Genomic DNA, 214,440 nt, shown 5'->3' with positions numbered 1-214,440 from the left:
TTAAATCTTTTAGTAATTTTAGAGATGGGCCTATTTCCACAGTGGGCCCATCAGTGGTCCAAACCTTTTTTATGAGCATGGTCCAACCTACTGGGATCCCTTCAAAATTGTATTGCCACCAGCCTTCCAATCCAAGGCCAAATTGTAGCCAATGACCCTTTAGCCATTTTGGGTCCCATTAGGGCCCCCAACCATGTTTTCCTTCCAGTGAACTGTCAATTCTACCAGGAGTTAGTATCCTGGGAACCATATTTAGTTTTCATCCAATTTAATCTCTCTTTTAGTTGGGTCATGGATTCTCTGACTACTCCTGATAGATTTGTATAATAGCAACATTCTTCCCTAGGTAAAGACAAGTTTCCTCATACTTAGCAGTTAATAAATTGAGGGCTCTTCTGTTTTGTAGCACTACATCTGCCAGTGAATTAACCTGTCCTTTTATTTTTTTTAATTTTAATTTTAATTTTTTTTTGGTACTGGGGATCGAACTCGAGTCGTTGCACTTGTGCAGCAGGTGGCAAAAACCACTGCACTAAATCTCCAGCTCCAATATGCCCTTTTAGTTATATAGGCATAACTAGTTTAAGTGGGTTACACTCTGTTTCTTTACAAGTATGGCAATTTGGGGATTGCGTGTTTTTTCCATTTAAGCCTTTTGTTGTCTTTGGAACTTTATAGCCATTCTTGTTCGCCCTTCTCACCTCATTGTACAGTATTGCCATTCCCTATTATGTCCTCCACAATCTATCACTTCTGGCCAGCCATAGTGCTAGCATGGGAATCCATCAAGTGTAATGGGCAGGGCATGCACTTTGGGTTTCCATTTAATTGCCATAGTTTGGTTTGGGCATCAAACTTTGAATCTTTAGGCTTGTACATACTCAGTTCAAAGTTCCAATGTCCTGTATTTACCTTAAACATATAAGAACACAAAAATGTGGGATAGTACATCAATATGTGAATGCAAGTCAGCATTTTTGGCAAGTGCTCCAGTCTTTTGGGGCACTAGCACTCAGACCAATGCCAAAGAGGAACCTAATTAGAACTAAACACACAGCAATAATAAGAAAATAATAAAACTAAACAGCAACAATAGTGAGTAGGATAGTTTCAGTTAACAAAGCGGTACAAATATTTATGGGCTTTTAGCTGTACTTCAGCCTGTCAGCAGGGCTTTTGAGACCATTGTCTCCTTTAATTTCTTCTGCCATCCATTGTCCTGTCAGCTTCCTGAGTGGCAGAAGCAAGGCTTTGAGAGTGCTGTCTCAGCAGGGTCACCTTCAGCGGGTTTGCTGGATCCAGCTGCCATGTTCAGGAGTCTCCTGGATGAAATTCCTTGATTCTTGAAGGATGGATCCAAGGCTGGATTTCTGCAAATTTTACTGTTGTGAGAGTTGTCATAACAATAACATAAGGCCCTTTTTACACTGGGGTGAGGGAGTTCTTTTATCAATCTTTTATATAAATTTGGTCCCCTGGCTCAAATAAATGAGCAAGAGTGTTCATGGGAATATTATCCCTTTCCTCATAATATTTATGTAGCTGATAAAAAGCCTGTCCTAGAGCCTCAAGCTGTTGATTAAGCATTGGACTTCCTATTTTGTGTGTATTGCCCCTAAGGCTTTTAATCAAAGCTGGTAGCCTTTCAAACAGGATCTCAAATGGGTAGAACTTTCCCTTGTTAGGCACATTTCTAATTTTTATCAAGGCAAAGGGTAAGAGATCTACCCAAGAGCCTTGGGTCTCTAGGCATTACTTAGTGAGAGCTAACTTAACAGTTCTGTTCATCTTTCCTACTTTTACCGTTGTCACTGCTGATGGTCAGAGGGAGTCCATGTCTTGGAATGATTTCTTTTAGAAGGACCCTGCATACTTCTTGGGCTTTTTCTGTCTTAGTGGGGAAAGCTTCAAACCACCCTGAGTAGGTACTAATAGATATTGGTAGCCTCTGCATGACTTCACTTCTGTGAAGTCTATTCGTATATCTTCAAAAGGAGAGCTTTTGCCTTTGAGTTCCCAAGAGTAATGAAATCTTTTACTTTCTTAATAGCCTCTGTAATGCATGACAGCTACCTTTAGAGGCTCCCAAACTGCATCGAGGAGCTGCAGGATTTTTTTATTTTTAACTTGTTTTTCTTCTGTCATAAGCAGTCCTCTCTGTACAGCATACCATGGACATGTATGGCAGCAAAAGCATATCTGGAATCAGTATATATTGACTTTTTCCTTTTGACCATCTGAGTGCCTGAATCAATGCCCATAGTTCAGGCCTTTGTGGCATCCATCATGTTGGAAGAGGTCCGGCTAGGAGCACCTCTTTGGTGGTTACCATTGCATATCCGGAGAAATAGATTTTCTCCCTAACTGAGCTACTTCCATCTGTAAAAAGAGTATACTCAGCGTCAGTCAGGGGAGTCATCTGAAGGTCTGGTCAGCTAGCACAGGCTTCATTAACAGTCATTGGGCAGTCGTGGTCAAGTGGACCCATTTCAGAGGGCAGGTAAGTTGTAGGATTTAGAGCTTTTACAGCCATGATGGTCAGGGGAGGATTCTCATACATCAGTGCCTGGTATTGAGTGATGCAGCTATTGGAGAGCTAATTCTGCCCTTTACTATTTAATGACTCCATTATTGAATGAGAAGTATACACAGTTCTTGCCCTAAAGTCAGCTTGTCAGCTTCTTTTATTAATATGACTGCAGCAGCCACACTTCGTAAACAGGGAGGCCATCCTCTTGCCATGGGGTCTAAAGCTTTTGAGAGGCAAGCAACAGGTCTTTCCCAAGAGTTCATCTTCTGAGTTAAAACCCCCAAGGCAACATGATTTTTCTCATCTAATAATAAGTTGAAGGGTCTGGTGACATCTGGGATGCCGAGTGCAGGAGTTTTGCCTAAAGCCTTCTTCAGTTCTCTGAAGGATGAATCTTGTGTAGTCCTTTTCCTTGTCTTTTAGAATCTCATATAGTGGCTTTGTTTTCTCTTTGAACCCCAGGACTCAGATTCTGCAGTATCCTGCCATCCCGAGGAATTCTAGGAGCTTCTTTTGGTTGTGGGTCTTGATAGAGAAAAAATGACTTCCTTTCTCTCTGGACCTAGCCTCCTTTGTCCTTTTTCTAAGTCAAATCCCAAATACTGCACTTTGGTCTGACAAATTTGTGCTTTTTTCCATGAGACTTTATATCCTGTGTCTTGCAGGAACTCAAGGAGGGCCTTGGTCCCTTCCCAATGGCCTTTTTTTTTTTTTTTTACTCATTACAAAGGAGGAGGTCATCTTGTAACCTGTTGGCTCTTAAACCCTTTGAAGACGACCAATGCACACATATTATAGTAACATATTTAGAATTGATCCCTTTGATGACAACCAATGTAAACATATTTAAACTTTTTATAACAAACTTGAAACCAACAGACAAGCATACATATTTTTTGATAAATCAATTCCACACATCTTTTGACATAACTAGGTCTTCTGGTCTTGTATATCTCTCTGTATTTTTCTAACAAGATAAACATACAAAAAAATTTTTATATCAAAATTATGTCTCTTTTACTTATAACTGTTTAATATTTTTTATCTCACTATAGACCTTTTAGCATAAACTTGTCTTTAGGTGTTAAAATTTTAAAGTGTTCCTTTTTAGATTGTTACACTTTATATTTGTTTGGCTGTCAATAGAATGGTAGTAACCTTGGGGTTTTTTTTTTTTTATCAACAAAGTACAGGAAAGAGCATGTTAACCTTATAATTACAAGTGAAAAATTTGCAATGTACAAGAAATCTTTTAAGCACACCAATTAAACATCAACTCAAACTGAAACGAAGATATATTTATCAATTAGCTAAAATTTGTAACTGGATTTCTCTTATAAAATCTCTTTATGTCTGGTAGAGCACAGTTGTAGTTTTTCTGGCATTGTTTTGGATTCCAGACCTTCACGGCAGCATTAGGGTGATACCATAGCATTGGCCTTGGCTTGTAAAGCCAAGAGTGTTTTTTTCTTTTTATACTCTTCAGAGCTTTCTTAGGTGTTTTTAATCTATTTTTTTCTCTTTTTAGTTTTTTCCAATTTGAGTGTAAGCCCTATTTGATCCTCTCTGAGTCTGACCACAGCATGCACCCTCTGGTGCTCTAAAGCCAAGCAGTTCTCAGTTCCTCTCCACCTGTGAATTTTGCAACTCAGAAGGATGGGGAGGCAGCTTGACCTCCTCCAGACGGGAGCCCTAGGATTTGCCTGTAATGATATATTTTTGAGAGACGCGAGTCTGTGGTGTGAAAGACAGCAGATTTGGCAAGCAGTTGTTTTAAGATGGAAACTACAGTTCTCATCAGCCACTGATTGCCATGGAGCAGAAGCTTGAGAGGCTCCCAGGCTCAGTGCACAAGGCTCCAAGCCATCAAGGTCTCAGTTAAAGTCTCAAAGGAGATAACTTTTTTCGTTGAGCTGTCTGGATGTTATTTTTGACATGCTCCCTAAGTTACATTGTTTTTATTTGCCTCATCTTGGGGTACTTGGGTCTTGGAATGGCTGGGTTGAATCAGGTGAGGCCGAGGCCAGGGCCACAGGAGCTGGTGCTGATGTCATAGGAGCCCAGGGAAGGGCCGGGGCAGTTGGGCAAGGAGGGGGAAAGTCTAAATTCTCTTGGTCCAGGTCTGAAAGGACCGGTTTCTTTCCAGTATTGTCCCCTTTCTGACAGAGGACCAGGATATTGCTTTTTGCTTCCAGGGAGCACATATGAAGCCAAGGAGGCATTCTGTGGCACAATTTGAGCCATAAATCAATATAGGGAAATTGATCTGAATGTTCCCATCCAGGGGCAGTGACTATTATCCAGATGGACCAGACAGGACCCTCATCTAGGGATGTCTCAGTTGGCCAATCTGGGCCATTCTAACTCACAAAAGTTTCCAAGTTTTTGGGGTTTCATCTTAATACCATAATTTCCAGTAAAACCTTTCTTAAAATTCTCAATCATGCATTCCAAAACAGTAGGATGAGGTGTTTCTGTCCCCATGATTGGCAGATCAGAGTGCTGGTGTGTGTATGGGTACCCTTGTATGGAGCCGCAAGACAAATGGGGAGTGGCCGCTCGAAAGTGACCCACTCAGGTGCCTGCCTAACTGCGTGACTTGAACTTTAAGGACTGTCCAGGCATTCAGGAATTTTACTCCTCGCAAGAGTTTCCCTTCTGGCCTTTTTAGATGCATCCACAGTTCACAGATCAGGCCCAATCAAGCCCATGACCTTGGGGGATCTTTAAGCACTGAGGTGCCCCACCCTAGGTCTTGTGGCACAGGTGAGACAGTCCATTGCTTCCACTGTCTGCTCACAATCATTCAAACATTCACACATAATCACTCAGAGGTTAAACATTCCCACTCCAGTACCTCCTAAGATACAGAATATCAGAACAAAGTCAAATTGTGGACAATATCCACCAAATGGGATACACTACCTGACAGGGTCCATCAGGCCCCTTTAACAAATGAATGAAGTCAGCACAACAATTACAAAGTAGAGAATCTAGGGTCTGGTCCTGGGGGCCTACCGTGTCCATCACCAACACCCATGTCTCTCAGTCTCCTTAGATGGGTTTGTCCTTACTGCTGGTGGTAAGGCGGTGTCCCGGGCCTCCAGAGGCTCAAGGACTAATCACGTCCGAGGGGTGGTACCCCGTCTGGAGGGTTGGGAGGCTGTATCTTGCTCTGTCAGTGTCCAAAGTGACTGACCAAACGAGGATTGTGAGCAGTTTCGGTTTCCAGGCAAACGAACCAAATGTTGTGGATTTGGCTGGGAGTAACCGAAAAACTCACAGGAGATGTTGGAGCAGAGGTAAAACAGCAAAATTTATTTGCTAGCAGGACAGGCCCATAGGAACATGCCTTCAAGGGCTCACCCAGAGTTACATTGGTGGCTTACATTTATACAATTCTGGTCATGTGGTTTACAGAAAGCTTAGGGTCTATGTGTAGTTTTTCTTGTGAGGCATGGTGAATGTTATCTTGGTGCAGACATCTGGCCTCATTTGGGTGGGGGTTGCAGCTAAGCAATGTTGCAGGCATTTGCTTATCTCATGCCTACAAACTTGTGGTTAATGGTGAAGCGTCTGCTATTACTATTCTGAAAAGTGAAACAAGCAAGTGAAGCAAGTTACAGAAACAGAATGAGGCAGGCAGTTATTCTACATTATTTTATATTTTCCTTAACACCATGACATTTTTATCACTTGTACTATAACTTGAAGTCTGGTATTATGATGCCTCCATCTTTGAGCTTGTTTCCCAAGATTGGCTTCACTATTCTGGGTCTTCTGGTTCCATACAAATTTTAGAATTGCTTTATCTAGAGCTGTGAATTATGTTGTTGGTATTTTGGTTGGGATTGCATTGAATCTGTATAACAGTTGTGGGAGTATGGGCATTTTGACAATATAGATTCTGCCTACACAGGAGCACATCTTTCTATTTTCTAATGTCTTCTCCAATCTCCTTTTTTCAGAGTATAGTGGTTATTTTTATGGGGATCTTTCACTTCCTTGGTTAGGTTAATTACTAGATATTTAGTTTTTCATGATGCTACCATGAATAGTATTATTTTCATAAATTCCATCTCATTTAGTTCACTATTGGTTTATACAAATGTTATTGATCTTTGTGTGTTGATTTTGTGTTCTGCTACATTGCTGGAATTGGTTATTTAATTCTAAGAGGTTTTTTTGTGAATTCTTTTGTTCTATGTAGAGTATGTTGTCATCTGTAAATAATTATAACTTGAGTTATTCCTTTTCTTTTTTTTAAAGCAAAACATTTATTGGTACATTTTAGGCATACATAATGATAACACTCACCATAGGGAATTGCCCCCGTACATGATACATCCCACCTCTTTTTTCCCATCTCCCCTTCCCCTTCCTATGTATAAAAACTGTGTTTCCATTTTTTCCTTCTATATTTTTCTTGTCCCTTCCTTCCTTTCTCCCTCCCCTTCCCATTTGAACACTTTCTTCCCATTTCCCAATACCTATTATACATTTTAGTTCCTTTTTCCGCTTTTGGTTTCTCACACCAGAGAAACAATGCAGTATTTAAACATGTGTGTCTGATTTATTTCACTTAAGTGTATGGTGTGATAGGCTGGGGATTTAGCCCAGTGGTTCTGCCACCTGCCTTGCAAGCATAAGGACCCAAGTTCGATCCCTGGTACCAAAAAAAAAAAAAAAGTATGGTCTGAAGGTGCATCCATTTAGCTATAAATATCTGAAGCTCATCCTTTATGACACATTACTCTATTGTCTAAAAATATCCTATCTTATCCATTTGTTGGTTGATGGGCATTTTCTCTGTTCCCAAGATTTAGCTATCACAAACTGTGCTGCTATAAACATGGATGTGCATATATCACTGTGGTATAATGCTTTTAATTCTTTTGGGAAGATACCAAGAGGGGGAATAGCTGGGTCAAGTGGAACCTCTAGTTTTAGGTTTTTGAGGAATCTCCACATTGATTTCCACAAGGGTTGCACTAGTCCCCATTGCCACCAACAGTGCAAAAGGGTTCCTTTTTCCACACAGCCACTCCAGAATTTGTTATTGGTTGATTTCTGGATAGCAGCCCTTCTTTCTGGGAGTTACTCTTTTTCTATATGTATCTCTTTTTTTCTCTTACTTGTCTGATGGGCTGGCTAATATTTTGAGTACTGTGTTGAATAGAAGTGATGGATAGTAGCAATTTTTGTCTTGTTTCTGATTTTAGAGGGAATGCTTTTGGTTTTTCCTCATTTAATGATTCATAAGTGGCTTTTATCCAATTCAAATATGGCATTTCAAGATCTATTTTCTTCAGAGTTCTTATCGTGAAGGGGTGTTGGATTTTGACAAAGATTTTTTTGCATCTACTGATATGATCATATGGTTTTCGACCTTGCTTCTCTTTGTGTAAAATATTACATTTATTGATTTGCATATGTTGAACCATCCTGCATCTCGAGAATGAAACATATTCATTCACAATATGTGCTGTTACTCATAATGTGCTGCATACTATTTGCTAATATCTTTTTTGTGGATTTTTGTAGCTCTGTTCATTGCAGTTGTCCTGTAGTTTTCATTTTTAATTGGGTCTTTATCTAGTTTTAGAATTAGGGTGATGCTGGCTTCTATAAATGAATTTGGAAGTACTACATCCCTTTTAATTTCTTTGAGGAGAGCTTGAGGAATATAGGTGATATGACTTCTCAAATATTTTGTTGAATTCAGTAGTGGTAAGGATTGTTATAGCAGAACAAGTTATAATAGGAAAATTCTGGAAGTGGCATATATGCTTGTCAATAGTTAAATGAATAAAGAAAATGTATAGTATTTTCTCAATGGATTATTACTCAGCCAAAAAGAATAGTAAATTTGAGTCATTTGTAGATCCTGAGATGATAATGCTAATTGACATAAATCAAATACAGAAGGTTAAATACCAATCACATTGTCTCATGTAAGAAGCCTAAGTATTAATAATATAAAGAGCAATGCAAAAGAGATAATAGGAAGAAGGGAGCAGACTGTGGAGATGGCAGAGAAGCTGTAAAAGAGGGGAAAGTGGAGGAAGTGGAGGCACATAGTAGTAAATACTGTCAAGATGCCATATATTTCCCCAATGTAAATGTAATTATTGTATATTGAAAAGAATTACATAATTCTAAATATAATTATAAAAACATTTAAAAAATATATGATGACAGGCCCAGGGATTTAGCTCAGTGGTGCTGCCACCTGCCTCGCAAACACAAAGTCATGAGTTTGATCCCAGGTACAAAAGAAAAAAAAAATGATGACATTGGCCACAGAATATATGTGCAAAATATATCAAAGAATGAATAAAGGTTATTAAGTATATATCCCCATACATTTATTAAATAAATAACACTTAGAAAAAAATAGTAAAATATAATATGATAAAAAATGTTTTATCAGAATAAAATGCTAAATATTGCAGACACTGTCAATATATTCCAAGTTGATTTACAATGATCAAAATTCTAACATATGCTGGGTGTGGTGGCACTGCCCTGTAATCTTAGCATTTGGGAGGCTGAGGCAGGAGGATTGCCACATGTTCGAGGTCAGCATGGACTACCCAGTGAGTTCGAGGCCAGCCTAAACTATACAGCCAGACACTGTCTCAAAAAACAAACAAAAAATCCTAACATGCTATGTTGTGGAAATTATAAATTATTAGAGGGCAATTGTGCTTAACACTACCCAATATTCGGGATTATTTGTCATCTCTGCTTCCTGAAGTTTTTAAATTGTCTTGGCCATTGCAATATTCAACATGTATTTGCCCTCAAATTAATTTACTCATGCATAATTTACAAAGGTAAAATTTAATGAGAAAAGTAGCTGCTTTTTTTCCTCCCAAATTCACATATGAAAACTCAATTTGTAAAAGGAGTGGCAATAAAAGATGGCACCTATGAAAGTTCTTTTATTAGTAAAATCTCCAGCCTCATGAGTGAGATCAGTGCTCTTATCAAATAGGCTGGAGAGTGAGGTAGTTTATCTCTCCTGCCATATGAGTACATAGCAAGAGGACACCATCCAGGCAGTCATTCCCACTAGACAGAAAGTTACTTTGACCTTAGTCATGTAAATGTCTAGAACTACAGGCAATGAAGTATGCAATCAAAATACCCAATAAAATATCCCTTACTGCAACCACAAAAAATTAAGATTACAAGGCTTTGGATTACTTGTGGGATAAAATGTTTTCAAGAATATCTTTGTTAAAAGTGAAAGAATAGCTCTCGGCAGTGTGCACTCTCTCAAGATGGCCACCGCTGCTGGTGCCGTGGGGTCAGTTGAAGGCAAGAAGATCGCCGACCTGCAGGTCATCGACCTCAGGTCCGAGCTGAAGCAGTGGGACTTGGACATCAACGGAGTCAAGATGGTGCTGGTCTCTTGACTGAAGCAGGCTATTGAAGAGGAAGGAGGCAATCCAGATAATATTGAATTAACTGATACTCCAAACAAGAAACCAATGAAAGGCAGAGGTAAAAACAAGAAGCAGATGAGTTGAGTGGAGATGCTTCCATGGAAGATGGTGCTTTTGTCAAGGACTGTGAATTGGAGAATCAGGAGGCACATGAACAAGATGAAAGTGACGAAATAAAGGATTCTGAAAAATTTGGTGAAAATGAAGAAGAAAATGCGCATTCCAAGGAGTTACTTTCTGCTGAAGAGAACAAGAGAGCTCAGGAATTAATAGAGGCAGAAGCAATAGAAGATGTAGAAAAAGAGGACATCGAAAATCAGGACATTGAAGCTCAAGAAGGTGAAGATGATACCTTTCTAACAGCCCAAGATGGTGAGGAAGAGGAAAATGAGAAAGATACAGCAGGTTCTGGTGATGGTACACAAAACGTATCTAAACCTCTTCCTTCAGAAGGGAACCTAGCTGAAGCTGATCACACAGCTCGTGAAGAAATGGAAACTAATGCAACTGTGAAAGAAGCTGAGGGTGACAACATCTCGGTCACCATCCAGGCTGAAGATGCCATCACTCTGGATTTTGATGGTGATGACCTCCTAGAAACAGGTAAAAATGTGAAAATTACAGATTCTGAAGCAAGTAAGCCAAAAGACAGGCAGGACGTCATTCCACAGAGCCTGGAGAAGGAAACCAAGGATTATGAGATGAATATGAACCATAAAGATGGTAAGAAGGAAGACTTCGTGAAGGGTGATCCTGTTCAGAAGGAAGCCAAAGAAAGTTCTAATAAAGCAGAATCTGGAGACAAAGAAAAGGATTCTTTGAAGAAAGGGCCCTCATCCACTGGGGCCTCTGGTCAAGCAAAGAGCTCTTCAAAGGAATCTAAAGACAGCAAGACATCATCTAAAGATGACAAAGGAAGTACAAGTAGTACTAGTGGTAGCACTGGAAGCTCAACTAAAAATATCTGGGCTAGTGGACTTTCTTCTAATACCAAAGCTGCTGATTTGAAGAACCTCTTTGGCAAATATGGAAAGATGCTAAATCCAAAAGTGGTTACAAATGCTCAAAGTCCTAGGGCAAAATACTATGGTATTGTCATTATGTCTTCAAGCACAGAGGTGTCCAGATGTATTGTACATCTTCATCAAACTGAACTGCATGGCTAGCTGATTTCCATGGAGAAGATAAAAGGTGATCCTTCTAAGAAAGAAATGAAGAAAAAAAATGATGAAAAGAATAGTTCAGGAAGTTCTGGAGATAAAAAGAATATGAGTGATAGAAATAGCAAGACACAAACCTCTGTCAAGAAAGAAGAGAAGAGATCATCAGAAAAATCTGAGGGAAAAAAGGAAGCAAGGATAATAAGAAAATGGAAAGTAAAGAAGAGAAGAATGATAATGGAACCAGTGGCCAGACTTCAGAATCAAGTAAAAAAAAATGAAGAAAAGAAATGAATAAGTTCAAAGACTCCAGGACATATGGCAATATTAGACCAAACTAAGGGAGATCATTGCAGGCCATCAAGAAGAGGAAGATATGAGAAAAGTCATGCAAGAAGCAAGGAAAAGGAGAGAGCAAGCCTAGATAAAAAGAGGGACAAATACTACAGAAGGAAAGAGATCTTGCCTTTTGAAAAGATGAAGGAACAGAGACGGAGAGAACATTTAGTTCGTTTTGAAAGGCTGCGACCAGCAATGGAATTTGGAAGACGAAGAGAGACTGCAGGGAAGAGAGATTGCAGAATGAGAGCATCGAGAGCAAAAACGAATTAGAACAATTTGTGAACGGGGAGAACGGGAACACTTACAGAGAGAAGGCGCCTAGAAATTGAAAGGCAAAAACTAGAGAGAGAGGGAAAGAATGGAACACACACTTGGAAGGGGAAAGCATTCCTACTGAACAGGAACTACGTAAGGAAGCTGAAAGGATTGCTTGAGAACGAGAGGAACTCAGAAGGGAGCAGCAGCAGCAGCTGCATTATGAACAAGAAAAAAGGAATTCTCTGACACGCCCACGTGATGTAGATCAGAGGCGAGATGACCCCTACTGGAGCGAGAATAAAAAGTTGTCTCTAGACACAGGTGCCCGATTCAGCCACGGATCCGACTACTCTCGCCAACAGAACAGATTCAATGACTTTGATCACCGGGAGAGGGGCAGGTTTCCTGACAGCTCAGCGCTATAGTCTTCCTCTTTTGTTAGGCAGGAACGCTTTGCTGGTCAGAGTGAAAGGAAAAAAGCAAGGCCAACTGCACGAAGAGAAGATTCCAGCTTTGAGAGATACCCCCCAAATTTCAGTGATTCAAGAAGAAATGAGCCGCCTCCTCCACGAAACGAACTTAGAACAGACAGAAGAGATGTGCGAGGGGAGCGAGACAAGAGGAGAACAGTGATCACGCACAACAGGCCCGACATGGCGCACCCGAGACACCCCCGGGACCCGGGCACAGCCCTTCCAGACCCGCCTCCCGGAAGGGCGAAGGGAGCATGTCTGCGGACAAGCGGAACGCAAGAGTTGAAAGGTCAGAGCGCTCCGGCAGGGACGTGTCAGGACACGGTGTGAGAGACGCTCCGCCTGGGAGTCTCAGTAATGCTTCGGGTATGGTGGCCGAGAGGGCGACGGAGGAGTCATCTCAGACCGGGGCAGTGGAGCCCAGCACTACCCTGAAGAACCACACGTGGTTGATTGCCATGGACGCGACACAAGTGGACCAAGGAAAGAGTGGCACGCTCCACCTTACCTTCTCAAGGGCCTGGCTACCATAACACGAGGCGAATGGACGACCGCTGGGCAGGCTCAGGCATGATGAGCCAGCACTTGAGTAATGAATCTCTAATTAATAGAATAGTGCAGATTGGAGGCAGTTCCATGCCAAGAGGAAGTGGCTCTGGATTTAAGCCATTTAAGGGTGGACCTCCACGGCGATTTTGAAAATGAGCTCTCTGCCATGGTTTCAAGATAATTTATTGAAATCTCCTGTAAACTTTAACTACTTAAGAAGAGGACCCTCTGACCTGCTTGAGAGTTCCATCAGACTTTTCATTTTCTTTTTTAAAAAAATTAACATGATTCTTTTCTCAATTTTAGAGAAGATGTTTAAATAGTTCTGTTGTAATTTTTAATAGTTTTGTGTATCATTCAACTTTCCTTTCTTACAGCACCAATACACATTTGAAAAGATGGGTATGAAAGCTGTTTTGTTGAAGGCTGTGTGAATACGAGGCGTAGTTTGCAGCTCTGTGGTAGTGGATAATTTGCTGCATTGGCGCTGTGGTGCCAGGCTCTGGATGTTCTTCGTGTCACCAAGCATTGTCTGCCTCCATTTTGAAGGCTGTCTAAACTTAAAAAGTCTGCTGTCTAATTTTTAGAGAGTAAGATTGTTCTTTGAATTTCTGAGTATTATGTAACCTATTTTTGAAGAAGGTACTGTTACATTAAGTGCATCTGTGTAACCTGGTTAAAAAAATGCAATCTTTTTTGAAATAAACCTTCATATTCTGCATAGTTTTAAAAAGTGAAAGAATAATAGTTCTCTTACTTTTACTGAAGATGGGCAGGATCATGTGGAAAACATGCCCTAAAAAGTGTTTTTTGTTATCTTTTACCTTAGAAGGGTTATCCCCACATACCCCATACCAGAAGACTCCTAGAAATTTCACTGAAGTAGAGGAATGTTAAATTTTAGTTGGATTTATTTCCCATATTCTGGCTCTCAAATGCTTTACTAACAAATCCGGAGTGGTTGCTAACTCCTGCTCACTTGGTCCCATCATCGTAATATCATTAACGTAATGGACCGATGTGATTCCTTGTGGGAGACAAAGGCGATCAGGTGCCTGTGAACTAAGTTGTGACACAGGGCTGGAGAGATAATATAACCCCAAGGTATTAGAGTGAAGGTAAATTGCTGCCCTTGCCAGCTGAAAATAAATTGTTTCTCATGGGCCTTATGGATAGGTGTGAAGAAGGCATTTACCAAATCAATAGCGGCACATCAAGTACCAAGAGATGTGTTAATCTGCTCAAGCAAGGAAACCACATTTGGTACAGCAGCTGCAATTAGCATTACCACTCGATTCACTTTATGATAATTTACCATCATTCTCCAAGGCCAGTCCCTCTTCTGCACAGGGCAAATAGGAGAATTAAATGGATACATAGTGGGGACTACCACCCCTGCATTGTTCAAGTCCTTGCTAGTGTCTCTACTCCCTGTAGTCCCTCTAGAGATGTGACATTGTTTTGGGTTTACTATTTTACCAGACAAAGGCAACTCTAATGGCTTTGCTTGGTCTTTCTAACCATCATGGCTCTCACACAACAGGTTAAGGAACCAATGTGAGGGTTCTGCCAAGTACTAAGTGTATCTATCCCAATTATGCATTCTGGAACAGGGGAATGACTACAGGATGGATTCAAGAACCTACTAGCCCCACTGTAAGTCAGACCTTTGCTAAAACTCCATTGATCACCAGACCTCCAACAGACCATACTCTTACTGGAGGGCCACAATAACATTCTGAATCCCCTGGAATCAGCATTAGTGCAGAACCAGTGTGGGGTAGTCCCCCAAATATCTGATCATTTCCCTTCCCAAAATGTACAGTTACTTTGGTAAAATGCCTCAGGTCCTTGTGGGGAAGGATACAAGAAAGATTGACCATATACATTTTTGGTGGTGTATCAGGATCCTTCCCCAGGGTACTGGGGGTCCCTTTCATTCAAGGTGTTCTGGATCTGTGTACTGGCTCAAATCTGGGAACTGGCTGAGGGACCATGACTCTGATGGAAAAAAGAATTTTTGTCTAAGCCGAGAGAGATGGTGAAAATGAAGGGAATCTAAGGATTGGTTATTCAAGTTGAAACCCTTTAATTTCTTGGCACAAGGGCTCTGAGGTGGTCACTGGGAGTGTCTCTACTTTGGGTAAAATACATGGTAGTGTTTCACATAGACTTGCAAATCTGGAAAAGCAATAATCACTGGAGAAGGTGAATGAATAAATGAAGGGTACTTCCTAACTTGATTCTGGATGTCCTTTAAGTTTGAAATTATTGAAAAGCAAAGTACTTTTTACAATACTATGCCAGAAAAAGAAACATCAAACTTCACTCTACTGGCTAAGTGATTAGTGAGCTTTCTCATCACAGAAACACCCCATACTAAAGAGGGGGAAGCTTTGGCTCATGTCAGTGAGGGATTCAGTCAATGGTTGGCTGGCCCCAAGACAGCAACATCATGGAGGAACTATGTGGCAGAGCAAAACTTCTTAGTTCATGGTGGCATAGAAGCAGAGCAGGGGAACAGAAAGGAAGGGGTGAGTGATCAGATAGAAACACCAAGGTCACCTCCATGTCCCATGCAGACACACCCACAAGTGTACCCCACCAATCCCCTGGGTATATCTCAAAACAATCAATGTGACACTCCACATTAACTATCATTTACATGACACTGATTATACCATGTTGTTTGTTATTATATATGTAGTTCAGCATTGAGTAGTGTTTTTAATCTTTACCTGTGCAAACTTTATCAATTAAATTTTATCATACTTTTTTATGTCTAAGAAAAAGCAATATACATGTGGTCTATATGGTTTTTAATATCCAGTGTTGGGTTTGAGGCATACATTGGAGTCATTGAATGATAGCTTCTTCAAATAAGGATATATGACTCCATATATTTTTCATGGAAACACAAAAGGGGCAGAACTGATGTTGTTTGAGTAGACTCATGGATGAAGAACTTGCCTTCAGACAAGCAGCATAATGTATCCACATTACAGTATGCAGACCATGTGGAATGGGACACAAAGAGTTGAGCTGCAATGGCAGAGTTCAAAATATTCAGGAAGAATTATCCACCCTGGTTTGGGTTGTAGAAGTGGAGAAATGAAAAACATCCTCCAGGTTTTGTAGGAGCCTGGACTTTTTTCCCATTCTGTATCTTGTTATCCAGCTAGCTCAGCTGCCTGACGTAGCTGTTAGGCCAAGGGCTTCCAATATGTGGATATGTCTAGAGATTATTTTCTCAAGACAGAGGGGGAGTGGATTGTATGAACATCTGGGTCACAGATGATGCTAAACATCAACACTGAACCAGAGAGCTTTCATTACAAGTAAATTTTATGGTATATTGACATGACTGATTAGGTTTTTTGGTTTTGATTTTGAACTCAATCTCAAGCCCTTTTCTCCTCTGCACAGGTCCAGTGGACGGGTCTTATCCTTTTATCCCACTTGTTAGTTACAAATAAAAATTATTTTTACAAGCTCCATCTTTTAAGAATTATTTGGTCTTTCTGGATTTCAGACTACTCTCCATCAAGAAACTAATAACAGTCCCACAGCCACTAATAATCTTACTATGATACAAAGCACAGATGTTTCATGTTAGTTTTTTCAAGAGGCATTGAATTTCCTATATCCGAATTCCTAAACTATGATCCACTGATATTACATTCTGTGAGCGTGTTCATAGTTTTTGTGGTGTGAGAGGCTGTGCAGAATAGCTACAATATATTTGTCCCTAGAGTTCACCCAAAATATCACCATATATGACATAACACAATTTCAAATGAACAATTGAAATAGAGGAATGTCATTGAGTGTCCAGAAGATTAAACCCTAAGGTAGCTACACTATTTGAAAGGAAGAGGTACTTATAAATGATTAGGATCTGACTAGAAAAATAGTTAGACGGGTATATAGTACTGTGAGAAGAGCAAGAGTTTGTTCTAAAAAGGTAAACAGAATGTGCAAATCCCTAGGCTCAGAGTATCTTGTGACAATATCCAACTGGAATGATGAGGGAGCCAACAATACACAGGAAAAAGTGGACAGTTCACATTCAATTCAATTCACATTCAATTTTTCATATGGATATAAGATCATGGCATCTATGCTTTTCAATAATAATTCATTGGTTTTTTTTAGCTGTAGCACAATTCAAGTTTATTCCATTTGTTCTTGCAACACAAAACTTAAACATAGTATTATTTAGCATTTGGATGTACATGAACTAGGATACTTATGAGAAACCCAATTGTGTCAAAAGGATGATGCTGTGGAAAAATGAACTCAAATATATCAAAAATGCACAAAGAACTAGTCTTCCTCCATTACTGCTCAGAAAGGTATGATTTTTTTCTCCATTTATGAAATAGAATCGGGATGATTTAATTTTTTAAAATTTTGTGTGCAAAACACTGCAATTGCTTATTTATAGGAGGGCACTCTTACAAGCTCCTTCTATACACAATTGAGTATAAGATATTACATGGAAGAAAACGGCAGCTTGGTTGAAGTTTTAGGAAAAAATTCATTAGGTACATATAGATTAAAAACCCAGTACCTGGGGAAAAATGAAAAAAAGACCTACTTGTTTGCAGCTTCCATACAATGCACTTACCAACTACATACTTCTATGCCGAGATGGGTTTAGAGGGGTGAGCTGTGCACAGAACTACTTGGGACACTCAGGTACTGTCTTTGACTCTATGTCTACAGAAACTAGCCTGAAGCCACGGGGGAATTTGTTAGCAACTATTGTAACAGGCAATCCACCTGTTTTTACTTGATATACTACATAAGAAATGACTCAATGATTTAATACAAAAGTACAGAACATGCAAGATTTTGTCTAAGATGTTAAATATTGCTTCAGTGGAGAACAAAACTAACCTTTTGCTAATGGATGTAGTACCAAAAAGCAGACATGTTTTTAGCTTCCTTTACTCAAAATATAAACATTAAGTGTTGTGAATTTCTTTGCCAAGTGGTTCACAAATACATTATAAATAACCTAGTTAAAAAAAAAGAAATTGCAAACCATCTTGGCCAGTCTATTCTACTCTATGTACGTATGTAATTTATTCAAGCAATTGCTTCATAGTTATGGGGTTTACAAAGTGACTGAAAAAGAAGAGGGAAGGCCAAATAGCCTCTACTGCATTACAAGGAACATTAGGATAAACTGTACAAAGAATCACATGGTTTCGGTACCATAATGACTTTGAAAGCAGACAGGCAGCAGTATGAGGCCACAGGGAGTCGTTCTTTCCTAGTTATCAGTCCATCACTGCAGGAGCGCTTTGATTGCCTGGTTATTGGTGGCTTTAAGGGCAGTCAACCCATGTGGAACTTTCACAGTCTTACCAGCACCCTTTGACAGAAGCAACTTCACACAGGAAACATGGCCCTCATACACAGCAGACAGAAGTAGGGTAATGTGGTGTTTATCTGGAGCATTTATATCTGCTCCTTTCAGCAGCAGGAATTCCAGGATTTCGAGCTGTCCACAATCTGCTGCATAGTGAAGAGGCTTCCTTCCCGCTTCCAGTGTCCGGTTGACATCTCCCTTGGCCACGTAGTCCTTTACCTCGTCCAGGTCTCCCTTCTTCAGGGCCCACACGAACTCCACGTTGCACAGCACTGCGGCGGGCAGGCTGGCTGGGAAGGGACGGCGGCGGAGGCGGCAGCACGAGCGGAGCCCGCAAAAGGGCTAGGAGGAGGGGAGGCGCGTGGGCCGCTGGGCAGGCAAGGCCGTTGGCCGCAGTAAAGATTGAACTTGGGACTCTTTCTTTGAACCGCACTCTCCACCTTTTAATATTTTCAAAATTTTGAGAGCAGGTGTCACTACGTTGCCCAGGCTGCAGTAAACTTTTGATCTTGTTTCAGCCTCCTGGAGTGGTCAGATGACAGGTGCCACCATGTCTGGATAAGATGTGGGGTTCCTTGGTCACCACTATTGTCCAGGATCACTGTGCTTAGTTAAATGAAACTTCAGTGGGGCATGGTGCTGCCCACCTCTCATCTCACCCACTTGGGGCCTTGAGGCAGGATTATTGCAGTAGCAAGCCCAGGCCAGACAATGGAGCAAGAGCCAGATCAACATAAAGTAAAATCACTGGGGCTGTGTCTCCAATCTAAAGTAACTTCTGTAACATGTGTAAGGCCCTGATTTCAGTCCAGTACTAAAGCATAAAGGAAAAAGTGATAAGTACTCGGTGGAAAATTTCCTTTGATTTAGAATTTTATGCTATTTGGACACTAGTGGTCTGTGCTACAATACTTGCTGAAGATGCTGGGCAGCAGCAGTGAGTCCCTGCTCTGTCAACTACAAGACACCAAGTGAAGACATCCAGTGATTTACAGTGCAGCACGTTTAATAGGTTACATGAGATATTTAGTATTTTATTATGAAATAAGCTATGTGTTACATTTTCTCAAATACAGGTAAATATAAGTGTATTGATCAGTTTTAAAGGAGTCAAAGCCTAGCAATATTTACTAGATTATATCCATAATCAGTGCATTTTCAATATATTATATTTTGAACTGCCTGTGGGTTGATCAAGATATTTTCCCTTGTTAACTCAAGCAGAATGTGTAGGCTCATTCCTTCAACTCTTTGTAAAGTGCTTCTCTGTAGAATAGGAAACTTATCACATAGCACCCTGTGTGGAGTGCTGTACAAATCAGGTTCTCACAAAAAACTTTAGTGTGATACATTACAAATAGTGTTTTGATTTTTTTTAAAAGCAGTGCTGTGGCTATTGTTTTCTGGTTTTGGTTTGGTTTGGTTGTTTACTTGTTTTAGTACTACAGAGAGGTGCACCACACTGGTCACACTGTCTGGCTTGTTCCGTGAGTACAAGAGGATAGGATAGCAATTGTCAGTGATCAAACACAGGACTCAGCAGTGTGAGCAGAAGACACCAAACATGTACAATGTGGAAGTGAAAACGTTTCCATTCCTAGTTGTATTTTATGCTGATTATGGGAATCATTCTTATGCCTCAGTCCTGGAGAAAGTATCTGGCTTTCTACTCTACCCATTTCTGATTTTCCCACTGCCTCTTCCTTGCCTTAATGGCCTTAACTCATGTCTGCCTAGAACTGTCACCTCCCAGACTTGGTGCTCTTCTTCCATTGCAGTGACTTACATCTTTCTAGGGGAAGAGCTGACCATGAGCATTTGTTCTGTTCCATATGTGGCTGGAGCCTGCAGTCCCTGAAAACTCCTCAGTTCTCCTGAATTCCCCACACTCTGTAGACAACTCCCAAGTTGGCATCCTGGAGAAGCCAGTGGGAGTGGCCTCTGCAGAAGGGCACAGCTGAGATAAAGCATAGAACTTCAGTTCACTCACCCCTTAAGTCTGGCCTCCACACCCCCGGTGTGTGTCATCATAGCACAGCAAGCTGTGGAGCCCTTTGTGGGTTTTTGTTCTAGTAGAATCCGAAAGGCAATAGGAGAGGGAGGAAGTCCCCAGCATGGTGGTGCATGCCTGTAATCCTAGCACTCAGGAGACTGAACTAAAAGCATTGCCAGGAGTTTTAGGCCAGCCTGGGGTACATAGGGAGACCTTGTCTGAAAAAAAAGAAGAGAAAAAGTGTTCAAGTACAGACTGTGAGATTTTTTGTGTCAATCAGCATGGGTTTGTAATGCAGTTAGAAAAATGTCACCACGTGGGGTCTTCTGCCCTTTCGGTGCACCATGTCATCCAGGAGTTTATGTGTCCATGACCCTGCTAAAGCAGAGGTTTTCAGCCACTGATGATTCATTCCATACTGGAGAAAATATGTGGATGTAACATTGCACTTCATTTGCCTTTTCCACAGTCGTGGGAAAGCAGGCTTCTCAAGTCGTCAATGATATAAATGCACTGGGAGCATTCTTTTTTGTGCTACCCTAGAAACAGATCAGAGGAAATGTCGCTGATGCTCAGGAGCGTGCTTGCTGGTACACAGTGTGTCAGTTTAAAATCTAATACTATGTGCACTACCACCACCAGGGGGCAGTAACTCCTATTTCTCTTCCTGACAAATGCCAGAATTTTTCAAAATTGATGAGTTTTACTGATTTGAATAGATAATCATTTCCATTTCCCCCATCTTTTATGCCTTTTCCCCCCCTTCCTGTGTAAGTCTGTGTGTAATTTATTTGACTATATATTATGTTTTCATATTTGTGCTGGGGATAGTTTTTAAATAAGGTTTTGTCTCTTCTAGTTATTTATCACTTGTAGAGAATGAAAATACCTTCTATAATTTTTAATCTTCACATTAATTTCATCAGTGATACTCTTTGCTGAACAGAAACCCTGTTACTGTTTTTGTATCTTTTTATAGTCATCTTAACTTTTATGCCTTTACGAATTTATATCTGCGGATTTTTCCACTCTTCCCAGATGAGAAAGTTATTTTCTTATACCTTCTTGCATGTGTTAGTTTCTTATTTTGCCTTATATCTGCCTGGAATGCACCTTTGAGTGTTTGTGAAAAATCAGGTTTACTTGTGCCACAAACTGCATAACTTATAGCCATAAATGTGTGATCAATTATCTGTTCCTCTTGATTTGTGCTGCCAACCATATCAAATCTCACTTTAGAATGAACCACAAGCATTTCTTGATATTTCTTATATATTTAGTGTGTCTATTGTCCTGTGTTCTGTGTTCAAACTTAAATGGCTGTAACTCTACCACATGTCCCAGAAAATGGAAAGGAAAACTTCTCTTTACTTATTGGAGATTTGAAAAATATAGAGCTGTCCTTTGTGTTTCAGAAGAGATTGTAAAAGATGTTTGTCACATCCATAGTTGCTTCAGTGGTATTATAAATATAATAGTATTAAGAATATAATTTGAAGAATTCATAGCATATCACATCATCAAATCTAAATCTGTACATTATTTTCTACATATTCAGATGATCTAAAATTTATTTTTCTTTGGGTTTTTTTCTTTTTTTTTTGGTACTGGGGATCGAACTCGGGTTCTTGCGCTTGTGCAGCAGGCAGCAAAACCACTGAGCTAAATCCCCGGCCCTTCTTTGGGTTTTTTGAGACAGGGATTCCCTGTGTAGTTCAGGTGGCCTTGAATTTATTATGTAACCCATGCTGGGCAAGGACTTGTGGGGTTTTTTTTTCTTTTTGGTACCAGGGATCAAAATTGGGTCCTTGCACTTAGGAGGCAAGTGGCGGAACCACTGAGTTAAATCCCTGGCAAGAACTTGTGGTTTTCTTCTGCCTCAACCCACCCATCTTCCGAGATTACAGGTATGTGCACCATGCCTGGCTGTCCAGCTTTATCTGCGCATAGTATTTTTCTCTGTGATTATGTTGCTGATCTTTTTTGTTTTTGTACTGGGGATCGAACTCAGGTCCTTGTGTTTGCGCAGCAGGCAGCAAAACCACTGAGCTAAATCCCCAGCCCTATGTTGCAGATCTTTAAAGAATTTGTTGATGAGGTTTTATAAAAGTAGATATATAAATACTTGGAGGTGTATGACTTTCTCATTGTTGAGAACGTCTTTCCTTTACAGTGATGTATGAAAAAGATTTTCTTGTATAAAACAAAATATTGCCACAGACGGAGACAAGTCACAGAATGGTCCACTTGTTAACTGCTTTTAAGATTGACATTAGAAATTATGCAGAGCACCTGGAAGGAAGCTCCCCGCCTCCATCCCAGGCTCCTAGGGCAGAGAAGCTCAGCCAGTTCCAGCACCTGGAAGGAAGCTTCCCCTGCCACCATCCCAGGCTCCTAGGGCAGAGAAGCTCAGCCAGTCCTAGCACCCAGAAGGAAGCTCCCCCACTGCCATCCTGAGCTCCTAGGGCAGAGAAGCTGAGCTGGTCCCAGAACCTGGAAGGAATCTCCCCTGCTGCCATCCCAAGCTCCTAGGGCAGAGAAGGTGAGCCGCGTGGGCACCAAAAGCACCCCCCCCACGTGGAAATGAGAAGACACATAAACAAGCCTCAAAAACAGACTTTCAGATCACCTACAGCAACCCCAAAGGGAAACGAGATGGAACAATCTGATACTCAACCACCTGGACTCTCTGAACTGGCAACAAAAGAGGATCTGGGAAAAATGAAATCAGAAATAATTACTCAGATAACAGCAAAGATTTTGCTCATGGTGCAAGACATGATTAATAAATCTAGAGAGGACACAGATAAAAAATAGAGGATCTGAGGAACATGATGGAATACCAACATAGGAAACAAATGGAATCCATAAAACAGATAAAAACAGATTTCCAAGAGATTAAAAGCTCCATTGACAGTCTGCGCAGCAGAATGAACCAGTGTGAGGATAGAATTTCACATATAGAAGATAAGATTGCAATTAGTGAGGAGGAAATGAAAATTGCTTTAAAATTGTAAGGCAACATGAGAAATCAGTCCAGCAGCTGCTAGATGATGCAAAGAAGAATAACATAAGAATGATTGGAGTCAATGAAGAAAGAGGAGAGAGTGGAGAAGACATAAAAAAACTGTTCACAGAAGTGATGACAGAAAATTTCTCAAGGAAGGGAAAAAAACTTGACATACAGATAAGTGAGGCATAAAGGACTCCAACTAGCCTTGATCAAAAATCTCTACACATATAATACTTAGGATTCCAGAAACCCAATAGAAGAACAAAGTTCTACAAGCAGTGAGAGAAAAGAAACAAATCACATACAAAGGAAAGCCCATCAGAATCACAGCAGACCTCTCAATGCAAACCCTCAAGGCAAGAAGAGCTTGGAGTGATGTATTTCAAGCCCTAAAGGAAAACAGCCTCCAACCCAGATTGATGTACCCTGCAAAACTTTCTTTCAAAATTGATGGAGAAATAAGATACTTTCATGATAAAGAGCACCTCAGGAACTTCATGAATACCAAACTGGCACTCTGAAAAATTTTAGACAATACCCTAGGAAAAGACAATGAGGATCACAACCCCAGGAAACCCAGCAGAATGAATCCATTGGACGTGACAAATTAAACACAAAGGGAGAGAATCCAACAAAAAGAAAAAGTCATGACAAGGCTTTTTAAACTTTTGACTTCATCTCCCTAATGAGTGTATAATTCAATCTTATTATTGTACTGATTAGTATCTTTCTGATTCTAGAGTTGCACACCATTCCTTGTGCTATACTGGCTATTTATCATCTTCTTATGTCTACATTTTAATTGGGTTGTCTATTAATGAGCTCTAAGAATTCTTTATATATTCTGGTCATAGGTTATATGCATTGTAAATATGGTCTGTTTAAGGACTACTTTTCATTTTAATGATGTCATTTAACGTTCTAAATTTTGATGGAATCTCATTTATCAATTTTTTTCTTTTATACATCATGTTTTTTGTATCCTAGGTAGTTCTTGCCTACCCTGAATTCATAAATACTTTCCCTTATAATTTTTTCTTAAAGTTTTATACTTTTAGGCTTTCTTGTTTAGGTTCATAGATCCCTTCAAGTTATTTTCATGTATGGAAAAAAAGGGTTGAGGTTAATTTTTTATATATGGATACCAGGTGTTCTACTGCCATTTGCTGAAAACACTATCTCTTCCTTGGCTCTTGAATTGAGTTTATATTCTATAAAATGCTAATGTTAAGTAATCTTTCAAAACTCAGTAGACCATATATGTGTGGTTCTATTTCTAGATTCTCTGTTTTATTCCAATGATCTATATGTCTTTCCTTACACCAACACTGCCTTGATTACTGTAGCTTTAGAAGAAGTTTTAAAATTAGGTACTAAATGTCTTCCAACACTGTTTTTGTTTTTAACTTTTCTAGGTCCTTTGTACTCCTACATAACTTTTAAATTTCAATATCCAATTCTTCATCTACAGCAAGTATACACAGACCTGAATTTTTATATATACTTTGCGTTTTCTAATCCTGCTAAATTCAAGTACAAGTTCTAGGGGCTCCTAGAGATTTCTTAGTATTTTCTCTGTAGATGATCATTTCATCTCCATATAAAGATTTTGCTTCTGCCATGCCAATCCTATCCTAGTTGTGTCATTTTATTGCCAGACTATTTTGGTGGGGCCTAGGTTTCAAAGTTTAATGGACAGATAAAAAGTAAGCATATCTGCCCTTGTTCCCCACCTTAAGGAGAAAGCATTGTATCTTCTCCATTCATATAAGTCCTTCTCACTGGAAGTATGGAGTACATGTCTTTAATCTGTTGAGAAGTTTCTGTTCTACTTCTAGGCTCCTGATAGCTTTTACCATGAACAGCTGTAGAATTTAGTCCAATACTTTTTCTCTAACTAGTGACAGGATCATATGGCTTTTTCCTTTCCTCTGTTAAAATGATGACTTTTGGGGGTGGATCTTCCAATGCTGAACCAACGCTGCCAGCCCTATAACAAAACCACTTTCTACATACTGCCAAAAAATAAAAAAATAAAAATAAAATAAAATTTTAACAGCCAAAGACAAGTGTATGATAAAAAGTTTATAGTAACTGAGATTAAAAAATATTAAAAAGCTATAAGTAAAACAGATACAATTGATATAAAAAATTTTGTATGTTTGTCTTGTTAGAAAAATAAAAAGAGATATACAAGACCAGAAGGCCTAAGTATGTCAAAAAGATGTGCAGAAATGATTTATCAAAAAAAGTATGTTTGTTTGCTGGTTTCAAGTTTGTTTAAAAAAAGTTTAAATATGTTTACATTGGTTGTCATCAAAGGGATCAATTCTAAATATGTTACTATGTGTACACTGGTCGTCTTCAAAGGTTTTAACCAACAGGTTACAAGATGACTTCTCCTTTGTAATGAGTAAAAAAAAAGACTGTTGGGAAGGGACCAAGGCCCTCCTTGAGTTCCTGCAAGACACAGGATATAAAGTCTCATGGAAAAAAGCACAAATTTGTCAGACCAAAGTGCAGTATTTGGGATTTGACTTAGAAAAAGGACAAAGGAGGCTAGGTCCAGAGAGAAAGGAAGTCATTTTTTTCTCTACCGAGACCCACAACCAAAAAGAAGCTTCCAGAATTCCTCGGGATGGCAGGATTCTGCAGCATCTGAGTCCTGGGGTCCACAGAGAAAATAAAGCCACTACATGAGGTATTAAAGGTAAGTAAAAGGACTAAACAACATTCTTCTTTCAGAGAAATGAAAAAGGCTTTAGGCAAAACTCCTTCACTCAGTATCCCAGATGTCACCAGACTCTTCATCTTGTTTTTAGATGAGAAAAATCATGTTGCCTTGGGGGTTTTAACTCAGAAGATGAACTCTTGGGAAAGACCTGTTGCTTGCCTCTCAAAAGCGTTAGACCCCATGGCAAGAGGATGGCCTCCCTGTTTACAAGCTGTGGCTGCTGCAGTCATGTTAATAAAAGAAGCTGACAAGCTGACTTTAGGGCAAGAACTGGGTATACTTCTCATTCAATAATGGAGTCATTAAATAGTAAAGGGCAGAATTAGCTCTCCAATAGCTGCATCACTCAATACCAGGCACTGATGTATGAGAATCCTCCCTGACCATCATGGCTGTAAAAGCTCTAAATCCTACAACTTACCTGCCCTCTGAAATGGATCCACCTGACCACAACTGCCTTGTGACTGTTAATGAAGCCTGTGCTAGCTGACCAGACCTTCAGATGACTCCCCTGACTGATGCTGAGTACAACCTTTTTATGGATAGAAGTACCTCAGTTAGGGAGAAAATCCATCTCTCCAGATATGCATGGGTAACTGCCAAAGAGGTGCTCCTAGCCGAACCTCTTCCAACAGGATGGTTGGCACAAAAGGCCAAACTATGGGCATTGATTCAGGCACTCAGATGGTCAAAAGGAAAAAGTCAATATATATTGATGCCAGATCTGCTTTTGCTGCTATGCATGTCCATGGTATGCTGTACCAAGAGAGAGGATTGCTTATGACAGAAGAAAAACAAGTTAAAAATAAAAAAAAATCCTGCAGCTCCTCGATGCAGTTTGGGAGCCTCTAAACATAGCTGTCATGCATTACAGAGGCCATCAAAAAGTAAAAGATTTCATTACTCTTGGGAACTCAAAGCCGAAAGCTCTCCTTTTGAAGATATACAAATAGACTTCACAGAAGTGAAGCCATGCAGAGGCTACCAATATCTATTAGTACCTACTCAGGGTGGTTTGAAGCTTTCCCCACTAAGACAGAAAAAGCCCAAGAAGTATGCAGGGTCCTTCTAAAAGAAATCATTCCAAGACATGGACTCCCTCTGACCATCAGCAGTGACAACGGTAAAAGTAGGAAAGATGAACAGAACTGTTAAGTTAGCTCTCACTAAGTAATGCCTAGAGACCCAAGGCTCTTGGGTAGATCTCTTACCCTTTGCCTTGATAAAAATTAGAAATGTGCCTAACAAGGGAAAGTTCTACCCATTTGAGATCCTGTTTGAAAGGCTACCAGCTTTGATTAAAAGCCTTAGGGGCAATACACACAAAATAGGAAGTCCAATGCTTAATCAACAGCTTGAGGCTCTAGGACAGGCTTTTTATCAGCTACATAAATATTATGAGGAAAGGGATAATATTCCCATGAACACTCTTGCTCATTTATTTGAGCCAGGGGACCAAATTTATATAAAAGATTGATAAAAGAGCTCCCTCACCCCAGTGTAAAAAGGGCCTTATGTTATTGTTATGACAACTCTCACAACAGTAAAATTTGCAGAAATCCAGCCTTGGATCCATCCTTCAAGAATCAAGGAATTTCATCCAGGAGACTCCTGAACATGGCAGCTGGATCCAGCAAACCCGCTGAAGGTGACCCTGCTGAGACAGCACTCTCAAAGCCTTGCTTCTGCCACTCAGGAAGCTGACAGGACAATGGATGGCAGAAGAAATTAAAGGAGACAATGGTCTCAAAAGCCCTGCTGACAGGCTGAAGTACAGCTAAAAGCCCATAAATATTTGTACCGCTTTGTTAACTGAAACTATCCTACTCACTATTGTTGCTGTTTAGTTTTATTATTTTCTTATTATTGCTGTGTGTTTAGTTCTAATTAGGTTCCTCTTTGGCATTGGTCTGAGTGCTAGTGCCCCAAAAGACTGGAGCACTTGCCAAAAATGCTGGCTTGCTATCACATATTGATGTACCATTCCACTTTTCTGTGTTCTTATATGTTTAAGGTAAATACAGGACATTGGAACTTTGAACTGAGTATGTACAAGCCTAAAGATTCAAAGTTTGATGCCCAAACCAAACTAAGGTAATTAAATGGAAACCCAAAGTGCATGCCCTGCCCATTACATTTGATGGATTCCCATGCCAGCACTATGGCTGGCCAGAAGTGACAGATTGTGGAGGACATAATAGGGAATGGCAATACTGTACAATGAGGTGAGAAGGGTGAACAAGAATGGCTATAAAGTTCCAAAGACAACAAAAGGCTTAAATGGAAAAAACACGCAATCCCCAAATTGCCATACTTGTAAAGAAACAGTGTAATCCACTTAAAATAGTTATACCTGAATAACTAAAAGGACAGGTTAATTCACTGGCAGATGTAGTGCTACAAAATAGAAGAGCCCTCAATTTATTAACTGCTAAGTATGGGGAAACTTGTCTTTACCTAGGGAAGAATGTTGTTATTATGCAAATCAATCAGGAGTAGTCAGAGAATCCATGACCCGACTAAAAGAGAGATTAAATTGGATGAAAACTAAATATGGTTCCCAGGATACTAACTCCTGGTAGAATTGACAGTTCACTGGATGGAAAATATGGTTGGGAGCCCTAATGGGACCCCAAATGGCTAAAGGGTCATTGGCAACAAATTGGCATTGGATTGGTAGGCTGGTGACAATCAGTAGCACCCACTGGCTCCTATTAACAGCAGACCTGGGACTAGCCTCTGATTGCTGGATCTGTGCCCCCTTAAGCCAAATGTCATTCCAGGCTCTTGGTATTACAGTGAGTAACACTATTGTGGTGGACTCAACCTTAGGGGCCTCAGCCCTGCTAATTGAAGAACCTACCGAGGCCATAGGTAACAGTACCTGCCTTCTTGGAAACAAACTACACCTGAATTCGACCTGTGAGTGTACAAATATCATTGTTTACAGAGATAATAATGTTTCTGCTCCTAAAGGGACCTTCTTTGTTTGTGGAGATGGAATTTATAGAGTGTTCTCCCCCCAAATCCATGGACTCTGTGCCTTAGAAATTTTAATTCTCAGGTTCTCAGTCTATGCCCTGACTGACATGGCAAAATTGCCTCTAAAAATTGGCACAATCAGAGGTCTCAACAAGATGAAAAGGGACCCTATTATTGTGCCCATAATGGCAGGACTAGCCATTGCTGGAAGCCTTGCCCTAGGGGGAACAGCTCTTGGTCTAGGACAACAACAGTACCTATCTTTAGGAAAGGAAGTAAAAGAAAGTCTAGAGGAGGTAAGAGCCTCTAACCTCACACTCCAAGGGCAAATTAACACCTTGGAAGATGTGGTGTTAACAAAATAGAAGGGCACTGGATTTATTAACTGCAAAACGTAGGGGAACTTTATTATATCTAGGAGAGAAATCCTGTTACTATACTAATAAGTCTGGAATAGTAATAGAATCTATGGATAAACTTAAAAGGAGGTTAGACAAAATGGGAGAACAATTTGACACTAAAAATTCAGATTCATGGGGTGACTGGGCCCTATCTAAATGGAAACCATGGTTATGGGTCCCTGCTGGACCACTACTCACTTTGTTAGCCTTAGCTACAACAGGCCCCTGCATTATTAATTGGATAACCAAGTTCATCACACAAAGAATAAACTCTATTCAGAACTACCAGATGTTAATCTCTACAAGATATGTAGAGTGCAGGGACATTAGTAATGTCAGTGATGAAGAATCATCATGAAGCAAAACAAATGGGGAAATGTTAAGGAAAATATAAAATAATATAGAATAACTGCCTGCCTTTTTCTGCTTTTGTAATTTGCTTCACCTGCTTGTTTTGCTTCTCAAAATAACAATACCAGATGCTTCGACATTAACCACAAGTTTGTGGGCATGAGATAAGCAAATGCCTACAACATTGCCTAACCACAACCCCCACCCAAGTGAGGCCAGATGTCCGCACCATGCCTCAGAAGCAAAAGTACACCTAGACACTAACCTTTCTGTAAACCACGTGACCAAACTTGTATAAATGTAAGCCACCAGTGTAACTCCGGGTCAGTCCTTGAAGGCATGTTCCTGTGGGGCTGGCCTGCTAGCAAATAAATTTTGTTGTTTTACCCCTGCTCCCCTGTCTCCTGTGAGTCTTTTGGTTATGCCAGCAAAATCCACAATATTCCCACTGCACTGTCCTATATAAACCTTATCCCGGTTAATCTTGCTTTCTCTCGCCATTGTTCAAGGCAGCCCAGCAGGTCTTTCCCCCCAGTAAAGCCTTGCTTCAGGTGCTCCTGTTTTGGCTTACTTTCTTTCAGTTTGGCTTCAGAGATGTACAGGATATTAGGAAAGCACAATTCTGAGTGTGTCTGGTTGAGTCATGATAGCATGACCTGAGAGGTTAGATCTGGCCCCTGGCCCCTTCCTCTCAGGCTCTTTCCCTTCTCTCTAGTTCCTGGCTCTCATAAAGTAGTTTTCCTTTTTCTTCATTTCTATGTACCATAATGCTTCTGCATTAGAAGCAATCAAAACGAGACTGCAATCATTGAAATAATGAGATGAAATAAACCTTTTCTTCCTAAGTTCCACATGTCAGATACTTTTCCCTGTAACAATAACAACAACAACAACAAAAACCTAATACAATTCATGCTAGGTATCTGTTCTAAACAAACTTCCAAATCCCTTAAGTTTTTCTTCAGAAAACTATATAAATGGGTTTTTCTCTATGAATACTCTAAAGAGATTTCCTTCAATGTGTACATATTTCAGTCTGACCCTAGCAACTCTGCATATCAAAATGACCTTTTCTTTCTATAATCCACGTAACCCAAGACATACAGACATCTAGCCCTGAACTCATGCTTAAAACAAACCTGTTTGTCTATAGACACTTGGAATCTTGCTGCATACTATTTTGCAAGCTGATTAAGGCCTCCTTTTAACTACCAGTTACACTTGTAAGTGGTAACTCATAAGAACCCCATGAAGAATATCCACAATGATGTTAAAATGTATATGACAGTGTTTTCTGGGAAAACACTTCAATAACCCTGAATAGGTTGACATAATATAACATCATGACACTTCCATCTGCATGTACCCCAAAATGCAAATGCTGTCTCTTCTATCTGCAAATTAATTCTCTGTGGCACCATTTTACCTAAATCATTAATACACATGCTTTGAGTCTCATTTAAATGTTACTACTTCCAGATGCCGTCTCTTACTCCCCACCATGCTACTTCAACGCTACTGAACTCCTATGTGTCAGGAGCAATTCTACATGATTTGGGGGAAAATAATTTCATAATTAAGTCATGATTAGGGCCTAGTTTTCCTGCCTACAGGCCAGCTATGGCATGTTGAGACATAACTCCATTTTCACCTCACATCACAGCTAGACCTCAAAGATGCTGTGATGCTCCAGGGCAGGACTACACCAGCTGGCGACATCCTGGGAGGAACCACATCTTCATCTTCATAGTTCCTCATTGTTCTAGGATTATTGCCACCACCCTCTGAGTCATTTGCTACTTTTATTTCTGCTGATGTTCTGAATAAAGGTGTGGCAAGCTTGGGGTCTTTGTCTTTGCTGCCCAGAACAGCATGGATGAGGCCAAAGCTCAGCTTCTTCTCTAAGTCTCATTTCTGTCTATATACTAATTAATTCCCCTTGTGCTGTCATGGCTCACAGGAAACTAGGACCTGATGCAGAGGTTCTAGAAATGTCCCCTCTCCCTGTTCCCTACACCAATGGACACCTGGCTTGCCTTATTGCCCTTTATTCCAAGCTGTCATGCCCAATGTAAGAGAATTTCTCAATTTGAATCATGAGAAGCTGGAGGCACAGAAGAGGTTTGTCCATAGTCATTCTGTCTCTCAGCATGTATAATTTTTCCAATCAAATGAGCATGTGTGATAGCCAACCTGACTCCATTTGTGAACCTGGCTCCATTTGTTGTAGTCGAGTGGTTCTGGGTGGTGGCCTTCCCCTTCCCCCTCAGGAGACCTCTCAGTTAATGCATAACAGACTGCTGCATCCTGTGTGAGTCTGAAGCTATGTTATCTTTACTGCCTTATAAACAGAAGACCCTGCACCTATGTAATACTTTGTTTTAATTAACCTGTGTAAAACTGCCCCGACCCTCTCTGATTTAGCAAAGTTCTGCTCCTGCGAAGTTCTGCTTGTGAGCCTTCCCCAAATAGGCCCTTTAAAGGGCCCTACAAACTGCCTTTCTTTTATCCAGAGCTTTTGGAGGCCTGAGCCCACTCTGCAATGCTGGCTATGATTATAAAGGATTCCATTTAATTCAGAGTGTGGCGCATCTCTATAGTTCCAATTTACCTGGCTCCATAACACATGAAACTCACAGTGGTGACAATATGAGAAAATTAAAAAGAATAAGATGCTATGAGAACATGGAAGAAAGGAGTGTGAATCTCACTAGTTTAGTGAATGTGGTGGCATTTCACTTGGAGTAGTTTTAAAGATACAAAGGAGTTTTCCAGGCAATGTCAAAACAACACTGATGGCAGAGAAAGTAGTTTGATGCTAAGGCATGTGAGTATGCTCAGCATGGAGAGAGGACATCATTAAACATTCTCTGACCATGAAGACCATGTAGACCATGAAGGAGCATGAAGACCATGAAAATAATTCCTCTTGTGCCTTTGGAAGCCAGTAAAATGTTTCAACATTGTTCAGGTTGAAGGTAGATTCTACATGGAATAAGGGGGCCTTTTACTTACTGCCTGGGTGCTCCTTAGCCAATTAAAAAGGAAATAAGACCCATCCCTAGAGAAAACTCAACTCACTAGATCAAGCCACAAAGCATACATGTCTGGTGACAAAAGCTCAAAATAAAAGACTGGCACTAGGTAAATATAGTCAGCAAATACAGGTTGCACATCCTTTCAGACAGCAGCGTAAATTTAAGACCATAATTATCACTATGAAAGCAAAACTGAGTAAAAAGGAGAGCAAACCAGTATCAGAAAACTACTCCAGGAAGCAACAGTTTCAGGCAGGTGGGCTTTGGGACCCAGAGGAAAAGAGTGAGCTGGAGCTGGCTCCACTGCTCACTGCTGTCCTGGCATGTACAGAAGTGGGGGCAGAAGGTTTAAAATGGACAAATTCCTCTCTTTCCATGTGGGAAGACACTGTTCCTGTTAATTGTGTTTTCCTGAGTTATCCAGAACTAACAACAAACTGAACACTCTGATAGCCAAAAGCCTGAGGGGAAAAGAGGATCAGAAAAGTGTAAAACTACAACCTACAGAAAGGAGGCACTCATCATGAGTGTGTGACCCACAGGGACACACAACCACCCTCTGTGCTGAACAAAGGACTGCCCATGTCCAGGACAAGTTACCAAGTACTCCATAGAGAAAAGCAACAACTTAGGTGGGCCAGGTCCTTGTCTCCTGGTCCCCTGCTGTTGGTGGCTACACCAAAGCACCAGTCTATCAGCAGCAGCTTCTCCCCTGCTCTGCTTGGCTTATGCCCATCCTCACTGAGGCCTGCATCATAGTCTCTAAAATAGACTTTCTACATTGTGTGGGTCAACAACAGGCTAACAGCCCAATTGATGGGCAGAGGTCCTCTTGTTTCCCAGTCTAGTCTTTTCCATGTGGAGATAAGTCCACCTTTCCTCCTAGGAATGCATTTTTTGCCCAGAAAGGGGAAGAGAGAGGGTCTCCTGAGGAAGTGGGGAGTCATCTTCCTTATTAGCTGGGTTGTTGGTTCCTCACTTCTGCGGAAGCCTCTGATGTCTAGTAGGATCTCTGGGTTGCTGTGCAATAAAGTCCCTTGGTTTGTTGTCCAGTGAAGTCTCCTAAATTTGGCAGTGTTCTCCTGGCTGGCTCGCCAGATGTCACAGTTGAATGGTCCAATAATAGTCCAGTTTTTGTGTATGGTGAGGGAAGAAATGCCAAGCTTACATCCAGTAGTAAGTAGTAAGTCACTATGTTTATTGAGGATCATGAGAAAGGTAGCAGCAGCAACAGGAAAAGGGAAAGGGGCTGATTACTCAGGCTTTCAGAATTTTAAGGCCAGACCCCTCTGGCTTTAGGTGCCTCCCACTGACTCTCCTTTGGTATTAGTGCTGTGCCACCTAGGGCATGGAAATCCCCTAGGCTCTTGTTATTTCACTTTGTACCTCTCTTAGGATAACGGAAGAAGGAATAACCATTGGGTGCTGTTTAGAGTTAGATGGAGAGAGGAAGTGACTCCCTCAGCTCCTCTGTTTCTAACTATACTAATAGTATTTCAGGTGGAAGCAGCCTTAAATACAAAAACAATCTGGCTTCTCTGCTGTTAAGTATATAATTTAAAGAAATTTCAATGATTACTGAGAAAATCTTAGTCTATTCATGGTTGATAGAAAATGATGATTTGCGGGATTTAAAATATTTCCTTTAAAAAAACATGCAGTTTGAGTGTGGTGGCTCACACCTGTAATTCTAGCACTTGGGAGGCTGAGGCAGGATGATCTCCGTGAGGTTAGGCCAGCCTGGGCTATATAGTGAGTTCAAGACCAGACTGAACTACATAGAGTGGCTCTGTCTCAAAAAACCAAAATAAAATAAATACAATAAAAAATTTTAAAACACCCAGAATACTTAATCTCCGTACAGAGAAAAATATAAAAAATTTGTATGATCATGTTTGATTACACTACATAATGTAGAACAGAAAGTCACTGGTTGAAAGTTTTCCTACTTTACTCATTCCTCTGATACCAGTGAACTAATATTTATATTTAGTTTGGCTGCATTTATGGAACAAGATTTCATTTTTAAAATGGCATAAATTTTCCTTTAATGCAAGGACTCTATTTTTAGCAGCCATTGTATCTCTAAAGGGTAACAACTGATAGAGCAAAATTTTTAACTATACTTTTTCTGCTTTGCATTCCCCAGTTGTAATATTTGCAAAAGGCTAATGTCTAGAAAAATAATTCTTTGACTATCATAATCCCACATCCTCGTGTAAGGTTTTGCCTCCTCCCTCATCTCTGACTTCACTGGAGAAGTGTGGGAGTTCCAGACAGGATATGTACACACTTTAGATGGGATGCCTCCTTTTTAAGTGATTACAAAGACAAGTACAAAATGAAATAATTCTTAATTCAGATATGTTCCAGTGCCCCAAAAGTTACATAACAAACAATACTTACTAACAACTTAGGAAAGATGAGACATTCAAATTGAAAGGTGCCCTAAGGATCTTAAGCTTGTAACAGCTGAATGGCAAAAAGGCCATTTTATTCCACTGTGACACAGCCATCATTGACTGGTACTGAAGGTTAGATGCCGACCCTGTCGTTACTGGCAAACAAGAAGTTTAACTGAAGAGGCATCATTAAATTAAGAAACTGAAAATACATTTTAAAGGCAATTTACACGGGGGAATATGGTTCTAAGGTATTCTATGTAAAGAGAAATTATAGATAAAAGAATTTGCAAATGAGTATGCTAAATAAATTCTATGAAATACAGTTTTCCTAACAGTATTCCCCTAAAAAATTAGCAACTCTATAGACTTACATTTCATTTACTACTATTGACTTTTAGGGGAAATAATCATATTTGGCTGATAATGACATAATACTAGTTGTAACAATTCAGACAAATGAGTTGACAAATTCCCAAAATAGCTAATCGAAATTCTTTGTCAAAACATAGGCCCACACAGAAATAGCCTGAATCTGCAATTTATGAATTAAAAGTTTTGTCTTGGGCAGGATAGGTAGTGGAAGTGAAGTGGGCCTAAGAACTGCATTATCCTCTAAAACCTCCATTGATTTCCTGACATATCTAACCTGATTGTAAGTGATAACTCTAACATTATGCCAAGCAATAACACAAACTCCGACATAAACATTTATTTACAACCCTGAGGTTGATAGGAAACTATCCTGAACCCAACCAACACCCAACACCAACGCTAACCCTGACATTCACCCTAACCCAATCCTAGTTCTAATGAGGGGTGCCCTCTCCCCATCAGCCTCTCTGTCTGTCCTGGCCCCTCTCCATGTGTCTGGATGGCTCCTTGCCTGCTGCACCTGACAGGCCAGCTGCTCAAGTCGAGGGATGCCTAGGACGGGCTTAAGCAGGAGGGTGAAGCCTGAGGTTGGCGAGCTTGGCAGTTGCTCGCACCCCAACCTGCCCAGAGCCCAAGTCCTGAATGAGGGCTGAGGCCGTGGAAGGAGGCTCCTCACCTGCTGAGAGGAGCTGTCTGCAGGACTTAAAACACTGTGGACCTCAGCTGCCCGGGCCAGAGGACAGAAAGGTCAGGAGGCACAGCCTTAAGGTCCCCAGAGGGGCAGAGCCTGGTTGTGGAAGGAGGAAGAGCCTGCCTCAGGTGTGGACACCATGGGGCCCGCTCATAGGAGAGCACCTCCCTCCACATCACACTCAAAGACTAAGGGGCCCCAGGGCATGCTGGGCAAGGCTGGAAAGGCCTCTCTCGCCAGGCAGCGCCAGGTCCTGACTGGCTGGGCCTGCACTCCAGCTCACCGTGGAGAAGGGGATGTCAACAACTTCAGAGAGAAACAGCCGCTGATCTGGGTCTGAATGCAGGAGACAAGGGTCCTGTCCCACTTTTGGCAACCTAGGGGGTCAGAGACCCTTCCAGCTCTAGAACACTCCACTCAGTGCCGTGGTCCAGGGCTCCCAGGCAGACTGTCTCGTCCACTGCCATTGCTGCTTCATGCATCTGCCCTGCGCCAGCCACATAGCAGCTGTGTGCCTTCATCTGAATAACAGGGGTTGTAGGGGCGCCCGCTTGGGTTATGGTAGGAGTTGGCCTGCTGAGGAGAGGCTGTGCCACAGCTTGCAAAAGAGGGGAGCAGTGGCTGGGTACCCCCATCTTCCCCCTGGAGAACAAGGCCCAAAGAGGCCCTGCACCAAGACATTGAGCGCAGGCCCCATTTGCACCGTGCTAGACCTACCTGGCTAGCTGCATTCAGGGGTTCGGGGGTGCTTCATGGGGAATGGGATGTCAGGGTGACTTCCAAGAGAAGTGGTTACTGAGCCATACCTGTGGTATGCACAGGAATTAGCCAAATGGAGCACAGCAGGGTGGCACTTCAGGGATGGAGACAGATATGTCTACAAAGGCTTGGAGGTGAAGGACAGTAGGCTCTTCTGACCTCAGGCATGAAATGCAGTGACAACATGCACAACGCCGGGGGCACACGCTGCTGTCTCTCAGCCTGGCCTCAGCTTTGCTATGCTCCTGCATCAACCTCCTGAGTAGCTGGGATTACAGATGTGCGCCACTGGCACCCAGAATTAGTCACTTTTTAATCTTTGCTTTGTTTTTTTTTTTTTTTTGGCACCAGGGATCGAACTCAGGACCTTACGCTTGCAAGGCAGGTGCCGGAACCACTGAGCTAAATCCCCAGTCCCCATTTGCTTTGGTTGTTGAGGCAGTGTATACATTTCCGACTTGTCTTGAACTTACTTGCTATTCAGTTCAAGCTGACCTTGAACTCACTAGCCCAGGCTGGCTTCAAACTCACAGCAATCGATTGTCCTGCCTCGGCCTCCCAAGTGCTCAGAATATAGTCATATGCCATCATGTCTCGTACTGATTTTTTACAGACATAAACAGATTATAACATTAAAGAAATAGCACTAATACTAAAATTAATAAACATTTATTTTCTATCTCAAAGTTAAAAGGAAAAACCAAGTTTTTTAAAAAGCTAAATTTAGCAGTTTATTTGAGCAAGGACAAAAAGGATTACGCTACCTGGCAGTCCTCAGTCAGAGCAGGTTCAAAGAGCCAGGGTGTGCAACGGGAATGGCAGCACTTGTGAGGTGAACTGAGGCACAAACAAAGCTTCTGTTACATGCTGCACCTGACCAGCACAGCTGCTGTAATAGCTGAGACTCAGCTACTTGTCACAGAATTTAGACCTAAACCAGGTTTTCCTCTAAGTACAAAATTAGATTGCAGTTTGTTTCCCAAGGAATCCAGCGTAGAGCTGTCCTTACCCCAGCTGTAATTCGATTTAACCTTACCAATAGAATTTTGAAGTGAGTAGTAGCACATTTAATTTACACAATTTTAGAAATAATACAGATTCAGACAGTTTAATACTGTACGATTTTGTCTTTTTTTTTTTTTTTTTTTGTACTGGGAATCGAACTTAGGACCTTTTGCTTGCCAGGCAGGTGCCACTGAGCTACATTTCTGGCCCCTACTTTATGATTTTGAATCAAAGCAAAATGAAATTGTAGGAATGCTGGCTCCTCCACCTAGCCAATCTGGTCAGAGCACTACAGGTACAGGGGATCTGGATTCTGTCCAGGGCCAGACCCTTAGGACAGTCACCTTCCACTCACCACCTACGGATTTGCTGCAGGCCCAGGGCACTTGACAGCCTGCCCACCACCCCAACAGTCACTGCTAGCCTGACCTGACCCCAGGGGCAGTGACACCAGCCTGAGGACAGAGAGTGCACTGGGACCATGTAGGGTGTTGAGCATGAGCTGCCCCAGCCTTTCCCATCCCACCCCAGACACAGAGACCAAGCAGCACCATGGCCTTAGCACCCACTGAGCCATCTAGGGCAATGTGGTCCTTCCCCTCAGCTCAGAGCAGGATGCCAGGGAGCCAGAGGCCAGCAGCCCATCTGCCGACACCCCCGCCCCTTCAGCCCGGTCTTCTCAGCCCTCTTTCTCACTGGACAGAGGGGCCACAGGAGTCCAGCTCACCAGGGCAACTGACATTAGGAGGCTGGTGACAGAAGCTGCTGACTCCACAGCATTGCCGCCAGAGGTCGCAGAATCTTCCACCTGCCCACCAAACCCAGAAGCGTTGGTGTGCACCTCCAACTACAGTACCCAGAATTCTTGGCCCTGATAGCCCACACCCAGGACTACAGTACCCAAGAGATTCTGTGTGCCCCAACCACAGAACTACACTACCCAGAATCCTTGCCGTAACCCCCGCAGACTGCATTACCCAGATTATGCATGCCCCAACCACAGAACTACGATACTCAGAAGCCTTAGCCCACCCCCATTGCGATACCCAGAAACCTTCATGGTATGCTCCCTCCCAGGTCTACAGTACCCAGAAGACTCTGTGGGCCTCAACCACAGAACTACAGGACCCAGAAACTTCAGCATGTCTCCCATTATAACTCATAGCATCCTCCGTGGGACAACTTTTCCCCCAGGACTACGGTACCAGAAAGCCTCCCTGTGCCCCCGATCACTAGGACCAAGGTACCCAAAAGCCTCTGCATGTACACCTGTCTTACAGTAGCCCTCAGTTTCCATGTGCCACTCCCCCTTCCCGGATAACCAGAAGCGCCTACGTGGCCAAAGGACTGCAGTACCCAGAAGCGTCTGGGTCCCCCCTCAACTACAGGACCCAGAATCCTCTGGGTCCTCTGCAAAGACTGATCCCCAGGGACTCTGCTACCCAGAAACCTCAGTGTAATCCTTACAAGCACTGCAATACTCAAGCCTCAGCCTGACCGTGCTGAGAAATATGATACCCAGAACCTTCTGCAGGCCCCCTCAAGGAGAAAGGTACCCTGAATCCTCGACCGGCTTCCTCATGAACTAGTGTACCCAGATTCCTAAATGAGACACTCCCCAGAATATGGTACGCAAAATCCTTGGCCTGCTTTCAGTCCCCCCAAATGGAATACAATATCCTGAATCCTCGACGTGACCGCAGGAGATTACAGTGCCCGGAATCTTTGGCATGTCGTTCCCTCCAACCACCATCAGGACTACAATACCCAGAATCCTTGATGCAGCCCAGGACTACAGTAAACAGGGTCATCAGTCAGTGCCCGCGGATTCATTGCCCAGGACCTAGAGGTCATTCATTCCTGTTTATAACACACCTGTGAGATATGATAGGGAGTCTAAGGTCCCTTGATCCAGTGGGGTGATCGTTTTGTAGGCTCTGATTTCTATTTTTAGGAGCGTTATGGATACATTGAGAACATTTGCCATTTCTGTGCTACAGGTAAATAATTTTCTAGTGTGTCTTTGGACTTCAGCCTTAACTATGTTTTTCTATGCAGAACTTTTCAGCCTAGTGCGGTCTCGCATGCCTGCAGTCCCAAACTTGGGAACCTGAGACAGGAGGATTGCTTTCAGTTTGAGGCCAGCATGGGCTACATTCGTGAGTTTGAGGCCAGCCTGAACTACAAAGGGAGACCCTGTCTCAAAAAGAGAAAAAAACAAAAATATTTTCAGTTTCTAAAAAAAAAAAATTAATATTCTATTGTCTAAAGGTGAATAATTATAGTGCTTTAATACATTGTTCCTTTTAGAAATCATTCCAGTTTTAGTGGCTTGTTCAAGGACCTAACCCAAAGGGGACAGTATTTGCAGACCCTGAGGCATGCAGCAGAGATCCCAAGGAAGACTGGGCTAGGCGGGAGCACTCTTCCAGGCACTTGGGTTTTTCTCCAGCCACTCCCAAGACCAGGGCTATGAGCTCCTGGAGAGACACTCAGTTTCCTTCTTGTTCCATATTTCCAACCTGGGACATTTAAATATTATGTAAATATATTTAATGAACATGCACATTTAAACATCTAACCATTATATTTAATTTCATTACTTCCTGTGATGTTGAATTAAAACACACACACACACACACACACACACACACACACTCACTGAAAGGTAAGGCCTCAGCACCTGAAGGAAAAAAAGCAGCTGCTTTTAAACCGAAGCAGGAGCTGCACGCAGTGATATGTGGGCTGTCTCCAAGTAGTTCCAATGAGAGTTTTATAGCACCTGGGATTTGTCCACCTTCTTCATGGATGCACAGAGGTGATGCATTTACTCTCACGAATGCCTGTCTGTGCTTTTGTTGTTCAGGCATACACCACTTGCCTCAAGACTGAAAATGAAACCATCCTGGCTCATCTGGTGCAGTGAGGCAGAAAACCAGGCTTCGTTGTTGCCTCCTCACCAGCCCACACACACCCAGTGGGTTGGCAGACTCCCCGGTGAAAGTGAGAGCAGCAGATTAGCCGTCCCTGTATGAACTGTTTCGTTTTTGTCCCTGTGTCCACTGTCCAATGATATGAGCAAAACGTGAAAACTCGTTTTTAAGCCAAAGACTGATCGAACAATTTAAGAAAAACAAAGTGCTAAGTATTTAGAACTGTTTTTACTGCAGCCTGTCTCCAGGGGAGCTGGAGACTTAGGCACTATGCAGCTGGCCTCACCAAATCTTGGAATGCTTTCCTCATTTCCACAGATATCTGTGAGGTGACCTTTGAAAAGAAAGGGAGAAAATACTAGACCGGAGGAATTAGTGTGACCACATGCTCACTTAAGATTGTTTCACCTTGTTCAACACACAAATCAAATGACATAAGTACTTTATTTCTTTAATACAGTGTATAAAAATATTGCACACCAGTTGCAAGTAGCATGCAGAAAAATCCTTACTTAGAAACCGCCCTAATGACTGTCTGTTCTGGTGCTTTATGGCACCACCAGCCATAACAGCAATGGACTCTGGACCACTGCAAAGGGCAGAGTCCATGGAAGCCTCCCCCTTACTCCAGCTCCAAGAGCCCGACGGCTCAGTACCATGTGTGCCAATTCTCATTCACAGCCTCAAGTCTTCAGGCATGCATTCCTTTCAGTCTGGGGCACTGCTGATTGAAGCCGCAAACAAGCAAGAAGGACCACTGTCTAGCTACTTTTCTTGCTTTACAATCATTTGTTTTCTTTCCATTGTATTTAATCATATTTTTATACGCTACTCTTCCAAGAACAAATGGAAGCATTTTGCAGCAGTTAATGATTACTCATTCTTGAGGAAAGTAAGCTTTTCATAGAGATGAAGTCACATTTGGTTTTTTCTTTAAGTCACTCAGAAAACTGAGATAATTCGGGGTTGGGAAGACATCTCACTCCTAACCGCATACTGGAGTCACAGGGTTGAGGCAGGAATCTGAAGGGAAGGAGGTTACTTGCTGCCTCTGCTCAGACACCACCCCAGTAGCTTGTCCCCATGTCCCATCTCTGACATCTACTTCCAGAATTCATTCCAAATAAACATGACTCCTTCCCCAGGCCACCATTGAGGGCAAATGATTCTGAAAGATCTGGTGATGCCAACTGAAACCAGTTTGCTAATTATATTTTCTATCTATTACATGAGTAATGAATCTGACCCAGGCTGCAGTCCACCCTGTCCTAAGGATGGAAAGGAAGGAAGGATTTTGCTTACACATTCACATGTAAGATTAGTGGAAAATCTGAAAAGAAGGAATTGGGTGTATGAGCCTTTGGAAACTATGCTCATTGTTGATATCTTTTTAAACTAAGTGTGATACAGTGAACAGCAAAATAGCAACACTTGCAGAGCAACTGTAGGGGGAACTTCCTCAGTCAGGTCACCTGTTGTTCAAACATTTGACAGCCACACAGCCCTGGACCCTCTTCTGGATTTAGTGGAAAACAAATCACCGCCATACAAAGCACTTGGGAGGGAGCCAGGCACTCCACTTTCAGCCAAAGGATGAAAGTTCAAGTAAACAATGTACACAAAAGGAAGACAAAGGAGAAAAAGATTGAAAACTGAACTGATAAGCCAAAGTCATGTGACGCAAAGGAAAACTCTCTGAGGACTAGTAACTGTGAAGATAAATATTTACATATCTCAAAGACCTATTCTCACTACAAAAGTTACACAGGGCATACTTTTAAACAAACACATGAATATATTAAATGGAGTAGTTTATAAAATATGCTACCACTGAGAAACTCACTTCTCATATTCTTCTCTCAAATAATTGTGTGCTAGAAAAGATTATCTTGATTAAACAGAGTAAGCTTTGAAAGAGTTGGTACAATGACAAATTTTTCATGTTATCTTGGGTGCATATTCTCTCCTAAGGTTCTGAATCTGAAATCCGTTCATCCCAGGAGGCATGAACAAGTTCAGAGTTGGGGTCCCAGCAGTTGCTACCACACTAGTATTCCAGTCTTCCAGCACTGGGCACTGCCCCTGGCTGCAAAACACACCCTTGGCAGGGAAGAGGGAATGGGTGCAAATCTGTGTGAATTTCTGGGGTGTGGGTGGGACTGGACTCCAGGGCAGGGAAGTGCTTCCGCCTCAGGCACTGCCCGGTGTGAACCAGGTCTCTGTCCTCTTTGGAAGCTGTGAAAATGCACTGTGGAGGCCACTTGCCTGGGAAGTCTGCAAAGGACCTGACCAAAGAACCTCAAGGTTCTTCACTTCTCAAGAAACTGCCCCAGTCCAATGAAGGGCTGCGCTTGGCAGATCAGCTCTCACTCATGTTTTCCTGGATGGCATTCATAGAACAACCTCGCAGCCCTCACTTGATTTTAAATGTGCTTCCTGACTCATTAAATAAGATAATGGGTTGCACTGTTTGGGAAAAAACTGTGGTTTGCAAAGATGCCCTGGAAATTGTTTTCTGTGTATGTGGGATGTGTGTGTGTGTGTGTGTGTGTGTGTGTGTGTGTGTGTGTGTGTGTGTGTACACTCTTCATTAGCTGCAGTTTGCAAGTAGAATGGCTTGTGATTACAGAACCTTGAGCTATATGGTGCAGATTACCTGGAAGGACCAAATACCACGGCACTCAGGCTTGATTTTCATGCTTTTCTCCTCTTTAAAAATCAATTCAGGGATTGTCAAAATGCATCACAGAATCTTTCAGTCAGCAAATCAATCAAAAAGATGACCCAGAAAATATTTCTCAGCAACACTCCCTTCTCCAGCTGCCCTGTGTGAGCAGGACATTGGCACTGAGAACGTCTCAGCATTTGTGCAGTTACCAGTTCTAACTCAGCCAGCGTGCAAGGTCTGCCTTCCCCCCTTGTCCACAGCACTTCAGACCTTCTCGGGTCACGAAAGCATTGGCAGTAGGGTACTTCATTACTGGAAAAGCAGCAGTCCTGTGTCGCTGGGGTTCACTGCACAAACAGCCCTGGGGTCCCCTGTCTCCCGTGGCATCAGGGTCCCCTGGTTGTTGGGGCGTTTGCTTTCTGAGGAGCAAAGAGAAAATGTGATTGAGAGCCTGTCTGCTGCAAAACATTACCCTGCAAACTCTCCCCTTGTAGTCTGTTTTGTGACATCTCTGCATTTTGAAACACATCCCTTTGTTTTTCAAACGATGAGAAGAACTTTATCAAAGGGAGCTGTCCTCTGGCTTCTCTGATACAGCAAGTCTCCCTTCAGGCATTCCTCTGATTCCGAAATTTCTCTTAGCCTTTTCCTACTTCTTTGAATGTTGACAAGGTCAGCACTAACCACCAAGGGCTCAGACAGCAAAACAGAAAACAAGGAAGGAAGTCCAATTAAATATTTGTAAGCAAACAGATTCCATGCTTTTCTTTCTTTCTTTCTTTCTTTCTTTTTTTTTTTTTTTTTTGGTACCGGGGATTGAACTCAGGACTTTGTGCTTTTGAGGCAGGCAGCAGCACCACTGAGCTAAATCCCTGGCCCCATCCATGCTTGTCAAACACCAATGTCTCTAACAGGCCCACGTGCTGGCCAGAAGACGGAAGGTACCTGCCCTCAGCCATGAAGGTGTCCACCCAGACTGTGTTCCCAGTGGTCACAGCAGAGCTTCCCAGAGAGGTAGAAGAAAGGAGCATCAAGGCAGGATGTCCCCAGCCTAAGAGGTGGGGTACCCCATGCATGTGTCCTACATTGCATCCATGTGTCCACATGTCCTGTGTCCTGTGCAGCTTTTAAGTGTAAGGTGCAGTCTCACATGCTGTCTGGGGCTTCTAAGTGAACCCCCATCTTGACCACAGAGAAATGTGGAGGTGGCTGTAAAGATCTGAAAGTTTTGCTCTGAAATTAATGTTTACTCCTATCTCAAAGGACAAATCACTTGTCTTTTATACCAGTATTAAAGCCAGCAATTTATATATTTTATTCAAAAGCCAGAAAGATCTATCTTTTGGCAAGTATTCAGTTTGATGAATTAAAGAACAAGATGACTAAGAACTAGCAAATGGAAGAGCTATTTTTCTGAATTAAATGACGAGAAAGAGAATACACAAAAGCCCTATATAACCATACCCTACACATGGTCCCAGGAGAGGCATGGAGATGCTATGAATCATCCTTTGGTTCTGGTATTTCCACTTGTGACAAACATTTTTACCTTATAGGGTAATCAACTGAGAAAGTTATAATTTAGTTCTAGATGGAGTAATTTATAAATCTCTGTCTAGTAGATAAAACCTCCATGTAAAATATATCTGTTTTTTGTTTTTTGGTACCAGGGATCGAACTTAGGACCTTGCGCTTGTGAGTCAGGCACAGTGGCACTGAGCTAAATCCATGGCCCTAAAATATAGCTGTATTCTTTTACTTATAAAGCTTACCTTTATTCATCTCAAATTTTCTGAATTTTTCATAAAATCCCAAAAAGAATCTTTAAGCATTGCAACACAAATGTCATGGTAAACTACAGAAAGAGCAGAGCATGAGTTCTTGTTTCACGTGCTGTGAAGGCTCAGATCTGGTCTCAGGAAGGCAGGACTGGCATACAGCACATGTCACACTCTGGCTGTGGCCTGGGCTCCAGCCCCCACCGGATCTTCTTAGAGGAAAGAAGCATTTGAAAGCCATGAGTGCTGGGGTGACACCGAGCCCTTGAGTTCTACAACACCAGGACAACCAGTCCTTCCCTGTAGTCCTCTAGGGATCCCGTGCTTTCGGAGAGTGCACCCTGCCTTGTGGGCCTCAGGGAGTATGTCTGTGAAGGACATGCCATAATGGTGACAGTCAGCACCATACAGGAGCCAGGGCAAGCCCTGCAGGACTGCCCCCTGATCTGAGCAACAATGCCAGCCAGGTTAGAAGGCAAGTGACATGTGCCCTGGGTGGATCAGAAAGGACAAGGTGGGGAGAAGGTGAGGGACAATGGGAGCTGGTGCCCTTGGACCTGTGTTGTTTCACCCTTGGGACTTTCCAACCCTCACCCTCACTTTCCCTCTTGCTTCCACACTGGTCTTTTTGTTCAAGGTGGAAGTTCTCAGCCTAACCAGAGTTCTCATGTATTTCATATGTTCAAACTGAGAAGGACACTGCCAAGACCACTCTGCAACTAAATCCCAAATCCCCTTCCAGTTTAGGATTTGATGCTGGAGCACTGGAGATGGGGTCTGGAGGGATGAGAGGCAGCCGGGCTTTATTTTAACCTGTCATTCTTACTTGAGTGTGTGTGTATGCTCTCTTGTTACTTCACCACTATTTACACCCCGAGTCCACCTATCGCCTACTTGGACAGAGCTCATTCGCTTTTCAACAGCCTGATAAGCGACGGTTTTTTGTTTTCTTTTCCTAGTTTCCAAACTCCAAAGATAGATTTACAGATTGTTGATTGCACACAAAGTAAATGAAATGAAGAGGCTGGACGACCTCTGGCAACCTCTCTGCACTGTGTGGACAGGCAGGCCTGGCATCAGGCCCAGGCACCAGTGGGCACAGGAGAGGCCCCAGGACAGCAGTGCTCTCCAAGCCAGACTTGTTCCCTGGGACCTCGGGGCGCAGGGCACCCTCATCGGCATCCACTCGTCTCAGGCCCAGAAGACAAAAAAACATGCAAACTAATCTTTCTGTGTTTTTAAAAATTTGATGCTTATCTACATTGTTTGGGGACTTAAGCTAGTGTAAGACGGAAACATTTTCATAAATTATAAGGAAGAACTTCAAGCATGAGCCTTCTGTTTCCAGGCAAACAAGAAGTCCTCCTCCTGCTGTTTCACATCTTTACTGAGGCCACTCAGAGAAGTTCTTGGGGCTTCTTTCTGTCCATGAACACAGATGGGCTGAGCACAGGCATATCTGGCCCCCCCCCCCCGCTCTAACCCTGATGATGCTGAACTTTCAATTAGTACCTCAATGGCAGGCAAAATTATGATTTTTTAAAAAATTTACAGATAGTGCAATGTTTAAATCCTTGGTTCTCAAAGACAGCCTTTAGGTGCTGCCTTCTCCCCTGTACTCCCCCTGAAAGCCTCACCCCAGGGAGCAGGGAATGAACATGCCTCAGCTTCCCACAGAAAGCCTCAGGTCACCTGGCAGAAGAGCTGGAGCTCAGTCCCGTGCCTCTGCATGTCCTATATTATCACCCAACCATAGAACCAGGGCAGCTCGGAATGAGTCGGGTCCAATTCACCCAGTTCAAAAACTCAAAGCCCTCAAATCCATTTAAATAAAATGTACCCAACTAAAGATCTTTTCTTGCTAAATGAATGTCACACTTCGGGCAAGGTCCCATGGAGAGATTTCACATTTTAAGGCCTCAGGGAAAGTGCGCATAGCCTGTCTTTGGGCCTCAGGTGAGACAGCAGTGCTTACCTGGGACTGCTTGGACCTCAGGTGGGGCCACAGGGTGCTTGGCCCGTTGCACATAGGCCCTGGGCTCTGGGACCACTTTCACTGCAGGAAATGGTAATAGCAGGGGAGTGAAACTGCTGGCTGACAGCAATCTATAATTCTGATTTCTCCTTTTTTCACAATAGTAAGCTGAGTGGGACGATATTAACTTACAGTGACAGCAGATGCAGCCCACTGAAAAGAACCCTAACCCTAACTCTTTCTGCTCTGGCTTCAGTGACTATCCAGAAGCTACTGCATCTCCATCTCTGGGGTCCCTTCTAGCTGCAGGGGGTGAACCCCAAGCACGGCTGGAATCCGCACCCAGCTGGGTCGCCAATCTCTGGCCTACATGCACGCGCAGCCCGCTCCCCCAGCATTTCCAGGCGCCTACCTTGATCCTGGTCCCCAGCGAGGGCGGTCACGCGGGTCCCTGCAGCCCCTGGCCGGGGGTCTCCTTGGCCTTCCTGCAGGTGTACAGCCATTTGATGATGCGCGCGTTCCTCTCCACGATCGAGGTGGTGCTGGGAACCTGCTCCGTGAGCGCCTCCTCCTGCAGCCCGTCGTCGTCTTCCCCGCCGTTGTGCCGCGAGAAGCCGCCGTCCGAGGTGGCCACGCTCGCGCTGCGCACCTTGAGGGCCGCGCGGTCGGAGCCCGCGGAGAAGTTGTCCCTGCCCAGTGCCTCCACCACCTCCGGGTCCAGGCCGCAGAACTGGAAGAAGGCGTCGCGCTCGGCCCCGGGGTCGCAGCTGCGCCGGCTGAGGTCCGAGTGTGAGCGCCGCAGCTCCGCGCGCGGCGCCGCCTGCGGGGGTGAGGTCCCAGCTCGGTTCCCCGGGGCCGCGAAGCTTCCGAGGGTCCCGGGGACCGCGGGGCGTCCGGGGGGCGCAGGCTGGGCCCCCGGGGTCCTGGGGTTCCCTGGGTTCTCAGAAGTCGCGGAGCTGGGCTTGGTCCGCGCGGGGACCCCCAGCTGCGGCGTCGCGGGGGGGTCGGGCGTCCTGTCCTTGCCGGGGCCCGGGAAGAGCTTCTTCACCAGGCTGGCCCGGGGGCCCTCGGAGCCCGGGCAGCGGACAAAGTCGCACTTCTGCCTGTAGATGACCAGCGAGTCGGGCCTCAGCGGCCGGCGCGGGGCCGCCCGGCGGGACACTGGGGCGGGGACGCGCAGCGCGGGGCCAGGAGCGATGGGCTGCTGCCCGCCGCCGGGTGCGCCCGGGCCGCGGGGCTTCGAAGCGAGGTCCTTGCTGTCCGCCGAGCCGCAGTCCTCGGAGGTGGGGCCCCTGCCGCCCCCGGGGCCGCGAGAGAAGCGAGCGCGGTCGGCCGCCAGCCGCTCCACGGCGCTCTGGCGCGCGGGGTCCCGGGGCGCGTTCGGAGCTGGAAGGGAGCGCATTCGGCCGCTCGGTGTCTCGGTGTCGAGTCTCCGGAGCCGAAGTCCACGCAGGGGCCGAACAGCGCCCCAGGGCCGGATCCGAAGTTGGGGCGAGCCTGATCCGCGCGAGCGTTGACTCACCCCTGTGTCCCCGCCCCTTTCCCAGCCCTCCCCCCTCCCCCCTCCCGGTATCCCCACCTCCGCCCAGCCCCCACCCCACCCCACCCCCGCCCGGTGTCCCTGCTTCCCCTGCCCCGCTGCTCACCTGACTCCCGCCGCGCACCTGCTTGGTGTCCCCTCCCCCGTCCCTGCCCCACCTCCCGCTGCCGGCAGGGGTGGGAGCGCCTTCCCTGCCCAGGCCAGGTGTCTGGCGCTACTTCCTGTCCCGAGTCCCTGCAGTCACTTCTGGACGCCGGCGCTTCCAAGAGAACAGAGGGAAGAGCTCCTCCTCCTCCAGCAGGTGTCTCCTATTCATTGAATTCTCCTCCTCCTCCTCCTCCTCCTCCTCCTCCTCCTCCTCCTCCTCCTCCTCCTCCTCCTCCTCCTCCTCCTCCTCCTCCTCCTCCTCCTCCTCCTCCTCCTCCTCCTCCTCCTCCTCCTCCTCCTCCTCCTCCTCCTCCTCCTCCTCCTCCTCCTCCTCCTCCTCCTCCTCCTCCTCCTCCTCCTCCTCCTCCTCCTCCTCCTCCTCCTCCTCCTCCTCCTCCTCCTCCTCCTTCTCCCCCTTCTCCCCCTTCTCCCCCTTCTCCCCCTTCCCCTTCCCCTTCTCCTCCTCCTTCTCCTCCTTCTCCTCCTCCTTCTCCTCTTCTTTTTTTCTTTGGTACCAAGGATCAAACTCGGGACCTTGTGCTTGCGAGGCAGCAGCGGTGCCACTGAGCTACATCCCCGGGCCTGTTCTTTGAATTCTTAACGTGATCTCAGGGCATTTGGAAATATTTTTCTTAAATTGCCTCAGTCCGTACCTGAGCTCGTATTACCAGGAAGGATATGAAAGGAAAACGCATCTCAGGGCAGTTTCCTGGAAGCGGGGCGGTGGGGAAACCGCGATTGCCAGGGTAGATCAGCCTAGGAACGCTGAAAGTGCAAGAAGGTATTTCCAAAATTCCATTCTTTCCAAAAGTTGGACAGAAGACTAAGAGACGAAACACATCTGCCAGACTAGTGAAATAGGCATGTTACCGCCTGGAGGAGGCAGCCCCAGGCGCGATGACCTCTGGATGCCTGGTGCCTGGCCAAGGTGAGAGAACACAGCTATGTGTCAGTGGGCCCGGCGAGGGAGAGGCACCCGGGAAGCCTTCATGAAAGACCCAGGCTCCCAGTTCCCGGGGTGGAAAATATGTGAGAGACTAGAGAAAATGAGATAGAGGCCTCTGGGCTGGGGCCTGTTTTCCACACAGGAAGTGGTGGATGAGCCAGGGTGCCCCCGCATGTGGGCGGCTCTGGCCACCAGGCCAAGCGTGGGGTCAGCTTTTTTCTTTTCTTTTCTTTTTTTGGTACCCGGGATGGAACTTGGGTCCTTGCAGCCTTTTTCTTTTCTGGCCTTGTGAAGCTCCTTGGGCAGCAGCAGCAGGTAGGAGAGACTCTCCTAGGGGCTCTGGAACTTGTCCATCCTGAACACCTAGCCAGGTTCCTTGGGCAGGTGTCTCAGTTCTCAGTGTCTTGGTTTTGTCATTTACGAAAACCATGTGTTTATGGCTAAGGACCCTCACTGTATCAGAGTGCATGCTAAGTGTGGCCTGAAAGACCCCCATATGCAAGACTCGCATGTAGAATACCATAAAATATTTTGATGCATAGGAGTGAGGACCTAAATAGAGACATGCTGATATTGTAAAGCTGTGAATTGTCCAGGAAATTAAAAAGAAAACAGAGATTCAGAAATGCAATCCTCATGGAGACAAGAGTCCAGTTTTTTCTGCCCAAAAGCTTAACAAGAAATTCAAAAAATCATTTGCAAAGGAAAAGAAACATAGTCATATGCGCAGTGCCATCGGCTTCAAGGGGCCACTGAGCGCCTATCGTGTCAGGTCTAAATTAAGATGCAGTGTGTCACATTTTATGTTGAAGGAATTTTGTATACATTGGATTAAATAAAATGCATCATTAAATTTTTAAAACTACTAAATATCCAAAAATAACTAAGAAAAATTTGAAAAAAAATTAAACCAGGAGGAAGGGATTTTTTTCACTAACAGATATCCAAGACTTATTATAGAGTTATAGTAATAAATGCAGTATGATAGCAACTTAGGCCAGTCTTTTACAGTTAAAATTTACCAATTTTCCAGGAGATCTTTTTGGGGTTTTTCGTTTGTTCTTTCTCCACCATTTAAGCCCATGCATCTACATGTAAATTTTTTCCCCTTGCTGTTGGAGTTGACCTGGGCAGGTGAAGGTCAGAAGACCCACACTGCAGGGTAGCTGTTTGGGTGAAGCAGAGAAAGGCCCACACCTTCTGCTTGGGGATGCAGAACTCCCTGTGGCTGCTCTTCAGGAGCAAAGGTGAGTATAGATTAGAGACGGAGTCATGAATAACACCTTACAGCTGAGCTCTTTTTGCTGCTGACCCAAGATCAGAGCAAGACCTTCAAACTGAGTGCCCTTGGCCTGGGATATAAACTACCAGCTTCCATTCTAATAGACAGAAATATGTGCCTTCCCACAGTTAGAAGTGCCTTGTTTAGCCTAAGTCCTTCCAAGATGAAGCTAACGTTGTGCAGGTGCAGATACAATTACTCTGTCAACTGCTCCCTTCCTATCTCTCCTTCTCCTCTTCTTTCTCTCCATCTGAAGCCTGTCCAGATCCTACTTGGAAAAACGGATAGTTTGCCTGGTTCTGTCAGGTACGTTGTATTTAGTTTTCAGCAATGTTTTTTCAAACCACATTATTTAATTTCCTGAAGAAGCTCTACTTCTCCACACTTGAATCTCTAATGCTTAGCAGTGTCTGGCACACAGGAGGTCACAGAGGTTTGTCACTTGGTTTGCATTCCTATTTTCTTGGTCAATTACAGTTTTGGCATCTCAGCTTTTCAACTAATTCTTTTTTTATCAATGTTCTTTAATTTCATAGACAATATGAAACTTATTATATAAGAAGCACACACTAGTTCTGCAGTACAGTTTCAAAGTGTATACAAATTAGAGTACAGAGGTTAAACACTGGTATACTGACAGCATTTCAAACTTTAGGTAAACTGCATATAAAACATACAATTCAAATATTAGCTAATTTGAAAGCTTTACTTCCCATATATAAAAGTGATACTTTGAGATGCAAAATCTTTTTTACTAAACTATATGAACATTTAAAAAATCATTAAAAACTCAACATTAAAATTTATAGATTAGCTATAAAAATATATTGGCAGTCACTTTGCTTATGAAGGTACCATTCACTACATTACAAAATAGTCTCTAACATAAAGTTGCCTTAATAACTGTACTATTTCAGAACCTGATAAACTTTACATTAAATTGATTATAAAGTCCTCTTGGAATCTTGAGAAGGTTTTTAAAATATATTTTAAGGGCCTGTAAACATTTTATCCTATTAAAGCACAACAGAATAAGTAATAGATATTTAACCGCATATAGGGTATAGAATCAAAAAACCAATTTATTGTTTTTGTAAAAAAAAGAAAATCACCCTTACTGGAGTAAGCTAAAACCAAACTATTTAAAAGCATCAAACTTTTAAACAGTTCTCTTTTCATTCTGATAAAAAGTGTTACAAAATCACCACACTCCATTTGTGTACCTTAGATTCCTTTTAGGACAAGACCTCAAAAATAGTTAATCCAGTCTCAAAAAATCATCTCAAGTCCAACAGACTTTAAAAAACCCATTTAGAAGATCTGACATTAAAATAAGTATACATAATCAGAACACGTAATTTATATATTTCATAATGTATCATTTTAATTTTTTAATTTAGAATTTATTGGTAGAAATAACACACACACACACACCCCTGAAAAAGGTAAATTTCAGGAAACAGAAATGCAAACCTATAAGGGAAACTGATTTATTTTTTAAAGTTCTATTTACAAAATTTGGATTGATGACTTCTCTGCCATTTTTGGACTGATGACTAGTTAAAATGTTCGCACTGCTGAAAGTTTATTTCTTGCTTCTTATGTTTAATTTTTACAAAGCTTCCAGTTGTGCCAGTAGCTTCCTTGATGTCACTTTCCATTGTATCCTCTGTCACCAAGTCTCTTGGATAAGGCATTCATCTTTGATTTGCAAAAGCCTATATAAAAATTAGCTTCATTTTTGACCTTTTAATTTATAAAGCTCCACTACAAAGAAATCCATCTAACTTTTTGGAGAAGTCCGCAAAAATATTCTTTTTAAAGAATCAAACACTTTTATGAGAATAAAGATCCTTCAAAGTTTTTAACTCTTCTATTAGAGTTTTATTTTGATTTTTCAGGACTGCAACTCGATTTTCTAGGCATTTCACATATTCTTTCTTTCTATGACATTCTCGAGCTGCTTCTCTATTTTTCATCAGCCTTATTTCTCTCTTCAGTTGGGGGGTCATTTGTCTTAGTTGTCTGAGATGTAAGAGTCACCGGAGATGTCATCACCACAGTTTGTGGCAGTGAAGTAGCTGAAGGTGTGGTACAGATCTGATGTGTTTGCATATCTCCTGATGCAGCTTGTACAACCACCTGGTTGCCTGACACAAGTATTTGCTGTCCATCAGAGGTCCGTGCATCCTGGAGAATTGTACCTTGCTGAGTACTGCCTGAATTGGTCCTGGTTAATGTCTGAAGTCCCTGTACACCATTTGTTCCCAGGCTGGCCAACTGTAAGGTTCCAATTTGGGGCAATGGCAGTGTACTGTCCACTGCTAGTCTGATAGATGGGAGTCGGAACAGACATAGAAGTGACAGTGGGAACTCCAGGGTTTTCTCCATGTCCTTTTCTGCTCCATGTATCTTCAGAAGACAGGTCTTTCAAAATTTTTCTGAAGGATGGGCACCATGCTAGGATCCCGTGAGCTTTCTGTGAGGAGCCTATGCTGTCAGATGAGTCCTGAGGCTCTTCACTTTCTGATAAAGCCTACCATTTGCACATGAGGTGGGTGAATTACAGAAGACTGAGCTGCCTGGATGACCCCCTGAACCTGTATTTGCTCTCCAGGAAGAGGTACAACTGTCATTGGCACAGATCCTCTTAATGATATCTGCTGAGCAATATGAGAAATATGAGCTCCCTGAACTGTTGAAGCAGGTTGAGTTGAAGTCTCTGAAGTGTTATTCTTGTGTGATTCTTCCACAATCAACTGTGGCTGCTGCCTCTCCGCTCTCCTGGGCGGGAACTTCCACTCCCCCCTCCCAGGTGGATCCGAATTCACTACCCACTTCCCCACCTCCTCTCGGGTGGGGGACGTGCCTGTTTCTGGGGAGGTGGGGGGCTGGCAGGGCTGCTGGATGCTCTGTAGAGGCAGTTGTATTGCAGGTTTCTTCATGTACCAGCATCCTCTCTACACAGCTCCTTGCTCTGTTGTGGGGAGACAGACCTAGAGCTGTCTCCTTTGGCCTAGACCGGCCTTTTCAACTAATTCTTCAGCACTAATGTATTAAAATGTCTCACTCAGACTCTTATTTTAGCAACTTGTTTTCTTGTTTTAGTTTCACCTCATAATCAGAATTTGTATTTTTTATAAATATGCCATGTGTCTCCATGTGCAGATAATGAAACATCACTGAATGTGGTGTAAAAGCTAAATTAAAACTCTTAACCTTCAAGATTACTAAATTCCAATCCTTGATGGACAAGTTCTCTATTTTCCTTTATGAAGCAGAGATAGGTTAGGATAATAAAAAAAATAAGCTGGTTAGGATAATACAAAGCTGTGATGTTAGTTTGCTAATGAATAAATTCAGGATGTGTTATAGTAAATTACATAAACATTATACAGTCTTCTGCAGGAAACCAGCTTGCTAGGAATGCCTAACCAGAGGGGATGAATGGATATTAAAGACATGACACAGAGATAATTTTGAAAGGGGGACAGAAGACTCTTGCCTCTAGAGGACAAAGCCCTGGGCGTCTGGGTCACCTTACTTTTATTCAATTTAGGCAAGGGAGCAAGCAGTTAAGTTAATGGACAACTCATCTGTTTCTCATTATTTGCAAAGTGTACCCAGGTAAGTATTTCCCTAAAGTAGATCTCAGCTTGTTGACTTCACCTGTGGAACTTGCAGTGTGCCAGCAGGCCGGTTCATTGCCTAAGGAGGATCAGTCCACTGCTCCCTCCTCCGTGTACACAGGGAAAGTCAGTGGGGCCTTAAGCCTTCTGTCTAGTTTCCCACGGTCTTCTCAAAGTTTGTAAATGGAAACAAATTATTTTCTCCATCAAATGTCACTTTCATTTTCAATAAAATCATTGGACAAAAGTACTTAACTAGGGCAGGCTGAGCATAAGATGGAGAAGTCTGATTATAGTCGGGGGTCATGTATTCATATTTTCCCACGAGAGTGCTACTTTATGTCTGTTGCCCAATGTAATTGTTCACTCTGTCCTTTTGCTCTCATAAGTATCTTGGTTGGAATGGTGACCTGCGTGTTCTCAGGAGAGCAAATGTCTTTGTTGAAGAATTCATAGAAAGACTTCCTCTGGACAAAACAGAAATCCAAATGCTGCTCTCTGTCAGATGCTGGCATGCTGGTGTCTGTAGGAACATGTGCCCCTCCTCCCCCCGTCAAGCTGTAGACATGCCAAGGCTCTGTCCACAGTCCACTCTGCCCTGGGCAGACTTAACCTCGTCTGTGGACAGAGCTGGAGAAAGGGCTGGACAGCGGGTGGGCAGTGGGGGAGGAACATGAAGGAACAAGACCATCAGCAACAGGAGTAGGTGCAGATCCATGTACAGCCCAAGGAGCCATGTTCCCCTCAGGTCAGTCTGTGAAGAGCAGGGACTTCCAACAACTTCAGCATGTTGAACATCCTCAAAAGGAATAGAGGAGTTTATTACCTTGTTTCAGTATTTTGAAATTCCAGTTGGAAATTGTTCACCCACATTACTTTGTAACTTTCTTAGTTTTCCCAGAGCATCAAATCCCTGTGCCTTTAGTCAGAATCAAGGTCTCCACACTGGTGATAACAGAAGGTGAAACAGAGCCCATGGAGACAATGCTGTAATAGAAAATCCACTGGCTTCCTTCTACTCACTTCTGGCCAGACATTTTTAACCATAGAGACAGAGTATGCTGGGGTCCAGCTGACAATGAATAGTGTCCCTCCCTCTGTGGGCCTTCAGCTCAGCGCAGGACTTTATGAGGGGGGTAAAAGCCCTCATTGAGATCCACTGAGCAACCAGCATTGAGAGTGCTGTGGAGCTTGGTGTATCACATGAGGCACATGCACAGGTATCAGTCACTCCCTCTTCACGCTGTTTCATAACTGCCTCTTCCAGGACTGGGGGCTCTTCCTCCAGAGACAGGAAGTTCTCCAATGTGTGCCATAGGCCTTGCCTTACCCAGTTGATGCTGCAAAGCCCACTCCTTGTCTCATGTTTTTACTGCTAAACATTAAGGCATTTTCTCATGATGCAATCACTATATACAAAATCTTTTTATTAACTAATTCATCCATTTGTGTGGTACTGGGGGTGGAGCCCAGGGCCTCATGCATACTAAGCAAGTGCTGCACCAGTGAGCTGCACCCTAGCCCCACCAGACCTTTCTCTGCTGGTCTCAGCACTCTGTGAGGAAAGAGGGCACTGGAGTGGCAGAGGAAGTGTCTTAGTTACTTTCCTCATTGCTCAGACAAAATACCCGATATCCAGAGTTAAAGGAAAAAAGGTTTATTTAGCTCACAGTTTGTAGAGGTTTCAGTTCATAGCTGGCTGGCTCCAAGGCAGTGTAGCATAGCAGAGGAGAAACAGCTCAGGGTGGGCAGAAGGCAGCAAAGTAGCAAAGCAGAAGCAGCATCCTGCCCCTCCCTTTTATCCCACCCTTTGGGAGGTGCCACCCATACCCAGGGTAGGCTTTCCCATTAGCCACACCCAGAACTATGCCAAAGCAATCAGTAGACTAAGTTAGTACCACAGACCCTTAATCCCAGCATCACACACCCTAGATCCAGCCACCTCTGAAAAGCTCATCTATGACCACACGAGGCTTTAGGGGGACATCTAGACACAAGCCATGGCAGGAAGTAAGAACAGTGCCTTCTGCGGAGCAGATCTATAGGAGGTCTTGGTAGAGGCTGGAGCTGAGAGAAAATCACGGGATTCTCAGAGATGTTTGACTAGCAACGTGACAGTGATTGGAACCTACTGTGTCCTACCTAAGTAGGAGTAGGAATTACCTTTGCCCTAAGTTGAGCTCAGAGCTACAACTCTTAGAGGGACTTTCAATGTCTCTGTTGTAGGAGACACTTGTAGGGAAATGGAAAACAGGGCCTGCCAGGAGATGAGTTTGTCAAAATTCCTATTGAACTGGCATCTTTTTTATTGAAATTGCATGTTAGAATTTTGAAGAACCAAGAACTTTTACACTAAGACAATCCATTTACTATTGTTTGTTGCATGCTTTATCAAACTTTTCGTAGAGCAGTGTGCTTCCCAAGTGTGCACTGTGGTCTGATGTCTACCGCAGACCTGGCCAAGTGCATGCACGGGGTCAGAAGTAACATTCAGCACACACTTCTGATTCGGAAAAGTTGCACAGGCAAAAATACTTACCAAATTCTCAGCATGTGTCAGGAGCTATTTTCCCATATGTTATCTACAACTCCTTACAACAGAGACATCACTGTAGTGTATTAGTTACTGAAAGACCCACCTTCTTTTCCCTGTCGGCTGTAGTATTTCTTAATTCAAGCCTACTTCCTCTGACTGATTTTCACAAGCTTATGGAAAAATTGGACAATATCTCCTGAAAAATCCATGACTGTGATGAGAAAACTTCCCCTTCCTTTTACATTTTCTCTTGGTATTTACTCATCGCTTTGAATCACTTGAGTCACCTTTCTTTGAACTCGACAGCTTCATTCTCTTACACTGACTCTAGGGTGACCCTAAAGCTCATCAGAAAGGAGGGACTGGAGGGGAAAGAGATTTTAGGGCACAGAGAGGCTGCTGAGTCACCGCCTCGTGGGAGGAGCAGTCCCTGCCTGGCACACTTTCTGCCAGCCCCTCAGGGTATGCCAAGGAGCTCCACAGGTTAAAACTTATCTCGAAGCAGCCCGATGGGTGCGGAAGCCAAACTCTTGGTCCTCACAGACTCTTCAGGGTGTCACCGGAAGCTGGTCAGAATGACGAGGCTGCAAGAGCACCTCTTAACATGGACTTGGTGTGGTGGTCCTAAGTTCAGTGCTCTGAATGGTGACATTTTAACCTGAGTACAGAAAACGGTGTCAGTCTGCAGTCAAGTGTGTATAATTGTCCCTACAAAATTTAAAAGCACTGTTTCATGTTAATCTTCGGTAAACATGGTTTCACATCAGCAGCTGGCAGTTTGCACTGCCCAGACTTGTCACCACAAGATAGGCCAGGATCCAGGAGCCTATAGGCCCACCTCCAGAAACTAATCGTTTTGTGCCCGGCTGCGTCATCAGTGAAGGGACAGTGGGGACAGTGGTTGGCACATATTCCCTGGTGGGCCAGTGCGAGTGCTCTGTGTTTGCAGAGGTTTGGCTGTGCCAACCTTGAGTGGCCTGCATCCCTCTCTGCATCAGACCAGGAAGTTTATGCAGATGATTACTAAGAACTGGCTATTGATTAAACAGGAAGCTAATTAATAAAGCACGATGCAAAGGCATGTTTTCAGAAAGAATTGCAAAGTTTAATCATTTATTTTACAAGAGAAGAAGTTTATTGATTTTGAGACTCATTTTTCTTAAAGGCTTATGTATAGGTAGCCCAGAAGAAATCCTTCCACATAGAGCAGGTTCTGATTAGGATTAAATACAAGGCTGAGGAAGGACCTTAGTCCTAAAGCCAGATTGTCTGGACAAATGCTGGTTCTGTGGTTTCCTAGTCCCGTGGTCGGGTCGGGTCAGCATCTTCTCTCTGGTGTGCTGAGCGATTGCACAGGAATTGAAAGGCAAAGTGGGGGAGTCTGATGGTATTACAAGGTTTCTACCTTTCCCCTTTCTTCACAAATCTTGTCTTTCCCTCTGTTCTAAGCCTCAGGGTCCCCAGTAAGTGGTATGATTAAAAGCCTGTGTCCCCACAGGCTCCGGAGACCAAGCCACAGAGCTGTAGCTTGCGGGACCCAACCTACCACCCTGTTCTCCAAGACACTCTGGGAAGTTTGCTAAAGTCCTCCTCTTGCAGATGGGCACTGGCTTGGCCTTCAAACTCCCTCTTCTGGGCCCTAGGGACCCCGGGGGGAAGAGAGAGGTAAAGGGAAGGCATCCAACAGGAGCAAGTCAGGGCCTGAGGAAGTCTGCATTCTCTCCTCTCTCACCACTCTGCAGCCCTGAGAACACACCCAGGTGAACACACTCGGGACAGGAGAGGCACTGGGTGTGGACACACGGCCTGGCGCCAGCTGCCCCAGCTGCCCCAGCTGCCCCAGCCGCCCCAGCTGCCCCAGCCAAGGCCACCACAGACAAGTCCACAGACAGCTGGCCTTGTCTGGGGTACACCTGGGGAGCCCGTGGCCAGCCCGGCAGGACAGCAGAGTGCTAGCCTGGATGTAAAAGTCCCTGGGTTTGGGGTGGTGTCTTTCACAGCATTGTTGAGACCATAAATAACTGGTACGTGTATTTAAGAGCATAAAATCATAAGGAACCCAAAAGAGAGCAGAGGAGTCATGTGGAAATGAGTCGTCATAGAGCGACTTTATAGCACGGCTGCTTGAGCTCTGCAGTGTGTGGGGTGCAGGTCTCAGCGTTCTCACTGCTGTGGGAGCCAGAGGGCAGGCCACCGCCTCTCACAGCGCCCCATGTCTCGGTCGGAGTCCTGCCATGCCAAGGTCCAGGATCTGTCTCCACAGAACTGCAGCCAAGAACAGTTTGCCTTCATACCAAGAAGAGCGGGAGCCGGGGAGGGCAGGAGCTGGGAAGCCCTGGCCAAAGGGACTTACAGGTGCCGTGACACAGGGAGCTTAGGGAAAGGGAGGTCATCGGGGACAGAGAGGGGTCAGAGCAGGGCGGGAGGGGAGGAAAGGTGCTGGCCCCAGGCCCTCTCTGTCCCAGCATCCTGGCGTGGCCAGTGAGCTCTCCGTGGGCCCCTCTGCTCTGCGGCACTCACCTGTGTAAAGTAAGATCTGTCCCACTGCCGTTATCAAGTGTCCGGCATTGCTTTGCCTTGACAGAAAACAAATATTTTAAAGCATACTTCACCCTCTCTTATGGGACCATAGAACAATTCGCAATTAATGCCTACATTTTACAAAAATTTTTCACCATACATCTGTTATGGTAAACGTGGCACTAATGTGTCCTGGGCTGGGAAAGAGCAGACAAACCGTATGCTGTGCCATGCCATGTATTTGGGCATAGGGCATGGAAACCAGTGCCACGCAGGTAAATGGAGCAGCCATGAGCCTGGGCTAGCCCAGCCCCATGAGCAGGGGCAGAAGCCAGCTCCAGCATCCCATGAGGCACTGTCCAGTGAGCCTGTCCTCCGTGGCTAGCAAAGCCTCATCCAGAGACAAGGAGCCACCTTCCTTCCGTGGACACAGTGGGGGAGACCCGGCTTTTGCACAGCACCAAGCAGAATGCAGCTCTGCCCCCGGGACCTTTGTGGAACACGTACTGTTTCAAATCACCAAGCCTCTGTGGTTTTCCCGTCCTCCAGGGCCGTCTGGAAGAACGACCTCAGAAACCACGACCGAGTCACAGCCCCTGTGGCAGAGCAGCCGCCCTCGGGTTTGCACAGGCTGCTCACGAGCAGGAAGGATCTGTCCTCTCTCCCACCGCCCTTGTGGAGGGACGAAGCCTCACAGAGTGGGAGTGGCTCGCCCGAGGTGGGCATTTATGAATCGGGCTCAATCGCACTGCCTGGTGCCGCATCACGCTGCAAAGGCCGGGCTGCCCCTCAGGCTTTCGGGTGACAGTGCCCACCGGTTCCCTGGAAGCCCCCACTGCCCCCAGCCCAGAGCCGGTTTCTACCAATACTCTCAGTGCTCCTAAAGCTCGGGCACTGAGGGAGACCCCGAGTGCTATAAGGCGCTATCAGTGCGCATGCGTTTTAGAACCAAGCATTGGGAGATCGTCTCACGTGTCTTAGTCACCCTCTCACCACTGGGACTCAACACTTGATGGCCACAGTTTAAGGGAAGGGAGGTTTGTTTTGGCTCACAGTTTGTAAGGTTTCAATTTGTGGTCGGCTGGCTCCAGGGCAGGGCGGCAAGGCCAAGGGTTAGTATGGCGTGAAGGTCACTAGGAAGGACACTGGACCTCGGCCCCTGGGCTCACCTCTGGTACCCTGGATGACGCTTTTCCTCCAGGCTGCTTTCTCTCTGCATGCATAGTCATCCTTTAAATTTGAGGGATTTCATTAAATTTAAAAATTGTTAAGAATTCCTCCTAATTCTTTTTATTTGTTGGTTTTTTGAAACAAGTTCTTGCTATATAGTTCACGATGGCCTAGAAGTCACTATGTAGCCCAAGATGGCTTTGAACTCACAGTGATCCTCCTGCCTCAGCCTCCCGAGTCCTAGGACACCAGGCTTTTTTTCTAACTCTAGTATTGAAACAAGCGGGGCTCCCTGCCTCCCCCACTCTCTGAGCACCCTGTTCACATCACTCAGGCCGGAGGAAGTGGTTGTGAGCATCCAGCACTCCTGGGCCCTCTGCCACAGCACCCCTGTGAGTGCTGTGTGAGTGTGTGCGAGTCACAGTCCCCGAGGTTTGCCCTGCTCTTCCTGTCTACACAGGTTGCTTGGCTTACTGCCCTGTGGGGCGGTCGGTTCCTCTCTGTTCTCGGGTCACGGGGGACTCAGGTTGTTGTGGATATTTGACTCCCAGAAATAAAGTTCTTATGAACATTTCCACACAGGCCCTTGTGTGAACGTATATGTTCATTCCTCTGGGGTAAAAGCTTGAGAGAACTTACTGTCATTTTGAGCTGTGAACATTTAAATGCTTGTCAGATTTTTTTTTTAATTTGGATTTTTTTTTCCCTTTTAATTTCTTTGGAGGGAAGGGAGGGAGAGAAGGGGAAGAAAAAAGAATTAGGATGTATTATGTCCATGTACCCACTCCCCAGGATGAATGTAATCATTATGTGTGGCAAACATGCACTAATAAAAATTCTACAAATTAAAAAAATAAAAACTTGAATTCTTAGAGTCAAAAGTATAAGATGTCAAGTAACCCAGCAGCTTACAGATAAAAATTTAACATGAGAGTATATTGCTTGTAAGTAGAGTGAAACGTTACTGCATTTGACATAGAAATGGCCACAGGTTTTCAAATTCTTTTTCGTTTGATTTTTGTTCTTTGAGACAAGGTCTCACCCTGGAGCCCAGGCTGGCTTTGAACTCAAGGTGATCCTCCTGCCTCTGCCTCTCCAGTGCTGAGATTTAGGCATGGATCACCATGCCCAGCGTTCAAATTCTTAACACAGTGAGAAGTCTGCCACCTGTGCCTTGGGGGACACCCTGCTGCAGAGAAAGTGAAGCTGTGGGAGCGGTTTGCACAGAGCTTGGGAGCTTCTGGAGCAAAACCCAGCCTGCTTCTCTTGGGCGGATCCAGCCAACAACAGGCGGGCGAGCAAGGACAGTTACCACCCCAGCCTTGAAGAGTGTACAAAGTCAGGCACCAGGGCGGGAAGAGGCTCGGCCCTCGGGGCCTCATTCTGAGGGAGAGATGCAAAAGAACCAGCCTCAGAGAGATGCCCAGTCCTTGTCCTGACCCCTCAGCCAGCCAGGTGCACCCTCCAGGCGGGCCCTCCTGTGGGCAGTGGGGAGGATCGGGGGAGCTGCAGATAGAGGCTTCAGGGACTGGGCCTCCACGGTGCTGAGGATGAGCCAGGCCTGGCACAGGGAGGCAAGGGCTCTTCCTCCAAGCCACACCCACCACCAGAGAACCAGGTTAAGGATCCACTTAAATGCAGACCAGAAGCAGGGGCAGGAGCAGACGTGTGTGCTGTGGGAACTGTGAGGGCAGAGCCCCAGGTATGAGACAAGCAGGCTGCGGTAGAGTCCAGGGCCAGAAGCATCCTGCCACGATTCTCAGGGGTTCAAGAATCAATAAAAACAGCAACTGTAATAATCTCTTGTATTTTGCCAATGTTTACTATATGCAAAATATTTTCACTTAATTATCATATAGCGTAACTTTCCCTTTGATAGATTTAATTTATATTTTCTCTATGCTGCTCTTTCTGTCCCTAATTAATATGTGGAGCAATATTGATTAAAGTCCATGAAAAAAATCACATGGAATTGGAGTTGATGTGTTGATTCCAGGCTTCTACTAACACCCACTGAATTGAGTTTCTTGAATGACTGGCAAGTGAACAAATGGACAACGAGTTACTGCGTAAGAGGTCGGGTTTTTAAGGATAGGCTTTTTTTTTTTTAAACAAAATAGGCGATGACAAATGTTCCTGTTGTGACCCAGGTGAGAGAAGTCACAGTGCCAAGAGTGCTGTGTGTGGGCGGCTCCAGGGTGCAAGGCTGAGAGCTGGAAGGGCCTCATAGGCCAGCCGGGCATAGGCTGACCCGGGGCGGAGAGAGAGCATCCTGGATTCCTGCACGAGGAGGAGGAGGATTTATGTGACTGATGTGGTGGTGACAGAAATGGGAGGGATGAGAAGCGATGAGCAGCTGTCGGGATGCTGAGACCCTGGTAGGTGATGACCCTCCTGGGACAAGGGCCTGGGGGTGTCACACTGGAGACCTCCTCCAGAGGGACACAGGGTAGATTTTGAAGCAGGGGAACCAAGGATATAGGGAGAAATTCAGAGGAGGGTCTTCTTTGTTTCTTATTGTGACATTCACTAATATATGATGTTTTTGTTTTTATTTTAATATTAAGCTGGCTTTATTAACATTGTGAGCTTCTGCTGTTTTCTTCTATAATCCAGTTGAATTTCTGCTAAAAGTTCAACAGAGATGACATTAGATCAGGAAACAGTGGATACACATGTTTGATTGAATTAATATTCACCAGAAGCTACTTTTATCATGTGCACTTGGGTTCCAATGAATATATTATTGAAATTTATAAGACCTTCACTGAAGGAAATGAAATGTACATACAGATGGGACGTGATTTCAACTTCTTGGAGGGTAGGAATCTGTTGTTAAAAGTTTAAATTACAGAAATACTTTTGGCAGATAGGGAAACTATTTAAAAACCACAAGACCTCTTATCTCCCAAAGAAAAGCAGGAATGTGGGGAGGCACAGGTGCTATCTCGAGCCCAGGGAGGGAGAGCTCTGCCAGGTCTGTGGGTTTCACTTTTAGCAGAATGATTATAAATTGTTCTGAACCCTGCGCTATCGTTTGCTGGATGAGACCCAGGTGTCCCCGTGGTAGGGCCTGTGGAGCTCATGAGCCTGGGCCAGAAATCATCCACACATGCGAACTCTGATCTCAAAGCCTGGTGGATTGCAGTCCTCAGTGCTGGCTTTCAGCGGAATTAATAGTTTGCCTTGAGAGATTTTTACAAAAATAGCAATGCTCAGGTCCTACCCAAAACAGTTGTCACACTTGAGGAGACCTGGGCACTGGTATTTCTTAAAGCTCCAGGATGATCCTAAAGCATGGCTGTTCTGAGAACCATCAGTCTGTGTGTCACCCTGACTGCTCTTCGAAGGCAATGAGAAGTAACCTATAGAAATATCCATGGCTCAAAATCTCCATCACTTCCTGGACCTTCAGGTCAGAAGAGCTTGCCATCCTCATTCTACCCAGTAACCAGACAGGCAAGGTCAGAGCTCAGGTGACACGGGGATGTCTCTGTTTTCATTCATGCTTTAGGACAGTGATCAGCTTTCAGTGACACAGACAGCCTGCTGTGGCACTCGTGCCATAGGTTCGCCACCCCTGCTCTGCAGTATCTTTTTTCTAATCACAGTGATCCTGGGCTTCTATTCACCTAGAGCCACACTGAAACACAGACCTCTCAGGACAGAAGTGAAACTCCCTTGTGCATCATTTGTGGTGGGAACACATGGAAAGGCAGAGAGCTGCAGAGGAGGGGCAGCTGCTTTGTTGTGAGTGTCCCCTCTGGACACATGGCTGACACCTGACTGTTACCTGTCCTTAACTCTGTCTTTTGACCTAGAGACAAGGTGCAGTGCTGGGCTCTGGACCTACTCAGGTGACATCTGCTTCCCACTTTTCAACAAGCAGTGCATCTGGCATCCATGGTATCCAGAACAACTCCAAATTACCATTCACTCGATTGCCAGCTGGGGCCACACAGTGCAAAGCAGATCCCCCCGGTCATGTGTGGCTCCTCTACAGGGACAGGCTGGGTGGGAGCTCGACTCTGAGCCTTGGTCTCACTGCCCCACTGAATACCTCACGCCGAAGCCAGATGCCTTGTCAGCCTGAGCCAAGTGCCTCATGTCTTCTACCTTGTGGAGGAACCTAAGAAAGTGGTGCTTGGCTTGGGATGTCAGCCTAGGGACTTCTGAGATGAGGAGCGATGGCAGAAATTGTGCCTCAGGACAGAGCAGCACAGTGGGAAGCTGCGGGTTTCAGCTGAGGCTGACACCGAGACCTGTGCCTCGTGGTAGGGCATAGGGAAGGAGCACTGTGGAACTGCAGAGCTTCAGACATGGAGTGTGTAGCTGGGGCGCGTGCTGTCCTGCAGGTTGATCAGGCCTGTGTCAGGAGGGTGCTCCCAGAGAGGGACAAGGACCCTGCTGGGGAAGAGCAGGCCTCCAGGAGGGTCGGAAGGCTCAGAAGTCGGCCCCTCCCATTGGCCAGCCTGGAGCCAGCCTGCCCTGCAAGGGAGAAAGCCCTCTACAGGAAGACTCCGACCTAACACGGTAAACCTCATCGGCCTGAGTAGGTGCTGGCTGGATAGACAGATACCCTAGCAAAGGCCATGGGCCATAGGAGCACAGGAGCGGGACTTTGTGGGGCAAGGTAAGCGTCCCTCCCACCAGGTGAAGGATGTCACCCACTCCTCAACTTGAGCCGGAAGGGACGCTATCACTCCTGTCGTGTAAGACGATTTGCTGCATTTGGTTCTCACAGTGCTCATCAGTTACTGTCTACAATGCAATAGAAAAATGAAATGTGTTTAGCTGAAGAGTAAACTGTGTGTTCCAAGTAGGACAGTTATGATGGCAAAGATGCTTCATGTGTGAATGTATGATGGCAACATGTGAAAACCCAGTCACTTATTATTCACCATCGTAGATCTTCAGACTTCGGACCCTGGGACCCTTCCTCTGTCCAGGCTCTGGCCAGTGTCCCCAGCGCAATGCTGGCACACACACTAGGACCTGAGGAGCATCGGGGAGTAGATGCAAAGGTCCACAAGAGGTCAGCCACGGCCACCAGAGGAGCTTATGCCAAAATTGCAGGGTGCCTGGGTGCCTGGAGTTGGCTGGCAGACTCAGCCCAACAGCACTGGGGTGACCCATAAGGTCCAGGGGAGGAAATTACCACTTCCCACTTGGATAACAGAAGAATCAAATGTACTAAAGCATCATTAATGCGGTTTTTACAATGTGATAAGGTATGGCAAAGGTGCTAGAACCTCTAGCTTGGATTCTCTTCTGCTTTCACATTGAGCAGGAAAATGCACAGGTGGGAGGTGACTTTAAGGATCCCAAGTGAATTAACATAAGGAATGGCCAGCTAAGTAGCTTTTCAGGTACAGTGATAGATTTGTTTTTGAAATGCCATTAAATAAAATAATGATATTTGCTCTTTTTAAAGTGATGGGGCTCCTTGGAACTGAAATCTACAGTGGTTTGGATCTGATTGTGAGGGGAAGACTCAGTATTCTTATCCATCTCTTCCCTCTGCCAAGCCCTTGACGTGACAAAAAAACCTCACAGTGAAATGAGAACACATTTGTGATGAAGAGAAAAAAATACTATCAGGAAAAAATTAGAGGAATCTTGGAGAGAGAAAAAGCAAACAGGAATTGACTTTAAAAGGAAAGAACAGAAGAGGGCTGAAGACGCCTGTCCTGTGATCCCGGGAGCAGGACAGACCTTACAGAAATGCACTGATGCTTACGGCTGCGTGGTCGGAGAATGCAGCAGAGAGAGGTCAGCAGAGATGTCGGCGTGCCACGGTTCTCCCATGACCCTGAGGAGACATCTTTGCCCCAGGGCACCCCTAGGGCCCTGGAGGGGAGGCAGCCTCATCCCTTGGAGGCTGCTATTCTGCCACCTCCTTCTAGCTGGACCCTGATGGACAGAGCCAGGTTCAGCCTGGCTTTCTGCAAGCTCTCTGGAAATAAGAACCTCGGTGAGGGAAGGAAAAGCTCCACTTGTCCCCTGTGTTTTGGGCTCTTTCATAGGTTGTCCCCGGCTTGGCCTGCGGGGGCCCTTGCAGCAAGCCTGCCTTTCCTCCTTGTCATCTCTCCTGCTCTGCTGACTCCTCCGTCCTAGCACCCCTGACCCTGGAGTCCCCAACCACAAGCTGCAAATTACGGTAGAGACCAAAACAAGAGACCATTGCTTTGCTTAAAGTAGCAACTCCACATAATCCACTCCCTGCCCGGGATGGAGCCAACAGTCTGTGAAGATGAAATTCCTCTGACCATGAATCTGCCATTCTCCTTAGTGCCTTGGCTTTCTGAAAACTGGGATAGATGAGCCTTGGCGGGAGGTTTCTGTTCTTCATATGCTGCTATGGGATTTACCGCGACAGCCTTCCTCTACTAACAGAAGTAAATCAAAATTTGATTTTTGCAAGGACATCAAATTGTTTTTTAAATGATAAATGCAAAGAAACTTTTGGAAGCTGCTGTGCTTCCTTGTAGACTGTGGTGCCTTGGGAATTCTCAGTCTAATGGAAAATCCAGAAAGGATGACGAACTAACTCCTTCCCATATTTCCAGGCATTTCAAAACAATAATTTCTTGTTTTTAGTGTATTGTCCCCAAGATGTGCCTGATGCTGCTATTACAGGAATAATTTGAAGAGAACTACCATTGGTAAACTAAACTCCTAGTTCCACGGTTTAGATCTGACTTCATCGTATTTCCCCCACCGAAATGCATGCTCAGGACACCGTTGGATAGTTGGCTTTTCAGAACCGTAGAGCAGTGACCCACCCGACGGGCTCCCTGGTCTGTCACCTGCCAGGCACTCTGTTCCCAGCCCAGGACCCGCCTGCCAGGGACCCTTGTCGGTTTCTGTGACCCCCAGGAGCCGCCGCAGAGCGTGATTCACCACCACGACCTCCTTGGCTTAACCGTGGATAATCACCAGGGCGGTGCTGTGCCCTGGGCTGAATGAGGGGACGGATCGGCTCACGCAGAGCCTCCCTTTCTCACTGTATCAGCTGCACATCAGAGGTTCCTGGGCTCCCGCTTTGCTGGGGAATCACCAAGTCCAAGGCCCAGAGGACCCAGTCAGGACCGCGACCTCCGCCCCTAAGCCCTGCGGAACAGTTAGCGCTGGCAGCCGACCCTTCTGGATTCTGACAAAATACTGAATGGAAACTCTCCGCAGAGGCCGTGATGCTCTTCCAGAGGGACAGGAAGGCCTTGTCACAGGAAGCGCGGGTTACGATTGCAGGACGCGTGGAGTCACCGGCGGAGAACCGGAAAGCACAGCTCTTGGAATCCAGTCAGCATCTACGTGGCATGAAGCTCGCTGGCCTTTCCGCAGCTCGTTTCCAAAGCAGCTGGCCCGGGGAACACAGAGGCTGGCAACCTCTGAAGCCGCTCTTCGAATCAGCAATGTTCTTTCCTTCGTGGAGAACCCACTCCCCCGGAGCTGGTGCGGAGGACTGGAGCCCCACAGCGGCCTGGCCCAGAGCAGTGAGAAGGAAGCGAGTCGCAGTGAGGGGAACTGGCCACGAGAGGGCGCCAGAGACCGCCCGGACGCGCGGGCCGCGGGAGAGGCGTCCGGGCCGCGGGAGAGGCGTCCGAGCCGCTCAAACCCCGTGCGCGGAGCACCCCGCAGGGACTGGAATGCGAGCGCACAGCGCAGGCGCGGACGTTCCCAGTTGGCTCAGCAGAAAATTCACCCAGAAGCATGAATACATGGTCTGCGTGCAAGAATACACGTTTACAGGGCCGGGGATTTAGCTCAGTGGTTTCGCCGCCTGCTGCGCAAACTCAAGGACCCGAGTTCAATCTCCCCCCCCCCCCCAAAAGAATACACATTTACAGAACAAAAAATCTGGCCACTCAGATTTCTGGAGCCGGGGTGGTGGTGCACTCGGAGCACTCTGGGAGGATGAGGCAGGAGGATCCCAAGTTCATCCTTCCCGGGGCAACTTACGAGGTCCTGTTAACAATAAAAATAAATAAGTACATTGAAAAGGACTGGGGATGCAGCGCAGTGGTAGAGGACTGCAGAGTTCAATCCCCAGGACCAGAAACAAACACAACAACACACCCCAACCGACCCTCCATGAAGGGCAACAGGAATTCTAAGAATTTCATATACATATTATATTCTCAATATGTAATACACATTCCAATACATTATTTGTGTGTGTGTGTGTGTGTGTGTGTGTGTGCGCGTGTGTGTTTGGGTACCGAGGATCGAACTTGGGTCTTTGTGCTTGCGCTGCAGGCAACGAAACCACTGAGCTAAATCCCCGGCCCTCCAATACATTATTTTTCAGAGTACAACATCTTAATTTGCATAGAGAAAAGAATAAAGTCTATCTCACACCAAGATTTGGCCACAACTCAGTGAGACACTGAAGAGTCATGCTATTTCTTCAGAGAAAACATCAAAATGTGACCCCTACTTGTTGAGCATGGAAAATATCACACAAATTTTGCATAATGTATTTAAACAAAACAGAAGTTACACAATTCATTATTCCTCCACCACAGCCTGCAAGAAACCCAGTAATTCTGCTCCTATGATGCTCAGACAGGGCTGGGGTGCAGCTCAGTGGTAGAGCATTGCCTGGCTGGGCAAGACCAGGGTCCTGTCTGCAGCACCATAAAATTTAAATTTAAATTTTAAAAAAGGAGAAAAGATGTTCAAATGACTCCCAAAAGTTGGGTTACTGAGTATGCTTAAATCCTTCCTCAAGCTCTGTGGTGCTTTCAGTGGTGGGGAGAAGCCTTCCCAGGCTGGCATCCTTACCTGCCCCCTTCACCTGCCTGCCTGGGGGGTGGGGGGCACCTGAGGTCTGCACAGCTGCGGCTCAGCCTCACTTACCCTTCCTCCCTCCCTCCGTGTCCCTGCCAGGCCTGGGCCAGCTCGAGGACCTCACCACATGGCAGGTGCAGAGGGCCAGAGGATCACCAGGCAGAAACCAGCAGCCCAGCAGTGTGAGCAGCACACACCTGATGGCATGACGAGCCTGCAGGACTGCTTGTGGTTTATGTTTACATGCCTGTTATTGACATAGTTGTTTTCTCTTTTTTGTACTGGGGATTGAACTCAGGACCTCGTGCTTTCCAGGCAAGCGCTGTGCCGCTGAGCTACATCCCTGGCCCTTTGACATGGTTTTAATGATTAGGACAAACTATTCTTAGAGTCCAGGATCAACAGTACACAGTATTCAAATGTCAGAAATTTCCTGTGTTCAATCTAGTTTTAAAAAAACATAAAGAAGATGGAAGTTATTCAAAATCTCACCGACAACCAAGGTATAAACAAGGAGTGGGAGGTATTTACAATTACATAAAAACAGCCAGATATTATTTTTGAGCTTTAAAGTTTACAACACACATTGATATAACATACTTTGTTATACTTACATACCTAAACATTGTAATCGTTAAGAAACTCAAAACCAAATAAATGAAGCTTCCTGCTTGAACACAGCTCTAAGTGGGAAGTGGTGGAGACAGGGCTGGAACTCGACTCTCTGGCTCTAGGGTCTAACATCTGGCACCTGAAAGAAGGCGGGAGAGGCACGTCTGGGGCAAAGGACGTCCAAAGGCGACTGTGGACAGAGGGGGAGAAGGGCAGAGGAGCTGCAGAGCCACACATGGATGAACCCGTGTGACCAGAGAGCATCTGGCAGATGACTCTTGAGCTGACCCGAGAGACCCTGACATGGACTTCCAGAGGACGAACTCAGCCTGCCAGAGGACAAGCAGCTCTTGGTGTGGAAGCAGTGGCCCAGAAAGCTGAGCAGGAGTCCACTGCAAGGCTGGGAGATGAGCTAGCACCACAGGAAGGCACAGGTGGTGGGGGCTTGCTGTTGTCAGGCGCTTCTGGAGACTTAAGTTAGTGACTGTGCCACACACGGGGGCTCACACATGCACACACGTGCACTCATGTACACACTCATGCACACACACAATTCTTGCAAGTTGACTCACACACATTAGTATACACCCTCACACATGCATACCTGCATTTATACAACTTTCTCACAGGGACACGCACGCATCCATACACACATGCATGCACATGCTGACACAGCTGCCTCATGGAGACATACACATGTACACATGGATACACACATGCACGCATGCTTACACAGCTCTCTCACATGGACACACATGCATGCATACACAATCACACACACGTAGAAGAAGCAGGCAGCCAGGCAGCTGGAAGCGTGCAGAGTAAGGATGGCCTGATCCCTCTGAGTCCTTTTCCTCTGTCCGAGTGAACCCGGCTCACCTGCTGGCAAGCACACACTGCTGAATTAGCTCAGCTCTGTTTAGGACTGAAGGGTGCCTCTTGACACATGCACAAATCTGTTTCTTTTTCTTTTTGCACACAGTGCCCAGGAAATGAGAGCAGCTGCAGGAGTGAAGGCAGAGTGCACAGTGCGTGGATGGCCCAGGCGCCTAGAGAGCAACTTCCATACACTCTGGGCCCTGGGAGGCATGAATATTCATGTGGTGATGAAGGGAAATGAGAAAACACCACTGAGGCACAGCTCCCCTCTGGGAGCATTCGCCACAGCTGGAGACAGGAAATGTGGCCGCCCGTGTTGCCACCCCATTGGAGCTCAAGGAGTCCCTTCCACCTCCCACGGTCAGGACTCCCCTTCCTGTCCAATCCAGAGTGTCTTTCCCCAGAGGGAGGGCAGACTGCACGCTGCACAGGGCTTTCTGTGCCAGCCCTGCCTGCCTCCAAGCCTTCAGGCCTCATGGCCCAAGCCGGTCAGGGCCCGGGAGTGCAGGAGAAGCCCTGCTGCCAGGCTCGGCGGCCGTGGGGTGGCCGTGCTGCCGTTGGGGGCCGATGCTTGGCACCAACTGCCCGGGCAGGACCCACCGCCAGGCTCTGCATCCCAGCCCCTGCTAGTTGTTTCAAACTTTCCACCCCATGCAGAGAAAACCCCTTTGATCTTTGAAATGACAGCAAGTCCTGAGTTACGAACGAGTTCTGTTGCAGGAGAATGTTCATAAGTTGGATTTGTTCGTAAATCTGACAAACCAAGTCTTAGACACAAATACACAATGCATTTCGCTTTGCACTTCCTAGCAGTCCCTCCATATCACCTGCTTCCCCTCCTGCGTCCGCACAGCCTCGGCTCTGACGAGCACTGCACTGCTGTACACTGTTGCACTGTACCAAAGTACACAGCAGCACAACTGTGACAACATCGAAGCTGGGGATTTACCTCTGTAGTTCTGCTGCCTACCTTGCAAGTGTAAGGTCCCAAGTTCAATCCCCAGGACAGAAAAAAAAAAAAGAATCAGTGTCGGGCAGACGACACCTGAGCTACTTTATCGGTTTGTTCAGATCTATGAATGTTCGTAATGCAAAGCCCATTCATATCTGTGAAAATTTGCAACTTGAATGTTTGTACGTTGGGGACTTATTGTATCTGTTTTGGAAATACGTAAACAAATTTTAAAGCTGAACTTGTGTGACCCTTCAGAAAGGAGCATTCAGCACAGTCCTCGTGTCCTGGGGGCTTGCTGTGTCACCACAGGCACGATTCTGAGCTCACACTCATGTGCACAGACCACACTGCAGCTGACGGGAGCAACACTCGGGCTCTTTGCTGCTTGCCTTCTAAACTTCTGCGTATCAGCACCTGTATCCTCAGGGTGCTTGGATCTTCTTTTTAGAAAAAATAGAGTGCTTACGGGCAAATGTGCAAATCCCATTCTGCTGGACTCTCGAGACCTACAAGCTACTCAAGCAAGGGAGAGAACACACCAAGTGGATCTTAAGGTGCACGGCCCTGGGGCATCATGCTGGCCACTCCTAGGTGCCGCAGCCTTGGCTTGGACACCAGATGTGAACAGATCTCATTTGGTAGACACCACAGGGCGCCATCTAAAACCCAGGAGGACCTTCTCAGAGCTGAGCTGGGACACGGCTCGTGTGTGTGTGTGTGTGTGTGTGTGTGTGTGTAGCCATCCTGCACCCGCCTGGGAGCCTCCGTGCCACCAGACCCACTCTCAGGAATGTGTTTAGACTTTATAGATTTTTCCTAGATTTTGTTATGTAAGCTTTATGTACAGCAAGGTCTTAATTAAAGATTTTAAATCTTGAATAAAATGTTCACTAGCCTAGTTTGTAATATATATATGTAATAGACCTGTCATATAATTTATTTTCTTTAAAAACAAGCCTCTTGTACAAATTGTCCCTGGAACTTTATTTAGAATTTAAGGTCATTTGAGGTTAAGTGCCAGGTAAACAAAATTCTCCCAAATGCCCTGGTCCTTTTTTGGGGTGCTGCATCTGACAGGCTGAGCTCAAGGCAAACAAGGGCTCGTGGTCTGGCTGGTGTGTCTGGGAGGTGGCCCCGGAGGCCCCTTGCTGGGCCTAAGTCCCCAAGTGCAGAAGACTGCAGAGGGCCGCACCCACTTTTGACCTTGCCATTTCCCTCTGACGAAGGCCTTGAGATTCTGCTGCAGGGAAAGTTGCAAAAGGCTCTCATGCCAGAGCCTCTGACTCCCGGAGGAGAGGAGAGGAGAATCTGTCTTTGCTCAGCTTCCCTGGCTTGGGCTGTTTGGAGACAGAATTTCCATCAGGCAGGGACTGGACTCCAGGGGCCAAATGGGCATGAGAAGAGCCTGGCTCGCCTTCACCAAGATCTAGACTTCAAGGCATGAGCGTAACTCTTCCGAACTTCAGTCTCCTTCCAGTTAGATGAAAATGACAGTGTCTGGGCCTCTTAGCTATGCAGTGCTGGGCCTAGAAGAAACACACAACCAGGAAAGGGAGTCGAGGCTAACTCACTATGGCCTGCAGCCCAGGGAAAGGCACTCACCAGGAGACTCCGCAGCTGAGGGTTAGGCCGCAGGAATAAGCAAGAAAGAGAGCCTTCTTCCTGAGCACCTGGGCATGAGTCCTACCTGGATGCTCACATTCTCTGTCCTCCAGTGGCCATGAACAAGGAAGCGACCCCCGAAGGACAGGACTAAGCCCTTCAGAAGCGCACAGGGGCTTTTACAGCTCAGTGGTGGGAGGCTTTCCCAGCCTGGGCAAGGCCATGTCTGACTCCCAGCCCAGAGAACAAAACACACAAGAAGTGAGTCCTGAGAGGCCCTCGGCATGAGAGTACACGACACAGGCCACCAGTTCTCTCCCAAGGCTGTGGCCGGTGGCACCAGGAGCCCAAATAACGCAGTCTCAGCAGACTTCTTTCACATACTCAAAGGAAAATAAACAGAGTGGCACCTAAGTTTAAGAAAATGGGCAGATCAGTCCACTGTTTCCAAATATTCACACTTCTTGTCAGGGAACAGGAATTCTCCTAAATATGATATGAATTCCATTGCCCCCAGGAATCTGCATAGTCACTATTCTAAGGGACAGGAGCATTCCAGTTAAATCATTCATCAATAGAAATGTGTTCAGATCATAAATATTTAAAGATACCGTCAGGTTTTGTTGCTTTTGGTAACACAGAGCTAACATAATCAAACTAATTTGGGAAGATGTATTGTGGCCAAAAAATGGTTATTAAGCTATTGTGGGAAGTCCTCAGCTGAGGGAGCCCAGGCCTGTACATCCTACTGGCGGCTTTGTGCAGAACTTTGTCCACACTCCGGGACTCTCCCGAGGGGCACTGCTCCCCACAAATGGGAGGGAGTAGGGGTGACCGATCTCCTTCCTTGGGGAGGTCACAGACTCTGGCCTCCATGCTGTGCTCTCAGGTGCTGGTTCAAACAAAGGCAGCTCAGCACCAAGGGAGAGGCCCTCAGGGGAGACCCGGGGCCTGGTCAGCAGATCCTGCTGTTGTTCCCAGGAGACCTAGGCAGCTGACAGTCGAAGGCAGAAGCCCCAAGGATGCAGCCCCTGTCCCCAAAGAATGGTTCAGCTCACTGAGCTTTGGGAAAGTTACACAGCATTAGGGGAAATAAGTCCCTCTGCACTTAGGGGTCTTACCTTTCAGGGATGTCCAACAATTGACCAGTGGTAAAGTGATGCATGTCTCCAGCGGATGCTCCAGTGGAGCACATCTTTTAAAAGCCACGGAGTGTAAAAAGGTAGGACAAAGGGAGATGTGAGTTTCTCATCCACATAGCTCAGCTTACATCAGAATTAAAATCACCCATCAGGTCGATGAAAAACACAAGTTTAAAAGGGGAATGAGTTAAAAATGGCAAAAGTGGAAATTAACAAATACGTGTGAACAAACAAAAGTACAAAAAGCAAGCGGCCTTTCATCTTTTGGTGGCGTGTGAGTGTGTTATCGCGTGCAAAGCCTGCAGGCCAACATGTGGCAGTGTCTGGTCCAGAGCAACAGCACTCCTAAGAGAAACCTGACTTGCCTAAAAAATCGTGCGAGACAAAAGCTTGAAACAGCAGAGCTACTTTAGTCTGGAAGGCAGAAGAGTGGTTCCCACCCTGAGGTAGAAGCGGCTGTTTCCCTGCTTCCTGCAACTGCAGCTGGACTGAGCATGGAAGGCATTGTCCTTATCACCCCTGCACAACCCTGTATGACAACTTCCCGAGTGGCATTTACGTTGCATTAGGGTTAGAAGTAGTTCAGAGATTATTAAAGTGCACAGGAGGACGGGAGTGGTCACGTGTGTTATGGTCTCTAGCTAGACCCCTCCCAAGCCTCTTGCACTCCCAGGCAGGCTCTTGGTCACGGTCAGGGCGGCACTATTCCCTCGGGCGGAGGAGTCTGCCGAGTGTAGAGCTAGCTGTGCTGTTTGGCGGTGACACTGAGTCCGAAGCGGGGCTTGGCCCGGAAGCGCGCCTCTCCTCCCTGCTCCTCCCTCCCTCTCTGCTTCCTGGCTGCCATGCCCTGAGCTGCTCTCCTCCCCCGCGCTGCCGATCAGGCAAGGACTGAAAACTCTAAAAATAAGAGCCAGAATAAACCTGTCCTTCTTTAAACTGTGGGCATTCGGTATTGTGTCCCAGTGACAGTGACCGGGACAACAGATAAGTGCCTATCAGTTTTTAGAAGGGAGTTGGGCACCCCAGGAGCCTGGGCCACGCGGGCTTGGGAGTCCAGCCTTGTTGGACGCCGGAGGTGACTAATTCCAAGGCAGCGTGCCTTTGGGGTGTTTTGGAAACCCTGTCTCGTTGGGAATATTTATTTCCACTGATGGTAAACAAATTTGTGCAACTTGTTAAACAGTTTGGTTAGAATATATATTTATATATAGCTTTAAAATACACCTTTTGATTTCTTATTTCAGAAACTTCTCTGGGCAAGTGGAATGCTACAAGAAAACCAGAAACACAAACACAAAGATGTGCACTGCAGTGTAAGGCAGAATAATGGACATAACACATATGCCCAGAAAAGACATGATTTAGCCAGTCATTTCTTGGGCTACGGCTAGGGACTCATATGTGATAATATTAATGTCAGGTAAAAGGGCCGAAGACCAAGACCAGACCAGGCCACAACAAGCCTTTATTAGGGGAATAGATCTGCTGGGCTGTCTCTGAACAAAGGAGAGACAAAAGCAATATGGCCGGGGCAGGGAGAGTCTTTTATAGAGACTGGGGTGGGGTTTGTAGGGGCTGAGGCGGAGTTGAGTGAGGTAGTGACTAGGGAATGGAGGACCCGGTGATGTCACTAGGTGGTAGGAGGTGAGCGAGTATTAGGTTACTTTCTAGGTGGGAACAGGGGCATGCTGGGAAGAAGGGTTTATTCTTTGGTGGGAGCAACCATCTTGGCATGACGTCACACAGAGGAGGGGGCAAGGCACGATAGGAAGAGGGCAGTCACTATACATAATAGCTGCTGAGGTAGTGGGGGACCTATCAAATAAAAATTTAATTCATGAGTAATTTTTTTGTTTTTTGGTACCGGGGATCGAACTTGGGTCCTTGTGCTTGCACAGCAGGCAGCGAAACCACTGAGCTAAATCCCCGGCCCCTGTGGGTAATTTTTAAATATAGGATAAAGCTAAAGATTTTTAAAGAATATATAAAATTTGTATTGCATATGCAAGCTCAGTCACGTTTTAATTCATAATATGGTTCGGAGGAAATAGTGTTTTTTTGTTTACAGTATCATGTTTCCCAACTGGCCTGTGATAGTATAAAGCTCATGTGTATACTCTAAGATTACACAATCATACACAACACTCCATTATTTTGTTGGAGAAATGCAGATGTCTTATCTAATATTTGCTTTAATAATTAAGACAATTAAGAAGATATGTCAGTTGTGTTTAAAAGCAATTGTAAACTATAAATTTCATTTGCAAAAGTAGGCACCAGGGAAAAATTAAAGAGAGATTTTGTGGACATTTTTAAAGAATATGTGCTCATGCCAAAATTCAAGAGGAATTACATGAAGAGTTTATTTTCTTAAGAATGTTTATAAGTGGTCTTGAGAGAGATGTTTTGTTTTTATATTCTTAGGGTACAGTACACATGTCAAATATAATTGAAAGAATACTAAGCTCATTGTTTCGCAAACAAATTGTGTCTGCATGTGGGCTTCAAATCACTTGCTGATAAGATTTTTTTAAAGCGGAAATGAAGTTTAAATTCCTCTAAAAGATGGACATTTTTCTCTTGGAGTCACTTACATCCCAAAAGCTTAACCAACGCAGGATCCTGATGGAGGATGTGTGGGCTGTTTCTGTTGAAAATTTCACAAATACCTACAGGGCGTCCAAAACCATCTTCCCTCCGTGGGCAGTGTTTTCGGGGTGAGAAAGAAAAACCACTTAAAACCATGGCTTTCAGCAGTCTGGGTAATATCCAGAATCACGGTTCCAAGGCGACTTCGGGAACACGGACTGCCAACTCTTCTACAATCTCGGGGACAGTGGGTCTGAGCCAGGCCGATTCCGCACCCACGGCCGGAGACCACGTCGCCAGGGCAATGGAGCTGGTGCTGGCCCAGTGTCAGCACAGAATGGCGGTGGTGCGGAGGCTGAGAAGCCTTGAGCCAATGAAACCCAGAAGGACCCGTGTCCCTCCCTTCACACCAGTGTGTTCTCCCCGCCGACAGACCTGGGGGCCAGACCGCTGCCTGACCCTTAGCTGTGTGAGTCCTGAGCACAGATGGGACCCCTCCAGAAGAGTTGGATGAAGGCGGGCAAAAGGTGAGTGGGCGTGCAGGAGCCAGCAAGCTCCAGAGGGTGCTCAGCGCGCAAGTCAGGAGGGAACCGAGCCAAAACTGCAGTGAGAAAGAAAGACACTCAGAGTGGCTAGTAGCAGAGGAAGAGGAGGCATCGAGTGTGAGGCTGTGGGGCATCAGTGGGGCCACTGCTACGGAAAACTCTAGAGACCCCTCAAACACTTAAAGCTAAAACCACTATAGGATCCTACAATCCCATCTTTGGGTCTATACACCCTAAAAATGTAAAGCAGGGTCTCAAGGAGGTGTTTGCACATCCATACACACAATAGTCAAGAAATAAAGAAAGCCAAGTGTCCACAGAAAAGAATAGATCAACAAAGTATGATACGTACGCTGGACTATTATACAGCCCTGAAAAAGGAAATCCTGTTACAACAAAGGAGTGAACCTCAAGGCAATAAGCTCAGTGAAGTAAGATGATCACAAGAGAGCAAATAGTCTACAGCCATACCACCCTGAACGCGCCCAGTCTCATCTGATGTCGGAAGCTAAGCAGGGTCGGGCCTGGTTAGTACTTGGATGGGAGACTACAGAACAAATAGTGTGAACCCGCTGATGTGCAGTGTGCTGGAGAGTCAGTCACAGAACCAGGAAATGGAAAGGTGGCCACCAAGAGTGGGGGGGATGGAGGAGAGGGGCTCCTTTTACCATTCCTCACTGTGCAGCCCAGGCTGCCCTCAAACGGACAGCAGTCCTCCCGCCTCAGCCTCCCAAGTGCTGGGACCACAGGTGTGTGCCACTATGCCTAGCTGAGAAGCTTATTTTAGACAAAATTTATCCTTCCACTGCGACGTGGCTGACACCAGCTGTGCAGACATTCCCCGAGCCCTGCCTCTCATGTGCTTGGTTCAAGGAGGTCACGGGACAAATCTACCCACCAAACCACAGCGCGTTCGGCTCCTCCCTGCTCCCTGGTGTCCCTGGGTGACACAGGGGAGCACGTTCCTGACAAGAGGCCCAGAGGGCAGTGGCGTGGCCGCAAGTGTGCAGCGAGCAGGGCTAGCACCCTGTGCGGGGCACACGCCAGGGACTGTCCCTGCCATGCCTCAGCCTCTGCAGACTCCTGCAGGGAGGGCCATGTCGCCTGAGCTTGCTCTGGTGCTGCTGACAGGACGCAGCAGGACACACGGACCCCTGGGCTGGGCCCTCAGGGTCCCAGCCAGCCACCACCCACTGCAGAGCTACGACCCACCGGACCGAAACAACAGTGTAAACCAGGCGTGCTCATCTGTAATCCCAGCACTCAGAAGGCTGCAGCAGGAGGATCACAAGTTCAAGGCCAGCCTGGACTACAGATAAAGAGCTTATTTTAAAAAAAAGAAACAATAATGTAAAAAAACAAACAAAACCCTCTGCCTCAGCCTCTCGAGTGCTGGGATTATGGGCATGTACCACCATGCCCAACCTTTACAGTGTTTTAAATTCCTGCATTAAAGAAGGCCTTCAAATAGCACTGAAAACTAAAAACTCAGACCGAATGGACCCCAGCAAACAACTGCAGCCACCTCAGAGGTGGACGGTGAGCAGCATGCTGTGCTGATTTCAGAAGGAACACTTCCCTCATCCCAGCATGGGGCCCAAGCAGTACCAGAAGGCAGCTTTGACCCCGGGTGCCCACCGCTGCTTCTGCGGAGTGAGAGCTAGCCCACCACTAAGGACTCATGAAGCGGGCGCGCATCTAAGGTGGCCCTCGCTGCAATGCAAATGTGCGACCAAGTGTAACCTGGGGAGGTCGCCCCTTGTTCATTTCTTCCAGGATCTGCATTACAACCTCCTCCAGCAGAGAGAAATCCCAGCTACTTTGCCAAGGTAAGCAACAATCAAGCAAAAGTAAATCAACATCCTGGCTAGGATGACTTTTCCTCTTTGGAAATTTTTACTTTTACTCAAACTGTTTTTAAGCCATGTTATTATTATCAAGAAAACAAGATGTGATATAAGGTGTTGGACAAACAAAACTATCACTGCAAAACCCAGCAACCGATATGGCAAAGCGTTTTTACTTTTCCATTTTTTTTTTCAAATGTACTCAATACCTGTCACATTCCTTATAAAACTGTGCCCTGGATTGTGCTGTTTCAGTCACCATCATAATCTTGGCAGCTGAGTTCCTCAGCCCTGATCAATAAAATCACTCCTCACCCGGGGATGGAAGCAAACACTGCTCTAGGAGGGGTCACCATCATGGCCAACAGCGCTGGGTTTTCTCTATGTTTCAGTTACTCTGCAATCAGTTAACTATGTAAGAATAAAATCCGTCCATCCTTTTTCGCAGTCCAGGGCACCCATTTCCCACCCATGGGTCCCCTGCCGTCGGCTTGGGGGACTGGAGACACCGAGTGTACCCCTAAACCTGGTCAGCCTGGCCCCCTGCATTCCCGCAGTCTAAGTCCATGTAGTTAGGAAAATAAATTCAGGCCTAGGCTGCCTTTTGGTGCACAGCGGATCGGCAGGGCCTGTGGGTCGTGGGGCCCACCTGGTCTGGCCCATTCTGTGGGAACAGCCAGTGCGCGCTGTCCACTGAGCACGGGATGCACATCCTGAGCGCTGCCTTCTCTCACGGGCGTCAGGTGCTGCCCTCCTCTGGGAAAGTGCAGCTCCAGGCGGAGCAGCGCGTCCCCCTGGGGGAGTGAGTGAGGGTCCCAGACGTGCGGCCCCTGCCCAGGGAGCTCCCAGGCCCGGGCTGCAAACACGGAGGGGGCCGGGCATTTCTAAGAGCGATGCTGAGAAACGTAGAGGACTCAACAAAGTGGGAAGCAGAAGCGGCCGGGTGACCCTGCACCGGGCGGAGCAGGATGAAGGCCACTCATCCCGGATCACGGGCTGGGAGGAGAGCCCCGGGCGGGGTGGGGCTCGGGGTGGAGATCGAGGGATGAGTCCACGAGGGAGAGAAGGAGACCGAAGCCGGGCGAGTCCGGGCCCCAGACTCGCGCCTGGGACACTGCGAGCTCTGGTGTAAACAGCTCTGGCTGGAAACAGCCTTCGGCCCCTCTCCCGCCGGGCCTCTCGCTCTCCTCAGGGCTGTCTCCTCCTGCAGGGGCGCGCTCCTGATTTCCCACGGTCTGTCCTGTGGAGATCTCGCCGAGCTGTCCCTCTGCCCACCGCGGGCTTCCGGCCTCTGGCTTCCCCGTCCAGTCACGCATCGGCTGCCAGGCTGTTCAGGAATTATTAGTCTTATTCCCCGGTTGCTTTCAAAATTTGTCTTTGGTATGTCTCTCTCTCTCTTTTTTTTTTTTTTTGTACCAGGCATGGAACTCGGGTCCTTGTGCTTGCAGGGCAGGCGGCAAAACCACTGAGCTAAATCCCCCGACAAAATTTGTCTTTGGAGAACTGCAGTTTTACTCTTAAGTCTGACTGAGTTTCTTTCTTTTGCCGTAAGTTTGTGATTTTCAGGTTTTCTGTGTCTGAGGGTGGAACGCGCAGTGGGTCCTGGTGATGACAGGGGACCCCGGCCCCAGGGCGCCCTTCCCCTGCTGCCCTTGTCTCTGTGTGCAGATGCCTCCTCCAGATCTGCATTTTAGTTCAATGCTGTGCTGTGCACCTCTAAATCTGGCCTGAGGTGACACCTGCCACTGTTAATCATTTATACTTTCCAACTAGAAAAGCTCCTTTTTATTGCTGTTTTTTTTTGGTTTTTTTTTTTGGTGCCAGGGATTGAACTTGGGACCTTGCGCTTGCAAGGCAGGCACTGGAACCACTGAGCTAAATCCCAGGCCCGAAAAGCTCCTTTTTAAATGCTCTTTTGTGGTTTCTGGCTCTTCTCTCCTGCTTTAATCTTTTTACAAATTCTTTCAGTTTATTAAAAACACGAGGCACACCCTGCCCTGCCCTGGCAGTTGAAGATCCATAAGCCGGCTTCTTCTGAGTTCCCCGAGCTCCTCCCTTACAGAGCCTCATGTAGGGAACTCTTCACTTTGTGGCGGAACCTTCCAGAGAAAACCCAGTTGGCTGCTCCCTGCCTCTGAGGTGCTGGTCATCTAGGAGGACCTTAAACTGTCAGCTTGAAATTGTTGTAGGACCACCCAAGCAGCAGGGATCCGGATGGAGGGCCTTCAAAGCCCAGTGACCAGGAAGATTTCCCCACACCAAACTCAGCCCGTTTCCGGAAGGATGTATTTCCCGGGCCACTGGGTGAGTAGATTTGCCTGTTTCCTCCTTTGCAGCATTCCCTGCATCTGCAGTGGTTTCATTCATCTCTACACAGCTGTGCCCCAGGCTTCAGCAACTGTGTGAAAACAAAGGATTCCAACCACCTACGGAGTGGCTCGCTTTTATTTTTTGGTTGTGAGTATTCCTTATTTTCTCACAGACCACAGCATTCATTATAAAGATGTTTTCAGATGCGTGATACTCAGCCATGTCTTTCTGCACAAATGTGTGCTCTGCAGAACAGAAACGGGCTCCCTGCTCTCGGGAGCTGGCAGCTGGGTCTGGGTTGAGATGAGCATCCCTGACCATTTGCTCAGAGGCGCAGAGCCTCCCTCACCATCCAGTTTCAGTTTCTCCACTGTGCTCGTCAGAGTTTGAAAGGCTACCTTCTCACCTGTATATTTGCTTACTGTATGTCTTACCCTGGAAGGCTTAAGTTCCTTGAAGCTCCTTTGTTCACTTTTATATCCCCAGTACTGAGAACAGTGCTTGACTTGTGGTATCAAGGGATCTCTGTTGAGGGAGGTATCGATGCTGGATGGGTGGATGAGTGAGTGGGTGGGTGGGTATTGGATGGATGGACAGATAGAAGGGTACGTGGACAGGTGGCTGAGTAGGTTGGTGATAGATGAATATATTGATAGGGTGTTGAATGCTTGGATGGATGGATGAATGGATAGATGGGTGGATGAGTGCATGGGTGGGTGGATAGATGAATTGAGTGGATGGGTGGATGGATGGATGGGTGAGTGGATGGATGGATAGATGGATGGATAGATGAATGGATGGATGGGTGGATAGGTAAGTGGATGAGTGAATAGATGGATGGGTGGACGGATGGGTGGATGGGTGGAGGGATACATGGAGGGTGGATGGGTAGAAATACAGATGGATATAGTTGGATAGATGAGGAAAATGTCCTGCACCTGCTCTAGGATGGTGGTGCAAGAAGACACAATGTACCTGGTTTCCGGGGCCAACAGTTACTGGTTTCCCCATCTTTAGACTTCCCATCCCCCTATTTGTTGCTATTGAAGAAAAAGAAATTCTGATATATTCAATGCAATATTTTTATATCTCCTGCTAGTTGCTACTACTTGCAGTGGCAGAATTGTTTAACTATGACTTTTCATCATTTCAGAAGGAGTTTCTCTCTAGCCTGTGCCTGGGAAGGTAAACAGAGGGGAAAGGAAGGCTGAGCCAGGAACAAAACTCAGAGCACATCCCCTCCCTCATTGTACTTTTGGGAAGCAACACAGCAGGGCTCTCCTCATTTTCTCTGTCAATGCACTTTCTGGAGTATGAATGTGGCATTAGATGTTAGAGGCAGGGATATGTAGCAATGCTCATGGTGCCTTCAGTTTGTTTTAACCGAATTCTTATTTCATGGCAAGCACAGCTAACAGTTTGTATAGTCTCTTCCCAAGGACAAACCCAGAGCACCTTGCAGACTGCTGGGCCCAGGGTCTGAGAGCAGGGCCTGTATCCTGTAACGCGGGCGATCCATCCTGGGCCTCCCAGGGTGGCCATCCTGTCTGACCTTTCCCAAGGGACCACCCATGGGTGTTTACGTTCTGAGCTGGAAGCAGCTCTGTTTAGGCAAGGCCGCCTTCCGGGCTGGCTCAGCACATGGCACGGGGAGGAGAGGATGAGAGCAGTGGGACTCCGCCCAGGCGACCTGCGACGGCCCATGCTCAGGGGGCAGCCTGGGCTCTCAGCTGGCGCCTCTGCTTCCTTCTGCCCCATGCCACTGGCTCCAACCTCTCCACCATCACTCGTCACTTCTGAGGTGGCCTCTGACTGAGGGCACAGGTGTTGCAGCCCCTTGGGGAGTCTGGGTTCTGTGGAGGGCTACGCCTTGCCTCAAGCAGTCTCTGCCCCCACCCACTTCCTGAGGAGTCGGGGGTCGAATGCTGCCTGCCACACACCCTGGACACCACAGCCTGGGAGGTGACTCAGCCTCAGGTCTCAGTCCGCCCTCTGCCCTGGTCCCAGCCCGAGGCCCTGGCTGCAGGAGGGCTTGCCTGAGTTCTTGCCTGAGTTCTTGCCTGAGTTCTTGCCTGTGTTCTTGCCTGAGTCCTTGCCTGTGTTCTTGCCTGTGTTCTTGCCTGAGTTCTTGCCTGTGTTCTTGCCTGAGTTCTTGCCTGAGTTCTTGCCTGTGTTCTTGCCTGAGTCCTTGCCTGTGTTCTTGCCTGAGTCCTTGCCTGTGTTTTTGCCTGAGTTCTTGCCTGAGTTCTTGCCTGAGTTCTTGCCTGAGCTCTTGCCTGTGTTCTTGCCTGAGCTCTTGCCTGTGTTCTTGCCTGAGCTCTTGCCTGTGTTCTTGCCTGAGTTCTTGCCTGTGTTCTTGCAGGAGTGCTTGCCTGTGGCTTGTCAAACAGATTTCTACTGTTACCCAACTTTCCTTGTGAACAAACACGCACTGCAGGGGATTTAGGTGATAAGACTGACCAAACCCATCACGAGTTTATGCTTTCCATTATTTTGTCTCATGTACATTTTAAAAATAAAATGAAATCACTGACATGTGACTTTGTACCCAGACGTTAAATTAATTCACCACAACTTTCCAAGTCATTGTGTTTCATGGTCTCCGATGAAAAGGGCGACACCAGCTGAGCTCCTTTGGCAGCTCCTTTCCTGTGGCCTCTCCCTGTCTCCATGTCCCGGGGGCCCAGCTGGAGCCCTTGTCGCTGGGCTGTCTCGATTCCTTGACTTCCCCCTGCGCACCCGGTCTTCTGTGTCCCTTCTGCACTCTGCGTGGGCTTGCAGCTCCCATCCTTCTGCTGTGGTTCCTTCAGTGACAGCGGGTCGCTCCTGACACTGAGCTGGGTCACCCCGCTCTGGGTGACACAACTCGGCTTCCTGAGCATGGGGTACAGAAACAACTGGACCAAACTCCTGCGCCTGGCTCTCTGGCTCCAGCTGTCTTTCTCCTCAGGGGTGCTGTGCCCATGGTTCTGCTTAGAAATCTTCTCGTGCATCTCTGCAGTTCTGTCTTCTTTCCTTTTGTAAAGTTACTTATTTTAGTAGACAAATGAAAGTTGTGTCTATTTACAACATGATGTTTTGGGTTATATAAACATTGTGGAGTTGTGAAATCAGGCTAATTAGTGTACGCTTCACTTCACACACCATTTTCTATGAACACATAAAATAACAGCTGGGTCTAGTAGCCCATGCCTGGAATCCTAGCACCTCGAGAGGCTGAGGCAGGAGGATCGTTGTGAGTCCCATGTGCTACATAGGGAGTTCAAAGCCTGCCTGGGATACATAGCAAGACACTGGCACAAACAAACAAAAAGTAAAATAAAACTGTCTCAGTCGTCCCTGAGACTACAGCACCCTGCTTTCAGCCACTGACTTGCGCTATGTATTTCTTCTCTCGTCCTTCTTTCCCAAGTCTCTTGCTGTGTCTACCTGTGGGACTTCTCCACCCACCCAGATGGCCACATTCCTACCCTGCCACCTCTCCATTTCACTTTACAGTTGCCGGTCAAGGTCTAAAACTGTTGCAGTTGCTTATTTTTGTCTTTAGGAACTTGTTGAGTTTCCCCTCCACTGGGGGCCTCCTTCAGGTTTCCTGGACAGAGCAGGTCGCTGAAAGTGTGTGTGGATGAGCAGCACAGTACCCTGGGCTCAGGAGAACACCCTGCCCCGAACCTCCCAGGGCACATGTCCTCAGCTCAGAGTTCTGGGCAGTCCTGAGCCACCAGCCAGGCTGCAGGTTGGTAGCTCTGCCCCTGGGCCCAGGTCTGCATCCTGCAGGGAAGCAAGAGGAGCCTTGGAGGAGAAATTGTGGGCACCAGGCTGAAGGGAGACTGCTCACCTGGTGTCACTCAGGTGATGCCTCCCAGTGTAGACGGAAGTGCTCATGTTCAAGGTCCTGTCCACTGCCAGTTAGGACCCAGCACTCACAAGGACTCTTCTGACAGAAACACAGCTCTGACAGCTGGCATTCACTGATTCCCACAGGCTCAGCACCTTCTGAGTGCTTGGGGTAAGCATCAGCAATGGGGAAACTGACAGAGGCTGGATGAGCTGCTGAAGGTCATAGACCCGGAGGCTGTTCCAGGCTTGAAGTCCTAACCACTGCAGTCCATGGTCTTGCATGGGACAGGTAGTTATTGCACCATTCAAGAAGCTGGCCCTGCCTACAGGTGTGGAGAGGCAGTGCCCCTATCCTGATGTGACAAAGGTCATGGCTGGCACCATCCCAAAGCAGAGGTCAACGAGAGAAAAGCAGAACACAAGACAGACTGGGTGATCATTACTGCATATGACAGGGAACCTTCAGATTCAAGACCCAGGACTCCATTTACTCTCAAGTCTCAGGAGACTGGACAGTGGTGTAGAAACTGAGACTGGACAAAGATCTTACATGATGGTGACAGACCAGGGCCCAGCGAGGTACAGTGCAACCCATGTTCCTTCCTCTGGGGATGGGGCACAGCCTCTGGAATAGGGTCTCACAAGCTCTCGGGAGAGTCAGAGGGTATGGCTGGCTCCCAGGCAGGAAGGAGGAGGAAGGAGAGGTCAGAGGAAGATCTCAGGCTTTCTGGCCAACTTCCAGGCAAGGGGGTTTTGGGGCCCATCAGGGGAAGGACCTCTGGGTTTCATGGCTGCCTGGGGAGGGTGGGAGCAGGAGGCCAAAGGGTGGCAGACCTGGAAGGGAGACTCTTCTGAGGCCTTAGCTGTGGGACACTGCTTTCTGACACACGAAGCTGCCTCTGTTCGTGGCTCCCCGACCCCAGGGCAGCAATCAGTGACTTCAGTGGGAAATTGTGTGTGTGTGTGTGTGGCATTACACAGTAGACCTTCCCATCGTCCTGTGCCATGGGAACAGCTCCTCCAATCCTCCAGACCTCACCGATCAGTATGGTAAACCTGACTGAAGCTCAGAGGCTCAGCGACTGACCCCAGGTCACGTGAAATCAGCCTGCTCCCAAGTCCATGCGTCCGTCTGCACCACAGCAGTCATGGCTCACAGCAGGGCCACACGGTTAGCGATGTCTGAGGATGAATGCAAAAGAACCAGGGCCGTAGAAACTGCAGGATGTCAACTGCTACACAGCGTCTGTGACCAAATCAGTACAGGGTCTGCAGTATGTAAGTTAATCATTTATTTACATATAGAGAAAAATACTCTACATACTGGATTAAAATTTTGCAGCAGAAGTATCTTTAAATTGGTATTAAACAGTGCTTAACTGGGTGGTATATCCTGTGAACAAAGGAATGATTTTTTTTTTATAATTCTCCAAGAAGAAAATAATAAACTTTAATTCATGGTTACATAGTTGGCTGGAAAAATGCCAGTTTGGCCTCGAAGTTTTCCTTCCCACCAATCGAAGTGTGAATCCGTTTTTGATATAACTGTGATTTTGTCTCCAGCTTGAAACATCAGGTCGCCTGGCTGCTGTCCTTCAAAAGAATACAGCGCTGTCACCTCTACTGGTCGACCAGAGTCACCTGGAACAGGAAAGAGAATTCAAATTAGTAACACTTTCTGGGGAAACCTAAGCTTTTCTCCTTTGAAAAGCAAATGCATGGCAGGACCGTTTCCCAAATCCTTGTAAGTCGGAACTACACATTATTCTACACCTAACTCTATTTAACAAGCATCTGTGGTTAGAACTGTTGGGGCTTTGAATAATCTGTAAGATGAAATCACCATACTGCACTTTTCCCATTTAATGACTAGTCACTGCTGTGGTCCAAAAGGTTCCTTCCTGTGCTCATCCGCCGAAACCCTAAGCTCCCCGAGACAGCTCTCTGAATTACAGTTGTTCGAAAAGAGCTGATGCAATGACTGCATCCCTAAAGATCCCATCCCAAGCCTGTACTTTTAGCCAGGTGTGCTAGCTGGCAACTGTAGCCCCAGAATTCTAGAGGCTGAGGCAGGAGGGTCACTTGAGCCCAGGAATGCATGACCAGCCTGGCCAACACAGCAAGGCCCTGTCTCAAAAAGAAAATAAAAAGTACGTTCCTAAGCCATCGGTTTTGAGGGCGCAGCTCAGAAATGTTTTGGGGTCTGGTGCATCCTTCTTCCTCTCTGTGCTCTTGGTGTATTCATCTTTGCACTCACGTGGCCTTCCCTCTCCACACAGACGTGGAGCTGAAACAGCCTAGGGAGACGCAGGTCTGTAACACTGTGCAAGGGAACGTGTCTAACCCACTCTTTGGTATTAGAGAACTGGGTGGCTAACACGGGAAGAAGACATTACATTTAAATTGTTTAATCACCTCCAAATATTGAGAAATGGACACTTTTTTAATATTCTCAAATACATGGGGCTTGATTATTCTACATTTCATGTAATTTTGTGCATATTAGGCAATTTGATACTGTTAAATGCACCTAAGATAGGCAGAAAACATGAATAACCACATTCTGACACCCATTTCTTTTGAACCCCTAATTACCACTATAACAAAAACTGAATGTGATCCATCTGGTAGAAATGAGAATCACTCACACTTTCACTACACCACAGCCTGGAGCCCTTGCAAGAGGTGGGTACCATCCTGTCCCTGGGGCTCTCAAATAATGTCCCAGAAACAACACAACACAACACAACACAACACAACACTAGAGAGGCTGCCGGTATAACCAGCTGTCTTCTGTAATATAGAATGTCCACAGTTTTCACATCTAAGATACTCTATTTCTTTTTCCTCTGTCAATTTTAAGGGATAAAGGTTAAGAAATGTCAGGAAAACCAAACTTTTGACGTGATTTGGAAATCTAAGCAAGTTAATCACCTGCTGGTGGGAATGAGAAGTCACCACATAGCTGCGGAAAGAGGCTGACACTGCAGCAGGACCAGGGACCACGAGCTCGCGCTGCATTCCCGCATCCCACTCCCGCATTCCCTGTGGTGAGGCTGGAGAGCTGGAGCTAGGCTGAGGGAAAGCTGTTTCTGAAAACATTCTCCCGAAAACTGGATCTGCCAGCTCCACATTTTGGGCCAGGCCAAGAGGGTGAGAGCGCCAGCTCCCCCTTCCCTCCCCACTCTTCACTCCCTCCCTCCCCTTCTTCCTGCTCCCCCACCCAGTCCTCGGTCCTCTTCCCTTCTCCCACTTCAAGGTAATAGGCTGGAATATAAAAATCTGGTTCGTGGCTACTTTGGTTTAAATATTTATACTTGGACCCCTTTTCTCTCAAAGGACGTGTATCCAAGGTCAAACCACTGCACAAGGGAAGTACATCTTGGAACCTTCCCAAGATTTCCGGCATCCCTAAGACCAGCCTGGTCCCACTGAAGCCAACTCCCCGCAGGACGCTGGCCTGGGACGTTTGGCCCAGCAAGCAAGAAGCCAAGACGCCAGGTCCCTCAGGAGAGAGACTCTTAACCTATTTTTACCTGCCTTCCTGATAGAATTTCAAAAAAAATTTGATACCTAATTTTTCTGACATTTTATTTACATGAAATGGTTAATTACTTAACAGTTTAATTCAGTAGTGGATTGTTTTGTGACTTTCTAACAAAAAAATAGGATTCTGTGGCTGTTTAATTTTAGCCCTCACTCCCCTTCTATAAATAACTGCTTGATCCTTTCAAGGAAAATTTCTAAAGAATATTTAAAAAGATAGCTCGAAGGACTCTTTTTACTATAGAAAATCTTTAAAAAGAAAAGAAAATCTTAGTAACTTTAAAGTAGTTCCCAATAATATTGAAACATCTGAACGTGAAAAAAAATACCTTGAAATAAAAAACTCACAGGGCCCAGGCCTAGAGAAAGTGCGTGGCTGGGCCCTGGTCACCCTCGTGATCCCCACTCAGCAGCCACCAGAGGACAGAAACACAGCACTGTTAATGCCGCACTCCTAAAACCAGTGTGGACGGTGTATGAATCTAAGGATGCTGAAACTCCCCTACAGATTTTCAGAACCTTTCCAAGGGATGTGAGGGTCTCTTACTCTAAGATGGATACGAATCATTTTAAGAAATAAATTTTTTATTTACCAGCTCTCTCGTGATAGCCAGAGAGCTCAGGATACAGCTTATGTTCATGTCTATTACCTGCAAAAGGGCAGGGGGGAGATTCAGAAAATGCATTAGTATACAGAGAATGGAAACAAGAAACAGTTTTTAAGAAACTTTAAAGATAATACTCTGTAGCTGTAAGAAAGCATCCTATGAATAAGAACAGAAGTTTCCACTAATTATAGCAGTGGCGAATTTGTCTTGCAATGTAGAAGAGGCTGAGTACTTCCCTTTTCAACACCCATTTTTTCCATTTGATTCTAAAGCGCAACAGTGTTTTTTGATTTCTTAACAATAACATTTAACAGTTAGTTAAGTAACATTTAATAGTTACTTAACAATAACATTAAATAGTTACTAAATCATAATTGTATTTAAATCGCAATGAAAGTACTAACCTTGAGAGCTGGAGTCCAGCTGGAGTGGTGCTGATGGTTGCTGTAGTCTCAATGCTGGCTTTGGAGGTAATTCTTTAGCCTGCAGGGAAGGAGAACAAATACACCCAGTTCGGAAACCTGTTTTTACTTAGGAGTCTTGGCTTCTCACGGGTGTATGCAGCAAACTTTATCCTATGCCCTCACTAACAAGACACCTTTGCAGCTCACACATGCTTTGGGGTCCCCCTCACTGGGGCTGGGTAGTGAGTTAGACATGGACAAGCGAGGGTGCTTCTCATCCCAGGCTCCTCACCAGGCCCCACTGACCGACTGCAGGTGTGTGGGGCCGCAGTTGTGGCCATCACAGGCTGTGTAGGAGTGGGGACAGGCTGTGACCCCTCAAAAGCTACGCTTTGGTTTCATTCTGAACAACCCAGAAGAGTGTGGTGGGGTAAGGAGAAGAAGGCCTACGAAAGCCTCATTCGGTACTGCAGGGCCCAGAGGGGCAGGCACTCAGGAATACCTGCTACTAATAATACCCTCAGTATCACACAGCTTGGCCCAGAGAGAAATGCAATCACAGAAGACAAACTGTCCTTGAAATCTGCACAGATGAAACCCCAGCGTCATAAGGCATTTTCCCAAGGACTTCATGTGGGACACAGCATTGTACAGGAGAAGTCGCCTATGATTGTGGAGAGGACAGGGACCCCATGCCCATGGAAGGACCTTCTGCTGCTCCCGGGCTGCTCTCCTCATGTTGATGCGCTGCCCCTCATGCTCATACTTTTCAGTGAAGGAATCGAGAATTTCATAGAGATCTTCTGCCTGAGCTGGACGTGGCACATCTCCAAACAAAATGTCGTAGGCGCGGATGTCCTGACCATAAAATCTAGCAACAGGAAGTTAAGAACATTTCTGTAACAGACGTGGGTCTTTCCTGGAGCTGAGAGCAGCGTGTGTACACATACACGTGGTAACCCAGGCCTGCACCTCACTCGTGCTGCTTAAGTGCAGCCTGTGCCACCTCTGCCTCACCCCAAGCCCAGCTCCAGAGCAGTGACCAGAATGTTCTGGTGTGACCCTTCCTCCACGAGACACACACATGCTTACACACATGTGCACACATTCACAGAGAAATGCTACAGAAACACACATACAGGCACAGACATTTCCCTAAGTTTTTTTCTAAGTTTCTTACAAAAATGGGACTACACATAGGACTTTGCAGTTTCTTTACAATGTTTATTTTTATCAAAACTAAATAAGGATTTGCTTTCTATGTTTGGAAGCCTTGCAATTCATTAAGGAGTATATTTGTTTTAGTTTATCCAGGATCTAGCTAAGCATCAGTGGAAAAGTCTGCCCAAGCCCAGGATCAGGAGTTTCTAAAAGCATTCTTAGGTTACATCAAATTAATCAGAGCAGAAGTAAAAGCCGCAGTCCTGATTCTGGAGACGAAAGTTCTGCGAGCCCTAGTTTTCACCGCTGCCAACATTTTCCAGTCTGTTTTCCATTTCTATTTCAAATATGCTGTTGATTTGTCCAGGGCCCTGGCTGTGACCTTTCCCAGGTCCTCACCCCACAGCGGTGGCCTGTCGCCGCTCTGCAAGGCTCCCACAGCCTGTGGTGGAGGAGCCCGCTTGGGCCTCAGCTGCATCCCTCCCTGGCTCATGGGTGCCATTTCTCAGACTTCTTTGGAAAGAGCACCCCCTTCACCTCTTAAGATTCTTCCAAATCAGTTTTTTTTTTTTTAAGTCAAACTGAGCTGGGCACAGGGGTACAAACCTCCCTGCACTCTGGGAGGGTGAGACAGGTAGACTGCAAATTTGAGTCCATCCTGGGCAGCTTGGTGATACTGTCTCAAGTAAAAACATAAAGGAGTAGGGATGTAGCTCAGTGCAAAGGCCCTGAATTCAACCCCCAGAACCGAAAGAAGAAAAAGACAAAAAGCCCCAGAAACCCCAAACTGTATTTTAATCAAAATTGGTCTGTATTTGACATAGAAGACAGACGCAGAGCCTAGTAATAGGAGATCTCCCACAATGAGTCGTTTTCCACTGACCCTCAAGTTTATCTGGCATGCCCTCCACAATGCTTGGAAAATATTCTTAATATGATGTCTTCAACTGGCAGAGTATTTCATGATCACTTACTTATAATCTTAGAATGTGAAGTGAAAAAACTCACATCTATAGTGAATATATATCATGATTGTAATCGTGTTTGGCAAAACGAAGGAAAATTAAGCTGAGGAAAACACTGGAAGGCAAAAAAATTAAAATGCAAATGATGTTAGTTTTAGAGGGGTAGAATTTTTGTCCTCTCTTTTTCCTAAATATTCTATAAGTACATATTATTATCTTGAAATTTTAACATAAAATATACACTAAATATACAGCCACATCTTGTATTCAAAAGAAAAATGGACTCCATAAATTCTAAGAACTGCATCGGTTTTGAAGCATTGGCTCATCTCACGCTTTTAAGCCAGCTGCAGGGCGGGTACTTACTTCCGGTTGGTCTCCTTCCTTTCGATCAGGCAGCTCCCTTCCAGTGAGATGCCGGCAAAGAGGCCCCTAGATCTGCAGTAGGTGAAGACGGCTGCTGGGCTCCTGAGGGCCACATTGCCTTCCAGATTCCTGCCAGGGCAGAGATGGAGATCATGCTGGGAGGTGGGGTCACCTCTGCTGGCCGAGCTGGAACAGGACTGTGGCCCAGGGTAAAGACGGCGACCCTGGTGAGGCAGGGATGGCACGACGGCAATGGGTCCCAACACGGAATCCCAGGAGAGCCAGTCTGCATTCTTGCATGGAGCATTTTCACCCAGCTGGGCAGACACTTTTCAGACTGTTTTGCTTCCAGAAGGAGTCTGCAGAGCCATTTTTCTACATGGCTCAATTAACCCATTAGCATTTCAGGCTGGGCGTGGTGATCCATACCTGTACTTGTAATCCCAGCTACCAGGGAGACTGAGGCCAGCCTGGGCAGCGTAGCAAGACTCAGCCTCAAGGTTTATTCTAGTTCCTGTTTTAGACAGGGACTTGCTATGTATTCCAGGCTGGCCTTGAACTCACTATGCAGCTCAGGTTGGCCTCGAGCTCTTGATGATCCTCCTGCCTCAGCCTCCTAGGAACTGGGATTACAGGTGTGTGCACCTCCCCTTCTGTCTCAACATTTAAAAAAGGCGGGGATGTAGCTCAGAGGTAGAGCCCTTGCCTAGGATGTCCGAGGCCCTGGGTTCAATCCCCAGCACTGCAAAAAAGAATATTTTATTAACAGAGAAGGAAAATGCACTTTAGGTTTTCCAAACATAAGATATATGCACTTCATTTTCATGATTTAGTGTGAAAAAATATTTTTCTTCCCGACTAATGCTGTCCTTTATCAGTTAAGAAAATTTAACTTGCTTTGGCTCAGCCTCAAAGCCTGAGGTAAGTTTTATGTTTAATTCCAACAGAAACCACAGCCTGTGTTTGTGAAACACTTTTTCTTCTTGTGTGTTCTGGTTTCAGATTTTCTGGTTCATCCCACAGGCTGTGTTTTGTGAATTTTATGTCTGCTGTGACCTCCAAAACTCTGGATAAGCTTGTTCCTTTTAATTCAAATTTCCTCTTAATGCAAAAAAAATGTAGTTTTTCAGTCTTTACTCTTTGACATCTATTCTAAAAATGCTTCTGGACAGGACTCACCTTCCCATGGGCCCTACCGCCACAGTGAAGTTCCCCCCGAGGGTCAGGTTCCCGCCCTTGGCGAAGGCCTCCACAGCTCTGTCATAGTTCAGAATGATCACCAGATCTGAGACCTGCAAGGGAGGGCACCCGTTTAAAACACTTGCAACTAAGTACCAAAGTACGTGCTACGCCATCTGTAAGGTAGTAAAGCCTTTACACTGCCAGAGAATGAGTGTGAAAATGACATAAAGAAGGCACCGTGGCAGACACCTAAGACCCCGCTGCCAGCTTCCCTGTGACATGGCTAGATCTGAGGACCGTGGGGTAGGTGGGGACACTGAGGACCATGGAAGCTGCAAACTGTCTTGGCCAAGAATCAGAGTGCTCTCTGACCTCCTAATCCAAACTCTCCAAAGGCCACCCTAGGGGACCAGGTTTGGGGGCCACACGCCCACCACCAGGAGACCCAGCCCTGGAGACTTTCCAGTAGGTCGAAGAGGCTCAAAAGCCAGGAACAAGTTGGCTTCCCTCAGTAACAGCCCTCAGACTTGATTTTCCTCTAACTGAAAGCTGAAGGAGAAGGGGATTCAGCTGCATGCTCGAATCACATCCGATGGAGAAAGCCCTTGTCTTTCAAGTTCACCACTGCGGTGGGGGAGCCCAATGCAGAACAGAACAACACGGCCTGTGTCACGACTCCACAAGAACTGGCCCTTGATCTCTGATCTTCCCACACTTGAAGGCTCACAAGGAATCCGCGCATCATGGAGCTATCCCGAGGATCATCGATGATCACGCCATGTGTACCTGGAAACCAAGACCTAGGGCAAGTGCCGAACGACGTGAGAGGGAATCCTGAGGCGGTGCATGGATGCTGTGGACGGCACTCAGAGCCTCAGCTTCCTCTGTAAGCTGAGCGTGACCAAGAAACCACCTCTGAAAGGATGTCGGGGGGGGGGGGGGCTGCACTGAAATCACCATGAGGCCTGGTGTGGTTACCGCTGTCCGTAAGGCCCAGGAAGTCCAAGCAGACCTTAAAGGATGCCTTCACTTAAGTCATTCTTTTAATTTTCCTGAGGTTTTCAAATCAATGTTTTCTCTCAACCTACAGAAAAGTCCTGCAATTAGCAAGTGAGATTACACTCCAGGAAGCTCCTGGCACCAGCGGTGCTCAAGTCTGTGGTATGCGCATGCTCACTCGCTGCTCTTAGGAAGTGTGTCTTGGACAGTTTCTGAAGGTGGCCATGGCAAGGGGCATGGAATGATTTAGCACTTCTTAGGCAAAGGCCAGTGCTTTTGCCTGCACTTCAGCCAACATCTCGGCTGCACTTCTGCTAACAGAGTGCACAGCTTGGCTTTCTCACGTGGGGACAGGTAAGTCCCGGATACACCTCAAAGCAGCTTTGGCTGCTATCTCCACCTGCGCAGCGCATCTCAGAACAGTTAAGGCAGGTACAGCTCTAAGAGGCAAAGGAAAGAACTGATCCATCTGTCCCTGTCCACTTCCTTTGAAGCACAGTAAGATGATCCCGTGTTCTTTGGTGATACACTGATTAGACTGAAAACCGGGTCACACTTGGCCTTGTGAGCTCCTGGCTCTCAGTTTAGGACCAGAGTGGAAATAAATGTCACAGAGCTGCCCTTGGCTACCAGTGAGGACAAGTGTGCAGCTCCCTACCTGGGTCCCAATAGCCCACTGGCAACCCACAGGCTGCCAGGTATCCCGTCAGATGTTGGGGTGTGCCTGTAACGTAAATGTGCTCAAGATGGAAGCAGATGAAAGGGTGAGGGAAAGAAATCCTCCTCTCAAAGAAAAGGAAGAAAAATGGGAACCATTACATAGGTTCACTGAGAAAACAAAGGGTCTAGGGCACGGTCAGGGGCAGGGTGCTTGCTTAGCATGCAAGAGGCCCTGGGCTCAAGTCCCAGTATTTAAAAAAAAAAAAAAGAAGAAGAAAGGAGAGGAGAGGGAGAGAGAGAGAATGAAAACACAGAGGACCATTTCTATAAGTGCTGGAAGCAAAGTAGGGGCACTTAAGAGGCCTCTCCATGTCCAGGTGCAGGGTTTTGGGCGCATTAGGGACACAGTGATTGTGCACATAGGCACAGGCCCACTTACCTCGATCCCTACCTCAAATCCCCCACCGAGACCAGCTATCCCGATGGCTGAAGGTGCAGACCATTCTGGGGAAGACAAACAAAGATGTATTGCATTGTATTGTATTGTATTTATTTATGGTACCGGAGATCGAACTCAGGACCTTGTGCTTTCGAGGCAGGCGGCGGAACCACTGAGCTAAATCCCCGGCCCAACAAAGATATATTTTAACAATGCAAAGTCCTTGATGTATGACTATGGGAAGGAAAATGCTAATATATAAATGATTCTTTATAAATTATGAGTTATTTTCTCCTATTTTTAAAAATATTCTTCAAAGAGATGTAAAATTTTTTAAAAGTTGAGGCTATCTAAAAGGTATTAGAGATTCATAATGAGTTTCAGACTTGTAAGTTCTTGCCCTTTAAACTTTCCCTACCACATGCTGGAGTCGAAACAGCTCGTTCCTACCCACTAACCATACATAATGTTTGATACTTTCAACTATTAATATTTTTATAATTTAGCTGCAGCTGTAGTCCTTGGTTACAGTTTTATCAGAGCCATAAGAGATCAGAAGGATTCAAGACTTTGCTATAAACACTCCTAGGGGTTTCATTATACTAAATAGTTTCCATGGTAAATTTCTGAGGCAAAAACTGCTTTTGCCGTCCTGTGCCTAGTAGAAGCCTAGGACATGGGCTGTAAATTCAAGATCATTAAAATCCTAACAAGATGCATTTCTTTACACTTGGAAGCTAAGTACAATAATTTCATGTGCCATAAAATGGCACACTTTTGGATTACTGTGTGCATATTTTTCCTGATATAGAAACAGTTATGTTAAACAAGTCTAGAAAAACATATTTTTCGTTTGTCAGGGGAGGGAAGGTGGGAGTCACTGAAAGTCTTCTGTCCTCAGAGTTAACAGCCTCTGGCTACAGGTGCTATCTCCGACAGGTCCTAGAATTGGACCCCTGCCCAACCAGAAGGGAAACCCCCCCTAAGTGACCCGCTCCCCGCATCCACAGGAGCACAGAGATAACAGGAAACCAGCTGCTGCCCTGCCGCTCTCACCACCGCCCTGTTTATCCGCCAGCCCCAGGCCCACCGCCCATGGGACTCTAAAATTTCCCACCCTCTCGGCCAGCGCCCCCTCCCCTCCCCAAACTCCCTCATACCAACAGCACGTACTCTCCTCTCAGGGCCAACGGCCTTCTTGCCCTTGGCCCATCTGCACCCAGACGGCAATAAACTCTCTGCCAGTTGCTTGAACTTTGCCTGCCTTGGTGGTCTCAACTGTGTCTCAGTCTGGCCTTACGTCTCACTCTCACCCACCCACAACTAATCTGTGGGCTCAAGGCCTTCCGGTTGCAGAAATCACCGGGTGATGACCCCTCAGCCAGCTTCATTTCCAGGGTTAGGAACCGTCCAGTCCCCAGGCCTGTGTCTGCCATGGGAACTTGCCTTGCCATATTTGGGCAGCTTTTAAACTATTCCCATCCTGGTGCAGCTGCTGCTCAACTCAGGAGGATGGGGGAAGAGAAACAGCCTCTGCAACCAAGAGGAAGGCCCTCTGGGGGACAGGGCCAGGCTGGAGCCCTTCATCCAGCCCCAGAGCCTCCTGCCGGGTCACTTCTACAAGGAGCACCTGTGTGGCTGGTTTTGCCTGTGAGCATTTGGACAGGGTTTGAGAAGCGAATTATCTCTTCTCAATTACATGTGTTGAAAAACGGCTATTAACAGAGCAATGTGTTCCCATCTATGAGAGAACAGCAGGTATTAAATTGTATAAAACTTCAGCTGGTCATGACCCTGACACGTTTACATAATCCTGAAAATGTTGTTTCTTAGGATTCCTGGCAAATATATTTTGATTTAATCTCTAAAAAATCAAGTAATAGATTTCACCCCAGAAGGTAATATTCATTTATCCTATTCCCAACATAATTCTGCCAGGGCTTGGGTAAGGGTCCTTCAAATGTTTCAGATTCACAATCTCCCACAGAAACAGGACTTCTCAGGCGGGCCCTGCTTTTCACATTAACTTCCTAAACAGAATTCTCGAGGTCACGTCCAGCATGGAAGTCCCTAGGCTGCCATGTGTACTAAATGCTCCAGGAAGACCGCAGGATGGTGATAAGACAGAGTCGGATCTGCCAGAGTACAGCCTCCTGACCCCAGGGCAGTTTCGTCCCACACACAGCCTGTGTGACAAAGACCTGCCTGACAGCTCCTATGAGAGCATCCGAGCTGGCAAAGGAACCAAAGCCAGTTAAGGTTCTCAGACTCCCACTTACTTCCATCCGGAAGGCGTGCCAGGACAATGCCACTGCCTCCCCGGGCCGTCACCAGGAAGCCGGCTTTGATCACAGACAAGATAGCCAGACCTTTTGCCTTCGCAATAACATGGGCTATAAAACAGACAGAAAGCAAAATGTGACCGACAGGCAGCTGGTGGCAGCACTTCAATCTTAAAGCCATATGGTTAAGCTGACCTCTTATTAATATGGTAACTGGGATTCAAGAGTAGAAATGAAGTTATTCTGCCACTTTAAAGATTGTTAAGTTCATAAAATGATCTGCTATTGTATTCACTGAATACATGAATACAGTGTACTGTATTCAGTACACTGGAAATACAGTTCAGTTTCCAAATACTGGTTTATTTACATTTCACACTTATTCACATTTCATGTATGTTGCTGCTTAATGCCATCCATACTGTGCCAAGTTCATTTGCAAAATAGCCAAAGAATCCCAGAAATGTCACCACAAGAAATTTAATTGATTATCATCCTCAACAGGTGTCTGCCAAGGAGGTAAAGTCAGACCCTGTGATCTGCCCCACAAAAGGTTTTGTAGATGCCTCCAGAAAACTTGGAATTTCTAAGATAATCGTGCCATTTCAGAACTTAAATTAGTGACAGACTCACACACCCAAGAGACTAGTGAAGTTGACAAACAGAACACTGGTCAAGCCATTCTTGAGTAAGATACAGAAATAAGGTGGCCTTTGGAGATGCCAGTCTACTAAGTGTAATTTATTTTTGTTCCTCAAGAGGTTACAAATACATTGCAATAGACTGAAAGTTTGTATTTCATACCACGTAGGTTTATTTTTACAGCAATGTGTTGACAGTATGTCCCCCTCAACACCTCACATTCTGGCCTCAATGCTCCTAGGGTTATAACTGCCTCTATTTAGAAACATTAAATACAACAGCATGCATTTAAATGAATATATTTCACACATCAACCGTGTTTTTACAGATTACCCAATTTCAGGGGCACCAAAATACCAGTACAGGTGATCCCTGAATCATTTGCTCATTAGCTTCCATTTACAGAGTAGAATGCAGTGATTGCATATTGACTTTCTAAGCTAAGTTTCTCTTACATCTCAGAACTCCTAACAAGAGGGAAAACTTGCTCCATGGAGGCCTCAAGGTCTGGATATCTTATTCAGAATGTTTTGTAGGTTTCTCCTATGTTACATGACATGGGCCCTTGTTTTAATGTAAACATCGGGATCCCAGTAAGACTGTAGGAAAGAAGAGCTCCTCCCAGCCCACCTCCTTGCCCCAGGGTTGGCTCTCAGTGGGGTACAGGGACCCCTCCCCCAACACAGTACCTTGGTCAGGAGGCAGAGAAAGGCGAGACAGAGCTGTCTATGGAATCCACAGGTGCCGATCCCACTGAGACATCTCCCAGTGTTAGGCGACACCATCCACCCACCAGTCAGTGTGCACGGCACTTTCCAGCCTCTCTGTGGAGCACTGCTACTGAAAATTCAGAGTTCCGCTCGAACTTTCTTTAGACTTGAAGGCAGTGCCCATGGAAGGTGCACAGAGCTCACCGAGCCTTGGGGAAATACTGACCTCTGGGTCACAGGGATGCCCCACACCAGTCAGTCTGCACAGGGACAGAGGGCTGGCTCTCAGATGGCAGAACAGGCCAGACACAGTAGCCACCATCAGCGTTATTATCAATATCGTTATGCCAACAAAGTTTTAAAATCATTTAAGGCTCTGTTAAATAACTTCAGAAAGACTGGCTTAGGAAAATCAAGCTGGTTTCTTTAATGTAGGATGGAGTCGTGCAATGAGGTTAAGAGGGAAACTGTTCTGCAGTGTTGCCTAAGCCAATCTGCATCAGGATCTACTTCGTGTGAGAAGAGTGTTCCAGGCAACACCTCTGGAGGTCATCGGGCATAGTGACAACAGGCGGTGGTTCTCAAAGACTCACCTCCTGGCCAGGTCACACGGCTTACATGAGCAGACCACAGACCTATGAGGAACACGTCAGAGATCCCTGGAGTCCCAGGCAGGGGCTGAATTTGGTTCAGAGCCTGTATTTTAATGCTAAAGGGGTGCTGAGGCACAGCTGTGCTGGGAATTACTGATTAACACCTTCTCAAACCACTACAGAGTCTGAATGTCCATGCAGAAGAAAAAACACAAAAGTAACCCATTTCTTGTTCAGAAAAAAAAAGTGCAGCTTGCTGTGAGCGTTGATGTAATTCTACATAAACATGCTCTCTGAGGCTAAAGTAAATCTGATTGGTTTGCAATGTGAAAATAAAATGTAAAGCTATTCTTGGAGTTGTCTCTAAACAGAACTTGTCTGTAGTTCTAATGTAATGGAAATGCAAATGATCATCAGTCTAATAATTTGTTTTGGTGTGGTAAATTTTAAAGTATGAAGCAACAAAAGCAAAATATCACATTCAGCACAAAAATACTGTTTCTCATTAGATCTTCCTGTCATCCTTGTTACTATGCAAGCAGCAAACTGCAGAGACCAGCCGGGCTCTGTTCCCCAATGCTGGTGACATGCTCCTGGGGACATGCACAGGAGGAGATGTGTGAGAGCACGGTGCCGTGAAGGTGCCGCTGCCCTGGCTTGTGACAACACTTCTCCAGCACTCTCTCAGTCAATGTCATCCAAAGTTCATGTGGCTGACTGTGTGCTCAGGACCATTCCTGAAAAGGACATAGGACTTGGCACTGTCATGTTTACAAGAAACACTGTCATGTTTAAAAGGTGGCAAAGGAACTTCTTACACCAACCCCTTGCCATATGTGCTTTGTGGGTAAGAAGTAAGCATCCAGCCGGGTATTTAGCTTAGTGGTGCTGCCGCCTGTCTCACAAGCACAAGGTCCTGAGTTCAATTCCTGGTACCAAAAAAAAAGAAGCAAACATCTGATCAGCCAAGCCCACCACTCCCATACTCTCGCTATAATCCACAACGACACACAGCTTCTTGGTTTTCTTTCCCTCTCTGCTGTCTGTGTCCATCAGGGGGGACTGCTGACAAGCCTGCTGCTACCTTCCAGTCACCGTGCCAGGCCATGGGTTCACCACTGTTCTTTTGCAATCCTTTTTTTTTTTTTGTACCAGGGATCGAACTCGGGTCCTTGCGCTTGCACAGCAGGCGGCGAAACCACTGAGCTAAATCCCTGGACCTGCAATCCTTCTTTTAAAGCTCATTTGGCATCCATTTTCTGTTCAAAGGAGCTGTTCCAACTGCCTCAATCCTGTTTGGATGTAATTCTCTGAAAAGCATGGGAGATGTATAAAAGTCGCCGAGGAATTGAGCAAGGTAAGAAAAATGCACAGTGATTTCAGATCATCAGCTGAATCTTCTAAATTCGAGCCGGGCCGTGTGAGCAGCCACTCCACACCTAACCAGGGTGACTTTTGCAGCACTCAGAGCTCAAGACCAGAGCAGCTCGCTTTGCTGGGCTGCACTGCTTCATGGCTATCTGGCCATGAACAGCATCACGAATTAGTCCACTGCAGTGTTTCTATTCCAAGCAGATACAGTTGAAAACTTATTTACAAAAGAGTCAAGCACAGGTTTGATCTTCTGCAATGAGTTCTGAGCCTTTGATTGACTAGCAGATATGGAAGAATTGTTGACAAAGTCCAGGCACTAAAGGGAAAGAGAAAATCTTTTACTAGTCTTAATTTGTCTGAGGTTCAGCTCCAGCTCAGGTTTCTGCACAATACTTTGCAGTAATGTTATTGCAAAAAAGACTTTCAGTTTGTCATTGTCAGTGTCTTTCCATTTGTCCATTCCTGAAAATCTTTTGAGGCCAGGTGGCTTTGGCACCAACAAGGAGCTTGGGCATTCACTCTGCTGGTAATTTTAAAAACTAATTCTTCAATAAAAAACAGTTCAAAATACTGCAGTGGGTCAGTAGAAGGAGGCAACAGGGTGAGGGACCTCCCCATACAGGAACCACATCATCCCTGTACATTGGACCAATTGGAAATCTGCCCTTTTCAATCCTTCATTTGAATCTGAATCTGGTGCCCTTCACAGGACCAATCGGAAGATGCTTTTTTCAATCCTTCATTTGCATGTGTTCACAATCAATCAGAAGACACTGCTTCAGATCCTTCATTTGCATGTAGAAGAAGCCAAGGGAGTTTATGATAGCACAGTGTAGGCATGGCTGAAGCCAAGTGAGTGACTGGATGACTTTCCCAATACCTTATTTGCTTGGAAGAGAGATAACTCAGGAATTCTGGGTCCAAAAGGAGCCCTTTCCCTTATCCTTGTGTGCTGTGAGCCTTTTTGCCAGCCTTCTTTTCTGCTTTTAAAAAATGTACACCCTGGCTACCTTTTCTGTGTGCCTTGTTCGGGACACTAAGACCTAGGAAGAAGCCCCACATGGGACCCTCCATCCGGTGACAAGTGGCATCACTGATATCAACTTTTCCTGCAGGTGTCTGGCAGTCATCCCTTTGACATTAAATCAACACAAGCCGACCATTTCAGAGCCCAACTCCAGGCAGCTGATGCAGGGCTATTTCATCAGATTCTGGTGGGGTTTTTTTTGGTACAGGGGATCAAACTCAGGTCCTTGCGCTTGCACAGCATGCGGTGAAACCACTGAGCTAAATCCCGGCCCTCATCAGATTCTGAACTGGACAAAGGCCTGACTGTATCACCTTCTGAAGCATCCAAACTGTCTACTTCAGAAAAATAGGATTCATCAGACGAATCTTCAGCCAACAACTGTTCAAAAACACTGTTAACATCACATGTAGGAATGCTTCATTTTCTAGGAGTTGACGTTTTTAGCAATCAAGAATTATTACATTTTGTACATGGAAATACCACACTCACACACAGAATGCTGAGGAAAAAAAACAGTATGGTGTGTTTTGTTTCTAAAAACCGTGGATATGCCAGAGTCATACAAAAATAATAATAAAAGCAAGATATTTCATGGCAAGCGTGGGCAGCAAGGTTAGAGCTGTAACCTGAGGGTTATCTCAGGGTAAACCCTGAGGTTGCAAGCATTGTTGTCGAGTGTTCTTGTGGCAAATGGGAAATGGGGTAAAACTTATTTGTGAGACGAGATGGAGAGTTTGCAAGATTTGCTTACCAAGCACTGAGAGAGAGATGAAAGGAGAGAATTGAGGCAAACCAAATGGAACAGGGCCTAGGGCCAGCGGCACCAGCAGGAGGCAGACAGGGAAGCTCTAGTCTGCATGTGGCCCCCCGGTGGGAGGGGCTCCCTGGGTCAGGGCTGAGACCAAAGGTGGGCTAGGTACTTGGTGCCCACTCCCCCATCAGCTGCCTGCAGAGAAATCCTGAGGAACGCAGAAAGCAGCTTAGAAAACAAAAACAGGCAGACATTTACCTACCGGGAATGATCTTGTCAGGTCCATTTCTTGAGGTTATTTCTGTGAATTCTCTTAATATTTTAGCAGCCTTCTTTGCTTCTGACTTCAGATTTGAAGGTATGGGGTTATTCACTGAAATATTTTTTTCAGAAGACATTTTAATGAAAAAAATCTAAATGTAAGTTAGGAATTGACTGCCATCTACCTATTCAGAACATCAATCTATTCAAAGTGGGAAACCCTAAACCCTCAAAGTATCAGAAGTCCTAAAATCATGGAATCCTATAAGGATCATAAGCAAAACTGGTCCAATCTCGTCATGATGTATCTTCTCCCGGTAACGAACTCAACCGAACGCTAGTAAACTGTCTAGACTAGACAATATAAATTTAATACATTTGGGCGTTTTCACTGGAAATGTCTGAGCTGGCCGCAGGCAGACTTGTGTAGGGCAATTCTGAGCTATCCAGGGCTTGAGTGGTCACTACAGCAATGTGAGCCAGCTGGTGCACACACCTTGCATCCAGCATTGTCGGGACACTCACCGTTCATGGGAGTGTTCTCTTCCTTGACCGCATGCACACAGCTCTTGGGCTCTGTGGCATGTTGGGGACGCTGGGCCATTCATCAGGCAAGGAATTAGATCAGCAGAGCTAGGAAGGTCCAGCAGCTGTAGGCAAGACCTGGTGAGGCCACGCTGAGGATTCATTTCAGGGCCCATCTTGCCTCACATTTCTGGTCACAGGCATGTTTTCCTGTCTGCTCATTTCTGATGGTCTGATGGGTGCTAGATGGTGTGACTATTACCATGTTGAGTGTCTAGGTTCTGTCATCCTCGTCTGGATGAGCATGTGAGAGGCAGGGTGCAACTCACAGACCAGCTCCACATCTGGCTGGTCTCTACTTGTGTGGAGCCCCAGAGCAAGTGAGACCCTTTCAGGTCCTCTGCTTTGGGTGCACAGATGTGCTCTGAGATGGTACAGTGGGTAGAAGCCTGAACCCTGTGTGATCTACTTGGAAAAAGGGTCTTTGCTAACATATTTCAGGTAAGATTACCCGAGTGGGCCTAATCCAGTGATAAGCATCCCTACAGGAGACAGAAGGTAAGGCACAGAGAAGACAGGGCCAGGTACAGCCATGGGCAAAGTGTCCCCCTGCAGCCACAGGAGGCAGCCAGTCTAAGATACTGTCACCTGCTTGTTTAAAATCAAGGGTCTTATTTTGATGGTGGCCTTGAGATACTGAAAGCCTGATATTCTTTTGTGGCTCCTGCTTTTATCTGAAATGGTAAAAATGAAGAGTGGAGACAAACAGGAGAATTCTTAGGGGCACATAATTTTTATATCAGGAAGGAACCTTAAGAAAACCATTCAGGGGTCAGGGATTTAGCTCAGTGGTTCCAGCTCCTGCCTTGAAAGTGCAAGGACCTGAGTTCAATCCCTGGTACGAAAAACAAAAACAAAAACAAAAAAAACCATTCAAATGACACCAATTTCCTAATGTCTTCTAGAATTTTCTCCTTGTTAATGCTTTCATTATACAGTTTGAATCCAGAAGATCTTTGCCTATTTTTTATTTTGAAGCAGGGTCATGTTATGTACTTCAGGCTGGTCTTGACCTCATAATCCTCCTGCCTTAACCTCCTGGGTGCTAGGATTATATGCATGCACCACCATGCCTAGGACTCAGAGGATCTCAAAAATAATTTGAGTAAGGAAAATTGCATGTGAACATTTAGGCTTTTATGGAGGCAGATTTAGTCATGATATTGTAGACAGCAAAGTTAGATAGAAATTAATGTACAGTCAGAGAGGGACTGGGCTCTCAAGGAAGTCAGCAGAAAAATAAAGACATCAGAATTCTGGATGGAGGCGCATCTGTCTAAAGCCAGGCCTCAAGATAAAGATGGAATGGCCAGGCCTACAAGCCTCCCTAAGGGATAAACAATACAATGGAATTATACTATAATTGCTACCACCTGGTCCAGGAAGTCCAGATAGACCTCAGTCACCCAAATGGGTGACCAGAGTGTCCAGCCCCACCCCTTCCCAAAATGCCTTTGTTCTTTCCATGTACCCTTGCCATATGACCCGCTTCCCTACTGGATCAATATTAGCTAAGCAGCTACACTTGTAATCTTACTGGTTGATTATAGTTTGACCCATGTTGTACTCACTTTGTGATTTTGTACCCACCTTGTGATTTTGTTCTATAAAACATTGCTAGAGAAGTGGCCTCAGTGGCAACCCATTTTCAGGTCCCTCAGGACCTATCTCTCAATAAGTCTTTCCTACTATTAACCTCATTGTTCCTTAGAATTCACTCTTTGATTTCTGGGGACACAGTGTATCTGACATCTGGCAGGTTGGGAGTTACATTTTCCCTGATAGCAATGCTTTCAGGTAATATGCTATTGATGGAACACTGTTCATTTGGAATTAGACCAGTGATCAAGAAAAAAATAGTATGGGACGTGTCCAGTTTCCCACATAACAATTTCTTGCTGTATCTGTACAGTTGATAGATTTTGAGAACTCAGATGGGACTTGGCTTCTTTTCCATTTTGATTGCTCAATGGCAGACAGGACTGAGCTGGGATGAGTTAGCAAGACAAATGAGAATATAACTAGAAAATTGCCTTAACACCAATTCATCTGTTTATAAGGTAAATGTATTGACTATCCTGTGCAGTATGACTAGATTTTCCTGTTTCCTGACTTTTCTTGGGTACCCAAGGGGAGGGTACACAGCCACTGCCCATTTACGTGTGCCTCCCTGTTACAGTGTCACTGTGTGGGGCTGTCCCAGGAGGCAGCTGCCCAGGGGACTGTGAGTCACTTCTACACCAAGACAGTGAGATGTGGGGCACTTCCCCACTGCCTTTCCCTGCCACTGGCTGGGTAAAGAGGCCTTGCAGGGCAGGGCCACAGCAGGAAGGACAACACCCTAGAGCACCTTGTCAGGAACCACCCACCTGAGGGATACGGGACCAGGGCTGCACCAAGCAGAAAACTCAGGGACTTGACACAGAGCAGACGACATCCCACTAGACGAATATTAAAGTTTAAAGAGCACTTCTCCCAAAAGAAAGAAGGAGAAGTATTTGTAACTTTACCATTCTACCTTAGCCTAGATTTGACTAGTGTTTATCCACATTCTAATCAGTTTGAGGTAGAAAAATGAGTTAAACAAATCAAATATAAATCTCCTATGTGTTAGTATTTTATTTCTGATTATATAGTACTCATGATATTCTATTTGCAAGCACTTCTAAAAAAGCTAAAGCTGTGGTTTTTCCTTTCCACTGAAATTGAAAAGGTAACAGGATGTACCATCTTTGCCATTCCAAGTTCTCCTATTACCACGTATCAATATTGCAGGCTTATGTCCTATACCTCCTTCTAGGACCCTGCACCTGCTTTTTCCCCTTCTCTGTCCACCCAGAATGGGACAGATCTAGACCCACATGGGAGGTGCAAACCTCAGGGCAGGCTAGAAGGGAAGCTTGATATAAGAATTGTTAACTATGGCAAAAGACAGGAAAAACTGTGTGGCTGCTTCAGGTAGGACAGGCTTCGAAGAAGGACCGAGCCCCCAAAGGACAGTGCAGCTCAAGTGGGTCAGCCTGGTGGGCCCCGGTGCAGACAGTCAGCACCAGGCTAGGCGAGCTTGGGTCCTACTGAGCCAGGACCGGACTTCAGGTCGAAGAGGTCCAGAGGGGATTCTGCTGGAAGTCTGAAGGGCTGCCCTGTCTCCCCCTGCAAGGCCTCCAGGATCTGGTACATGCCAGGAAGCTGACTTTGAGATGTCTTGTTTACCCTAGAGTTGTGTTGCCAGCACTCTGGGAGGGAGAGGCAGCAACTGAAAACTGGTCCAGCAGGGCTGGCCAGCCTCCACCCAGGCCACCAGGTGCCACTGTCACCCCGCTCCCCTCCCCACCCAGATCAACCAAAAACAAGAAAGTGCTGCGTCTGCAGAAGAATCACTAGGGAAGGGCACTAATGGGGATGGAGCTGAGCCTCTAATTAGTGAGGTGGATGCTGCGCCTGCCTGGCCAGCAGACAAGGGCAGGAACCACCTAGTACGGGTCCCTGCTTTCAGTCATAAAGGAAATTAAAACTAGAGCACAAATCTTTGGGGAAGAATAGTTTTAACTGATAAATTGGAGGGAAGACAGGAAAGGGCTCCAGCTCAGGTGGCTGGAGTGGTGCACTCTGACCCTGGGGTTCAGACTGGCCCACCACAAAGGTGGAAGACAGCTTTCAAGGGTTAGCTGGAGGGCAGGGGACCTGGTGTCACAGCTCTGGAACCCTCATGGCTGAAGGGTGGCCTCCTCTTCAGGAAGGGACTGCCTCTGTATGTAGATATCTTGATCAGGTAGGCGCCACTTTTCCTGGGATCCACTTGAACACGGGTTCAGGACAGTGGCTGGAGACTTCAGGGCACTGCTGAATGTCCCTGGAAATGCCCCATTCTGGTGTCCCCAATCTTGAAGGAGCTGAGATTATATAAATTCAGGGCTAATCAACCTTGTTTTGCTAACCCCTAGGTAGATACTCCCTAAATGATTAACATATCCACACCCAGAGCTCAGAAGGGATTTGACTCAAACTTTTAAGGTAACCAAGGATACAAAATGGCCAAGCTTTGTTCTACTTTTAGTTACCCACTGGCCATCTGTAGGCCCAAGTGAGGAGTCACTGTTCATAGCAAAAATGGCTTTTAAGGCCTTGACTATCCCAGAAGAAAGCACAAATCATGCTTTTAATGAGCTACAGGTAAGGGCCAGGAATTTGCCTGTTCCCATCCCTGTGGTGGTCCCTAACTATGTTATGACTGTGTCAGAACCACACTTTGCTTTTATTATTATTATTATTATTTTTTTATTTTTTGGTACCGGGGATCAAACTCGGGTCCTTGTGCTTGCGTAGCAGGTGGTGAAACCACTGAGCTAAATCCCCGACCCTACACTTTGCTTTTAATGATACAACCAATCGTGGAAGTTTGTCTTCTCTCTTGTTAAAGGAGTGCCAACATAAAACCCTAAACTTCCCCTCTGGCCTACGAGGTCTGCATGTGCGCCATCTGGCCCTTTGCAGAAAAAGATGTGATCTCCAATCTGCTCAGCTGTGATGCATCCTGAGGACCACAGGACAGGTCTGCAGGTCCTGCGGTAACCCCCTCCCAGGGCCCATCCTGGAAGTGTGTGCGCCAGGCAGGCCTTGGGTCACCCCCTCTTCCTCCAGGACCCGGCTTCCACCTAGCTGCACCCAAACTGGTCTAGAAGCCTGGAAGCAACCCCACCTCTGGCATAAGCAGTGAGGAGACACTCTTGTTAATCACCTCCAAGATCTAACACCGTGTGGTGGGTGTCCCAGGCCCTGCGGGGCTGCCCTCTGGTTCTAGGCCTGTCCTTCCTCTTCATCTGCGTGTACATGCCTGCCTCTGCTCCAAAACCTTGAGGCACCCTTGAGTGCTGCTCCTCTCAGAGCTCCCTATCCCTAACCTTCCCTGGCTTTCCAGCCCAGCAGCACCAAGGCAGCCATTCAGCTGTAGGCCACGCCCCTTGCTGTTTCCTTGTTCCTTTCACTCCAGGTAGATTTCCTGAGAGCTGGGCTCATTCGCCCTCCCCCAGGAGGGCCTGAACCTTCGGAACACTCCCACCACCCCACGGCCGGCCGGCTACCCCAGAGCACACCATTTCTCACTGGGTCTCAGGGGGGCTCCTATCAGCCTCTTCCCAATTCTCAACCTTACTGCCATGTTTCCAGATAGCTCTGTCTAGGTAATGCCTAGATAAATTTTGTTACCTGATCTCTCTAAGTTTCCACCATGTTGAGATGCTGAGTCTGCACCATGGGCTAGGGCAATACCACATGTGTACGAATGTGCGTGGAGTGTACATGTACGTGGTGCAAGTGCATATGTGAAATGTACATGCAGGTGCTGGGTTTGCATGCATGTGTCGTGTGTATGTGGGAATATGTTAATATTCCCAACACATAAATACTGCTGGATGTGCAGTAAGTGCTCAGTAGACATTTGTTAAATGAATGATGTATTTGTGTGGCCTGGGGAATGAAAAGTCAAATCCCTGTGATGACTGATTCACATAGAAAATCCAATGGATATAAGGGAAAGTAAACTGAGGAACAGCCTCCCTGGACTTTGAGGGAGGCCAGAGAGTAGCAAGGCATGAGTTGAGGGGTGCTGCCCAAACAGCACTTGCCCAGGACAAACCACAGGGAGGGCTGTGAGCCCCAGCAGAGAGCTCGAGGGCCCCACCCTGAGTGCATGCTGGGTGAGGAGGCTGGGCCTCAGCCGTCTGCACCCCATCGGCTTTCTGGAGCCCAGGAAGCTCCCAGAGCCCTGATGCCACTCACAGAAAGAACCTTGCTGTTGTCTATGTCAGATCCTCCCAAAGGATGCAGGATCACTTGGCGGTGTCCGCAGGTTTAATGACTATGAGAACAGCGTAAGCCTCTCCTGGTGGCATGGAGGATGGCACATGCTTGTGTCAATCCACCTGAGACCCACCTGCCTGAGGAGTCAGGCTTGATAGAAATGAGGGCTCAGGTTACAATCTGTGTTCCTGGCACTCAGGTTTGTGATAGTGAGACAGAGCTCAGAGAACTCCAGGACAAAGGGCAGGAGCTCTCCTGGGCCCCAACTCAAGACCTGAGACCCATGAAAGATATGCTAAGTACTCTTCCCTCCCCTCACACTTCCAGACATTCTTATCAACATCAAAACCCAGAACCTTCATTAAAGCCAGGATGTCTCTGCCCACAGTGCTTCCAAGAATAAACTAGGTGAAAAAATAAACTCTTGGGGATCAACCCAGGGGGACTCCCAGGCCCGGTACCTGTTATTCATTAAAGTATAATAGTAAATGTTTTCTTCTGAGGCAATCAGGGACTTACAGCTGATTTTGTTAAAAACCCTGACTCTTCACTTGTGCCTGCAGATGCCCAAGGGCTAACTAACTAAGCAGGATAAACTTGGCATCTCTGCATGTTCGGAGCCTAAAAGTGCCAATTTAAGGCTTAAAAGCCCTAAATTTACCTATCTCATCCTCCTTCAAGACAAGGACACCAAGATGAGAGGCTTTATAGGGCTAGTCAACTACCAGCTTTCACTGCCTAAAAACGTCTCCAGTCATTGCCCCAAGCCTGTAGTCACCAAGGATTCCAGCAGAGCTTCCGCAAAGCCAAGACTGCTCTGAAGAGAAGAAACCATCTCCAGGGAACCAAGCTGCCCTTCAACCACAAGGATCTCTTTCAAGCTGCAAAACCAGGACGGAGAACATGATCAACCTGACCTGCCCACCTCAGCTCCCTTAAAAGCCATGCCCGGTCCTTTGTTAGTGGCAGTCTGCTCTTCCTCAGAGCTAGGTTCCCTTCAGCTCCCCAAGCTCATCTTCCTTAGTGGTGCAATGAAAGCTTTGGCTGCTGCCTCAGTTTTAGTTTCCATTATCATTAAAACAAAGACCCTCCCTGGCTGCTGACAGTCTGAGACTCAGACATGCACACCTGTCTTTTTTCCTTTCTTCCTTGGCACTCATCCCTCCCACCCTAAACCGTGCAACCCTACAGGCCAGAACTGTGCTTTTCACTTGTCACCACGTCCCCAAGACCACCTTGCTCACAGGGCGTACAGCGTGTGGAGCTGGATTGGTCAGCAGAAGTGAAAATGTGTTCACTTTGCTGCTGAGTGTTCATTCTACTTAGAAAGCAGGGTGGTCGCAGCACCCGGGTGGGGGTGGGGTGACCATGTCTGACACTAGGACAAGGCTCATAAAGGCACTTGCAGCAAAGTTTGTCTCCACAGGGGAGTCTGGGAGCACCAATGCCAGTGGAATGTTAGGCAGGGTAGAGAGAAGCAGGGCACTGCAGGCTTACACCGAACTCAGACCAGCCCTGGTCTTTGAGACCTTATGCTCGAGAGGCAGGCAGCGGCACCACTGAGCTAAATCCCTGACCCCAGCCCTGGTTTTAAATCACTTGGATCAGGAAAATCCTTTTCTGTTAAAGCCCCCTTAGACCAGATTCTCTGACACATGCAACTAAAGCAGAGTAAATAAGATGTAGATTGTATGCACAAAGACTTTCTACTCTGAACTGTCTCAGCTGAGTCATGTTAGACCAGTCATACAGGAAAATTCCAGTCAAGAGTTTCCGGGCAAACAGCCTGGCCAGGGGATGGTCACAGCTGCACTGTGAAGGTGGGCCGAAAGGCTCCTGGCTCATGCACCTGTGACCAGAGCTTCCCCAGCTGGCAGAGCCACCGCTGATGGTGGCTCCTGAGAAGCCTGGTCATGGTGAGGTGAACGCCAGGGTGTATCAAGGACGCTATTCAACCTCCCACAAAACCATACTGCCTGCTCCCACTTCCACACAGTCAGTTTGTCAGAACAAACACACAAAGATGAAAAATTGAGAGATAAGCCCCAAGTCCTGTCCTTGGCTTCAAATCACTGTTCACCTTCTTTTCCACTACTGTGCCACAGGGACAAGAACATGGTCCTATCTGCACCCTGCTGAAGAGGGTGCTGCCCTTTACGCTTCACGTCCCCCATGGAGTCTTAACTCTCTTGTATTCCGAGCAAATTACTGAAAACCAAGCAAATTGTTGATAAATATTTGAATCTCTTCCTAGGACAAGGGTGGCCGCCAAACCTCAAGCTAAGAAACTCTCCCATGTATTCTTTTAAAAGCAATTAAAATATTTGAAATTTCTCACATGCATACTAAAACTTTTTGTTTTTTAATGAAGAACAGTTTCTAAAATATGGGAAGAAATTTTTTACTGTGGAAAATTCAAGAGCTTACATGAGCTTAAGATTTGGAAATAATACTCTATGTTGACCATAGGTCAATAGCTCAGACAAAGGGTCACTGGGGTCGAACAGGGACATTTGAGTCCTACTTGGAAGGAATTGCCAACAGCACAAGAAACCTGACCTGCAGGATGTGGGCAGTCTTAACATCCTCCAAGGTCAGGAGCAATGTCCAGCGACCAAGAGGCCCCCTCCCACCCCAGCCAGAGTTAATTAAGGGTACGAAAACTTTCCTTCCATCAGCAAGCACTCATTATATGGTTTTCTTCAACAGGTGCTAAATTATAAAAGGGCTATCTACAGGAAAAGTAAGTAATGGTTTTCCAAAGTTCCGTTAATCACATACTGATCAAACTATTACACTTTATAATTTACACGAAATGGAAGTTAATTTGCTAAAATGATAAAGATCCAAGATCAAAGACAGTAGCATGCTAAAGATACACAGTATTTAGAACAAGTTGATTAAATCTTCACCAAAGCAAAAGAAACTTTATCGAATCTCTTGGAGAGTTGCCTTTCTCAATGAGAACAGCTGTGAACACTGCTGCCAGACAGCTTTAGTCTCTGTTTCTCAGACCAATGTTTATCTTTCTTAGGGCATTGATTTACTTCCTTTCTCTTAAGGAGTCAAAGCCTGTGAGTTCTAGAAATCAGAGCCAGTGTCCCTGCTCAAATCATTAATCTACCCAGTGCAAACTCTCAACCATACTGGCCCCCGTGAACACTAACATTCTTGTGGCCTGCACTTCTTTCTTGTTTCCTTCACCCCAGGCTGACACCTGCTCCCTCTTTTCCCCAGCTCAAGTGAGATCTTGCCTCAGGGAATGACCTCACAAGCCACTCCTGGTCCAACCATCTGGCCTAAAAATCAAACTCTTCCCAGAGAAGATAAAAATATTCAACTAGGCTGGGTCTTAAATGGCAGAAAGTAAGGTCTTATCATGATACCACTGCAAACCAATGACCACCCTGTGCAGCCACAGGGCACAACATTTCCCTTTCACTCTATCAGTTTTCTTTTATTTGGAATACCAAATCCTTATTTCCCAACAGTGAGATATCTCCTGAGAATAAAGATTTCCTAAGCAGAATTAAAGTACCAAATCATTCTGGACAAGCAAAGTGTGGTAGTATGGATTCATCTTAGAGAAATTTTGTATAAATTGAGCATCAGTGAACTGATAACCAATTCTCTTTAAAACGCCATATAAACAGAATGTACGTTATCACTTGTGATTATTTTAACCACCAACATGGGAATACACAAACAGTCCCATGCTGCTCAGGCATTTCAACAACAGGCCAGCCCAGTGGCTAAACAGCAACTTCCACCAGAGACCTGTTATTCTCTGAACTCTGTGTGCAGACTTCCTGAGTAACTCATGATTAACCCAAACATTTACTGCCCTCACTGAAACACTTAGGTGGGCAAGAATGCAGGCCAGGTAAGCTGAGTAGGCTGAGGACGGCCTTCCCGCCTGGGCAGACTATTCTTGGCCACTCACCCCTTGCTGACACGATGGCCCCTTTCGGTCATTCCTTCCAGCCCAGCCTACGCAGGGACGGTGGCCACACTCAAATATTTGTTGAAGGAAAATAAAACTGTCATGTTTTCAGCCAACAGAGAAATCCTGTTTCCTCACTATTAATAATCAATGCAGACCAGTTTCAAACGTGAAGATAGGATAATCATCTCATCGTCGCAAAAGAGACCCCTAAGAGGCCAGGTGGGTGGGTGTGGAGGCCCTGGCACCCCTCCCGGGCTTTGGGACAAGCAGCAGCCTTTTGGGCTTTGCTGCAAAGGTACCGCCCCCTGCCCACCCAAGGACACTGGACGCCGCGAATCGCAACGGTGAAGCACGAGGACATAGTTCAAAGAGTCGATGTTTTAAAAAAACATAAAATGAATTTCAGCCATTGAAATTCGAAATGCGGGAGTTTTCCTAGGAATCAATCCGCTGTGGTCCAGTCCTGAAACTGTCAGTTTCGGATTCTGACAATCAGAGGAACGACGCGGCTGGTACTCGTGGACGCGATCGCGCCCCCGGCCCTGGTGCACTGCGCCTCTCCAGGGGGGCCGGCGCAACCCCATCCCATCCCATCCCACCCCCGATCCCCCGGATCTCCGTACTCACTCGCTCCCAGCCGCTCCGCTCCAGAGCCGCACACCTGCCAGGAAGAGGAAGGGCGCCCTCGGACCCACCTACCAGGGCGGGGCGCCGGCCCGCTGCACACCTGACCAGGTAAGCGGCCGGTGTCCGCCCAGGTCCTGTCCGGGGCCAACACCTGCCCGCCCCATGCATCTTCGCAGAACGCGGCCGACTCGCCCCTCCAAGGCTCTCAAACACCCCGCCTTCTAACTGGGGAAAGTCCGCCCTGGAGCCCGCCCCGCGGACCCCGCTCGCTCGGTGGCACCAGAGAGCACGTGCCCGGCCCGGCGATCTCCAGCCTGGCACGCACGACCCCGCCCACAGGCCCCGCCCAGCCCCTCAGGGGCACAAATCCCCGCCCACCCGGAACCAGCCACGCCCTCCAGCCCTGGCCCATTTTCCTTCCCGCCTCGCCCCCTCCAACCCTCCGGAAACACCTGCCCCGCCCTTTGGTCCCGCCCTCCGGCCCCGCCCTACACGCGGAGACTCTGAACCCGGTCCCCTCCTACCCGGCCAGACTGGAAGCGAGTCACGAGCCCTCCCTTTCAAGCCTCCCCCGGCTCTTCAGATGACTGACAGCTCCGGCTCCTCCCCGCCTTCAGCTAACCCCGGGCCTTGTCTCCCGCTGGGCTCGAAACCGCCGACAGCGCAGGCGCAGAGGCGGGGGTTCGCAGTGCGCAGGAGCTGCGTCAGGACGCGCCGACGCGGTCGCTGGGCGCCGGTGATCGCGCGGGAACATGGCCGAGTCCGGGTTGAAGTCCGTGCTGTTCGTGTGTCTAGGTAAGGGGATGCCGAGTTAACCTCCCCAGGTAGTTGATGTGGCCCGCGTTCACTCTGGACCGGGCTGCGAGTCAGGAACAGGGAGGTGGAAGAGGCTGGGGCAGGAGGCTTCGCTTGGGCCTGGCGCCCGAGTCCCTCCCCACCTGTCATCCCAAGAGCTAGTGTCTGTCACCTTCCATCCCGCCCCCAGATACATCTCTCTCACCTGCCGCCCGCCTGTTCTCCAAGCCGGGTCCTTCCAGTGTACCCGCTGGAATCTCTGCTTGCCCTCCACTGTGCTCACTGGAACCCAACACTGCAGGGTCAGCGTTGTCTTTTCAGGCTTTCGCCTCCGAGCCAGTAACCACACTGGTGTGCTTGCTGCTGTCCTTGGCCCGAACTTAACAATGTCTCAGCTAATGGGAGGTGGGGTGCTCCCTTCCAGGTTCCTGGTTCTCCGCGTCTCTCGGTAACCTTGGTTTCCAGCCCTTGTGCAAATTTCTGTTTCTCTACATAGAAAGAGAATTTTTAAAAATTAGTAATCATACAGTCCTGCTCAATCATTTTTATTCTTAGAATTTCAACACTAGTCCCCCCCTACTCGAAGTAGAATCCACTTTCCTTGTAGTTTTTAGGGTTCATCCTCAGTATTTCTACCTTTAGGGGGGAAACAGAATTGTCACTAATCTAATTATTTAGTCTTCTGCCGAGTTTGCATTTCCTACAGAATAAAAGCTTTTACTCTTCTTGGGATGGAACTCTCCCAGTCCCTTCCTTACCTTTTCTCACCCGTATATGGATGCTGCCTTCCAGATCTGCTTGCTGGCCCACGTGAGAGAGACTTACTGCACCCCAGCTGTGTGGCCAGCTTTTACTGGATGTCCATGATGGGTTGTACTCCCTTCTTGGCTTTTCCAGACCATTAATTGCCTCTTTTGACCTCTTAAAAAGATACTTCATTCCATAAGTTCTTTGACAGCCTGCTGAGATTCCAGGGAGATTTAACTTTCTTGTAGGCAGTAACGGTGGCTTCTTTTTTTTCTAATCTTCACAACAATAGTGTATGATGCTTACTAGGTATTTGTAGAAGTTAATTTCTATGAGGAGGAAAAGGTACAAGGCTCACCTTATTTTATGTTGATAGTGGGTATCATGATTTTTTCAGGTTTTGATTGAAGCTAACTGGTGCAGTCAACACATTTACTAAACATTCATTTCAGGTTGAATACCTAATATCCCATTGATGTGTTTATTTTTGCTTGAAATTGTTGATTATGCTAACATGGGGAACTGCACTGGTTGTTTCTGGGGAAGTGTGCACTTGCATATATTTGTCTTCAATACAGCTCAGCAATTTTTTTGAACACCTACTATGTGACTGGGAATGCATAGAGTAGTGTGAACTCTAGGGACAAAGCCCCAGCCTTTCTGGAGCACACGTCCTCTCAGGCATTAGGCAGTGTCTGGTGTGTGTGTTCAGCTGATTGAAGTGTTGAAAATGAGACAGTGGGGGTGTGGTGCGTGGTAAGGAAGGCTTTACCCAAAGGTGACCTGTGAGTGCAGCCATTCTGAGCCCACAGGACAGTGGGTACAGTTTTGAGGTGAGTGCCAGCCATGTTCCAGAATAAGGAAGCCACGTGGGTGCCAGAGACTCCTGCAGTAAGTCTGTAGTCCCAACCTGCCCAGTATGCGATGCAAGGTTGAAGGAAAACTTAAGACAGAGTTAAAAGGAAAGTGTGAACTGGGACGGCCAGTGCTCCTTTGGCAAAAGGCACTGGCCTGTCTCTTTCACTGAATTTTATTATTCATCCATCAGGGTAAAAGGTGCAGTACGTGTACAGATGTGCAGTACATGAAATTACCATGGGAACCAGTGCAGGAGAGGCTTTAAAGAGAGTGAAAGCATTTTCAAAGAGAAGCAAGATAGACAAAATGTATGGTTGTAATTAGAGTTTTGTTCTTCAAGCTATGAAGGCACTAATTGTGGGAATGGAATTTGGGTGTGATTCACTCCAACCTCAGCTACGGATGTTATCTTGTATTAGCCCCTTCATAGGCCATTACTCTGGTCTCTGCTGTGGCTGTTAGGGGGAGGTCATATTGACCTGCGCACTACCACTGTGCTTATGAGATGCTTCTGTGAGTCACGTATCTTTAGTCAGATTCGCTTCTTTTTCTTTTTTTGGTACTGGGGATTGAACTTGGGACCTTGCACTTGTGAAGCACGCGGGAGAACCACTGAGCTAAGTCCCTGGCCCCTAGACTCACTTCTTAAAGTAAGCCAACTGAGGGATTTAACTCTTTGCAGCCTGCACTGCTTACCGCATGTTTTAGGCATAATCAGTATTTTGGGCTCTGGCATGTGGGCATGCTGAGAGAGCAGGTAGCCTTTCTCAGCCAGGCATTCTCCTCTGTGCCTGAGGACTCAGCAGATCATTTGAGTGACTTTCTCCAGCTCCCATGGAAACCTAACCAGTGCCATTCTGGATGTGTGGGAAGAAGGTAGTTCCTTACACTCAGTGGATGTTGCATGCTGGGATCTTCGAACTATAAAGAACCAAGTGAATAGCCAGGTGTGGTGGTGCATGCCTGTGATCCCAGCACTCAGGAGGAAGGAAGATTGCTGTGAGATTTGAGGCCAGCCTAGACTACATAGTTCAAGGCCAGCCAGAACTACAGAGTGAGACTGTCTCCAAAACAAACAAAAAACCACATCAACCAGAGTACATGCTTATCTTTGTGGGCAGAACCAATAACATACCCCATATAGCACATAAATACTGGAGCTTGGCTGTGTTCCTGGAGAACTTTCTCCATGGACACCAACATTGAACTTATATGTAATGTTGGTGTATCGCATGATTTTCTGGTTTTGCTCTTTTGTCAACTTTTAAAGCCATACAAAATTATTCTTAGCTTGTTAGTTGTGCACAAAAATAGTGAGTCAAGAACCTTCATTTTTAGGCCCGTTTGGGGTGCAGATCTTGGGAGGCCGTATGAGGACTGGCTTGCTCTGAGATAAGCCCTTGCAGGTTTTCTACAGAGTGAGGAAGGGAAGTCACTGGTCCCAGCTGTGGGGTTGAGATTAGAGTGGAGGAGTTGCTGCTTTGAGGAGAGCTAAAAAGGAGGGTGGATGCTTTCACGTGATAGTCCACCCAGAGGACGGTTGCAGCTGTATGTTTTGAAATGTAGGTGTTTTATTCCTTCAGAGCATTCATTTGGACTTCAAGACTGACATGAATAGAAGCATTGAGGTTTGTCAGTGGTAGGGCTACTGGGCAAGAGGAAGATTATGAAGAGAGCCTTTTGCTCTGTGAGACAGCTCCTGAGGAAGGCCACTCTGACTTGTGCCCTGGCCAGCATGGCTGCTGAGAGAGCTGTGGTGTCATTTGCAGTCCGCTTTTGATTGATCGATCGATTTATTGATTGATTGGCAGCGCTTCTTCTTGTGCCTGGACAGCTGGTGTCTGATCACTAAACTTGGGTTTGGTCGGTTGTTCTTCCCCAGGTCCACCTGCTCCACAGTGCTGGCCTTTGCTTTTCCCAGGGAAGATACAGCCACCACCAGTCAGGTGTGTGAGGTGGCTCAGCGATTTTTTTATGCTGGGAGTCAGCTCTGCCTTTCCATCACAGCTAACACTCTGTGTGCCCTCTCCCTTCTCTTCAAGGTAACATTTGCCGGTCACCCATTGCAGAAGCAGTTTTCAGAAAACTTGTGACTGATCAAAACATTTCTGATAACGTAAGTACCGTTCACTGCGTCGAAGAGGCCAGCTTGCACACCTTGGGCAGGAAAGTGCCGAAAACCTTCTTTTTCTTCTGCAGTGGAGGATAGACAGTGCAGCCACATCTACATATGAAGTGGGAAACCCCCCTGACTATCGAGGGCAAAGTTGCATGAAGAAGCATGGCATCCCCATGAGTCACGTTGCCCGGCAGGTATTGTACTTGAATTTGACTTGTGTTTTGTGTTACAGTGGGCCATTGACAGCGGCGCTGTTTCCGACTGGAACCTGGGCCGGGCCCCGGACCCAAGAGCTGTGAGCTGCCTAAGAAATCATGGCATTAGCACAGCCCATAAGGCAAGACAGGTAGAAGAGATCTTAATTTCTACTACTTAGAGTCCCGTAACTTAAGAGGGTGTGAGAGACTGACCCAGCCTATGTGTTTAGTGGGGGAGGGAACTAACTGCCTACATGTGCAGTTCTGAAAGACTTGCTGAAATTACATAATTCACAGTGAGATCACGTGCCAGGTGCTAGACCTAGCCTTGGTCTCCATTCTGTTACAAATTGTTAGACATTTAGGGATGGTGACTCTTCTGCTTATATTAAAATCGTTGTTAGGAGAAAGTCACGTAGTATTTTCAAAAAAACCTTTGTGGTTGTGAAAGCCTTAGAAATATAGGGTAATACTGGTGTTATGGACAACTAATTACAGTCATGCTGTACTTGTGTTTGAAGTCTACTGGAGTGGTGACGTACCTACCCTTCAACTTCACATGAAGATAGCTTTGCATTTGTGTTATAAATCAGAAGATATAGTTGTGTTTCTGACTGTTCTTCAGTTAAATGGAGCACTTAGGAAACTGACCCTTTCTTAAATGGAATTTTCATTGGGTAGAAGATTAAACATGTTTGAATCATTTGCTCATTCAGATCTCCTCAGGCTCTCGTGTACAGTGCCAATTTTTGCTTGCCATTGCTTAAGGGATATAAATTTATTTTTCCTAACCCTTCAAAATTGTAAGCAATCTGATTTTAAGGTTAAATTTTCATACACTGAGTGTATAATAAAAGTGGATGCAAGCGGAGTATTTTAAATACACATGACTTGAAAAAGCAAAGTAGAAACTTTTAAGAGCAATTTTAATTACCAGCTTTGCAAGTTGTGTTTTCACAGAATCTAGTTCTTAATTTTTTGTTATTGTTCTTATGAAAATCTCTACAATGTTTTTATTTTTTTAATTTCAAAGTATTAGTACTTTACGTATCAGTATCATATCAGATCTTTTGTATGTTTACAGGCTCTTTACTATTGTCACAATTTGTGTGATAACTATTCTAGTACATTTCTTAAAAATCCTAATTTTCCTGGTACCTTCAGCCTGGGTTTAATAAATGACATTGTGTTGGGGTTCTTATTTTCAACCCCTACAGTCAGTCCCTTGAGCTGTGAGCTCATGGTCCACTTAGTTGGGTGGAGGTTTTTATTATCCGTGCCTTCCTTTTTCTAGTAAGCTTTTCAGAGCAGCTCTAAAATCCCTTAGCAGCCCTCGCCACCCCTGAAGAGGTCATCCTGAATTCAGTCTGTTTTCCACTGTGGAGGGGCGGGGTCTCGTGCTTCCTTGCTCTTTTCTGTTAGCTGTGTTTACCGTGAGAGTCTCTTTTTTTTTTGGTACTGGGAATCGAACTCCAGACCTTGCTCTTGGAAAGCAGGCGGCGGAACCACTGAGCTAAAAAAATCCCCTTCCCCTACTGTGAGATTCTCTTACACTGCTTTTCACCACAGCTCACTGCTGTTGTTGGCTGCTGCATCATCTCGTGCTTCATGCTCTTGTTCTACTCTTTTGGACACACAGTTTCCAGTTTGGACTCTACAGACAGCACCACCGTGGGTGGCAGTTCGCAGGCCATGTGCTTCTCATGGTCTATATCATGGTACTGTGCCCTGTTAGGGTTGCGCACCCTCATGAAACGCACTGGGAATGTTCCCTCTTTTTCTATTTAAAAAAGTTTGTAGAGAGTGATAATATTTCTGCCTTTGTTTGGAAGAGTTTTATGTGGTCAATTGTCTTTGAAACCATGCCCATCCTCTGGCTCCCTGACCTTTGGAGTGTTCAGTCTCAGCTTGGAAGTGAGAGACTGTGTCGGCCTCTTGATCTGTGGCCTGATGATTTTCATCAGGTTTGGGAAATTCGGGGCTATTTTCATATTGTACTTCTCTTTTCTTCTGAGAGCAACTTCTGTGTATATTGAACATAAATTTCTTATTCTTCTTTCTGTTTTCCATGCTTTTTACTCTATTCTTTGTCTGCAATTTACTGTTAAGCTATTTTCTGATGTATTAATCCTTCTGCTATTTTCAGGGTCTGTGAAAATGTTCTCTGATTTCTTAGCATGTTACTTTATTGACTACTGCTTTAAGTTTTGCTTGTTTTTTTGTACGTATGGTTTTCTGGTGAAACTTACCCTCTTTGGTCTGTTGCCTACATGCCAGCACCTTTGCTTTACATTCATGCACATGTGGTCATTTGTGAGTCTGCCTTCTTTCTTCATCTCTGTTTGTTGATTGCTGTTCTCCTGAGGTTGAAAAGAAACACTCACCTTGGTGTGTAAACAGCCCGAGCCTTGGATGATCATGTTTGCTCCTGAACTGGTTCACTGTTGGAAGAGGCAGGTGGGAGTGTTGCCTCAGTATGGTTAGGTCAGCTGACTTGAGGCTGGGTCACAGCCTCTGGGAGCCTTGCTCTGCCCCATGTGCCCTCTCTGTGTGCTGAGAGTCTGAGGTGTGCAGCGGATTGGCCATCTCTTGAGCCTCTTGACCTAGGTGGTGGAGGGCCTGGCTAAGGGGTGAGGAGAAAGCAGGTGAGGCATCCTTCTTTCTAGGACATGTGCCCCTCCAGGGCTGGCTGTCCTCTTGTCCTCCAAGCCTGCTGCAAGTCAGTTGGTGCCCTGCTTGTCCTTGTGGTCCTCTGCCCACACCTTTCTCCTCCCAAGCAGGTTGCCACTGTCACCTCAGTGCTGCTGGCACATGGGTCCTGATCATTCTTGATTTGGGGCTGTGCTGTCCCCTGATGGACCTGGCAGTGCTCCACTTGGCTTGAGAGCCCCGCCATTGAACAGCGAAAGTGTCTCCTGCATTTTTAGTGTCCCTTCCTTTGAGAACCCGCCCCACCATCTAAACCACAGTTCTCGAAGTGTGGGCCTGGGACCCCTGGCACTAAGAGCTTCAAGTTATGCAGAAGCAGAAGATCCTTTGAGAGGGTCCCACTGATCAGGAGCCTGAGTAGGACAGCAGATGGGGAAGGCTGTTGATGGGCTCTTGGTTCTGCATCACAGCAGAATATGCAGTTAGGTGTGGTGTCAGTGAAGAGCATTCCCGGTGATCTGCAGGGTTGTGAAACGCCCTGATCTGCCTCGTGCTATGGCTCAGACACCAGACTGCAGCAGAATGTAATGCAGGTGCAGGTAGGGGACCCATCTGAAACAGTCGCACTCTCCTAGTTTGCAAAGGATAGTTTTTTTCATTAAACAATAAAAAAAAGCAAAAGTCTTGATAACAGATAATGAATTTACATTATTTAAAAATGAGTCATGCTTAGGTATTTTTCAACTTTAATGATGGTGATAAATATTGGTAGATGTAACGCCTGTAAATGGGTCATTTGCAGTGGGGCTCGAATAGTTTTTAGGGCTGAAAGGCTTGAGGTCCTGTCTGTGCCCTGTGGACTCAGCAGGAGACCCATGCCCTGTTGCACACAGGGTTAGGGTGAGGGTGGGACCTCACCAACTCACTCCTGTGTCTGGCTGTGTGCAGGCAGAGCACTTTTGGGGAGACCTTGTGGCCCCCAAAGCCAAGTCACCATGGGAGCATAAGGACGTTGGAGAGTGTTTTGGCTTTTGTGTGGTTTTCTAGTTGGTTTTGGTCATGGGGTTGATTGGCCACAAGCCATTTAGTGTCCAGCTGTAAGCAGAAATTGTCACTGAGTGTTCTTTATGATATGTAAGTCACAGTTATTCTTAATTATTTTAACATCTAAAAATCTTGTATGGTTTGACTTAGTTATAGCACAAATTAAATACAATCAGTCCAAAAGGATGATGTTTAATGCTAAATTTTTAGGACAGCTCTCATCCAACTAATTTGGAAAAATATATGTTGTATTTATATTTAATATTATGGTATTTGTCCTAATGGATTTTTAAATGTTAGTGTCTTAGGATGTTAATACATTAGTGTCCTTTGTAATTATTTAAGTGCTACACTAATACTACACTGGAAAAATAAGATTTCTCCTTTTTAACAGAATATGAATAACGAGTATGTCTTGCTCCTGTTCTGCATTCTTTGTGTAACACAATTGCCAGTTCTTTAACCAGGTTTACAGCATCTCCTGTATAGTTTCATTTTATGGTATTTTCGAGGACTTTTCAGTGAGGAAGATTATTACTGAACTTATTTCCCCTTTATTCTGCAGTATGAGCATGATTTTTTTATTTTCTCTTATTTTCTTATCTACCATAGTCAAAATTTACAGTATATTTAAAGTAGGCTTGCATTTCTAAATTACAGTGTTAAAGAATAGGAAGTTTTCAGGTTAGCATTAGGAAAAGTCCTGGATGGCCCTGTCTTCTGTGTCAGTGAGGTGTGAGGTTCAGTCAGAGTGAAGAGAGCCAGGGATTCACTTCCTGTCCTGATTGCTCCTTGGGAGCCTTCTCTGACAGCCTTCTCCCCATCTCCAAGCCCAGAGTCTCCTCTGCCTCCTGCATGGCCAGGCAGCTCCACAGGTCAGACCTGCCACTGTGGCAGTGCAGGTGGCAGGCCCTGGGCCGCTCAGTTCTGTAGATGAGAAGTGGAGGCGGGGAAGAAACAGTACATTTCCTACCTTGAGGGGCTGCAGCTGAAGACAGAGTTCGTGTCCACATATTACCTTATTTTGTGGACTTTACGATACAAAATTTCTTTGCATTGTAATTTGGGAAACGGGTTGACTGTATTTGAACTTAAAAGTGCCCATATAGGGCCAGAGATTTAGCTCAGTGGTTCCGCTACCTGCTCTACAAGCACAAGGATCCGAGTTTGATCCCCGGTACTAAAAAAAAAAGGTGCACATATATAGTATATTATATTATTTAGTTAAATACTTGGTGAGTAACAGACTTAGATATAATGGAGTTTTTTTCCTCCTGCTACTCTGGATCCTCTAGGCATGCATGATACAAACACACTATTTTGACTTCTCATTCAATTTTAGGTCACCAAGGAGGACTTCGCAACATTTGACTACATACTGTGTATGGATGAAAGCAATCTGAGGTGATGGCTCTTTGCGAGTTGTGTCCTGCTCAGCTCAGTCGTTGGCAGGCTGTGTGCTGGCTGGCATGCCCGTGATGGTTCCAGTGTGCAGCACTGTTCAGAGGGCTGGGAGCTCAGAAAATAATCCAGAGTGGCCTCTCGGTCTGTTTACAGAGAGGCGCCCCTCGGGAAGGGAAAGCAGTTGGCAGGACAGACCCAGGGGCTGTTATCTGGAGTCCTAGGAGATGCATGCACTGGCACTGCATGAGTGATTTCCTTACTGTGTCACGATTCCTGGACTTGTTTCTCAGCTTGTTCCTCCATTAACACTGCCCCCAGCCCATGTGAGGCTCCAAGATAGGAGGCTGCTTATTGGAGTTAGGTTTGTGAAAAGCGATGAGCTGGTTGTCCAGCTCTGGGCCCTGGGCCCTGGCACTTCATTGGTGGACTCATGTGTCACCAAGGAGGAACCTGAGGAACAGTGAGCTTAAACCACACCCTCGGGTTCACAGTGTCGGGTAGGTGTGGGGGCCGAGTCCACACCTCTGACCCCAGCCTGCACCCTCTGCCTGCACTCCCTGCCCGGGCCCACCCTGCCCTGGCCACCTCACTGGCGTTCACACCTGCTGTGGGACTCGGCTCAGTGTAGCCTCAGCGTTTGTGAGCCTACATCATTTCTAATGCATAGTTACTCCATGTCGCTTTTAATTCTCTATGCTGTTAATTACTCATAGGAGTAACAGATACAGTTGTGATAGTTTTGCATGTTTTTAAGTTAGGCTTATTGTTAAACTCATTCTTTTTGTTTTTCATTTAATTTGTTTTGTGCCTATTGTTCTCACTTGTACTGTAGCTTGTAGGTATAGACGTGTCTTGTGGTGGACTTGACACCCTAGCACTGAAAGAGCAGTGCTTCCCTGTGTGGTGGCTGAGCTGGGTCCCCTGTGCCTCTGCCGGAAGCACCTCCCTGCAGCAGGGGCCCAGTTCTGCTGCCCTGCAGCCTGGGCTGACTGTCCACAGGCTGGGTGGCTCCCTGCCTTTTTTCCACGCAGGAACCTTGTGCCAAGGCGCTCTTGCCCACACCTCTGGTTCCTGCCCGACACATCACAGGGCCCAGTGGGAACTTTCAGGTACATGTAGGGCAATCAAAGTGCCCTTTGCCTTTGAGAGCAGTGTGACTGGAGTGGAGCGTTCAGCCTGGGCAGAAGCTTGAGGGGTAAAAGAAGAAAGCTAAGTAGCGAGGGTTGCTGCAGTAAATGTGTGTCAGCACACAGGGTAGGAAGAAATCAGTGGCCCTTTGTCTCAGGGTTAGTTCACATGGCTTTCCGAGTTCCTGTCACCCTGTTTGTGTCTGAAGCAGTATCTTTTTGATAGATTGTTTCACAGTGTACTTCACTGCAGGAGTCATAGGTATTGTCTGACTTAACCTCACGTTTTGTGTGACAGAATCATGAGACTGTCTCTGAGACAGCTGTGGCACATGGCCACAGGGTCCTGTGGCTCTCCAGAGCATTCTCTTTCATTTCGAGTCAGGCCACTTCCGCTAGATTTTGATACGGATGTTTCATAAACCCCTAGCAGATGTCCCTGTTTAACTTGAAACCGTAGATCAGAAAACTAAGTTCATGTTTCGATTTTTCAGAGATTTGAATAGAAAAAGCAACCAAGTTAAAAACTGCAAAGCTAAAATTGAACTGCTTGGAAGCTATGACCCACAGAAGCAGCTCATCATTGAAGACCCCTATTATGTAAGTACAGTTCGCAGTGGGGGCCGATAGAGGGGCCAGCAGGTCTATCCAGCATATCGAATGGCAGGCTTAGGTCTCTTAGCTTTCTTTTCCTGTCCTTTCAGGGGAATGAGTCTGACTTCGAGCTGGTGTACCAGCAGTGCATCCGGTGTTGCAAAGCCTTCCTGGAGAAGGCCTGCTAGGGCTGGCTAGGCCCCTCCACTGGCCCACTCTCACCCCAGCCAGCTCTGCCCTCTCACTCCTGTGCTCAAGCCCCAGGCCCCACCTGTTTCTCCAGACGACCTAACCTTTCTTCTCTTAAAAATAATTGTAGGTACAGATCTGCTGTATTTGCAGAAGAATAAATAAACATGCTTGATTTGGTGTTTATGGGGTACAGTAAGTGTTCTTAGACTAGTTGAGAATGTCCCACTTTGCCCTATTTATAAAACAGTGAAACAAATATAGAACAGACAAACAGCACAATGGAGCAAGAAAGACCCAAAGGCCCAGATCAGCCTCTTAGCCGAGGAAGACCTGGATACCTGTGCTACCTCGAGGGAGTGTGGACAGTGCCTCAGCTCACCTGTGCACTCTCCGCCCGGCCTCTACCCATCACAGCAGCCCATCCAGAGCAGCCCGTCACCGACATATCAGTGTTGTAGCTCATGCACACTCATTGTGCACATTTGTATGCATGTGTTCAATAGTGAATGTTTAAACTTCTTTAAAAAATTTATAGTAAAAGACACACTGCCACGAATTCCCCTCAAAGTCCTCCCCTTTACTTTGGACACACTTAATCCCATCATCCTTGCCACTTTCTGAAGCACTTCTGGAAGTCTTTCCTGAGGGTCTTTAGCTGCGCTGTCCTGGCTGCCTCTGTGTCCTGAATCGATTGAAAACGTTTCCCTCTCATGGTCATTTTGACTTTGGAAAGAGCCAGAAGTCACCTGGTGCCAGATCTGGTGATTAAAGTGGATGAGGACACACTTATGTTTTTAGGAGCTGCCTTTCCATTGGATGGCACTTGACAGCAGCCTTCTCTGTCGTTTTGATCACACTTTGTAAAGGCATGAGAGAGGATATGCTTCAGAAAGGGGCAGGAATTTTGGGATAAGAGTGTTTGAACCTATGGAGAGTATTTTGAGGGGGATTCATGGAAGTATGTCTTACTGTAATAATTTTAATCTAAACATTCACTGTATATTTTGATCACACCTCCTGTATTTAAGATGGAAAGAGGGATTGGTAGAATTGTTGGTTTAATAGTTGTTGGTTTTGTCTAGTTTATTTCATGAGGAGGTCTGCTTATTTGTTCCCATTTAAACTACTCTTCTCTAAAAATTTAATTCTGTCCAACGAGAACAACACTTGTAAGCAGTGTATCTTATGAACAGTTGAGGGGTGTGTCTGTTTTATATGCACATGTAATCTAGATGTCAATACAAATTGGCTTAGGTTTAAAAAAGTAAAAAAGTTGGAAAAGTTTATTAAGTTTGTATGCGTAAATATTGATATGTTAAGAAAGTTATAGCCAAATATAAGTAATTTCATTTCACTCTCAAATTCATATGGGTATCAGAAAAAGACTGCTTTCAAGATAAACTGAGACGTTACAAAGTACAACTGAGATAAATCCAGCGTCTTCCTCCTCTTTTTATTGTCAAATAAAGAAGCATTTGAGAACATTGCCTTTTGTCCCTTTCAAGTGATCTGCGGTGTTCAGCTTCCCTAATTAGTCTGAATTAAGAAATATGATGATGAAAATGAGCCCATGGCTGCCCCATCTAGATCCTCCACTCAGAGTGGGTGACTCTAATCCCTGGAAGACCTGTAGTCAAAGGAAATCTGTCCTCATTCAAAGGCTGAGTGGCTTGTTACCAGAGGGGCAGGGAGATTGAGGAAGAGGATGTGCACCTCCCTGGCCAGGGCTGTGCCCTGGAGAAGACCAGGGGCCCAGAGGATACGTGGCTTTTTGAGCACACTTCCCTCAGAAGGGCCTTGGTGTCCTTAGAAGACCATCTGGCTCCCAGCGGAGTTGCTGGGACTCAGAAAGCAGGAGGTAGGACTGGGAACGTGGTGGTGGTATCCCCACAGGTAAAGAAGTGGGAAGTCAAGCTCAAGTGACTGGCCAGTTAGGAAGCAGGATAAAGGAGAGCACATGTGGCTTCATCATTTAGCAATTGCCTCACAGTCTGAAGGCTATGATGTTCATAACGCAATTCCTTTAGTTTTCTTTGTGATGTACAGAGCTTCAGATAAACTGTAGGGCTCGTGACCACTTTGTCCTTACCATGGTACCAGACCACCATTGCTCACAAGGTCTGTATGAGCAGAATCTACTGCTAGGCTGACCCCCTGACCCTTCAGGTTAGACCCTGGTGAATGTTTGAAATAGATCCACCCATTAATATCGTGGACTGCTTAAAAGCCTTGAGGTTCCTCTTGGTTTGGTGTTTTCATAATGTGGGAAACAGCAGATTCAACCTTATCTGGGATATTTACTACCAGATGTGGCCACGCTATCTCAGGAGATTTAAGAAATGCTAATTGTCCCTTACAGGGATTCTTAGCCGTAGGGTTTCCTTTGCTTATGCCTTTGAAGTTCTGTGACATTCTGCCAGAGTAACGGTCTCTTGGTGGATGTGTAAGTCATGAATGCTTGTTGAAGAGGCAGTCACTCAAAACCATTGATTATAACAAATACTTCATTTATTATTTGTACTTATTTACAGTATTTACGTATTGCACAATAGCTGGAATGCTATTTTACATTTATTATACAAAGGACAAATGGGACCGATGGGTGTGTGCACCGATTCATACTCTACTGTCTGCAAAATATGACTGAACTTTTTTCTTTGAAATTTTTCATGCAGTTCCACATAATACTCTGGGAGTTTAATTGTAAAAGTAATACAAAATATCAAATCATATCATATACTATATGAAAATATAGTTTTAAGATTCTGCCTGTGTTTCTAAAGAAGTATTTTGTGATTTCACCTAATCAGGAAAACGAAGTACTCTTATTTTATAGCACTATACGTCAGATGTGGAGTGTTCTCAGTTTTTTAATAAAGAGTGGCAGGTATCATTGTTGGGTATGATGACTGAATGTTTAGTTGCAAACAGTGTCAACAACATACAAATTCAAAGGAATTTTGGAGGAGTCTGTCTGCAAAAATAAATCTCTGTCCACAGGGTGGATGTGCAGAGTCCTGTCTCCGGGTAGTCAAGGCACTTCTCAGGGCTCCTGGCATGTGCTCCATCACAGCTGAAAGCAGACGCATGTTACACTCACACCCACACTTGGAGCACCAGTCTTGGAGAAGCTCTGAGCTCAGCTAAACACGGTTACACACTTAGAACTGAGGAGCCTCAGTGTGCACATGTATTCCTCTGTGCTGCAGAAAGCTGAGTCTTGTTGACTCGAAAAAATAGTGCATGCAGTTCTGCAGCTGTTACGTGCCAGCTACACAAGGAGTGCAAACTACCTGCTCACATGTGAATGCTTGTGGGACGGAAGCAGTGCTGGGTCTTGTGGTCAGAGTCCTCAGGTGTGTGGGGCAGTTCTGGGAAATGGCTGGCTGTTCTTTCACCTCCTTGTGCACAAGGGTCAGCAAAGCTTGTGGTTTGTTTAGTCAAGATTAAGCACCCGTGTCTGAATACTGATAACCCTTTATTTTTAAAAGAAGGCTAACTTCAAGGTTACTAGGCTGTACTCAGGAAACAAAACCAGCTACTTAGGTACTAATTACTCAGAACTACACTTTATTGAAAATGCTTTGGAGCTCAGCGTTTCATTTAATTGACCTGGGAGTCCCATAGTGAGTGTCTGGGATATTAGGGAATGTCCCCTTTCTCAGGGTCTGAGGAGGTCTGTCAGAGGGGGTGCTCACAGATTGCAGTCTGCTCTTAGCCTTTAAGGGCTCTGGGCCAGGGCTGGGGAGGAATCTGACTCTGTCACCTGGAGTCAGAACAGGGTTCTGGGCACAGCAGTGGCCAGCAGGACCTGTCCCAGGTGGCACTTGCTGATGTTCTGAGCTAACCTGCAAGGTGCAGAGATGTCTGCACTGTATAACAGTATGTCACCCACTGGATCACAGTTTGCTACTGCAGTTTAAAACTTTTAGAATGCAAAGAATTACATCCTTGAAACATGAGTTATGAAACTTTTCATTAACAGGAATATCAGTTGTAAACTTCATCCATTTCTTGGCCAAAATGAACCTTGTGACAATTGTGTCATCTGTGACTGTCAAGCAGGTGGCCTTTGGGTGCAGGAGCTTTGAGCACATGCTGTGGACACCTCCTGTCAGATGTGACTGGCAGTGCGGGGGTGGGGGGTGGGGTGGGCCGCGAGGGCTGTGCCGGCCAGGTCTGCCTGACAGCCAGGGCTGCCTTCTCTTGCCACTTTCCCCTGATGAACCTACGCTACATGACACAGAGTGGAGGGGTGGTCCAAGCCCCCAGGACAGCACTGGCCAGCTCTACGGTCTCCCAGCAGGGGGCGCCTTGCATCAGGGCCCACGTTTTCAGATAATCTGTGTATGTGTGAGGCTGGCTCAGAGAAAGGCTACCTGAGCCAAAGAATGAGTGTTTCTAGACTCCCATGAGTTCTTTGCATCCCATTGGGTTCTGACCTTGCTGTGTGGCCCACCCTGCTGCTGAGGCTTACCTCATCCCTCCATGCACATGGGACTGACAGCCAGCCGGGTAAGAAGCCTCGCACATCTTTTATAGTCTGCAGAGAAAATAAATCACAGGCCCTTGTCAGGTGTGTGAACAACACTAAAATAAACAGTGGTGGGTTTTTTTGAAGCTTATCAACTGCTCTCACCATTTATTTCTTTCAAAATATACTGAATTTCCTGGAGGCAATACGAGGTCTTTCATCTGCAATCAAGGCTTCTAAATTGTTGATTTAATAATTTATGAGTCTTCAGTGACATTCACATCCCAAACAGAAGTTAGTTAACTTGTGAGGGCTGTAAAAGGGCAGCTGCAGCTGCTTTCTGCTGCGTGGCTCTTGGGCTCTGGGAAATACCTCCAGTGTTTCCTCCAAGGAGGCAGAATATTTCCACACTCTGGGATTTAACTCTCAGGTCTCATGCAGCCTGAGCCCCACACCTGAAGTGACCATGACACCAAGACTTCCGCATTAACATTCTAGAGACTTGGTCAAAAGTAGCCAAGAGGTCGGATTGGACAGGATGAGGAAGCAAAAAATTAATTTCTTTCTTTTCTTTTGGTCCTGGGGATGGAATTAAGCTAGTTTCTGAGTACAGACTGCTGTTCTCGACACTGTACAAAATTCCCATCCCACTCGTCTGCCGAGAGCTGCCTCAGGGAAGACACATGGGAAGGTTTAGTCGCCACAGCCTTAAGGGACTTCCTCAGGATAGAGTTCTGTGCAAAGTTGTACTTGTTTATGAATTACTAAAGGTTATTTCTCAGCAGTGTAGAATCCTACTTTAGGGAGTCATTCATGAGCCAGTGAGATTCTGAATGAATGAGCAAACTGACAGTGACAAATCTGCACAAATGTTAGGAAGCTAACTTTACTCCTAAGAATCTCCCTTCTGGATATTCAAAGCACATATCGTTTGGTTCAAAGGGGAAAAATGATGTCACTACTAGTAGCTGGTCACTGGATTCCTGCTCTATTGCCTTCCTTCCATACTTTTTGAAATGTAGTTTTCTTCAATAGACACTGTACCATGGGTGCTGTCAATTATGAGCTCAGCAAATTGTAACTGCTCCCTTTTGCAACATGTCTAGAGATCCTGGTTATTCCCCCATTGCATTCAATCCACCAGTCTCTTATCGGTGCCGTCAGACCACACTGTGCATGTGGACGCCTGAGCATCTTGCCAAAATGCAGATTCTGTTCCTAAGATCTGGGAAGGACTCAGTTCTGCATTCCACCAACCTCCCATGGCTCCAAGCTCCCTCTCACTTCTGGCATTCCAGGGATTTTTCTTTTGCATAGCCTGAAGCATCCAGGAAGTGGTCCACTTCAGCTCTTTATGGGCCAAGAGTAGGAGGAAGCAGCCATGCATCTTAAACTGCACACACCTGCCAGCCTTCCACTTCTGGGCCCTAGGGTGAGCTGGGACCAGTTTTGGTATCTTGTAGCCAAGTTACTCTGAGAAAAAGGAGGTAGCAAATGTGGGGCACAGCACTTTTCCTGGAAAAGGGCTCTGCCGAGAGCTGAACCCTCTGCACAGGAGTAAGTTAAACCTCACCTGTGTATGAGAGGTTAGGCGCATGATCACAGGTCACTTTTACATTTAGAATCTGTACTCCTACGTATCATTGTAAGAGGATATTTAATCCAAAACACATACACATTTAAACAATAGAAAGGTTCGCTGGTCCCAGGAAGCAGGTTAGTAATTCTCAACAGAAGAGAGAAGGGAGAAGGGTAATGTGCACCAGTTTACATGGTGTGTGCAAAGGGTGGGAGGAAACCAAACCCTGCAGGGAGTACATGCTTGCCTGGTGCTGTGGCCTGAAAAGTCTGGGGAGACCCACAACATGATGTCCTGATTGTGTCTGGCGAAGTACCTGCCGCAGAGGACGCGGTTCTGAACTGTGAGTTCTACTGCTCAGAGCACCTGCTGCCTAAACCCAGGAAGAGCTTAGACTTCAAGCAGACCGGCCAGGGCCATTCCAGCCTAGGACTTGGCCACAGACTCGGGTGGTCTCTGAAAGCAGCAAGTGGATTCCTGCTGTGCCTGCATGGCTTTTCTCCTATAAGCCTTAAATGGAGTGATGTTTTATGAAGCACACAAGGAGCCACTTTTGGGGACATAAAATATGTTTTGTTATGGATAAACAGCCAGAAGCTCATGGCAGAGAAAGAAAAACCTCTATGAAAGAGCTAGGCTGAGGACGGATGGAGGATTCTGAAACAGCAAATAAAATTCCTGGGTGATGAGTTATTATCACTGATGGAAAAACAAAACCTCTGGTCAGCATAGTGGAGAGGGGAAAAAAAGTCCGGCCACAAAGTTCGAGGCCAAATCGAATCTACCCAGGTGCCGTGCATGGCAGCAGGCACTCCAGAAGCTCCCCCCTAACCTGTGTGATCTTTGCAGTGGGCAGAGAAGATGGGCACCCTGCCAGAGTTCATAAACAAAACGAGAATGTGTGCTGAGGAGTTCAGCCCATTCCCAGAGTTGATTAATTCCAAGGAATGACCATCAGTTCCAGAGAATGAGACTCTCTTCAGGGTGGCACTAGCTGACACAGGGCCTACTTATCTTGCCAGGTCTGGCCATCCTGGCCCGGCTTCCTGGTCCTACTCCGCAGTTTGGGGGCAGGGGGAGCAGGGCCTCACTTACATGCCGGGATGGTGCAGTCTCGGGTGTTGTGGTATAGCCTGTGGAAGTGTTTGCTGCACTTGGGGCTGAAGTAGAGAGGACCTGGAACACAGAGGGGAAAAGAAAGTCACAAAGACTCTGGCTGAGAGCAGGGAGGGGAGAGGGCGGGGGACATTCACCTGTGAGATGCTTCAGAAACTTGTCCTTCATCCTGAGGTCTCGAGGGACGATTTCTATGTGAGGGAGAGAGACTGTTACACTGCCTGAAAGAAGCACTTTTAAAATGTGATTTTGTGTGAGTACAGAAGACTGGGCACTCATTCCCTGTATCTCAGCATGAATGGAATGGGGAGCTCACATCAGGGGGTGCTTTTCTTCCAAGAGTGCAGGCTGCTCATAAAGCTCCAAGATTGTCTGACTGTCCTCTACAACTAGGGTAGACACAGGGACCAGAAAGATACAGGGTGAAGAAAGTTGGGTCTTTTTGGCAGCGTCTAGGGAATTGGTCACTTTCAGATCTTCATTTCAAAGAGCTTGGGAGTCAAATCCCATAGCATTTCAAAGTTCTAGAAAGAAAATCTGATATTTAGAAGGAGTAAATGCTTTTAAAAGCAGTGGTTAGTTGATGTGGTTAGTTAGGGATGATGTGCCCGAGTGGAGATGGGCATTGAGCTGGGCTATGGGATGGGCACAGGACTCCCAGGGACAGCTCCTCTAAAGCAGCCTCTCACCCCTGCCCTTTCTGGTTCCAGCCTTTGTCTCTGCTCCTTTCCAGTCCTCTGGGGTCACTTCCATCCCACTATGTGGGCTACTCACTGCTCTACGCTGTATGTGATGTGGCCCTCTATTTCCCCAAAACGCTGCCGCCCTCCCCACATCTGGGGAAGGACACTGGCCTCACACTGCCCCAGGACTGGGTGGAGCCGTGTCCCTAGTGGCACTCCTCCAGCCAGTCCACATCATTTTGACTGTATCATTTTTGACCCAATTGTGTCATGAAAGCATTAAAAGCTCAAATGCTTTCCTAGGAAATTCCCCACGGGGCAGCCACTCTGGGAAGGGCTTGACCGCAGGAAAGCAGGACTGTCCCTTCACAGAGTCGGGCAGCTCTGTGCCGCTTCCCAGAAGCACATTGGGGTGGGCACCTGCCAGCTCTTGGGCACAGACCTCCTGTTTCTGCTGGTTTCATTTTCTTTGAGAAAACAAAAACCCTTGGTTTTTTTTTTTAATCAAAACTGATTTCTCCTTTTAAACGTGTTTCTCAAAAAACCATTCTATGCCCAAGCAAACATCAATCAAGTACAACTTCAGGCACCAAAGCAGGCAATTGGGGCAGCCCCACAGCCCGTGCAACCTCAGCCTCTCCGACCCTGGGTCAACACAACCTGCCCAGGGCCGGGGATTTAGCTCAGTGGTTCCGGCGCCTGCCTGGAAAGTACAAGTCTCAAGTTTGATCCCCGGTACCAAACAAACAAACAAAACAAACCATGTCAACACAACCTGCCCAGCACACTGGCCCACTGCCCCTTGGATTCCACACAGCCAGAACCCCCAACCCCTCCGCTCCTTGCTCCACACAACCTGCTGGGGCTCTCACACACTCTACAACTCTCGGTCCACACTGCCTAGACCTCCACCCCCTCTGCCCCTCAGGGTGCACACGGCCCGCCCGGACACTCACCCACTCTCTGCTCCTCTGGGTCCGCCCCGTAGTCGGCTGCCTCCCTGCGGCCCAGGGCGAGGTCCTGCTGGCCGAGCAGCTGCAGCCGCTTGGCCTCGTTAGGGTGCGACTTGCGCAGCTCCTGGGCCAGCTCAGCCAGCAGCAGCCGCAACAGCGCGCGCCGGTCCGCGGAGCCCCGGGGTTGCGTGCGCCCCCGCCCCGGCCCCGCCGTACCCAATACAAGCAGCAGCCCGAGAAGCAGGGGCCGCCCGGGCGCGCGCATGGCCCCGCCGCGGGGGACAGAGGGCGCGCGGGTCCCCGGGTCCCCTGGGCCACCAAGGCCGCGCCGCGCAACTTTCTCCTCCGCTCTGGCTTTGGGCCTGGGCTCACGCCGCCACCTGCGCCCGCAGGAACTCTGTGCCGTCGGCCGGGCTGGGTCCGCGCGCCTGGATCGGGGTGCGCCTGGGTCCGAGTGCCCGGGTTCCAGTGCGCCGGGGTCCGCGAGTCCCCGGGTTCAAGTGAGTCCTGGTTCGGGGGCTCCCGGGTCTGAACGCGCCCCTGTCCGATTCCCCGGGTGCCAATGCGCCCTGGTCCGCGTGCGCCCGGCTCCGTGCGCCCTGGTCCGCGTGCCCGGGTCCGTATCCGGCCGGCCCGTGTGTCCCTCGCCGAGCGCAGCAGGGTCGCGGGACGCAGGTGGTGCCGCTCCAAGTGGACCGCGGTGGCCCGCTTCTTATGCCCGCGGCCGCCGACGCAGGCGGGTCTCCCGGCGCAGCGGCTTTAATCAGCGCGCCGCGCGCTCGGCCGCCCGACGCGCGTCAGACCCCCCAGCCCGCGCCCCGCGCCCCTCCTCCCGCCCCGCCCGCCTCCCCGCCCCTCCTCCCGCCCCGCGGGTGCCCTCCCGTCAGGTTCCCGGGTTCCTGTCACTTGTGACAGGATGAGAAGAGACGCCTTTGCCGGGAACTCGGATCTGTTGTGTCTGAATGTAGAGCTTGGGCTTTTAAAGAGGAGTCGCCCGAATGCCTGGCGTTTCCTAAGTGGATTCGAGCCACTCGTGTCGGGACCCGCAGGCGTGGCACGGTCTACCCCGCCCGCGAGCCCGACCGCGGAAGGGACGCTGGAGACGCACCTGTGAGACCCTTTTTCTTGTAAAACGCGTTATCAGGCGAGTGCGCACTTTCCTGTCTTACAGGCGCCGTCTGGGAAGGAGCTGGACGTCCCTCGAGCTGTCCAGCTGGGAAAGGTGCGCTCTCCGACCCGAGGGACCGAGCGCAGGCGGGTGGAGCCTCTCCGGGCAGGTGCACACCGCTGCCGACCGCTCCCACGCACGTGGACGGCTGGACCCAGTCCCTGAGGCCGCCAGTCGGTCCGTCTGTTCGTCCTGTGGCCGTCCGCCTCCTGGCCACCGCCCCTCCCCGCACTGGGTCGTTTCCCCGGGAAGAGAAGATGTTCGCCGCGCGGGCGGGCAGAGGTGGAGACGGCAAAAGGGACCCTTGTTTGTGCGCCTGTGTCTTGGCGCTCCTCTAAACCAAAGGGTTTGGTTTCCAAGTGAGGAGTTTTGTTTTATTTTGGATATTTTTGTTTGCTTGCTTGCTTGGTTTGTGTTGTAATTTCTTTCTTTCTTTCTTTCTTTCTTTCTTTCTTTCTTTCTTTCTTTCTTTCATGGAACGCAAATATTTCTTTTCTTTTCTTTTTTCTCATGGAACGCAAATACTTCTTTTCTTTTCTTTTTTCTTCTTTTTTTGGGGGTACCGTACCGGGGATCGAACTCAGGATCTTGTGCTTGCAACGCAGGCGCGGAGCCACTGAGCCCAGCCAGCCTCCAACGCGAATATTTCTGATGAACGCACCTAGAAAAAAGTTGCTTGTCACATAGATCATAGGTGGATAAACAGGGACATATTTCCTTTCCTGAGGAGAAACCCGTTCCTCTAGCAAGAGCGACGCCTGCTGTCCAGTTTCCCCGAGGCTGCACAGCCAGTTTAACCCTCATACCCCACTGCGAGGCTACCTTTTTACTATTTTAAAAACTTTTTCTATGTTAGTCACATTTTAGGCTTATGTAGACTTTTTTTTTTACAATAGCATTTATTATACAGAATCAAAAGCTACACTGCTGAAAAAACCACCAGTAGAATCTCACACACATTTCTGCCAGCTGAGGAAGTTTGACGGATGTTCTCTTTTCTCTTGCAGCCTTTGGTGGGTGGGTTTCTTGCCTGACCCTTTCTACCACCAACTGCACGTGCGACCCTCACTCACTAGATGCTCACAGGCAGGGACAGCAGACACAATCGGATGTCCTTGGTGCTCGACTTTAGGAAATAAGGCAGCTAAGGACAAGACCATTCGAGTGTGAAAAGTTCTGCCCTGAAATAACTCTGGATGCCCTCATTTTATATAAACAACTTTTACAGATGTTTAAAAACTTAATTGAAAAATTGTGTTGATTTATTGGTCTTTACTGAACTTTGCAGTTTGCAGTATAGTGAGGCTGAGCTGCGTGGGTCCTCTGCTCACCAGACTTGTACGCTGTGCTTGTGACCAGCACACCTGACCAGTGGGCTTGCTGGCCGTGGGGCTGAGCAAAGGAAAGCAGAAAAAGTCACAGGGATTCGAAAGTCCTACTGACAAATCAGCAGCCTCTCCACGTCTTCTTGGGCAGTGTTCTACTAGAAAACCATATAATTCTATGGTTGTTACTGAAAAAGCCTGAAAACAACAAAATGCAATGTTCCCTGCAAAAAAAAAAGCTGAAGATAATTCACTTGACGCCTCCCCATGAGCTTTGTCATTTAATTTCAGGAAAAAGAGCTGCTATAATCATATTAAATAATGTAATTTCCTCCTAGTAAGTGAACAACTGTCTACTGTCAAGGGTCCAAAAGGCCAAAAAGGTAAGAGAGAAAATGAGCATCAAACTGTATTCTAGAATTCCTAGTCAAAAATTATTTCCTTTGCTAGATTTTAGCTGTTTTCCTTTTTGAGAAAATTATGTTGGACCATAGAAAGAAAAAACATCAGGCAGGAAGAAGTGTATTTAATTTACTGAATACCCATGTAATGAGATGGGAAGGTTATTTTTTCCAGTTATTAACAGTATAAACACAGTTCCTGCATTTCAACTGCAACCCTTATTGTCTTGTCCCTAAAAGGTATATGTTTATTTTTAGATGAATATTAACTGCCTTCTACAACATACAGAAAAAAACTTCTACAACATATAGAAGAGTACACCAAAAAAATATATACACGTTTCAGGAAAAGAAAAATCATATGCTGCTTCTTCAACAGATAGTGTTACCCTCTTATGGGGGATACTAGAGGATGTCATATATCACAGAAAACCCGCTGCACTGCAGCCCTTAGAGAAGAAACTGAAAATGCACGTACAGCTATCTCAATGACCGAGGTCACCCAAGCAGCAATTTGCCATACTAATAAAAGTCTTGAAGCTCATGGCTACCACTTTGAGCACCTCTTGTAATTGTAGAGGCCAAAGGTAACTTGTATTAATCTCATGATATTTCAATAAATTTACTATTAAAATATTTATACAAGTTTTTCTTTTCCTGAAGTGTGTATATATATTTTTTGGCACTCTGTATATAAATCAACATATTTTAAAATGAATTATTGCATTTGTTCAACCATTATGTTAATCATTTAACAATCTAACAGCTCTTATTGGAAAGAAAAACAATCACCTTTCATACAAGATAACATGTGCTACAATGAAATATTGCTTAATGTGTAACTTTTACCAGTTCTGTTGTTTTTACTCCCAATATGCTGTTAGTGTGCTAGAAATGTACTAGAAACTCTACAAAGCTTTTAGGAAGACAAGACTTCTCACAGGACCAACTTCTTAGTACATACCAGGTGTGATCAAAAGATACTGTGAATGTTTAAGTAAAATAAAATTTACAGTAAAAGACACATTGCTACGAATCCCTCTCAAAATTGTCCCCCTTACTTCGAACACACTCATCCCATTATCCTTGCCACTTTCTGCAGGAGCTCTGAAGTCCTCTTTCCTGAGTGTCTTTAGTTGAGCTGTCCTGGCTGCCTTGATGTCCTGAATGGATTCAAAACATTTCCCTATCATGATCATTTTGGATTAGGGGAACAGCCAGAAGGCACATGGTGCCAGATCTGATGACTGAGGAGGATGAGGACTCCCCACCTTGACGTCCAAGCTGTAAACATGACTGTCGTGGCCTCTGAATGATTTGCTGCCCAGACTGCTCAGACACGAGGAAACAAATCACTAGGCACTGCAGCCAGGAAGTTCCCCAGGGCTTCTCTCCTCAAAAGATTTGCCCTGGAAAGCCTTGGAATCAAATTTGCATGTCTACATCTCCAAGCCTCTGATGGCTGTGGCTTGTTGATTCCTGAGACACACGTGGGTCATGGTTCCCATTGTCTCAGTAGAAAGCCCCTGTCTTCTTTTTCTTGGTGCCAACAACAAGACCTTCCTTGGCTGCACCTTTCAATGTTCTCCTGTTCTCAGCTGGCTGGAATTTTTCATCTTTCTCCTCTGCCCCTCTTTGCTCCTGATTGTCACTGTCAGTTTTGTTAAACCATCCAGTCATATGTACGCCACTGCCTGAATTCTGTGCTGCCTTATAATTTCCAGTCAAAAAAATCTGACAGATATTTTAGTCTATCACCTTTAAGATTGATTACCTGCAACGTCTCAGGGCACAGATGCAATGCACCCAAGTTCTTGGCCACGGTATCCTAAGGGTGGTCTCTAGCCCTATTTCCAGCCCAGCCTTGATTTCCATCTGAAGTCTCATCAGCATAATCTTTCCTGTCCACTTTCCCACCAACATTCTGGACTTCTGAGCCCCCAGGAATGGCCTGTTAAGCTCCATCTACAACATCCTCGGCTTTTTCTAGCCTGTTTCTCCATACTTTCCTAGATTCTTCCTGTAAGTCAGTTTCCAAAGACACCCCATGCCCCCATCATCAGGTATAGTCACAGCAACAACTCTACTTTTTGGTACCAATTTTCTAGGATTCCTCAAGGTGGTAATTGACAATGAAAATTAACCCTCACAGACACTAGCACTGCGAAAGCCAGTGTTGTAGAAATATAAAGAACGTGTAAAATGAACCATCTCTTCTGAAGCCAGAGGATCATAAAGTGAAGATACATTGCATCGTTAACCACACATGACGATGTCCTACCTCAGCAACCTTGGAAGACATGAGGGGACACTGACTGTGGAAAACCCTGAACAATGGGTAGGCATTGCTTGCACTGGCATAGGAGCATCAGAGGCAAACTTCCAAGGGAGGCCCAAGAGGGGACAATCGGAGATGGAACTTCCTGAAAGCTATGTTCTCCCCAGAATGCAGTCCAGAATAGTGGAAACCATCTCCCTCGGGGAGCTGATTTCTTAACATCCAGCAGGCAGTGACAAGAGGAAATAACACCTCAGAGGATGTGTGACCATTAAGGTGTGTTAAAAGATTGTAAAAACCAGCTGATCAATAATCAGTGAGCCTTCCCTAGTGTGAACAGTCTTAAGGTTGTAATTCCCTTTGTATTTCATTTCTCACAGAAAGCCATGAAAGAAAGCACATTCCAAATCCTGTGGAACATCTGGGAATGAAAATCTTTGACTTGTTCAAAGCTGCATAGAAATCTATACTTAGAAAGTAGACAGAAATATCCTGAATTTGTAACTTTTTATTAGACTGGCCAGCAATCAGCACTGTGATTGAGGGCTCAGACATGGGAGTTAGGGCTCTACCAGGACTAGGAATCCAGACCAGAGCTGAAGGTGCAAGCAAGTAACTGAGAAAAAAGACCAGTGACTGAGGATCCAGACAAGTAACTGAGGATCCAGACCAGTCAGTGACTGAAGATCCAGACCAGCGACTGAGGAACAGACTAGTGACTGAGGATCCATACCAGTGACTAGGGATCCAGACCAGAGACTGAGGGCCGGGGATTTAGCTCAGTGGTTCCACTGCCTGCCTCGAAAGCTCAAGGACCTGAGTTCGAGCCTCGGTACCAAAAACAAAAAACAAACAGACCAGAGACTGAGGAACAGACCAGTGATTGAGGATCCAGATCAGTGACTGAGATCCAGACCAGTGACTAAGGATTCAGACCAGAGATCAGAGATCCAGACCAGTGACTGAAGATCCAAACAAGAGCATGTGGAAACATTCCCCAGTACAAAAGTTTATAGTACATTTGGAAAATTTCAATTTCCAGAGTCCCTTCTAGAGCAGAGTGTAAAGAGAAAATAAAAGAGAAAACACCATTCTAAATCCTATTCTATGTTCTTGAACTTCCTCCTGAAGTCTATGATAAACGATTGGTGATTTAAGAAGGCTATTTACATTATCATATTCATGTTTCCTGGGGGTGGTTACAGGGAAAAGACAAAGGGATTTGAGGCTACTGGTAGGTCATAAGAAAACTTTCCAACAGTTCACCCATCCTCTCATCGACCCATCTGTCCATCCATCCATCCATCCGTCTTTTCATCCTCCACCTTTTATTCAACTATTCGTCTATCCGTCCATCCCTCCTTCCATCACCCATCCACCCAATCACTCCTTCCTTCTGTGACTCAACAGAGAGACAAGTGCTATTTCAGTCCTCCAGATATAACAGTCTGCACTTACAGAATTCTTTTCTTTTCTTTTTTTTTGTACCGGGGATCAAACTCAGGACTTTGCACTTGCCAGGCAGGCAGCAGTACCAATGAGCTAAATCCCTGGCCCCACGCTTACAGAATTCTTGCTTCAGAGAGCAGACGCCGGCAACAAGCTAGCTAAATAAAATGAAAGAAAGTTATAAGTAGTTCCAAGATGGAAGGTGAAATAATGCAGAAGGAAAAATATGCTAAGACACAAATGACCTAAAGCAGAACCTATAGTGTGTTTGTGTGTGTACATTTGTGGTTGGAACCCAGGGGTGCTCTACCACTGAGCTATATCCCCAACCCTTTTTATTATGAGATAGACCATCTCTAAATTGACCAAACTGCCCTTGAAATTGTCATCCTCTTGCCTCAGCCTCCTGGGTAGCTGGGATTGCAGGTGTGCCACACTGTGCTCAGTGGGAATCTACATTTGATAAGGAGCCTGAAATGACTGTCTTTAAGATATGACATCTAAGTTAAAACTCGAGAATGGCAAAAATCGCTTTTCAGTAATACAAGTGAAAAAAGGAGATAACCCAGAAGTAGGACGTGGACATAGGTTAGAGAAAGACTTGGCTTCTCAAGAAAATCAACCCTTTAAAAAATTGTTTTATCCTCAGAATGACATTCTCAGCAATGTACGTTTCTCTACCTGCATTTAAAAGTACAGAGTGGGAAAATACATGCTTGAACTGGGAGCTGTTTACAACCCCCATCCAGTAATTCATTCACTCAGTCAGCAAATATTGACTGTGGCCCATCACAGGCTAAGCACAGTTCTGGGGAGGTTGGGATCTCAGGAAGTGCAAAGGTCACTCCTATTGCTGGGGTTATTTAAGATGAAACCAGCTTAATAGAAAAAGAAATAGAGAATTAATAAAATAATTAAAATGAAAACCATAATAATGTAGAACACCTTCACTCCGCCTCGTCTGTGTACTGAAGACAGCAGTATTTCAGTCAGGGCATTTTTGCTACTTTCTGAGTGGAAGGAAGCACATCTCAGAGGCAACCTGTGCTGAGGAGGCCTGGTGTGTCCGCACTGTGCAGAGGTGGATGGGTACCCAGCCTGGTGCAGCATTGGGAAACTTACAGAGTTTTGGGCCATGAGAAGGACCCTCATGTCCACTCAGCCTGTCTCCTTGCTGTAGGGAGCCACATGGGGGCCTGTTGGCCTGAGAATGCCACCGGTTCTCTTTGGTGTTAACCGTGATGTGACTCTTGACATCTGATTTTGCTCTACCATTTGTCAGGTGTTGTTAATAAATGTTTGAGTATTGCCTCATAGATTCTTTAGACATTTTTATGTCTGTAGTCCAGCTACCTCTCTACCACAAGCTAAATTTATTTTTTTTTAAATAAAATGCCTTCCTGTACCATGCCTCCCTTGCAAGCTCAAGGTCCGAAGTTCAATCCCAGGTACCAAAACAATAAAACAAAATAAAAGTGCTTTCTCTAGTATGTCCCTTGCATAATTCCAAAGTGCCTAAAGTGAAGTGAATCAGCCTCCCAGTGAGAGGAAACCCAAGGTGGAGTAGACAGCCAGGCAGCCAAGGGGGTGGCCTGAGACCTTCCTTCAAGATCTTGGCTTTTATTTTCCCATATGTAGAATGGGTTTACTAATCACTTCTTTTTCATGTACAGAGTCTTTAAAAAAGGATTTAATAAAATAGTATCCCCTTCCCTTAACCCATATAAACCTTGTTCACCACCAGCTCCGGGCTGATCGCTTTGTGGAGAAACCTCAATCAGTCCTCCAGTGTAATAAAGCTGTACACTTGGCTCCAACCTCCAGGTATGTTCTCAATTCTTCTTGGCCTGATCTTGCTATACCACTAAGAGCTGCCACACTGTGGACTGTAAGTCTGCCATTACGCAGGGAGAGGGAGGCAATTTTAATGCTCTGGACAATGGTGTCATTGCCATTTCAGTGTGACAGGTCCCAAGACAGGCAGCAAAGAACAAATATTGCTGTAAAAGAACAAGCCCCCTAAAACTAGAGTTCAGAAAGGAAAACCAGAGGTGCATTTGTTTAAAAACAACCAAGTCGTAAACAGCAGGAGAAAAGAACAGCTGTTGCCGCATTTATAAAGAACATTCATATCTACTATTTTATTAAATCCTTTTTAAAAGTTGTAGCTTTCACTGGGCCCAGCTATTATCTGATTTGACTTGCATGTACAAGAAGTGAAAGCTCTTCGCAGTTTTGACTTTCATTTCAACTCTCGTGATTAGGAGATTTGTGACAGAATAGTCCCGTATGTAGGCGTTTGGTAATTGTAACTTCCTCCATCTTTTAAAATGCATTCCATGTCGAGAAATTGCTATGTAATGTGTCAATGTCTACAAAGTGCAAGAGCAATAGGGTGCAGAATGGAATGTAAAATCAAAGCCTCAATGCTTCAAAACACTTGGCATCTGCAGAAATTTCATCTGAATGACGGGCACAGTGATTCTGCTGAGCTAGCTCTCAGACTGTGCTTTTGATTACTTAATGTATGTCCCTGAGAACTTAGGTGAAATTTAAGTCAGAATGAAACATACATGTGGTAAAGAGGTCTGTTTCTCAAAGAGCCTGTGAGTAATTCATTAGTAAAGCAAATAAACACTTCATAAGAAAAATCACTATTCTTTTTTTAATAAACCTAAATTTCTTTTCTTTTTTTTTGTTAGCAGGGATCGAACTTGGGAGCTTGCACTTTCGAGGCAGATGGCAGAACCACTGAGTTAAATCCCCAGCCCCTAGACCTAAATTTCTTTATGGCATAATGTAGAAATTATTTTTTGGATGTCTTAGAATAATCTGGTTATTTCTGTCTATTTTACAATATTTGTCATAATATTTTACAACAGTTATTTTAATATTAGTTTTTAAGATTTTATGACAACCCAGGAACAGTGATATTGCATTTACTGCCGGAGAATTCTGCTTTTCCAAGCCTTGTTAATGCTGAGCAGCCTCTGGCCGACCTTGGGCTGAAGCTTTGAGAAGACAGGTAAAAGTGCACTGAAGCCCTTTATGTTACCCAAGAAAGGTGCATGTTCATCACCATTCCCATCGTGGTTACTTTCCAGGAAAACTTTTTGGCGGGTCAAGGAGCGATCACTCCGCATTTTATAGGTATTTCTTATCCTTGTATATGCATTGTTTTTCTCCCTCAAAATGTTGACATACCTGTCAGATCGGAGAAATCAGATTTGAATGAACTAGAGCCAACTTACGCACCCTGACTTCTTCAGCCCTGAGTGCCCAAGAGCCGCTCCCATGGTGGTGTCCCAGGTACTGGTGCTGTGCTGGGCCTGCTGGGTCCCCAGCTCCTTTGGGTAGCTTGCTAGGAAACCAGTTGCAGCCCGCCCATCCCACACGATGAGGGACCCTGGACTAGTTTCCAGTGAGATCCCAGGTGATTCGGGCCCATATTCAAGGTCGTCATGTTGAGCACACAGGAAACCACAAGCCAAGCAGCAGTGGGGAACACTCTCAGGAGCTCCAAGTCTGGATTTGATTCTGCTGCTTGATCTTAAGCAGTGTTTCTGAGATCTGAGAACACATCAATGATTTTCAACTTTCTTAAGCAGGGAAATCTCTACGTATTTTTTCCAAGTGTAATAATTGGCAGAGCCCAATTAAAAGAGTTGTTTCAGGCCAAGTGAGGTCAGGCCTCTTCCTGATGGCTCTGGTTTCTGGTCTGGGGCTGGGTTCCTGTGACACAGGGTTAGCTCCAGACCAGGGCTCCTCTTTGGATCATGGGCAGAACCTTTGGGAGACAGCTAGATTATGGGGTGTATAACTGACTTGCTGTTAGGAGGCAGGGCCTGGTCAGAAGAGGCGGGTCGCTGGGTGTGTGGCCTGGAAGGGTCATCTTCCTCCCTTGACCTCTCTGCTTCCAGCTGCCATGCCATAAGCTGTTTCTCCTCTGCCAGGCCCCTCTGCCAGGCTGCCCAGCCTTAGAGCCAGCCAACTATGGACTGAAACCTCTACCAAGTGAACCAGAATAATCTCGTCCTTTAAGTTCTGGGTGTTGGGTATTGTGTCTCAGCAAGGAGAAAGTGACTAAGACACAGGCCTTGGCCAGAGCAGTTGATTGAGTGGGTTCATGCTAGGTTAAAGTAATGAATATGGGGGTTGAGATTGGTAGTATGTACCAGAAAACTCAACGACCAACTTGGCTCCTTACTCCCAGCTCCAGGGAGCCCAGCTGGGGCAGCAAGTGAAGCATCAGAGGAAAAGAGGGAAGACAGCTCCCTCCTGGGATGCTGTGAGCTGAATGTCATCTGCTGTGAACATGTCCTTTCCACTGTCCTCTTGCTCATACTTTTGGGGCTTGAAGTAGGAGAGGCCTCTAGGCTTTGCCATAGCCCTGTGTCTTCCCTACAGTCCCTCCACAGCTTTGGAACGATGCTATCATGAAACCTTCCTCTGACCATTCTAATGACAAGGCGAGAGTAGGCTAATAGCCGTCTCTGGCACAGGGACCCTGACCTCCAACCCCATCTGCTCACATGCCTCATTACCCCAAACAACCCTCACTACATGCTGCCCCATGCTCAAAGTCCAGGCTTCTGGACCAAGAGCTGTGCTTCCAGCAAGGACCAGGTGTGGTTCTTCCAGGCCACTTAGCTCAAAGCTAGGACTGCAGCCCACAGCACGGGGACAGGCCACACAGCCCTGAAGAACTGGCACTGTGCTATAGTCACTGGCCACAGCACATGCAGACACTGGTGAGGCATGAGCCCTGAGGCAGAGGCCACAGCCTGTGATTGGGTGTCCCTCAGGACCACAGGGAAAACCAGGCAGCCTCTCACCTCCTGACCCCATGTGTGAGAACAGTGACACACACGTGTGTACTATGTGTAGTTAAAGCCACTCTGATTTTTCTGTTACATGTTTAAAAGTCACCGCTAAATCACTGTAGATCAACTATGGCCTGGGCAGGATGAACTTACTTGCAGTTTGAACGGAATATGTGTTATCAACCTCGAAAATAAAAACATAATATCTCAGATGCAGAAGGGGAGAAGCAAAGAGAGCTGCTTATAGACTGGAAGGACAAGTGGCATTGTCTAAAATAAATGTGAGTAAGGTGCATGCATTTAAACTTTGCAATGGAACAATGGAGAAACAAAAATTAGAGAAATAGTTGCATGTAGCATTAGTGGGGTGGAGTAGCTAAATCTTTATCATGCTCAGAAATCAGCAGACATCATTAAAACAGTATAACTTATTTAAAGTAATCTAAATCAGTGGTAGACAACCCTGGGTTTGATCTCCAGCACTGTAAAAAAATTGATCAAATAAATTCATCAGCCCGGGTGTGTCTGATTTAACTCGTCACCCTTTGATACTCTTAAACTGCTGCTGTTCCCATAGTAACCTTTGCTAATTTATGCCTCTGTTAAATGAAACTTTAATTCACATTAAATTCTGCTCTTTTTTGACCATGAGTTGTTGTTTTAGGCATTTTTGTGTCCAATTCTTTTTCTGTTTACTGTTGTGATTTTTCCCCTCCTGAATATTTTTTCTAATAGTATAAATAGCTATATATTGTGCCATGTGGATGGCTAAGCTTCACTAAGATATGCTTAGAGAACATGGTATGACAGACTTTCTCTTTATATTTTGTAGAATAATACCAGTAATATTGAATGTGGACTTTAAAAAGAAGGAAAAACAACTTTCCCCAACCTAAGCAATTTCCCCTTAGACTTTCCCCTCCCTACAGCTGTTGTTCTTTGTTCTATTACAAATAAAATCAGTAACTTTATCCCTGTAAGTAAGGTCTCACAACCTCTTCTTTTCATAATATCCCATTTTTACCTAACCAAGGCCACCAAGATAAGTTACAAACTGTCACAGTTTAACTGCCTTGATTCCGCCTCTGTCCCCAAGATTTATACTGTTAGGTAGAGCAATCCCCCTTTGCAACATGTATAAAACTAGAGCCCTTCCATTGCTCTGGGCTCAGTCGTTGGACATGAGTTTGCTGAGCCAGTGCACATCTAAATAAATCCTCCTGTTTTACCCATTGATCCCTCTGATCTCTTAAATTCCACAACAATGTGAAAAATATACACTCCAGTGGAAAAGAAATGCATGATCTGTATTTATGCTTTGGAGACAAAGTCCCTGGGAAGTCTGTTCCTACACTTCCCATACACCCAGGACAGACAGAGTCATAGCCCTGTCTTCTCTGGCACTCTTTTCCTCTCCCTTTCCTGCTGTTCTCTTCCCTCACCAAGAAGTGACTCCTGAATCTTTTATACACTTTTAAACAACAAAAGAATTCATCTATTTTGCCTGAGGGTTTCTACTGAGCATTTCTTGCTTATCCAGAGATCAGTATTTTCCCTTGGCAGGCTGACTTGGGCCTGATTGGAAAACCATGTTGGAGGAGACTGACCATTTAATTGAAGAGCATAGGTCTGTGATGTGCAAGATTTCCCTCCTCTGGAGGCTAACCCATCTCTTTCAACTATTTCAGAAAAATTTCAAAATGGTAAAATGGAAAGTATGTTAATTACTCTCACTAATAATTCTCTTGATATGATTCTGTAAATCTGATAAAGCAAATTGAATCTGGTGGAAACACAATGGCATTCAGCAGCCCCAGGTCAAGGCATTGTTTTATTTCCCCCGTGTTATTCCAGAGAGCTGGTGGTTATGGAAGGTGGTCGGCTCTCAGCACCAACGTCACCCACCCCACAAAGATGAGAGGAAGGAAAAGTTTCCTTCAAGTGAATTAGAAACACCCAATGCTAGTCTTGAGAATCAAACAGCTACATGCACCTCGACGTATTGATATCAGCTCTCCAGAGAGATTTTAAGATGTGACTTAACATCTCCACTTAAGCAATAGAGGATGAATAATGTAGGGACTGCACGTCTTATGTCATGGCACCCCTCTTCCAGTGTGACTGCTTCCCTGAATGCACGGGCTCTTGTGAGCATTCAAGCTGGTTCCACCTCTCTGATTAGATGTGTATCTCATGCAAGTTAGAGAATGGAAGCTGGAGTGAAGCGTGAAGCCAGGCAGCTGGGCAAGGTGTGAACCACAAGGGCCACTCAGCCCTTGGGTGGCCAGGATGACCCCATTACAGGCACAGGTCCAGGCACAGAGCCTTTGCCGAACTGGAATCAAATCCTGCAGTCAAGGACTCAGCATCAGAAAATTCTACAAAAAGCTCTGAGAGGGTTTTTGGGGGAGATGTCTCAGGGACGACTGGACGTGGAAAGTGTGGACACTTGTATTGGCTACTATATCTTCCAATGTGAAGTGAGCCCAATGTTCATAGGAGATGGTGCTATGGATGGCCCCGCTGTGTTGCCTGATTTTCAGGGGCCCTGGCTGCGGTGTACATCTCCACACAGTGGCTGTGCTGCCTCTGAGGAGAGCACAACACAGACTTTGTGCCTGTAAACATCTGGAATTCAGTTCAGACGGGAGAAAGGAAAGGTGGGGCGGGCAGTCCACACTAAGGTCTGTGTTTGGCTTTGTGTCATCTGTTACTCCTGGGGGAGTTGTTACAGAACGGTAGCATTCGGTGCAGCTCAGAGACGCACACCATCCATGCAGGAAGTGAATCCAAACAAGTATAAAGATCAAGAAAGCCAGCAAGACAAGCGTGTTCCTGTTCCTCACTTCTTCCCTGCTGCTGTTCCTGGAGGGATGTTCAGGGCTTGGCAGCAGGGAAGGCATCTCTGTTTACGACCTAGATGGGGTGAGGTTCTGCTGTTCCCCAGTTGAAAACACATGGAGATGCTGGCAGCCCAGGGCCTGGGTGGGTGGGCCACCTACTACCTCAGCCTCTGGGACCTCCTTCCACTGTCCAAGTGACCCTAGTGTGGGGCAGCACCCTCCGGATTGCTTACCTGTATCCTGCTGAGCTGTTTCATTGGTTTCTCATTTGTTTCTAAGTGCATTTGTTTAACATTTAATTACTTCCCTGTTGGCTTATGAGAAAATACTTTGAAGAGAGCAGAGGAGAAAGAAGAAAATGATTCTTCTCTTTTTTTCACATAAAAGTGAAGCCATCCAATGTCTTCCAGAGTAATCCTTTCTGGGTCTGCAACAACAGGCTGATGAAAGTTGATCTGCATGTGGCTGGGCAGGCAGCTGTGTCTCGGCATCTGCATGTGAGAAGTAGAGGCCTCTCTTGGCCCCATAGTCTCCAAGCAGAGTGAGCTGCTATGGCCTGACAGTGAGTCTCCCTGCTTGTCCCTCCTGAGGCTCCTCATGCCCCACGGTGGACATGGCCTGTGTGGCAGATGAGTGTCATGGGCTTGGGCATGCTGAGTGGTGTGTGATGAAGCCCACAATCAGAAGGGGCCACTAGCTCTTCTTTCTAGATTATAAGCATTAGAGAAACAAGAATAGGTCTGTGTTGCTTTCAATAGACTCCTCCATTCAGCTGAAGGATGAAAATATGGTGGACACAAGTATTTTTGAATGACTGAATCAATGCCTTTGTTAAAATGAAAGTGAAAAATTTAGACAAGTCTTTAGAGAACTTTCTCAGTTGGAAAAATTCTTAATTCTTTTCTAGCCAAAACCACTTAGGTGAATTTGAAGGCCCTGTGCTTATGTAGAGAGCTGCTTGACCAGTGCTGCAGTGGTTACCTGGAGACATTATTCAGAAGGGCCGACCCATCGGAGCCACGTCAGGAAGACTCTTTCTGGCTGGGATTCCCAGCAAGGAACAACCAAACGTTACCATGTGCCCAGAAGGTCTGATTTGCCCTGGAAGACTGGACAATGTTTCTTTCATGAGTACTGAATGATACTTAACATCAAATTCAGGCATATGCTTGTGATGTTATTTAATAGTGTTAAATGGAATTTTGATTCATTGGTAAAGAAAAATTTATAGGAAGGAAATGGGAGACTGCTGACAGAGTCAGTTCCTTTGTGCCACCCTCTTTGGTCTGAGAGCACCATAGAAACTTGTATATGAATGGGCTGAAGAAATCATGATGTTCTCATAGCATTCATCGGTCAATCTGTCTGGAATGACAGTAAGAAAATTTAATCTAATCCCTGAGTCATGAGCAGCGAACTTGCTTGGCTGAGGTGAGGCTGCTTAGAGTGTGGTGGGCGAAAAGCTCTGGGTGACATCGCAGCCCAGACAGGTCACATCTGACCCTGAGGAACCAGCAGCTTCAGCCCCAGCCTCTGGCCTCAGTGTGAAAGTAGGAGCTCCTTCAATCCCGTGGCCCCCTAAAACTCAGTGTCCTAGTTGCGACTCACCATTCACACAGGTGAGTGGGGTTTTCCACTTTTCAGCTAAATGGCTCTCTGCTGTGTGGTCAGGGCTGTCCCCCTGCACAGGAGAGGAGAGTCTGAGGACATGGCTTATTTTCCTGCATTTGCCCTGACGGAGTGACTGTCAGCCTGTGGCAGGGGTTCTGCGGAGAGGCCCTGATGCAGGGTCTGAACTCAGGACTGGGCCTCTCCTGCCCATCTTCCTGGGCTCCTGGGGTTTGCATGAAGGGTGCTGTTATGGTTTTCGTCTAGATATCCTCCAGGAGCCTCATGAACTCATAGGTGGGGATTTGGGGAGGTGATGGATCATGGGAACATGATACTCATCAGTGGATTAGTTCACTGATGAGGTTATAGATAAATATGATACTGGGCATGGCATCTGGTCAAAGGAAGCAGGTCACTGGGGTATGGCCTGGAATGGTCTATCTCCCTTCCTCCTGTCTTGATCTTTCCTTTTCTGCTGCTCCCTTTGTCCTCTACTTCATGTCCACCATGAGGTGAGGTGCCTTCCCTGCCCAGGCCCTTCCACATGTCCTTCCTGCCTTGGAGCCAGCTGATTATGGACTGAATCCTCTAAAAACCATGAGCTCAAACAAACCTCGCCTCCCCTAAGTTGTAGGTATTGAGTATTTGTCCCAGTGCTGGAAAAGTGACTAAGATAGTGCACACTGGGAAGACAAGGGCTCTCCCAAGGAGGGGGTACAGTTGCAGCTGCGTCCCAGGTGCCTGTGCCAAGCTTTTGCCATTGCCTATGAACTCTGCTCCTCTGATGCCCTCCCTCACCTGCCGTCCTGCCTCAGTGCTGTCTCCCTGCGTTTCCTCCTTCAGGGCAGAACCGCATGTGTGTGAACGGGTGTTCTTGAGTCAGATGCACAGTTGGCACCTAAGCCCTTACGGGTTTCCGGAGATTTCTTTGTTGTTTTGGCAAACATTTTTATCCTTGTGAAGAAAAAATGTCTTTTGGCTTGTTATCCTGGAGGATCAAGTTTCCTGTTCCCTCACAACTTAACAGCTTTGTTTTACAGAGATAAACTTTTCAAATTTAGCTATGCCAAAATTTGAAATCCAAGTCACAGTCGTAATAGTGATAATAGGGAAAAAGAAGATTTAAGAAACCTAATTTTTATATTGTTTGCAGAACAGAGCAACAACCAGATGCCTGTAGAATCTGATGCCAGCCAAAAAGAGATTGTTTCAAAAAGCAGAAAGAATAAAGCACTGGCCTCTCCCTACCTTTTAAAAGAGAACTCGCTAGTCACACTGCAGTGTCTGGACACGGGTGTAAATCATCGCAAAGCGTCTATGGCTCCGTGGAAAGGCCGGGCTGCTGGGGATCTGGCTCCCCTTATATGTCCATGTTTAATGAACGCTGATCAGACGCGCCTCATGCCATCGGCACTCTGCTTCTGATGCGAGACATCTGTTGAGTGTGTGCAGGGACCCGGAGGCCGCAGGCTCACGGGAGCTTTCTTTCCTTGGCACCAAAACATCAGGCTAAACCCCACAGCTCCCATGTTCAAAAAGGAATTTGAGCCACTCTTCCTCTTGCTCACGTTTCTCATCCTGGTTCCCAAATAAAGGCAGGATTCTACTCATAACTCCGCAGAGCTGTCTACCGGCCACCTCCATGGCTTCTGGCCAAGTCACCCATGTACTGCAGCACTTGAGCCCTTCATCTCCTGGGGTGGTCAGAGAGTGGTGGCCAGAGCCCAGAAGTCAACATCTGTGCGGGCAGGGAGCTGGGGACCAGGATTCAGCAGGGACACTTGTAGCTGACACTGTGCATGCTGAGGATGAGTGGTGATTGACACGTGAGGCTTCTTGTTAGACAGGATTTGAAGCTGTGAGCTCCCAGAAGGTTTTTCCTAAGGGAACCGAGGACAGCAAGTGAGGCCACCACCCTCGCCTTGTCTGGAGGCTGTCATACACGCTGAAGGGGGAAGGTGTCACGGAGAGAGGATTTAGCTTTTTGAAAGTGAAACTGAGGGGATTCTTGCTCTTGGTGGTTCCCTGGGAACAGTGAGCAGGGCTATCACAGGAGGACACAGATGTGGCACCAGTGTCCCTGGGAAGGTTCCATGCCATTTTGTGTCTCTGAATCTCATTCATGGGCATTTGAAAAGGTTTGCTTATTATTCTTTAAATAAAAAAGAATTTGCAAACTCTGAGATTACAGGAGTTCCAAGTCCTCCCCCATGAACTTGGGTAGCCTTCTCTCTGTGAAGGAACAGAGGCAGAGACTGAGTTTCCCAGGTTCCCTTTCTGTTCAGAGCAGCATGTGTGGTGGGCACAGGGCAACTGTGACCTGTGCCCAGGTGCTAGCATCCGGAGTAAGGTGGCCCTACCTCCCTGCTCCTGCAGCTGAGGTCGCTGCCGAGGTTGGTGATGCACCTGCCGATCCAGGTCCAGGGAAAGTCGAGCTTACCAGTCTCCAACTGTGGTTCCAGCCAGGGTGCTCTGGTTCTCGAGGGGACCCTGGGAATGGGGCTTCAGGCTTTGATTCCTAAGAATTCTCAGCTTCTCTTCATCATCTATTCCAGGGCTTCCCGGAGACACCATGAGGTGCTTTCTCAGCTGAACATCCCAAAGAAAGTGACTGAGTCTCGTAGTTTTCAGTTCCCAAATTGCCTGGAGCAGACTTGGGTTGAAGGACCAGACTCACACAGAAGTGTTGCCTCTGGCTCCTCCATTTGAGGCAGGATTCACACCGGGTCTGAGAAAGGGAGCCTCTAGAGCAGCAATGGCGAACTTTTTATTGATGCAGACAGCGCATTGCGCCACTCCGGCCACAGATTCTCCCACTGCTCTAGAGCAGCAAAGGGACCACCTCTGGCTGTCTCAGCACCACAGCCCCAGGGACACGTGAGGTGTGCAGGTGGTGACCAAGTGAGGGTCTCCCTCCATGCAGGTGCTCCAGGGCCACAGCGACTGTGCAGGTTTGTGTGAAGGGCAGTGTTTTTGTTTGTCCCAGGACCCACATTTGTCTGCAGATATTCTCTAAGTTTAAAGGGAAGCAGAGGCAGAGGAGGGGAAACAGGCCACCTCCAGGAGCCAGAGCAGCAGAAAGGCTCTGCTCTTCAGAGACAAGAATGAGGGCACTTTCGCCTCTTGCTTCGCTGCATGGCATTCATTGGTGGACCATGGGTTCTCACGCTCTGTGAGGGCTCGGCAGCTTGGCACTGGGTCCACTGCACAAGCTTTTAAAAGTGGTGCACACTGACTCCTCAAATCTGGGGATGGTGACCCTTTCAGCCCTTGCTTATGGCCTCCAGACTTTACACAGTCACGTAAACAGAATACCCAGAGAAAGTGTTGGGTGCTTGGAATCCACAGGGCTGGATGTGGAAATCAGTCTCTTGTTGGTTGCCTGGCTTGGGCTCCAGTCACGCCCAGTGGCCATCATGAACGGGGATGGGTGGGAGGTGACTCTTCACAGAGCCAAGTCGCTGGGCAAGACAGCTCTGAGGCCTGAGCTCCCTCTTCCGCACCTGGCTTGCCTCTCAACTTTTCCAGATGTGCAGAGTTTCATGGTTTGCAGATTCACAACCTAGAAGCCAGAAAGTGTATTTCCCACCCCGCTAGAGTGACTTCTGCAGGACCTGGAACTCTGTCCGGCCTGAGAGAAGCACTTGGTGGCTAGAAAGATGAGTGGCAGTGCAGGCTGGTAGCGTGGGTTAACCATCCTTGCCCAGTACACCTGGAGTCCTTGCAGCAGTGGAACTCAGGGAGGCCAGGCTGCCCTCTCACAATGAAAAATGAAGCTGTGTCCATTTGTTTTTGTTTAATTTTCCAAGTTTTATATAGAGTTCCCATAAATAAAACATTGTGCCTTGAGAATGTGAGGGCATGAAAACAAATTCAGCTTAGCAAACAGCAGTACCTAATACCCAAGTCTCCAGGCTCAGTCTGAGGAGCCCCAGACTTTAGAAATGATTCTCAGGCTCCAAAAATGGGGCCCAAATGGCTGGTAATCAGCAAGGGATGGGGACCCACCAGGGTGGATACAGCTTCCCCACGAGTGCCCTCTTCACCACAAGGGCTCCCAGCCCGACTGTGCTGGACATGAACTGGAGGTCACTTTTATTCTTCAGTGATGGATGCAGTGTGTCAAGGGACAGATACACTGTACAACCTCCCATGTATTTGTAGGTCAACAACCAGTCTTTTCCTGGGTTTTGTTCTTTCTCTGGGATATTGTTATTTTCTGCGACAGCCAGCTCAGGACAATCCTGTGTAAATATGTAGCTGTTTCCATGTATTTTTCCCAGTGATGCCATTGATTTTTCTGAGTGACATTAAAGTCCCTACATATATACTGATTCAATAATAGGTGTGGATTTCAGTTGAGAGTTTCAATTGCCCGTAAAAGGTGATCTGATGGGGAATTGGAGATCTGCTTGTGAAAGAAAGGGAAAAGTCAAGAGTGGATAAATACACTAAAGGACAAACAAGCCTCGTGATTAGAATGAAAGTTTAAGGGGGTGATTTGGGATGATCTAACAAAACATGTCATCTCTTGAAGATGGGCAGAGATCTTAGAAGTCAACAACCTCAAAAACATCACTGAATTAAATTTAGCTTTTGTTTTTAGTGAGAGATGGGCTTCACAGCAGATACATTTTCAGTAGATATACAATATGGGAAAAGTATCAGGAAAAGACACATTTGAATTAATGGCAATCAGAGAAAGGTAAAGTTAACTCAATCAATTAATTAAACAGTGGCCAGTGATAGCATGGCCTATCAGTTAGTTTTGGCTATGTGACAAATGGCTGCTAAGCTTATTAATTAAAGCTGTAGTCACTTTATTAGTACACAATCATATGGGTTGGACAGATGGGACTTCTGGCCTGGGTAGTCCTGTCAGTCAATCTCTTATCTGTAGACAGGCACAGGTCTGCTGTGGGCAAAGGGACATACAGGTAGGTGGCCCCTCTCAGTCTGCTGTGGTCAGCAGGTTCTAGCACAGGTCCCCTGGCTGTCCTCCGAGTTCCACGTGTCGGGACAGCGTAACTCAGTAGCATGGCAGCCTTTGGGCTCCAAGTTGGAAACCTAGCTTTGTCCATCACTGTGTTGAGTGTACACCCCATCTGTCACAAAGACCTGCAGGAGAATGTGTGTAATAACTTTACTCCTAACTGCCAAAGGCCATAAACAGCCCAGAGCCCTGCCCGCAGACCTGGTCCAACTGTGCCACAGCATGCTGCGAACAACTCAGGGGTGAGCTGGGAACACACAAGACAGAGAACAGGGAAGGAACTGGCATAGAAAAAGAGTGTCATGTGGCTCCTTTCTACGAAGTGGAAGCACAAGGAGTCTGTGTTGATGTAACCAGAGCGGTGGCCGCCAGTGAGGCCAATGTCCGTGTCTGGACAGGGGCATAATGCAACTCTGGGGGACAGAGACGCCGGTAGATCTTGATGATGCTGTCAGATGAGTGATGGCCCCAAAGACTCCCAGGTCAGGACCTGGAGCCTGGGAATGTTACGTGGGAGAGGGACTCTCCAATAGGACCAAGGCAGGGATCCTTCAGTTCACCCACCGTGCTGGGTTGTCTGGATGAGCCCTGAATATGCCCAGAGATATCCTAAGGAGAGAGAGAAAATGAGACCATGGTTCAGGGAAGAGAAAGTGGTGAGGCTTGTACCCAAGCCCAGGACAGAGGACAACTCCAGACACCAGAGGGGAGGGAAGTGTCACATGGAGTCCAACGCATGTGGCCCGGGGCTCCTCTCTTGGGTCCATGGACCTACTGTGGACACCCAGCTGCCAGAGCCGCAAGAACACATGCGCTTTGGTGTAAGCCACCAGCTCTGCAGTGATTTGTTACAGCTCCACAAGAAGTAAGTACAATGAACACAGTGGGGTCCTGTGTACGTTACCAAAATGTCAACATGTGTCTTTAAGATTGGTGTGTGGGGTGCACAAAATTTCTACCCCAACTTAAGAAAACCTCAAAAACAACAGCAGAAAATGAATAAAAATGGCTGGGGCAGGTGCAGGGGGGCCTCAGGTGCACTGCCAGATGGTGTCACCTTGATGCTGTCACTGTAGGTTGGCGGGAGGTGTGGCCATGCTCAGACATGCATGGGAACAGGATTTGTCACGGCCTGGGGAGAGACAGGGCCAGAGGAACACGGGGGAGATCCCAGGCAGGGAGTGGTCACACAGTCCTACAAGAAACTCTCCTATGACATGTCCAGACTCACCCAGGTGTGCTCCTCCCCTGCCCAGGTGTGCCTCTTCTTCCTTTTGTCAGGCCGGAGGCTTCTCCTCTTTGGTGGTGGCCTCTTTGTTCATTCACAATTTTCAGTGAGTGTCTTTGTCTGCTTTTCCATTTTAATAAGGAAGGAAAGGACTTAAATTGCCTCTGAACAGTGAAAACCAGGAAGGCCTGCGAAAGGTTAAAAATAACTTTGCACATGTTTAGAAATGCAATTTGGATTCCAATCTGTGGCCTCAGCTGGCTGTGCTGGGTGCCAGGCTCTGCAGACTGAGCCGGAGCTGGGGCCTCACATACTCTGCTGGGAACAGAGGGGCTTGCTCTGTGGTCCTGGGACTGTCCCCACGCAGCTGCATGATGCACATGTCCAGGAGCACTTGTGCAGGGCGCCTGTCTGGATGCCGTTCCCAACCTGCTGTGGACATGCTGAGGTTCCTGTGAATTAGACGGGGCTCATTCTGTCTCCTCTGGTGCGGCTGGGCAGGTGCTCGCTTGGGTCCTGGCGGAGGCTGAACCGGGAACTGAGAGTGGACCTTGGGGATGCAAGGCAAGGCAGCGGGTCCTCCCTGAGCCTCTCTCATCCCACACTCACCTCCCTACCCACGGGAGACTTGCAGAGCTTCCTTTTTATCAAGAGATTTTGTCTTTTATCATGTTAAAGAGGTTACCTTCCATTCCTAGCTCCGTTCATACGAGGACGTTGGCGTGTTTTCGAATAGGATTTCTGCGTGTCCTGAAATGTGTGCGTGTTTTATTTTATCTGTGTGTTTATTCCAACAAGTGGTTTTCTTAAGTTGAACTACCCTTGCCTTCCTGGTATAAATTCCACCATGTCTAATTCTTTTATTCTGTATTGACCTTTTAATGTGCTGTTGGATTCAGTGTGCTGAAAGCAAATCATACTCTTCAGGATGTTAGGAGGTTTGCTATGTCACTGAGATTGAGTTTCACTGGCCAAACCCAGGTCCAGACCCAGAGCTAGGGTGACCCGAGTCACTGTGGGGTGCATATTTGTGAGGTGGGCATTTCCCAGATGTGGAAATTAACCCTATTAAGGAAAACCAGCATAGGTAAGTAGGTTTCTGCTTCTAGGAGTTTTCATCTCCATACATACTATTTATCCTACTTGGTCAGCCAGTCTGTGAGCGGTAATGAACACAGACTTCTAGGTTCTAAAAATAAGAATAATAAAGCATTGGTTGCTGTTATCTAATCTCTTTCATAGACCATATGGACATAGGAAATCTGACGGAATATGAGCTCAGTGTTACCTTTAAAACGTTTTTTTACTGATAGTGATTTGTAATTAAATTTAGCTTTGCAATGTTTTTCTCCAGTTAAATATTTCCTAAGTATTATTGCATTGTGTTCCTGTTTGATGTGCAGCTAGAGCAAACATAGGACGACTTTGCTTTTTCTCTGCAATCTTTTGCCTCCAGCCATTCAGCTAACTTTCCTTTTGATGTTGGTTTCATTTGTCACTCAGGTCACAAAGCCATGGTTTCTAATAGTTATGTCTTTGTTCATAGTACATGGAGTTTATTAGACATATAATCTTTCTTGAAATAGTCATGTTTTCCCAGGATGCTCTTTAAAAAGTGTGGTAGGTGCATAAGAATTCATATCCATTTCCTCTGAGTCCATATCTTCTCTCTCCATAGATTTCCAATGCTATGAAAGGAAATCTCTTTTTTACATTTTTAAACATCATCTTTTCCAATAAATGATGAAAATCCAAGACGATTTTTTTATTCCCTCCTACTTCAGGTAATTATCATACAAATTTGATTTGTGGTACTGTGTAACTTTTACTATTAAAATGACTTGAATAGATAAGATTAGGCGTCTGTGTAGAGAGCATTTCTTCCTCATTATCACACTGAGCTGGAACTAGTGCCAGCTTTTCTTTTTTTTTTTTTTGAGATAGGGTCTCGCTATGCAGTTCAATCTGACCTTGAACTCCCTATGTAGCTGAAGCTGGCCTCGAACTTGCAGTGATCCTCCTGCCTCAGCCTCCCAAGTGCTGGGATTACAGGCATGTACCACCACGCTCAGCAGTGCCAGCTTTTCATGGGGTCAGTTTCTTTCTTCCTCTTTTTGTTCTTCCTTCTTTCTTGTCTTTTGTTTCTTTTCTTGTCTCCTTCCTCCTCCTGTTTTTCTTCATCTCTTCTATTCTTTTAACAACCTTTTCCTTCCTTCCTTCTTGGTTTTCTTTCATGTGTTTGTTGAATGAACAATCAGGTAGGTTTAAGTAGTGATTTTACATCTCATTCCCTTCCAGATAATCGAATTTAATGTATGCCGGTGACCATATGCTGAAGCGCTGTGATGTTCACTTGCAGGGCTGAGAGGCAGAAGACTCGTTGTAAGATCTGCAGCGCCGGAGCCATTTCTGGGTGTGCTCTGATGCATTTTCCTCTCGGAGCACCTTGTATTTTCATACACCACCTTGCACAGAAAGATTTCAGATCATCTGGCACACAATAGGTGCCCTTTGATCATGCTATTTGTCGGCAGAGGACAGTATTGGGGGTTTCACATTTCTGGCTGCATCATCGACTTGGGCTCTTTGTTTTGAGGACTGAACTGTAGCTGGGTTGGGGTCAGTGGCAGTGAGGTCACCACACACCCACAGGTGCCCAGGAGCAGCGTCCTTGGGGCCAGAACTTCCTGTCAGTAAGGCCACCGCTTTTCAAGGAGGGAGTCACACGCAGCAGCTGCCCGAGTAATCTAGGACATTGGTGTTAGTCACTGAGGCAGCCTGGCTGATGCAAATTTGAGTCATGGACACTCGACCTTCACGAGCCACTCAATGCCTGGGAGATCTCCCTCGTTTTTCCTCAAGTTGTCCTTAGAACAAAGAATTCACCAGGGTGAACAAATCCAAACCGCAGGTGTCGGAGGTCAGACTGAAAGCTGGAGAGGGCCGTGCATTAAGCTTGGCTGCATCGGCCCTCCCACCTCTCCACACCCCGTCCCAGCTCCCCCAGGACCCTGACTTAATATCCTCATTATTTTGTCAGGTGCAGTTTACCAAAGTCATAAAAAACCCACATCATCCGTATGTCTTTTGAAACAGGCTTAAATTCTTTCACAAAAAAAACATGCTCTTAAAATGGGAGCTTTGTTTTTGGAATTAAAATATCAAGACTCCGACGCTCCTATCTAACCAAGAAAGATTCTCATTCCAAGTCTGGCTAAGGGAGAGAAGTTTTCTGATTAACCAAGAATATAATAATAACTGTTTTGGGACATGGATGTACTTTGTTTGAAATCTGTCAGGAGGGTGGAGGATGGAGCCAGGCCATGGGGCAAGGGGAGACCAGGGCTGGAGCTGCCCGCTGACCCCATCCCTGGACCCTTTCTGAGGAATTCAAATGCATTAAAACACAGAGAGCACTGGTTGTCGTGTGCACAACCTGGTCCTCCCTTGGTGACTGAGAAGTTTGCTTAGGATCTCAAGCGTGATGCTTGAGAGAAACATGTTGTTACCAGTGACCATGTAACTTGGGACATGCCACCTTGATAAAACTCTGGGACCCCCTGCTTACTCAAAATTTTTCCTCATATCAAAATAATGTGTTAAGTCTGTCACTTCAGAAGTAACTAAGGATTCCAGTTAACAAAAACCTGATAAATCAGTTTTTGCGATATTTTCCTGACTATGAAACTATTTTTCAATAATTATTTTATACTTTGTGGAAAATTTGAAATTCATTTAAAATTCAGAAATAAGAATTATCTCTATCCCTTGGGTACAGTGTGATGCTTTAATATGCATAACTTCAGAATGCTAAATCAAACTCACTAACATATTCATTACCACACACATTTTTCTGGTTTTTGGAGCTCAGAACACTTAACATCTATTCTCTTGGCAAATCTCAAGAATATAATACATCGTTATTAACCACAGCCACCACAGGGTGTAGCAGGTCCTCTAACCGCGCTCCTTCTAACTGAGATGTTGTCTCCTTTGACCAACCTTCCCTTTCACCAGTGCCAGGTACCCATCTTTTTACTTCATGAGTTAGGCCTAAGATAACCCACATAACTGAGACCATGCAGTATCAATCTGGATAATATGATAGTTTTATTTTTAAGGACCCCCCCCACCCCCGGTCTCTGTAAGAGCAGTACTGACTTACCTTCCTTCCCAGCGCTTATTTCTGTCTTTTGGCTTTTGGATAATGGCCATTCCAACCATTCTAACAAGTGAATGGTGGGGTTTTAATTCGCATCTTCCCAATGAGTGACATGGAGTGCTTGTTCATGGACCTGCTGTCCATCTGTGACTCTTCTTTTGAGAAATATCTGTTCAGATTCATCTCTCATTTTTAGCTTGGGTTATTTGTTTTATAGCTATGGAGTCTGAGTTATCTATTGTACTGTATTTTGGATATTGACTCCTTATTAGATATGTGGCTTTAAAATATTTTCTCCCATTCTATATATTCCCTCTTTTTTGTTTGTTTGTTTTTTGTGGGTTTTTTTGGGACCAGGGATCGAACTCAGGTCCTTGAGCTTGCGCAGTAGGCAGTGAAACCACTGAGCCAAATCCCCGGCCCCTATATAGTCCCTCTTTACTTGGTCGATTTTCTCCATACTCTGCAAAGTTTTTTAGTTTGATATAATCCCATTTGCCTAGTTTTGCTTCTATCGCCGTGCTTTTAGGGTCTAATCTAAAGCAATTTCCCAGATTGTGGAGCTTCCCCTCATGTTTTCTTCCAGCAACCTATAGATTCAAGTCAATTCCTATCAAAATTCCAATGACATTTTTCCACCGAAATGGAAATAAAAACGAATCCTAAAACTTGTATGAAACTCATACAAAAGCTAAAGCAGTCTTAGAAAAAAGAACAAATCTGCAGCCACCAATCACACGTTCTTACTTCAGAAACATGGTGCTAAGCTTTGCGATGAGCACAGCCTGGTCGTGGTACTCAGACAGACACGGACGAAGGGGACTGGATGGATAGTCCAGACACAAATCCACACCTCTACTCTCTTTTTTTTGGTGCCAGGAATTGAACTCAGGCCCTTGTGCTTTTGGGCCAGGCATCGGAACCACTGAGCTAAATCCCCAGCCCCACACCTCTACTCTCAATTGATCTTTGACAGAGGTGCCGGAACACACAGGGTAACAGTGGTATCTACAGATCAGGACGTTGGACAAATGGTGTGCCGGCCAGCATCCAGACTGCATCTGTTACCCTCACACTGTCAAATTGCCACCCACACCCTCTTTAATGAGCTTGGGGTGGGAGCTGCCCAAGGAAAGGCCATTGACTTCTGTTAAAGTTATGTTTACTTTTAGGACAACACTGGCCTGAGATTACTTGACACAAGTCAGTTTGTACAACTTCACCCAAACCCTGTAAATATTTTGCTGTGTAGAGACAGTCACAGTTCTAATCTGTAATGGATAAAGAAAAAACTTTCACTAATTCTTTAAATTACTCATGAATTACTTTTGGAACTTGATTCTCTAAGACTAAAGTTTTAGGTTTAGCTACAGTCTAGAAAGACGGCAGACAGTGTGAGTAATTACAGCTAGCTGCATGACATTTGCAAATACATGAACCTCTTTGGACTTCTACCTTGGACACAGTCACTGAGGCTGTTACTTAGGAGGGTGGCCAGGAGCCCTGAGACAGGAACTGGCCTTGTCTCCCTTACAATCTGCAGTGGGAGGTGGTCACTGTGCTCTTCCCAGGGAGGTGTCAGGCTCACTGGGGCACCCCTGGTCACTCCCTGTATACCATGGTTCCCACATGCCCCCAGGGGATGTGTAGCCCTGCCCAGGGACATTTTGGCTGGGACATCTGAGTGGTGTAGTTACTTGATGCGTAGAGGCCAGGATACTGCCACACTCTGCAGCACAGAGGACTCTGTGACAAGGGAGAGGCACGAAGTCCCTGCGGCAGCTCCGGGGGTCTGGGAACAGAACATGCTGGTCCCAGGGATGTGGCTCTGTCCCTGCACCGCACAGTGGAGGCAGCCACAGACCGTCCACAGGCCGAAGGACATTCTATTTTATCTCCCAGCATGTGTATTTCTTTCTTTTTAGTGTATGTACAAATGCTCCAAGTGTGTATAATAAAGATCCTTTTGTTGTTCCACAAAGTAATATAGTATTTGTTTTAAAATCTAAATATTGGCCTTGAAAGTGACTCTGCAGCCACAAAAGGGGAGGGTCTTTCGTGAGTGTTTTTTAGCTTGGGACATTACCAATATCATATTTCAAATGACAATATTCTCAAGAATTTTGAAGGATGGTATTATTAGAATCATGGAAATTTTGAGCTGGAATAAGTTTCAGGGACCTCTGGGACTTTAAGATACTTGGCCAGGCTGTCTCCAGGGTTTCAGATGTGGCATCCCAGGCCTGCAAGGTAAGGGCTCCTCACCCCGGGATAGCACTCAGCAGCCCCCAGCACTGGATCCCAGGCAACCCAGCCGTTTGCTCTGTCTAGTGGGAGGGAAACGTTCATGATGTGGACTCGTTCTCTTCTTTCTAAAATGAATTGTCATTATCTTTCACGTGCTACCTAAAGCATACACACTGAAGCTTGGTTGTTGGGAAAATAGAACTTCGCAGGAGAACACGGTGTGATTTGTATGATGGCTAATTAGTATAGGATTAGCCATTGCACATAAGCCACTGCCTGGTCTAGACAGTGGTGCTTCCCAGGCACTGTGCTGAGCTGCAGGCCCAGGTGTGGGGCAATTCCAGGGGCAGCAGAGGGCAGCTGCATGGTTAAGGGCCCAGGTGGAGACATTCGTGGTCTCTCAATGGACATTAGTGTTCGTTTAACTCGACTCTGCTATGTTGACCTGTTTCCTGTGCTGTGCTTTCCCGCACTTATATAGGTCCCATGATTGCTTCCAAACACCAACTGTCCAGCACTGTGAGAGGCTCTGTGCAGAGCCAGGACATGTGTGAGTCCAGCCACTGCCCTCATGGGGTTTGTATTCCAGGCATGAGGAAGACATCACACAGAGAGCCAGAGACCGACATGCAACTGAAGCTGGAAACAGGCATCTCAGAGGCAGCAGTGGATCCAGCACAGCCTCTCTGAGGAAGGGCCCTTGAGGAGCAGGCCTGTGATAGTCACAGGAGTGGGTGGGAGGGAAGTCCCTGGGGGTGGAGCCCACAGGAGACAGGGCTGCTCTTTGTCCTGCCGTCAGTGCACACAGAATCAAATAGCAGCATCTTGATCCCCAGTCCCTCCCGTGAGACAGGCTGTGTAACACAGGGCTGTGGGTCGTTACCACTACTCTCCCAGCTGCAGCTCCTCATCTGTCAAACGTGGGGAATGACAGGAGGGCTCACCCACCGGGCCCTGCACGCCTGCGCCTCCCCTTTCCTCCCCTGACCTTGTCTTCCATCCCTGGCTGCCCCCTACCCGTCCCAGCTCCTGCTCGGTGTCCTCAGAAAGGTGCACTCTGTGTGCCACCTGGAGCTGGGTCTCTTCCCTTCTACCCCGGCTGCTTCATGCCCACTGTGGGTCTCCAGCACTTAAAACCACCTTTGCCTCGAGCCTTTGTCCTTGTGCTTTAAAACTGCAGCCCTCCATGGCTCTGGTTCCTCCTTTCCTTAGTTACCTTTCCCAGACACTAATTACATATAATTCTATACATTTCTTTTGCTTTTTGTCTGTTTTCCCAACTAGAATTAATCTTCAAGAAACCAGATATTTTCATGTTTTTTCCTACTTGTAAATCCAGGACTTTTAACACTACAGCAGGAAGGGCAGACACTGAATAGAGATTTGTTAAGAGAAAGAGTCTTTTAGGGCTGTTGGGAGCCTCAGGGATAATGCAGGTAAAGTCTCAAGTGCAGTCCCTGGGATGGAGGAAGTGCACAACAATGAGAAAGAGTTTTGTATTTTAATAGAGGCATTAGCATTTAAATTAAAAAAACTTAACAATGCTTTCATTGAAAATCATATGAGGACTTCTGGAAAATTCTCTTAATAAACGGGGCCAAGAAACTAGGTATTTACATAAAAAGAGTGAATTTAGACCCTTGCCTCACACCACATACAAAACCCAACTTAGTATGGATTGAATTTTAAATACAAGCATCAAAGCTATAAAGCTATTAATGAAAATATAGGGAAAGCATGGTGTGGATTTTAGCCGTGATTTCTTGGATATGACGTCGAAAGCACACATAACAAAAGAAAGACAGACCAAGTGCACTTCACTCGTGGGGTTCTCGTCTCTACTAGATGCCGGTCTGGGGTGTCTACCGAGTGTCACCTCAGGTCACAGGTCCTGCTCGGCCAGGTGCTGGAGAACCAGAGGCCAAAGAGATGAGGACACCGGCCAGGGCAGAGAGGCGGACATGCCGAGCCTGCGTGAGGGGTTAGACTTCTTACGGTGTCTGTGTCCTCAGCCATCTAGCCAATTCCTCCATGGCAAATTCTATATATTTTTTTTAACCAAAGTAGTTGTTTCGTGAAATTCGCTAAGCACTCACAGAGTGCCAGGCCAGCAGAGTTGAGCTAAGAGCTGAGGGCTCTGACCCCTTCTTTGAAACACAGTGTGACACTGGCTGGGAAGCACAGTCTCAGCCTCCTAGAATGATGCCGTTTGTGGGGCCCAAGTCCCCAGATGATGCCCTTCCATGTTGCTGAGAGTGGTGATGAGGTGTTTAAAGGTACAGGGCACTGATCTCAGACTCCAGTGTCCTGGAATCTTGAGGTTTCTTAACTCAGAGGGTGGTTTGGCAAATCAATTCCTAATTTCCCTAAGTTAGCAATTCTGCTTTATGACTTCACTCATGTCTTTAAGGAATGAAGAGATAAATTCCTATAAGGATTGGGTGGGTAACCATTTCTCTGTACCCTGTCACACTGCCTCTATTTCCCTTCCACTTGTTGGGGGTCCAGGTCTGGTTTCCAAGCACAGGTCGACCAGTGCTCTGGGCTTAGAGCTCAGGTGAGACGCTGCTCATGCACAGCCGGAAGTGCCCGGCCTCTGGGTAGGGCTCCCCTGCCAGGCTGCAGCCACATTGGTAGGAAAACCTCAGGACCCTGAGTCAGCAGAGTTCTGGCTTCCAAGCTGCCACAGACACAGACGAAAGACATCAGTGGACTCCTCAGTGTGTGGGGCTGGACGGCCACCGCCCACTCGAAGCACCATATCTGGCAGAGAATTCAGAGCCCAGGAGCCCAGGAGCTGCCTTGAAGGTTCCCTGGCCCCAGCATGGACTCCCACAGCACAGCCAGTCCCAGGGTGCAGCATCTCATGACAGGAGTGCAGGAGCGGCATGCAACTGTGGGGTTAAAGTGGAAGTTAAGCTTCTGAGTGCAAGCTCTCACTCATCTTGATTTTGCAGATTCTTTTTCATGTTTTGGAACCAATTTTTAACCCTAATGAATCCACGGCTCCATGGTGAAGGTGTCAGTGGTACTGTGGGTAGAGTGACCGTGATCTGAAGAAGAAGGTGGCATTGCTGGGAGGTCACAGGCAGTGAGAGGCAGGGAGTCTCAACCTCGCTTATCGCTAGGGACACAGCTCCTGAGAAGGTGGCTGTGATGTAAATGGTATCGACATTTATTGGCTCTGTCAATACATTTGATGTTGTAGCAAACATCATTTGGCCCTGATCAATGCGATGACCATCTTAATTAGCCCCAGAGATAGGCCACAAATAGAAAGTGTACGGGAGCGGGGATGTGGGGACCTAACTCACCAGCAAGGGCTGCAGGATCGCTGAGCAGAGCCTCACAGATGGGGAAGGGTGGGCCTGCTGCAGCACCCAGGGCTGATCGGATCCTCCAGCAGATAGGAATCCAGAGGCAGGTGTATTCCTGCCTGATGACCAGAGAGCAGTGGGGAGACCTGCCCACACACAGTTTAGGAAAAAATGTCACCTGGCATTCTGGGTAAATCAGGAGTATAAACCTGAGCAGACTCGAGGATGTCCTGGGAGTGAGGGACCCACCATACAGACCCACCCTGGGATGGGTAAAGACAGAGCTGGAAGAATGACCTGGGCATGGTAATACATACCTGTAATCCCAGCACTCTGGGAGGCTGAGGCAGAAGGATCCCAAGTTTCAGCCCAGCCTAGGTAGCTTAGTGACTCAGCTAGACTCTGTTTCAAAATTAAAAAGGCTATGGCCAAGTGGTGGTGCATGCCTGCAATCCCAGTGCTCCAGAGGCTGAGAAAGGAGGATCACCACGAGTTCAAGACCAGCCTGGGCTACACAATGAGCTCAAGGCCAGCCTGAACTACGTATAGCAAGACCATGTCTCAAAAAAAGAAAAAGAAAAAGAAAACAAAAAATTATGGCTGTAGCTCAGTGAGAGGGTTCTAGGTTCTATCCTTAGTACTGGAAAAAAAAACCCCTAATTATAAACTTTAAAATAAGAATTGACAGTAATTTGAAAAATGGATACTTAGTAATGAATATAAATAAATAAAAGCAATACAAATTTTATTTAACAATAAAATAATAAATGTCAAAACATAACAAAGTTGAATATCATCAGATTCATATTTTTGACATCAAAATGGTCAGGAATTTTATGTGGGCAATTTGGTACATGTTAATAAAACTCTCAAGTGCTCTTCAGCAACCACACACACACACACACACACACACACTCACACAAATCCGTGCTTGCTCTCTTGCCAGAAATCTTCCTAGGCGGCAATCAGGAATATTCTCAGAGCTGACTGATGTGGAGAGACCTGTGCTCACTTTCCATCCATCAGTGTCCCCGGCGGACGGACCTGGGCTGTCCCTCTTCCCCAGCCCACAGGCTTCCCTCTCAGCCCGCCCTCATTCTCCCTGCTGCTCTAATGAACCTCAGGAGCCAGGGGAATTTTGACAACACCTTTGTCTCTCCCAGTCCCGGGGCCGGAAGACCTTGGCAGAGGTGCACAGGTGCGGTGTCAGGTGAGGCCACAGCCTGTTCCTGGGACGGCAGGGTGCTGCTGTGCTGAGGAGCCCCCGTGGGGGAGGACAGAGGGCGAGAGGCCCAGGGCTCTCTGGAGCCGCTTTGCAGTCCCCGGTCATCCCAAAGGGCCCCTCTGCTGCCACCAGGACGTGATTCCTCCAAGGGCCTGGGGGAGCCTTTCTGACCAGCGGAAGCCTGCAGCTGGCCTCTCTGCCACCCCAGCAGCCATCCAGGGCTGGGCTTCGTTCTTCAGAAGCTGCCAGCGTGGCATGCAAGATACACAGTCCCCTCCTCCAATACGGGCTGATTCTCCAGATGTGACCGGTGCAGTGCACAGAAACCTGTTTCCATTTGGAGGCACCGATTAGGAGGACCATGAAGAACAGAAACCAAGCAACCATAGTGCCCAGCGTGTGTTCAGTCCCGAGCTGCAGAGCTGTGTAACTGAGTTTCAGCTGCAGGTCGAGGACATGATCGTGATCCCTAAGACCATAACAGAGCTGGGAATGTCCTGCTGCTCTGGGGTGTTGAGCACAAAGCATTCCTCTGCCTTTGTGGGGATGCTGATGTAAATGCGCCTGCTGAGTGCTGGTTGGAGAAGAGTAGGGCAGGTAGACTTGTGTGCTGGACGGAGCCCTTGAAAGTGTAATGACCATGCCATCGGTCTGCTGTCCACTGTGCTCCACTTCCCATCGTTGCTTCAGAGTGTGCTCTACTGAAGTAACAGGAGACATTTGCTGCCGAACTGTGCCATGTACCACAGCAGCACCTTTGGGGCTCCTGCTTACCTCTCCTCAGTTACATCAAGAGGCCCCATCCAGCAGCTGACCCACAACATGTGGGTTTGTGCAAGTGTGTTTGGTGATGTTCCCACAATGACAGAACTGCTGAAGACCTTTCTCAGCTGTCCCAACATGCAGCAACAGGAGGCATATTTAAGGTTGGACAGGATGCTTTGTTATACAGGTAGCTCTAGAGATAAGTCCTACAGTTCAGCCAATCATCCTATCTGTGGCCTCAAAGTTACCTTGGTGCACGTGTCAGAGCAGCTAGGGTCTCAATAGATTCCCACTTGCACACATTGTTAACTACAGTCCTCCGGGTGCTTCCTGTTGAGCCTCTAGACTGCTCTTCCTGAATACCTGCACCGCTGAACCCCAAGTCCGTCATCTCCCTGCCTTCCCTACCTCACCTTGGTAGCCACCGTTCTACTTTCTGTTCCTATGCATCCAGCTTGGGGAAGAGGACTCCCTGTACAGAAGGTTGTGAAGTCCTTGTCTTTCTGTGTCCTTGTCTTGCATGTGAACATCAACTTATTTCACTTAGTGTAATGGCCTCCAGTTCATCCCTGTCCCAAATGGCCAATCTCCTTTTTTAAGGCTGAATAATACTCCACAATTCCTTCATCTAGTCATCTGTCGGTGGATACTGGGTTGTTTCCGTATTTCAGTCACTGTGAATCATGCTACTATGAGCCTGTCAACATGTCCATGAGGTCCTTATCTCATTTTCTTTGACTACAAATGCAGAAGAGGGATTCTTGACTCATATGTTAGTGCTATTTTTACTTTTTCAAGCAAACTCTACCCTGTTTTCCTTAGAGGCCTCACCATTTACATTCCCACCAACAGTGTGTAATGAATGACTGCCTTTCACATCTTCACCAACACTTACCTTTTGCTCTTTTTGATAATTGTCATCCTACCAAGTTGGATGTGATTTTGACTTTCATTTCCCTGATGATTAGCGATGTTGACCAACTTTTAATATACCTGTTGGTCATTTTTATGTCTTCTTAGAAGAAATGGCTTTTTTGCTTATTGAGTTGTATTAAGTTTTTTACACATTTCAGATATTAATCCCTTGTGGGATACACTAGAGTTATTTCCCTGTTCACAGGCTCCTTTCCTTTTGTTGGTGGCTCTTTTCCTATTTAGAAGCTTTGTGGGGTGCAGTGGTCCCCCTGTTTATTTCTGCTTCTGTGGTTTTCATTGTTGATGAATTTTCCAAAGAGTCATTGCTAATGTCAAAGACCAAAACTCTGTTTTTCTTCAGGAATTTTAGTTTGAGGTCTTTAATCCAGTTTGTGTTGGTTTTTGTGCATCGTCCAATTTTATTCTTTTGCATATGGATATCTAGTTTTCTCAACATCGTTTATTGACGAGACTATTCTCTTCAATGTGTCCCTGGTGTCCTTGTCAAAAACCGTTTATAATGAGTTTATTTCTGGGTTCTCCTTTTGTTCCATTGGTTCATGTATCTGTTTTTCTGTCATTACAATGCTGCTTTCATTATTATAGTTTGACAATATGATTTGAAATTTTTTCTTTCTTAGGATTGCTTTCAGTATTTGTGGCCTTTTGCAACTCCATACAAATTTTAGAACAGTTTTCCCTATGTTGGTGAATAGTACCTTTGGAATTTTGGTACAAATTTTGATGAAACTGTAGATCACTTTGAGTAGTATGGAAGTCTCAACAATGTTAATTTTTCCAGTTCATGAACATGGCATATCTTTCCATTTATTTGTGTCTCTTTCAGCTTACCAATATTTTATAGTTTTCAATCCACACATCTTTCACCTCATTGGTTAAATTTATTCTGAAGTATTTTTATTCTTCTAGAGAGTATCTATCACAAATTGGATTATTTTTTGATTTCTCTTAAACTGATCAATATTGATATAAAGAAATACAACTGAGTTTTAGATGTTGATATTGTACACTGCCACTTTATTGAGTTCATTCAGTAGTGTTCACACTTTTTTTTGTGGAATCTTCCCGATATTCTACAGGCCCTGTCTTGGGTAGATGGGATCTGGAGTGCTTTGCTTTCTTCTTATTGTCAGTTTACCCTTGCTAGTAGTGGACGTGCCCTGTGAGTCAGTGTGAGAGGTGCCTGGTCTTGGGCTAAATCTTAGAGGGGAAGATTTCAGCTTTTCCCACTGATTATGATGTAAGCAGCGGGATTTTAACTTATGACCTTTACCATTTGAGGAAATTTCCTTTTAAACCTAGTTTGTTGAGGTTTTTTTTTTAATCACAAAAGCATTTGAACTTCATCAAATGCTTTTTCTTCATTGAGATTGAAAGATTTTCATCTTTCATTCTGTTAATGTGGGGTACGACATTGATTTGTGTGGATCAAACCAGTCTTGTATCCTGGAGTTAAATCCCACAAGGTCACGATGTATACTAATTTTGATGTGGTTTCTGATTTGGTTTGCCAATATTTCATTGAGGATTTTACATCTATATTCTCCAGAGATATTGGGCCATGGGTTTTTTTGCTTTTGGTGTTTTTTATATATGGTGATGCTGATTTCACAGAGTAAGTTTGCAAGTATTCCTTCTAGTTTTCCTTTTGAGAAGGAGTTCAGGGGTTGGAACTAATTCACTGATGTTTGTTAGGATTCAACCTCGAAGCCATCCAGTCCTGATCTTTTCTTTGATGAGAGAGTTTTGATTCTAACTCAATCAGCTGACTCCTTATTGACTTGTTCAGATTTTCTTTCTTTGTGATTTAGTCATGGTGGTCATATATTTCTGGGAACTACTCGTAGTGATTATGTCCATGAATAGATGGAATGCCAGACACAGACCAGCTAGAGATAAAAAACAAAAGGAAGAAGCTTCATTTAAACTTCTGGGCTGATCTTTCCATAGCAGAAGCGGAGCTAGTAGGGAACACGATGTTAGAAAGCTACCACTGGCTGGTGGACATGCTGTGGAGACAAAATTTTTCTCCTCAGAGATGTGGATGGTGATTGGCTGTTGCTTCCATGATGAGCCTTGGAGTACAGACAAACGTATTTTTCCAAAGGTCGAAGTTCTTCCTTGGCTGATCAACAGTCGCAGTCTCATCTGGTTTCCTTTAGTACTTTTTTGCTTCATGGTTTCCTTACAGATGGACACTAAAAGCACTTTATGAGAGCACTTCCAGTTAAAAACCAATGAGTTACTACAGAAAAATTAAAGACACCATGGTCATATCGAACTACTTAACATAAACTGACTCTGAGACTTTTGAAAATGACAGCCTACCTAGCATTTACTCTCCCTGAGAATTAATTAATATTGTTCACACAGATATCAATTCTGCTCATCGTATTTTGAGACCTGATTTAATTATAAACCCTAACGATCCAGGCTGTGTGTTTTCCTTGCTGTGAAGGACCACACACTCACTCGAGCTTTAGGAAGAGTCGTTTACTGTGGATCCTATCCAATGTTATGAAGTTCTGCTGTCCAAGAATACAGTTTTGAAAGATGAGGTTAGATTTCATAGTGGCGGGTTGGATGAGATTTCACTAAGTGGGGGTGGAGGGTTGTAGTTTTCTCAGACCAAGCAAATTTTATTAGGCCAAATTATTTTTAGGTAAATCCATGGAATGTCTCCAATTTGTTAAATGTCCAAAAGTCTTGACATTCTGAAATCTTATTTTATTTTCCTTAAAAAATGGTCTCTCTGTTTCTCACTCTCTGATATTATTCAAAGTAAAAATGCATTACTGTTCCGGGGGGGGTCTGGGAGAGGGTCGGGGCTGTGTGCCTGCTGTGGGGAAAAGGTCCCGGTGTGGCCTCCTTGTCTTCCTGCGACACTGCCACTGTGGCACTGGAGGAGTCCCGTGGCCACGCACTTGGCCCCAAGTGCTGAGTGGACCTCGTGCCTGGAGGCTCTGGCAAACTGCCCAGCTACCTACACAGTGAGCAGCTGCTCCACTTCTTGCTAGAGAACAAGTGACATTCAGTCAACAAACCTTTATTTAGTATCGATTGCTCGGCAACCATTGAGCCAAGTGTCACAAATCACCCGCAAGTGACCACTGCCCAACATGCAGGTCACAGCACTTTCCTTCAGGTCTGCAGGGGAGTAGTGTCCAGGGCTCAAGGGCTACACACACAAGTGTCCAGATCCTGTTACCAATCTCCCGCATCATCAACACCCCGCGGGAAAGATTCCTGTTCGGAAAAGACTGGCTTGTTTTCAGGCTCCAGAAAGCCAGCCAGAGGCAGGCTAAGTTTAGACAACTAAAAATAAAGTGAAAACTTGGATTTTAACATTATTATTATTATTGTTGTTTGAAAAATCTATTTTTGAAATGTACTTATATGGTGGTGCAAAATCAGATTAATAAAATGTCATTGTTATCATGAGAATAAGTCTGTTTTTGGCTCGAGTAAAATAAAGAACTTCTGTAATACTTCTTTTGTTTTTCTTCTCTTAAAAACCAAATGTACATAATCATATTGGAGATATAAAGAGGAAAACTGTAAACTTTCACCCACTGTCTTCAATCTGCTTCTCATTTACTTCTTAAAAATCATTTGGCCAGTAGACCTCGTCCATCCAAGAGCAGCAGAATACATTCTTCTTACGCAATGAAGACGTATTTACCAGATTCGATAACAAAAGGAAAGTACATAATGTAATGGAAAATAATTCATGATCATTGGTGGAACTTGGGCTGCTTCTCAGTGTCTCCATGGGCTTCAGCTTGGCTATATTCCTGGGCCACAGTTGTTCCTGAGCAATTCCAAACTGAGAAGCTCCAGAGGCACCTGTGTCCTAGTGCTTGGGGATGGGTGATTGACTGTTCCTTCCAGCTGGCCTGAGCCTCAGTCTGGGACCCCAGATCTGTGTCAATGAGTTCATTCCCAAACAGAGCAATTTGGGGAAGAGAGAGATCACCCTGTGAGCCGGCTTTCCAGCATCCATTGCTGCAGAGGAGAAGTCCAGGCCTGGGAAACACTGCGTGGCTGAGCATGATTGGGAAGCACACAGGAAGAGCCTCGCCCGTCCTGCATCCCACAGTTCTGCTGCTTTATAGAGTCTGTGTCAACTAACACACAGAAGGAGGTTTCTAAAGGCACAGATGTGTAACTGCCGCTAGTGGTGGGAGAAGTGATGGGAGAAGTGATGGGAGACACCGTCTGTAGCAACCCCTAAGTCCAATTCACTCTGCAACAGAAAAGAATGCACAAAAACAGTAAAGGAAACCCACAGTCAAACACACAATGGGACAAAAATACCTACGATTATAGTAGTGAAGTTTGGAAAGGCAGGACAGAGTCATAAACCTTTACTCACTGCATCACGATGGAGCACACAGAGGCCAGCCTGCAGGAGGGTGGCAGTAGGGTGACCTGGCTCCAGGAGAGCAGTTGTCCTGACCTCACAGCCAGGATGTGAAAGAACTCTCAGCACCACAGATGTGAGAAGTGCAGAGCCCATTAGGAGCTTTGTGTTCTTTGGTGTGTGACTATCTTTGAGAAGCGGGATGGAGGCTGTAGCTGGTCTTTGCTCATGTGTCCCTTGCTTTTTCCTCCTGGACCTGTCTTTCCATGTGAGTCCATGGGGCCTAAGACTCTCCAGCCATGGAAGTCTGCTGTGATGCCTGACTCTGGTTTCCAGATTATCAGTGTCTGATTCTCTCTCTGTCTCTCTCTCCCAGAAGACACTTTAACTACACTACTCTGCCAATAAAATCCATGTTACCTGTGCTGGTTAAAACCATCTCTCAGAGAGATTTACAGAAGATAGAGACACAGAACTCTTCAGCTCGTGTCTAGCAAGAGCTGCTATGCAAATTTCCACTGGTGTACGGAATGCTTTTATCCTTGTAAAAAGTGCGAAGGAAGTTGCATAACTTGGCATGTAAAATGATTGCAAGCAAGGTTTTCACACCTTCTGGGTAAACTTCCCTACCAGCTCAGTGGGCCTGCGGAGCTGACCTGGAGCCTCTCTACCTAGCTGGGCCAGGCATCCTTGGCCAAGGCAACTACACTCAAACCATCTCCCCTTCATTCAGACCATCTCATCTTCCCAGAGAAAACAGCCAATTTTGGCCGACTAGCTAGGGGAAGGATCACAAATAAAGAAAAATGAAAGAGAAAAGCACACTGAAATAAACTCTCTCATGATCTCTTTGACCAGTATCCCAGCATTTGTTCATCTTTCCTAGACATCTGTGGTGTGTGGAGTAAGTGAGATCCACAGGGCCAGGACAAGGTTTTCTTGCCAGTCCTGGCTATGGTGGGGATGCAGGTGCCTGAAATCAGGTAACCAACTCAGCATCCAGGGCCACAGGGCTGAGCCAAGTGCTTTAGGGGTTTGGGGAGCTGCCCAGGTGACCCCAGCATCACTGGGAGCACGTGTAGGTGGCACACACCTTTTCTGGTGGTGATGCTGAGTGATAGTCAGGGATTGTCCATAGAGGCCCCGCGCTGTTGGCCCAGAGGTGAGTTCCTGGCTCTGTAGTACTTTTTCCTTAAACTGGAAGGATAATCACAACTGCTCCAGGCCTGAGATTGTACGCACGCTTGGCCTAGGAATTGCAAGGAGGACTAGAGCTGAGGCTCCTCTCTGGGATGGTTTTCTTCCATGAAACCCACACAGCTTCTCTCTGTCAATCCCTGTGTAAGAGAAAAGTCAAGTTATTCCACATTACCCAGATCTGGCTTTGATGTTCAGGGTGCAGAACACCCCTCCTGTTCCTTACCAGGCACATAGGGCCACCAGGACACTGTGGTTTAGGGCTGGTAGAGACAGGTGGCCCTTCGTGGTGCCCTTGGTTCTGGAGGTGACAGTGGCTACATCTCACTCCCAGAGAGCAGTGCCTGCTGCACAGCAAGTGCACTCTGGTCCCTGCTCAAGGCCCCTTAGGTACCAGCATACACCTTCCACATGCCAGAGATGCTCACTGGCTGGTGCTGCACTCTGGACCCTTGTCTGAAGTGTGTGCTCTGTTCCCTTCCTGTGCCTTTTCCCTAGGGCCCACACCAAGCCCAGAGGAGTCTCCCATGCTCTCCACGACCCTCCCAGAGCCCTGGATGGGCCCCTGGGATGGGCCCCTAGGATGGACAGGGCAGCACCAGATGCCTGCACCCTCCTTCCCACCACAGTGAAGCCCTGCTCAGGGGAGCTGCTCAGCAGTTGTACCATTGCGGTGGAGATGGGAGGGTACTGTCAGTGTGTCATTTGGATCCTCGTTTCTGGTCCAGACCCACCAGGCTCCTGGGATCTGCCATGGGCCTGGTGGGATGGGCCCAGGTTCTGCTTCCTGCATCTCCCAGGGTCTCTGCTGTGGCCTCGGGCACTTCCTGTCCCTTGGCTGGATGCCCCAAAAGTCTCCTCTAGCTAATCTGATTTAAACCCTACTTCTGGAAGGAGCTATGATCTCGCCATTCCTTCTCAAAGTCACCATCTTCCAGTTCCCCTCCACCATGAATGCATTCCTCCCTGGGTGAGATGAATGCGCCTTGGGACCCTGGGGCCCACGTCCTCCTGTGAAGGGTGCAGACTCGTGCATTGCCCACACATGCCCTCCATTACTTCCAGTCACCTTCAGATGACTTCACTGTCGAATGCCATGAGAATACTTTGTAAATAGTTGTCACTATAAGGTTTGGGGAGCACAGACAAGACAGAGGTCTGGATATATTCACTACAGTTGAAATTTGAAAACTTTTTATTTTATTAGTACATGTTTATAGTACTCAGTGATTACATTCATTGTGAAGAACTGGAACATGTGCATAACACATCTTAATTATTTTTATGTCCCCAGCTCTCCCCCTCCTACTACCCCCATCTCTGCCCCCTTCCCATTTGCTAAAGATCCATCTCCCTATTTCCTATTATCTTTTACTGCGCTCTTTGGTTTGTTTATCCTTTGAGTCTCCTGGGCTGGTTAGATCTGCGGATGAGAACCTGTGATTGGGAGGCCTGGCCACGCACCCTGCACTTGAAACCCATTCTCAGAGGCTGAGCTCTTTTTCTGGACTTATCTCCCCTCCTGCTCCCCGAAATGACTACGCTTCCGTTAGCGTGAGCTGCTGGCCGTGCACGTGCATCTCCCACACTCTCCCTTTTTAGGAATCTTCCATCTATTTTTTGAAGTCCAGGTCAGCTTTTCTGCGTGGATCTCTGTGCACCCTCCCTCTTGGCCCACACCTTCTGAATGCTGCATAGCCAAACTGGTTGCCATGCTAGTCCAGGGCACAGGTCCCTACCCTGCTGTAGATGGCCCAGCTCTGTGCCTGCAAAGCACCTGGTTGAGGTTCTCTGCTAGGTTCTGTGCACTGCTGCAGAGAGGGGAGCACCACCTGCCCCCAGCTGATCTCCATTGCTGCATTGGCTTCTGACTGCATCCTGTGCACGCCAGGTGCTGGTCTCAGGAGCCTCCTGAGTGGACCCTGCCTCTTGAGGCAGCACCAGTCCCAGGCAGACACCCAAGCCAGGCTGCCATGGAGACACAGACCTCTCTGCCCGCCTGGGTAAGGATGCCTTCACTGCTGGTTACAAAAATGATGTTTTTAGTCAACAGTGCCTCTCAGCCCTCCAAAGGAAGAAAATCCTATTTTTAGTCCCACGTATGTCTAAAGCGTCAATTATTTTCACTTCCAAAATCAGTTGTGTTGCCACCACAGGAAATCTGTGAAGTAACCATAGCTGCCAACACGTGGGCCTTTAGTTAATTACTGCCTTTTAAAAGAAAAGAACTTGCTTTAATTGATACATTTTTCTTTTGCTTAAGTCATTAATGATATGTTATTCTGGCCTTGCCAGAGGGTATTCTGCAAATAGTGCCTTTTGGGAGTGATAATAAATGACATTTGAAAAGTGTTAATGCCAATATCTTAGCTGTCCCCAGGGAAAGGATGCTAATTAAATTAGCCACGAACACCCTCACAGAGTCATGTGGGTTTAAAGGAACTATGGAGAATAAAAACCAAACTTTTAAGTTTTGCCTCCAATAGAATTGTTCTTCTGAAAAATTTAGGTGAATGGGAATAACAGAGATTTTGATCCTTTTACCATTTTTTAGAAAGCATGTTTCTTATTTCCAGGGAAGAACTTACTCTGGCCTCAACTGGACAGGTGTGTTGATGGTTGAATGCTGTGTCCCCCGAGTGCATCTGCAGGACCCCGGCCCCACAGGGTTGGTGCTGTTGGAATCCATCCTCTCCAAGAGGCAGGGAGACTGGTGTGTGAGGTGGAGCCATGGCGAGTCGACAAGAGTCAGGTGAGGTCACTAGCGTACAGCTCCGGGATCCAGTGTGGGAGACTTGGTGAGAAGGGGGAAGCCAGCAGAAATGCACACATAGAAATTTTCACACAGGCTCCTCCCTGTGCCACTAGGTACGAGCCCAAGGCCTTGCCCCATGCCCTGAGCCTCTTTTCTTCATGAAGGTATCTGGCCTTGAGAATTTTGTTGCAGTCTCAGCAAACAGCTAACAGAGATGCTATTGGCCTTCGGGTTGGATGAGATCTTGGGGGGCCTGGGGATGGGGGTCAGTCCTCACTGTCTCCCTCCTTTGCCCATGTTGAAGCCATGAGCAGCCTCCACACCCTGAAGGCTGAAGGTGTGTTCTCCAAACGACCCAATTGGTAATGTTTTCTATGGCAGTCCAGGCTGAGAATTTCCTTGCAAAATTTGTCACTAAATTCTGAATGGAAAGAGTAACCGCCAAAGTTAAAATGATCTCTATAAGTAAAATAATACATGCGTAACTTGTTTAACAAAGCATTTACAGGCGTGTTAGGGAAGCACTGTCACTCCAATTCTTTACCAACTCTGGGATAGAAATGGGGCAGGTGTAATTTATTCCTGTGCAGAGATAAAGAAGCTGAGGGCACAGTGTCATCTCCTCATCCAGTGCCCAGCTCAGGGTGGAGGAGACGGCTTCTCGGTCCACCCCGCCTGGAAACCTTTAATGCTCAGAGCCTGCTGGGGACACTGAGGAAGGCCAGCCAGGCAGGCAGGCAGGTGGGTCACAGCACGTCTGCAGTAGGCATCGTGCTGCAGGGTACCAGAAGCTTCAGTGACTCTTCAGAAGGTGCAGTGGACTCTGGGGCCCACCTTGCACCCCACTTTCCTTGATAGGATGCGGCCTTCAAATTTACATTCACACACAGTGACTGGAGTATCAGCTCGTCTTCCAGCCGGCCACTCAGGTGTGCTCCTGGGTGACAAGTGGCATCTCGAGCTCTGTGGGTGCAAGGCTCATCTGGTCCAACCTGAGCCCTCATGTCCCCCTCAAGGACAGCTCCTCTTTCCCAGCCTGGTTCAAAGCCCTTGGTGTGATCCTGCTTTACACCCACTTCCCATCAGGGAACCTTGACCCCTTGAGACTGATGCCCTCTGATATTTACCGGGATCTGATTGTTCCTGTCCACATGGAAGTATTATATGCTAAGTGAAATGATGGGCCCAGGTGCAGCCCACTGACGCCACACAACAGGCTCTGTGGCACTGCCAAGTCCGTGGGCAGGGTGTCCCCACGCAGAAGCCCTGCCCAGGCCCCTCCCACAACCGCCCCTCCTCTCCAAGAGCCCACAACCCCACATTGACTTTGAACTGGCATGAAATCATTCCTTCACGCTTGGCTGCTTTAGCTGAGCATTCCAACTTAAGGTGTGCGTAGCGTGATCTGTTCCGCGTGCTGCCTGACACCCTGCTGCATGTTCATGTCACAGTCTGTCTATCTGTTCTACCATTCGGGACCCTGGTGCTGCTCTGGTCTCAGGCTGATGCAAGTTGCACACCCACAAGTGAGGGTGCTTGCTGGCCCCTGCCAGCTGTCTGCAGGGCTTGGACCTGGGGGAGCTGGCAGGCAGGGGCAACTCTGTCACTCAGGAGCACCCAGCCTCTGGGAGGCGGTGTCCCTCTTTCTTCTGCTGCCTTTGAAGAGATCGCCCTGTGTTTCGAGCACTTGCTGGCCGCAGTGTCCCGTTCCTCCCCCGCTCTTCGAACCTCCTCTCTGCTGCTGTTTCCTGATGAAGCCCAGTCCCCCACTTGAATATGTGTGACCAACAAAACTTCTCCTCTATGTTCCTCGTTTGTGTTCTGTTGGGAAAATTTTCCTTCCTGAGCATGAGGACCTTCTCTGAGGTTACCTCCTGGGATTTTCAGACCTAAAAACAAAACACAAGTTTGTGATAAATGAACACACACTTTTCACTGAAACTGGCACACATGTTTTACACTGGGGAGTTCCAAAATATTTTACTTGGGCTTTAGGGAACATGAAATTCAGAAATTCATCATTGATTTCTGGGGAGATCTTCTTCCCAGGTGTATTTTGTGTCCGCCTGAGGGAGAGTTAAGTCTCTCTGCTCTGCATGTGGATCCAACAGCACTGGTGTGAGAGCTCCATGTCCAGACTCATCTTTGGTGTGGACTTTGATTTCCCCTGTTGTTCAGTTTGCCTGGCTCAGAGCAAATTCCACTCTGTGTTTCACTCAGTGGCTAAGCACCAGGTGAAGCAGCTCCTGGCTTCAGGCTGCTTCTTCAAAAATGCCTCATTTAGTCAGGCGTGGAGGTACACACCTGTAATTCCAGGCGGCTGAGGCAGGAGGATCACCATGAATTCAAAGGCAGTCTGGGGTACACAGTGAGTTCAAGGCCAGCCTGAACTACCTAATGAGACCCTGTCTCAAAAAACCAAAACTAAACCAAATAGAAAAACTGAAAAAATGCCTCATTTGTTGGGGAGACTTTGTATTTTTATATGAATTTCAGAATTTTAAAAATAATGTACAAGCACAAATCCTGGTGGCATATTAATTGATAATTCATTGAATCTACAGGTTTATTTGGGAATAATTGATATCTTGATAGCATTGGTACCCTATTTTTAAATTCACTAAATAATTTTATTAGTTTTCTGATTAGTGACACCACACATATTTTGTACCTTTGCTATAGTTATTTAATATTTTGTGATGCTGTTTTATTTTCAGGTTGTAGAAGTCTAATTAAATTCACAATTTTTACCTGGTATACAACCTTACTAAATTCAAACACTTATGTTTAGTTTTTTTTTTTTTTTTTTGGTAATTTTAACATGCATCATCAGCCACGTGTCGAAAATGATAGTTTACTTTCCAGCCTGGTCATTATGCACCGGCTTCCTTCTCTTGCCTTTCTGGACAGTCTGGGCCTTCCGGTTCAGCGGAGTGCGCAGTGTTGCAGACACCCACATTCTCCTCTCCCCAGGAAGAGACATCCTGCATTACTGGTAAGCACAATGCCCAGGGGCTTCTTGTCCTTCTAGATTCTGCTCTTGGACTGGGGATTTTATCTACTTCTTGTTTGCTGAAAGAGTCTTTGTTGCTTGTTATAAGTAAGTACTAAATTTAAGTAATTTTCCTCCATCTACTGGGAAGATCCTATACTTCCTCTCCACAGTCTGGTAGGAATTATCCGTGGCTGTCCAGGGCTCTAAATGTTGTGCCAACAGATAAAGAAAATACTAACAAAAATTGTCAAAAGATTTGTCAAACCAGGACTGCTGGCAGACTTCCCCAGTGACCTCGGTGACCTCGAGAGGGCTGGCGGCTCCTCCTCCCAGACCTGGAAGCAGCTCACCTTTCGAGGCTCTGCCCTCTCCACATCTGTGCTACAACTGCTCATTGTCTTAGAGGCTCCCTGATCTCCTTCATCAGATTTTTATTCTTTCCTTCTCGCTTGCCTGGGTTTCTTCTCTTGAGTGAAAGGATTAAAATAACCATGTAAAACCTTCCTGTGGCTTTTGGAATCTACTCAATCATTGTGAATGCCTTACACCTGCGTGCTGTTTCCTCTTCAGGCATGCCAGGTTGCTTGATGTGATTGCTACATTTCAATTCCTCTCTACAGGTACATTTTATTTGCATGAAGATTTTCAAAATTTCAAAGTACTCCATTGTATTTGTTAAGGACAATTGTCATCTTCAGATCCGAGAAGGCAATTTCCTGTTGATAAAACAAACTTTGTATAAATATGGTTGTAAGCCTACATTTTCGTAAAAGCACCCCTGATGCCTCAAATCTTCTTTAGCCTAATTAAAACAAGCCAGCAATGGACTTGAACTCCAGGAATTTGCGTGGTATTTGGGCTTCTGCTGTGCATGAATTTCTCCTCCATAAAATATTGATAATAATGACTGCACAAGCATGTTTTCAGTGAGAAATGAACACAAGTTCTTCAGCGTGACCAGTATAAATACTTCAAAATGGGAGTTCCACAATATTTTGTTTGGACCTTAGGCAGTATGAAATCCAGAGGATTCATCCTTGATGTCTGAGTGGATGTTTTTCCCCATGACATGCAAGGAATTGTGTCTTGGAGCACTTTTCCCGCTCAGTGCTTTGGTTACTGTGTGAATCCGGCCACATTTTCAACTTGCCTGGTGGAGCTCATCATGTCTGTCATGAAGCTGTATTGGGCAGCCGAGTCAGAGTGCCACAGCAGCCTGGGTTTTCAAGGTGAAGGACCTTGAAGCTTCAGAGTTTTGCTATGAATTCTTTCTGTTTTTCAACTTCAGTGGAAAATAGTACAATTAAAGAAACAAGCCATTTAGCAAAATGTTTTAAAAATGCAAAATGCAGTAGCTATTCTTAGGTATTTTTATGCCCACAAATTAACAAGTGGTTCAAAATGACAAGATGTGTTCTTCAGTGCTTTTCAGTTTCTGGTCAGTCAGAGAGCCCTGGGCTTCAGTGAGGCTGGGCTTCTCCTGGGTGTCCTCCAGGTCTCTGAAAGATCAGTGATTTCTGTCATCACTTGCCCACGAGACCTGTTTGTGGGTTTCTAGATATTGGCACCATGACCAAGAACCATTCAGTCCACGCTTGAACTGTAATATTTTTAAGTCGGGTGATCAAAGGCTCAATGAGAAGAATCGCTCTTTACTTTATTGATTATTGGATGACTATGAGTTGAGTATTCACCACGTGCCAGGCACTGACCCTGTGCTGGGACACCAGGGATGAAAAGCCCCTGTCTAGCTGCAGGACACGGTCCCTGGGATTTGAAGACAGGCAGGAGTCACAGTGCTTGAAAAGAGGATGTGATGGGGAAGCCAGAGCCTCGCTCATCACCACCTTGGAGGACCCTGCAGGAACCATGGGAAGGTCAGGCTGCAGGACAAGCAGGCAGAGGGAAGGACCTTCCTGTGGGAAGTGTTCAGGGAGGGAAGAGGAAGCGGAGGGTAGGCGCTGAGCAGAGGAAAGTGAGCTGCTCAGCCTTGCACTTTCCCAGACCGTCTGAACATCCTTGCATTTCTGGAGCTATGATACATCCCTTCCTCGAAGGGGGGGAGGACTGGGCAGCTGGACCCAAAAGACAGAGCAGGGTGGTGGCCATGCGGCAGCAGCCAGTCCCTAGAAGGCGGGGCCATGCTTTCCTATGTCCCTACAGATGGCCGAGGGTCCCTTGCTGAGTGAGTGAGAGAAGACACCAACCATGCACAAAATATATCTGTGGAAACAGTTCATACCCACTGGGGAGGCTGCGTGGGAAGCAGGTGTGATTTCCAGGGAGGTCCCTGGCCAAGGAGAGAGATCTGCCATGCCCTGACAGGTGGGAGGCCAGGCAGGGAGCTGCCTCTATGATGGGGCAATAATAACCCTAACCAGAATGCTAGCCCTTACCCTGACCCTCTCCCTTCCATGACCAAGTGATGATAACCCTAACCCTAAACCTGACCTTGACCCTGCCATTCCATGATGGGGTGATGATAACCCTAATCCTAACCCTGTCCATTCCACAACAAGGTGATGATAACCCTAACCCTAACTCTGACCCTGTCCATTACATGATGGGGTGATGATAACCCTAACCCTGACCCTAACACTGACCCTGTCCATCCCATGAGAAGGTGATGATAACCCTAACCCTGACCCTGACCCTATCCATGATAAGATGATGAGAACCCTAACCCTAATGCTAACCCTGACCCTAACACTGACCCTGTCCATCCCATGACAAGGTGATGATAACCCTAACCCTAACCCTGCCCATTCCATAACAAGGTGATGATAACCCTAACCCTACCTCTGACCCTGTCCATTACATGATGGGGTGATGATAACCTTAACCCTGATCCTAACACTGATCCTGTCCATCCCATAACAAGGTGATGATAACCCTAACCCTAACCCTGACCCTGATCCTGACCCTGTCCATCCCATGACAAGGTGATGATAACCCTAACCCTAACCCTGACCTTGACCCTAGCTATGATAAGATGATGAGAACCCTAACCCTAACACTAACCCTGACCCTGACCCTGTCCATTCCATGACAAGGTGATGAGAACCCTAATGCTAGCCCTAAGGGGCTGTAAGAGCGCCAAGTGCCTAGGTTGAACCCTCAGTGGGATCCTGGTCCAGTGCAGGTGATGAGTCCCTGGTGGCAGGAATGACAGCAGTGCTCTCACATCAGTAATGGTGCTCTCTGAGGAAACATGGTCCTTGTCCCCACCATGCCAGCCCAGACCGGTGGCCTTGGAGTCCAGCCTAAGCCCTGCCACTTGCTACCTATGTGACAGTGGGCAGCAACTGGCCTGCCCTGGGCTCACAATCCCTGACTGTGCAATGGGGAGATTAGTGTTCCCCAAAGGGATTTACTTTGGGCCAGATGGAGTTTGCATGGGCTGATCCTGGCCTAAGTTCATGAAGGCCAGGTTTTGCCTTGTTTCCTACACTCATGGGACCAGTGTCATAGGTATGGTAAATGGAGATTCAAGCGCAGTATAGGAATATGGAATATTTGAGCTAATGTTTCACCATGAGTGTTGGCAACTGGACATAATGCAAATCCCAAAACAGAGTCCCGCTTCCTTAGGGCCTCCCTGGAGTGCCAAATGCCACATTCCCGGATACCTGTGACACCCTGGCCTCCCAAACTCTTACTATCCTTACTCTCCCACTCTGGGTGTGCTCTTCCTGGGGTGTTTGTCTGAGGAGGGGGAGATCAATAGTATTAAAAACCCTGACATCTTCCTTGGTGGTATGAGTTAGACACAAGTCCCTGGAAACATGGACTGAAGTCACACGCTGTCCATTTCTAAGATGTCAATGCAGCGCCATATCCCAGGGCTCCAGGGAGGACAGACCTCCTGAGCACATGGTGGTACCTGACTCTCCAGCTGCCCCTAAGCAGTCACCCTGGTGCAGTGCTGGTGACACCCTCTGGGAAAACAAAAGAGCAATGGAATTGAGTATTAAGACCGTGAAGGAATACACCAGACACATTTTGAGTACTGAACTGCGTTGCAGCTCAGAACCATGCCGTGGACCATGTCTCTGCCTAGGTCAGGCAGCTTTTCTCTCTGTTCTGATCGCACGAGAGTTTCTGCACCCACCAGACCAGCAGATAGGGTTGTCCTTGGGGTGGTTGACTATGGACTGGCTGCATCTGGCTTTAGGGTGTGATGCTGATGCACATCCACCCTGTGGCTGTGTGATGGACAGGAGGCAGGACAGCTCAGTTTAAGTGTGGACAGGCAAAGGTCAACTGGCAACCCTCCAACACCCTTGTGGACGGCCCTGCTGTGATCTCTTCACAGCCACAGCCTATGCTGATTCTCCCCACAGCTCATTCCCTACAACCACAATCCCAACCTTAGCCACAACCACACTTAAACTCTAAGAGGGGCCAGCAGCTGTGGGTCAGACCTCTCAGAAAGCTGCACTTGATTTTGGACTAGATTTTGGAGGCCACATTGTTTCTCCAAAATGGACCATCAGAACAGCCACCCATCCATCCATCCATCATGCCAGATTTTTGGGGGTGTCCACAGTGACTTGGGGTATGCTGGTATAGGACTGGGCCATCAGTTTTACCCTAGTTCAATCCCAACTGTAAGTGTTGGACATGTGGCAGAAATAAAATATAATGAGCATACAAGTTATGAATTCACTGGACAGAAGTTAAGCTTCTAAAATGTTATATGCAGATTTTGCAAAATAGAACAAGCTCATAAAGTGCATGTTTTTATGATCAGAAAGCTTTGGATGAAATGCAGCTGCATTTTACATTTTTTGCTGCCTGCATTGTCAGTCATGTAATGGACAGCAATTAAATTATATGCTGAACCCAATCGCTTCCAAAGGAAAGAGTTTTCTAATTATTGAAGCCATCTTCGGATGATACTAGAAATTAAATCTTTTCAAATTCTTGTAAATGAGTGTCTTTTAAAAATAGAATTCTTGCTGAGTTTATGGAATTCTGCCCCCCCACCGCCGTCACGACAGTTTCTAAAACTTTCCTTCTGAGTCTCCCAAGTCCAAACTATCGAGTGGACAGTGGCATGGAGGGGACTAATAGGCAGGTGAAGGGGTTGGTGTACAGTGACACCCACACTCGTGACTTGGTATAAACCAGGAAGTGCAGTCAGGGCACAGCAGGGAGGCCAGAAGAGATGAATTGGAGCGTGCTCTGGTAGAGTACAGGCCAAATGCAGGGTGGTGACCAGGCACAGACACGCATGTCCATTTGTGCAACATTTAGACACACACACAATGCATCCATTCATCGTGTGTACACTGGTGTGCAGGAAACTGAGAAACTGGGTCTGGAGAGAAAAGAGCAGACATAGCCTCAGAGAGACATAGGACGGCCCATCCTCATGGCCATGTGAAGTAGGACACCACTGTTATGCCCCAGCTTTGAAGGGGCTCCCCTCCCACTGTTCACGAACCTCCTGCGGAGGAGCCTGAAGGGAGAGGGGCTGCACCGGGACACTCCCTTAGTTTAGGGCCTCAGCTGAAACACCTTCCCTTCTTCCCTGGCCCGCCCATATTGTCCCACGGATGACCCAGAGGGTTTTCATGGGTTCTGGGTGAAGAGCAAGGAGAGGCGGGCATGGAGTGGACCCCACATGATTGTGTCCTAATCAGGAGGCTGCCCCATGCTCACTGTGGAAAGGGTTTCATTCAGTAATGAATGCTTCCCGCTTTACTGAGCTGAAACCGACAACATCGTGTGCATTTAGGGCACACAGATTGCAGGATTGCAAGATTGCAGGGTGATTTGATTGCCACACTCAGGTTGGCAAACACACTGGTCATTATTTCCTTCTATAAGCATTCTGCTTCTTTATCTCTCTCTGTTTTTTCAGACTTGCACAATGTGAATGTTAGCCTTCCCAATAGTGTCTGGTAAATCCCAGAGGATTTCTTCACCCTTCTTAACTTTTTTTCCCTCTGACTGCATATTTTCAAATGATTCAACTTCAAGTTCACACACTCCTTCTGCTTGATCAGGTAGGATACTGATGCTTATTATTGGACTTTTTATTTCATTTACATATTCCTCAACTCCAGGATTTCTGTTTGGTTCTTCTTTTGATATTAATATTATGTTGAGCTTCTTATTTTGTTCATGTGTTATTTTGTCAAGTGTTTTCTTTCTTTTCTTTTCTTTTCTTTTTTTTTTGTGGTACTGAGCATTGAATCCAGGGCCTTCACGCTGACCTACATTTTAAAAAATTTTTAGTCTTGAGACAGGGTCCTGCTAAGTCACTAAGTTGGCCAGGCTGGGCTTGAATTTACAGTCCTCTTGCTTCAGCCTCCCAGGGTGCTGGGATTATAGCAGTGTTCCCTTACTCACTTATCTGGGACTTTTTCTGGCAACATGTTGGTCTCCATTTCTTCAGAGTTGGTTACAGGAATATTATTTTGTTTCTCTGGTGGCATCCATGCCTTTGATTTTTTGTGTTCCTTGAGTTTTGTGTTGCTGCCTTCATGTCTGAAGAAGCGGCACCTCCCCCATCTTAGCTTCCCCGCTCCAGGAGGGAGACTCTCCAGTGGTCTCCGCTCTCTCAGACCTTTTCCATGGTGGTGCCTGCCCATCTTGTCCTGTCCTCTCCGTGAGAGGTTCCTAAGACTGTATTCCTTCCCTCCATCCTGCAGAGTCAGGAGGGAGGCTGAGAACTCCCCTTCTCCCAACAGTGGAGAGGCTCAGGCCTTTGTTCCTTCTCCCGATCCTGTCATCAGGACACCTGCCACCCTGAGATGCCTGCTGTATGCAGAGGATGCAGTCTGGGGACGGGAGGAGAGCTGGATGGGTCATTGGGTGCCCATGGCAGGTGCCTGTCCACAGATGAACTGCGTGCTCATGCAGGTGTCCTCCTGCTCCATGAAACAGTGCATGGGCCCAGGTCCTCTCTTCCTTGCTCCCAGTCTCTCTAGCCACTCAGCTGTGCTGGTCATCTCCAAACCAAATGTCCTGCACACTGGTGCTGGGAGCTCACCAAGCTCTGGCTTTCCTCCAGGGGAGGTCAAGGCTGAGGGTCCCTTGGCACTGAGCTGAGCCATGCCTGGGTGGGTGCTGCAGCAAAGTGGGCCTGTGTGCTCACTCCTGCACGGCCACCTCTTCTCACATTTCCTGCACCACAGGCACCCAGGCCTGCGTGCTGGACTCCAGACATCTACTACGGTGCCCTCAAGTGGTTAAGGGAGGACGCTCACCCTTCTGTGAGGGCCCATTGCTGATGCCCCCATCTCAAACATCCCTGAAATCTTCGTGCTGCCACAAGGCCAGGCCTTCCCGTCACTGTTCCGTGCACAGTGCCAACCTCAACCTACTGGTAAAGGCAGTGCTTTGAGGCCAAGGGTTTGCCAAAATAGGTTAAAACTACCCATAAAAAGGCATGGCATTGCTGGGTCTGTGTATAGCATATTGAAAGTTATTATAAAACTATTGTATTGCAACAGGGTAGCATTGCTGTAAGAATGAACTAATCAGATAACAAAAATATACCTTGAGTTGAAATTGAATATAAAACTCAGCCAGCCTTCCTATTAATATTCATGTATATGCTGTAGGTTTTAGATTAGTGACAGCTGATGTTAACAATCACGTTTTTCCACCGTCTGTGTTTCTCTGAAGAAACGAAGCCAGTCTTCACTACACACCTGTTGTGGCTGAAATAAACTAATCAGTTTTGCCAGCGACCTTTTCAAATGATGTCCTTGAGAATCCATAGCAGTCAACAATTCTGTTGCTTTGGGGAAAAAAATCCACCTTCAAACTTTGAATTTTGCTCCTTTCTGCACAGGCAGCTCGTGTTTATCGGGGTCTCACCTCTGCCTCATTGGACAGTGGTTCTAGAGAGGAAAAGCATTTTGCATAATTGAGCTGAGTTCATGAGGTGAGCAGGGAATTCGTCTCAGTATGGGCTGCAGAGTCTTGAAGGAGCTGAAGCTACCTGCCACGCACACAGCCAAAAAACAGGTAGAAATCTCCAGCACTCTCATGGTGGGGGCGGGGGTGCGCTAACTTTAGTAAAAGCCAGTTACAAACTGAGAAGTCTTCCCTTTGTTTCTGGGGTCTATTTAAGGTAAACTTACTGAACCATAATGTCACCGGGTGTCTCTGTATGATGAAATTTCTATACATTCTAAGGCATAGTGCCATGTAAATGGAGGCGTAACTCAGAATCAACCTCAACATGCAGCTCCAAAGACCAGGACACCCACCTGTCACACCCTGCTTCAGACGTGGGGTCACTTCATGAGGCATTGTTGAAGTGGTGTTTGTACTCGGAGTGGACCCTGGGCTGGTGGTTTCTCTGTGTTTATTTCAGTTGTCATTTTGCTTTATTTGACATGTCTTTACTTGTTATGCACAATCTATAGGCTACTTTCAGTAACAATAAACATTTTTAAATTGACCCAAAATTGCATGTGGAATTCTGGGATGTGTGAGGTGTTCAGTAAAGAGTAGCTTTAGTGGTAATTTTCCCAATTGGTGAATTTGACGTTTCCAGGCATAGGTGGACAATAACTAACTTTTACACTAATATATCTGCTTTCTCTCCTAACCATGGAATGCCTGAGATCATTAAATGATAGAAGGTTTGTCCTGGCCCATAATTTTGAGGATTCTGGTCCACTATAGTTGGCCGCAGGGCTTTGGGCTGTGACAAAGCAGCACACCATGGATAGAGTATGTGCTGGGACCAAACTTTCCTGGCCAGGAAGCAGAAGAGAGAGGAAGAGAGGAAGGGATGAGGGTCCAGTAGACCCTTGGAGAAATACCTCAGGCACCTCGGGCCTCCCATCTGGCTCCACACCCTGAAGCCTGCACCTCCTCTCTTAACACTGGGGACCTCGGCCTTCAGACACAGCCTTTGGGGCACTGCAGATCCAAACCACAGTGACTTCTAAAGGAAGCAGTGCAGGAAAAATGCAGGAAGTGCTATTCTCTTTGTAAGAGTTTTTGGTGCTATCCATGCAGTGATGTGGGGCACCTTTGATTCTTCTCCACATTTTTAAGTGGGGGCCACTGTCACCTATCTTGGCGTCCATATCTGAGGTGCAGTTGTCGAGTTCTAGTGCCATGGTGTATCCACTGTGACCTTCGTCCCAAGTGGCAGAGCATCCTCCACACGCAGGTGCAGTCAGTGGGGCAAAGCTAGGCTCCCAGGTGCTGCGGTAGCAGGAGGGCTGCACATGGTGTCAGGTGCAGTGGGTGTGTGCTTGCTTTCTGGGTTGTCACCCATGTACCTGTCCAAGTCAAACCATGATGCTGGGGAAAGCAGTGGTGGAGGGAGTTCCACAGCCTGCAGATGTCACCTGTGATCTCCAGACTACATGGGAGGCGGTGAGGGAGGCAGGAGGAGTCCTTTGAGGGACACTCGCCTGGTTGCCAAAGACAAAGGAACCCTGCACCCCACCGGTCTCAGAGCTCTTGGTTTTTATGCTCTCTGATAAAATCTGGGTGTCTTGTCTTCTTCCTGTATTTGTATCAATCATTCAGGATTTAGCCTCCCTCTGCTATTTTGTTTTTATCTTTCTTTCTTGTCACTGTTTTAATCCTATGTGGGGGTTAACATCGTGGAAGCTCTGTGGGAAGTGTTTTTCCATCCTGGCAAGAATCTCAAGAGAACTGGCCTAAGTTTGGGAGATGGGGTTAACTCATTATTTGTTTTAATAGTGAGCAGTTGTATTTTAACAGGAATTTAGCATTCAAATGGAAATATCAGAATGGAAGTTGAAGGCATATCTTCTCAAGAGAGCTAGCTTAAATTTGGACTGTAAACTCCCAATTCTTCCTAATAGTTCTAATAACCTTCTTGTAAAAGCTGAATCCTGGGTTGTAACTGATTTGGGGATTCTTCAGTGATTCCTAATGGGCTCAAAGAGGGCTCTAGAACCAGAAGACGTGCCTCCAACTTCCATTCTGATATTTCCATTTGAATGCTAAATTCCTGTTAAAATACAACTGCTCACTATTAAAACAAATAATGAGTTAACCTCGTCTCCCAGGATCTGTGTGAACCTTGTGTGATTTGGAGCCATGAGATCTCTTGCTTTTGGGTCTGAAAACATTGTGCTTTTAAGGGAAGAGACCCAAAGTATAGCATTTACAAACAACTTTGAAACTTGTGCACTGATATGTTATAAAATTGTGCTCCAGATGTGCCCTCCTGTGAACTGTAACATGCTGGAGAATTGGCCTCTTGATGCTGAATTCTTCAGTCCAATATGACATAAAGTTCATAAACCAAAGAAAATCTCAGGCTGCCTGGAGGCCCCTCTGCAGTCTGGGCTGGCTGGGGTCTAAGTGGCTGTGGTGCACTCCTCTGCCCCGGAGCAGGTAGAGACTGAGACTCGGGGATTCTTGTCTGGGAACCAGTCATGGGGCTTTAATCACAGCAGAGGTTCGACAACTCCAGGGAGGAGCGTTTGCTCATTTGAGCTTAGCAGATCTGAACTCATGTGCTGAATGCTTGCCAGGGCCACAGACATGGCCTGAAAAGGAGCTTGTGGGATGGGGTGGTAAAGACCTCAGGAGAGCAAGCACCTGCAAAGGCCTGCCAGAGCCTGCACCGTGTGTATGTGTGTATCCTCTGTTTTGAAAAGGAAGCCATGGCCTCAGGCGTTCCTGGACACCCACCCCGCCCCCGCCCCTGCCCCGCCCCCCCCCCCTTCTCTTGCTGCTGAGCGTGGTGGCCATTTAAGTTTCTTTACTTTTGTGTTTTGTTTTGTTTTGTTGAGAGAGTCTCACTATGTAGCTCATGCTGGCCTCGCACTCACTATGCAGCCCAGGCTGGCCTCAAACTCATGGTGATCATCCTGCCTCAGCTTTTCATGCAGTTGTCACCATCTCCAGGATCCAGTGCCCCTACAGCTGTCTTGGGTGTCCAGTGAAGCACTTAGGAGACAGAGAGAAATGACTGAGCTCTGGGCTGCGGTCACATCCTCCTCTTGTTCCTGGCCACAAGGTCACAGGCTCAGGGTTGTTTGCTCACCACTGACCAAATCAAAGGAGGCCATTCATTCTGGTAAAAAGGAAAAAGGATTTATTCAAAGCTATCTCTGAGGAGATGGAGGGCCACTGGCCCCAAATCACCATCTCCCCCAGGGTCTTTCAACATCGGGAACAGAGGGAGAGGAGCACAGAGAGACAGTGCAGATCTCCACACTCAGCTCCCTCGTGCTCCAGCCTCCTGGACCCAGTGTCTGCATGTTCTGTCCCTTCATCTGGGTTGAGGAGATATGGGGAAGCCATTTATGCCCTGGGCCTTTAGTATGTTTGGAGAAGCCACTTGTCTCTTAAGGGAAAAAAAATCTAACTTTTAAAGTTCTATTTTGCTGTACTGGTCTCATAGTTGATGAGACGCATCTCCTGACAGCCACCGAGGCATCACCATGGGGCGTTTCTTCTGCTCCGTGAGGTGGGCAGCGCTGGGCCTGGTGCATGAGAGAGGCCACCGAGCCCCTGCGTCCTTGGACAGGGAGCTCAGGGACCAGGCAACTCACTGTGTGCCAAGCACAGGGCCCTGCCTGCCTGCCAGGTGCACAGCCTAACAAGGTTAGCGAGGTTAGCGGGACACGCGGGGGCCACCTCGCCTGCACACACTGAGTCAGGGGAGAGGAAGCGACTCCCGAGGAACGGCCGGGCCATGTAATGGGGAAGTGCTCCCAATCTAACTGTGACAGAGGCACTCTAATAGCAGGCGGCAAACAGAAATCTGCTTTATGGAAAGGTCGTGGTGTTCACTTGAGCCACAAATGGAAGTGACGGAGGAAAGGCTGGGTAAACAGGAAGCTGGCAGCTTGTGACCGTGAATTCATAGGTAATGTGCAGTGTTGCTTCCCCCCAGTTTTTATTTTTAAAATTTGAGATATGACTGCTATGATGACAAAACCATACCAGTGGAGAAGGAACATTTTGTTTCTCTGTTGACTGGGTCTCCTGAGTACACTTGGCCTCGCCACGTGCTGGGCGATCCGAGGAGCAATGGTTCTGAGGAGCAAGAATGCCACATCCAGCCTGTGTTCGCATGCTTGTTGCTTTTGTTCCTAATGGAGAGGGGAGCAGGGAGAAAGTGTCTCAATTGGTGTTTTTCGTTTCTCTGGCCTCAGGCTTTGCACACTGGAAGCCTGGCTCCGTGATGATTCCCTTGAAAACTGGGTCTTGGAGTCTGACTGAACAGGGGACTTCTGGAACTTTGTGTGCTCCTGATCGGCGGCCTGGCAGTGGGGAGATGCGACCAGCATCAGGCCAGGCAGGGTGCGAGCCCACTGTTGGGAGAATCCAGGAAGCTCTGTCCCTTAGCTGTTAACTAACAATCCCAGGGAAACAGTGCAGACTTCATGGCAAAGCACACTTGTTAGACAAGCCAGTGCATGCATTTACAGGGGTTTTCATTAACTGAAAAGCTGGACACTGCACAGAACTTCTGGTGGGAGACCCAGCATCTGGTTCTCATCTCAGGGCCCTCTTTCCTTTTCCTGTTTCCTCTGACCCCAAGGAGACCTCAACAGGGCAGGAGCAGTGGCACTGTGGCTCCATGGTGATGAGAAAGCAGGGGCTCAGGAACAGGGCTCCTGTGTCCCCCATAAGCACATGGGCCCACGGGAGAGATGGAGTGACACTTGTCCCACCACCATAGAAAGCAAAGAATGTCCCCACCTGCATGTGCTCCTTGGGACTCCATCCACATCGTTTGGGCATGGTGGCACACACCTGTGATCCCAGCACTCGAGAGGCTGAGGCAGGAGGATCGCCATGCACTTGAGGGCAGGCTGAACTACACAGTGAGACGGAACCAAACCAAAACAACAACAACAAAACTGCCTATTCTTGGTGTCCTAGCAATTTCAGCAGATACTCTGTTTTCAATCCCTGTATGCATGAGAACTGGGCACTTCGTTGTTTCCTGGGCTCCAGGCTCTGCATAGAAATCTGCAGCCTTACAGCCAATCTTAGTCAGGGATCCATTTCAACAGGAAGCGCCAGTCATTAACAGGCCTCTTTGGACATTAATGCGGTGTCTGCTCCATCATTTCCTTCCCGTTGTTCTTCCAAGCGCTTAATGTTTCATATCGGTAATTAGCAAACTCCTGTTATCTAGCACTAATTATAAACATTGCATCTATTTTTGCAATATGATTTTTCGGTAAATAAAATAACAATAATTTCTTTGAAACAGTCTGATATTAGTTCCTTTTATAGACACAGACTGCTGCATTGCCCTGAAGTTACACAGAGCTCTCCTGCTGGGTTTCATTCTAAAGTGCTACATTTCCTCAGTCATGGCTTGGCTCTGATGACTTCCAGCATATTTTACAGAGCAACTGCTGCATGTGTGGCTATGGGCTCCCTCTGTGTGTGTGTCTGTGTGTGTGTGTGTGTGGAAATTCAGTGTGAGCTCCCTCTGTGTGTGTGTGGAAATTCAGCGTGAGCTCCCTCTGTGTGTGTGTGGAAATTCAATGTGAGCTCCCTCTGTGTGTGTGCATATTCAGTGTGAACTCCCTCTGTGTGTGTGCATATTCAGTGTGAGCTCCCTCTGTGTGTGTGGGAATTCAGTGTGAGCTCCCTCTGTATGTGGAAATTCAGTGTGAGCTCCCTCTGTGTGTGGATATTCAGTGTGAACTCCCTCTGTGTGTGACTATTCAGTGTGAGCGCCCTCTGTGTGTGTGGAAATTCAGTGTGAGCTCCCTCTGTGTGTGGATATTCAGTGTGAACTCCCTCTGTGTGTGACTATTCAGTGTGAGCTTCCTCTGTGTGTGTGGATATTCAGTGTGAGCTCCCTCGGTGTGTGTGGAAATTCAGTGTGAGCTCCCTCGGTGTGTGTGGGAATTCAGTGTGAGCTCCCTCTGTATGTGGAAATTCAGTGTGAGCTCCCTCTGTGTGTGTGGATATTCAGTGTGAACTCCCTCTGTGTGTGACTATTCAGTGTGAGCTCCCTCTGTGTGTGTGGAAATTCAGTGTGAGCTCCCTCTGTGTGTGTGTGTGGAAATTCAGTGTGAGCTCCCTCTGTGTATGTGTATATTTAGTGTGAGCTCCTTCTGTGTGTGTGTGGATATTCAGTGTGAGATCTCTCTCTCTCTCTCTGTGGATATGTCCGTGAGCTCCTGCTGCGTGTGTGACAGGAGGATGATCAGCCAGGTGAGAGAGCTCTGTGTTTAGCACATCTTGGGCCAGATTCAGGATTAAAAGGGGAGAAAAGCACTAAAATTTATGAGGAGCCTACTTTGTACCAAGTGACTTCCCACAGTTCTTGTGACTGAGCTTGCCTGATACCAGCTTTGTAGGTCAGGAAACTGAGGCACAGGGAAATGAGGGGGTTGATGGGTTGGATGCCCATGTGGGTCCCCCCGGGTTTTGTTTCTCCCTATAGAATTTGTCACGCTGTATTCCATCTCATTTTCAGATCATGACAAACCCCACAAACACACATGCATGCATGTGCATACACATGTCTGAGCAGTTTTACCCAGGCCTGGAGGGACTTTTGGAGGTCACAGCTCGGGAGGGTTGTCATTGTCACTCAGTGGGTGGATCCTGGGGATGCTGCCTAACACTGACCGTGCACAGGTGTGCCCTGCAGCTGCTCTCTGAGGTGAGGGGACAGAAGAGAATCACAGGGACTTCCAGCAGCACAGAGAAGCCACGATGCTTGGTAGGATGTTATGGGAAGCTCCCTGCATGGTGTTTCAGATCCCATGGACCAGGACTCAGCCCCAGGAAGGGCAGAAGTCCTCTCTGGAGCCACTGGCCCCGGCTTTCTGATAAACCACATGGACTTCCCAGTGGATTCTGCACGGGCTCCATGGCTCCTCCTGGGTGAGTTTGCAACCTACCCTTGTCACTTACTCTGTGGCCATGAGGACGTAAGTTCCTGGGCCTCTTGCAGTGCCACGTGAACTGGTCAGACGTGCTGGCGTGGAGTTACCCAGCCCCGTACCATCTTCACCCTGCATTTGGCTCCCTCACTCGTCCCCACTGCCTACATGGGCTGCAGGCCATGGGTGCCCTGCTCTTCCCTTTGCTGAAGTTAGCCTGGCCAAGGAAATGCCCTTGGCCTTTCACCCTCCTGCAGGCATCAGAACACAGGCTTTGGCTGTTGGCGTCTGTGTTTGGACAGCATGCTGCCCTGCGAGTGTGTGGGCTGGGGCAGACTTTGGATGGGTCAGCCTGGCCCAAGGCATCTGGCTGAAGCACAGTTTGTTTATCATTTATCGTTTGTTATTTATTTTAGGAGACAGAGCAGAGACACAGGTCACAAGAAAGTGAGATGCTGAACAGATGAGAAAGCCAACTTGTACCTGGGCATGGTGGAGCATGCCTTGCACTCTGGGAGAGTGAGGCAGGAGGATTGCAGGTTCCAGCCCATCCTGAGCAACTTAGTGAGACTCTGTCTCACAGTAGAAAATAAAAGGAGGCAGGGATGTGGTTTAGTGTGAAGGCCCTGGGTTCTATCCCCAGTACAGACAAAACAGACACACAAACAAACAAACAAACAAAAAACAATCCATATGGAAGACATGTTTCTATGAGGTCATGTTTATTCATCTCCATTAGAATATCATCGTTCTCTGGTTGATAGTCATGATTTCCAAAGCAAGAAGTTTGGTTTATTGGTGGATATAAATTTTTAAATATAATTTAGCTTTGGACAAAATCCATGACGATCCAAAAGAAGAAAAGCCATTCTTTAGATGCAAATGTGCACACAGTGATCCTACCCTGGGCCTGGGCACCAGGGCTCTGTGTGTCCCAAGCTCAGGCTCCCAGGATCACACCTGCACTTGGCACCTGCTATGTGCAGAGATGCAGGAGGGCAGAGCTGAGCGGGGAGCAGGGGCTGCTCTGTGTTCGATCTAATTAAAAACTGTCTTATGGCCATAAATCTCACAGCAGGGAGCAGGCTTATTGCACCGAATATGATTTCTTCATTACATTGCACAATCGACAACAATCCATTTTCATTGCTAAACTGATTTAATAAAAGGCTCATGCTACTTCCACAGCACAAGTTACATGTGCGCTCTCTTCCTGGAAGATGAGAGAGGCTCAAATTGTTGTGCTTTGTATTCTGCTGACAGAATGCATTAGCTGCCATGCAATTCTCCCTCTACCAAATGGACTGCTTCCTATGTCAGGGCCAATTGCTGTGGATGTAGAACTCGTACACAGCAACATTCTGCGACCAAAGCAAGCCTCTGGGCTAGAGCCAGGCACACTGCAGTTGCTGGGCTTATCCCAAGGCAAGGCAATCTAATTACTCTAGTATCTTAGGGCTAAGATTTAGAGCAAGTGTGCACCCCACATTGTGTGTGCATAATAAATATGGAGCAAGCCTCGTCAGTAGGGCTGTAGTTAGTTCTGCCAACAGTGAGTTGCTGAGGGGCTATAACTGCCACTTATTTATTAGGAGTCTCGGAGCCCAGTGCGGGATTCTGCAGTGGCTGATGCACAGCACAGATCCCAGGGAACAGAGGAAGGCCTGGGTTTCTCTCACTCCGATCACACGAAACATCATTTTGCGCTTGTCCAGGAGCAAGTTGAGCAAAGAGCTGACTTGTATTTCAGTGGGATTTTCTTTTGTAGCTCCACTGTCTACAATTTTTCTCCTCTCTCATGCATTTTTTTTTTTTTTTTTGGTACCGGGGATTGAACTCAGGACCTTGCACTTGCGAGGCAGGTGGCGGAACCACTGAGCTAAATTCCCGGCCCTCTCTCATACATTTTAATTTTACAATCCAGGTAAAAACACACGATATTGGAATTCTAAAAGTAAAAACTAAACTGAAGAGCTGCTGACTAGTTTTTTCTTTTTAAAATCAAGTCAACACCACTGGGGTCACTTGCTAAAGACTTAAAAAAAAATAAATCTTTGGTACTAAAATGCAAAAAGGATGAAAAGTGAAGGGGATTGACGACGAAGACACATGAATACAGGAGCATGAGTTGGAAGTGTTCGGAAGAGCAGCTGGTCAGGTGATCAGCCCCACTCCCTCCCTTGCCGTCCCTGTTCCCATCCCCTGAGGGAGGCAGAGGCAGGAGCATCTTGCCAGGCCAGTGCCTGGAAGGATGTGTTGCTTCCTGCCTTGGAGACTGGAAGGATTAGAAATGGTGGTGGAAAGGAGACTCGGGGCCTCCGCCAAGGGCTCCCTTGGCCACCAAACGCACTGCAGTCAGCTGGTATTTCCTTGCCACATTGACTCTTCACAGCAGGTTATGAATAGCTGGTAACGCACTTTTTCTTCCAAAGCTGACAGAGCTTTTCTCCCTGCAGTGCTGGAAACAGGAGTGCCCAGCTGCCCAACCCCACTGCTGTGTCATAGCCTGACCTGTGACGCATCCTGATGACCAAGGCCCGCCGTGTCCTTGCCACGGTGGACATCATGCTGTGCCCTGCCTGGCTCTCCTCTCTGCCATCCCCTCTGGACCATGCCCCATCCATGTCCACACCGTGGGGCCAGCTCCTCCAAGCTGCTGGTGCTGTAGCCAATGACAGGTGCTCCCCAGCCAGGCCTCCCAGGCCTGTCTGTCTGCAGGAGACACAATATCCTCTCCCCACCCCCAGTTCCATGGCCCCGGGTCTCCATCTCAGCATGCAGGGAGGCAGAGGAGGCTGCTGGGGCAACCGGGCCACCAACCTCGCTCCTTCCCAGAGTCAGGTCTTATTTCTTCTGTCCCTGCCAGATAGCTGAAGTGTCCATCTGAGAGCTGTGACGGATTTTCACTTGTAAGCCAGATTTTCTCCTCCATGTCTGGACAGAGAGGGTCCCTGGGGCCTCCGCGTGATGGTGACCAGCACGTCAGCAGGTACACTGCAAGGGAACGCCGGCAGGGAACGCCTGCAGGGAGTGAGGAGAGAGCGGAGTTGGCATTCTGTTCTGTAAGTGCGGATGATAGGAGCTTTCTGGAGAAGAAGGCTGGGAGTTAAATACTAAGAAAGAAAATAATCATAGGAGTAGTAACCAAAGATTTTATTCAGAGTGTTCTTATCAGAGATTCAGTGCCAAATAACTTCCCAATTCTGGCTGAAAAACCTTCCACAGAACGACAAAGGTTTCATCTCAGCCCATGGCCCCTTTGCTGAATTCCATAGCTGGACACTGAACTGAGTCTGAGGTCTCTCATCTCTGCACATCCTGCAGAGATCACACTGTGGTGCCAGCATCAGCGCCTCCCTGCTCAGAGGCTCCAGAGATGCCCCCTCCAGGACACCACTCCCTCCAGTGTCAGGGCCACAGGGAGGGTGCGGTGCAGGGTGCACTGAAAGTACCTGACCTCCCAAGTGCCCCGTCCAGACCGCCGGATCTAGCTCATATCTCAGGTCCTGTAAGACTCCTCTTGCTGGTAGGGTGTGGGGCAGATGGAGCTGACCCACCACCCTGGAAGACTGGTAAATGGTGTGGCTTTGTGGAAGGGTTGGCAATTTCTTTCTTTTTTTTTGGTTTTTTTTTTTTTTTTTTTGGTTTTTTGGGGGTGGGTACTGGAGATGAAACTCAGGACCTTGCGCTTTCGGGGCAGGCGCCAGAACCACTGAGCTAAACTCCCAGCCCGGTTGGCAATTTCTTAAAGTTAACAGGCACCAGCTCATGGCTGGGAATGCGATTCCTAGGCTGGGCCTTCCAGAGATGGATACACATCTGCGAGCAGGTGGTAGAGGGGCGTGCACAGTAAATACACTCATACCAGCCCCACATGATGACAGGTGTGGTCCCCAGCCTGTGGCACTACAGGGCAGTGGCAGTGGTGGTAGGACCACAAGGACAAAGGTGTGGGGCCCGAGGAATCCAGTGAGGTCATTCCATGTCGTGGCATGTTGCCACAGGCCCAAAAGCCACAGTGGCCAAAGACCACAGACTGAGACCTCCAGGATCAGGAGCCAGGAGACACTATTTCCTTTATGAACTGGATTTACTTGGCGATTTGGATGGAACTCTAACATATCTGACTTCTCTTCCTAAAATGTCTGACTATGATATGTACAAAGCAAAAATAAAATAAAAAAATGAAATTAGAAATTGAGCTTGAATCTGCGATAACCAAGACACGACCAAGGAACTGTGAGGGGTGTGTGTGCTTTCACCTGAAACCCACTGTCATCACGGACACAAGGGCAGTCTCGGGATGAGAAGAGACGCTGCATGCCGAAAGGTGAAGATGGAGGGGAAGCAGAGAGAGCTCAAGGAGACAGAGATGGGGTGGGGCGGGGCGGGTGGGCGTGGGTATGGGAATGAGGGTGGGGACTGTGCCCTTGGGCAGTTGGCCAGTGTAGATGGAAGAGAAAAGAAAAGCAGGCAAAGCTGGAGCATCAGCACCCTGCCCCCCACAGCCCTATACGAGCTTCTCTCTCCTGGGAAGAGAGGAGCTGCGGAGCACATGGCGGGGAGCAGCTCCTGTCCTCCTCCCGGGGGCCCAGTGCTGGGCGGGTGGGTGCCGTGCACGTCCTCCAGGAAGTGACCTTGCTGACCACAAGGCTGGGTGTGTCCTGCCTGGGTTACAGGAAAGCTCTGCCAGCTGTTAGCTCTGGGAAGCCAGCCACAGGGAACGAAGGGGCTGTGTTGGGAAACAGCAGGAAGAAGTGCATCCTCTGATCCTCGCGGGGTGCAGTTACCATCACAAGCCTTCTAGAGGGAGGACCATGGGGGACTCGGGTGGTCTGTCTCCTGTTAGCCTTGTACCATTGGAATAGCCCAGGTGGGGACCTGCACCTTTGCCTCCCGTGCGCCCGAGGCTCACTCTTTCATTATCACCCGAGAGGCAGTGCTAATGTGCGGTCACCTCTGCTGCCTTTGATACATTATTGAAGTGCAGGAGAGATAAAAGTGATATGAGGATACTGTGGCTTTATGTGAATGAGAAAACATTTTTCCCGATCTTTATTCAGATTTTCAAGTAAAATGTCAGGATGAGGCTCAGAGATGTAGGCTGTGGGAGGAGCATTACTAGCTCCTGCTAGATTTCCTGGTGATGTTACAAGGCTGCTTCTTGCTGGTGTAACCTGCAGATCTTAATTTTTTTCTCCATTTTTCTAATCATTGGCAACTGAACATCAAAGCTTTCAATTATCTGTAGAAGGAAATGTATCTTTGTGGGGATAAGTTTTACACAAAGAGCTCTGATCTGGTGTAACCGCATGTCATTTTGGATTCACCTGTTGATCTGTGTGTGTTACTGATATTTGTGACAATGTCCCCATGTGTCACAAGGGAATTAGCACTAGCAACACAGCAGTGGACAGTTTTCCCCCCAGGACCTCACTGCCTGAGGCTGGGTGTTCGCCTTCCCCGGCTGCAGGCTGCAGGGTTTGTTTTTCCTTTGCTGAAGGTGAAAGCAAGGATACCAGGCTCCTACACTTAAGCAACAAGAGATCTGATCTTCTGAGCCACAGTAACTGACTGTGGAAGGCAGTGCTGCAGCCAGGAAAGACCCAGACTGGTTCAAGCGAAAGCAGATTGTTGAGCCTCCTGTGCTGTCCCAGCTTGCCGATGGTAAGGAAGCACTGACTGATGGTTCTTCCCTGGACAATGCCACTTTTGTTCTTTGGTATTGGAGATTTCACCCAGGGTCTTTGCACTGAGCTACATCTTTGACTCTTATTTCTTATTTTGAGACAGGGTCTTGGTAAGTTGCTTAGGTTGGGCTTGAACTTCTGCTCCTTCTGTCTCAGGCTCCCAACATTTTTGTTTTGATCAGATGCATAGTTTCTATGTGACTAAAGTATAGCCTCCAAACTGCCCCTTGGATACTTGACCAGGAGTTAATCTGCACCCTTACCAGCATCTTCACCTTGGCATTTGGCAGTGTGAGCAGCTATTGGTTGAGGACCTGCCCATCCTGCTGTGATTACTGCCAAGCCCCACTCAGGTATTGTTGACCTGCGCTACAGTGCCAGGGGCACTCTGAGTCTTTTTCACTGGCATCTCAGGGGTGCTTGGCACATGTTTGGCATTCCATAAAGTTTGCTCAATGACTGAATGTGTGAATAGCCAAGTTGTACAGAATGAGCTGCAGACTGAGCCCCAGGCTTCCTGGGCAGGGTAAGCACTCCACTGGTGATCCAAGATGCATGCTGACCCTGCTCAGGGATGTCCAGGCACCTACATGTTATCGTCAATGAAGAGATAAGTTTTAGGTATCTGTCTCTCTTCTCCCCCAAAACACCAGGAAAGACCCCACGGGGCATGTCAGCTGCAGCCAGCCCCCTGTGTGGTGAGGCCAGGTCCGACATTGTTCCTGGCAGCTGGGTTTGCTTCTGCACCCGATTTCCACACAGAGCACCCCAAGGCGGGAGCCACCAGCACCCTGGAGCATGGGTTGTCCAGCTGCAGGGCACTTGTGGTCCAGAGACCTGCTTGCTTTAGAATGTTCTTTTGGGTAGAATTGCCTTTATATGCACTGGAAATTCAAAGCCTAGTTTCATTTTGTCATTGGCATCCCTGTGTTCTGTTTTCTTTATGAATGACGTGGCCTGAAAACAGTAGATTGTTAGAAATCATACAGTGGAGCCAGAAAGGAGGGCAGGCAAGAGTTACATTGCAAGGACTGGAAACCCAAGGGGTCACTGAAGCTGGAGCTCACAGGAGCAGCCCAACCCAGCACGCCAAGCACAAATGGCCATTCTTTTCTGGGTAAGGGGAATGAGCCAGGATCCCAGCCCCTGGCCTAGCAAGCACCCAAGGCTTCCAGGCTATGGTGGAGGCTGCTTGTCTTTCCAAGACCAGGAAGAGCAGGACTTGGAGGAGGAGGAAGGGAATTGACTGATGCAGGGCCTGGGGCCCATGTGGGTGCCATTGGAAGAACTGCCATGGTCACCTTTGCCCTGCTTCGCCAAGTAGCTGAAAATCTCCTGAACAGGAATGAAGACAGGAAACACCAGGCGAGAGACAGAAGTTGTGACAACCAGACAGGAAAAGTAGACCAGCAAATACCTCACAGAATCTGCGGAGGCTTTTGGGGTCCCTTTCCGGTCTGTTACGAGCTCCAGTGGAATTTGTGTGAGTGTTCATGAACCCAGCGCCATTGTGGAGGGAAGAAACTCACACAGTCCTGGACCTGAGAACGTGTTCCTTCAGGGGCAAGAATTCACAGGTTTTTTTCTAATGGTTTCATGCATTTTCTTTAATGTTTAATGGAATCTGCACTCTTGTTTCTCATTTTATGGGAAAAAGGGATTTGACTGTAGCATGAAGAAGTAATTTTTTAAAAACTGCTCGGGTGCAGGCTTGGTTCCCGAAACATGTCCCGGTCCCTCCCAAGGCTTTGGACAGCCATGAAAACTCTGGTTTATGGTCTCAGAGGAAGAGTCACAGCAGTTTGCTTATAAACCACCCACTGAAGCCCAGAAAGCTGTGCGGAGTTATGTCCTCATGTAAATTGCATGAAGCCCCAGCTGTGCAGCTGTTTGGGGATGTGGTACGTCGAGAGTCTCCTGGCGTCCAATCTGCCAAGTGGCTTGGCTCCGAATCTTCCTCCTTGCCTAGATCCATGTCTTGGTAGAAAATGAAACAGGGCTACCATGAAATTAAACCATATATAGACCTTTACTCATCTACTTCTCCATGAACATTAACTAATTCCTTCCTTTTCATTTACCCCAAATAAAGTTACTATTCATCCTTTAAAAGATCACCCATCACCTCTCCTCTGCAGTGAAATCCATGAACATTCCGTAATTTACCATGATGTCTGCACAAGGCAGGAAAGCTGCAGTGCCCCCTCCCACACGGAGTGAGCCGCAGGACGGTGGGTGGGAAATGCTGAGTGACGGGATGGCCTGGGAGAGGAAGACCACTGTGTTCAGATTCCAGAATTCATGCCTGTGCACCTGCTGGTCTTAATCTTGAATAAGACCCATAACTTCTGGCCAGTGCAGTTTTTGTCATTAAAATGTTGAAGTCTGGCTATGTTATCTCTAAGCATTTGTGCGAAGCTCTTGATTAGGAGATACTGTGAGCACAGAGTCTCGGATTTATAATGTTTTTATTTGGAAGTTTTTGTCTGAATGCTGTGCAGACATCTGATGGTGGAGATGCCCTGTGGGCAACACCAGTGTCAGTCACTGATGACTCTGCCCTCCATGCCTGCCCTGTCCCTTTTGGGGCAGAGCTTCTCTACCTGGGCTGCACCTCACTTCTCCACCCTCCCAGGGCATCAGGGTCCACCAGCAGAGCAGAAGCATGATGGAGATTCTTCCAAAATGGCTGGGCGGCTGCAGGTGGGGCTTCGGGAGGTTCCTGGGCACCCCGGTCGTCTCCGATGGCCTCCAGACTCTGGCCTTTGACATCTGCGGTCACTTCCAGGTTTCCAGGGATTCTTAGCCTCTGTTTGCTCCTAGGATTGATTCATGTGACTGTGTGTGGCTTTGGTTATGTCCTACCTTACGGTGTCTCTATGTCATAATCACCTGACCTCTTCTTCTGGCATTTGGAATTTATTTTTCAGCTTATTGGATCCCTAACTCATACCACCAACAAGAGTTCAAGTTTAACATTAAGGGTTGTATCTGAGCATTTTAGAAATGATGTAGCAAACTATTCAGAGCCACGAGTGGCCCAAAATGTCCTTCTTGCTGGCCTCTCTTGATGGATGGCCTCCTATAGATCCCTTAACCCTCACACCTGGCCTGCGAAGGCATCCAGTGTTAGTCTGTGTCATCAGAATCAAAGCTCAAATACAGACAGGTGAGCGCCTGTCCATTTGCTCTGCTACTGCAGAGACAGGCAGTTGGTGGTGGAGAGGAGCTCTGTGAGTCTGCCCACTCCCTGTCATGTTTCTGAGGCAGCCTGGGATCCTCAGGAGAAACCTGGACCCTCCCCCTTTCTGGACATCTTCTGGCTCAGATTCTCCCACAGGCCTTTGCAGGAACCTCCATCTGGCTCAATTGTTGGATGGCTGAAGCTGCTGCCCTTCATACCACAGGGCCAGGTGCACCTTCATCGGAGCTGTAGGACCACGGTCACCCACCAAGGGCCAAGGGGATGCTCTGCAAGGAGCACCAGTCCTCTCAGGGCAGAAAACGCATGAGGAGCTGCAGCTGGGCTTTTTCCAGGCTCTAAGAGCAAGCATAGTCTACACAGGGAACCCAGTCTGGAGGTGGACATGGTCCAGCAGTGCGTTCATTTTCTGTGCAGTTTCTACAGTGGTGAGCCTTTCATTTGGCTAAGCAGCGGTCAGAACAGACTCCTTGACCGTATTTTTCTGTGTATTTCTGTGTCAGAGGAAAGATTTTGCTGGTCTGCCCCACTGCCTCTTTCCTCCCCATGGAGCAGACAGACCTGAGGGTCAAGCGCGGCTATGTCACAGGCACTGAGCCCCACTATGTGCCATGGGGATGCTGGTGCACACAGATATTTCCAAGATGGCCTGCAGTAGGCCTGGGGGCTGCTATGCAGGCTGAGGTCACCACAGTTGGGTTCAGCACCCACACCCCGTGCTCAGCGCTCCCAGAGGAAATAAATGGCTATATCCTGTAAAACCAGTGTCGCCTCAATTACTGTAGGTGGTGAATCGCCACTTACAGTAGACTCAGTGTGAGGTCCTGTAAGGCAGCCGCCTGGAAATGGACAGTAAGAGATAATTTATAAAACCTACAAAAATTATTCTGCTACTGCCAGGAATAACTGAGAATATTCAGAAAGAAAAACAGGAATATTGTGTAAATAATAGATAAAGAATGAGAAAAAGAATAAATGAACATCATCCAGCAGTAATCCCCTTAGGGGGCAATAAAACCCCAAAAGTCCAATTTGCACAGTGAGATCCATTAGGCAGGAAGTTAGGAAGCCAGACGCTGTCCTGAGGCTGGCAGGGGGACTTGGAGTTGGGGTTTGATGCCACAGATAAAACACGGCTGAAGGAGAGTGTGCCAGGCTCTCGCCATCATCACAAGGGTCAGGGTGAGCAGGCAGCTTAGACATCCGCCTGAATCGGTGTTGGCAGAGGACATGCATGGTCAGCTGGGCATAGTGCAGGAGCTCCTCCAGATTGAAGGCTGCTTATGCTCATCTTATAGGCAGCTGCTTTCTTGAAAGACGAATGTCTTACTGCCATTTTTTTAAAAGGGTAGGATAGATTTAAAATATTATACAAGTTTAAGTCATCAATAGTGTTGCAAACCTCACGCACTTCTACAAGAAGAGGATGGGGAGATTTATACTCATGTCTTTACTACAATAGACCATTTTAATATATTTTTTACCCAGTATTAATGACTGTAGCATTAACTTCAGGGATTGTGAGTGTTTGGCCCCAGACACACACAAGGGAGTGTCTGCAGTTTCACTATGCTGCTCTCTGAATTGAAGAGGGAATGCACAGGGGGTTTTGTATGATTTTCCCCACAGTAACTGAATTTTCTCTGATACCTGTTGGCAGCAGTTGGGAGGTGTGCATGGGTAGGGCCAAGGGTGGGTTTTGCAGGGAGTATGCACCCCATACAGATGAGACATTCTCTTGCTGTCACTGTCCTCACAGCCCCCAACATGCTGAGTGTGCTCAGTGACCGGGAAGACTAGGACAGCATACATTTTCTGCTTTATGTAATTGGTTAGTAATGTGCCCAATCAGATGGTCATACTAAAAGCTCCCCAACTTTCAAAATGGCGGGCGTGAATAGACCTAGCACTTGGACTGTGTCTACATGGCAACAGTACCTCTCCTTACCCACATTGTCTATTCCCGAGTACGGCACTAGGCTCTGACTTCAGATTCACCCAGTTTCACTTCGTGCTTCCCTACAAAATGCCCTGCAAGGACAGACCCATAAACACTCCACCTCTTTCTATATGGTAGTTCAGTTACTGAAATGGTTTCCTGGGGTACTGGGTATGCTTGCAGAATGGCTGTGTGATCCATCTAATTGTGTACCTGCATTTGGGGAACTCTTAGGGACCTCAATAATGGACAGATAAGGCTGATTTATGTTCAGCACAACAGTTGTCTTATGCAAAATGAGTATTTCATAGGTGGGATGTAGGACTGATGTAATTCCATTTACAGATAGAATTTGTAGCTACATTTAAAGAAAGTTTATGGAACTTTACAAGATATTGAATTTGCTCACCTTACCTTCTTTCACTCTTTAATCCCACAAAGACAATTCCATAAGGAAACAAAGCAAAATAAATTAACTCCAGGGAAGTGCTGGGAGGCTAGACATGAATGGAGCTCCATCCACACATCAAAGCCCTGAGGAATCAGATGGGGCTCCTCTTGGACAAGTGAGCAGGGGCTAGTCCTTCGAGCCCTGGTTCCTCTCCTGGCTGGTGTTGGAAGGGCCTGTCCTCACCCAGGAGCAGTCAAGTCACCAGGTGATGTGAGGCAGGCTCCAAACCCTCTACCTGTGCATTGCAATGTGGACTGTGCCATGCACAGGAGCTGAGTCTCCTTTATGGAGTCATGAGGCTGAGTGAGGCCATGGGATGTGGGGTATGAAACTCTACTTTTCCTCCTCTTCTCTGCCTGTGTCCTCAGGCCCATGGGAATTGGGATCATACCTTTGTTTGGGGGCCACAGGGTAACAGAGTTAGAGCCCAGGTGTCCTGAGGTATCGAAGGCCCTAGCTTCCTCTTCAGGGTGACTGCCACTACAAAGAAGATAAATAGGATCTAGAGTCTCCTAATGGAATGTACGAGATGCTCAGGGCACAATAAAAATCATCATATGAAAAAGCAGCAAAATTACAACATATGAGAAATATAACCTATAGATGCTGTAGATGCTGAGATGGATGGGTTTGGAGACCTCCAGGAAGGATTTAAGCAGCAACATAAACATGCTTCAACAAACATTCATGAATACTCTTGAAACAAGTGAAAAAAGATAGAAAACCTCAGAAAAGAACAGAAGTGATACATTCAGCATCACGTGAGATAGTATAAAATTTTTAATTGATCTTTGACACAGGTACAAAGAAAGAAATTCATTGGAAGAAGTGTGGCCTTTTCAACAAACAGTATTATAGCAAAAAAGTCACCCAATTCTCACACTTTCTAAAAATTAATTCAAAGTTAATCACGAACTTACATGTAAAGGTAAAATTAACTTTTAGAAGCAAGTAGGAGAAAACCTTTAAGATCTAGAGATAAGCAAAGATTTCCTAGATTTGACACCAAAACACAATTCATAAGAAAGGAAAACTAGCAAATTAGACTTCATCAAAACTAAAACCTTTAGGTCTGCATAAGACTTCTAAAGGGAACGATGACAAAGGTTATGGTTCGGAAGTAAATATTTGCAAACTACATGTGCAACTAAGCCTATGATATACCAAGGAGTCTCACGACTCAACAGGGAAACATCAAACGGTCTAATTAGAAAAGTAGAGAAAATACATGGACAGATATTTCACGGAGCAGGCAGCAGACTGGTGGTAAGTAGCACATGAGATATACAACCCAGCAGGCGTTAAGGTAATATAAACGAAAACCACAGCAAGATCTCACTGCACACCTATCGGGATGCTTAAAACAAGGAACTGTGACAAGTCTCAGACCTGAGGAGGGGGCAGAGTTGCTGGACTGATTACACGTTGCTGAGGGAAATGTGAATAGTCTGGCAGTTTCTTAGAAAACTAAGTAAGCAAGAACCATGGGAGCCAGTAATTGCATTCTTGAACACTAATCTCAGAGAAATAGAAATGTTCACATAACAATGAGTGATGGGTGAATGCTACTAGCACAGATATTCTCAATAGCCCAGACCTCGAAACAACCTAATGTCCTTGAAAGGGAGGATGGTTAAACCCCTCGTGGCACAGCCATTGCATGGAGTACCGCTCAGAAAAATAAGAACAAGCTACCGATGCATGCAGAAACCTGGGAGAATCTATAGAAAATAGAGAGAAATAACAATCTTATGGTTTTCATAGTATATGTTTGGGTTTATGTAACATCGTGGAATAACATATAGAATATGTTTATGTGTAATATAATATATACCTAGATTCTTTACAATGATAGTGCATATTATGCACTTATAATGTTCTGTATAATGGGCAATGCAGCATCATATATAATGTTATATATGGCACATATAATGTTGTACAACATTATAAAGCAAAATTGCAAACACAGGGTACAGACTAGAGGTTGTCAGGGGAGGCATCTGTGGGACAAAGCTGTCTCTAGCTCTGTCAGTGCTATTTTGCTGTGAACGTACTGTAATTTTGCTGACTTGCAAGATGTTACTATGGGAGGAAGCTAGGTGGAGGGTAAAGCTGAACTCTGCCCATTATGTTATAACTGCAGGTCAGTCTGCAGTGACCTTAAAATAAATATTTTTGCACACACACTGCATCAAAGTTAACCAGAAAAGGAACAAAACCCTGAGGAAAGAGAGAGAATATACCAAACAGAAGAGGATTTGGAAGTGAGCATAATAAATGGCCCCTGAGGTTTTAGTGGCTTATGGGTTACAAATAAGCAGCAGGACCCCAGATTCATTGAGACAATGAAACAGGTTTATCTTTTTTCAAGATTGAATTCCACCAAAATGACAATGCAGGAATGAAGGTGATGAGGAATGGAATGTGAGCAGGACAGAGGAGGCGGGAACACAGGAGGATGAACCACACTCCTCCTGGGGCAGGCTGGGGTCAAATCAGACCCAGAGCACATCTCAAAAGAATGCGGCCCAGGCAGAAGCCGGACCTTGAAGGTCTATGTACAGTGCACCTTGGGGTGGTCCCAGCTGCCAGGCATCCCAGGAACATGACCCTCGAGCCTCAGATGAACTTTTTAGGTCAGAACCTCCCATGACAGTCCTGGAAGCATGCACAGCACACTGGGGATACTCAAGGTCTAGACCTGCTGTCATGGAGTACGCCACTTTAGACCACGACATCCAGGGTTGCACCTGTTCAGCAGCCTGGAGCCTGGGGCTCAGTAGTTCCTAGGGAAGAGCTTCTCTCACTCCGGACCTGAGTACACATAGCTTCCTGCTAAGATGCAGATTTGCATCTGAGGGGCCTGGTCTGCGCTGGAAGCCAAGTGTTTAACGAGCTCCCCACAGACTTGTGGCTGCTCGTGGGAGGCTCACACCTGGGGGTTAAGGGTCAGGGTGCTCACCTGTGCCACGAGTCCCAGTCTTACCTAATTGGCGTGGCAGGTGGTCAGGCTGAGTATGTGAGACTCCTAGGAGCTCTGCTGGCTGCTGAGGCTGTGACCCTCTGCAGGGGGCGCATGTCCAGGTGGAGGTGGGAAAGGGAAGTCTACACCAAAAAGGGAAGCCCTGCGCCTGTCTCTGAATCAGCTCTAGGCAGTGAGTCAGCCTGGGCGGTGAGAGGGGACCCCGGGGAAAGCAGCCTGCTCCTTGCTGACAAATAAATGGCTTTTACAGAGAGCAGAGGCCACACAGAGTCACAGGCCAGGCCAGGCCAGGATGTCAGGGGAAACTCAGAGACACCCCGGCATCTACTGGAGAGAGACAGGAGTACAGGAAAGGCCAGAGCGTGTGGTGGGAAAGTCTGGGGTGGCCCCTGGGCCTGATCTGTCCCATGGGGCCCTTGGTGACTTCAGCACAACAGCCAGGGTCTCTGACACCCTCCCCGAGATGCACTGCCCCTCCCAGAGCAGGGCCCTCGCTCCTTCCCTCCTCAGCACAGCACTGGCCACATAGCAGCCTCAAAGTTGGGCCAGGGATTTAGCTCAGTCGTTCTGCCGCCTGCCTCACAAGCAGAAGGACCCAAGTTCGATCCCCGGTACCCAAAAAAAAGTCACCCTCCTAGGTGACCGTGACCCACAGGACTGCGGGAGACCCCTGCCTCGGGGACCTCTCTGTCCTCCCCTCCCCTTTCCCCTCCTCTCTCCCTTCTCTCTCCCTTCTCCCTCTTTCTCTGAGCAGGGCAGTTCTTATCTTCCTGGAGCCTAAAATGCTGAGATTTCACTTCTGAGCCTCAGGAAGCCCTAGAGCAATGATCGCAATGGAGATAAATGAAATGTGGTCAGCTTAGAAATTGGCTAAGTGAGCAGAGCACCAGGTCTCCTGCAGGACAGCACGGTGAGAATGTTTGGGGAGGTGGTGATGATCACCCTCCAGTCCTTGGGCTCAGCCTGAGGGAGCCCGGCTGGAAGAACCCTCGGGGATGCCTGGCCACAGTGTCTGTCTTTGCCAGGCCTTCATGGCCACCTGTCCAGGGACATCGTTCAAACAAGCTCCTCGGTCTCCCAAATCTTCAGCTTTTCTCCTAAATGACGAATTCCCTTCAATACAGGGATGATCATCATTTCTGTTTTTAGCAGGGAATCAAAGCTTTTGACTGTTTGCCCCCCTCCAGCCACAGCTCAGGACTTCTGCTCCTCTTCAGGAAAGACCCACCCTAAGAACAGAGTGTCGCTGTTCAGCAAGCAGGCTCTGAATCCAACCCCAAGTTGCTCTAGTCAGTCTCATGGACCATCTCAGGACCCACCTCCAGCCAGCTTTCTGCACACACTGCCAGCATCAACCCTGGGAACCACTGGCATTCTCCAGGGCCACCGCCTGGTATTGCCTGAGCTCTCTCCATGCTTGGCTCTGCTTGGCCTTGTCTGTCTCCAGGCGGCATTGAGGCTGCCCTTGGCTGCCCTCTCCTCTCTCTCCACTCACTTGCTCCTGCCATGTCTTTCCCAGCACTCCGTGCCACCTTCTTCTGCGGACTGAGCTTTGAATATCTGCTAATCCTCTTTACCTGTGAATTCCCAGTTCCCACCCAAAGAACACGGAGCTTGGCTGTCAGGTTGCTCACTTGGCATTCCTGACTGTCCGTCCATGGCTGCCCTTCCTCTCCTGCCTGTGCTTGAGGTGTGGACTTTGCCCTTTGATGCTCGTGGTCTCTCCTCCCTTGTGCACCACAGCCCAGCTTGAGGGGCAGTGTTTCTCTCACCGATGACCTCAGCAGCACAGTGCTCGGAGGATTTGCTGCACAAATATTCCCAAGTGCCTGAATTTGTGCAGAACAATGGATAGGTCCGTGCTGAAGGACTGGGGCAGGAGGGAGGAGGAAGTTGGAGCCAGACTTGGGGAGAGGGGATGGAGGAGGTGTGTGGGTGTTGCTTTATGAAAGAAAAATTCAGAATTTTCAAAATTTTTTGCAGTCCTGGAGATTGAACCCAGAGCCTTTGCACTGAGCTACAGCCCCAGTCCTACCTTAAATTTTGAGACAGGGTCTTGCTAAGGTGCCCAGGCTGTGCTTGAACTTGTGATCCTCCTGCTTCAGCCTCCCGGAGTGCCAAGACTACAGACGGCAGCACCACGCCTGACTTCCACTCTCTGAGAATTTCATAAACTGACTTTTAAGTTTTTAATGGTGAGAACATGAGCAAATGATGTTTGGGAGAGGAGGGAGTCTAGTTTAATAAGGGGGCAGTCACAGCAGAAGCCAGTGCTTCCGGCAGTGTTGTGTGAGCTCTCCTCTCCGGAACATTGGATAAGGCGAGGCCAGCTTCACCAGGCCCACAGGGGTTTGGTTGCCTTGTGAGACTCCAAATCTGCAGTGGCCAGGCTGGATGTTCCCACGCAGCAGCAGTCTCTCGCCATGAGCTCCCTGTGTTCCCAGTGGATGTGATCTCTTGCCCACCTCTGCGGGTTTTCTTGTGTGGCTCCCAACAGGGCCATCAGCAGGTTTGAGTGAGGACACAGAAGGAGCAAAGATCTGGCAAGTGCCGTTCAAGCTCAAAGCCATCAAATTATTTGGGAATGGTGAGCAGGATGAGCCTCTTGGAGCTCGGTTCCAGGGAGAACTGGGCATGGGAGGACCCACAGACGAGAACCCAGTCAGGGCTGAGTCCCTGAGAGCAAGTGCTTGGTTGGTGTCCTTCTATGGACAAACGGCCTTTTAGTGATGAACTGGCTAAGAAAACTGCTCATCTTTTTCTCTAACAAGTCTGGACGAGAGGTTTTCATGTAAATAGAAAATGATCCAAACATCTGGGCACCAAGTGCAGCCCTGAGGGGGACAGGTCACTGTTCCTCTGCTTGGCAAAGGTGTATGTGATTCGGCAGGGCTTGTGAGCCCAGCCCCCTCAGCCTCTGAGTGCCACTCAGCATCCATGAGAGTGGCACACCTCTGCCCACATGGCCCAGGTCCAGCTTCCAGAACATCGCCAGTCAGCATGGGTTGGTTATTCAATGCTTCCGTGAGGTAGAGCCTTGGATTAGCATGGCTGCCGGTTGAGGCTCAATATGACAGCTGCATACCAGAAAGATTCCCAGGTCTGTTTCCTGGGTATTGGCTGAGCAGTTTGCATGCATGCATACCTGGGCGAGTGTGTGCATGACAATATTGTGTATGTGTGTGTGCCTGCACGTGTGCCTTGTATGGCTATGTCCTTCTTCATGTACTTCCTACAAAAGCCCTGCAGTAGGTCTTATTACCATGAAAAAAATCTCAACAAAGACGCCAATGTATAAGCAACTTCCCAATGTCAGAGTCCACATTTAATCCTACATCTGCAAAATCTGTACAGGGAATGGCACTCAATGCTGTATGATTTGTGATCAAGGGTAGAGTTGTCCTGGGCCACTGGAAACAACTGAGAGGGAACTCGGCTGACCCCAGCCAGGAGAGGACTGAGTACAGGGACAGAGGACACTGGGCAGGATTCAGGCAGAAAAAGAGGAGGGCACAGTCAGACACCGAGCTTTCCCTTACCCTCAAGGTAGCACTCCCCTCCCTGCAGCTGGTCTACCTCTGAAAAATGCCCACTCAGATATGCCCTGCACAGGTGTCCTCAGATTAAAGATGCTCGTGTGGTCCATCCGGCATTAGAAATAAAATCTGTTGTCA

General features: G+C 46.6%; 4 protein-coding genes, 3 long non-coding RNA genes, 1 other non-coding gene and 2 pseudogenes across 22 annotated transcripts; 5 read left to right on the top strand and 5 right to left on the bottom strand.

The window, feature by feature from the left end:
* Window positions 1-3,684: 3,684 nt before the first annotated feature.
* Window positions 3,685-47,298, bottom strand: Myotrophin (myotrophin). The gene is made up of 2 exons (XR_002390410.2): window positions 47,245-47,298; window positions 3,685-18,488 (listed from the first exon to the last, which is right to left on the bottom strand). It is a non-coding gene; the product is annotated as a myotrophin (transcript).
* Window positions 9,820-12,916, top strand: LOC101703477 (SAFB-like transcription modulator pseudogene; annotated as a pseudogene).
* Window positions 28,330-48,775, bottom strand: Fam110c (family with sequence similarity 110 member C). Its single transcript, XM_013066891.3, has 2 exons — window positions 47,657-48,775; window positions 28,330-43,910 (listed from the first exon to the last, which is right to left on the bottom strand). Exon 1 carries the CDS (start codon window positions 48,644-48,646, stop codon window positions 47,684-47,686), a length of 963 nt encoding a protein of 320 aa, XP_012922345.1. The 5' UTR covers window positions 48,647-48,775; the 3' UTR covers window positions 28,330-43,910; window positions 47,657-47,683.
* Window positions 48,776-49,368: 593 nt separating this feature from the next.
* On the top strand, window positions 49,369-63,136 carry LOC110346380 (uncharacterized). Its single transcript, XR_002390377.2, has 4 exons — window positions 49,369-49,859; window positions 50,146-50,192; window positions 50,999-51,124; window positions 60,394-63,136. It is a non-coding gene; the product is annotated as an uncharacterized LOC110346380 (long non-coding RNA).
* LOC110346379 (cyclic AMP-dependent transcription factor ATF-1 pseudogene) lies at window positions 52,671-53,688 on the bottom strand (annotated as a pseudogene).
* Window positions 63,137-87,405: 24,269 nt separating the features above from the next.
* On the bottom strand, window positions 87,406-115,389 carry Sh3yl1 (SH3 and SYLF domain containing 1). Of its 4 annotated transcripts, none has more exons than XM_004868302.4 (10): window positions 115,059-115,389; window positions 104,103-104,213; window positions 98,738-98,851; window positions 96,459-96,523; window positions 94,358-94,470; window positions 93,179-93,307; window positions 91,395-91,557; window positions 90,687-90,765; window positions 90,268-90,324; window positions 87,406-87,769 (listed from the first exon to the last, which is right to left on the bottom strand). In XM_004868302.4, coding segments are annotated over exons 1-10 (1,023 nt in total). In that variant the 5' UTR covers window positions 115,060-115,389; the 3' UTR covers window positions 87,406-87,578. The 4 variants fall into 4 exon arrangements, with proteins under 4 accessions (XP_004868359.1, XP_004868357.1, XP_087055802.1 ...); XM_004868300.4 differs by lacking the exon at window positions 115,059-115,389 and adding an exon at window positions 104,627-115,013; XM_087199676.1 differs by lacking the exon at window positions 90,268-90,324 and having other exon boundaries at window positions 115,059-115,369.
* On the top strand, window positions 87,729-89,893 carry LOC106008012 (uncharacterized). The gene is made up of 3 exons (XR_001182559.3): window positions 87,729-87,872; window positions 88,992-89,281; window positions 89,468-89,893. It is a non-coding gene; the product is annotated as an uncharacterized LOC106008012 (long non-coding RNA).
* Window positions 115,390-115,568: 179 nt separating the features above from the next.
* On the top strand, window positions 115,569-148,276 carry Acp1 (acid phosphatase 1). 12 transcript variants are annotated; one of them, XM_087199682.1, is made up of 8 exons: window positions 115,579-115,853; window positions 119,501-119,574; window positions 119,810-119,923; window positions 124,810-124,871; window positions 125,903-125,980; window positions 126,493-126,598; window positions 143,955-144,034; window positions 144,916-148,276. In XM_087199682.1, exons 1-8 carry the CDS (start codon window positions 115,811-115,813, stop codon window positions 144,968-144,970), a joined length of 612 nt encoding a protein of 203 aa, XP_087055808.1. In that variant the 5' UTR covers window positions 115,579-115,810; the 3' UTR covers window positions 144,971-148,276. The 12 variants fall into 12 exon arrangements, 11 of the variants coding, with proteins under 11 accessions (XP_087055804.1, XP_087055803.1, XP_087055808.1 ...); XM_087199681.1 differs by having other exon boundaries at window positions 144,913-148,276; XM_087199678.1 differs by lacking the exons at window positions 119,810-119,923; window positions 144,916-148,276 and adding an exon at window positions 119,658-119,771 and having other exon boundaries at window positions 115,569-115,853; window positions 143,955-144,850.
* On the bottom strand, window positions 127,770-136,391 carry Alkal2 (ALK and LTK ligand 2). The gene is made up of 5 exons (XM_004868303.4): window positions 135,593-136,391; window positions 134,091-134,144; window positions 133,933-134,013; window positions 131,262-131,327; window positions 127,770-129,857 (listed from the first exon to the last, which is right to left on the bottom strand). Exons 1-4 carry the CDS (start codon window positions 135,852-135,854, stop codon window positions 131,263-131,265), a joined length of 462 nt encoding a protein of 153 aa, XP_004868360.1. The 5' UTR covers window positions 135,855-136,391; the 3' UTR covers window positions 127,770-129,857; window position 131,262.
* A 39,273-nt stretch (window positions 148,277-187,549) lies between the features above and the next one.
* LOC147821655 (uncharacterized) lies at window positions 187,550-194,825 on the top strand. The gene is made up of 3 exons (XR_015446723.1): window positions 187,550-187,684; window positions 189,481-189,656; window positions 193,796-194,825. It is a non-coding gene; the product is annotated as an uncharacterized LOC147821655 (long non-coding RNA).
* Window positions 194,826-214,440: the final 19,615 nt, after the last annotated feature.

The sequence above is a fragment of the Heterocephalus glaber genome, unplaced genomic scaffold, assembly GCF_053883595.1.
Source record: "Heterocephalus glaber isolate CG9 unplaced genomic scaffold, H.glaber_assembly_v1.0 deba00001724, whole genome shotgun sequence".
In the NCBI taxonomy this organism is placed as follows: domain Eukaryota; kingdom Metazoa; phylum Chordata; class Mammalia; order Rodentia; family Bathyergidae; genus Heterocephalus; species Heterocephalus glaber.
The sequence above is the reverse complement of the archived record's forward strand: the minus strand, read 5'-3'. Positions and strand labels throughout refer to the sequence as shown.

What these genes read in the sequence shown, in the direction of transcription:
- Fam110c (XM_013066891.3), bottom strand. Translation starts at nt 48,646, where the DNA reads ATGCGCTCCCTTCCAGCTCCGAACGCGCCCCGGGACCCCGCGCGCCAG.
- Sh3yl1 (XM_004868300.4), bottom strand. Translation starts at nt 104,705, where the DNA reads ATGGCCCAGCGTCCCCAACATGCCACAGAGCCCAAGAGCTGTGTGCAT. An exon ending in AGAGAACACTCCCATGAACG is followed by an intron (nt 104,214 to 104,626) that starts GTGAGTGTCCCG and finishes AAAATATTTCAG; the next exon opens with TGAATAACCCCATACCTTCA. An exon ending in ACCTGACAAGATCATTCCCG is followed by an intron (nt 98,852 to 104,102) that starts GTAGGTAAATGT and finishes TCTGTTTTATAG; the next exon opens with CCCATGTTATTGCGAAGGCA.
- Acp1 (XM_087199678.1), top strand. Translation starts at nt 115,811, where the DNA reads ATGGCCGAGTCCGGGTTGAAGTCCGTGCTGTTCGTGTGTCTAG. An exon ending in ATCAAAACATTTCTGATAAC is followed by an intron (nt 119,575 to 119,657) that starts GTAAGTACCGTT and finishes TTTCTTCTGCAG; the next exon opens with TGGAGGATAGACAGTGCAGC. An exon ending in GGCCCAGTGGGAACTTTCAG is followed by an intron (nt 125,981 to 126,492) that starts GTACATGTAGGG and finishes TCGATTTTTCAG; the next exon opens with AGATTTGAATAGAAAAAGCA.
- Alkal2 (XM_004868303.4), bottom strand. Translation starts at nt 135,854, where the DNA reads ATGCGCGCGCCCGGGCGGCCCCTGCTTCTCGGGCTGCTGCTTGTATTG. An exon ending in GTTTCTGAAGCATCTCACAG is followed by an intron (nt 134,014 to 134,090) that starts GTGAATGTCCCC and finishes TCTGTGTTCCAG; the next exon opens with GTCCTCTCTACTTCAGCCCC. An exon ending in AGACTGCACCATCCCGGCAT is followed by an intron (nt 131,328 to 133,932) that starts GTAAGTGAGGCC and finishes TTTTCTCTGCAG; the next exon opens with ACTATAAAAGATGTGCGAGG.